The sequence below is a fragment of the Mobula hypostoma genome, chromosome 14 (assembly GCF_963921235.1).
Source record: "Mobula hypostoma chromosome 14, sMobHyp1.1, whole genome shotgun sequence".
Taxonomy (NCBI): domain Eukaryota; kingdom Metazoa; phylum Chordata; class Chondrichthyes; order Myliobatiformes; family Myliobatidae; genus Mobula; species Mobula hypostoma.
In genome coordinates, this window is record NC_086110.1 from 14,105,459 (window position 1) to 14,393,816 (window position 288,358).

Consider the following 288,358-nt stretch of genomic DNA (forward strand, 5'->3'; position numbering starts at 1 on the left):
AAATTCTCTCTCTTGAGATCCAGTGTGGACCTAATTTTCCCAATCCATTCACATGTTGAAATCCCCCACAATTATCATAACACTGCCCTTCTGACAAGCCTTTTCTATTTCCAGTTGTAATTTGTAGTCCACATCACTGCAGCTCTTTGGAGGCCTATAAATAACTGCCATCAGGGTCCTTTTACCCCTGCAATTTCTTAGCTCAACCCATAAAGATTCTGTACCTTCCGATCCTATATCACCTCTTTCTAATGATTTAATTTAATTTCTTACCAATAAAGCCACGCCTCTCCCTCTGCCTACCTTCCTATCATTCCAATACACCGTGTATCCATGGATGTTCAGCTCCCAGAGATGTGCATCCTTTAGCCACGTCTCAGTGATAGCCACAATATCATACCTGCCAATCTGTAGCTGTACGACAAGATCATCCACCTTATTCCTTATGCTGCGTGCATTTAAGTATAACACCTTAAGACCAGTATTTGGTACTTTTCGCTTTGATTTCACTGCAACTTTATTGCACTACAACTCATCCCAATGGCTACAAATTTGCCCCATCACCTGCCTGTCTTTCCTGACATCTTTACTGCTCACCATCTGTCAGGTCATCCCCCTCAGCAGCATCTAGAACAAGATATTTGTTGCTGAGGGGGACAACCACAGGTGTGCTCTCCCACTATCTGGGCATTTCTCTTGACAGTGACAGTGACAGTTTTCTGAGCGTTGTAGCCTAGGGATGACTACCTCCCTGTAGCTTCTGTCTATCACCCTTTCATTTCTTCAACCAAAGTGCATGACCATACACTTCCCAACATTATTCCATCTGCCACTTCTTTGCCTATTCCATCCTATGTAGCCTCTCTACTTCCTGAAAAGTACCTTCTCCTCCATTTATCATAATATTGTCTACAAACTTGGCAACAAAGACATCATTTACATCATCCAAATCAGTGACATATAACATAAAAATAATCAGTCCCAACACAGACCCCTGTGATACAACAATAGTCACCAGCAGCCAACCAGAAAAGGCTCCTTTTATTCCCACTCTTTGTCTCCTGCCAATCAGTCGCTGCTTTATCTCTGCTAAAATCTTTCCTGTAATACCATGGGCTTGTAACTTAATTAGCAGCCTCATGTGTGGCACCTTGACAAAGGCTTCCTGAAAATCCAAGTACACAAAATCAACAAATTCTCCTTTGTTATTTCTTTAAAGAATTCGAACAGATTTGTCAGGCAAGGTTTTCCCTTGAGGAAACCATGCTGACTATGGCCTATTTTTATCATGTGCCTCCAAGTATCCTGAGACCTCATCCTTAATAATTGACTCCAATATTTTCCTGACAATGGAAGTCAGACTAACTGGCCTATAGTTTCCTTGCTTCTGCCTCTCTCTCTTTGTGAAGAGTGGGGTGACATGCGCAATATTCCCGTCTTCTGTAACCATTCCAGAATCTAGTTATCCTTGAAAGATCGTTACTAATGTCTCAACAATCTTGTCGACCACCTCTTTCAGAACCCGAGGGTGTGCATCATCTGGTCCAGGTGAGTAATTTACCTTCAGACATTTCAGTTTCCCAAGAAGTTTCTCTCTAATTATGGTAACTTCACGCACTTCATGACCTCTGACACCTGGAACTTCCACCATACTGCTAGTGAGGGCATATAATAGAGCAAAAATCCACAGTTAAGACTGACACAAAATACTTACTCAATTCATCTGCCATTTCATTGCTTCCCCCCCCCCCATTACTACCTCTCCAGTATCATTTTCCAGCAGTCCAATATCCACTCTCACCTCTCTCTTACACTTTATGTATCTGAAGAAACTTTTGGTATCCTCTTCACTATTATTGGTTAGCTTACTGTGGTATTCCACCTTTACCTTCTTAATGACTTTTAGTTGCCTTCTGTTGGTTTTAAAAGCTTCCCAATCCTCTAACTTCCCACTAATTTCTGCTCCATTACATACCTTCTTTGGCTTTTATGTTGGCTCTGACTTCTCTTGTTAGCCACGGTTGTCTTATTCCTTTAGAATTCTTTTTCCTCTTTGGGATGTATATATACTATTGCCTTCCGAATTACTTTCAGAAATTCCAGCCACTGCTGCACTGCCGTCATCCCTGCCAGTGTTCTTTTCCAATTAGTTCTGACCAACTCTTCCCTCATGTCTCTGTAATCCCTTTACTCCACTGTAATACTGATACATCTGATTTCAGCTGCTTCTCAAATTTCAGGGTGAATTTGATCATATTATGATCACTTTCCCCTGAGGGTTATTTTACCTTAAGCTCTAATCAATTCTGATTCATTGCACCCTATCCAGAATAGCTGATCCCCTAGTGGGATCAACCATGGGCTGCTCTTAAAAAGTCATCTTGTAGGCATTCTACAAATTCCCCCTCTTGGAATTCAGCTCCAACCTGATTTTCCCGATCTACCTGCATAACTGAAATCCCCCATAACTATTGGAACATTGCCCTTTTGGCATGTGTTTTCTGTCTCCTGTTGTAATTTGTAGACCACATCCTTACTATTTCTTGGGAGGTCTATATACAACTCCCATCGGGGTCTTTTTGCCCTTACAGTTCCTTAGGTCTATCCACAATGATTCAATACCTTCTGACCCTATGTCACCTCTTTCTAATAATTTGATTTCATTTTTTACCATCAGAGCAATGGTCCCCTCTCTTCATTCCTGCCTGTCCTTTTGATACAATGTGTATCCTTGGATATTAAGCTCTTCTTTCAGCCATGATTCAGTGATGCCTACAACATCATACCTATCAATCTGCGACTGTGCTGCAAGTTCATCTACTGTATTCCATATACAGCATGCATTCAAATACACTTTCAGTCCTGTATTCACCCTTTTCGATTTTGTCCACCTTTTACGCTGCAACTCATCCTGTTAACCTCACTACACAATGCCTTTTTTTATAAACCAGCTACCTCATCTTCAGCACTATTATCTGCCTTTCCTATGATATCTCTTGCATTGAAATACCTGTACAGAAAGGATGGGTTACACCTGAACCCAAAGGGGTCCAATATCCCAGCAAGCAGGTTTAATAGAGCTGTTAGGGAGAGATTAAACTAATTTGGCAGGGGGATGGGAACCGGAGTGATAGGGCTGAGTAAGGTGAAAACAGAAATAAATCAAAGATAGCGTGCAACAGAGATGACAGGACAGGCAGGAGATGAGGCATCATCACAGCCAGTGGGATGATTTACAGGGTAATAGAGGCATGGTGCAGTTAAAACAGAAAGCAAGACATACTGGACTGAAATTGTTATACTTGAATACACGCAGCATAAGAAATAAAACAGACGATCTTGAAATTCAGCTACAGATTCGCAAGTATGACGTGGCCATCTCTGAAACTTGGCTAAAGGATGGCTGCCATTGGGAGCTGAACATCCAAGGATATATGGTGTATCGGAAAAGTGGATTAGTAGGCAAAGGGAGTGGTGTGGTCCTGTGTAAAAGAAATAATATTAAATCACTTGAAAGGGATGACATAGGATTGGAGGATGTAGAGTCTCTATGGCTTGAGTTAAGAAATGTTAAGGGTAAAAGGACCATCATGGCAGTTGTATACAGGCCTCCAAATAGATAGAAAAGGCATGTCAGAAAGGCAATGTCATGATAATCGTTGGGGATTTTAACATGAAAGTGGATTGGGAAAACCAGGCCAGTACTGGACCTCGAGAGAGGATTTGTAGAATGTCTAAGGCAGGGGTGGCCAACCTTTTACATTCCATGTGTCAATTTTTCACGCACGAGTTCAGATGCAATTTTTTTCATGCAAAAGTTCTATATTAACGTATTTTTACAAGAATTGAATGGGGGTACAGGAGTTGTATGGCACATCTGACCTGTGGGTGAAAAAAATGACGGATGGAATGTAAAAGGTTGGCCACCCCTGGTCTAAGGGATGGCTTTTTAGAACAGGTAGTTGTGCAGTCTACTAAGGGATCGGCTGTGCTGGACTGGGTGTTGTGCAATGGAGGTGATAAGAGAGCTTAAGGTTAAGGAACCCTTAGGGAACATTGATCACAATATGATCGAGTTCACTTTGAAATTTGAGAAGGGGAAATTAAATTCTAATGTGTTGGTATTTCAGTGGAATAAAGGAAATTACAATGGCCAAAGTTGACTGGAAAAGGACACTAGCAGGAAGGACAGCAGAGCAGCAATGGCTGGAGTTTCTACAAAAAATGAGGGAAGTGCAGGACAGATATATTCCAAATAAGAAATTTTTGAATGGAAGAAGGACACTATTGTGGCTGACAAGTGAAGTCAGAATTAAAGTAAAAGCAAAAGAGAGGGCATACAAGGAAGCCAAAGCTAATGGGAAGATAGAGGGTTGGGAAGCTTTTAAGAACTTGCAGAAGGAAACTAAGAAGGTCATTAGGAAGGAAAAGATGAATTATGAAAGGAAGCTGGCAACTAATATAAAAAAAACTAAAAGTTTTTTTCAGTATATAAAGGGTAAAAGAGAGTTGAGGATAGATAAAGGACCAATAGAAAATGATGCTGGAGATATTGTAATGAGAGATGCAGAGATGGCAGAGGAACTGAATGTGTATTTTGCATCAGTCTTCACAGTGGAAGACATCTGCAGTATACCTGACATTCAAGAGCGTCAGGGAAGTGAAGTATGTGCAGTGAAAATTACGACTGAGTAGGTGCTCAGGAAGCTTAATGGTCTGAGGGTGGATAAATCTCCTGGACCTGATGGAATGCACCCTTGGCTTCTGAAGGAAGTAGCTGGAGAGATTGCGGAGGCTTAACAATGATCTTTCAAGAATCGATAGATTCTGGTATTGCGCCAGATGACTGGAAAATTGCAAATGTTACTCTGCTACTTAAGAAGGGTAGAAGGCAGCAGAAAGGAAACTACAGACCTGTTAGCCTGAGATCAGTGGTTGGGAAGTCGTTAGAATCGATTGTTAGGGATGAGATTACAGAGTACCTGGAGGCACATGACAAGACAGGCCAAAGCCTGCATGGTTTTCTGAAAGGAAAATCCTGTCTGACTAACCTACTGCAGTTTTTTGAGGGAATTACAAGCACAGTTGACAAAGGAGATGCAGTATATGTGGTGTACTTGGATTTTCAGAAGGCCTTTGACAAGGTGCCACACATGAGGCTGCTTAGCAAAATAAGAGCCCATGAAATTACAGGGAAATTACTAGCATGGTGGAGCATTGGCTGATGGGCAGAAAACAGAAAGTGGGAATAAAGGGGTCCTATTCTGGCTGGCTGCTGGTTACTAGTGGAGTTCCATGGGGGTCGGTGTTGGGACCACTGCATTTTACAATGTATGTCAATGAGGTGGACTGTGGGATTAATGGATTTGTGGCTAAATTTGCTGATAATACAAAGATAGGTGGAGGAGCAGGTAGTGTTGAGGAACAGAGAGCCTGCAGCGAGACTTAGATAGTTTAGGGAAATGGGCAAAGAAGTGGCGAATAGAAACATAGAAACATAGAAAATAGATGCAGGAGTAGGCCATTCGGCCCTTCGAGCCTGCACCGCCATTTATTATGATCATGGCTGATCATCCAACTCAGAACCCTGTACCAGCCTTCCCTCCATACCCCCTGATACCCATAGCCACAAGGGCCATATCTAACTCCCTCTTAAATATAGCCAATGAACTGGCCTCAACTGTTTCCTGTGGCAGAGAATTCCACAGATTCACCACTCTCTGTGTGAAGAAGTTTTTCCTCATCTCGGTCCTAAAAGGCTTCCCCTTTATCCGCAAACTGTGGCCCCTTGTTCTGGACTTCCCCAACATCGGGAACAATCTTCCTGCATCTAGCCTGTCCAATCCCTTTAGGATTTTATACGTTTCAATCAGATCCCCCCTCAATCTTCTAAATTCCAACGAGTACAAGCCCAGTTCATCCAGTCTTTCTTCATATGAAAGTCCTGCCATCCCAGGAATCAATCTGGTGAACCTTCTTTGTACTCCCTCTATGGCAAGGATGTCTTTCCTCAGATTAGGGGACCAAAACTGCACACAGTACTCCAGGTGTGGTCTTACCAAGGCCTTGTACAACTGCAGTAGTACCTCCCTGCTCCTGTACTCGAATCCTCTCGCTATAAATGCCAGCATACCATTCGCCTTTTTCACTGCCTACTGTACCTGCATGCCTACTTACAATGACTGGTGTATAATGACACCCAGGTCTCGTTGCACCTCCCCTTTTCCTAATCGGCCGCCATTCAGATAATAATCTGTTTTCTTATTTTTGCCCCCAAAGTGGATAACTTCACATTTATCCACATTAAATTGCATCTGCTATGAATTTGCCCACTCACCCAACCTATCCAAGTCACTCTGCATCCTCTTAGCATCCTCCTCACAGCTAACACTGCCACCCAGCTTCGTGTCATCCGCAAACTTGGAGATGCTGCATTTAATTCCCTCATCCAAGTCATTAATATATATTGTAAACTACTGGGGTCCCAGCACTGAGCCTTGCAGTACCCCACTAGTCACCGCCTGCAATTCTGAAAAGGTCCCGTTTATTCCCACTCTTTGCTTCCTGTCTGCTAACCAATTCTCCATCCACATCAATACCTTACCCCCAATACCATGTGCTTTAAGTTTGCACACTAATCTCCTGTGTGGGACCTTGTCAAAAGCCTTTTGAAAATCCAAATATACCACATCCACTGGTTCTCCCCTATCCACTCTACTAGTTACACCCTCAAAAAATTCTATGAGATTCGTCAGACATGATTTTCCTTTCACAAATCCATGCTGACTTTGTCCGATGATTTCACCGCTTTCCAAATGTGCTGTTATCACATCTTTGATAACTGACTCCAGCAGTTTCCCCACCACCGACGTTAGGCTAACCGGTCTATAATTCCCCGGTTTCTCTCTCCCTCTTTTTTTAAAAAGTGGGGTTACATTAGCCACCCTCCAATCCTCAGGAACTAGTCCAGAATCTAACGAGTTTTGAAAAATTATCACTAATGCATCCACTATTTCTTGGGCTACTTCCTTAAGCACTCGAGGATGCAGACCATCTGGCCCTGGGGATTTATCTGCCTTCAATCCCTTCAATTTACCTAACACCACTTCCCTACTAACATGTATTTCGCTCAGTTCCTCCATCTCACTGGACCCTCTGTCCCCTACTATTTCTGGAAGATTATTTATGTCCTCCTTAGTGAAGACAGAACCAAAGTAATTATTCAATTGGTCTGCCATGTCCTTGCTCCCCATAATCAATTCACCTGTTTCTGTCTGTAGGGGACCTACATTTGTCTTTACCAATCTTTTCCTTTTTACATATCTATAAAAGCTTTTACAGTCCGTTTTTATGTTCCCTGCCAGTTTTCTCTCATAATCTTTTTTCCTCTTCCTAATTAAGCCCTTTGTCCTCCTCTGCTGAACTCTGAATTTCTCCCAGTCCTCAGGTGAGCCACTTGCTCTGGCTAATTTGTATGCTTCTTCTTTGGAATTGATACTATCCCTAACTTCTCTTGTCAGCCACGGGTGTACTACCTTCCTTGATTTATTCTTTTGCCAAACTGGGATGAACAATTGTTGTAGTTCATCCATGCAACCTTTAAATGCTTGCCATTGCATATCCACCGTCAATCCTTTAAGTGTCATTTGCCAGTCTATCTTAGATAATTCACGTCTCATACCTTCAAAGTTACCCCTCTTTAAGTTCAAAACCTTTGTTTCTGAATTAACTATGTCACTCTCCATCTTAATGAAGAATTCCACCATATTATGGTCACTCTTACCCAAGGGGCCTCTCACGACAAGATTGCTAATGAACCCTTCCTCATTGCTCAAAACTCAGTCCAGAATAGCCTGCTCTCTAGTTGGTTCCTCGACATGTTGGTTCAAAAAATCATCCCGCATACATTCCAAGAAATGCTCTTCCTCAGCACCTTTACCAATTTGGTTCACCCAATCTACATGTAGATTGAAGTCACCCATTATAACTGCTGTTCCTTTATTGCACACATTTCTAATTTCCTGTTTAATACCATCTCCGACCTCACTACTACTGTTAGGTGGCCTGTACACAACTCCCACCAGCGTCTTCTGCCCCTTTGTGTTACGCAGCTCTCCCCATATCGATTCCACATCTTCCCGGCTTATGTCCTTCCTTTCTATTGCGTTAATCTCTTCTTTAACCAGCAACGCCACCCCACCTCCCCTTCCTTCATGTCTATCCCTCCTGAATATTGAATATCCCTGAACGTTCAGCTCCCATCCTTGGTCACCCTGGAGCCATGTCTCTGTGATCCCAACTATATCATAATCATTAATAACAATCTGCACTTTCAATTCATCCACCTTATTACGAATGCTCCTTGCATTGACACACAAAGCCTTCAGGCGCTCTTTTACAACTCTCTTAGCCCTTATACAATTATGTTGAAAAGTGGCCCTTTTTAATGCTTGCCCTGGATTTGTCGGCCTGCCACTTTTACTTTTCTCCTTAGTACTTTTTGCTTCTACCCTCACTTTACACCCCTCTGTCTCTCTGCACTGGTTCCCATCCCCCTGTTGTGAACTAACCTCCTCACGCCTAGCCTCCTTAATTTGATTCCCACCCCCCAACCATTCTAGTTTAAAGTCACCTCATTAGCCCTCGCTAATCTCCCTGCCAGGATATTGGTCCCCCTAGGATTCAAGTGTAACCCGTCCTTTTTGTACAGGTCACGCCTGCGCCGAAAGAGGTCCCAATGATCCAAAAACTTGAATCCCTGCCCCCTGCTCCAATCCCTCAGCCACGCATTTATCCTCCACCTCATCGCATTCCTACTCTCACTGTCGCGTGGCACAGGCAGTAATCCCGAGATTACTACCTTTGCGGTCCTTTTTCTCAACTCCCTTCCTAGCTCCCTATATTCTCCTTTCAGGACCTCATCCCTTTTCCTACCTATGTCATTGGTACCTATATGTACCACGACCTCTGGCTCCTCACCCTCCCACTTCAGGATATCTTGGACACGATCAGAAATATCCCGGACCCTGGCACCAGGGAGGCAAACTACCATCCGGGTCTCTGGACTGCGTCCACAGAATCGCCTATCTGACCCCCTTACTATCGAGTCCCCTATCACAACTGCCCTCCTCTTCCTTGCCCTACCCTTCTGAGCTACAGGGCCAGACTCTGTGCCGGAGGCACGGCCACTGTCGCTTCCCCCGGGTAAGCTGTCCCCCACAACAGTACTGAAACAGGAGTACCTATTGTTAAGGGGCACAGCCACCGGGGTACTCCCTATTGCCTGACTCTTCCCCTTCCCCCTCCTAACCGTGATCCACTTGTCTGCCTCCCGTGGCCCCGGTGTGACCACCTGCCTGCAACTCCTCTCAATCAACTCCTCACTCTCCCTGACCAGATGAAGGTCATCGACTTGCTCCAGTTCCGTAACGCGGTCCCTTAGGAGCTGCATCTCGATGCACTTGGCGCAGATGTAGACGTCTGGGAGGCTTGGAGACTCCAGGGCCTCCCACATCCGACACCGAGAACAGCAAACTGCCCTGATACTCATACTGCCCCTCTCCTCAAATAACAACAGAAAATGAATACCAAACCTTCCTCGCCTCGCCCGTTTCCACCTAAGCCCATTGAGCCGAAGCCCTTAATTCTTCACTCTGCTCCCAGCTCACTCCGCTGCCCGCAAACTACGCTGCCCGCTCTATGAGGCTCTGTTCCTTTTAAATCTGCCGCGCTGCACTGCCCGACGTCACACGCCTGCGCAGTCCCGCCTCTCAGAACACCGTACAATGTTGGAAAGTGTACAGTCATGCAGCTTGGTGGAAGAAATAAACAGGCTGACTATTATTTAGATGGGGGAAGAATTCAAAATGTAGAGATGCAAAGAGTCTTGGGAGTCCTTGTGCAGGATACCCTAAAGGTTAACTTCCAGGTTGAGTCGATGGTGAAGAAGGTGAATGCAATTTGAGGTTCCTAGAGGTTAAGAATACAAGAGCAGGAATGTGATGTTGAGGCTCTACAAGACACTCGTGAGACCACACCTGGAGTATTGTGTGCCGTTTTGGGCTCCTTATTTTAGAAAGAATACTTTGACATTGGAGAGGGTTCAGAAAAGATTCAGGAGAATGATTCCAGGAATGAAAGGGTTACCATATGAGGAAAGTCTGGCAGCTCTTGGGCTGTATTCCCTGGAGTTCAGGAGAACGAGAGAGAATCATTCCAAATGTTAAAAAGCCTGAACAGATTAGATATGGCAAAGTTATTTCCCATGGTAAGGGAGTCTAGGACAAGAGGGCACGACTTCAGGATTGAAGGACGTCCATTTAGAACAGAGATGCAGAGAAATTACTTTCGTCAGAGAGTGGTAAATCTGTGGAATTTGTTGCCACGAGCAGCTGTGGAGGCCAAGTCATTGGGTGCATTTAAGGCAGAGGTAGATAGATTCTTGATTAGCCAGGGCATCAAAGGGTATGGGGAGAATATAGAACATAGAATAGTACAGCACAGTACAGGCCCTTCGGCCCACAATGTTGTGCTGACCCTCAAACCCTGCCTCCCATATAAGCCCCCCACCTTAAATTCCTCCATATACCTGTCTAGTAATCTCTTAAACTTCACTAGTGTATCTGCCTCCACCACTGACTCAGGCAGTGCATTCCACGCACCAACCACTCTCTGAGTGAAAAACCTTCCTCTATTATCCCCCTTGAACTTCTCACCCCTTACCTTAAAGCCATGTCCTCTTGTATTGAGCAGTGGTGCCCTGGGGAAGAGGTGCTGGCTATCCACTCTATCTATTCCTCTTATTATCTTGTAAACCTCTATCATGTCTCCTCTCATCCTCCTTCTCTCCAAAGAGTAAAGCCTGAGCTCCCTTAATCTCTGATCATAATCCATACTCTCTAAACCAGGTAGCATCCTGGTAAACAACAGGAATTTTGCAGATGCTGGAAATTCTCCTCTGTAGCCTTTCTAATGTTTCCACATCCTTCCTATGGTGAGGTGACCAGAACTGGACACAGTACTCCAAGTGTGGCCTAACCAGAGTTTTATAGAGCTGAATCATTACATCGCGACTCTTAAACTCTATCCCTCGACTTATGAAAGCTAACACCCCATAAGCTTTCTTAACTACCCTATCCACCTGTGAGGCAACTTTCAGGGATCTGTGGACATTTACCCCCAGATCCCTCTGCTCCTCCACACTACCAAGTATCCTGCCATTTACTTTGTACTCTGCCTTGGAGTTTGTCCTTCCAGAGTGTACCATCTCACACTTCTCCAGGTTGAACTCCATCTGCCACTTCTCAGCCCACTTCTGCATCCTATCAATGTCTCTCTGCAATCTTTGACAATCCTCTACACTATCTACAACACCGCCAACCTTTGTGTCATCTGCAAACTTGCTAACCCATCCTTCTACCCCCACATCCAGGTCGTTAATAAAAATCACCAAAAGTAGAGGTCCCAGAACAGATCCTTGTGGGACACCACTAGTCACAATCCTCCAATCTGAATGTACTCCCTCCACCACGACCCTCTGCCTTCTGCAGGCAAGCCAATTCTGAATCCACCTGGCCAAACTTCTCTGGATCCCATGCTTTCTGACTTTCTGAATAAGCCTACCATGTGGAACCTTGTCAAATGCCTTACTAAAATCCATATGGATCACATCCACTGCACTACCCTCATCTATATGCCTGGTCATCTCCTCAAAGAACTCTATCAGGCTTGTTAGACATGATCTGCCCTTCACAAAGCCATGTTAACTGTCCTTGATCAGACCATGATTCTCTAAATGCCCAGAGATCCTATCTTTAAGAATCTTTTCCAACAGCTTTCCCACCACAGATGTAAGGCTCACTGGTCTATAATTACCTGGACTATCCCTACTATCTTTTTTGAACAAGGGGACAACATTTGCCTCCCTCCAATCCTCCGGTACCATTCCCGAGGACAACGAGGACATAAAGATCCTAGCCAGAGGCTCAGCAATCTCTTCCCTCACCTCGTGGAGCAGCCTGGGGAATATTCCGTCAGGCCCCAGGGACTTATCCGTCCTAATGTATTTTAACAACTCCAACACCTCCTCTCCCTTAATATCAACATGCTCCAGAACATCAACCTCACTCATATTGTTCTCACCATCATGAGGTTCCCTCTCATTGGTGAATACTGAAGAGAAGTATTCATTGAGGACCTCGCTCACTTCCACAGCCTCCAGGCACATCTTCCCACCTTTATCTCTAATCGGTCCTACCTTCACTCCTGTCATCCTTTTTTTCTTCACATAATTGAAGAACACCTTGGGGTTTTCCTTTACCCTACTCACCAAGGCCTTCTCATGCCCCCTTCTCGCTCTTCTCAGCCCCTTCTTAAGCTCCTTTCTTGCTTCCCTATATTCCTCAATAGACCCATCTGATCCCTGCTTCCTAAACCTCATGTATGCTGCCTTCTTCCACCTGACTGGATTTTCCACCTCACTTGTCACCCATGATTCCTTCACCCTACCATTCTTTATCTTCCTCACCAGGACAAATTTATCACTAACATCCTGTAAGAGATCTCTAAACATCGACCACATGTCCATAGTACATTCCCCTGCAAGAACATCATCCCAATTCACACCCACAAGTTTTAGCCTTATAGCCTCATAATTTGCCCTTCCCCAATGAAAAATGTTCCTGTCCTCTCTGATTCTATCCTTTTCCGTGATAATGCTAAAGGCCAGGGAGTGGTGATCAGTGTCTCCCAGATGCTCACCCACTGAGAGATCTGTAAGCTGACCTGGTTCATTACCTAGTACTAGATCTAGTATGGCATTCCCTCTAGTCGGCCTGTCCACATACTGTGACAGGAATCCATTCTGGACACACTTAACAAATGCTGCCCCATCTAAACCCTTGGAATTAATCAGGTCCCAATCAATATAAGGGAAGTTAAAGTCACCCATGATAACAACCCTGTTATTTTTGCACCTTTCCAAAATCTGCCTCCCAATCTGCTCCTCTGTATCTCTGCTGCTACCAGGGGGCATATAGAATACCCCCAACAGAGTAACTTCTCCCTAGAAGGCAGGGGAGTGGGGATGACTGGAAGAATTGGATCAGCCGAAGACTGAATGGCAGAGCAGACTCAATGGGCTGGATGGCCTACTTCTGCTCCTATATCTTATTGTCTTATCCCCACCACCTGGCTTCACCAATTATTTTCTAGCTTGTACTCTTTTCCCTGTCCCTTGCATCCTCTTATTCTGGCTTCTTCCCCTTGCTTTCCAGTCCTGATGAAGGGTCTCAGTCTGAAATATTGACTCTTTATTCCTTTCCATAGATGCTGCCTAACCTGCTGAGTTCCTCCAGCATTTTGTATGAATTACTCTTGAAAAATATGAATTCTCTTTCATAGATAATAAAGAGGAGGACATGATTAGAATTGTAAAAGGGCCATGGTAGGGGTGGGAATTGGAAAGTACTTTTTCTGCACAAAGTAGAACTTTGAACTCTGATCCAGAGGATTTGGTGCTGGGACAAATAGATTGTACTGTGTAGATTTTTGTCAGATAAGGTGTAAATATAGAAGCAATTAAATTACTTAATGGCTGTAGGATGCAGATAGCCATAAATGAATGGTGGATCTGGCTCAAATGTTTGAATAGCAGACTTATTATTTTTGTGGATGTTGTTGTTAAGCCCACCATCCCAAATGGGGCACAGGCCACTGACAACAGCTCGCCAGAGGCCTCTATCCTGTGCCAGTCTTTCAAGTTGTCCCCAGGTGTAGCCCATCTTCAAAGATCCTTCCTTTTCCAGGGATGAAGTCTTTAGAGCTTCTGTAGCTCTGGGTTTTTACAGTATGGGGTTGTTGGCCCAATGCCCAACCCTCTTGCAGCCAGCCTTGTGACCATCCATGGCAGTGTTACTCCCGAGGATGCTGATCACAAATTTTATTTTGAGGACCAGTAGTTCATTTTTTCAAAAAAACCAAAATGTGAAATTAAAGTTCTATCAATATCGGCCTGTTCTATGGCTACTTATAATGAACAAAGACTATTAATAGCAGGTGAAGGACTGAGCTTCAAAATATTAACCTTGTTCTGTATTGTGCTGATTATATTGAGTGTTCTGCTCTAACTTGCTCATAAAAACTGGAATGGATTTGAGTGCAATCCCTCCCCACTCTAGGCATACTGAGCTTAGAATACCACTGTGAAAATTCCAGGTAAGTTCCCTTGCAGGTACTCAGGCTTGTGGCAAAAAAAGATAAAATTGGAGAGTGTTTCACCAGCTCATTGCCATCCACTTATCTCCACTGAAGATCAGGTTGGATCTAGCTATTGATTATTTCATTTTTCTTCCACAAATTAATTAGCTTTGCTCCTGAATATCATTTGAAAGGCTTTGAATTAAATGCTGTGCTGGTGAAATAATGCACATCAATATAGTTTGGGGGAATAAAGGAAAACTTGGCAAGGAAAATATTGTTTATATTTTGGAACAACTTATCTAGACCTAACAATGCAATGTCAGCTATGAGCTAACTAAATGTTAACCAGAACCAGGGGAATAAATCAATGAAAATTCAGATGTTTTCACTAGATTAAACTGCAAATGAACAACTAATCAGTCAGGATCTGAAAGACGAAATGAGTTAATGTTCCAAGTGACTACTTCTGCATGAACTTTACACATGGTGCCACTACTGCAGTGTGTGACTGCAACATTTTATTATTGTAGGTAACTACAAATGCTCAAACTTGTATAAAGACTGAGCAGTATTATCCAGTAGACAAGCCAATCAAATACAAGGTTTAATATCTTTGATCCAAATGGATTGTGTCTTCACATTATGGTAGGGTTACTAATACATATTTAATAAGACATAGGAGCAGAATTAGGCCATTCAGCCCATTGAGTCTGCTCTGCCATTTCATTATGACTGATCCATTTCCCTCTCAACCCCAGTCTCCTGTTTTCTCCACGTAACCTTTCAAGTCCTGACTAATCAAGAACCTGTCAACCTTTGCCTTCAATATACCCAATGACCTGGCCTCCACAGTTGCCTGTGGCAACAAATTCCACAGGTTCACCACCCTCAGGACAAAGAAGTTCCTGCTCATCTCAGTTCGAAATGAACATCCCCCTATTCTGAGGTAGTGCCCTCTGGTCCTAGACTCCCCCACCATAGGAAACATCCTCTCCATGTCCACTCTATCTAGAACTTTCAACATTTGATAGGTTTCAATGAGATACCCCTTATTCTTCTAAGTTCCATCCAGTAAAGGCCCAGAACCATGAATGAATTGCTCCTCATACAATAAAGCTGTCATTCCTAGAATCATTCTTACGAACATCCTCTGAATTCTCTCCAAGTTAGCACATCCTTTTTTAGATACCGCTCACAATACTCCCAAGTGAGGCCAAATCTGTGCCTTATAAAGCATTACATTCTTGTTTTTATATTCTAATCCTGTCGAAATGAATGCTAACATTGTATTTGCCTTCCTCACCACTGACTCAACCTACAAATTAACGTTTAGGGAATCTTGCATGAGGACTCCCAAGTCCTTTTGCACCTCGTATTTTTTAAACCTGTTTAGAAAATGGTCTATGCTTTTGTTCTTTCTACCAATGTGCATGACATACACTTCCATTTGCTGCTACTTTGTCCATTCTCCTAATCTGTCCAAGTCCTTCTCTAGCCTTCTTGCTTCCTCAACACTACCTGCCCCTCCACCTATCTGACTTTTCTTGTCAGCCACGGTTGCATCATCCTGCCTTAAGAATACTTTTTTGGGATATATCTACCCTGTACTTTTAGAATTGCTCCCAGATACTCCATCCATTGCTGGTCCGCCATCATCCCTGTTAGTGTTCCTTTCCAACCCATTTTGGCCTGCTCTTCTCTCATGCTTCTGTAATTCCCTTTATTCCACTGTAATAGAGATACATATGACTTTAAACTTCACCTTCTCAAATTGCAGGGTGCATTGTGTCATATAATGATCACTGCCCTGAAGGGTTCCTTTACCTCAGCTCTCTAATCAATTCCAGTTCATTGCACAACACCCAATGCAGAATAGCTGATCCCCTAATGGGCTCAACCATGAGCTGCACTAAAAAGCCATCTCATAGGCAAATTTCTCCCTCTTGGGATCCAGCACCAACCTGATTTTCCCAATCTACCTGCACATTGAAATCCCCCATTTGTCAAGCAAGATTTTCCCTTAAGGAAACCATGTTGACTTTGCCCTATTTAATCATGTGCCTCCAAGTACCCCGAAACCACATCCTTAGCAATTGACTCCAACATCTTCCCAACCACTGATGTCAGGCTAATTGCTAGAGAAGTTAATTTGTAAAAGAGAAAGGATACAGTGCCAAGACTTGAGAATAAGCTGATGCAATTCTTGACATAAGACAGGAAGATAAGCATGCTCAGTAAACCACAGACCAGTTAGCCCAACGTTGACATTAAGAAGTATGATAGAAAATAGAGTAACTCCAAGGTTCTGAAAATCAATAGTCAGCATGGAAATTGCCTTGAAACTGTAGATACTGGAAACCCTATAATAGTAGAAATATTTGAAGCATCAGCAAGTCAGACAGCATTTATGGAGAGAGAAGGGCCAATGCCCCTCATCAATAGTGAAAAGAAAGTATATTTTAAGTTATGGTGGGGTAGGTCATAGAGTCATAGAAGTACAGCACAGAAACAGGCCCTTCAGACCATCTAGTCCATGTCAAAACCAATTAAATTGCCTACTCCCATCAACCTGCACCAGGACCATAGCCCTCCATACCCCTACTATCCATGTACCTATCCAGACTTTTCTTAAACATTGAAATTGAGCTTGGATGCACCACTTTTGTTGCCAGCTCATTCTACACTCTCACAACCCTCTGAGTGAAGAAGTTTCTCCTCATGTTCCCCTCAAACTTTTCACCTTTTACCCATAACCCATGACCTCTGGTTGTAGTCCCACACAACTTCAGTGGAAAAAGTCTGTCTGCACTTAACCTATCTATACACATCATTGTTTTGTATACCTCTATCAACTCTCCCCTCAATCTTCTACATTCTAAGGAATATAGTCCTAACCTATTTCCTTATAACTTAGGTCCTCCAGACCCAGCAACATCTTTGTATATTTTCTCTGTACTCTTTCAACCTTATTTACATCTTTCCTGTAGGTAGGTGACCAAAACTGCACATAATATTCCAAATTAGGCCTCACTAATGTCTTATACAACTTCAACATAACATCACATCTCCTGTACTCAATACATTTATTTATGAAGGCCAACGTGCCAAAGCATAACATAAGAACATAAAAAGTAGGAGCAGGAGTAGGCCATCTGTCCTGTCAAGCCTGCTTTCCATCATTCAATAAGATCATGGTTGATCTGGCCATGGACTCATCTCCACCTACCTGCTTCATCACAATGGTGGAGGAGGCCATGGATGCACATATCAGAATGGAAATGGGAAGCGGAATTAAAATGGGTGGCCTCTGAGCGATCCCGCTTGTTCTGGCAGACGAAACGTAGGTGCTCGGTGGTCTCCCAATCTATGTTGGGTCTCACTGATATACAGGAAACCACACTGGGAACACCAGACATAGCATATGACCCCAACAGACTCTCAGGTGAAGTGTCACCTCACCTGGAAGAACTGTTTAGGGCCCTGGGTGGTAGTGGGGGAGGAGATGTAGGGGCAGGTGTAGCACTTGTTCCGCCTTCAAGGGTAAGTGCCAGGAGGGAGATTGGTGGGAAGGGATGAATGGACAAAGGAGTCATGTAGGGACCGATCCCTGTGGAAAGCAGAAAGTGGGAGGGAGGGAAAGATGTGCTTGGCGGTGGGAACCCGTTGGAGGTGGTGGATGTTTCGGAGAATTATATGCTGGGCACGGAAGCTGGTGGGGTTGCAGGTGCGGACAAGAGGAACCCTATCCCTGGTGGGGTGGCAGGAGGATAGGGTAAGAGCAAATGTGCGTGAAGTGGAAGAGATGCAGTTGAGGGCAGCATTGATGGTGGAGGAAGGGTTTCGGCCTGAAACGTCGACTGTATTTTTTTCCACAGATTCTGCCTGGCCTGCTGAGTTCCTCCAGCATTTTGTGTGTGTTGCTCGGATTTTCAGCATCTGCAGATTTTCTCTTGTTTGAGGCAGAAAGCAGATGACACTTTAGTTCCCAAGACCATTTCTATTCCCAAGCTGTTCTAAGTATTTAAACCTTTGCGCCAAAAGCATCGATTTTTTAATTTACAAATCATATTAAGTTATGAGAGATAATCTAATATCATAGAGGAAAACATCAATTGTCCATTTGGCTAGTTTATTGCTTGATATATTACATTCTGAATACAGGTGAGGGTGACATATTACATTCTGAAAACAATATTATATCGTGCATTCAAAGATAGCACAACACAAGACCAGACGCTTTGGCCCACCATGATGTTAGCCAAACTAATTCCAGACACAAAGTCATCTGCATACAAATCAGCATACAGGAGGGGGATTGAAAATGTGGCGGAGTGATGTCATAACAACAACCTCTCACTCAACATCAGCCAGACTGAGGAACTGATTATAGACTTCAGAAGAGGGAAATCAGAGGTGGAGAGGATCAGCAACTTTAAATTCCTCGGTGTTATTATTTCAGAGGATCTGACGTGCTACCCGGCATGTAATTGCAATTACGAAGAAAGCACAGCAGCACTTCCTCTTCCTTAGAAGTCTGCAGAGATTCACTATGACATCTAAAACTTTGACAAACTTCTATAGATGTGCAGTGGAGTGTATATTGACTGGCTGCATCATGGCCTGGTATAGATACACCAGTCTCTTTGAATGGAAAGTCTTAAAAAAGGTAGTGGATTTGGCCCAGTACATCACAGGTAAAGCCCTCCCAACCATTGAGCACATCAACATGAAACACTGTCATAGGAGAGCAACATCCAGCATCAGAGATCCCCACCACCTAGGTCATGCTCCCTTCTTGCTGTTGCCAACAGGCAGAAGGTACAAGAGTCCCAGAATTCACACCACTAGGTTCAAGAACAGTTGAATAAAAGGGGATAACTACACTCATTTGCCCCATCATTGAAATGTTCCTACAACCAATGGCCTCATTTTAAGTCCTGATGAAGGGTCTCGGCCTGAAACGTCGACTGTACCTCTTCCTAGAGATGCTGCCTGGCCTGCTGCGTTCAACTTTGAAGTGTGTTGCTTGAATTTCCAGCATCTGCAGAACTTTGAAGTGTGTTGCTTGAATTTCCAGCATCTGCAGAATTCCTGTTGTTTGCCTCATTTTAAGTACTCTTTATATCATGTTATTGTTATTTATTGCTATTTATCTCTATTTGCATTTGCACAGTTTGTTGTCTTCTGCCTGTGGTTGATCTTTCATTGATCCTGTTACAGTTACTATTCTATAGATATGCTGGGTATGCCTGCAGGAAAATGAATTTCAGGATTGTATATGGTGATATATACAAACTTTGACAAAAATTTACTTTGAACTTTGAATATAAAAACAGATGAAGGGGTGGGGTTTGTGGGGGGATGGGGAAGAAAGCCGGCATTAGAATATATTTTCAGAAAGAAATAGAGTCAGGATGTTGTGTTAAGCTATTGATACAAATCAGGGTACTGGATTATGGACTGGAGAGGATACATAGGTTTGCAGAAGAGTGAGGTTGCAACTCAGCTTGAAAGGTGAAGGCTTGGAGGCGATCTAACAGGTCTTTAACATCATGAGTGTTTTTTATGAAGAGAATGAATCTTCTTGGATGGGGAGCTGAGGAAAGATAGAAGTTGATGCTGTCAAAATCAAACACATTAAATAGAAAATTACTTGGAGTAAGTGTAACTTACTGCAACAGGTTACACTGAGGCAAATTGTAAATCAATTTAAAGGGAGGCTGAAGAACAAGAACTATATAGATAAAGCTAGATAATAAATGATGGAAAGAGACATAAGGAGAGCGTAATTGGAGTGACTGGGTCAAATGTTGTATTTTTGGAAGCTGATCGTCATGTAATTCTAAAGATAACCAGCAGCAGAACCCATTACCCTGCACCTGGTTCACTAATTTGTACTCCATCTTTCATGTGTGCAACACAGTTTCTAATTCCTACCGTCATTCACCAGAGCTCTCAGGCAAGCAAATACTGTAATGGGAAGCAGAGAATACATTTTCACAAATAGCATTGTCCATACCAATTTATCTAGGATTCTAAACTGGAAATAGATGCTGTAGCAGCCTCGTTCTAAATATACACACCATACATCCAAAGAAATCACAACAAAGGGAAACTTACAGGAGAAAGTGAGGAGATTTTTTTAAAGGGTTAGATTTTTCAATACTCATGTTTTGTTTTTTCCCCTCACTGTATGACTCATTCCCTTAGCTGCTTTCACCACTTAAGTTCTATTTAACAACAGATAATCTATATCCACACAGTCTATTACTCATTTTACTTTTATTTCTTTTGTGACGTTGTAGTTGCTCCCTGTTGCTAAGTGCATCCTAAGGTCACAGATGAAGGAAGCTTTCACTCAGAGCCTCAGGTGTCAAATGAGAGAAGGCCTCAAGACACTTGAGTCAAACGTTCACTTCTTAAATGTTCTGCTTGACCATGAAATAAAGTCAAGCTTCTGACCCAGCTCCCAGTAGCTGCTGTTTGATAGTTACATTGCTGTCAATGTCATGCATTTATGAGCTTTCTTTCATCTGATACGAACAGGATTAAAAACATCTTTCCTCTTCAGTGCTCTATTGGAATCTTCCCAATAAAAGGAACTTTAAGAGCTGACAGAAAGACCATTTTCTCCTGTGTCCAATGTCTATATTTTGTCTGTGAAGCATTGAAAAATGGAAAATTCTGAAAATCCTCAGTCTAATCAGGCAAGATCTATAAAGAGAAACTGGTGCTGACACTTAATTGGAACCTTAAATGAAAGGTCACTGACCTGAACCTTCATCTCCATGCTCTAATGTTGTATATTCTATATCAGAGAAGAGGAACATGGATGAGAGATGATTGCTTTACAGAGTACAGTACCTTTGCTCAGCTTGTATGTGTGACCCTGAACCTCCAGTAGCCTGAAATTCTCTTTTCCACTCCCTGTCTGGCCTCTCTGCCTTTGACCTCATGCCCCCTTCCAATGTAAGCTGAAAATACAGCATGCCATCTGACTTGCTCCATTGCAGCCTTCAGAATTCAAAGTTGAATTTGACAATCATCTGTTTCTGTTTGTGTCTCATGTCTCCAGCATTCACTTTATTCCCCTCCCTCATCTGGCATTTCAAATTTAATTCATCTCCTATTTACACCTCCCACATTAACACATTGACATCCTTTTCCACTGCTTGTGCCAGTATCTTCTTCGCCCTCCACTTTATCATACACTTTCTCGTTAGTTCCCTTCACTCCTCTCCCCTCACCACCCCCAATGCTGCCCATTCTCTTCAATTTGTTTAATTTCTAATTCTTCCAATTCTGGTTAATATTATTGCTCTGAAACATTAACTCTCATTGACTCTCCACAGATGATGCATGGCCTGCTGGGTATTTTTATGTCACATTTTCTGCATCTACAGTATTTTGCTTTTGGGTGCAAATATAATATCACAATAGTAAGCAATTTGATTTTTAAAATATCACTGTTTGTGTGTCCTGTACCATTTATTAATTGTTTTGTACTTGGTTTAGCTTTGATAGGATGACTTTTTTCTTTCTAGAAAGAGATTGGTCTAAATTACTGAGTGACTTTTGGAGTTAGACATTTGCAACAATGAGCATTTCTAAAAGGTAAAGTGTCAGACTGGAGGACAAATAGAATATCACTTGAACTCCTGTTGTTTCTAATCTACATTTAATGACCTTAGTATTGAAACCAAATGTCAGTTTGCTGATAGTAACATAAGGAAAACTTAATACAGATAAAGATTTTTACATGGGTTTTGGTGGGTGTTGATATTTGGTAGATAGTAAAAAACAATCTGTCATTTATAAATATGAGGTGTTATATTGTCATTGAAAACAGTTGCCATCTGAATTGATTGAGTATTTTGGAAAAGAAGTCTGAATTATTTTCAAAGTCTGGGCATCATGGTAGAGCAATTTAAAAATACACCATAACATAAAAGTATCTTTAATGAAGCCTTAACAACATGACTACTTACAATAGAGCAAAGGGATTGAAAAATGTTCCAATACGAAGTTATAGTTAGGATGAACTCTTGATACTTTTGCCCTCAACATAAAGGTTTTCTTTCTTTATCTGCTATGAAATGAGGCATGATATTGTGATATAACTGAAATAAAAATTAATAAATCTGATGGGTGACATACAAGTAACAACAACATAGTAGGAGTATATTCATCACAATTCAAGAAGGGGGCTTCCCATTACCTTCTCAAGGGCACCGAAGGTTGGAGTGATATCAATATATTGCCACTGTCAAATACATTGTCAATATCTTGTAAATTAATAAAGCAAAAAAAAGCCAAGTGTCATGGAGTTTCATATAACTTAGAGAATCTACAGAGAGAATATGTAAGATAATTGATAAAATGGTGTGCTGTAGGTAGCTTTCAATGTTAATACCTTGTTGTAATGGCTAATTAAGAACCACATTGTGGCTAATTGATTAGTAAATAAAAACACGTAACGGTTATTCCAGAGCAACACACACAAAATGCTGGAGGAGCTCTGCAGGTCAGGCAGCATCGATGACAATAAATGAACAGTCACCATTTTGAGCTGAGACCCTTCTTAAGGACTGAAAAGGAAGAATGAAGACACCAGAGTAAAATGGTGAGGGGAGGGGAAGGAGGATTAGCTGGAAGGTGTTAAGTGAAGCCAGGTAGGTGGGAAAGGTAAAGGGCTGGACGAGAAGGAATCTGATAGGAGACTTCTCTGTGGATTGTCACCTAGTCATGCTGGAGAAGCTTGTGTGGTCCTGTGATCCCAAGAGCAATGCCGTCTGGAGCTGTGCTCCTGGTAGGGTCACCCATGGCGGTAAGGTCGAGGGTGAGGTCCCTGAAAAGAACAATCCAACCAAGACCTCAATGGTGGAACAGGCGGACGAAGTTACTTCGAACCCAATGGCTGTGAAGGCGGATGAAGGCTGCAACAAATCCATCAGCTCCAATCGTCGTGGTTTCCAAGCCATTGGAATCAGTTGGTTGATTTGTGAAGTATCGTCTGCTTCTTGGAGTGCAACATCAAGTACACTTCAAACAAATACATGCACAGGCGTCTTCACTCTGTGGGCCACTTCTTCAGAATGAAGACCATCATCCTCGACCTTGCGGGATAGCCACGATGACGATAGGAGAGGAGAGAGGACCATGGGAGTAAGGGAAGAGGAGGGGCACCAGGGTAGGTGATAGGCAAGTGAGAAGTGGTAAGAGGTCAGAGTGGGGAACAGAAGAAGAGGGAAGGGGAGGAGAAAAATTGCTGGAAGGAGAAATCAATGTTCATGCCATCAGGTTGCAGGCTAACCAGATGGAATATAAGCTGTTGCTCCTTCACCCTGAGAGTGGTCTCAACATGGCAAAAGAGGAGGCCATGAACTGACATGTCGGAATGGGAATGGAGATAGAAGTTAAAATGGTTGGTCACTGGGAAAATTCCTCTTTGGATGGAAGGAACAGAGGAGGACCATGCCCTCCTCTTTTGCCACAATGAAGCCACTCTCATGTGGAGGAGCACCACCACATGTTCCATCTAGGTAGCCTCCAACCCGAAGGCATGAACATTGATTCTGCTTCTGGTAAAAAAAATAGTTTTCTCCCTCCCTCATCCCTTCTTTTCTATTCCCCACTCTTGCTCTCCTCTCTGACAAGTATATTCATTTATAAACATGGAGAGCAAAACTGTACACCATATCCCAAGTGTGATTCCACCAACGTACAATGAAATTGCAGTAAGATATCTTTACCTTTCTGCTTAACTCCTCTTGTAATGAATGCCAGCATACCATTTGCTTGCGTAATTGCCTGATGTACCTTCAAATGTAACGTTTTCATAACTTGTTTAACAGTCTGGATGCATTCCCAGGATCAGGACTGCTGGTGGAATCACAGTTAAAAGGAGCCAATATAATATTATATATTGAAATATATAATGCCATAGCATTTTATATATAGTAAGATCTATAACTACTGTGCTGGAGGCTTGGCACGAACTCCTGCTCTATCTGCTGATGCACGTTTCTGTGTCAGGAACTTGGCTGAAGATGCAACACTCCCTTTGTTGTCCTGCAGCAAGCAAAATTTTGCAAAGAATCTCATTGATCCCCGGAATATACAGGTGCAATTCTACACTGCCATCATAGACAGCTTCCTCACATCAGCCATTACTGTCTGCTTTGGTGCAGCATCCCCTCACAGTGCACAAAAATGACAGCGAGCTGTTAGGTCAGCAGGAAAGGTCATTGACTTCAGCCTATCATCACTGCAGGACTTGAACATGTCCAGGACAAAGAGGCAGATGGGAAAAATCATTGTAGACACTATCCACCCTATAAACTGCCTTTACCAAAAGCTCGCTTCTGGAAAACAATAGGGTTATTAAAACAAAATTTCATGCCATCCAGAAAGTTTCTTCTTCCAGGCTAGTTCTAGTTACCTTCCCCTCTCTACCAAGTCACTGCACTGCACTGTAAACACTAAGCTACTTTTTATATGGGGTATATGGGGTGTCAGGGAGGGGTAGCACCCCTGTGGGGGAACATGTCGCGTCCTTTTCAGGGCGGTTACCTCCACCTTTGGTCCCCACCTGGCACTCAGCTCTCACCTGTGGCTCCCTGTAGCTGTTTGCAAGCGACAGTGGCCACACCCCGGGCAACGACTTCAACAAGCCGGCTAAACCAGGTGAGGGTAGCCGACGGGTCTCAAACCCTCGGTGAGATAGGGAGATGTCTATCCCAGCATGTGAAGACAGACTCCGGCGGATTGAGCGGACGAGACCTATGGAAGGTCCAATGGTTAAGAAGGCAGTCTCTGCAAGCATCGTGGAACGTGTAGAGCAGGACAAGACACAGAAGACGTCCTGGTCATCCACTGCGCCTAGTCCCATCTCCAGCCGTCTAGACTCTGTCTTGCCACTGGACCCAGATGGGAGTTGGGAAGAGAGACTGAGGCTGACGCTGCGCAACTCTCCCTCACTTAAATCCAAGTCACGCGCTAGTCTCGACACCATCAATAATGGTGTCGAGGTCCTCATCGACGTCAGTGATGGACGAACAACAACAACTTTTTATAATGCTGTTTACATTGCAAATACATGCTGGTATTTATGTATTTATAGACATTTTATTCCATATTTGTACTTTAATCTCTAACTTTATTTTTATATAATTATATAAAGAAGATATAATTGTTGAATGTTGTTTTTTTGTTGGATGTCGCTCCCTGACCAAGACACCACAGCAAATTCCTAATACATGTAAATGTGGCAAATAAACTCGATCCTTGATTGCTGTGGTCTGGAATGAACCACTGAGGCAATGTGCAATGGCTGCCTGTAAGGACTGGTTTTGGTTCAGCTGGGTAACTGATGTGTCACCTGGGCCTGAAGATCTTCCTGTTGTAACAAGCTTAATAGTGGTCATTACCCTTTAAGCTTGCAATGACCAGAGCTGTGCAAACAGATAATGAGAGGATAATGCAGAAGGAGGTATTGCGAGAGACCATAGGATCTAGGTGCTTCTGACCCGAGCAATAGACCCAATCTCACCAGACTGACCAAGGCACAGCCCTGAACCCCACACAACAGTACTGATGACTCCCCAGACTGACCAGGGTGCAGCCCTGACCCCACACAACAGTACTGATGACTCCCCAGACTGACCAGGGTGCAGCCCTGACCCCACACAACAGTACTGAGTGACTCACCAGACTGACCAGGGTGGAGCCCTGACCCCACACAACAGTACTGAGTGACTCACCAGACTGACCAGGGTGGAGCCCTGACCCCACACAACAGTACTGAGTGACTCACCCCTCAGTATAGCAGGTTCAACACTAGCTCTCTGCGTGTTGCCCTAGTTTTTCACTCTAGACAGAACTGTGCAGTGAAGAGACTGCCCTCCCATTGCCTTGCCAGCGCTGGCACTAATACCATATTCTTGGTAGAAATGCACAGCCAGATCCTTCTAAAGAACAGATTGTACAATGCTGTGAGTGTTTGCTCTCTGGGATCAGGACACCACTACTGAATCAGGACACTGCAAGGTGTGCTAAGTCAGATTCCAGTGTACTCAGCATAGCTGTTATTTTAACTGCTGGATAATCTATTTTTTTTCATATTGTATTCCATGTGGTTGTACAACTCAGTTTGTCTGTATCTTCATGAATGCATTTTGCAGTCTCATCACATGCCAGTTAGGTTTCATATCATTAGCATATTTGCAAATATTGTTTCTGGTCTATTCAGATTAATTTAAAATTCAGATTATGTATTGTTGAGGATCAAACACCAATCCCTGTGGTTCCCCAGTAGTTACACTTGCCATCCGGAGGGGGACCAATTTGATTCCAACTTTGACCCAATTCTCAATCTGTGTTGGTAAGGAGACCAGAAACTTGGGAATGTGAATGTAAAGATCAAGAGCGGGGAAAGTCAGAAGGGGGAGTCCAGTTGGAACAGGCGTGCTGGTCAAAGGAGAATGGATTGGTGAAGGCAGAATTCCTTCCTGAAGGAATAGTCACAAAGATAGAGACTTCTCCCTCTCAGTCCTATCTCAACCTAAAACGTCATATTACACCTTTTGCCTCCACAGATGCTGACAGACCAAGTGGAGTTCTTCCAGCATTCTTTTGCTCTCAATTTACGCTAGTTTATCATTCCCAATTCTACATTAATGTTGAATGTGGGATCTTACCAAAAACTATCCAAACACCTCACATCCACTGGTTCTCCCCCTCAGACGCTACTAGAAATATTCTCAAATACTCCACTGGATTAGTCAAATGATATTCCTTTCATGAATCCATATTATTTTCAGTGTTTTTATATCACATGTTCTTATTTATAGATTCCAGCATTTTCCCCATTAATGATTTCAACCTAACAAATCAGTAGTTCCCTGTCTTTTTTTCTCACTTTTTAAAACTGTGTGTGTGCGTGTGCGAGAGAGTGTGAGAGTGAGTGTGTGTGTATCTCATTACTTACCTCCGCATCAGTAACCATTCCAGAATCTACAGAATTTTGGAAAATAGCAACCAGAGCATCCATAATTTGCATAGTTATCATTTCCAAAACTCAGGGCTATAGTTAAATCAAATCCCCGTGGTTCATTATTTTTCAGACTCATCAACTTTTCTAATAATATTGTTCTACTAATACTGAATTATATGAATTCTTCACTTGCACCAGATCCTGGGTTCCCCAGTATTTCTGGTGATTTTTTTCTTTGCGTTTCCTTCCTTCAGGACAGGCACAAAGTAGGTACTTAATTCCTCTGTAATTTCTATAGTCCCAATTACATATCCTCACGTACAGTGAATTACATTCACTCTTACTCTGGCCCCCACTCTTTCTTACTCTAACTCATCTTTTTTTCCAGTCCTGATGAAGGGTCTCGGTTCGAAACGTCGACAACACTTTTTTCCTGCCTGGCTGCTGAGTTCCTCCAGCAATTTGTGTGTGTTGCTTGCATTTCCAGCACCTGCAGGTTTTCTCTTGTTTGTGATTACACTCACTCTCCCTTTTCTTACATACCTACAGAAGGTTTGTGTTTACGTTTTTCTCCAGCCTGCCCTCCTATTCAATTCTGCTTTTCTTCGTCAATGTATCGGGTATCCTTTACTGAGTTCTGTGCCATGGCGTGCACTAGACCATGAGTGCTTGCGGAGTTTGTTGCTGCGATGTGAATCTGTTTGCCCGGGTCACTACGCCTAGCCCCGTCAGCCCCTCCAGCTCTGAAGTACTGTACCGGACTGTACCGGCTATTCACCGCAGAACAACCACCGAGAGCGGGATGCGGGAGCTGAGCGAAAAGTGTGACGTGCTGGGTCGTCGATGCCAACGTAATTGCGTCATTGCGCCGCACGTTATAAAGCACGGAGAGGCTGCGGCGGTCACAACAAGATGGCGGCGTGTGGACGTGGGAGTTCGATGTTGGCGGCGGCTGATGGCCGGCTATGGCTGCGGGCCCCGCACTGTGTGTGGGTGGCGGTGATGGCGCTTGTTCTTCATCACACGTGTCTCTGCATTGCGGAGGAATCCAATCGTCTATTGTCGCTGAAACAAGTGGAGGGGGTTTCCCTGCCTCGCGTACCGGTTCAACAACAACAGCAGCAGCAGCAGCAACCGCCGCCGCAGGGCCTGGGGCAGTCGCAGGGCCTTCCGTTCCAACCTCAAGGCCGGCAGGTGTTCCAGCCCCCGCGGAAGAACATCTGGCGGATTTCGGAGGACCCGGCGTGTCATGAAGATGTGGTCCGTGTCTGTCCCAAACACACCTGGCAGAACAATTTCGCCGTGCTCGAGTGCTTACAGGACTTGCGAGAGGTGAGCAGCGGCCACGGGCTATTCTTGGCGATTGAGGGCTGTTGCTTTTCAGGAACACCGCACCTGGAGGTTGGCGGCGTTCACCGGTATATGTTCCTATGTGGGCAGAATGGGGAGCGGCCTGGCTGCCAGACGGATATATCCGATGGCTAACGGGCACTGCTCCTTTGTAGGGAATGAAGTTTCAGGTTGGTCTTTATTCGGTGCGTAGGGGAGAGGGGAGGCGATGAGAAATTCCGTACTGAGGTGTTGACGTAAGAAAGTTTGAGTGGCAATTGTATGTTGTGGAGTTTTGTCATTTGCTGGTCACTATTTTGAATGAGATGATCTTTCCGTATTTATCTTTTCACAATCCTTGCCTTCCCAAGGTTGTAGTTTTGAGTAGCCACGTGTAACTGGGAATCTGGGTGGGGCAGTTTGTCAAATTAAAAATTCATTCCACCTAACCCGTCTGTTGCAATGGCAATGGGCAAAAGCCTGGAGTAAACTTGTTACCGGAAAAGAGTAACTTGTTTTGAATTAGTTCCACCTGGATACTTTAGATGTGAGATTGACGGATTTCTTGAGTTCCACGGCACAAACATTATCTAGAAATGTCACCATTTGTTTTGAGGGGCATTTATTTCTACTTTGTATTCTTTGGGAAATGCAGGATTAGCTTTTCAGAACTAATTGTTTGCCATTTCCCAGATATAATTCCTCATCACTCCACAGCATTTCCCATTTATTATTTTCTAAAAAATGTTTCAGTATGATAAATAGATGAAGTACGAGTAACATGAGGTTTTGAGTTATGATTCCATGGTGGGCAGGGATATATGATTTCAATGAAAGTTATTTATTATCCAGCAAGAGCTCCTTTCAGGAGATTGAGAATAGCATTTGGTGTTATAGTTAGAACTAGAGATATGTTCGCATTTGGGACCAGTACCAATTATTTCATCTGGAGGTAACTTGCAGAAGATGTGGGACCTTCGTCTTCCATTTTGGTCTAATTTTATTACATGTGTATTACATTATTTGAAATAAATGGTAAATACTTAATATAAGTTTCATTTTCAGAGTTTGAAAGGGTAGTGATTGGGTAGAATTTCATATTAATTGATACTTCAATAATACTGCACCCAGATTAATGCCACCGTTCATCCAGTTTCAACCACAATGTCAGGTATCACTTGCAAAATACTGAAATGATTTTGACTGAATTGTGCTTGCAGATCTCAGCAACGTTTCCATTCTAGTGAAGTTGTTAGAAATGTCAAAACTAGGGTTTGTGGTTGGAAGCAGGACTCGCTCGAAATCTGCATTAGAGGCTAAAGTTAGCTATGTTTTCTAATTGCCTGTATGTGCTGTACACCAACAGATTTCAGAAGTTGTAGCTTGGTTTTTCAATGCATATTCCATCCCAATTCTGAATATAAAACTGATAGTATAACTGCATGAATTCGCTATTCTGTGAGTTGCACCTGAAATATAATAAATTGTCAACAAAGTCAGAGTTGATCTTGTCCACATTTTGCCTGGGGTTTGGCGTTTTATCTTGCTAAGTTCTGGCATTTTAGTGGTTGAACTCCTTTTTATTTTGCAGATTTGAGCCTTGTAGATTTGTTTACCCTGGGATTGAGATCCACATAAGTTATATATATATATAGAGAGAGAGAGAGAAAAGATTGGAAACTAGCATTCCACATCAATCCTATTTCAGATATAACTTGCTTGTGACTGCAGTGCCTAGCATCTCATGCAGTTTTCTGATAGCTATAAAGCATCCTGACATACATCGATTCCTGAATCCTATATCCCCATGTTACACATCCCAAGTTCAGTTCCCGAGTTGGTTTTCCAAGATTCATATTGAAACTGAAGTTGAACTCCTGAGATCGTCTGGTAGGATTTTTAACCAATTTTACTCAGTTTGAATATTCTTAAGTAAGGTTCTTGATTTTCATGATCAATGTGCCATTGAATCCACAAGAATCTATTGGGCAGACCAGTTACTAGCAGATTGTTGGAAAAAGTAACACTCAACACACTGGAGGAACTCAGCAGGTCGGGCTCAGCATCCGTGGAAACGATCGGTCAACGTATTGGGCCGGAACCCTTCGTCTTGTGAGTGTTGCTTTGACCCCAGCATCTGCAGAGTATTTTGTGTTGGTGCTTTCCAAATATGTCATTCCCCAGCATGTGTAAGCTAGGTGATACATGTTCAATTGAGTCAGTGGCACACCTGAAAACTTCTTGAGTAAAACAAACTTGTGATTTGGCAAAAACTGTTGATTTGTTCTAGCATAGCATTGCTTGCCCTGCAGTGCAGTCACCTGGCTCGCTAATAGAGTGGGGAGAACTTTGAACAATTTTCCAGTGGTTTCTGACCTACATTTGTGCACTCTCTTCCTTTAACTGTACACAGAGTAGGACTGTGTAATAGAGCTGCTGATTCAGGTTGTAGATGCATTTATGTAATGGGTTCCACATAATGTCGATTGCTTGCTTTCGTTAAGTAAAGTGAACACATTTGTTCTTTGCAGATCACTCTTTGTAAATGAAATGTGGCACTTGTGATTATTTGGGTGATTGTAAGTACAAGATCTGAACAGGGTCTATTTTGCAAAACAGGAGATCAGCTTTCTGACATTGCAATCTAAATTTTAAAAAATTCATAGTAAAATGTTCCTGTTATCTAATGTTGTTTCTTGTCCCTTGCTCCTTTGGCTGTCAGCTAAATATATTAGCATTTGCATTGGCTTGGAAATATTCACTTCCTAGCTCACTGACTAGCATTACACTTTTGACCAACAGACTGCTTCATGGTGCTTGCTGTCTCCTGCTTGATAATTTCACATGAAAGTCAATGTATATTTTGCATCCTGGAGCCTCTGAAATTAATTTTGATTTCTGATCTAGTGGTGTGTACATCCTGGCTTTTATGTAAATACACATTTGGTTTCTGTTTTCATTGTATAGAGCTAGTGAAATATTTTTGATCAAGATGAAAATAGATGTAAAGTGGATCAGGTATTCTATAACTAGAAGAGTCAAAATAATTCCAGCAGATATCCAATAAAAGAAGATAATTTGTCTAGCTTTCCTAAAAAGGGTGTCAAGCTCCTAAACTGCTGCTCTGTTAATTCTTGCTGTATTATAAATACAAAACCCACTTTTTTTTACTCTGGTCATATGTATTGATTACCTGGCTTTGATCTGTGTCCACACATTCAGTCTTTTCTTATGTCTGTGGCTATTTTTGCATCCCTCTATTTGTGCCATCTGGTCTGTCTGAATTTTGTTGCTTAATATTAGAAGTTTAAAAAAGACCCTGTGATTGAAATCTCTTTTCATGTTGTGCATTGCACTGTTAGTTTCACTTTCTAAAAGAAAGGGATTTCTATCTAATTTGCTTAATGGATTTCTTTTGTCATTTTCTTTCCTGTTGTTTTCATGGTTATTATTGGAACTTGATGTAGAGTTAAGTATATAGGTAAGGCCATTCACATCAAAGTTGCTGGTGAACGCAGCAGGCCAGGCAGCATCTCTAGGAAGAGGTACAGTCGACCCTTCGTCAGGACTGAGGCCATTGTCAGGTTTGAGATTTCCTTTTCTCCAACCTCCGTTACAGCATTCCAACTGCCAGAGTTGGAGGTTGAAGACTTGGAATGCAAGGCAGAGCTTTGATCTGTCATGTAGCCAGTTAACATACAAAATAATTGGGTGCTGCTTAATCAATTAACCATCTCATCGAACATTTGAATGGAAATTTGGATTAAACCTTTTGTAATACTATTTTATCCTATGCATTAATTACAAACGTTTGTAGATTCATAAATGCAAACTGATGAATTTTCTTCTATTCAACATTCTTCCACTGTTCAGATTAATATTGTCCTTATTTCCATCTTTTTTTAAAAAACACATTAGTCAGTGAAAGCTAAACCGCATCAGAATGTGCCTGTGCAGCAATCAATGTTTTGAACCACATCTAAATCATTTACCTTGGCTCTAAATGAGATGCTTCCAGAAAGGATTACTGGCCCTTGATCGATCAAGAGGCTGTGTATGCTCCTGAGATTTATACTGCTTTGAGCCCAGTGAAATTGACAGAATTATGGCAGGGGTATCACATTTCCTGGTTGAGTAATAACTTTGTATAGTACTGTCAGCTTCTGAATCCATCCTGGATATTGGGAAGCAAACCATTCCCCAAATTATACCAGTGATCTGAATTTGAGAAATCTTGGTCAATAATACATTCCTTCTGTCCAGTAAATATTCTTTCTTATAATGTTGTAAAATTAATTTCTCAGAGTATTAGGAATTTAAAGAGTGAAGGTCATACACTGAAATAGCCATTTGTGTAATGAGAGAAAGGAGCGCTGAGTTTAATAGTCAAGCTACATCATTAAACAAGGTTATATCAAGGAAAAATGAAGGATAGCATTAAATGCTTTGTCATGCATGTATTAGAAATTAAATATTCCAGGGTGCAGACTAAATGTAATTGGAGGGGATAATACAGATTGATGTAATTAATCTAATAAGGAATACCAATTTCTTTGAAAATAGTTTGGACAGTAAATTAGGGTACATTCACAACAGTATTATCTTTAAAATCAAGAAGATAACTGGAAATTTTGTGAACTAATCTATTTCAAAGAACCAGACTTAATTACTTCATCTGATAGTAAGGGACTTACTGAGGGGGAAATGATCAAGGTACGGTGAAATTTTACATTGAGTTTGAGAGAAGCAAACCCAAGTTGGAGATGAGTGTATTGTACCTAAGTAAAGTTAATTTCTTTAACACTGGATGAGTAGATAAAGATCAATAAATGAGGAAATATTCCAAATTTTTATTGGAAATTAAAGTTTCACTGGTTGGATTGATGCATCCTTGATAACATGAAGAAATAAAGGATAGTATATGTTTAACACATGCTTTTAATGTTGTCACAAAGAGTTGGGAAATAGAAATTAGTGCAGATTACTACACTCAATCAGTCAAGAAGAAGAAGATGGAAGAGAATAAGCTAAGTAAAATTATTTTAAAAATGTTTTACAAATATGTAAGTGTCAGAGAAGTAAATATAGGTCTTATTAAGGAAAAGTTACGAGGAATAAAGAAATAGCTGAAAATAATAATTATCTACACAATTGGGGTAAGGAAAATCAGTGCTAGGTGAGGGAAGGTTTTGGAACAATTGAGTGAGGCCATCTGGTTATTCATTGTTCAAGGATACAAAAACAGATGGCTCCAGAGAGGGTCAGTGGAATCTTTAGGAGTGATCTAATAGATTCCTGAGAGTTTGTAAATGTTCTAATTGATAAAAAGGAATTAGGTTAACTGTTGTATGAAAAAAATAGTGAAAATAGGAAAAGGTTAGCCTAATGTTACTTGCTGAAAAGGAAATCTTGTTTGACAGGAAGTATGTAGTAAAAGATAGATGAGGAGGAATCGGTGATATGTTTCTGAAGAACACACAGGATGAAAGTGCACAGGCAAAGTTGTGAAGATAAGGAAAGTTAGCATTTGGAGTGAACATGTAATTTTTAGGCAATTATTAAAAGAATGCTACAATCTACTATAAGATATTTCTAATAAAATATTAAGATTGTGTTTTGTAATCAGATTCACTACTGCTGCAAAGCTGGGTTGAGAATATGAGCTGTGTAGAAGATACTCTGTGAATGAGCATAAACTGAATGCCCAGCAAAATGGATTAGTGTACAGAAGTTACAATACTGATTTTAGAATAGGAATAATAAAAACAATATTTTAAATGATGAAACATTAGTTAATTTTGGTATGAATAGCGATTTGAGAAAGCTGGTACATAAATATTCACCTGTTGTTGCAGCAAGAGATCAAAGCTTGCTACCAGATGCAGTGATTCAGATCAACAGGTTTACTATACACTGTCAGAGAGTCCCTGTCTAGAGTCCCTCAAAAGCAGAGGTGGAGGAGTATGCCTCATGATCAACGCTTCTTGGTGCACAAATATATCAGTGCTGTCCCAATTCTGTTCACCAGGCCTAGAATATCTAGCAGTTAAGTGCCTGCTTTACTACCAGATGAACTTAAACGCCTTCTATGCCCGCTTTGATAGGGAGAACGCAACTTCAACTGTGAAGATCCCTGCTGCACCCGATGACCCTGTGATCTCTGTCTCGGACGCCGATGTTAGGCTGTCTTTAAAGAGAGTGAACCTTCACAAGGTGGGAGTACCTGATAAAGGCTCTGAAAACCTGTGCCAACCAACTAGCAGGAGTATTCAAGGACATTTTCAAACTCTCACTGCTATGGGCAGAAGTTCCCACTTGCTTCAAAAAGGCAACAATTATACAAGTGCCTAAGAAGAATAATGTGCCAGTAGCACTCACATCGACAGTGATGAAATGCTTTGAGAGGTTGGCCATGACTAGACTGAACTACTGCCTCAGCAAAGGTCTGGACCCATTGCAGTTTGCCTATCACCACAATAGGTCAACTGCAGATGGAATCTCAATGGCTATCCACACGGCTTTAGACCACCTGGACAACACAAATACCTATGTCAGGATGCTGTTCATCGACTATAGCTCAGCATTTAATACCATCATTCCCACAGTCCTGAATGAGAAGTTGCAGAACCTGGGCCTCTGTACCTCCCTCCACAGTTGGATCCTCAACTTCCTAACTGGAAGACCACAGTCTGTGTCAATTGGTGGTAACATATTCTCCTCGCTGACGATCAACACTGGCACACCACGGGGGGGGGGGGGGTTAGTCCACTGCTCTACTCTCTATATACGCATGATTGTGTGGCTAGGCATAGCTCAAATACCATCTATAAATTTGCTGACGATACAACCATTGTTGGTAGAATCTCAGGTGGTGACGAGAGGATGTACAGGAGTGAAATATGCCAACTAGCGGAATGGTGCTGCAGCAACAACCTGGCACTCAACGTCAGTAAGATGAAAGAGCTGATTGTGGACTTCAGGAAGGGGAAGACAAAGGAACACATACCAATTCTCATAGAGGGATCAGAAGTGGAGAGAGTGAGCAGTTTCAAGTTCCTGGGTGTCAAGATCTCTGAGGATCTAACCTGGTCCCAACATATTGATGTAGTTATAAAGAAGGCAAGACAATGGCTATACTTCATTAGGAGTTTGGAGAGATTTGACATGTCAACAAATACACTCAAAAACTTCTGTAGATGTACAGTGGAGAGCATTCCGTCAGGCTGTATCACTGTCTGGTATGGGGAGGCTACTGCACAGGACTGAAAGAATCTGCAGAGGGTTGTAACCTAGTAAGCCCCATCTTGGGTACTGGCCTACAAAGTACACAGGACATCTTCAGGGAGCAGCGTCTCAAAAAGACAGCGACTATTATTAAGGACCTTCAGCACCCAGGGCATGCCCTTTTCTCACTGTTACCATCAGGTAGGAGTTACAGAAGCCCAAAGGTGTGCACTCAGCGATTCAGGAACAGCTTCTTCCCCTCTGCCATCCGATTCCTAAATAGACATTGAACCCTTGGGCACTACCTCATTTTTAAAAAATATACAGTATTTCTGTGTTTTTGCACATTTTAAAAGCCTATTCAATATGCGCATACTGTAATTGATTTATTATTTTTCTTCTATATTATGCATTGCATTGAACTGCTGCTAAGTTAACAAATTTCAGATCACATGCCGGTGATAATAAACCTGATTCTGATTCTGAAGCCATTTATGGTATTTTGTTGCTTAGGATGTCAGAATTTAAGAATAAGGAAGTTGTTGCATTTGTGATTGTCTTTGATGAGAAATCACCAGAGTCTGTGGATTTTGTCTTCACTTCAGGGATAATTTGCTTTCCATGGAAAGGAAGTGCAGTGTACATATATAAATATATAAAGATTCTGAAAGTGATCAGTGACAGATGCTGAGTGATTCTTTGCTTTTAACAAAATATTCAAGAGTAGGGGATTTGTTTTCAGTAAGGGTCTTGTCATTTAGGACAGAAATGAGAAATTTCTTTTACATAGACTTTCAAATCTAGGTATTTTCCTCTTCACAGAGCTGTTATTGTGCAGTACTGGTTGTATATTCAGCTCTCGGGCTAATAGATTTTTTGATGCTAAGTGAAATGGAGAATATCATAATTTAGCATTCAAATTTATTTGAAGTACAAATCATCTGTGATCTCAATTACCTTTGGAGCAGTTTGCTGGAATCATATGCCCCGGACCTAAAGGTCTGCATAAACTTCACAGCTTACTATCATTTGGGTAGCAGTTTAATAGTTCCAGAGTGTTCGGGTTTGTGTCTGTTCTCTGTCAGGTTGTCTGTCAGCTCTTATATTTTCTGCATTGATAGCTTTGTAGGCTTCCACATCTTTTGATACTTTATCTACAAATATTGTTGCTAACCCTAACAAAATTAAGGGAATGCTTTGTCTAACTTATCGATATAACACTTAAGAGAATTAGCTATTTTTAAAATGATCCTGCATTTTAATGAGTTAATTTTTCATCAAACATTAAGTTTTGATGACAGTAGAAGTCTAAGGTTGATACCACTTTGCACAGTATTCCTCTGGTTCACTCATTGGATGGTTTGGTGTTGAGCGGCCAATCAGTAAGTGGGATTCATTAGAAACTGCCAATAAGAATGATTCAGGTGCAAGCAGAGTGGCCACTCTTTTGGAGTGTGCCAACGTTTAGAGTGGCTTTGGCTGATCAGGCTTAGGCAAGATCAGGTTTGAGTGAGGAACATTATCTTTAAGTTACACACACTCTCTATCCTTAGTTCATTCCTCATCTGTTAGGGCATAGTAGGATAGTGAGAATAGCTCTGGGACGGTGTTTTGTTCTGTGTGTGGGATATGAAAGTCTGTAAAACCTCCAGTCTCCCAGATAAACACATCTGCACCAGGTGCAGCTCCTGAGAGAACTTGTTAAGGAAGTGGAGCTGCAGCTCGATGACCTTTGGCTCATATGGGAGAATGAGGAGGTGATAAGACAGAAGCTACAGGGAGGTAAAGTGTGAAAGAAAAGTGAAAGTGGATCTCTAACTGCTGGAAAATGACACTGAAGAGGTAGTAATGCTGGGCAAGTGGAAGACACTAGCAAGTATGGTGGAAGTTCCTGGTGTCGGAGGTCATGAAGTGTGTGAAGTTACCATTACTAGGGAGAAGGTTCTTGCGAAACTGAAAGGTCTGAAGGTAGATTAGTCACCTGGATCAGATGGTGTACACCACAAGGTTCTGAAAGAGGTGGCTGAAGAGATTGTGGAAGCATTGGTAATGATCTTGCAAGAATTACTAAATTCTGGAATGGTTCCAGAAGACTGGAAAATTGCAAGTGTCACTCCACTCTTCAAGGAGGGAGAGAGGCAGAAGAAAGGAAACTATAGGCTAGTCGGTCTGACCTCAGTGGTTCGGAAGATGTTGGAGTCGATTGCTATGGATGTGGTTTTGGGATACTTGGAGGCACATGATAAAATAGGCCTAGTCAGCATGGTTTCCTCAAGGGAAAATCTTACCTGAGAAATACGTTGAAATTCTTTGAAGAAATAGCAAGCAGAATAAACAAAGGACAATTTGTTTCATGTTTTATATTTGGATTTTCAGAAGGCCTTTGACAAGGTGCTTAACAGATTATGGGCCCATGGTATTACAGGGAAGATTCTAGTGTGGATAAAGCAGTGGCTGATTGGCAGGAGGCAAAGAGTGGGAATAAAGGGAGCCTTTTCTGGTTGGCTGCCTGTGACTAGTGGTGATCTACAAGGGACTGTGTTGGGACTGATTCTTTTAACGTCATATGTTAATGATTTGGATGATAGGATTGGTGGCTTTGTTGCAAAGTTTGCAGACAATACGAAGATAGGTCGAGGACCAGGTAGATTTGAGGAAGTAAGAGGCTGCAGAAGGACTTAGAATAGGCAAAGAAGTGGCAGATGGAATACATTATTGGGAAGTGTATGGTGATGCACTTTGGTAGAAGAAATGGAAGGACTGACTATTTTCTAAATGAAGAGAAAATACAAAAAATGGAGGCACAGTGGGACTTGGGTGTCCTTTTGCAGGATTCCCTAAAGGTTAATTTGCAGATTGAGTCTGTGGTAAGGAAGGCAAATGCATTATTAGCATTCTTTTCAAGAAGGCTAGAATATAAAAGCAAGGATGTAATGTTGAAACTTTATAAATCACTGGTGAGGCCTTACCTTGCAGTTTTGGGCCCTTTATCTTAGAAAGGGAGGGAAGGGGACTGAGTCGACGTTCCCTCCCTCCCCTCCCCTCCCTATCTTAGAAAGGATGTGTTGTACCACTTCAAAAAAGGGTGATAGCTATAATTTATAAACAGCTATTGAATTTACGAATTAACGATAAAATTAAATGTGCTTGGAAATTGGAATTTCAAGACTCATTTTCAGATAATCAATGGAGTAAAATTTTTCCAAACACAAACACGAGGAATTCTGCAGATGCTGGAAATTCAAGGAAGAGGTACCTAGAGATGCTGCCTGCTGCGTTCACCAGCAACTTTGATGTGTGTTGGTTGAGTAATATTTTTCATTTGGTTAATAACTCATCTATTTGTGCCTGTCAGTCCTTGATACAGTTCAAGGTAGTGCATCGGGCCCATATGTCGAAGGATAAATTAGCACGTATTTTTTCCAACATCAATCCTATTTGTGACAGATGTAATATTGAGGTGGCCACTTTAACTCATATGTTTTGGTCTTGCATAAAGCTAGACAATTTTTGGAGAGATGTTTTTAAAACGTTATCAAAAGTCTTGAACCTGGATCTACAACCTAATTTACTTATGGCAATATTTGGGATTATCCCACCGGAACCAGGAAATATTCCTGTTTCCGCTCAACGTGCGATAGCCTTCTCAACTTTATTGGCTAGGAGAGCCATTTTACTGAAGTGGAAGGATTCTAATCCACCTACTGTCTTTTATTGGCTTTCCTCAATTATGTCCTGTTTAAGTTTAGAGAAAATAAGAAGTCGGACATTTGATCCATCCTTTAAATTTGAGCAAAACTGATGACCTTTTATTCAATATTTTCATTTGATTTGATTTATTACTCTTCCAATTTTTTTTCTTGAAGTTTTAGATTTGATCAGGAAGTCTTTCCTTTTATTGGTCGTATCCTCAGAATGGACTGCCCAGTCCCTTTTTTTTGTATTGTGTAGTGGGGTTTTTTGTTCATTAAAAAGTTTAAAGTTTTTTCTTTCCATGAATTGATAAGAGAAGAATTAGCTGTTTTCTTTTTTATTATATGCTGCATACTAGCTTAACACTATGTATGATTTTGATAATGTCTATCTCACTTTCTGTTTGTATTGTTATTGATATATATATTTGAGATAATTCTCCTCTTTGTATTTATGCTCCTTTTAAATCAATAAAAAGATTGATAAAGAAGGTTATATGATGTTTTTGTGCATGCGTGGCTGTCCTTACATTTCAGTTCAGAGCTTTGTGACATTTGAATACAACGTGGGGAAAAAAGATCTTGCCATCTGCTCTTCCACCCATCAAATTGGCTTATTACTGTGATTTTAGTGATAGATAAAGTGTAACAAAAACAAAGGAGGCGGAGAAAGAATATAAACTGGAGAAATGCAGATCTGAAGGAAAAACTGAGCAGGACAGGCTAGGCTTATAGAGTTGGAGACTGGGTGGTATTATACCTTCCCAACTGGCCTGTTCTGTTGCAAAAATTATTTAGCTGAAGCTGTTGAATTAATTTATAATTCTGAAGACTGTAAAGAGCCTAATGTACATATCTTGAGATGTTTAATTTTTTTCAGATTGGATTATTAATGATCATCTATAAAAGTTAGTATTAAGAGGACTTCCGGTGAGATACGAGGCGGGATGGCAGCACAGCACTGAGAGCTGACATATACCCCTCCTTCTTCAAGTTCTTTGGGGCTCATAGATGGTCTTAATACAAGATTGAGTCGGAGAAAGATCTAACTAAAGCCATGACCTCAAAAAAAAGATTGAAATTCAACCAGAAAACAAGATACCAGCAGACAACATCAAGCTAGTGATTCATCTGAGGAAACAGCTATGCTAATTAAGCAAACAATGGCAACTGAGATGGAATCGCTGCAAGAAACGGTAGCCCACATAAGAGCAGCCACTGGAAAAGGCTCTCAATCCCATACAGAAGCATATGGCAGAGAATGGCAACGTTCTCCGGTCTTTAAAGGAGCAAGCGGACATTCGTGCTAAAAAACTTAGCACGGTCTTCAACAAAATAGACAACATTCAGGTTTGCTTATGCAAGAATGAGAAAGTTACTGACTCCTGTCTCTCGGTGATTAAGATATGGAAGAAGCTAAATGACTTGGAGGACAGATCCAGGAGAAACAGTGTGCGGCTGGTCAACTTACCGACAGGCGCTGAGGGCGACGATCCAAGAGATTACCTCCAGAAGATGCTGCCTAATTGAATTCCAGCACTCAAGAATTCCCACAGCACTCCATTGGAGATTGACAGAGCACATAGGATCTTTTCCAACAACACCTCAAGACCGTGGACCATGGTTTTTAGGCTTCTATGGTACACCGACTGGCAGGCTATCCTGGAGGGCATGAGGAAAACCAAACCTACTCTTCCTGATGGCACCCAGCTGCAGTTCTTCGCCGATCACAGCCCCGGCACAATGCAGGAACAGCAGGGATACAAGGAAATCCACGCTAAACTTTGACAGAAGGGGATCGACTTGTTCCTCATATACCCAGCGTTTTGAAAGTGAATATCAAGGGCATGAAGATGTCGTTTAACTCGGCAGAGGAAGCGAAAGCAGTCCTGAAATTATCGGTGCTGGGAGATATGGAAGAAAACCCTGGGCAAAGTCCACACGCCCCTTGGAAGGAGATGGAACTGGATTAAGAGCTTGGACCAGTCTGTATGCATAACCTAACAGGCATGGGCAAGTTAACGTCCTAGGTGTGAAGTTTTCTGGTTATTCTGTTATTGGAAAGTCATTCGATGCACTTTTGTATTTAGTTAATTAAGGGGCCAATTTGTCTCTGAGTATTGCAGGTCAGAGTTTTAAGGTAATGGCTTAGTTAACTTGTTAGTACAAGGATAACATGATAAGGTGATATAAGTCCACCTAGATTTATACTTTTTATCTTTTACTTTCTAAGGTGAATATTCAATATACCCAAATATCATACTTCATCAAGAACGAAGCTGAAAAACAGCAGTTTGTTCTGATTCCGAATAACGTTAAATGTACATGTTCATTTCGGGTTATGTCTCCAGTAGACTTGTTTTCGTTCTTGGGCGCCAGATAAGATGTCACTGACGCCATCGCTAAGCGACAGTCGATTAAAGCAACAGTTTCTCGCAAGAGAGCTGATGGGGTCTTGATTATGTGATATATTTCAGACTGAAATGGTTTTAATTATATAGGGTAACGGGTTTGTCCAGGTTTTGTTTTCTTGTCTCTTTGATATGATTGTCTATGAGAACTGTTTTGCCTTTCTAATTTGTTGGTGCTAGAGGGGGGGCGGTTATTGTTCAGTGTCTGACATTGCTAAGTGACACAGATGTTACAAAGTAAAGGGTTGAATGGGAGGGGGGGTGGGAAGAAGGTAACTCAGGGCTCCACCACCAACTTACAACAGATCCAGGAGAAGATGAGCAACACAGATAAATTAGAAAATCTTACTATTGTATAAAATAGGAATGTTTTGTCTGTGTATGCACTACTATTCAGTTGGTGGAGGGGGAATGCTGATAAAGGTTGGGGGGCAGTTGGGATAAACAGTCAAAATGTAATTGGCAACTGATTGTATTGAATTTAATTTGTTGGTGTTGCAATAAAAATTAGTGATAAAAAAAAGTCAGTATTAACTTCTGAAAGCTTTGGGTGTGTCTCTATCCTTTGTTACAGGTTTAGCTTAGGCATGTTTGCTTCCACCACTTTACAACATTTGTATGAATCACTGAGCAACTGCTTTGAAATGTTTTGCAGTGCTAGGTGATCCTCTGACAGATATTATTTTAGAACCTTATGAGAAAGAATCAGAAACCATGTCTGTTGTTTGCATACTAGCAATGCTAAAGTTCATAGCTGTCATTTACTGTATGAATGTTGGGTGTGCCATCTCGACCATTGTAGATCTGTAAGCACTCTAAAGACAATGGTTCTTTCATTTGGTCATGAAAATGCCAGTGTCCATACACAAATAAGCAAAAATCTACAGATGCTGGAAATACAAGCAACGCACACAAATTTCTGGAGGAACTCAGGAGCCCAGGCAACATCTATAGAAAAGCGTACAGCTGACGTTTTGGGCCAAGGCCCTTCAGCAGGACAGTCCATTTCTGGTTTAGAGGTTTGGCCTCATTGAATGATCTGACCAAGGAACAAAGATATACCCCAAACACCAGGACTTTTAACAGTTACCTTAATCATTGCTTACAGTTGTCCAAGTTCATTACTGATTTGCATAACTATCAACTTTGTGACTTCAGCCCTGATGAATCTTGATACAGGACAGGGTTTCCAAACAGATATCCTGTGATAAACTCAGTGCTGAAGATCCCTTAGTGATGTTTTTCCCTTTAATATTATGGTCAACACTGAATTATCTTGGGATAAAATCTGGGAGATTTGGATAGCAGTGGAAAATTCTAAAACTCTCCAGAGGTAGTCCTGAAGAGACCCTGGTATACAGTGCCTCGAAGAAGTATTCAGCCCCCAACCCATTGAGATTTTGATTAATTTAACTGAGAATTTCTATTTGCAAATCACAGTAGAGCTCCAAAATGGAAAATTGTAAAGCATGAAAAACTAAAATTCAAAAAAACGCCAGCAGTTCAAAAATATTGACCCTCCCTTCTCCAGTACTTAGTTGAACCACCTCTCTCAGCTATTACAACTAGTAGTCTTTTTGGATCAGACTATTAGCTTTGTAAACTTAATGGAGCAGGATTTGCCCATTCCATTTGTTAAATTGCTCAAGCTTGGCCAGTTCAGTTGCGGAGTGCCGATAGATGGCAGTCATGATGTTTGATTGGGTTAAGGTCAGGACTTTGGGCCACTCAAGGACATCAATTTTCTTCATTTGAAGCCACTCCATGGTCGCTCTGGCAGTGTGCTTTGGGTCATTGTCCTGCTGAAAGATGCATTTCTACCCTCAGTTTAAGTTTCCTGGCAGAGGCTAGCAGGTTTTATCCAGGAGCTTGGTTTAGCAGCATTCATCTTCCCATCCACCCTGACCAGATTTCCATTCCCTACTGTTGAAAAGCATCCCCATAGCATGAAGCTACCTCTTCCTGACTTTACAGTAGGGATGGTATTACCTGGCTAATGCACAGTATTAGGTTTACACCACACGTACTGCTTAGTGTTGAGGCCAAAATGTTCCACTTTAGTGTCATCCAAGCACAAGAACTTCTTCCACATCTTTACAGTATTTTCTAAGCAATGCTTTGCAAAGTCTTTATGGGCAGGGATATGCTTTTTTAAGCTGGGGTTCTTCCTTGCTACTTTTCCATAAAATACCTTTTTTATGTAAGGCCCTAGATTTATGGAGCCATGATCTTCATCTCCAGTTGCAGCCACTGGCTTCTGCTCACTCTGTGTGGCTGCTGGCATCGCAGTAGCCTCTCTTACAAGTGCTATTCTTCTCAGGCGACTGAGTTTAGAGCGGCAGTGTGGCTGCGGATTCATATTTTTTACGATGGACTGCACTGAGCTCCAAGGTATGTTCAGTGACTTTGAGAGGGTCTTGTATCCTTTCCCCAGATTTATGCTTCTCTGTTATCATTTCCCTGACTTGTCTTAACTGCACTTTTATCTGCATTTGGTTTGGTTTGTTGAAAGTCTACCATACTGTTGGACCTTACAGAGAGAGGGAGTATTTGTTCTTATGAATTAATTAATTAATTGGTGATCCCCAATTTTTTTACATCGACAAATTGGGTGAGTTGTTAAAGTAATAGTATAGCAACTGATGAAATTTAGCATAATAGTTACAAAGAAGATGAATACTTTTTCAATCTCAATTTTGTTTTAATTTTTCCTACATTATTGACAGGTTTCAGAATTTTTCTTTTGATTTGACATGATGCACAATGGTTTGTAGATTAGCTTAAAAATCATACTTCAATATATTTAAAATTTAGAAAATGAGACAGTAAAATGTGAAAATAGTTGTGGGGGCTTTTTCGGGGCATAATTATTTTTAACTGGATGCTTAAATATTAAGGGGTCATTACAGTGGTGCATTCTGCTACTCTTGTTATAGTTATTTAGCCCAGGGATCCCCAACCTTTATCGCACTGCGGACCAGTTTAATATTGACAATATTCTTACGGACCGGCTGACCGGGGGTGGGGGAGGGGGGTTGCCAACGGACAAGAGCAGCAGTCAAATACATTGAGCTTACCCCGAGAAAGACTACAATGACCATGAAGCTTTGCGCAGGCACCAGTGCGCATGCGTGTACCTGCTGTTTTTTTTTCAGAAATTGTTTTTGGCGATTCTGTTCGGGGCGGGGGGGTGCGGTTAATCATGACCGGAATATAGGTGATAAGTGGCTAATACACTCAATTTCGTTTCTATAAGTGTTTATCTAATGAATTTAATATTAAACACAGCGCATATTTTCCTCGCATGAATATAGGGATAAGTCAATTATCAGGGAGGACAGGGGAGCTTGAAGTAAGTGTTGAATCAGTAGAAGTGGCAGAAGCAGGTTCGATATTATCATTTAAAGAAAAATTGGATAGCTATATGGACAGGAAAGGAATGGAGGGTTATGGGCTGAGTGCAGGTTGGTGGGACTAGGTGAGAGTAGCGTTCGGCACGGACTAGAAGGGCCGAGATCGCCTGTTTCCGTGCTGTAATTGTTATATGGTTATATAAGTAAGTCAATAGCATCATAACATTTTAAGTAACATTTGGATTTTAAGCACAGCACATATTTTCCCTGTATGAACATATGAAATCATTGCAACACACCAATATCGCTGAATCAGTGGGAGCCCTGGGCTTGTTTCCCTGCAACAAGACGGTCCTATCGAGGGGTGATGGGAGATAGCGAAACTTGAAGGGGGTTCCTTATGTCCAGTCTATTCCACAATTTAGTTTTCGTTGTATTCATTGCAGAAAACTCCGCTTCGCAGAAAAATATTAGAAATGGAAGCAACGTTTTCCGTGCTTTCATGGCTTTCTCAGGATATTTAGCCTTGACTTTGATCCAGAATGCCGGCAGAGATGTTCTGTCAAACAATACTTTTCATCCGGCTGTCATTTGCAGGCTCGAGAAGTTGATCATCTTCCTGCGCTGACATGGATGACGTGTGTGTAATGACCTCGCATGCGTTCAAATTCAACAGTGAGTGTGACAGGGAATGAGGAAAGGTGCAGCTGACTCTTATCGCCAAATCATATTGTTTCCTTGTGGCCCGGTACCGGTCTGCAGCCCGGTGGCTGGGGACTGCTGATTTAGCCTAACCATGTAAGTGTGAAAATTATAATTGCTTTTCTACACCTACATCAGCCATAAAATATAAAGGGGTCTGAACCTGACTGAGTTGAGAGGAGAATTGATTCTAATATCCCCTATTTTTCTGAGCTGCTTTTGCATGCTGGTTAGATTTATACTAATTTATAGTTTGTAATGTAGCTTCCTGGTACAGTTTGTGGTTGAATATGTGGGGAACTACAGTATGAAATTTTGAAGCATTTTAATACTGGGAAGCATTCTGATACCAAACAGGTACTCTAAAATATTCCTTAAATTCTTGTGTATTACTGACTTTTTTAAAGTGCAGCTGGCCATTATGGAAACCCAGCTTTCTGAAACAGTATTTCACAGCCCTATGTGAATTAAAGATGTCTACCAAAGGAGCTTTGCATGTAGGTGCCATCTTGACCGAGTTTGTTTCCTTGGGTGGGAAAGTCTAAGACCAGAGGATACAGCCTTAGAATAGAGGGGTGTCCTTTTAGAATGGAGATGAGGAATTTCTTTAGTCAGAGAGTGGTGAATTTTTGAATTCTTTGCCACAGGCAGCTGTGGATTCCAAGTCTTTATGTATATTCATTGCCAGAGGTTGATAGATTCTTGATTGATCAGGACATGAAGGGATACTGGGAGAAGACAGGAGATTAGGGCCTGAGAGGGAAATTGGATCAGCCATGATGAAAGGGAGCCGACTCGATGGGCCAAAAGGCCTAATTCTGCTCCTATGTCTTATGGTGCCTGACTGAAATGGTGGCTCTTTATTCCACCAAACATTTGTCATTTATTTTTGATCTTCATTACCGTTGCATTGTGTGGACTGCAGCAAGCTATTGGTACTGTTTGGATGCTAAACTTGCGTGAATACTTGCAGACTTTGATATAGTTTCTGTTGGATGATCGATTTTGTAATACATTTATTTACTGTCTGGTATTTATTAGGCAGTCTTAGATTGAGGTAAGTGTTAATGATTTCACCTTTCATGCTGTTTTATCCTGATTTTAAAATAAAAACCTGACTTCTGGAGATTTCATTATGATTACTGTATAGTAGAGTTCTGTTCTGTAAATAAGATAAGAACCACAAGGGCAGTGATGCATAAACATGATTTGGCATAAATTAGGGAGCTGTGTAGCAGAGCTTTTGGATGTCTTCATTTGTGAGATTAAGACCGGTTAGTTAGCAGTCAGTTCAAAGTTAGTAACAGGTGAGCCACGGTAGTCATGAAGTTCTCGAGATGGATATATATATATTACACCTGACAGTGCATGTATGTGATTCAAAGTTCATCTGATGACCAGATACGACCATAAGACTGTAAATGGTCTCTTAGACAGTAGTCAGAGAGAATTACAGTTTGCAACTGGAGGGCAGAGTTTAAAGTGGTAACTGAGTGTTTGGTTATTTTCTTCCCAGGATTTTGTTGGAGGAAATTTGTCTTCTAGTGTGAGATATAAGACTGGGGTCTTAGAATTTGGACAAAGCAGAAGAGGTAAGAGAAGTGGTGAGATAGAATTAGATATCAATAAGTAAGGTAATTTGATATATAATTCTTGAGCCCTCTTTTGTCAACATGATCAAAGATGGTAGATGCTTGTACCCACAACTTGTAGGTTTTTCCTCCATGTCCCATGCTGCAGCAGTCCTCCTCCATTACTGAACTTAAATCCTGTCCAGGATCTGGCCAGCATTGTCCTGGTACTGATAAATAAAAACAAATCTGTCAAATTTTGAGTTGTTTGCAGTTTTTATTTCTCAAAGAAGGTGGTGTTCTCCAGTATTTGCTATGTGCCACGTCCAGCTGCAGGTGTTCTCTCTTCTCCTCACAAACAAAACTTCAGTGAAAGCATTTAGTTTACTACCTGACAGTGTCAATGTACAAGACTGCTGGTGATGAGTAGTGACCTTCACTGTCATGTCATCTTATGGGCAGCAGTTGGGAGGAACATTTGGGGAGAAAGAAAACCCACCCTGTACTATTCTCATCAAAGCTATGCTAATCAGATCTTTAAATCTCTGAATTGATGAATATGTCTTGTAGCTAAGCATGAGGCTCTCCAATTAGGGTGTAGGAAGTCATAGAATCAGAATCAGGTTTATTATTACTGGCATGTGTTGTGACATTTGTAAACTTAGCATCAGCAGTTCCATGCAATACATGATAATATAAAAATGAAAAAAATCAATTACAGTAAATATATATTGAATAGAATTAGAGGTAGTGCAAAAACAGTGTGTGTATTTATACACAAATAAATATGTGTGTATATGGGATCTGGAATTGTCAGAGAGAAGGGAAATGAAAAGTTAGTGTTGGATGGAGTTCCAGGCAAACAGATTATTTTGACCTAGATAGCTTCAAACTACACTCATCCAGGCAAGTGAAGTGTATTTTATCAACTTACCCTTAATGGTTGAAAACATCTGCTGCCCAGAATTTCAAATGGACCAGCACAACCACTGTGGTTAAAGAGTAAACCAGAGCTTGTACATGCTCTGGCTAGAACCATTCCTGACACCCACAAAGTATTGATGGTGGGTATTGTCTTTGAGTACCATGGGTAGGTGGGATAGATTCTTGTTGGAGAAAATTACTAACTGGCACTTCTGTGGTGCAACAGTTACTTGTCACTTCATCAGTCCGTCTTTCTGTTGTCTAGTTGCTGCATGTAAGGGTGAACTGTTCCATTTTCCAACAAATTGCATGTTTTGCAGTCATCAGTAAACATGTCCCTGTTTGTGGACGAAAAGTTAGAAGAAGTTGCAAAAGGTGGATGGGCCTGAGAAACTCCTGCAGTGATAGACTGGGACATTCTACTTCCACACTTGCAACATCCTTTCTTTGTTTAAGATATGATCTCAGTCATTGTAGTTCTTTCTCCTTGTTTTCACTGGCGATTTGTACCAAAGTTTCTTGATGCTACATTTCTGCCAGTGACTTGACTTCTTCAAAAAATAGTTTCACCTCTGGTATCTGTCTTATGCTTTCAGGCATAAAGCATTTCTGCACTGGCCTGATCATTCAGAAACCAAACATGTGCTTTCATTGATTTGCAGGGCAACTTCTTAACTTGCATTTGTGCTACTAATTTTTCCACATCAGCTGACATTTCATCCAAGTGCTTCATCAGCTTACATAGCCGCATTCTTCCATTTGAAAGTGTAGTCATACAAATTAGACGCATTAGCATCCTTTTGCTCTATAGCGATGGAATAAACCCATGGGCAAGATACTTAATAAAATATTGCTGACATATTTTCTTTGCTGCAGCAGATATGGGTAATCTTATTTAAAAAGGATAATTTAAAAATGTATATTTATGTGCGTGCGTTTGCATGTGTGCTTGTATGTGTGTGTGTTATATGGGTATGTGTGTGTGTATATATGTGTCTAGAGTTGTGTATGTGTGTATACATATGTGTGAGTGTGTTTGCATACGGTAACAAAATACAATTGTGAGTGGGCTTGAGAAAATGAGTAAGCATTGAAGATTTATAATAAGTACAATCCCACATGAAAAAGTATCAGTGTTAAATATCCATGTAAAAATAGAACTAGTTTTTCAGATAGTATTTTTAAAAAAATCTAATTTTATGCAATATTTTAAAGATATGCTATTATATATGCAAATTAAATGTGGCAATAAAGAGTGTGTACTCATCAAGAGAAGAGAATTGAACTTTCATAATTTGACAAGTATTAGGGATTTAATGGAAGTTCTAGTGGTGGATAGTGATGCAGTTGTAGACTTCATGAATTTTCTCCTCTCTGCTGTTTAGCCATTTTTGGCAGATAACCCATTGCAGTAACTGCGGCCTTCATGTCAGTTTTATAAGTGTTATAATACTCATGGGTCAACGGAAGGGAAACAGAGTCAACCTCCTGCTGCATTGGTGGAGACAGCTCTGACCAGTCTGCAGCTTGTAATTTGGGGGGTGGATGTGGAGCGGGGCTCAGCAGGCTACTTTACAGGGTGTGATTGGTGATGTGTGTGTGGTCAAGCAGGAGCAGAGATAACCACTGACATGCTGCACACCCTCCCTATCCCCTCCGCACGTGCGCGCGCATGCACACATGCATGGCTGTTTGCTGCTCATTTGCATCATCTATCATCTCATTCATTTAATTCAGGGTTCTAATTAAATTACATATATTCCTATATTCTTTTTGTTATCTACTTTAGTAAAATTTAATTAAAACAGTAAGCTTATAATGACCCATTCAGAAACTCCCATGGCCCCAGTTTTTTGTCCTTTTTTTGAATTGTGGATCCTACAAAATTGGCATGTGCCCTTTGGGGGGTGTAGGGAGGGCATATGGTCTGCATTGAGAACAACTACTCTTTCTCCTATGACGTGGAATTAAAAAATAATAGACTGAAGAATGGTTTCTGTGATGGTCAGGATGTAAGGTGGGACGTGAAATGGACCTTCTACTTAACATGACTTTGCAAACTTGATCCTTAATTTAGCTTATGTAGAATCATGCCAACATTAAAAATGGAAATGTACCTGGAACCACCTCCTGTCAAACAGCTGACCTTCCAAAAGGGCAAAGACAATGGACACATGTCAATATTAACACTTGCAGAGTGTCCTCCAAATCGCACACCATCTTGACCTAGAATTTTCTCAACCTTTTTTCATTGACATTGGGGCACAACTCAAAACCAATAAAGTTGTGCTGATCACTTATTTCTAAAGGTTTAACATCCTGCACCCGGTAATATTATTGAACATTTTATTTCTGGAGTTTGCATGCCAGGAAAGGTGTCCAGGCCTTAAAAATATGAAGAGCTGATTGAAATGAATTAAGTGAAATGACTGCATACATTTTATAAAAGCTCAATATAATTTCTCTGCTTTTGTAATATCTGTATTTATAAAGCCAAGGATATGGTTTTAGAATATACTTAACCACAATCTTCTTTTAAAAGTTTGTATAGGCGTGCCCTCAAATCACTGCCCCAGCATCCCCTTCTGAATTTTTTTTCCCATTAATTTGTGTTGCTTTGCCTCAATCTTTCTCCCATATTGGGTCATTTCAATTACTTGATGTACGTAGTCTATTTCATCAATCTGCCTGTCCCAGTTTGCTTTTTTTTGCTGTCTACTATATTTGAATTTTTTGTCATCTGATACTTAAAGGCTTGTCTTGTTTACCCAAGTGCAGATCATTAGTATGTATTAAAAATAGCACTGGTCTGAAAAACAGACATTTAGTAGGACACAAGCAACCACATCAGTTGCACTCTTCCTCAGATAGGAAATCAGTTCACATCTGAAGGCTTAACATTTCCTTATATTAGGACATTAGTAATTATAGATTTTGAAAACTAGTTAGGAAATGATAAATTGGAACCTGCAGAGCTACTTATTTTTAAGCTTTAGGCTTTTACACTGAAACTTTGTTTGCATTACATAGTCTTAACAGGAAGAATGCACTATTTTTAATGACATGTCCTTGCATGAATTGTCAGCAAACCATTTTAACTTGATCGAAAATGTACAAAACAGAAGATTTTTCTTCCATTTACTCATTAATTTGTGAACATTGCAGTCTGATGTTGTGGGTGTTAGCCTCGATGCTGCCTTTCCAAATGTCAAGCAGAAATGTTAAAATACTGTCTAGCCTGCTGATTGAGAAGCAAAATTCTTAATTGCCAATACTATCTGTTTCTCTCAGTTCAATTGATATTGGTTTATGGGATGTTAAGGTGAAATTAATTCCGTAGTACAAATAAACCAATGAGGAAATATGTAATGCTGCTTTTCTCCACAATTTCAATGTAAACAATGAGAAAAGCTTGAACAATTTAGAATAAAGAATGGACCATAATGTTATGCTTTGATAGGTGGCTTAGGTGGTTAGAGTCAAATGAGTTTAGCTAAGTTTCAGGAATTCCATTTGCCAAATGAACTTGAAACCTTCCTTGTCATAATCTCATTAATTGAGGATAGTAATGTTATCTGCTGATTCAAGGTTGTATTTTGATGAAAAAGTGGTAAGTGAGATAGTTCAAAATATCCCGAAGTCCTCACTAAATCCAGTATGTCATGTGTGTTTAGTTAGTAGTTAGTTACAGCAGGATAAAGATGGTATGGTATTAGTGTATGGATGAGCTGTCAACTGCCCAAGAATGCACTGAAGACTAGTTCATTTCTGTAGCTGTCTTGCGTAGGAAGTGTGTTTGAGTAGTGAAAGCAGCTCAGATTTTGTTGTGCAATATTGATGGTATTTAAAAATTTAAACTCCTGTCTAAAATGCTGCTGCTGAATGGTAAAATGCAAATTGTATTGTTAATTTTCTATTCTCATTAGCTGCCTGCAAAAGTAAGTTAATGTTTGAAAATTATTAGATAGAAGTGGCTGTTTTCTATTTTCACCAGGCTGTTATCACAAATGTATCTGAAAACATTTGCACTCAAGGCTATGCAATAGGCTCCTGGGATATATGCTAAATAATTAATGTTGGCTAACTGGACAGTGGACATACCATGAGAGATTAAAGATTCCCACCTGCTTCAAAATGGCAACAGTCATACCAGTGCCCAAAGAGCATGGTGAGCTGCCTCAATGACAATCACCCAGTTGCACTCACATTTACTGCGATGAAATGCTTTGAGAGGTTGGTCATGGTTATAGATTCCTGGACTGCTGCAATTTTCCTATGGTGACAATAGGTCGACAGCGGATGCAGTCTCACGGGCTCCCTACCTGGCCTTGGATCACCTGTACAACAGTAGTACTTTTGCCAGGCTGCTATTTATTGACTACACCTCAGGGTTCAACACAATCATGCTCTCTGTTCTAATCAACAAGCTCCAAAATCAGAAGCTATTTAATCACTAGGAAATATTTAAAAACATTAAGATAATGTAGAACATAAATCATTTATTAGTATTAATCTTTATCGATGGACATTAACCTTTCTCCTAAATTAATGATTTAGATGAGGGAATTAAAAGTAACATTAGCAAATTTGCCGACGACACAAAGCTGGGTGGCAGTGTGAAATGTGAGGAGGATGTTATGAGAATGCAGGGTGACTTGGACAGGCTGGGTGAGTGGGCAGATGCATGGCAGATGCAGTTTAATGTGGATAAATGTGAGGTTATCCACTTTGGTTGTAAGAACGGGAAGGCAGATTATTATCTAAATGGAGTCAATTTAGGAAAAGGGGATGCACAACGAGATCTAGGTGTTCTTGTACATCAGTCACTGAAAGTAAGCATTCAAGTACAGCAGGCGGTGAAGAAAGCTAATGGCAATGCTGGCCTTCATAACAAGGGGAATTGAGTATAAGAGCAAAGAGGTCCTTCTGCAGCTATACAGGGCCCTGGTGAGACCACACCTGGAGTACTGAGTGCAGTTTTGGTCTCCAAATTTGAGGAAGGACGTTCTTGCTATTGAGGGATTGCAGCGTAGCTTCACAAGGTTAATTCCCGGGATGGTGGGACTGTCATATGTCAAAAGATTGGAGCGACTGGGTTTGTATACTCTGGAATTTAGAAGGCTGAGAGGGGATCTTATTGAAGGGTCTCGGCCTGAAACATCGACTGCACCTCTTCCTAGAGATGCTGCTTGGCCTGCTGCGTTCACCAGCAACTTTGATGTATGTTGCTTGAATTTCCAGCATCTGCAGAATTCCTGTTGTTTAAGATTATTAAGGGATTGGACACGCTGCAGGCAGGAAGCATGTTCCTGCTGATGGGTGAGTCCAGAACCAGAGGCCACAGTTTAAGAATAAGGGGTAGGCCATTTAGAACAGAGTTGAGGAAAAACTTTTTCACCCAGAGAGTGGTGGATATATGGAATGCTCTGCCCCAGAAGGCTGTGGAGGCCAAGTCTCTGGATGCTTTCAAAAAAGAGATGGGTAGAGCTCTTAAAGATAGCGGAATCAAAGGTTATGGGGATAAGGCAGGAACTGGATACTGATAGTGGATGATGAGCCATGACCACAGTGAATGGCGGTGCTGGCTCGAAGGGCAGAATGGCCTACTCCTGCACCTATTACCTATTGTCTATTGTCCTCCCCAGGTGACCTCTTTCAAATTAATAGGGTTGTATTATAGCCTTGTCTGATTTAAAGCTGAGTACTGGGTTCAAAATGCAAATAGATCATCCACTATCTGGGTATCAGTCAAGATGCTAGTCTGTGAAGTATTCCTTGGTCATATTTTTAACACCATGCAATTTGGATTACTTGAGAAATGATTATTACTATAAAATCTTTGGCTGTTGCTTCTCTGGAATCTAGCTTTTTCTGTGGGTAAGATCAGCTGAGACAGAAAAGAGACAATTGAATTCTTATTGTAGAAAGCAAATAATTGTTATATTTCTGTTTTTAATTTCTGCATCTCAGATCTATGATAAATGAAAACAGATGAAAGAAACTAGGATTTTCATATCAAGCAACTAAAGTCTAAACTTGTAGATTCAGCAGCACACAAATGCAGGAGGAATTCAGTGGGTTAGGCAGCATCTCTAGAGGCAAATGGACAGTTGTCGTTTTGCACTGAGATCCAGATTGTTTGAGCTGGGTCTCAACCCAAAAATTGCAATGTATGTTGTTCTTGGTTACAGTGTCTGTAGTCATTTGAATCTTCATGTTAGAGATTCAGCATACTTATTAGGGTGGGGTCACTGCCCAATCAATGGCAGCATTTAGACACCACATGAATGGTCTAAATGTCACTGTGCACAGGAGTTAGTTTCAAAACTATTTTTGAGACTCCAGTTACTTGAGCTTTGCTGTGGAAATTGATACATTTAATCACAGTTTAATGAGCAAAGTTGTAGTTAAGTCAATCATGCCTTTGTCTCTGTAGTGGTATTTTCACCAGGAGCAGAAACCTCAGTCAGTTTTCTATTTCCTACTGAGGACAGTTTCCGTACTTAGCAAGAATCTGCAGAAAATAGATACTGGATGTGAAACTTCAATAGTTTGGTTTGGGTTCCATTGCTTTGAAATCTTAGTTCTTGTTACCTTGTAAGGATTGACACTGATAGGATCTTACAGTAGGATTTTTTTAAAAAAGCATTTACTTTCAGCAACCGTTCAGAATGTAGTGGTTTCAAACTGTTAATGTCTCAAATCATTACTTGTACAACCAGATATTTTTGTCATAAGATTGCACTTGCATTCTGTGGCTATCAATATTGTGTGGTTATTCAGATCTTTCACTGATATCTGCTGATATCCAGATTAATGTCAATAATGTTAATTGGAGATTAATGCTTATTGCTTATTGCGATGTTAACATCTGGTTTCATTGTTGTATTGAAAAATAGCCGTTGAACATGTAGTCAAACTTCCAGAACAATTAAGAATAGATTTCTGCTCAATATAACTATCCAGACCTTTGCTAGAAGTTGGATATTTAGAAAAGAAGGAATTAATCTCACTTCTGATACTGTATTCTACAGCATTTTCTCAGCGATTCTTTAAGTGAGTTACTGTAGATTGAAACCCAAATCCAAAAGCCCCAAGCAGGCTTCTGCCTCAGTGCAGCGTAGAGTGGATAAATGTTGCGGAGCAGTGGCTGAAACAGCCCAGCCCTTGCCTCTGATCCCAACACCCTGCCTTTTCAATTCACCCAACTTGGCGTTTAAAGCATCCAAACATCATGTCGCCCCTTGAACTAGGACTTGGGCCCATTGCATCAATATGCTCTGGACCGGGACCTCGCAGTCATGTTCCGGCCCATACCTAACTTTTCCAAATCAGCCCAGCACTTCATTCTTTGTGGCAATAGTTTACCACAATTTTCCACAGAAGTGCAAATTCAAAGCAGTGACAAATAGTTGCAAAAAAATTCATATCTATTTAAAGCTACAAATAAAATTATTCTTTATTTAATTACAGTAAAAAAAATCATTAATTTTAGAGTGTTCTTTAATATTCACTATTTCATTGCTTTTTCACCTTACAATAAGATGGATAGGCTTGGTGCAGTGATAGCAACTTCTCAACATCAGGCTGAAAGTCACTCAGAAGGAGTCTCTGATCCCCACATTCAGTAACTTGCAGTCTATTTCATTGCTTAGGAAGGAGTTCAGCGACTGCACTGAAATCATACTCGGTTAAATATGATGTTGGAAAAGCAATAAACAACATTTTGACCTTTTTCCATAGAGCAGGATAGCATATAGAAATTTCTTTCTGCAACCGGAAGTCTTGATATTTCTTTTGAATCTCAGCTTTAGTTGGAGAGATTAGTTTTTGTAGTGAGATTAGTTCTTGTTAATTCATCATTACAAGTGTTCAAGAATGTAGTTATTACTCAATCTGAAATTTGGATCAACAAAAAAATCCTGAAATTTTTCTGACATGTTTTTATACAGCTCACCCAGGTGGGCAGAGTACACTTGGAAGTTCATCATCTGGTAATATTTCTTTCTCTTCCAATTCAGAGAGGCTCAGAAATTGAAAAAGCTTGCAACAGCCAGAATTGCACTTAAGTAGGGTTAACTTGGACAGAAATATGGAGACAACTGATTTAACTTTAATAAGATTCCTATCTTTTCCTTGTAATTGAACATTGATTTAATTAAACTTTGCAAATAATTCTGACAAGTAAGCAATGACATGCCTAATATTCTTGAGTTGATTACTCAATGAAGTATTCGTCTTCAGAGGATTTCATCACAGTTTCACAAAGCTCATAAAAGCATCTCAAGCCATCTGACTTCTGTGTGCAACAGCAAGTGTTCAAACTGTTCATCATTCTCAATACAAGCTCTTAAAATAGGTGAGATTTGAGAGCATGGGACAATTTTACTTGCCACTGTGTAAACAGTATTTAATGATTTGTGCATTGAGCACAAGTTTTTTTGCAAGAAGATGTCTGTGAGTTACACAATGAGTAATAAATTTGTTAGGTATAGCTTTTTTCAAGAAAGTAATAATCTCATGGTGTGTCTTGTCATTGATGGTGCCCCATCTGTTGCACAAGCAAGAACAGTAAGCAGAATGTCCTTTGAAAAATCGCTCAACAGCCCAAAATATTGACTTCCCTTTCATTTTCACACAGCAGATATATTGGCTTGTTGCTGGTATAAATCCATATTTCAGATACTCCACACTAAACTGTCTACACTTTTTCATTTGGTTGCTTCTGCCATTATCATTATGAATTAATGAATGTGGTAAATCATCTATTAATTCGAACCTCAAGTGCTGTGATCAATACAGGGGAAAGTTACGATCATCATAACTCGGGCAAAACCTGACTCTACCTGAAAATAAATAAAGTGGAGCATTGCTAGCTTGGTTGGGCTGTGGGCTAAGGAAATGCAGTCAAGACCATTCGAAAGGGCACATTCTGGATTTTACTCCATTGAACGCTGTAACCTAATTCACAGGAATTGTGTCACTGCATGATCAGAGTATGGGGATTGTACTAGTTAACACTGTACCACAGGAGTGAGCGGTAGTAATGCAGCGGGGAGCGGTAGTAATGCACAGGATGGGCCTGGAAATAATACAATTTCTTCAGTCCGGTTTCTCATGATATGTCACATATAGAACTATCACATTGCCTTGAGCAAAGTCTAAGACAGCAGTGGGTTAGCAAGAGCATGATCACTGTAATCAATTGAGGCACAGAGGATCAAATGCTTATAAGTCATTCATTGCTTAAATTAAACATGTAATCCCTCAGCTACCTCTCTTGCTACTGAGCACCCTCACAGCTCCCTATATCTTTACTGCCCCCAGGAGTTGATATCAACTACTGTACGAGACCAATCTTTTCTTAAAGCAGTTATATTCTCAATAAAAATATTAACTCATATTTACTTCATCTCACCTGAAAATGAGCTAGTGAGATCTGCTGTGCCTACACTTTGAAAGTACTTTATCACTATTGATCAAAGAATGAGGTTATGAAAGGTCTCTGCCTGCAAATTTACTCTCCTTGCATGAAATGTATGGAACATTTCAAGATTAAGTAAATGATTATATTTGCTTGGTTAGCTCTGTGTGTGTGTGTGTGTGTGTTTATATGTAGACTGCCACATCCTGTGTGCCATGTTTTCGGTCTAGAAAACCTCCAAAAGACAACTGCGAGTGCTTTTGTATCTGAGTGGTCATTTTAACAGCCATAGTGTGGTTATTTGTGAATCAAGGTGTGAAATTTGCCATGTGCCTGTATCCATAATGACCTTTTAGAGGCTTGATATCTCTCTATATTATTTTGTTTGATGCTGTCAGACCACTTGTAAGAGCAGCAGAAGTCCTGTCACTGAAATCGATGCAATGTGGAGTGAGCATGTGCTGGTATCAGCAAACTTGTGTCATGGTTATTCAAAGACAGATGCACTTACACATTTACTTTCTGAAAATATAATTCTGTGGCTCATTGGGGCACTTTAAAAGAAGGTGACACTGAATTCTGGTCAATATTTTTTTGTTTTTTAAAAAGATCATGGATTCCAATGTTACAGTTCAGCTGTATAAAGGAATGACCTGAACATATTTATAGTATGAGTCATGTAAAGAAGTCCCTAACTAGCTGTATAGAGTAGAAATAACCTATTTGGAATCGTGGTAACTAATTTGCCTACAGTTCTCACAGAAAGCAAGGAGATAATGACCATTTTCTTGTATGATGTTGGTTGAGAAGTAAATCTTGCAAAAGTACTGGAAAATTTTCCTTGTATGCCTGGAGTGGATTGGTGTCTGAGAAGGCACTTGGTATCGGGCAGTGGTACAGCTTACCAATAAGCATTCAGAAAGAAGATTTTTTTTTTGGCATGTGCTTGCGTGCGTGTGAGTCTGTGTGTGTGTGAGTCTGTGTGCATGTGTCCGTTATGATGTCTTTTTCATGGCTTTTTACAAGGCGCGGAACGAGAGACAGAGACTGTGTGGCTCGCCACTCCTCACACAGACACTTTCGCAGTATTTTCCCTTTATTTTATGAGGTTGAGTTGCGATCTCGACACTCAACCTGGCACAGATGGAAAGCGTACTCGGGAGCGGACCTGACTGGTTTCGAACCTGGGAACCTCCGCTCCCGGGTCTGGCGCCAATGTCATTGTGCCACCAGCCGGCCCCAGAAGGAAGAGTTTAAAAAATTGACATACTGGGACTCTGGGATATTGATACTAGAAAGTTATTTAATTTGAATATCCATTGACCAAATATAGAAGTAACTCACCAGATTTGATATTCATGCTACAAAAGGGCTAGCCAGTGACCATCTTCAACAAAAGCTTAATAAACTAGTGTTAGCATTCAGGGGCATTACCACCGCACTGCCCTCACTGTCAGTAACTAATCATTGATGGGACACTCAAATAGACCAGCCACAAATACTATGAGCAGATTAGAGCTGGCAATCAAGGAGCGAGTGACTCACCTGTTGCATGAAAGCCTCCCCACCATTTACAAGGAATAAATCGGGTACCCTTTTCCACCTCTGTCAAAATAGGCTCAAATCATCCAGGACAAAGCAACATACTTGGCACCACAACTATCACCTAAAACATTAATTCCCTTCACTATCAGTGCACAGTTGCCTCTAGTGTACCAGTTAATGACCTGAACTGCTGTGACAGCAGTCCCCAAGCATGACATCTTTACTACCAAGGAGGGTTTGAATACATGGGAATGCCACCAGCCGGACGTTCCCCTTATGACTTGGAATCTTTGCCATTCCTTCATTGTTAATGGGACCAAATCTTGGAACTGTCTTCCTAATAGCAGTGCAGTGTTACCTTCAGAAGAACTGCCACTTTCTCAAGGGTGATTAGGAATGGGCAACAAATGTTTTCCTTGTCAGATAGACACAGCTTCTGAAAAATTCAGTATGTAAATTTGCATATGGCTGTGATGAAGCAAATTCTATTCCATTGTTATGGTAACTTAGTCCTTTTATGGCATTGTGGAAGCTTGACTTCCGGGACAGATAATTGATAGACTGGTGATTGTTAAACACTATTAATCCTGTTGTGGCTAGGTCTAAACAAGCTAGATGCTAAACCACATCTAATGCACCTGTGGCTCCTGAATGAGGGCATTGTACACATTGGTTTGTCAAATGTGTGTCCTGGGATGGATGGGAGCTCAGTCTGCCCATGTCATGCAGATGGGGTTGGTGTCAGTAACAACACTTGACCGAAGTCTTTGCTGTGATGAAATTGCAGAAGGGGGTGTTGTGGGTCTCTGCTGTTGAAGACCTTGACTGTCAATACCTGGACCATGTGAAAGGCATATTGGCTGTGTGGTGTGGACTGCTTCTCCTTGTAGAGCTGGAACAATGGACATATTCTGTGGTAAGCTGCATTGGCTATTGTGACAGCAAAGCATGACTGAATCTGGTTGTAGACTCACCACTGTCTAAGTCGTCTGCTGCTTCATACACCCTTGCCTCTGCTGAGGCAGCCTCAACTTCACACTCGTTGCTATGCGCACTTAGTGTAGCCTGTACACGCAGTCTGTCCGTGTCAATGCAAGATTTCGCCATTTGCATCTGTCATAGTCATACTTTATTGATCCCGGGGGAAATTGGTTTTTGTTATAGTTGCACCATAAATAATAAATTGTAATAGAATAGTAATAGAAAAATAGTAATAAATAGTTAAATAGTAATATGTAAATTATGCCAGTAAATTATGAAATAAGTCCAGGACCAGCCTATCGGCTCGGGGTGTCTGACGCTCCAAGGGAGGAGTTGTAAAGTTTGATGGCCACAGGCAGGAATGACTTCCTATGACGCTCTGTGCTGCATCTCGGAGGAATGAGTCTCTGGCTGAATGTACTCCTGTGCCCACCCAGTACATTATGTAGCGGATGGGAGACATTGACCAAGATGGCATGCAACTTAGACAGCATCCTCTTTTCAGACACCACCGTGAGAGAGTCCAGTTCCATCCCCACAACATCACTGGCCTTAGGAATGAGTTTGTTGATCCTGTTGGTGTCTGCTACCCTCAGCCTGCTGCCCCAGCACACAACAGCAAACATGATCGCGCTGGCCACCACAGACTCGAAGAACATCCTCAGCATCGTCCGGCAGATGTTAAAGGACCTCAGTCTCAGGAAATAGAGACGGCTCTGACCCTTGTAGACAGCCTCAGTGTTCTTAGACCAGTCTAGTTTATTGTCAATTCGTACCCTCAGGTATTTGTAATCCTCCACCATGTCCACACTGGCCCCCCCTGGATGGAAACAGGGGTCACCTTAGCTCTCCTCAGGTCTACCACCAGCTCCTTAGTCTTTTTCACATTAAGCTGCAGATAATTCTGCTCACACCATGTGACAAAGTTTCCTACTGTAGCCCTGTACTCAGCCTCATCTCCCTTGCTGATGCATCCAACTATGGCAGAGTCATCAGAAAACTTCTGAAGATGACAAGACTCTGTGCAGTAGTTGAAGTCCGAGGTGTAAATGGTGAAGAGAAAGGGAGACAAGACAGTCCCCTGTGGAGCCTCAGAGCTGCTGCTCACTCTGTCGGATACACAGTGTTGCAAGCACACGTACTGTGGTCTGCCAGTCAGGTAATCAAGAATCCATGACACCTGCACCTGCATCGCTGTCAGCTTCTCCCCCAGCAGAGCAGGGCGGATGGTGTTGAACTCACTGGAGAAGTCAAAAAACATGACCCTCACAGTGCTCGCTGGCTTGTCCAGGTGGGCGTAGACATGGTTCAGCAGGTAGACGATGGCATCCTCAACTCCTAGTCGGGGCTGGTAGGCGAACTGGAGGGGATCTAAGTGTGGCCTGACCATAGGCTGGAGCAGCTCCAGAACAAGTCTCTCCGGGGTCTTCATGATGTGGGAGGTCAATGCCACCGGTCTGTAGTCATTGAGGCCGCTGAATTTCGTGCTTACCATAAGCCGCTCTCATTCTTGCTGCTTCAGCTCTGATGTGTGTTCGTGCTGCAGCTATGTTAATTCTGGATTCATTCAAGCGTCAAAACAACACGATCGCACCACATCCAGGTCTCAAGGATCAGTGTTGCTTGGGTTGAAAGCTGACATCGTCATAATGATGTTCAGACGCATATCCAATCCGTGAGCAGTGTCTTTAAAGACAAGTTATCTTTTCACTCTACTGCCCTCAGTGTGGGTATACAAAGCTATGCACTGAGGTCAACAACCTTCTCAAAAATCACCCAAGAAGGAGGCTTCCTTCAGGATTTTTGATGAGATCTTACTTGTGAAAATATATTGCTGTTTCAAGGCAAATAAAGAGTGGATGCAGATGGATGTCTTTATTGTTTCAAGTTGAAGTTCAAATTAACCCACGCAGGAAATGATATAAAAACAGCTTATGTATAGGAAGTGATGTTCATGCAAAATGAACTGCACCTCCAGAGGCCAGAACAGTAGCACTAGCCACTGCCCATTAGGCAGCCATGCTGAGGATATGACCTTTATCGCTCTCCATCTGGAATACACTTTTGCCAGTAATGTTGGAAAGGGGTGCAGTGAACTTTGTCAATGGTCAGTCTGCCGCAGTACTCTATCCTAATGGTGCATACAACACAAGCATCATTTGGTATTTCAACATCACCAACTTGAAGAAAAACACTTTGATCTGCCTGAAACTTGCTAGTCATCTAGAATGGGGAGTACTGAATACCGCAGTGTGGCAAATTTCTCAAATAGCGTGCTGAGAGAGTTACTGAGGCTTGGTGCAATTTCTGCAGAGGTACTTTGGAGAAAGTCCACAGTATTGGGTACTCCCAACGTTGTGTCCAGCGGCTGTTAAGGGAACAAAAAGTTATTTTTATGCTTATTTATAAAGATCTGTGTGAAGTTAGCACTGTGTGAAGTAAAGCTGAAAAGAACTCACCAAAAGTAAATACTTCGTAGAATCTTTTATATGTCGTGTATTTAATATAGTAGTGTTCAGCCTGCTTTGAGAAGGACTTCAACTTCAGGATTATCCTCTTTTCACATAATAATTGAAATTTCCAGTGTGATTGGTTCCATATGTATGGAGCTTATCAATAGCTGTGATGTATTTACAAGGGGTGATTGATAAGTTTGTAGCCTAATGTAGAAGGAGTCAATTTTTAAAAACCTAGCACATTTATTTTTCAACATAGTCCCCTCCTACATTTACACGCTTAGTCCAGCGGTCATGGAGCATACGGATCTTGGACCTCCAGAAAGTGCCCACAGCATGGGTGATTCATAAGTTTGTGGCTTAAGGTAGAAGGAGATGAGTTATACAGCTCTCGTTACATGCACATGCAGTTCAACTCTTTGAGTTATTATGCAGAAGGTTTGAGGTTAATAACTCATCAGGGGTGATTGATAAGTTTGTGGCCTAAGGTAGAAGGAGATGAGTTATTAACTTCAAGCTTTTGTATTTTATCAGCTCTCTTTTTATGGGCATTTCTAGGTGATTAATGCTAGTCACACACTCATTTCTAAATCATTGAGTTAAATCTATCATGAGCTAGTGTTATTAATTAGCCTTTAGAATGTAGTTTGAAGGAATACCTTGGATTAAGTAAAAAAAAAACCTGATTTTAAATGATTACAGGTTTATATTAATATTTTTCCAATAAATGTCTTTCACCATATTTGAGTAACTTAATTTTCAGCAATTGAATTCTGCAATCAGTAGCCTGTAACTTCCCTTTTGGAGTTGAGCCTGTGTGACTTGGCATTTCTGTGATGTGAATGAAAGTCTCGAAGGTGCAGGACAGTTGTGTGTACAGGCCGAATTGAGGTGGGGTCTGGGCCTGAGAGCAGGAATGAGCCAGTGGTTGGCTGCTAGAGTGGGTGGTGGTGATTAGAGGCAGCAGAGTTGAGGTAAGGCAAGATTCGAGGCAGCAGTACCTGGGCCCGAGAGTGAGGAACAAGCTGGTGTTTGACTGATTTAAGCTCGGGGCAAGATTGGAAAGGTTGGGTGCGGGTCAAATTGAGGTGGCAGGCGCAGGGACTGAAAACACATTGAAGCAATAGGGCTTGGGTCCAAGAGTGAGGAACGACCCACGGTTTGGCTGGGCCAGATTGAAAAGGTCAGGGTATCAGGGTCAAAGGAGAGGGACGGCCTGGTGTTCAGATCACTGCTCACAAAGGTTACTTGTCTCTGTACTGAAATGAGGCCTTGGCCTGCAACTGACAGGTTCCTGGATTAGCTACAGTGATCACTGACTTCATGGCTGTGAACTTTAGTATTGTATGTTATTTGCTTACTTTTATTGTGCGCATATAACCATATAACAATTACAGTACGGAAACAGGCCATCTGGCCCTTCTAGTCCATGCCGAACTCTTACTCTCACCTAGTCGCACTGCCCTGCACTCAGCCCATAACCCTCCATTCCCTTCCTGTCCATATAGCTGTCCAATTTAACTTTAAACGTATGATTTGTTTCTCCCTGCACATTGGGTGTTTTGACAGTCTTTTTTTATGGATTCTCTCAGGTTCCTTGGTTTTGTGGCTGCCTATAAGGGGATGAATCTTAAGGTTATATATAGTATACATACTTTGGTAATAAATGTACTTTGATCTTTAAACTCAGCCAACTCCATCATAGGCATCAGCGTCCCTAGCATCCAGACACCTTCAAAAGGCTCCCCCTCGTACCCCATCTGTTACTTATTTTTATACACACATTCTTTCTCTCACTCTCCTTTTTCTCCCTCTGTCCCTCTGAATATACCCCTTGCCCATCCTCTGGGTCCCCCACCCCCCCACCTCCTTGTCTTTCTTCCTGGACCTCCTGTCCCATGATCCTCTCGTATCCCTTTTGCCTATCACCTGTCCAGCTCTTGGCTCTATCCCTCCCCCTCCTGTCTTCTCCTATCATTTTGGATCTCCCCCTCCCCCTCCAACTTTCAAATCCTTTACTCACTCTTCCTTCAGTTAGTCCTGACGAAGGGTCTCGGCCTGAACCGTCGACTGCACCTCTTCCTAGAGATGCTGCCTGGCCTGCTGTGTTCACCAGCAACTTTTATGTGTGTTGCTTGAATTTCCAGCATCTGCAGAATTCCTGTTGTTACCTTCAAAAGGCGATGCTTTAAAAGGGCAACGTTCATCATTTAGGACCTCCATCACCCAGGACATGCCCTCTTATCTTTTCTACCATCGAGGGAAGTACAAGAGCTTGAAGACAGTCAACGTTTAAGGAACAGCTTTGTCCCCTCCACTATCAGATTTCTGAATGGATAATGAACCCATAAAGAGTACCTCATTTTTGTCCTTGCTCTCTTTTGTACAACTTAATTTTTATATTTAGTTCTCATTGTAATTTATAGTTTTGTAATGGCATCAGCGTCGGTCTTCGGGACAAAAGTTCCTGAGTTCGAATCCAGCCGGCTCCCCTGCACGCTGGGTTACGAGCTGGAGATCTCTTTGGAAACTCACCCAGCAGTAGGCAATGGCAGACCACTGCTGTAACTTGCCTTGTACACGGTTCCCCACTACATCAGAGAGGCGTGGAGGGAAATCGTCTGCTAACCAGAGAAACTCCGGGTGCGACGTATCTTTCCTTTCCTATATTACTATGTATTGTACTGCTGCCATAAAACAACATATTTTAGGACATATTGCCAGTGATAGTAAACCTGATTCTGGTACGGAATTTCTGAATTGAATATATCGTTTGAGGGGAGAAGAAAACCATTCAAAGTACTTCATTTATTTCCATGGAGTTTTAAAGGTTTTGAACTAATGGAAAATCTTCTTTTATACTATATCATTTGTTTGGGAAATTCTGCCTGCAATCTTTCTTGATTATTTATGTCTTTATAATTGAGAAAGGCATCTTTTCTAAGAATCTGTTAAAGTTACCCTCAACACCTAGCGTAGACCGAACTGAGAGTGAAATGTGCAGATTAAATATTTGCAGTTGATACAGAGTTGCTCTTCATTGCTAATATTTGCTTTTTTTCTTTACAGGCAGATGATGAAATTTCCTCCGACTGTAACCATGTAAGTAAAGAAACTTCAGCTTTGTGCTCCATGTTCTCATTCATAATTACTTATAAATGATGTAAATTTGCAGCTATTTCATTTTTAAATCTTCAAATCATCAGCTGTTTAAGCTGTGGTAAGAGGTTGAGTGTGAAGCACGATCCATCTGAATGTAAATTTAAGCACATAGTTGGTAATACAGGTTGAGTACTTATTATGTGCCGGCTGGTGGCACAGTGACATTAGTGCCGGACTCTGGGGCAAAGGTTCCCAAGTTCGAACCCAGTCGGGCTGCTCCCGGGTACGCTTTCCATCCGTGCCAGGTTGAGTGTCGAGCTCGCAACTCGGCCTCGTAAAAAAAAAACTGTGCTGTGAGAAGGACGTGGTGGACCACTCACAGAATCTTTCCTCTAAGACAACCACTTGAAAAAGTGGTCACCAAGGCTCTGGCAGAGTATGGCACACAAAAAAAAACCCCTATTATGCAAAATCCAAAAACCTCAAATCTGAATTTTTTTTTCAGTGCTGATATGCCAAGGAAGGTTCCCAGGTGATACACAGGTCTCAGAACACCACCTATATTCTGAAGTCCTTCAGGGTATAAGTAATGTAAATGGATTTTGTGTTTAGACTTGGGTCCCATCCCCAAGCTACCTCATCATATAGATGGAAATATTCAAAAATCCATAAATCTGAATTCTGTAATGCTTCTGGCCCCAATAATTTCGGATAACGGGTGTTCAGCCTGTACTAGCAAAGACTTGGCTCATCTACTGGCAATTTTCAGGTTTGAATTTGATCTGCTGTTCACCAAGATCATGGCTGTTTATTTATCTACATTTGTACAGCATAAAAAGGGCCTGTGGCTCACCATTTTCAAACCAACCTTTTTGCCCATCTACATTAGTTTCTTTTGGCTACATTAGGTTGGTATACTTCTGTGCCTTGCCTATTTTAGTGCCTGTTTGTCTTTTAAACATTGTGTTTGTATCTGATTCCTCCATCTTCTCTGGCTGTGATTTGCAGATGTCAGTTGCACTGTATTTAAAAAAAAAATGAATATTTTCCCTCAAATACTCTTTAAAACACCTTCCTCTCATTTTGAACTTATGCACTCTTGATTTTGATATCCCTACCATATGTTTCCCTATGTATGATGCTTATAAATTTTATATACCTCTACCAGCTTTCACCTCAGAGTGCCTCAGTCCAGGGAAAACAAACCCAGACTTTATAATCTCTCTCCATAACTAAAATCCTCCAATCTGGATAACGTCCTTGCAGATCTCCTCTGCACTTTCTTCAGCTCAACCATATCTTTGCTATACTTTGGTAGCCAGGACCCCATTCAGTAGTCCTAAGTGAGATCTAACCAGTGTTTCGTGAAGTTGTAATACAGTGTTACAACTTTTATATTCTGTGCTCCAACCTTTGAAGGCAAGAATGCCATGTTGTCTTCACCACTCTATCTACCTTTTACTGTACAGGTCCTCCTCCTAGTTAACTTCCCAAGATGCATCACCTTCCATCTGCCAGTGCTCTGCCTTATTTTCCATCTACTCAATGTCCTGCTGTAACCTTGGATAACTTTTTTCACTATGCACAGTATTACCAACTTCTGTGCCTTCTGCAAATTTGCGAACTATACCTCCATTTACATCCAAGTTGTTATTGTATGGTAAATCACAAACTAAAAGGGCCTCAGCACTGATCTCTGTGGTATACCATTAATCACAGACATACAAATGTATCCTTCCAGCACTACCTTTCTTCCTATTGCCAAGGCAATTTTGCATCCAGTTAGTCTTGCAGCTCTTGTAGCTTAACCTTCCAGACCATGTAGAAACTGGTCAAGTCCCTGAACCAAAGTCTCTATGGGCAGATTTATGATATCTTTTAAGGACACATGCCCGATGGCATCCAAACCACTTCCTCAATACCTACTGGCTCCAGATTATCTGTGCACCCACTCTGACCTTTCTATATTCCGTGTCCTTAATGGTGAATCGAGATGAGAAGTGCTTCAAAGTATCCTTGGCCAGATCTGGTTCCATATATAGATTACCCCTTTGGTCTCAAAGTAAACCTGCTCTTTCCCTGACTCTGTTGCATTTTGCTGCACTATGTTTGTATCCCATGATTCTGTTAAAGTCAAGAAGTCTCTTGATCACTCTCCCCAGCCACTATGATAGAGAATTCCAAAGACACCGCTTATTCTAAGATTTTGACCTCTAGTTTTGGATTGCATGCGATCAGTCAAGCTCTGTGAGGATTTTAAGTTCCAATGAGATCTCATTCTGACGTTTTATTCAACCATACTGAGATCCCTACAGACATCAACATTTCCCAATCTCCCACCTTTGGGAAGAAATATTTTGCTTCATTATCTTGTGTTCCAAGGTGAATAACCTATCATTTTTTCACATTTTGTTCCATCTGTCATACTCGCACTCATTTACTTTACCTTTCCCTCCAAAGCCCCTCTGTATCCTTCTCCCTGCTTGCACTCCCACCTAACTTTGTGTCATTGAGAGACTTGGGAATACTGCATTTGGTCCCTCAGCAAAAACATTGATATAGATTCTGAAACAGTCATCCGTGTGGTATCCCAATCCATGTGGCCTGTTAACCTGTTTACAGGCTCTTTGTTTTCCATCTGATACCCTACTTAGTTCATTCCAAAAAGGTCTCCAGTGGAATAGGTAAATATAATCTGTGCTGTAGTTCTCTATGACGAAGAAGCAGCATTCTAAAAGGAGGATGAGGCAACCATGGCTGACAAGGAAAGTCAAAGACAACATTAAAGCAAATCATATGGCATACAATAGAGAACATTTAAAGGATTGGGAAGCTTTTTTTCTGTCAAATCCATGTTGACTCTGCTTAGTCCTGTTGTTTTTAAGAAATTCTGTTGCATGCTCCATTATGGATTCTGCCACTGAAAAGGGAGGGAGATGTGGTTGATGCTCCCATTTCCAATTACTACCAAAAATAATTATTGGAAGCTTGAGTTGATGAAGTGGATGACATAATATAGATTAAGAATAGCCTTTTAAAAATATAGATTAGGAATAGCCTTTCTTATGTTCTTATGACTGAAGTATTGAAAATTGATGTGGAATTTGATGGGATCAAATTTATGAAACAATGTGATGTAGTAGGGGGTAGCTGACATCTGCACAGACGTTAATGGAGAGAAAATAACTTAATTGAGCAAAGTGAGTAATTTAAAAACTGGAAGAACTTGAAGTTTTGATTTCCAGGGAGCTTCTTGATTTTCTTTTTAACCAACAAAAGTCACTATACATCTATAGAACCAGCTTTCTAAAACAAAAAAAAGTTTTGAGTTGCTCTTAGGGCAAAATTATCTTGTTGTCTTGAGTAGAAGTAGACCAGAAGTAGTCCAGAGATGACAAAATTTCTTCGTTATTTTTATACGTTTATCGTGTTCATTAAGAGTTTGTTGAATAGAATCCAATTTACCATTTATTTGTTTAAATTCAGAGCTGAATTGTTGAAACTTCTCAGAGGCTTCTCATGTATGACTTTGCAGCAAATCCATAATAGAATCCAAAGCAGCGGGCAGGGGAATCAGCCTTTTTAGTAACTCTGGCCCTCCTTGTATCCATAATGAAAGAATATCACACTTAAAAAAAGATGTTTCAAGACAGGTTGGAAATAGTAAGATCACTAGAGTTGGAGCAACGGCAGATTGCTGTTACTCCATCAGCCACTACCTGGAAATCTCCAGACTTCCGTAGGTTTCAATGTGATCTCTCTTCAGTCTAAATCCCAATGAGTACAGGTCCAGAGCCATCAAGCACTCCGCATACGTTAACCATTTCATTCCCAGGATCATTCCTGTAAACCACCTCTGAACTCTCTGCAAGTCAGTACATTTTTTTTTGGCTCACATTATTTTCAAATATGGTATGACCAATACCTTATACAGCCTCAGTGTTACCTCCTTGCTTTTATATTCTAGCCATCTCAGAATAAATACTAACGTTGCATTTGCCTTCCTTCCTGTATATAGTATTGCAAAGACAGGCAGGTAGGCAGTGAGGGGGAGGGGGGCGGTGGGGAGATACTTTATACTTTATACTTTATTGTCGCCAAATAATTGGCACTAGAACGTACAATCATCACAGCGATATTTGATTCTGCGCTTCACGCTCCCTGGATTACAAATATTAAATATTAAAGATATTAAAAATAGTTAAAATTGGTAGATATTAAAAATTTAAATTATAAATCATAAATAGAAAATAGAAAAATGGGAAGTAAGGTAGTGCAAAAAAAACCAAGAGGCAGGTCCGGATATTTGGAGGGTACGGCCCAGATCTGGGTCCTCCGAGAGTCAACCTTCTCCCAGAGGGAAGAGGGACGAAAAGTCTGTTGACTGGGTGGGTTGTGTCCTTGATTAGCCTGGCAGCACTGCTTCGACATTGTGCGCTGTGAAGTGAGTCCACGGAGAGAAGATTGGTTTCTGTGATGTGCTGCGCCGTGTTCACGATCTTCTGCAGCTTCTTTCGGTCTTGGACAGGTCAACTTCCATACCAGGTTGTGATGCACCCCAGAAGAATGCTTTCTACGGTGCATCTATAAAAATTAGTGAGGGTTTTAGGGGACAGGCCAAATTTCTTTAGTTAGATAGCTCTGTTGGTAAAAATGAAATCAAATCCTTAGGAGGAGGTGATAGAAGTGTAGAATATTTGTGGGTGGAGATAAGAAAATGCAAGTGTAAAAAGTCCCCTTGCAGGAGTTGTATACAGCCCTCCGAGCTGTACCCAGGGTTTGTGGTATAAGTTACAGCAGGAGATAGAAAAACATGTAAAAAGGTCAATGTTATGATTGTCTTGGGGGATAATTTTTACCTTAAATATGCAGGTAGATTGAGAAAATCAGGTAGGTGCTGGATCCAGGACGGGATTTGCGATGGCTATGTGATGGCTTTTTGGAGCAGTTTGTTGTTGATCCCTCTAAGGGAAAGGTAATTCTGGGTTGAGTGTCTGTAAGTAACCAGATTCAATAGGGGAGCTTAAGGTAACCCTTAGGAGACTGTAGTCATAATATGATAGAGTTCACCCTGTAGTTTGAGAGGGAGAAGCTAATGTCAGATGTATTATGGAATAAAGGGAATTACAGAGATATGGGAGAGGAGCTGACCAAAGTTGATTGGAAGAGGACACTAGCAGGGATGACAGCAGAATAGCAATGGCTGGACTTTCTGAAGGCAATTTGAAAGGTGCAAGATAGGTACATCCCAAAGATGAAGATTTCTAAAGGATGGATGAGGCAAATGTGGCTGACAAGAGAAGTCAAAGACAACTTAAAAAGGAAAAGAGAGGGCATATAATGTAGCAAAAATTAGTGTGAAGTTAGAGGATTGGGAAGAGTGCTGTACACCCTTATCGGAGGTAGAAATAGGTACAAGGAAATTGAATTACTGAGGAGAGTGGAGTGCTGTTGAGGGGCTGACCAAGTAGTGTTAAAAGCACCTGGCACTTGTAACAGCTGCCCATATACCAACTCAGCCATGGATGACTCTTCTGGAGCTGTTCTGTGCCCCAGTAGGACCCATGGGAGACTATCATGCCATCTCTAATCGATCACGGAAGCCCTCAAAGCAGCCTTTAAGAAGCATTGAAACTGCTTGCATAGTCCTTTGGACTGTGGTGTGATGTAGCCTAACACCGAGGTTCTGGGCTGTTGCAGCCCAGTTATGAAGGGTACCACAGTCAGAGGGAATATCAGATGTAGTGCCAAACCAAGCAGCACAGCTGCTGATGAATACCGAGTCACGTCTGCGGCCATTGTCGATGCTAGATTGAGGACCTCTGGCCAACTTGTGGTACGGCCCACTATGGTGAGGAGGTGCATGAAAGCGCGGGAGTGGAGGAAGAGGACCAACAAGGTTCACATTGATGTGGTCAAACCTTTGCTTAGGGACGTCAAAAGGTTCCAGTGGTGCCTGGATATGATGGTTAATTTTTGCCTGCTGGCACTCAAATCACGCATGTCCTTTCTAAGGCCGTGCCGCCCAACCTTTAGTGCAACTGCTTTCTGAGAGGCCTGCCAGCTCAGATGCAAGAGGCCATGTATGGTGTTAAAACAGTCCGCCTCCAGTCTGTGGGGTGAGGGTGACTGGTTGAGACATTGTAAAGGAGAGAAACCCCAGCTTCCCCAAACCTTGATGTCAGCCAACAGTGGCCCCATGACAACTGTTTGGTAAGCCTGGACCTCTGGGTCAGTAGCTTGGTCGGCTGCCATGCCAGTGTAACCAAATCCTATGTGTATGGCCTCAATGGCAGGCCGTGAGAGGCAATCAGCCACGGCATTATTTTTCCCCTTGATATGTTGTAAATCAGTTGTGAACTTTGATATTTAGGCCGGGTGGAATTGCAGCCATGCAGACTGATATTTAGGCCATCGTGTGCACAAGAGGTTTGTGGTCAACGAACGATGTATAATGGACATCCTTCAGAAGAAAATTGAAAATGGTGGACAGTTAGAGACCAAGCAAGAAGCTCAGTCAAATGTGCTGTACTCACTCTTGGTTGGGGGTGGGGGTGTGGAGGGAGTTGACAGAGCTGTCGGCTGAAGATGGTGAGCAGCGGCCACACACTGCCAACCAACTGTTCACGCACAGCACCCACAGCATAATCTGAAGCATCAGTCGTAAATGTCGTGTGTTGGGGAGCGGGTGCGCCAGTAGGTTTGCGTTGAAAAGAGCTTGTTTGGTATCGTCAAATGCCCTGGTCATGTTCACTGACCAGTTAAGCACTTGATTCGGGGTATTGCCTTTAAGTGCACTATACAGGGGAAAGCTTACGTTCAGCTCGTGGAACAAAGCAGTGATAGAAATTCACCATATCTGTAGTTTTTCAGTAGTGTGAGACAGTCGAAGTTCATAATAGCCGCTGCTTTTGATGGGACATGTTTCACACCTTTTGCAGAGATGTGGCTGAGAAAGTCAATGGTTAACAACCCAAACTGGCATTTGGCAGGACTAATAATAAACTCGTGTTCGCTTAAGTGCTTAAAAAGTGTGCGGAGATGAGATACGTGTTTAGATTTGGATGCATTGGTGACAAGTATGTCACCTTGGTAAACAGAAAGAAAATCTAAGTCTTTTAGTAGAGAGTCCATTAGCCACTAGAAAGTTGGTGCTTCATTTTTCAGTTTAAATGGCATGTACAGCAACTCAGAGGCCAAATGAGGTTATCACAGCTGTTTTGGGAATGTCCTGATGCTAGCCCCTAAGTAGATCAACTTTGGGGGAAAAAAGTTAACTTTCTGGCTAAACATGTCAAAAAGTCTGGGATGTGTGGGAGTGGATAACAATCAGGTGGTGGCCTCTTTAAGGCATTGGTAATTGACATATGGGTGACAACCACCATCGGACTTGAGAACTATATAGAGGAGCAAAGCCCAGGGTCTATTCAACTGGCGTGCAATGCCAAATCTTTTCCATGTTGGCAAACTCTGCTCTTGTGATTGCTAGCTTTTTAGGGCTCAGTCTATGTGCGTGGGCATGGTCTCGTGAGCCAGTTGAGGGAATGTGTTTTCTGACTGTAGTGGAGAATGTGGGCTTAGTGAGGTTTGGGAATTCGCCCAGCAATCGAGTAAACTCACATGTGGTGGTGCATGCGCTTGACAGAGTCATTGTGTGGAACTTACGGAAGAGCAGGGTAATAACCCAAAGTCCTTGACATCCACAAGCCAGCAGTTCTTAATATTAACTAGCAGTCCTTGGGCGAACAGGACATCTGCGCTGAGCAGAGGTCTAGCCACTTTTGCCAGGGCGAAGTTCCATGTGTGATGTCACCCACTGAAGCAGAATGTCACCCATCATGTCCTGTAAGTCTAGATCCTTTACCTTCTCATCAATGGGTGATGCTGGCAGCACACTCACTTGAACACCTGTGTCACACTGGAAGTGTCGCTGCGGAAGGGTGTCCATACTGAACAGTAGACGGCCCTGGCAGCTGGAACCCATGGAACCAGCATCACAGACCTCTGATGTCCAGATGTGCTGGCACTGTCGAAGCTGCAAAGTGGTCAGCACATCCTTCCGTTCATACCAGAACGAGCATGGTAAAAACAGACCTACGTTGTCTGTTTTGCATGCTTATGTTGGAGGCCTCACTGACCAGGCTTATTGAGGCAGGGAAGAGAAGAGGAATTGTGTACCTCTGCCTGGCTAAATGTAGACTATCAGCCATTTTAGCAAGCTCCCTATAGTCCTTCACAGGTGCATTAGCAAGAGCTATGTAAGCTTGAAGATTTCTTTAAAAATAAAACAAGGATGGTGATTTCCTAGGATAGACAGCATATAGTCTATTAGCTTTGAAGTTGTAGTAGTGCTGAGGCTGGGCAAGGAGAACAACTGTTTGGCATGCTCAGACCCTGATAATCCAAAAGTCTGTAAAAGGTGAGTTTTCAGCGATCGGTATTTATTATGCTTGGGCGGATGTTCTCGCAGCACGCTACCACATAGTAAAATTTGTGATCCACAGTGCTTTCTTGCAGCATATATTGGGCCTCAGCTTGTACAAGCAAAGTAATGGCATTTTGCTCCCTAAACTCCAATAGTTTCGAAGCAACTGCATTGGCCGACATGTTCAGTAACTCTGGAATTGTCCTAGAGCATCGGGGTCACCAATGTAGGTTTCCGGAAATGAAACAACATAAGGCATTTTATGTTTAAGAAAAAAAAATGTACAACTCATTTATTGTCCTGCAAACACTGAACCAAAGTACGGTAAAAAAGACCTTGTCATTAGGTCATCACGTCAGACCAGCCTCTTAAAAGTGAACCCCAACTCAATGTCGATGGTTGTGAATTCTGTATGTTTCTACCAATTTCATTACCCTACACTGTCATCACTGCTTGTGTTCCTTTCCAAATCAACTTGATCCTCTCTCATGCCTCTGTAGTTACCTTTACTCAAATCTAATACTTATATATCTGATTTTAACTTCTCCCCAACTTTCCCTCATAATTTTTTAGGACAGCTGTACAGACCAACCGCTGCTCTGAGCAGGAAATTCTTACACATCCCTGAAAACTGTGCAGCACTTTAAATGCTATGAATATTTAGAATGGAAATTGAAAAATCACATACTTTTGATTTTATTTATTAATTGAAGGGTATAATGAAATACAGTACAACAAAGAAAATCTTTCACGTTTTGTAAACTTTTTCCTCATCTGTTTTTATTACAAATCCATTGTCTATAAACACTGCCCAGAATAATTTTGCATCCAGATAAAGGATTCATCACAGTCCTCATTAGATCCTCCAAAAGTTCTAGTGTTTCTGGATTTGCATTTGATAAAATACATAGGACTGAATCCACTTTTTCAGTCAGCTCTAGAAGCTTGAGATGATCCAACAATATTGCAATTTATGTCAGTGTTGAAACTTGAAACGTTTCAAAGGAAAAGTTGTGATACTTTATTATTTGGAAAGTTTATGGATTATATTCATTAACACAATTATTTACAGGATATTTCATAATTATATTAACATAATTTCAACATTATATTAACATTATGTAAAAGAAAGTTCCAGCTACATGGCAACAAAGGCTATGGGTGAAGGAGCATTTCAGTTACTGCACAGTCATGCATCTGCACAGTTCAGAGGGAACAGTGCTTCTCCCTCACAAATTGCAGGGTGAATTCTATCATATTATGATCGCTTTCTCCTAAGGGTTTCTTTACCTTGGGCTCCTTAATCAAATCTGGTTCATTTCACAACACTGAATCTGGAATTTACTTTTCCCTGGTGGGCTCGAGCACGAGCTGCTCCAAAAAGTAATCTTGTAGGCATTCTACAAATTCCTTCTACATCACCAGCCGTATTTTCTCAATCTTTCTGTTAATTGGAATCTTCCATGACCATTGTAATATTGCCCCATTTAAGTCTATCTCGTATTGATACTTATAGCCCACATTCTGGCTACCATTTGGAGACTTGTATGTATGTTTCTTAATTCTTTCTACAAGGATTCTATATCTTCTGATCCTCTGTCATTTCTTTCGAACGATTTAATTTCATTTTTTTTGCCCACCTGACTGTACTTTCAATACAATGCATCTCCCTTAGATGTTTCCAACCTGATGGAATGAACATTGACGTCTCTAACTTCCGTTAATGCCCCACCTCCCCTTCGTACCCCATCCCTTTATGTATTTATTTATTTGTTTGTTTATTAATTATTTTTTCCTTTTCCCTTTTCTTTCTTTTTCTCCCCCTGTCCCTCTCACTATAACTCCTTGCCCATCCTCTGGGTTCCCCCCCTTCCTCTTTCTTTCTCCCTAGGCCTCCCGTCCCATGATCCTCTTCCTTCTCCAGCCTCGTATCCCTTTTGCCAGTCAACTTTCCAGCTCTTAGCTCCATCCCTCCCCCTCCTGTCTTCTCCTATCATTTCGGATCTCCCCCTCCCCCTCCCACTTTCAAATCTCTTACTATCTCTTCTTTCAGTTAGTCCTGACGAAGGGTCTCGGCCCAAAACGTTGACTATACCTCTTCCTATAGATGCTGCCTGGCCTGCTGCGTTCACCAGCATTCTTTGTGTGTGTTGCTTGAATTTCCAGCATCTGCAGATTTCCTTTTATCTCCTTAGATGTTAAGCTCCCAGCTGTGATCGTCTTTCAACAACGGCTCAGTGATGCCCACTATATAATTCTTGCCAATTTCTAACTGATCTATAAGTTGATTTACCTTATTTTGTATGTGGTGCATTCAAATATAACATCTTCAGTCCTGTATTTACCACCTTTTTCAATTCAGTCTCCATGTTGCCTGAAGTTAAATTCTTAATTTTTTCTAAACTACTTGTCATATTCTTTGTCCTGGAGATTTCAATAACCTTTCCTTTTAACTTATCTAATCTGTTGAATCCACTCTGCTACTATTTAGTTTAAATTCCTATCCATAGCTCCAGATAGGTGATTTGCCAGGACCCTAGTCACAGCATGGTTCAGGTGGAGCCAAGTCCAATTGAAACAACTCCCTCCTTCCTCAGTGTTGGTGCTGATGTCCCACGAATTCAAACCCATTTCTCCCACACCAATCTCTGAGTTACATATTTGGTTCTCTGATCTTATTAACTCTGTTCTAATTTGCATGTGGCTCAGGTATCTATGCAGCGATCATTACTTTTTTGATTCTGTGTTTTAATTCAGACCCTGCCTGCTCAAATTCCCTCAGCAGAACCTCCTCTTCTTCCTATGTTATTGGTACCCACATTGTCCATGACAACTAAGTCCTTCCCCTCCTACTCCAAGTTCCTCTGCAAGTCAGGTGAGATGTCCTGAATCTGGGCACCAGGTAGACCACACAACTTTTGGGACACTCAATCCTTCCACAGAGAATTATGTTGATTCCCCTGACCGATTTAATTTATAGCCAATTGGGGACTGTACTATCCCCAATTGAGACTACATTATTCTTCACTGCCGCCCGTCACGTTTCAGTTCCTCATCCTTTTTGCAGCCACCACTGTAATCCACACAAGGAGCAATACCCTTAGACCTGTTGGGCAAGCTGAAGGGCTGATGCCCCTCCAGCACTACCTGTATCCCATGCCAGCCTCTCTTGCGGTCACATCCTCTTATTCCTGGCCACAGACTCTATATGTGGTTGTTCATCTACTAGGTGTGACTGCCTTCTGAAACATAGTATGGATAGCAACACACATCAAAGTTGCTGGTGAAAGCAGCAGGCCAAGCAGCATCTGTAGAAAGAGGTGCAGTCGATGTTTCAGGCCGAGACGCTTCATCAGGACTAACTGAAGGAAGAGTGAGTAAGGGATTTGAAAGTTGGAGGGGGAGGGGGAGATCCAAAATGATAGGAGAAGACAGGAGAGGGAGGGATGGAGCCAAGAGCTGGACAGGTGATTGGCAAAAGGGATATGAGAGGATCATGGGACAGGAGGTCCGGGAAGAAAGACAAGGGGGAGGGGGGGGGACCCAGAGGATGGGCAAGAGGTATATTCAGAGGGACAGAGGGAGAAAAAAGAGTGAGAGAAAGAATGTGTGCATAAAAATAAGTAACAGATGGGGTACGAGGGGGAGGTGGGGCCTTAGCGGAAGTTAGAGAAGTCGATGTTCATGCCATCAGGTTGGAGGCTACCCGGACGGAATATAAGGTGTTGTTCCTCCAACCTGAGTGTGGCTTCATCTTTACAGTAGAGGAGGCCGTGGATAGACATGTCAGAATGGGAATGGGATGTGGAATTAAAATGTGTGGCCACTGGGAGATCCTGCTTTCTCTGGCGGACAGAGCGTTGATGTTCAGCAAAGCGGTCTCCCAGTCTGCGTCGGGTCTCGCTAATATATAAAAGGCCACATCGGGAGCACCGGACGCAGTATATCACCCCAGTCGACTCACAGGTGAAGTGTTGCCTCACCTGGAAGGACTGTTTGGGGCCCTGAATGGTGGTAAGGGAGGAAGTGTAAGGGCATGTGTAGCACTTGTTCCGCTTACACGGATAAGTGCCAGGAGGGAGATCAGTGGGGAGGGATGGGGGGGAACGAATGGACAAGGGAGTTGCGTAGGGAGCGATCCCTGCGGAATGCAGGGGGGGGGAGGGAAAGATGTGCTTAGTGGTGGGATCCCGTTGGAGGTGGCGGAAGTTACGGAGAATAATATGTTGGACCCGGAAGCTGGTGGTGTGGTAGGTGAGGACCAGGGGAACCCTATTCCTAGTGGGGTGGCGGGAGGATGGAGTGAGAGCAGATGTACGTGAAATGGGGGAGATGCGTTTAAGAGCAGAGTTGATAGTGGAGGAAGGGAAGCCCCTTTCTTTAAAAAAGGAAGACATCTCCCTCGTCCTAGAATGAAAAGCCTCATCCTGAGAGCAGATGTTCATGCCATCAGGTTGGAGGCTACCCAGACGGAATAAAAGGTGTTGTTCCTCCAACCTGAGTGTGGCTTCATCTTTACAGTAGAGGAGGCCGTGGATAGACATGTCAGAATGGGAATGGGATGTGGAATTAAGATGTGTGGCCACTGGGAGATCCTGCTTTCTCTGGCAGACAGAGCGTAGGTGTTCAACAAAGCGATCTCCCAGTCTGCGTCAGGTCTCGCCAATATATGGAAGGCCACATCGGGAGCACTGGACGCAGTATATCACCCCAGCCGACTTAATTCCACATCCCATTCCCATTCAGACATGTCTATCCGCGGCCTCCCCCTCCCACTTTCAAATTTCTTACTAGCTCTTCCTTCAGTTAGTCCTGACAAAGGGTCTCGGCCTGAAACGTCGACTGTACCTCTTCCTAGAAATGCTGCCTGGCCTGCTGCGTTCACCAGCAACTTTTATGTGTGTAGACCAGATTCGAAGTAGTTAATCTAATGGGTGTGACCACCTCTTGAAATTTCAAGCTATATGAATCTGAACAGCGTTTATGTATCTTTGAATAAGTTACTATTTGCTTCCAGTGGTATTTTATCATCTTAGCCAGGATTTGTTCAGTACCAGCACTTTTAATGAAGTAGGTTATCATGTACCTTAATTTATTTCAATTTTTTTCAGCTGCTGTGGAACTATAAGTTAAACCTGACAACAGATCCAAAGTTTGAAGCTGCTGCAGGCGAAGTTTGCAAAACTACCCTGAATGAAGTAAGTGTATGAGTGAGTGGTTGCACTACAAACCATTGTTAGCAGGGAGTGTGTTTGGAGAGAAGGGACATGGTTATTAGTAAACTGCGCTGGACAATTTTTTTTGCAGCATAAATAAGGGAGGGAGGGAACATCGGCATAAATAAACTACTTTCAAAGGCAGTAAAAATTTAAGCCTCAGAATGGTACTTAGTTTCTACTATAGATCAAATTGAATTTTCAGGACTTGGCTATAGATTAAATTAGCTATCATAATTTTGGGTCATTATATTCCCTTTTTTCCACAGCACACAGGTATTACTGATAAAACCAGCATTTATCACCCATTCTTGATTAACTGAGATAAACTGCTGTTTGAACAGCTGCAGTCCGTTAGAGCGGATTTCCAAGATTTAGACGGATGAAAGTAAAGGAAAGGCAACATATTTCCAACCCAGAGGAGCTTGTGACTTAGAGGGAAATTTTCAGCTGGTGGTACTTTGTGTGCCAGTTATGTTTGTTCCTTTTGGTGTGAGGTGCTATGAAGTAGTCTTGGTTTGGATGTATTAAATTACCACTGCATAAATCTTGGCTTTTGACCTGTTACGGAATTTCAGGTCAATGATATTATCTGCATTCCCCCCCCCCACACCCATGACTTTTCAATGCAATGCTGTTAATAGTGGTGAAACACCTGGTGTTGCCATTGAATATCAAGGTTAGATAGTTATACTCTGTTGTTGGAGATTGGTATTCCCTGGTACTTGTGTTACAAAAACATTTCTTGCAAGCACATTCTTAAAACTGGAGTTAGATCTTTTAGAGAAATCAAGAAAATATCTCCACATCTGACCTCATGGAGGGAAGCACCTGAAGATAAATTGGCTTTGAACATAATTGGGGAAACTCTTGCAGGAGTACCCTGGGGCTGAGATGATAATCCCCATGCATCCACAGACACCCTACTTGGGACTAAATGTGACAGTTTCTAATGAATAGTTTGACCATTGATTTGAATTTTTACCAATACTCAATATCTCACTCGCATGTTGCAGAGCTTTCAAAGCCATACATTTTTATTCTTTTTGGAAGTGAGGCTGGAATGAAGTCTGAAGCCAAGTTGATAAGCTACTGTTTTACAGCACTGTCACTGATAGGTGTTTTACTTTGCTAATTGAGAATAGACTCAAAATGTTATTTAGCTGGATTGTGTTTTTCTTGACCACAGAAAAACAACACAGTTATCAGGGCAGTTTTCTCACAGTGACAGATACAATATAACTTGACTAGTAATGTGGCTGGTTTTGGAGCACATGCTTTTCAGGACCACAAATGGGATGTCGCTTTTCCTTCATTCTGTGATGGCAAGGATTTCTTGATCCCCTACCCAGACCATCCACTCAGCTTCTGGTTGAAGTGCTTCGGCATTCTTTGGCTCTGCGTTGGGCTCTGGTTATGAGGATAGGAATAATCATGAAGCCTTTTGCAGCTCATTATTTAGTTTTGTTGTGTCACTTCTGTCGGAGACTTTAGATCTTTGATCTGTAAGTTGTCGAGTCACTTTACATTCTGCACTTGTAGGTTATTGTATATTTTTGTACCTTGTAACTTTATTAAGTTCATGTATTTTAAAGTATGTCCAGCTTTGTTCCTGGCATGTCCGTCTCAACTTGGCTAACCCAGGTTAATCCTCTGATGTGACAGTAAAGTAAATAAGGTTGCATATTCCGATGGAATTTATTTTTTCTGCTGTGATAATCCAAAGGGCCTCCTGGAAACCTAGTTTTGATCTGCCAGGTGTTTTCAAAATATATCCTATGTTATATATTCATGGTAAGGCTGCACGAAGCAATTGAGTGATCTCAATGGGGTGAGGAGTTTCCCTTCCACTGTGGCTGTGTAGGTCATAGCTACTGATAGTGTCATGGGTGGTTTGTATGCAAGTCTAATATGACAGCTTCAGGACTTATTTCAAGTTCAAGTTTAATTGCCATTTGACCATACATGAATATCTATGAATACAGCCAAACGATACTGCATTATTTCGGGGCCAAGGTACGAAACACAGTAGCAACAGACATATGCAGCACAAGTCACATATAAGATGGCAAGCACATACAAGTTCTCAGTAAAATACAGTCACACAAAAAAAAACAAAGTCCAAGAACTGAGTTTATGAATGTTGCAGCAGTCTGCAGTCAAACACAATACAGCTTGTCTTCTGCTGAGCAAACATGGGGAGGGAGCCAGTGATGGTTCCAGCTTGGATGCTGTGCCACACCACCCCTAGCACTCCAGTGGAGCGCACTGACTTCAACGCCTCTCTCGGGCAGCTGTAAACAGGTGACACCGCAACTTGTGGCGTTAGTCCTTGCTAGACCAAGACCACCGCCAATATATTAGTGAATCATACTGGCAGCACTCCACATTAACGGCATCTAACAGGGTCTTGCGATCACAAGAAAAGTGACTAAGATGATGACTCACTGTTAGAATGCACACTTCCTCTGATGCAGGCAGCAGTATGATCCACACCAAGTCTAGCTCCTGCAGTACGTTAAGTTCTTCATGGCCATCAGGATCTTGTGATTGTAAAAAAAATACGTTCATAAAAGGCAGTAACATCTTTGGTTGGCCCTGTAGAAGCGGCTGCATCCGATTTTATGGCGGTTGGGCTGATTAGTAGTGGTTTCATGAATATTAAGATTTTCTCACTCAGAGTTCATTTAGTGCCCTTACTAGTTTCTGCTTCCAAATGTGTTAGCTGCCTGAATGTCGATGAGTCAATGATAATCAACAGAATTTTTCATTAATTATGCTCTTAACAAGTACAAAATAACTTCCAGTAGCTTGAAATTTGTATTGGAACCTTTCTCAAGGTACTGCTTCAGATTGTGTGTTACAGTGCTATAACCTCTTGTTTAATAGCTGTTGTTCCACTGGAGTGTGACAGTCCCTTTCTTATGGAACAGCCAATTTAGAACACAATCCTAAAGCTTCATAAACTAGAAACGTTGACTTTAATTGATTGCATGCAACTACAATACTAGTGCTTGGTGGTGTGTATTTTTGTTCCCTAAATGTGTTTAAATGTGAATAGGTTTGAAGCTAATTAAGTGAAGTATTATTAGAGGTGTATATACAGATTTCCTTCTCTGAAAGGCATGAAAAAAGTGTATTTTTATGACACTCCAATACTTGCATGGTTGTTACTATTGATGCCACATTGTTTTAAATTATGAGTTTTGCACCATAATTCTCTGATTGCTGGGCCAATCCTCTGGATTACCAGTCTAGTAATTTAACTATTACACCACTCTGGTAAAATGAATATTGGCCATGTCTCAATTAGGTTCTTGAATCTAGATGGACCTAATCTTTGGAATGGACTGCAAGTGTAAGTCCAGATTTTCAGGAGATTCTCTTTCACCTGAATCCTTCCTTTCTAGGCATACCCAATTTGTCCCTGCAATCCTGGTTGTTGCTTGCATTGAATAAATCAGAATCAGGTTTATTATCACTGATATATGTTGTGAAATTTGTTGTTTTGCAGCAGCAAAACATTGCAATATGTGAAATTACTATGATTTACAATAAGAAACATATAAAATAATGCAAAAAGAGAGCAAGATCATAAGTAGTCATTAGTTCATGGGCTGTTCAGGTGGCAGTCAGATATGTCAGTGATAATAAACTATGTAAGAGTAGGTGTCCTAATTTTGTTGAATGTCTTAGATCCCTAATGTCAAACGGATATCTTTGATGTATCATCCTTGGCTTGGCTTTTCATTAAGATTCAATGTAATCCCAAAAGCATCTTGTGAATTTAATTCCTATTTTTCTATATGTACCACCTAAAAATCCTTTCTAGAGAAACTAGTCCAATGTCTCTTAAGAGAACAGCATAGTTAGTCTCAGATCAGCTGCCTATGTCACTGTGTTTGACATAATTTTGAGAGAAATTACTGTGAGAGAAAGCATGGTAGAGATGATAACTTTGAATTATCTGGATTAAAAAATTCTTGCTTTTTTTTGGCTTTTGCTTTGGAGGCAATATAAACAAGAGGTCTGGTTCTGTATTTAGGAATCTTCAATGGACATTCAGTAATATAATTGCATTTAATTGGACCTGTCTGGAAAAAGCTGCATTGCTTTTGCTGAAACATGTTTGTGGTTATGTTTTCAATTTTTTTTTATAGGTGAAGGAGTGTGCTGAGCAAGAACCAGGAAAGGGCTATGTAATTTCCTGCTTGATTGATCATCGTGCAAACATAACTGAGTACCAGTGTCGTCAGTTCATAACCAAAATGACAGCAATCATCTTCAGTGATTACCAACTCATTTGTGGCTTTATGGACAGTTGCAAGAACGACATCAACCAACTCAAATGTGGAAGCATTCGGCCTGGTGAAAAGGTATTGCCTCTTGCTGTGATTAGGTGAACTGACCAAGGGAAGGTTGCACATGTAGATTACCATGTACAACATGAGGTTGGAACAAACTTTGTAAAGCTATGCAATATAAACAGTTGCAACAAAAGTGAACTATTGTGAAATACATAGGTTTGTTTAAATACAAGAAAATAAGAGTAGGAGTAGATTATCAGGCCCCTCAAGTGTCCTTTGCAAATCAGTATGAGCATGGCAGATCCCTGCTGGCCTCAACTTTTCTTTTGTGCTAATTCCAAAACCCTCAGTTCCTCAATTTTTTAAAATATTTATTATTTCCACTTTGTATAAGTAATAACCTTGCTTCTATTAACCTTGGGGGTAGAGAACTCCAAAAATTCACTATACCATCCGAGAGAACAAATTTCTACACACCTCAGTTTTAAATCACTGGCTCCTTATTTTTTTGCTATGTCCCTTTTTTTGAGACTCTCCTAGCAAAAGCCTCAAAATCTACGTCTAGATGAAGGGCCTCAACCCAAAACATGGACTGTCCACTTTCTTCCATAGATACGGCTTGACCTGCAGAGTTCCTCTTGCAATTTGTGTGTTGCTTCAAATTCTGGCTTCTGCATTTTTCTGTGTAAACATCTGTCTTGTCAAGCTTCCTTTCATCTTGTCTATTTGAATAATGTCACCCCTCATTTTTCTAAACTCCACGCAGTACAGGCCTAAACTGTCCAGTCTCTCTTGATCAAGACAATCGTCTTATCCCAAGAATTGGTCTGGTAATTTTTCTTTGGGCTGCTTCTAATGCTACAATACCTTTTTTTAGGTAAGGGGACCAAAACTATGCACAGTATTCCAGGTGTGGCCTCTGCAATCCTATTGTACAATTGTAACAAAACATTTCTATTCTTAAACCTGAACTCTTGCATAAAGGCCAATGCTTTTTTGAGCTATTGTTGGATCTGCCTACTAGCTTTATGATTCATGCACTAGATCTTGTAGGTACTTCTGAATTTCAGGCTACGTCCACACTAGATCGGATAAATCCGTAACCAAAGCCTTTTCTCTTCATTTTGACCCTCCGTCCACACTGAAATGGTGTTTTCCTCCCCCGAGAATGGAGCTTTTCTAAACCGCCCTCCAGAGTGTGTAAATTTGAAAACGTCGGTTGTGCAGAGCAGTGTGGACGAGGTAACCAGAGTTTTCTAAAAACACTGTCATGATGTGCCAGAACAGATAATGGCAGCAGCGCGGCATTTCATTGTTTTCTTGAACACAACTCCCCACGCAACCTAACAATTTCAGAACAGACGGCAACAAGACTGAAGCCAGAAGAGATAGAATTGTACTCACCAAATACCTTGACCCAGAACTTACTGAATAAATAAGTATACTCACTTTGTCCTGTTTTCTGTCCTTGCTTGTATGAAGGTGGTTTACCTATTTATGCAAGTACTTCTCTGACAATAGATATGTAACAGCCTAATGTAACATTGTATGGAAGTACAAGATGACACTGATGCAGACATGTTTTATACATTTAACAAGGTACCACTGGAAGCAAATAGTAACTTATTCAAAGATACATAAACTTGCTGTTCAGATTCATATAGCTTGAAATTTCAAGAGGAGGTCACACCCATTAGATTAACTACTTCAAATCTGGTCTACACACATAAAAGTTGCTGGTGAACGCAGCAGGCCAGGCAGCATCTCTAGGAAGAGGTACAGTCGACGTTTCAGGCCGAGACCCTTCGTCAGGACTAACTGAAGGAAGAGCTAGTAAGAGATTTGAAAGTGGGAGGGGGAGGCCGCGGATAGACATGTCAGAATGGGAATGGGATGTGGAATTAAGTCGGCCGGGGTGATATACTGTGTCCAGTGCTCCCGATGTGGCCGCCTATATATTGGCGAGACCTGACGCAGACTGGGAGATCATTTTGCTGAATACCTACGCTCTGTCTGCCAGAGAAAGCAGGATCTCCCAGTGGCCACACATCTTAATTCCACATCCCATTCCCATTCTGACATGTCTATCCACGGCCTCCTCTACTGTAAAGATGAAGCCACACTCAGGTTGGAGGAACAACACCTTATATTCCGTCTGGGTAGCCTCCAACCTGATGGCACGAACATCGACTTCTCTAACTTCCGCTAATGCCCCACCTCCCCCCATACCCCATCTGTTACTTATTTTTATACACACGTTCTTTTTCTCACTCTCCTTTTTCTCCCCCTGTCCCTCCGAATATACCCCTTGCCCATCCTCTGGGTTCCCCACCCCCCCACCTCCTTGTCTTTCTTCCCGGACCTCCTGTCCCATGATCCTCTCGTATCCCTTTTGCCTATCACCTGTCCAGCTCTTGGCTCCATCCCTCCCCCTCCTGTCTTCTCCTATCATTTTGGATCTCCTCCTCCCCCTCCAACTTTCAAATCTCTTACTCACTCTTCCTTCAGTTAGTCCTGACGAAAGGTCTCGGCCTGAAACGTCGACTGCACTTCTTCCTAGAGATGCTGCCTGGCCTGCTGCGTTCACCAGCAACTTTGATGTGTGCTGTTTTGTAATTGCAGTTATGTTTTTGTACCTTTGAAGTTTTTGTGACCTAGAATGGAATATTCTTAGGTTAATGCTAGATATGAAAGCTTGAGTAGTTTTAACTGTGGCCCACTTTGTGCCCACCACTACTTATTTGTGAAGGCGCGTATGCACACAATTTTCTCTTTTAGATTGGACTTCCAGCTTTTGGATATCTGGTAATCTTTTGCTCATTTCTGGACCTTATTATTGAAGTCAGGAAAAAACTTAAAATGGATTAATAAACATCCTTTATCCCAGCACTGCAGCTACAACTCGTCAAAATCAATCAGGTTTTTTTTAACGATTTATATAAATGACTTGTCTGTTGACACTAAAGTACAGCTGCTAAATCTGTTATTAACACAGAAATTGGTGGGAAAGTAAGTTGTGAACCAAATATAAGGCTACAAAAGAACAGAGGTAGGTTCAATAAGTGAAGACACATTTGGGAAATCAAGTATTATTGGCAGAAAAAAATACACATTTTCCCAACAGGGATAAATTAAGCACGTGGTGAAGGATTGCAGATTTTAATATGCAGAGAGGTTTGAATGCCTTCCTGCATCTTTTAAAGAAGGCAAGAATTTAGGTAAGTGGACATAACTTTATCGTTGGAGACATGAGACTGCAGATGCTAGAAATCTAGAGCAACATGCAAAAGAGCAGGAGCAACTCAGCATGTCAAGCAGCATTTATGGAGGGCACTGGTCAGTAGTTGATGTTGTGCATCAAAACCCCTGATCAGGACAGGATCAGCTCTTTCTTTCCAGTCCATTTGAAGGGTCTTGATACCAAATGTTGACTGTCCAGTTCCCTTCATAGATGCTGTCTGACCTGTTGAGTTCCTTCACTTCCTTTGCGTGTTGCTCTAGAATTTTATTGTTTATTGGTAGAAGAATTGAATAAAAAATGTTGAGAGATTTTTCTTCAGTTAGGACTTTTGAGAGATTACTTCTGGAGTAATTTGTATGGTATTGATCTTGTTAATGTCGAAACAGTCTTCAGGGAAGAAGTGCCATGCTCCAAATGTTCTGTAGCAAAACAGTCAATATTTCTCCACGCTCCAGTGGCAGTACTTATTTTTGTTTCAAATGGGTCCTTGTCATCAGTTTTCAGCTGTGTTTCTACTCTTGGGTGCCACAGTAGCGTAACGGTTAGCGTGACACTGTTACAGCTCAGGACGTTCTAGAGTTCAGAGTTCAAGTCTGGCGCCGTTCTGTAAGACCTCCCCATGGGATACATGGGCTTTCATCAGGTGCCTCAGTTTCTTCTCAGTCCAAAGGTGTATCAGGTTGGTTAATTGGTCATTGTAAGTTGTCCTGTGATTAGGTTAGGGTTAATAGAGTTTGTCAGGGGTTGCTGGGGCAGTGGGGCAGTGGGCCCACTCCACGTTGTATCACAAAGCAAAGAAACATTTTATTAGTAAAGTACAAGGAGTGAGGCATAAACCTTTTACCATTTCTGTAAGACCAATCTTCTGGTGTTCATAGAAACATAGAAAATAGGTGCAGGAGTAGGCCATTTGGCCCTTCGAGCCTGCACTGCCATTCAGTATGATCATGGCTGATCATCCAACTCAGAACCTTGTACCAGCCTTCCCTCCATACCCCCTGATCCCTTTAGCCACAAGGGCCATATCTAACTCCCTCTTAAATATAGCCAATGAACTGGCCTCAACTGTTTCCTGTGGCAGAGAATTCCACAGATTCACCACTCTCTGTGTGAAGAAGTTTTTCCTAATCTCGGTCCTAAAAGGCTTCCCCTTTATCCTCAAACTGTGACCCCTTGTTCTGGACTTCCCCAACGTCGGGAACAATCTTCCTGCATCTAGCCTGTCCAATCCCTTTAGGATTTTATACGTTTCAATCAGATCCCCCCCTCAATCTTCTAAATTCCAACGAGTATAAGCCTAGTTCATCCAGTCTTTCATCATATGAAAGTCCTGCCATCCCAGGAATCAATCTGGTCACCATCTTTGTACTCCCTCTATGGCAAGGATGTCTTTCCTCAGATTAGGGGACCAAAACTGCACACAATACTCCAGGTGTGGTCTCACCAAGGCCTTGTACAACTGCAGTAGTACCTCCCTGCTCCTGTACTCGAATCCTCTTGCTATAAATGCCAGCATACCATTTGCCTTTTTCACCGCCTGCTGTACCTGCATGCCCACTTTCAATGACTGGTGTATAATGACACCCAGGTCTTACTACACCTCCCCTTTTCCTAATCGGTCACCATTCAGATAATGATCTGTTTTCCTGTTTTTGCCACCAAAGTGGATAACTTCACATTTATCCACATTAACTTGCATCTGCCATGAATTTGCCCACTCACCTAACCTGTCCAAGTCAACCTGCATCCTCTTAGCATCCTCCTCACAGCTGACACTGCCGCCCAGCTTCGTGTCATCCGCAAACTTAGAGATGCTGCATTTAATTCCCTCATCCAAGTCATTAATGTATATTGTAAACATCTGGGGTCCCAGCACTGAGCCTTGCGGTACCCCACTGCCTGCCATTCTGAAAAGATCCTGTTTATTCCCACTCTTTGCTTCCTCTCTGCCAACCAATTCTCCACCCACACCAATACCTTACCCCCAATACCGTGTGCTTTAAGTTTGCACACTAATCTCCTGTGTGGGACCTTGTCAAAAGTCTTTTGAAAATCCAAATATACCACATCCACTGGTTCTCCCCTATCCACTCTACTAGTTACATCCTCAAAAAATTCTATGAGATTCGCCAGACATGATTTTCCTTTCACAAATCCACGCTGACGTTGTCCGATGATTTCACCGCTTTCCAAGTGTGCTGTTATCACATCCTTGATAACTGACTCTACCAGTTTCTCCACCACCAATGTTAGACTAACCGGTCTATAATTCCCTGTTTTCTCTCTCCCTCCTTTTTTAAAAAGTGGGGTTACATTAGCCACCCTCCAATCCTCAGGAACTGGTCCGATGATGAAGCTGAGTGTTCTTGCAGAATGAGTGAAAATTTATATGTATTTTTTTGTGACCTGAGATGCACATGGAGAAGGAAAGTGGAGGATATGCTGCAGAAGTACAGTGGCATGCAAAAGTTTGGGCACCCCGGTCAAAATTTCTGTTACTGTGAATAGCTAAGCGAGTAAAAGATGACCTGATTTCCAAAAGGCTTAAAGTTAAAGATGACACATTTCTTTAATATTTTCAGCAAGATTACTTTTTTATTTCCACCTTTTACAGTTTCAAAATAACAAAAAAGGAAAATGGCCCGAAGCAAAAGTTTGGGCACCCTGCATGGTCTGTACTTAGTAACACCTCCTTTGGCAAGTATCACAGCTTGTAAACGCTTTTTGTGGCCAGCTTGGAGTCTTGCAGTTCTTGTTTGGGGGATTTTTGCCCATTCTTCCTTGCAAAAGGCTTCCAGTTCTGTGAGATTCTTGGGCCATCTTGCATGCACTGCTCTTTTGAGGTATATCTACAGATTTTCGATGATGTTTAGGTCAGGGGACTGTGAGGGCCATGGCAAAACCTTCAGCTTGCACCTCTTGAGGTAGTCCATTGTGGATTTTCAGTTGTGTTTAGGATCATTATCCTGTTGCAGAAGCTATCCTCTTTTCATCTTCAGCTTTTTTACGGACAGTGTGATGTTTGCTTCCAGAATTTGTTGGTATTTAATTGAATTCATTCTTCCCCCTGCCAGTGAAATGTTGCCTGTACCATTGGCTGCAACACAAGCCCAAAGCATGATCGATCCACCTCCATGCTTAACAGTTGGAGAGGGGTTCTTTTCATGAAATTCTGCACCCTTTTTTCTCCAAACAGACCTTTGCTCATTGCGGCCAAAAAGTTCTATTTTAACTTCATCAGTCCACAGGACTTGTTTCCAAAATGCATCAGGCTTGTTTAGATGTTCCTTTGCAAACTTCTGACGTTGAATTTTGTGGTGGTGACGCAGGAAGGTTTTCTTCTGATGACTCTTCCATGAAGGTCATATTTATGCAGGTGTCGCTGCACAGTAGAACAGTGCACCACCACTTTACAGTCTGCTAAATCTTCCTGAAGGTCTTTTGCAGTTAAATGGGGGTTTTGATTTGCCTTTCTAGCAATCCTATGAGCAGTTCTCTCGAAAAGTTTTCTTGGTCTTCCAGACCTCAACAACCTCCACCGTTCCTGTTAACTGCCATTTCTTACTTACATTACGAACTGAGGAAACAGCTACCTGAAGATGGTTTGCTATCTTCTTAGAGCCTTCTCCTGCTTTGTGGGCATCATTTATTTTAATTTTCAGAGTGCTAGGCAGCTGCTTAGAGGAGCCCATGGCTGCTGATTGTTGAGACAAGGTTTGAGGAGTCAGGGTATTTATAAAACTTTGAAGTTTCCATAACCTGGCCTTTCCTAATGATGATTGTGAACAAGCCATAGCCCTAACAAGCTAATTAAGGTCTGAGGCCTTGGTAAAAGTTATCTGAGAGCTCAAATCTCTTGGGGTGCCCAAACTTTTGCATGGTGCTCTTTTCCTTTTTTTCATTCTAAAATGGTACAAAACAAAAATAATACACTAATTTTGCTTAAAATGTTGAAAAGAATGTTTCATCTTTAACTTTGACTTTTGGAGATCAGTTCATCTTCTATTCACTTAACTAGTCACAGTAACAGAAATTTTGACCAGGGGTGCCCAGACTTTTCCATGCCACTGTATGTTTTCAGTCCCAAAGACCACCCGAGTTGTTGCATCTCTTGCCCCTTTCAGCATCTTTTGCCCCTCTCTCAGTGCCTGAGTAGTTAGACTTGATTTGCTCAAAGCAGTGATGGTTTCACATCTGTGCATTGACTGAATGGATTTGGTGCCAAACCCTATCTCCTTACAGAGTATTGTTAAGATTAGGTCATCCTGCCAAAGGAAAGATGTTATTAAGCTGCAAATTTACAAGGATGTTATCTGAGCTTGGAACTGAGTTTATAGGAAGAGATTGGATAGGCCAAAACAACTTTCCTTGGCGCAGAGGAGACTGAAGTGTGATATTATGGAGATATATAAACTGAGGGGCATATATTGAGTGAATGCATTTGGTCTTTTCCCTCCTTGGACAAGAAAGGGGGAAAAAAATCTAATAGGAACTAGAGGGGGATGACTTTTTCTAAACGGAGAGTAGATTGTATATAGAATGAGCTACATAGAAATTAGTTGAAGTAGATACAGGTTGACCTTCTATAATCCGGCACCATTGGGACCTGAGGAGTGCCGGATTAGTGAAAATGGCGAATTACAGAAGGATCACATTAAGCAATAGCTAACTGCCTCATCGTACCTTTAAAATATCAAAGGATTCAAAGGTTCATTTAATGTCAGAGAAATGTATACAATATGCATCCTGAAAAACTTTTTCTTCGCAACCATCTACAAAAACAGAGGAGTGCCCCAAAGAATGAATGACAATTAAATGTTAGAACCCCAAAGTTCCCCCCCGCCGCTCCCCACCGTCCTGCGCGTAAGTGGCAGTGAGCAACAATCTCCCTCCCCCCTCCCCCTCCACCGGCAAAAAATAAAGTGCACCCGCTACCAGCACTCAGGCGTGAGCTAAGCAGAAACAAAGACACAGACTTGCAGTTACCCCAAAGACTACATTGCACTCGCAATTATTGAGGGAATCCTCGTTAGTTTCTTTTTCTCCACTTAGTAATATGTTTAAATTCAGCTTGTCACCACATCTGATCTGAGGTCGTAGGCAGAAGAGAACGGAGCACCAGCCGGGCGACGCCGGAGGGCAGTGCGCAATTGCTGGAAGGTGGGCGAGAAGGCGGACCGACCCAGCATGTGCCAGCTCCCTGCCACAGGCGGGTACCGGGTGGTTGCGCCTCACGCAAATGATATTAATAAATGCAGGGAAGCAAGCAGGAATTGCCTGTCTGTGCTTACAAGAGCGCGCCAACACGTGAACAGATCTAATGCAACCAAAACAATGCGCAGCAGATTGGTATGGTGGCCCAGAAAATTTGAAATTACAGTTGCACAGAAAATTTGAAATCAGTGCGGATTATCGAAGGAACTGGATTACAGGTACAGGTTTCCCCCGCCATCTGAAGATAGAGCATTCTTGTGAAACGGTTCGTAAGCCGGAATGTCGTAAAGCGAGGAAATAATTACCATTTATTTATATGGGAAAAATTTGTGAGCGTTCGCAGACCCAAAAATAACCTACCAAATCATGCCAAATAACACATACAAATGTTTGTAAAACCTAAAATAACAGTAACATATAGTAAAAGCAGGAATGATATGATAAATACACAGCCTATATAAAGCAGAAATACTTCTCTTCAATCATTGCCTGCACTGTTCTCCATAGCGAAAATCTCACAAAAGGCGCTTTTGGCAAAAACACACTCTCCAATAACCTTTAAGCTATGAAGCTGCCAAATCATACCAAATAACGCATAAAAATACATAGTCTATGTAAAGTAGAAATAATGTATGTACAGTGTAGTATCACTTACCGGAATTAGGAGGACAGTGCCGAGCACACTGATGATGTTGTGTTAGGCTGAGTCGTCGGAGGTTGGGGTGGTGCAGTGGTCCCCACCCTCCGGGCAGTGAGCCAATACCGATCCGCGAAGCATGCAGCGGTACAGCGGTGGCCGGGACACACCCAGCACATCTTTAAGAAAAAAGCTGAAATAAACTAGCTAATTAATTAGGTGCCGCCCAGCACGTAAATGTCGGCCCAGATCAGAGGCGATTGCTGATTACGTCACCTCTGATCTGGGCCGACAGTTACGTGCCGGGCAGCACCTAATTAATTAGCTTGTTTATTTCGGCTTTTTTTCTTAAAGATGTGCTGTGTGCGTCCCGGCTACCGCTGCATTCTCCACGGATCGGTATCTGTCCACGGCCCGGGGGTTAGGGTGGTGGGACACTGAGGTGTCGTCTGTTTCCATCAGGGCAGGCAGGTCATCTTCTGTGTCTGCTTGTCGCGATGTCGAAGGTCGAGGTTCATCGTCTGCTGTGGCTGCTGTGGAAGGCTTGAAAAACGACAGTATGCTTGACTGTTAGCCTCGTGCATTTTTCTATCATACAGTTCTTTGTAAGCACTCAAACCATCCTGCAAATATGCCCTAAACCGACGTACCCTTTCAAAATTAAAGTTGTACTTTTCTGCAATAATTGCAGTGAAAATCTCACGCATTTGCTTCACGTTCAGTTCCTGGACGACTTCACTTTCGGTCTGTTCGCTACTGCATTTGGTTTCGTTTGTTATCCTTTCCTCTTCCAATTGCATCAGCTCTTCATCTATCAGTTCTTGGTGATGGGATTCCAAAACCTCTTCAACATCACCTTTGTCAACTTCCACAAGCCAAACTCACTTTGTCCTTACTTCGTTCACCACGATCGAAACGCTTAATTATGTCTAGTTTTACGCTAAATGTAACATCCTTACGAGCTCTTTTAGGCTTTTCTGATACCTTAGAATTCATCTTGCTAACGGCTGCTCACAGGCACATGTTTAAGCAGTGCTGGCTGGAATGCAGCTCCGAATCCGGTGGAGGAGCGGCTGCTTGGGGCGCGTGCTGATTTTTATCGCGCGCTGCTTTTTCCGTGCGCTGCCTTTTCTCGTAACAGTGAAAACACCTTCTGTTAGCAAAAGCAGGTAACTAATGTAGGTCTTTCGTAACAGTGAGATTTCATAAAGCGGGGGACACCTGTAGTTGGATTAGTGAATGTCGACCTGTACAAGAATTTTTAAAAGACAATTCAACAAGTTTGTTAAGAATATGAACCCAATGGGAATCACAGTTGTGCATCTCGATCAGTATGGGCCAGTTAGCTCTAAGGGCCTGTTTCCTTGCTGTATGACTGGGGCAGCATAATGGAGAAGAGCATGTCTGAATAAATGATATTGCTCTAATTTGTAAACTCTATTTACAAATATCTGCAAACCCTATACATTCTAGTTAACTAGAAGAAATGCCTTTGAAAAACATAAATCAAAGCTTGTGTGCATTCCTCAGCTTAACAATTGTCTGGCAGAGAGATTTTCATTTGTAGCTTCAATTATATTTGTTGTGCCCACGCTGCTGGTCCATTATCCTTCCAGCTATGCTGAAGTTCCTCTTACTAGTGCTTCTGCCACTCAGAATGCGAGGTATACTTCTAGACAACCATGCTAATTTGCAGAAAACTTGTTTTACTTTCATTTGCCTTCACAGTTGCGAGCCAACATCTTGTGCACTTCTTCATCAACATTGATTCCTTCATTCTCACATATATATTCTCACATGTATATTCTCACATTCAACAAAGTCATTCACTATTGCCTTGGCAGGCATAATTGCATCATCACTCCATGGACTTCAGAGCTTACTTGCCTTAAATCTAGTTAAGAGCAACTTTGCCACCTTGTGCAAATTACTTCCTTTCTTCACAATCCATTCTTTATGTTTGTTGCCTCCATTGGAATATCAGAAGAAAGTAGCCTACAATATTTGAATCCCCTTAACCAGGACATTGTCTCCTTCGATACTGATTTCAGTCAAGTTTCCTTTAAGGTTCATAAAATGGTGAAAGAAATCCACCAAAATCTGAGTTGATTTCCATACTACTTCAGTTACTTGTGTAGCTCATGATAGGTCTTGGTTAAACTTGGTGTAGAATAGTACAATGTTGGACAGGCCATTTGGCCTATGATGATATGCTGATCTTGATGCCAAATTATACTGAATGTCTCCTTCCTGTGTATTGACGATATCCCTCCAATCCCTTCAGCTCTGTGTGTACACCTAAAAATCTCTAACTCCTCTAAACTGCCTACTTCTTGTAGCTCATTCAAAGCACCTACCATACTCTCGGGGGGGGGGATCATCCCTCACTTCGCCATTTAATTCACAAACACCCCCTTCCCACACTAACCTTAATAGCATGTCCTCTGATGTTTCACATTTCTACCTCGGAGAAGAGATTCTAATGTCTGTGTCTCATTTAATTTTTAAAAACTTCTGAGGTCTCCCCTCAACCTTCAATGCTCTAAGGAGAACAGCCCAAGTTTGTCTGATCTTATAGCTCATACTCTCTAATCCAGGCAACATCCTGATAAACCTCTTCTGCACCCTCACAGACTATACATCCTCCTTGAAATGGAGTGACCAGAACTGCATGCAGTACTCCAAGTGCAGTTTGACTTAAGTTTTACATAAGTGCATACCTTATCCACTGGTGTAGCCAGTGCAAACTCCCAAAATGCAATACCTTACACTTAGCTGGATTAAAGTCCATCTGCAACTTCTCAGCCACATTTGTTACTGATGTATGTCCTACTTCTCTTTGATAGCCCTATACACTGTCACAAATTTGGTGTCACCCACAAATTTGCTAATCCACCTATCTACATTTTCATCCAAATTGTTGATATATATCACAAGCATCAGAGGATCCAGCGTTGATTCTTACATAGAGCCAGTCTTGACCGCCTTCCATTTCTACTCTGTCTTCTGTGGGCAAACCAGTTCTGAATCTGAACTTGCAATTCATCCTGACTCCCATGGAACATTATCTTTTGAATCAACCTTGGATAAGTCACTGGGACTGGACGAGATGTACCCCAGGCTACTGTGGGAGAGAAGGGAGAAGATTGCTGAGCCTCTGGCGATGATCTTTGCATCATCAATGGGGACGGGAGAGGTTCTGGAGGATCGGAGGGTTGCAGATGTTGTTCTCTTATTCAGGAAAGGGAGTAGAGATAGCCCAGGAAATTATAGACCTCTGAGTCTTACTTCAGTGGTTGGTAAGTTGATGGAGAAGATCCTGAGAGGCAAGATTTGTGAACATTTGGAGAGGCATAATATGATTACAAATAATCAGCATGGCTTTGTGAAAGGCAGTTTGTGCATAATGAGCCTGATTGCATTTTTTGAGGATGTGACAAAACTCATTGATGAAGGTGGAGCAGTAGATATAGTGTATATGGATTTCAGCAAGGCATTTGATGAGGTACCCCATGCAAGGCTTATTTAGAAAGTAAGGAGGCAGGGGATCCAAGAGGACATTGCTTTGTGGATCCAGAACTGCCTTGCCCACCGAAGGCAAAGAGTGGTTGTAGACGGGTCATGTTCTGCATGGAGGTTGATGACCTCAGGGATCTGTTCTGGGATCCCTACTCTTTGTGATATTTATAAATGACTGGATGAGGAAGTGGAGGGATGGGTTAGTAAATTTGCTGATGACACAAAGGTTGGAGGTGTTGTGGATAGTGTGGAGGGCTGTTAGAGGTTACAGCGGGACATTGATTGGATGCAAAACTGGGCTGAGAAGTGGCAGATGGAGTTCAACCCAGTGAGGTAGTTCATTTTGATAGATCAAATAGACAGAATATAGTATTAATGGTAAGACCCTTGGCAGTGTGGAGGATCAGGGGGATCTTGGGGTCTGAGTCCATAAGACACTCAAAGCAGCTGTGCAGATTGACTCTGTGGTTAAGAAAGCATACAGTGCATTAGCCTTCATCAATCATGGGATTGAGTATAGGAGCTGAGAGGCAATGTTGCAGCTGTATAGGATCCTGGTCAGACTCCACTTGGAGTACTGTGCTCAGTTCTGGTCGCCTCACTATAGGAAGGATGTGGAAACCATAGAAAGGGTGCAGAGGAAATTTACAAGGATGTTGCCTGGATTGGGGAGCATGCCTTGTGAGAACAGTTGAGTGAACTCAGCCTTTTTACCTTGTAGCGACAGAGGTTGAGAGGTGAACTGATAGAGGTGTATAAGATGATGAGAGGCATTAATTGTGTGGATAGTCAGAGGCTTTTTCCCAGGTTGAAATGGCTAACATGAGAGGGCACAGTTTTAAGGTGCTTGGAAGTAGGTACAGAGGAGATGCCAGGGGTACGTTTTTTACGCAGGGAGTGGTGAGTGTGTGGAATGGGTTGCCGGTGACGGTGGTGGAAGCGGATATGATATAGGGTCTTTTAAGAGACTCCTGGACAGGTACTTGGAGCTCAGAAAAATAGAGGGCTATGGGTAATCCTAGGTAGTTTCTAAGGGAAGGACATGTTCGGCACAGCTTTGTGGGCCGAAGGGCTTGTATTGTGATGTTGGTTTTCTATGTTTAACCTACCATGGGGTACCTTTCCAAATACCTTTCTAAAATCTATATAGACAAAGTCCACTGCCTTACCCTCGTTCAAGCAGCTTTGTCATCTTCTCAAAAAAAGCTCAAAGCAAGTCTCTAAGGCTTGTCCTGTGCAGTACAAAGCCTTGCGGCCTGTCCCAATCTTGTTCTATCTAATTTTTTGTTTTAGATAACTGTTGCAAAGCCATTTTCTTCTCGGTACGGAGTGACTTTCATCTTTTATAATTGCCATCTGGATATTTGGAAGATAATTCTGTTGGATCAAATGCAGTTGTCATATATACTTATTCCCTACAATTCAGGTATCATTGTGATCTGAGAGCAAGCTACATGATCTATTGCCTTAACTCTAATATTTCAATTTGTTAATTGAGAGGCAGGAATATTCAACAGATGCTTTAAATTAATCCTTTTACCAGTTTGTTTTCCAGCTAAACAGCATTGTCACATTAAGTTCAAATTCTGATGTGCTGGCATCCAGAAACAGGCCCTTCAGCCCACTGCTTCCATTCTAACCTTTTGCCTATCTTCACTCTTCCCATTTACCTACATTAGATTGGTATTTTTCAGGGGTTATCAATGCACTTGTCAGTTGAAGCTATCACATTCTTATCCCTCAGCATATCAGTATTCGGCAAATTTACTTCTCTCTTGGCTGCATGATGATACTGCCTTGAAATTGTACCTGATTTGGGTAATAACTACTTGTCAATACTTAACCACAAATAACGCCCATATTGGTAAGCATTTGTACTTGCTCAGGAAAACTTTCCCAAAGGATTACTTGGAATTGTCACATATCCATATACCAAGGACTTAGTTTCTTTGAAACAGGTTTTTTTTTTGGTGTGCACAAATACTGCTATATTTGACTGAAGATGCAATTGACTGTAGATGCTGTAATCTGGATCAACCATACAATCTGCTGAAGGAGCTCAACAGGTCAAATAGGGTTGACAGTTTTGACCCAAAGTGTTGACAGTTTCTTTCCTCCCCGATGCTGCTTGACCTGCAGAGTTCCTCCAGCAAGATTGTCTGTTCCATCATATATGTCTGACTTGGTTCCATTGCAGTGTTATTGCATCTATTTTAGCATGCCATAGTATAGATGAGCTACTTTCCTTTGCTGTTGTTTTTTACTATCATGGAAATCAATGGCGTAGAAGTATTTCCAAGCCAAAGATTTACGCTTTGTAGTGACATAGCTTCGGTGTGCAATATTGGACTTCCTCTTTTGACAGATTTTTTTCACAGCATCAGCTTCCATCTTTGCATTGGTTGAGAATCTCATTTATATTTAATTTGTATCGTAAAACTTGAGCACAGACTAATGCCTCCTATTTTACCCTTGCTCTTTTATCAAGTGATGCTGTTCCTGGTAGGTATTCGAAGTCTTTGGGAGACATTTGCAAAATGTTAACAAGGGAGTTAATATTGTTAATATGTAGCAATACATTTATTTTCAAAGTTGTGCATTTATTTAAAGGTCTGGGGTTTTCATATTTCTAATGTGCCTAACTTTGGAACAAGGGATATTTTTTCTAAATCCAGATGGGTGCATGCCAGGCATATGTCATTAGTCTTGGATTGGTTTATCCGGTCTGTAGTCTGCTGGAAGGCTTCAGATTGTATGGGTAGAGGAAAGAAAATGGCATCTCAAATCACTTGGTCTGAATAACTTGTTCTGTACCATAAACTGCATGCAATTTTGTGATATAGTGCTCAATTTATACCTAACTTTGTGTTTCAGAAAATGTTGGCCCTTGAATGATACTGTAATTATTTTGCCAAAAAAAGTTTTTTTTGGAGGTTGGCACCCAAACCATATTTCCTCATCCCTCACCCTCATGCATTGTAACTGAATAGATCGGGGATCTGCTTCCAAAATTCAGTTAGCTGCACAGATGCATTTGCACATAGGAGCCATGCAAGAGCGTTGGGAGAGGTGGTTTGGTACTTTGAAATGTACCAAATGTACCAGATTAAAGACAGTATGATTATGTTGTCTGGTGTGCACTTCCCCTTACATTTGTTTCCAAAATATTTACATTTAGAAATATGAATGTATCCAGGTATGCATGTGTTGATAACTTTTATTTTAAAAAACTTTCCATTGATTGAATGGAACTTTTTGCAAGATATGGTGAACTGCAGCCAATATTGCTATTATGCAATGTAACACTTCAAAACAGAATTGCTAGTGCTGTGTTAGGACTTTGTGCTTTTAATTCGTTAGTGCAGATGAATAATCTAGAAATTAGCAAAAGAAGTTAAGTTCATCCCTTTTCATTATGGTTTCCCAAGTTTATGGAACTGAAAGGACAATGTGATTTGTCAGTGATACCAAGTAATGGAGCACTGCTGGCCGGTGGGTGGTTCAAGATCTTAGTAGTTTTATTTTCTGTTAATCATAATAGGCACTAAACATCTTTCATCGGAATGTCAGAAAGATTTGGAATTTAATGTAGGTGCTACATATTCTTTGGAACCTTGTGCCACAATTTAGTTGTACATTTAACAGAGTGAATAGGCGTTCTTCACACTTGTGATACATCTTGTCATGCATATTCCACTATTGCCAACAGAGCCTGTGGTCGGTGCCTAGAGTTGCTGGAGACCTCTCCTTTAATTATCTATTGCTTATTTAATTTTTTTCCAAAATATGTTCTTTTTTTCTGCATAACTGTCCTGATTATGCCCGGTTAAAAAGAGTTTGTAGTTTCCTATTGGGAAATACTAGCTGCATTATGAAACCTCATTAATTGTTGAGGCACCTTTGGAATTACTCCCAACCAACAATTGGCACAAACCTCATTATAGTCTATTAAAGTAGTTGATGAACTGAAAATTGTTTTAATTACTTGCTCTAATGCCTAATCTTACTCTACAGCATCAAGGCTGGAGTGCGTGGGTATTCCTTTAATACTTATGTTTGGTACTGAACAAATAGACCCTTAAACAGAACTGCAGTGCTGCCAAATGCCTTGCATGGAGATATATTAGAGAACTTTCACCTTTTTTCTTTTTTTTTTAATTTTATTTTTATTTGGATAAGGAGTTCACAATTATCATGTACTTTTTTCACACATATAACCTTTTCCATTTTTTTATATGTATAAAACTACAATTATTTATACATTCTTAAGTACACATTGAGATGATATAAAAGCAAAATAAACATTTAAATAGATAATTATGTACTGTGGTAAATCTAACCTATTGGGCTAAGTAATGAAATTAGTTGTTAAGAAAAATGGTAATAATAGTTTCCATACAACCCTTCTGGACCATTTCCACTGGTCCAAAATGTTGCATACAAGCCTATATACCAACCATTGTAGGTGTTTATATCCCAATTTGTTCGTGCTTGTTCCTGCCCGCAGACATAATTATCCAATCCCTATGTACTTATTTACTTAATTTTTTCATTTTTTTTTATCCCTTTCCCAAATCTTTCCCTTTACTTGTGTTAATTCTCTATTTTCCAAAAAAAAACAACAAACATTTAGACTAGGGGTGCTTACGTTAGCAATATTACTGTGTTGATGAGAAGAGCAATATAAATCATTAGGAGAGTCATCTAAAGTCTGCTCGCATTGGGGTTATATATTCAATCCATTTATTCCAGATTTGATAAAATGTTTCTTTTTGAGTTCTCAGGGAGTAGGTCAACTTTTCCATTTTAAATATTTCCAAGATAATTTCGTACCAATCTTCTAATGTAGGTGGTATTGGATTTAGCCATTTTCTAGTGATTGATTTCTTACTTGCCGCTAAGAGGGCCTGCAGCAACTTTATATCTTCCTTCTGTTCAAGGAACAATACATGCCCCAAATAGAGCGTCTCAAAGTTCAGAGGTATCTGGGACCTAAGTACCTTAACTAATGTTCTATGAGTACCTTCCCAAAATAGACTTAATTTAGGGCAATCCCAGAAAATATGAAAATGATTTGCCTCCTTGGAGCCGCACCTTCTCCAACACATCACATTTGTATCTTTATATTTTTCCTGATATGGGGTCTTGAAGTATCTTATAATGTTTTTCCAACAATGTTCTCTCCAAGTCAAAGAATTAGTCGAGGACCATTGAAAGCTGCAGATTTTCCCCCAAGCCTCCTCTGAAAGTACCAACCCCGCTTCTTTCACCCACTTCTCTTTAATATACAGTGTATTTACATTTTTAGCATGGGAGAGTGCATTATATAGGCGAGAAACTGATTTACTAGGTATTGAACTGCAAGCCGAATTCAGAATCTTGAAAAATTCTAATTCTACTGTTGATAGGTCTGTATATCTACAACTCTGGTTAACATAGTTTCGTATTTGAAGGTACCTAAAAAAGTCATTATGTTCTAGGCCATGTTTGTCCTGCAGGATTTGGAAACTTTGTAATACTCTTTTATCTATAAGTGAGAGGTAGGTTATAAGACCTTTCTTTATCCATAGCTCAAATCTTTTATCTCCTCTGTTGGGAAGGAATTCGGTATCATATGCACACCATCTAAAGAGTTTTAGCATGTTATTAATTCCACATGAATTAACCACCTTCTGCCATACTTTTAATGTAAGATTTATCCAAGCATTATTAAATTTTTCCAACTGGGCCATCAATCCTTTGTCAGCTATTGAGGCCTGAAGAGGAAAACTGTCAAATTCTATTTCCTTCCATCTAGCCTTATATTCCCTATTACACCAATATAACAGAGGGGTTATCTGTGAGGCATAAAAATAATTTCTCAGGCAAGGAAGAACCATACCTCCTCTTTCCTTCCCTAACTGTAAGGTGTTATATCGAATTCTAGGTTTCCTTCCTTGCCAAATGAAGCGGGAAATCCATTTGTCCCATTCCCTGAATTGATTATCATCCACCTCCACTGGTAAAGTACGGAAAAGATATAATAACCGAGGAAGAATATTCATTTTTATAGTATTTATCCTTGAATTTAAACTTAAAAAGGGGATAAGATTCCATCTATGCATATCTGCTTTTATCTCTGAGATTAATGGCCCATAATTTACCTGTGACAGTGTTGAAAGATCCTTCGGCAGGGTTATTCCTAAATATTTTAATGATTTAGCTTCCCACTTAAGATCGTATGTATCCTGCAATTTTTTGGATGGTGTATAATTTAGGGACATAACCTGCGTTTTCTTTACATTTATTTTATAACCTGATATTTTCCCAAAGTCATCCAACAGTGTAAACAATCCTATAAATGATTTTTCTGGTTCACTCAGATAGACCAAAACATCATCTGCGAATAACGCCACTTTCTGTTCAATCCCTGCCACCTTGATACCTTTTACGATTTCGCTCTGTCTTATTAGTTGGGCAAGTGGTTCAATATATAGCGCAAAAAGGAGAGGAGAAATTGGGCATCCCTGTCTAGTGCCTCTCTCTAAAATGAAGGAGTCAGAGAGGTCCCCATTTATCTTAATTCGGGCTGTTGGGCTGTCATACAGAGTCTGAATTACTTTAATAAACCTTTCTTGAAAGCCGAATCTTCCTAACACTCTGTATAGGAATGCCCAACTAACCGAATCAAAAGCTTTCTCAGCGTCCAATCCTACTACCATTGTCTCTGTCTCGTTCTTATTAACCTGTTCTAATATGTGCAGAGTTCTCCTTATGTTGTCCTGTGTTTGTCTTTGTTGAAAAAATCCAGTCTGGTCTAAATGGATTAGGCCAGGTAAAAGCTTTTCCAATCTGCGCGCTAATATAGATGTAAATAGTTTGTAATCTAAATTAAGAACACTAATTGGCCGATAATTGCCACATTCTAGTTTATCTTTACCCTCTTTAGGAATAACTGAAATAATCACTTCTCTCCAGGAAGGTGGAGTTTCTCCTCTCTGCAAGATCCAATTAAAGGTGTTAAGTAGTAATGGGGCTAACTGTGTCTTCAGGGACTTGTACCACTCTGAGGTAAACCCATCAGAACCCGGGGACTTTCCAGCTTTTAACCTAGAGATGGCCACGTTCAGTTCTTTGACAGTTACTGGTTCTAATAAACTTTCATTTTGTAAATCTGTAAGTTTAGGTAGATCTAAAAAATTCAATACACTGTCTATATAGGGCTCATTCGGGGCCTGGGGTTGGGAGTACAGCTCTCGATAATACGTTTCAAAACTCTCTTGAATTTTCCCTATTGTACTCTCCACAAGCTTTGTCTTTGGATTCTTTATTTTATGAATTGTATTGTCTGCTTGTTGTTTTCGTAATTTATATGCTAATAATCTAGCTGATTTACCTCCTACTTCATAATTCTTTTGTCTCAGGTAAAGAAAATTTCTTTGAGTTTCCAACGTATAAATATCATCAATTTCACTTTGCAATTTCCTAATTTCCTGTTTTCGATTTGAATTACTTTTGTTGCTATCTACAGCTTGAAGTTGTTTTAATTTTCCTTGAAGGTCTGCTAATTTTTGTGCATTGATTTTTTTCATGTGAGTAGTAATGGAAATAATTTTCCCTCTCAGTACAGCTTTCAATGTATCCCATAAAATCACTGGTGATGTTTCTCCCGTGTCATTAAGGTCTAGATATTCTTTGATTTCTCCCCTTAATCTCTCCATTACTTTTGGGTTATTAAGTACATGTGAGTTTAGCCTCCATAGTGTTTTCCTCATTTTCCTTTCCAGGATTAGAGACATAGAGACTGGGCTATGATCCGACAGATCAATTGTTGCAATATTACAGTTTTTTATCCTGAGTCTATCTGTATTAAAGATAAAGAAATAGTCAATCCTTGAATAGGCTGAATGAGGGAAAGAGTAATATGTATAATCTTTACTAGTAGGGTGTAATTCCCTCCAGACATCTATAATTCCCAACTCATCCATCAATGAATTCACTTTCCGAGTCAGAGGTTTATTCTGAGTAACTATTCTTGAAGAATCTAATATAGGATTTAATCTAATATTAAAATCCCCTCCACAAATTACTACCCCTCGAGAACTGACCATTAGGTCAAAAATGTGTCTATAAAATGACCATTCACTACCTGGAGGAGCATAAACATTCAGCAATGTTATTTCTGTACGTTCTATTCTTCCTGTGATTGTTACAAACCGTCCTTCTTTGTCTCTAGTCTCTGAAATATGTTCATAATTAAGAGTACTTGATATTAAAGTAGCTACCCCTCTTTTGTGACTCAATTTATATGATGAATAAAATACATGCTTAAAGCCCATTCTTTTTAATTTTCCATGTTCAGATTGGCTCATATGTGTTTTCTGGAGGAAAGCTATTTGTGCCCTCTCTTTTTTCAATTTAGACATAATCTTATTTCTTTTAATTGGATTCAAAACCCCATTAACATTATAGGAAATTATTTTTACCAATTCAGTTTGCATTTTTCTCTAGTAGAAAAAAAGCACTCTCCTTTTCTAACCAAACAGTAAGCAATCCCTTCTCAACAGTAAACCAAGACATATACCCACACCCTAGACATTTCTGAACGTATAACATTTGAAAATTTTCCCCGACTTCCCACAGTGAGGCCTGAGCACCGACCCGCCTCAGTTCAGAGGGATAACCTCTATCTTCACCCTGTGTTAGAGGGCCCTCAGCAGTTCGAATAATCATAGAGAATTTTCTCCTATTTATGTCTCGACCATATTGCTATCATTCAAGTTATTCCGCCTAGATTATTTTCAGTTACCAGTTTTCATTTTACTTTTAAGTCCGATTTCCTCTTTTCAGTCATTTCTCTTAATTAATCTGTATTCTCTGTACATTCGCGTCTGAATATTTGCAGCTTTTCCTTGTAGTTTGACACTCTGGTTCGAGTGGAGCGTCCTCGCCCCACTAACTGCCACGACTTCTGCCGAATCCTCTCCAGTAGCGACTCCGGTTGGGTGATAACTTTAATAGGTAGTCCCTGGTCCGCCAGGTCCGACGTTGCCTCCTCCACCGTAGCGTAAGTTTTTGTTCCTTCGTTGTAAAAGACTCTCAGCCGAGCTGGGTACAGGGTCTGGAATCTGATGTTGTTTTCCTTCAGGACTCTCCGTGTTTCCGTATATTCCTTCCGTCTGGCAAGAATCCCCGGTGCATAGTCGTGGTCTAAACTGATTTTACAGTTGTTCCACATGAAACCCTTCTTTTGCCATGCTCTTTTAAGCACCTCTTCCTTCGTTCTGTAACTGAGAAATCTGATCAGAATCGATCTGGGCTGGGTGCCTGCCGGAGGCTGTGGTGCCAACGCGCGGTGAGCCCTTTCTATCTGTAGGTCTTTTGCGGCCGGTATATTAAGGTTCTCTCTAAGCAGCTTCTCCACGAAGGGAATCATCAATCCGGGTTTACCTTCGGTTCCTTCGGGAACTCCGTAGATCCTCACATTTTCCCTTCTCGAACGGCCTTCTTGATCTATTAGTTTCCACTGGAGTTGGTCTTGTAGCTTCAGCATTTCTGCTATCACTTCCTCGGCATTTTGTAGCTTCTCTTCAATTCCAACAATCCTCGCTTCGGCTTCATCTATCCGCGAGTTAGTTTTTACTATTTCTCCTTTAATATCTTCCAGCTGTTTGCTGTTATTTTGTCGGAACTCGTGAATCTCTCCGAGAATCAAAGACAGAGTCACCGATTCCCCCTCATTACCTCCGTCCTGGCTTGCAGTGGGAGAGCTAGGCCCTTCGCCTTGCTGCATCTCTTTATGTTTATCAGCCTTCGAAGCGGACTTTTTATTCTTGTTCTTAGACATCATCCTTGCCCCTTTTATTAATATAGTTATGCAATATTAAGTATTTGTCTAAATTCGATTTTGGGGCAGTTTACCTTTTTTGTCGAGAGACCTTTTCCTTACGCCGCCATTCCCTTGATGACCCGGAAGTCCTCGAACTTTCACCTTTTTTCATAGGCCCTCCTTTGCCCACTCAAACACTTCCTCTTATACCTGTAGCATCGACTATTAATTTCCATAGATGCTGCCCGACCGGCTGAGTTCCTCTAGTATTTTGTCTGTATGATCTTGCCTAGAATGTTGATTGCATCTCTGTATACATTTGTACAAAGCTTATTGTTGGAGAATATTGCAGTCTATTTAATTATTCGATATTGTTCACAAACACGAGATTCTGTAGATGCTGGAAGTCCTGAGTAACACACACAAAATGCTGGAGGAACTCAGTACATCAGGCAGCATCTATAGAGAGAAAGAGGAGAGTCGATATTTGGAGTCGCAACCCTTCAAGGCTGGAAGGGAAGGGAGAGGAAGCCAGGAAAAGGTGGTGGGGAGAGGGGAAAGAGAACAAGCTGGAAGGTGATAGGTGAAGCCAGGTGGGTGGAGGAGGAAGGGGGAATGAAGTGAGAAGCTGGGAGGTGTTAGATGGGAAAAGGTAATGGGCTGAAGAAGAAGGAATCTGATAAAGAGAGGAAAGTGGACCATAGGAGATGGAGGAGGAGGTAGGGCACCAGAGGAGGGTGATAGGCAGGAGAGGAGAAGGGGTAAGAGAAGTAACATTGTTCTTTTTATAACTTCATATGTATGTCTTGTATCTTTGTCGAGATAGTTGATGAATAAAGTGTCACAACACAGTATAATGGCTACAGGTCTAAATAGATCTTCAATGTAATCAGTTTCTATTTCCAGGTGCAGAGTGGGAGCTCTAATTTTTTTGATCGCTTTTCACCATTTTCACCAGATTTATATTAATAACCTCTATATATACTGGTTAGTTGAGGATGTTGGTGTATGCAGGTATGTTTCATGCTGACCAGATTTTGCATAGGCAAGACTGGCCTAGACAGAGTAGATGTGGAAAGGATATTTCCCATGGTTGGAGAGTTTAGGACAAGAGCCCACAGCCTCAGGATGGGGGGTGCCCATTTAAAACAGAAGCAGAGAAATTTCTTTAGCCAGAGGGTGGAAAATTTGTGGAATTTGTTACCGTAGGCAGCTAGGTCATTCGATGTATTTAATGCGGAGATTGATAGGTTCTTGATGGGCCACGGCATCAAAGATTATTGGGAGAAGGGTGGGGACTGGGGCTGAGAAGGGCAAAAATGGATCAGCCGTGATTGAATGGTGGAGCAGACTCTGTGGGCCAAATAGCCTAATTCTGCTCCAATGTCTTATGGTCTTATTGAATGTGTTGTCAATTTAAAACTTGCAAACATTCTCAAGGTGCAAATTTCCCTTTATATCAAACTAATCAATGCTGAGGATGGATTTGGCCTACTGCTGAATTTGACATCCTAGCTACTACTGTTGCCCCCACTGCACATGTACTTCTACCCAAAGTAGTCATTATCTTTGTAGCTCAGCAGGAGGACATTTAGGCAGTCAAGTTTCTGCAGTTCTGCAGAGCAGTTCAATCAACCCCATTCCCATGCTCTTTTCCTGTAGGGCCGTAAGTTCTTTCATTAATCCTGTATTCTTAAAAAGTTTGAGAATAGCTTTGCTTTATCTACCTTGTCATAAATTGTCATCTTTGCACAACCTCCTTTTGGAGAACAACTTCAGATTCGTCACGTAACCTTTACCTAAATTTCCTCACCCTTGCAATCATTTTTGTAAATCTCAGCAACTTTTCATTCAAATTTGTAGTTATCAAAACTGAACTGTGTACTTCAGCTGCTGCTTAACCAGAGATTTGCAAAGTATAATTTCACTGCTTTCCTTTTGCACTTATACCCTTTAGAAGCTGATGATCCTTTTCTAAATCCTGTCTCAGTAAATATTTGTATTTACAAGGATGTTCTACGAGTCTGTGGTGGCCAGTGCTATCATGTTTGCTGTTGTGTGCTGGGGCAGCAGGCTGAGGGTGGCAGACACCAACAGAATCAACAAACTCATTCGTAAGGCCAGTGATGTTGTGGGGATGGAACTGGACTCTCACAGTGGTGTCTGAGAAGAGGATGCTGTCTAAGTTGCATGCCATCTTGGTCAATGTCTCCCATCCACTACATAATGTACTGGGTGGGCACAGGAGTACATTCAGCCAGAGACTCATTCCACCAAGATGCAGCACTGAGTGTCATAGGAAGTCATTCCTGCCTGTGGCCATCAAACTTTACAACTCCTCCCTTGGAGGGTCAGACATCCTGAGCCAATAGGCTGGTCCTGGACTTATTTCATAATTTACTGGCATAATTTACATATTACTATTTAACTATTTATGGTTCTATTACTATTTATTATTTATGGAGCAACTGTAACGAAAACTAATTTCCCCCAGGATTAATAAAGTATGACTATGACTATTCCTGATGGCCTCCCTCCATTGTTATTCAACTTTGTCATTCCTTTATGCATCTTTACGTTCCATGTGGTGATACCCAGCCCACTTCCAATTTGTTTAGAAGGTCTGAAATCACACCAGTGAATCTCAGAGCCATGGTATAAACCACCTGTTTTTATAATTATCACCTGTCTCAGAACTGGCCCCAATGTCCCACAAATCACAAATGCTCTCTCTTGTTTGTACAGTGAGCCATTCTTAGATCCTCCATTATTTGCAATTTCTTCTTTTACTCGTGTAGCATTGAGAGTAGTCCAGGATTCACACTTTGCAGTTCTTGAGAATTTTGTCCCTATTTGCCGTCAGTCTGACTTTGAGATCTCTATTCAGACTTTCCCAGTGTTGGTGGTACCAATATCTGGCTCATGCCCTTCTCCTGTAGGATTTACTACAGTGTCTTCATGCTATTATAATCACAGTCATTGAAAACTACAGCACAAAAACAGGCCCTTAGACTCATCTACTCATTATACTGCCTAGTCCCATTGACCTGCATCCAGACCATAGCCCTCTCTATCCCTCCCACCCATGTACCTATCCAAACTTCCCTTAAGCTTTGAAATCAAAATCGAAATCACATCCACTACTTCCACACTCTCACCACCCTCTGATTGAAGAAGTTTCCCTTTGTGTTCCCCTTAAACATTTCACCTTTTACTCTTAACCCATGATCTCTAGTAGTCTCATCCAACCTCAGTGGAAAAAGCCTGCTTGTATTTACCCTTTCTTTGCCCCTCATAATTGTGTATACCTTTATCAACTCTCCCCTTAATCATTTATGTTCCAGGAATAAAGTTCTAACCTGTTCAATCTTTCCATATAACTCAGGGTCCCCTGCCTGACAACATACTTGTAAATTTTCTCTGTGCTTTATCAATCTTAATTATATTTTTCCTATAGGTAGGTGACCAAAGCTGCAAGCAATACTCCTAATTAGGCCTCACTAATGTCTTGTACAACTTCAGCATAACTTGCTAACTCCTGTACTCAGTGTCTGTGAAGCCCAGTGTGCCAAAAGCTTTCTTTTTGACCCTGTCTGTGACGCCACTTGCAATGAGTTATGGACCTGTACTCCTCAGTACCCTAGTGCTCACTGTGCAAGACCTACCTTGGTTGGTCTTCCTGAAGTGCAACACCTCACACTTGCCTGCATTAAATTCTGTCTGCTATTTTCAACTCACTTTTCCAGCTAGTCCAGATCCCATAGCAAGCTTTGATATCTTCCTAGCTGTCTACTACACTCCCAGTCTTGATGCCATCCACAAATTTGCAGATCCAGTTAACCAGATTATCGCAGAGGCAACCATCCACTACCACTCTCTGGCTTCTCCCACAAAGCCAATATTTAATCCAATTTACAACTTCAATTTGGAATGCCAGGCGACTGAACTTTGACCAACCTCCCGTGCGGAACTTTGTGAGTTGCCTTGCTGAAGTCTGTGTAGACAACACCCACTACCTTGCCTTTATCAACTTTCCTGGTAACTTCCTCGAAAAACTATAAGGTTGGTTAGATTCAACCTATCATGCACAAAGCCATGCTGGCTATCCCTAATCAATCCCTGTCAATTTATTCGGTCTCTTAGAATACCTTCCAATAACTTTCCCCACCTATAGGCTCATCAGCCTCCACTTTCCTGGTTTATTTTAGAGCCTTTCTTGAACAGCAGAAAAACATTAGCTATCCTCCAATCCTCCAGCACCTTACCCCCATAGCTAAGGATGTTTAAGATATCTCTACAAGGGCCACTGCAGTTTCTGCACTTGTCTTGCTCAGCATCCAAGAGAACACTTGGTCAGGACCTAGGGATTTGTCTGCCCTAATTTTTCTCAAGACAGCAAACACCTCCTCCTCTAATCTGTATAGGGTCCATGACCTCAGTGCTGCTTTGCCTCACTTCTGTAGATTCTGTATCTGTCTCTTGAGTAAATAGAGATGCAAAAAATCCACTTAAGATCTCCCCCATACTTTTGGCTCCATGCATAGATTACCATTCTGACCTTCCAGTGGCCTAATTTTGTCTCTTGCTCCTTTTGCTCGCAATGTATCTGTAGAAGCCCTTCAGATTCTCCTTCACCTGTTCTGATAAAAGCAACCTCATGCCATCTTTCAGCCTTCCTGATTTCTTTCTTAACTGTTCTCTTGCATTTCTTATACTCCTCAAGTACCTCGTGTTCAGACCTGCCTATACCTGCTACGTGCCTCCTTTTCTGTCCCTTTAACCAGGGCCTCAATATCTCTTAAACCAAAGTTCCCTAAACATTTGCTTTTTATTCTGACAGGCACATGCAAATTTGTACTCTCAAAATTTCACTTTTGAAGGCCTCCCACTTACCAAACACACCTTCGCCAGAAAACAGCCTTTCCCTATCCACACTTGCCAGATTCTTTCTGATACTATAAAAATTTACCTTTCTCCAATTTAAAATTTCAATCCAAGGACCAGACCTATTCTTTTCCACAAATATCTTGAAAGTAATGGCATTGTGATCACTAGATGCAAAGTTTTCCCATACACAAGCTTCTGTCACCTACCCTGTCTCATTCCCTAATAGGAGGTCAAGTATTATACACTCTCTCATTGGGACTTCCATGTGCTGATTAAGGAAACTTTCCTGAACACAGTCTATCTCATCTAGTTCTATTACAGTATGGGAGTCCCAGTCACTATGTGGAAAGTTGAACTCACCTCTATCATAACCTTATGCTTCTTGCAATGGTCCGCAATATCTCTACAAATTTGTTCTCTAAATCCCACTGACTGTTGGGTAGTCTACAAATGTTTGTATAATATAGACCTATTAATGTGGTCATCCCTTTCTTATTCCTCAGTTCTACCCATAAAACCTCAAAAGATGAGTTCTTCAGCCTGTCCTGACTGAACACTGCTTTGACATTTTCCCTGACCAATAACACTACCCCTTCCCCTTTAATCTCTCCCACTCTATCATGCCTAAAACAACGGAACCCTGGAATATTGAGCTGCCAGTCCTGCCCCTCCTGCAATGAAGTCTCCTCCTCCTCCCCCCCCCCCCCCGATGGTTAGACCAAAATCTGCACTTGTTTGTAGTACTTTGTCTAGGAGAATTTGTAGGTCTTCTGCAGCACTTGCTATTAGAGTGGTATCGTCTGCATATCTTACGTTGTTGATGTTAACACCTCCAATTTTTATCCCATCTAGGTCTTCTATTTCTCTGAGAATCATTTTGCTATAGATATTAAATAATTCCGGTTAGGCAACGCATCCCTTTCTAACTCATCTTTGAATTTTAGTCCAACTGCTTATATTACCATCAATTTTTATTGCCGCCATTTGATTCCAATATAAATTTTGAAGCATTGGTCCCTTCAATCTTACGTTTAGTTTAGCGAGAATTTGAAATAATTTTTCATGTTGCACTTTGTCGAATGCTTTAGTGAAATCAATAGAACATAAAAAGACATCATCTTGATATTCAATTGCACTTTCTGAAAGCATTCGTAGTATGAAAATTGCGTTCCTAGTTCCTCTATCCTCAATAAACCCATATTGCAGTTTAGAAGTTTCTGGTCTTAACTTATTTTTAATTCGACTCAGAACAATTCTCAACAAAATCTTTATTATGTGACTCATAAGACTGGGTCTATAATTGTTCTATAATTTTTGCAGTCAATAGTTCCAGGAATTTTTGACAGAGTTATAAATACTGATTTCAAGAGATTGTCAGGCAATACACCAGACTCATATATGCCATTAAACAGTTCAAAAAGAATATCTATGCCCAGATCTTCTAGGGCTTGTATCATTTCTACTGAATTTTCATCAGGTTCAGTGGCTTTACCATGTTTCATGCTTTACATTGCTCTAGTTATTTCTTCTTTGGTAATAGGTGGGCCAGAATTAGGGTGTTTAATATCTGGGGGTTCCCCTCTATTATCTTCAAAAAGCTGCTCTATATACTGAATCCACCTCTCACATACTGGATCTGTCTGCTGATCTTATGTATCCTGCAGAGGAGGTTTTCTTAATTCAGTAATTTCCTTAATTTTCTTGTGCATTTCTTTGCTGTTATTAATATGGCCTTCTACTTCATTGCATTTTTGATTCAGCCATTCTTCCTTTGCAATGTTGAACAATTGTCTGGTCTGTCTGTCTAGCTCTCTGTATTGCACTTCATTATTCTTCACTAACCTTCTTTGTTCCATCAGATCTAAAATTTCTTGGGTAATCCACCCCTTGTTGGTGTGTTGGATTTCTTGTACTGGGATTATCTCCTCTGCTGATTGCATATTTAAATCTGTCCCAAATAGGTGTTTCGTTTTTGTTGAGGTGTTCTTCTATAGCTATTTTGAATTGTTGCTTCAGAATGCTATCATTTTTAAGTTCTCCCAACATATACTCCTTTCTCTTTTTTCCATGTTTCAGTTTCTTTAATTTTGTTTTTAATGGTAGGATTTAGAATTTGTGATATTATTTCTAAAGCATTCATTGATGGTAATGAAATCTATTTGATTCCTTGTTCTATCACCAGTGCTAATCCAAGTACACAATCTACGTGGATGGTTTTTAAACCAAGTATTGGTGATCACTTGGTTGTTTCTGACACACCAATCAGTAAACCTTTCTCCATTTCCTTTCTCCATTTTCATTTTTCTCCCCAATCCAAAAGGTCCTATGATGTTATCAACCCTTTCCTGTCCAACTTTGGAGTTAATATCTCCCATGACTTGTTTTAGATCCTGAGATTTATATTGCTCATAAGCACTGTCGAGATTTTCGTAAAACTTGTTGCTCTCTTCTTCGCCTGCACCATTTGTTGGCGCATAGGCTTGGATTATGCTAATGTTAAAAGGGTTACCCCTTAATTTAACTAAAAGCAGCTGGTTGGATATCGTCCAATATCCCATAAGCCTTTTTGATGTTTGTTTAAGATAATTCCAACTCCATACATATGCTGTTGACCTCCAGAATACATGATCAGAGAGCTACTCTGAGTGAATTTGCCACTGTCTAATTTCTGACAGATATCAACTTCCAACCTTTTCATTTCATTTAATGTGTTGTCCAATTTTCCTTTCTGGTAAAGTGTACGGATGTTCCATGTTGCTACCCTTAGCCTTTCCCTATTGCTTACAGTCTCTGGATGACGGTCTGGTGTCACCTGCAGCCCATGACTCCCCTACCGAGCGAGGTGTTGTTCCGTTGATTAGAATCAACCCATTCACGCTGTTGTCTGGTTTCCTTATTTTGTGTCTTTCCATGACTAGGCAGAAATTTCAACAGTGGCTTGCGGTTGCCTTCTGTTGCCACAGTGCTCATCTAACTGGAGCATTTGACCTCTATTGGTGTTCCCAATTGGGAATCATACACTAGACGTCACCCAGCCTTTGCTGCTGTTGTACAAAGACAATCCTCCACCATAGCTTGGAATCCATCTCCCTGCTGCCGAAGACTTCAGTGATTTTAAGTGACACCACCACCATTGGTCTGGTTATTTTTCTGGTGCCAAACACTCGCCATAGACAGAGCTTCTGCAGCGAGACAGGGTGCACGCGGACCTAAGTAATACGTGAAGGTGGAGTTGTCTTGGGTGGTAGAAGCAATATAATCGTTATTGGCATTTCCTGATATTTAGACAGGACCCAACCACCCCATACTATTGGCTATAGTATCATAATTCCGTGTGTTGCTCCATGTCCTGAACTCGTCTGCCTTTCCTACAATATTTCTTGCATTGAAATATATGGAACTCAGAGAAAATTAGTCCCACCATGCTCATTACTTTGATTCTTGAATTTGAACCACTCCACTATCTGTTCTGGCACTCTGGTTCCTAGCCCCTTGCAACTCTATTGCACTGCCCCCCGCCGTGCAGTACTAGCAAGCCTTTGCTCTAGGATATTAGTCCCCCTCCAGTTTAGATGCAAACCGTCTCTTTTGTACAGGTCCCACCTTCCCTGAAAGAGAGCTCAATGATCCAAAAGTCTATTTCTGGCCTTAATAGCATGTTGCACGGGTAGCAATCTTGAGATCACAATCCTGGGGGTCATGTCCTTTAACTTAGCACTTAATTCCCTGAACTCACTTTGCAGAACCTCATTCCTTTTCCTGCCTATGTCATTGGTACCTATATAGGCTATAACCTCTGGCTGCCCACTCTCCTGCTTAAGAATACTGAGGACTTGATCCAAGATGTACTGGATTCTGGCACCCAGGAAGCAATTTACCATCCAGGAATCTCGTTCTCGTCTACAGAACCTCCTTTCCATTCCTCTCACTAACGAATCTTCTATCATTACAGCTTGCCTCTTCTTCCTCTTTCCCTCTAAGTCACAGTGCCAGACCCAGTGCCGGAGACCTGATCGCTGTGGCCTTCCTCTGCTAGATCATTTCTACCCCACCCTCCACCCCTAAACAGTATCTAAAGTGGTATACCTGTTGTTGAGGGAGATGGCCACAGGAGTGCTCTGCGCTGGCTGTTTAACCCCCTTTCACCCTCCTGACTGTCACCCAGTTTCCTATGTCCTGCACTTTGGGCGTAACTACCTCAATACATGTCCTGTCTATCACCCCCTCAACCTCCCAAATGATCTGGAGTTCATCCAGTTCTAAATCCTTAATGCAGAGTCCTGGAAGCTGCAACTGGTTGCATTTCTTGCAAGTGAAGTAGTTATGAACACTGGAGGGTTCTCTGTCTTCCGACATCCTGTAAGAGGAGCATTACACTATCCTGGCTGGCATTCCTACTGCTCTAACTGTGCAATTATAAAGAAGGAAACAATGAATATGCTGAAAAAAATCTACCTTCAGCTTTTTGCCTTCTCTCACTCAAGCCTCTCCTCGCTGAAGTCTTGAAAAGCCAAAGGCTCAAATGGCCGCTCTGCTTGCCCCTGCCTTATTTTCATTTGCCTTGCTAATGAATCCTGATCTCAGACTGGCTGCTGTTCAAAAGCTGAAACTTATGTGAAGCGCTGTTTCATAATGCACACTCGCTAACCTGTGTGAGTCACCTCTCCTCTCAGTGCTGTATTGTGATTGGCCACTGTTCAAACCTACCTTGCCCCAGGGAAACAACACATTGATAGTTTTCCAACTATTAAATCTGCAAGGATGGTTACATTTCTATACTCTACTACTCTCCATTGGGCAGTCCCAATATCACATAATTAATATCACATTCTAGGTTCCACTTTGAAGTGTTGTAACCTGAGAACATTCTACAACTCTTGAGTACAGATTGAGAGTGCCACTTATTCCAAAGGCTTCTGCACTTACTTTTACTTCATGCTTTTCTAGATTACCGCCCATTTACAAAACTGATTTTTCTGTCTGTGAGGTAGCACTCACTTGTGCCCTCCTAGTTCTGATATAACTCCCCACTGCTATTCAAGCTTAGAAGCCTTGAACTTGAGCTAAAGTAACAGTGGATATTTCCTGCATAGTAGGCTTTCAGAGGACACATTATCAAAGTTCTGAAATCAATTCAGAATTGCAATCAGTAGGTCTCAGTTGACATTATTTGAATTTATGAAAAGACAATTTTTTCCCTTTTTAACATCTGTCTTGTTTAAGCTAATAACTTTAATGTCTGTAGACCTTTACTATTTGTGGAACTCAGAAAAACTATAATTCTAAGTAAATTATTAAAATAAAAGCAGGAAATGCTTCAAATGCTTCTTAGTTCATTTGCCCCAAAATTTTAATTTCATGACCACCATCTTTCTCTATGGTTTAAGCGGTTTGTCCGTCTTGTCTGTTTTCCCAAGCACTGGGTATTGTGTTGGCCCTTTTATGATTTGGTTCTATTTTTTTCTGGGATATTCATTTTGTAAATTTGTCAAATCATAGCAATTACAGACTAATATTAACTGGGGCTATTAAATTTGCATGTTGGCGCGTGGCCAAGTGGTTAAAGCGTCGGTCTGGTGATCTGAAAGTCGCTAGTTCATGCCTCAGCTGAGGCAGCGTGTTGTGTCCTTGAGCAAGGCACTTAACCACACATTGCTCTGCGACACTGATGCTAAGCAGTATAAGTCCTATTCCCCCTCCCTTCGACAACATCGGAGGGGAGACTTGCAGCATGGGCAACTGCCGGTCTTCCATACAACCTTGCCCAGGCCTGCGCCCTGGAAACCTTCTAAGGCGCAAATCCATGGTCTCACGTGACTAACGGATCCTACTATTAAATTTGTAAGGGTAATTGGGAGGAAAATATTCAGTTGTGAGTGATATTAAGATCCATATGGGTTGTGGCCAGTGGACTAATGTTTTGCTAGATGGGGTAATTTGGCTGTCCAAGAGACATATGGAGCATTTATCTGTTGGCTACATTTTTGTAGGGTTCTAAATAATACTTGTTTCTTCCAAAACAGGATGTACATTCACAGGGGGAGGTGGTAGCTTGTTTGGAAAAGACTTTGGTTAATGATGAAAAGCTGATTTCTGAAAGCTGTAAGAAGGCCATCCTCCGTGTCGCAGAACTCTCCTCTGATGACTTCCACCTTGACAGGCACCTGTATCTTTCCTGCAGAGATGATCGGGAACGATTCTGTGAAGATGTAAGTTTTTATTTTCTGTAATATATTGGTGCTATAGTCCACAGAAATAGAAATGTTGAATCATGTTTTTAATCTGCTTGCAAGATTCAGTTTAATGGAATGAATATGTGGATGGTTTGGTGGGAAGACTAGAACTGGGATTCTGAAGTCCTTATGAGCTCTAATTTTTTTAATTGCACAAGAATTTATTACTCAAGTGGAATTCAAAGCTTATCTAACAATTGAATGTCCATTCAACGAATATTCTATATACTGTATTGGAACAATACCTGAAGCGATTAAGAGCATAAACATGTAATAAGTTAATTCAATGGTTCTTATTAGAAGTGTAATCTACCTTGATAAATTCTGGAATGCATGTCCTGAACAAATACACAAGATATTTTTTATATATGCCTGTTCTGTAAGTCTTTTGTTCATTATTTTCAGTTTTCCTATTTATCTTCCACCCTCCATGAACTACCTTCAAATTTGGTGGATCCTGAGTAATTCGAAATTTTATTTCTTTTCAGACCATATAGTTTGTGTAAAACAGTTTAGGAACTTATTTCATGAAATGTCACAGACACTGGAAGTTTAGTTGTCCTTTTTGCATGAAATCTTTTTTTCACTTTCAGCAAATGTTTTTTTTTAATACAAACCCTATTTCCAGAAAAGTTGGGATATTTTCCAAAATGCAATAAAAACAAATTCATGTGAACCTTTATTTATTTAACTGACAAAAGTACAAAGTACAAAGAAAAGATTTTCAATAGTTTTACTGACCTACTTAATTGTATTTTGAAAATATACAAAAATTTAGAATTTGATGGCTGCAACACACTCAACAAAAATTGGGACAGAGTTAAAATAAGATTGAAAAGTGCACAGAATATTCAAGTAACACCGGTTTGGAAGACTCCACATTAAGCAGGCTAATTGGTAGCAGGTGAGGTATCATGACTGGGTATAAAAGTAGCGGCCATCAAAGGCTCAGTCTTTGCAAACAAGGATTGGTCGTGGCTCACCCCTCTGTGCCAAAATTTGTGAGAGAATTGTTAGTCAGTTCAAAAGGAACAGTTCTCAATACAAAATTGCAGAGAATTTAGGTCTTTCAACATCTACAGTACATAATATTGTGAAAAGATTCAGAGAATTCAGAGACATCTCAGTGCGTAAAGGGCAAGGTTGGAAACCACTGTTGAATGTGTGTGATCTTCGAGCCCTCAGGCGGCACTGTCTAAGAAACCATCATGCTGCTGTGACAATTATAGCCACCTGGGCTCAGGAGTACTTCAGAAAACCATTGTCACTCAGCACCGTCTGTTGCTGCGTCCAGAAATGCAACTTGAAACTATTACGCAAGGAGGAAGCCATACATCAACTCTATGCAGTAACGCCGGTGAGTTCTCTGGGCCCGAGCTCATCTCAGATGGACCGAAAGACTGTGGAACCGTGTGCTGTGGTCAGATGAGTCCACATTTCAGCCAGTTTTTGGAAAAAACGGGCATCGAGTTCTCGATGCCAAAGATGAAAACGACCATCCAGATTGTTATGAGCGAAAGGTGCAAAAGCCAACATCTGTGATGGTATGGGGGTGCACCAGTGCCCACGGCATGGGTGAGTTGCATGTACGTGAAGGTACCATTGACTCTGAGGCATATATTCGGATTTTAGAGAGACATATGTTGCCATCAAGGCGACGTCTCTTCCCGGGACGTCCATGCTTATTTCAGCAGGACAATGCCAGACCACATTCTGCACGGGCTACAACAGCGTGGCTTTGTAGACACAGAGTGCGTGTGCTTGACTGGCCTGCTGCCAGTCCAGATCTATCTCCTATTTATTGAAAATGTATGGCACATCATGAAGAGGAGAATCAGACAACGGAGACCACGGACTGTTGAGCAGCTGTAGTCTTATATCAAGCAAGAATGGACAAAATTTCCAATTGCAAATCTACTAGAATTAGTATCCTCAGTTCCAAAATGATTAAAAAGTGTTATTAAAAGGAAAGGTGATGTAACACAATGGTAAACATGCCTCTGTCCCAACTTTCGTTGAGTGTGTTGCAGCCATCAAATTCTAAATTGGTGTATGTTTACAAAATACAATTAAGTTGGTCAGTAAAACTATTGAAAATCTTTTCTTTATACTTTCGTCAGTTAAATAAAGGTTCACGTGAATTAACATATCACAGATTTTTATTTTTATTGCATTTTGGAAAATATCCCAATTTTTCTGGAAATGGGGATTGTACTTGCTGATATAAAATAATCAACTGTAAAAGTAATGACATAAATCGTTATCTAGCAGTAGCCAGGTTTAAACACAACCTTAATGAAGAGTGTGAGATGAAAGTTGCAAGAATAGGGGTTGGAACAGGGGAAAAGACCAGTTAACGACCAGTGAGTGGCATCATGGAATTGAGAGAGAGCAATGGTACTAATAGTTGCTCTAAGGGCTGCATGCATTCTTTCATATTCTTGCAGTGCCTGTGTAAAAGACCACTGGAAGCTGTGGCATCTTTCAGGATGAGAGAAAATAGGGAAACTTTAAGTGGTACTTCTCAGCTTCCTAATACATGTCATTGTTGGCGGATTTGTGCAGAGACTAGCTGCTGTGTCAGAGAAAAGCTCTGTGCAACCTAGTTCCTGGTTGCAGCTAGAGGTAGCATTTTCAATTGAATCACAAGTTTATCACGAGAATGTTCTAAAATTGATGAGTTTAACTATTGCAATTATCACCATTGGTCCATTACAGACCCATTGCTAGATGTGTCAGGAATGACTGTTACTGCTCCAACCCTGTTTTAAGTTTTTCTCAGTGTATTATTGAACTTTGCTTCTAAGTTTCCCATTGGAGTGACACTAATCTTACAGGATGAATGGTAAACAGCTCATCCTATTTCACCTCTATTGCAGAAGAAAAGGTCACCCCAATCTTAATTTAGAACTAAAATTTTGTAAACAAGTGTCTTCCCTTTAAGCACCCTTATTGACATTGTTTTAAATGCATGCTTACTTTCCTGAATTGCAGATAATTTCAGTTGTTTGCTGCCTCGAGTAATTATACACCATTATGGGCTTTGTCATCATCTAAATAGCTTGTTTTGTTTTTAAATGTGCCAGAGCATTGATTCAATCTTCAATGATTTCATATGGGTTTAGGATAGGTAAGTGGATTCTGAAAAAGGGTTTACAATTTGAAGATATTGAAGTGGGCTGAAAATAAATGGAAGTATTGAGATCTTTGGACAATGGCACTGTATATCCACAAATCTGTAACTGTTGTGTAGTTGGGAGATGGCAGAGTTCTTCAGTTTCTCGTGTAGTTTTATCGCTGGGTTTCTGTATTGATGATTTTCTTGATTTTGGAGCAAAGCACCAATTGTGTAAGAAGTCTTAACTGTTCTATCACAACAAGTTTAGAAAATGGGTATGGCTGGTCTTGTGATGACCTGTCAGTATTTTTCTTTGGCAATTGTGGCAAGGTTTTCTGATTGGAACATGAGCAAATGCTTCTTCATAACTATTTACCAGTTGTCATATCCGCAGCACTCAATCCATGGTGATACTGCATAGCATGAATGACAGTAAACCATTAATTACTTAAAAATCAAAAGAATTTCAATCCTGATCATTTGGACACTGTTAAAGTTCATAGTACATACATGTCACCATTTATAACCCTGAGATTCTTGGTGGCATACTCAGTAAATCCAAGAACCATAATAGATATAATGAAAGACCAACAGGGCAGACAAGCAACTAGTGTGCAAGTACAAAAAAAAGAATAAATAAGCATTAAATATTGAGACCATGAGATGACAAGTCCTTGAAAGTAAGTCCATAGGTTGTAGGAATAGTTTAGTGATGGGGCAAGTGAAGCTAAATGAAGTTATCACCACTGGATCAAGAGACTGGTGGTTGAGGGGTAATAACTGTTCCTGAACCTGGTGGTGTGAGTTCTGAGGCTCGTGTACCATCTTCCTGATGGCAGCATCAAGAAGAGAGCATGACCTGAGTGATGGGGTTCCTGATGGATGCTGCTGTCCTGTGACACTGCTCCCATGTAGATGTTTTCAATGGTGGGGTGTGCTTTACCCATGATGGACTGGGCTGTATCCACTTCTTTTTGTAGAATTTGTCATTCAAGGGCATTGGTGTTTCCATACCAAGCTGTGATCCAACCAGTCAATATATTCTCCACCACAGGTCTATAGAACTGTAGAAGTAGGTTGTAATTTCAAAAAAATCACTGGAATGCAAAAGGAGCTAGGTTTTTGGCTCACTGGTCGAGGTCACCTAATTTGAGCAGCATCTCAGTGATCCATCCCCTGGATAGAGTCTCTTGATAGAAAACCTTTTATGGGGTGGATGAAATACCACACTCTAATGGTATTCAATTTGAAAGGTTGGCTGTTTCATCTAGGTGGCTAGCATGGAAGAATTTAGTTTTAAATCACCTGTGTGACTATGTCCTTGTAATTTGATTCTCATACAGTTCAAAAGCAATTGGCATTATGAAACCTGAGGATCCAAATCTAAGCTGAGTAATTTCAGTTTCTTTCTGGAAATGCCCTGTGAGTTGTATTCAACATTAAGTTGCACATAGTGCTATTTTCTATACCATGGTACTGATGTTGATAATTCTGCCTTTTCATTGGCTTTATAGATTCAGGGTGGTGAGGGGCGAGTGTACAAGTGTCTTTTCAATCACAAGTTTGAAGATGCAATGAGTGATCAGGTGAGTAACCAGTGAGGTTTGAGAATTTTTGCTGCCTTTCTTCCATTTGTTCAATAATACTGTCATCTCTTTTGACATGTTGAATTGTCAACTTTGTTTCTATGTGTGGGTCATGAACCAGTTCCAGCTAACTTTCCAATCTCAAGTGATTGCAAGAAATAAAATGTACTGTTGATCATACTGTTCAAATTAGAATGTGCAGTGAATGGATTTATGTTGAATTAACCTTTTCATTCCCACCACAATGGAATCCTTCCTACCTCAAGAGAATAATTGTGCCTAATTTCTTAGTCTCATTTTAAAAGATATTGTTTGTGTTGGGTTTTCATATTACATGTACAAATATAGGACTCTTCAGCATTCACCTCCATATTAAATCTACAGCTGTGCAGCTGTACAGTAACCATGACTGCAAGTGATTTTATGTTCACTTCCTTGCATTTCAAATCAGTCTGATTGCACAAGACAAAGCAGGACAACTTTATCCTGCCCTTATCAGTTGGCAAGTGTACTAACATTCACATAATCTCAAAAATAAATTCTTTTGGGTATATTGGCAATCCCCAGGGTGGTAATGTGAACAAAGACTGATAACAGGCGCATTTGAAACTGCAGACCTCACTACCGCCAACTTTCTCACCAATCGCATTGCTGGTCGCTTCCTCCCGCAGGCCGAGATCTTTCTCTGCCCCGCTGGGTCCCGTGCATCATTAGTCCACTCCAAACCCGGGTCTCCTGAGCTTCTGTCACCACCCCCCCCCCCCCCAAACCCGGTCCTCTAAGGCCCCATCTTCATCCCACTCTGTGTTCCCAAAACACCCACATTCCTCCTCTGACCCCTCCAACTCTCCACCCACCCCTCACCCTGCCTCTAACACTACTGTGTTTTGACCATCTGCTCTGACACTCTGACTTTCCCCTCTCTGAGCCAGTGCTTTCTGTTCTCTGTGAGTGTCTGACCTTTGTCCCCCTGCCCCCTCTCCTCAGTGAGTTCTGCACCGGCCATGCCACCGAGCTCTTCCTTCCATCGCCTCTGTCTCTGTGCCTACTTCTTAGGCAAGAACTCTCCAGCCTGTACCGATGACCCCCTTCTGTAATTTTCAACCCTCCTCCTTTTTTTTAAATCTCTTAACTGCTGATGTGACATCAACCGTCTCGACTTCAACATTTCTCTCTCCAGTTCAAACCTCACTCCCTCTGAACACTCAGCTGTCCACTCTCCGCATTATTCTGAACCTCACCATTAGACGCGCACTAAGGGGGTCCTGTAGTAGTCTGGCAGACTGATCTCCTACCTTGCTGAGGCCCGACGGCAACTCTCATACTTACTTATCCCTCAAGCAGGAACCGTCTAAGCATCAGGCCATTGACTCCCGCACTATCTTTGACTCCTTGGATCGCCCATCCACTGCCACCAACCTCATAGTTGCCTGACCCTGTACCTCCTATTTCTGCAAAGATCCACAAACTTGTCTGACCAGGTAGACCCATTGTTTCTGCCTGGTCCTGCCCCTCTGAATTTGAGTCTGCATACCTTAATTCTATTTTTCTCCCCCCCCCCCCCCTTGGTTCAGTCCCTTCCTACCTACATCTGTGACACTTCACATGCTCTCCATCTCTTCAATGACTTTTGTATTCCCTGGCCCCAATCATCTCACGTCCAGGCCCTGTAAAGCTCTATTCCCCATCAGGAAGGCCTCTCTGCTTCTTTCTGGACAACAGACCAAACCAGTTCCCCTCCACCACAACTCTCCTCCATCTGATAGAATTGGTCCTCACCATCAACATTTTCTCCTTCAGCTCTTCCCGCTTTCTTCAAGCCCAAGGTATAGCCATGGACACTCGCATGGATCCCAGCTATGCTTGCCTTTTCATTGGCTACGTGGTCCGACTGTATTTGTGCTGCTTCCTGCACCCGTGCTGAACTCATCAGTTTCATTAACATCGCCTCCAACTTCCACCCTGCCCTCAAATTTACTTGGACAATTTCTTACAACCCTCCCCTTGCTTGATTTCTCTGTCTACCTCTGGACACTGTCTATGTACTAATATCTTTTATTAACCCACTGACTCAGTTATCATGACCAGACCTTTTCCCACCCTGTGGCAAAAATGCCATTCTCTTTTCCGAGTTCTGCCGTCTCTGCCTCGTCTGCTCTCAGGATGAGGCTTTTCATTCCAGAAACAACTGAGATGCCTTCCTCCTCCAAAGAAAGGGGCTTCCCTCCCTTCACCATCAACACTGCTCTCACCCGCATCTCTTCCATTTCACGCACATCTGCCCTTACCCCATCCTTCCGCTGCCACACCAGGGATAGGATTCCTTTTGTCCTCACCTACCACCCCACTAGCCTCCACATCCAGCATATAATTCTCCATAACTTCCGCCATCTCCAATGGGATTCTACCACCAAGCACATCTTTCCCTCCCCCTTCTTCCTGCAGGACAAGGGACTCCCTTGTCCACTTGTCCCTCTCCATTGATCTCTCTCCTGGTACTTACCCTTGCAAGTGCAGCAAGTACAACACCTTCCCCTACACCACATCCCTCACTCATATTCTGGGCCCCAAGCAGTCCTCCCAGGTGAGGTGACACTTACCTTGCAAGTTTGTTGCGGTCACCTGCTGTATCTGATGCTCTTGGTGTGGCCACCTATATATTGGTGAGACCTGGCGTGGATTTGCAGACTGCTTCATTGAGCATCTTCACTCCACCTGCCCCAAAAAGCAGGATTTCCCAGTGGCTAACAATTTCAGTTATACTTCCCATTCCGACATGCCAGTCCATGCACTGCTCTACTGCCACGATGAGGTTGGAGGAGCAACCCCTTATATTCCGTCTGGATAGCCTTCCACTGGATGGCATGAGCATCAATTTCTCGAACTTCCAGTAATTCTTCTCTCCCCCTCCCACCCTTCACTATTCCCATTCTTGTTTCCCTCTCACACCTTCTCTTAACTGCCTATCACCTCCCTCTGGTGCTCCTCCACGTTCCCTTTCTTCCATGGTCTTGTGTCCTCTCCTTCAGATACCCTCTTCTCCACTCCTTTATCTCTTCCACCAATTAACTTCCCAGCTCCATACTTCATCCCTCACCCTCTTCCAGTTTCACCTACCCCTGCCACCTTGTACTTCTTCCTCCCCTTCCCCCACTTTAATTGGATTTCTTTTCCCTTCTTTATCAGTCCCGATGAAGGGTCTCGGGCCGAAACATCAAGTGTTCATTCCCATCCATAAATGCTACCCGACCATAAGACATGGGAGCAGAATTAGGCCATTCAGCCCATCGAGTCTGCTCTACCATTCTATCACGGCTGATCCTGAATCTTACTCAACCCCATACGCCTGCCTTCTCACCATATCCTTTAATGCTCTTACTGACCAGGAAGCGATCAACATCCATCTTAAATATACCTCCACCACAGTTTGTGGCAGAGCATTCCACAGATTCACTACTCTCCAGCTTAAAAAAAAAATTCCTCCTTACCTCTGTTCTAAAAGGTCGCTCCTCAATTTTGAGGCTGTGCCCTCTAGTTCTGGATAACCCCACCACAGGAAACATCCTCTCCACATCCACTCTATCTAGTTTTTTTCAACATTGGGTAGGTTTCAATGAGATCCCCACGCATTCTTCTAAATTCCAGAGAGTGCAGGCCCAAAGCTCCCAAATGCTGCTCATATGTTACCACGTTCATTCTAAGAATCATCCTCGTGAACCTACTCTGGCCTGTCTCCAATGACAACACATCTGAGATATGGGGCCCAGTGTTCTTTTCCCCGTGAAATAATTGCCAGCATTGCATTTGCCGCCTTTACCACAGACTTAACCTGTAAATTAACCTTCTGGGAGTCTTGCACAAGGACTCCCAAGTCCCTCTGCACTAAGAATCTTCTCCCCATTTACCTGCTGAGCTCCTCCAGCACATGTTGTGAACTGCTGATGAGAGAAATCTTCAGTCTTCAAGAATGATGCAAGATGTGCAGTTATCATTGCCCATAATAATCATCCCAAAGGATGATTACATCCAGTCTGCCTACATAACCCAGCAAGATCTGTAAGGCTGGCTGGTCCTATTAGATTGCTGAATTTTATATCACACTCGAGCATTTCCAAATTATTCTGCTGAAATCTGTGAGATCTTCAACACAATATCAACATGCTATTCTCCCTTGCTGCAGACATTAGTAGTTGAGAATCTTGTGCAATTAATTTTCTGTATCACAAATCTTTGGTGTTATTTGTGAGGATGTCAAATATGAATCTTGATCGCACTCAGTTTCCTTGATCTTGGGTGGGTTTTGCTCATTTGTATATAAATTAACAAAACTCTAATGGAATATTTTTTCAGCTGGTTATCTGATGTTCATACAAGTGATTTGGATTTGTATATATATTCTTTTGGTAATGCATTTAAAGACAGGCAAGTATCCACAAACTTAGTTACTTGTATATTTATAAAAGCCACCTATTTCAAAGCCTAGATTTGTGGTTGGAACATGGCAACTAGTCAGTTAGTAACAAAAAGGTTAAATTCACACCATACTAAATGCAGCCAGGATGTTAAGGAAATGGAAGGCAGATCGGTTTTGTTTGATATGTATCTGTTAAATGACATAGCTACTACATGCAGCTTTTGTGCCACCTTTCAGATGCTGGACGTCATTAGCAGTGTTCATCCACAATGAGCAAAGCTTAAGCTTCACTTTTCCAAAACTCTTGAATTAGAGTGCACGGTTAAGGAGCAGCCTGAAATTGTTATTGTAAATTGTACATGTTAAGACTCCAGATAATCCCTCCTATCCTGATGCCAACATTAATCCATTTTTAAAATTATACCCAATGTTACTTATGTTCCTCAATTCATAGGGATTGCCAGGAAATAAGAGATTGTAAACAAGTCTTTCACACAGTATTTATGAGCTTCAGTACAAATTCACTCCTTTCAAACACTTGAGGATCAACTGGTTGTAGAAGTGCTCACAATTCTGCCTTGGATCTACTGAAACCTGTATGCTTTATGCTTCACTTATTTAGTGAATCTGCTGCTTTAAAGTATCCATCCACTTTCCACCTCTCAGCTTTTGCCACTTCAATGTGGTCAGTTGATGAAAAAAAGGTAATTCAAGGACATGAGGTTGGATGTGGCACAAAACTCACGAACTGCAGTGATCCCTGCCCTCCTGTATGTTTTGAGACCTGGATTGCTGACAGCAGGCACCTTGGTCTCTGTAAGTCAAAATCTTCCAAATGATAAGCAAACTAATGTCTGTGCCCTCTTTCATGCCATTGTTCCCAGTATTGGAGCCTTTGTTGTATTTTTTGGCTTTGTCGGACAGGCCATGTTACTTGCATAACCAACACCAGACTCCTGGGACAAACACTCTATTCCGCATTCTGTCTTGGAAAGAGATTACCAGCTGGGTAGAGAAAAAGGTTTAAGGCTTAAAACACTTTGAAGAATTCAACATTCACACAGATTCCGGGGAATCTCTGGCTTATTGTGGTTCATTGTGAAAGAGGAGCATTAAAGGAGGTACAAGGGAACTTTGTCTTTCTATTGAAAGCATACAGAAGCTTTGTGTAAATGATAGATGATGCAGACTGCATAACAGCTCATTTTCTTACCCCCCACCCCCGCATGTACATTCCGCTCCACCTGTTGAAGACTATACAGTTTCTGTATTGAGCACATTAGTCATCAAGAAACCTGTAAAACTAGTGTGGAGTCATCCTCAATCCTAAGAAAGTGCCTAAGAAGCAGCAGCACAAAAGCACTTTTTGACCATCAAAAAATGCTTGTAGGAGAAGATGGCGGCACGCCTGCGTGTGCACAGCCCTCCGGTGAAAAATGATATCGTATCTGTTAAATAGGAACCGTGGACAATTCTGATTTGATGGAAAATGGACGTGAAAGCACAGAGGAACATCTGGAGTAATTTCTGAAATGCCCGTTCACTGCTGTCGTTACTGTGTGGGCAGGAATCTTTCGGAGGGTAGGCCTCAAAATCCCCGGTCTTGCCTGCTTTTGGCGACCGAGAAGGAGGTCGAATCGTTCGGACAGAGATGGCGCTTAGTACTCAGTGTCGGAGAGCTGATCAGAGCTCGAAGTTTTCGGATGACTCAGAGTCGGATTGTGGTTGGCATGACAGGGAGAGCTTTTCTTCCTTCTCCCGTCTGCGTGAGATGTGGGACTTTTGAGAAACTTTGACCTTTTCCTATGCTCATGGGCTTCTTCATCAAGTTATAGTATTGTTGCACTGTTGTAACTATATGTTATAATTATGTGGTTTTGTCAGTTTTTTCAGTCTTGGTCTGTCCTGTGTTTTGTGATATCACACCGGAGGAAATAATGTATCATTTCTTTATGCGTGCATTACTAAATGACAATAAAAGAGGACTACGTGTCTTCCTAATCATAGTATTTATAGCTCTGCAGGTGCTAACTTAAACATTTTGGCCATTTATAAAAATCTTTTGTTTTGCTCATAGCCTTTCTCACCTGGAAAACCAGTTGGTGTTTTTCACTGAATTTTTAGTTGCAACCCCAATACCATGTTCTTTAACAGGCTGCTGGTTTGACTTGTTGAATATTTTGCAATGGGCACTATGCAGTGTCCCTAGTACTCAAAGACCTAATCAAAGCTTGTATCAGGAAAGGCTGACTTCGATAGTGCCAAACACCTCTTATCTAAAGGTGATGGATTCTGCTGAAGACAGCAGTGCCTTTCCTCCTTTATTACTTGTGGCCTGCTATGGAGCAAGAGGAGAGGACTGCTGAGAAATTCACATTGGTGTTTGTTGGCCGTTGAATTTGTTTTATTTTATGAAAGTATGATGAGTTGGTGGATGTGAATTTGGATCTTCATCTTACAAGTGCATGAATCCTACACATTGCCGTTTTTTAGTTAAAAATAACGCACGAGCGGAAGCAAGGCATCTACAATTCTTGAAGACTTTTGTTACTGCAGGTATATTGGTTTTGTCAATAAGTGCAAGTGTGTATTAATATCTTTCCCAGTTCTGAATAATACTTGCACACCATAGTAGTATTCGGTAAACTTGTTGCACTGCTAAGTCACAGCTGCTGTTTTGGAAACACATTTTTAACGGTGACACATCCCAAAGGTGTTACTGGGGGCAGGGGGTAATGAACACATACAGACCAGTTATTGAATAGGTGACAAGGGTTCAGTGAAATGATGTTATGGAACCAGTTGGAACTGGGTTTAACAAAACTTTGAGGGTATGGTTGTGTTATTGAAGATGGAATAGGAATACAGACGAACCCCTGTATTATGGTGTTAACCCCTGTGTGTAGCATTTCCTGTGAACCATCTGTGTTGTGAAACTCTTATATTGTCTTGCACCAAGGGATGCAAGCTGAAAGTAAAATAAAAATTGACACCTACGTTCCGTAAGAGCTATTTTTTATTCTATATCTCGGATTTTTTGCTTAATTGAGAATTCTGTAAGGGAGAATTTCTGTTATCAGAGCTGCTGCATAAGGAGGTCACCTGTCTGTAGGCTAATTAAAAAGCAATGTAAAAGCTAAGATGTAGAGCTTGACTAGACTTCAAAAATATGCAAGGGAAGGCTTTGGATAGATTGGTTTTGGCCTTGCTGTGTCTGGTATGAATATTTTAAATTCATTTTTAACTATTTGATATTTCGATTTGTCGTAATGTTTGAACTTTAGGTGTCATCCTCCATACTGTTGCAGGTTTTGATGTTAAAATTTCTGTATCAGATATAAAAGGCTGTTTTATGGCTTTCCTGTTTAGTGTCGTGAGGCACTTACAACGAGACAGAAGCTGATTGCTCAGGACTACAAAGTGAGTTATTCCCTAGCCAAGGCTTGCAAGGCTGACCTCCGAAAATATCGGTGCAATGCAGAGAACTTGCCACGTGCCCGTGAGGCTCGACTTTCCTACTTGCTGCTCTGTTTGGAATCTTCTGTGCACAGGGGTAAGTGTTAATAAATGCAATTTATGATCCGTATTTCAGCCAGTAGTCTGAACCATTGTTTATGTTGAGGTTCTGATGCAGTTTTAAAACTAACATTCAATTGGATTTAGAAGTGTATTTCTGTGCTTTGGCTTAGGAAAGTGGCTGTATCAAGAACTTAGAATAATGAAGTAGTCAAAATCTGTGCTAGCTAGAACCTCAGCCACCTAAAGGCTGGATAAGAAAGCTAACAGAAACCAAATATGGTTTTCAGAATTTCGCTGCCCTTGCCATCAACTTTAATTTGGATATTTCCTCTAAGTAGCTTTATAAGCATTTAAAAAATACGCAAGCTTAAAAAAAAAGCAACATACATCAAAGTTGCTGGTGAACGCAGCAGGCCAAGCAGCATCTATAGGAAGAGGTGCAGTCGACGTTTCAGGCCGAGACCCTTCGTCAGGACTAACTGAAGGAAGAGTGAGTAAGGGATTTGAAAGTTGGAGGGGGAGGGGGAGATCCAAAAATCAGTTTATATATCTTACAGTTGCAGAATAATAAAAAATTGACAAATATGTAGAGGATTATAAATCAAAGGGACATACTTTAAATTAATTAACAGCATTACAAGGGCCCTATCAGATTACATCTGTAATACCAAGAACATTTCTGGTCACCAAATTCATAAAAGGATATACTTAACCTTAGACTGAATGAAAAATAGATTTACCAGAATAATATTGAACATAGAGTAAGTTGTCAAGACAGATTTATCCAAACTTGAAGCGTGTTCTCTGCCAGTGTGATAAATTCCCAATCTTTCAGCCTGCCAGCTGCCCCATTTTCCACTCAAATATAGAATAGAAGCTTTTAATTCTTCCTTTTCAGCTTACTGCTCGGTTACTTCCCTAACTGGAGATGCCTTCAAGGTGAACCTGACCCTCATTTTGAATGAAGCCTGCAGTTTTTGAACTTAAAGTTATCGTGACTCCTTATAGTGCTGATTACATTAATGCTTCTGCTTTTAGGATCACATCCTGTACTATATATATATAGTAATCAATGTTGTCCTAGGGAAGGGCATTAGGACCCATACAGCTTGGCACCGGTCGTCACAGAGCAATGTGTGGGTTAAGTGCCTTGCTCCAGGACACACACGCTGCCTCAGCCAAGGCTTGAAATAGCGACCTTCAAATCACTAGACGAACGCATTAACCACTTGACCACGCGCCTGTACATTAAGGTACTAATATACAAAGAAGTGGCACTTATCAAAGGAGATACTCAAATTCATCTCCTTATCCTCATAGGCTTGCCCCTTTGATCAATTGTGGTGCAGGTCTCTCTTCCTTCTGCAGTATCCTGTTGACTGCAGGTTCACTTCCTTCTCTTTGTATTCACTCTCATACCGCTACCATGAATGTTTTTTTCTTTGATCTTATCTGCTATCAACTATCAGCACCATCCTGCTGGTTTCTTTTTAAAAATATTTATAGTCTATTATTATCTCTTCTGCAGATTGAGTTATTCCTTATCTTTTATTTTCTTAAGCCTGATTTATACTTGTGTGTCAAATGTGCACTGTAGGTACGGCGTAACCGCAAACCCTACACTGTAGCCTAACGCGCACCTCTCCCAAAATGTAACTATGTGTGGCGGTGACGCAGACTGAAACAACTGTGATTGGTCCGCTTGGTAGCATCGCATTTCTTCCTACGCTGCAACAGCTTCCCATTGGGCGACTGAAGGGCAGGGAAGGAACTCTGGCTGCAATGCTTTCTATAAAGCTTTACAGACCTCAGAAATTATGGAGGACCCTGTGCTTGAACCAGTTTGTAGCTAGCTGCTACAGCCTGTTGACTTCCACCTGAAGCTAAAACTCGAATGGTGATTGCCAGTCTCTGAGTATACTGTGCATACACTGATGCGAAATAAATGGTTGGAGACGAGGAACCAAATCGTCAAATCTACCTGTCGACATCCAAAAATATTTGAAATACATTTCCTCGTCCATGTCCCTCAGTGGCCGGACAAACACAGAAAAGTCATCCTCCTTCAGTTTCAGTTGCCATTGTTTGAAGTTTGAGTTTCTTCGTGTTCAGTTTCAACACGAAGAAACTCAACACAGTGGCATAGAAACCCCATTGCCAGCTAGTGTTTTGGAGGTGAATTGCAGGCACACCAATGCACAAGTATAAATGCTCACAACAGTGGAGCCACTCATATAGGCTACAGCAGGTGCAAGTACACAGAAGTATAAATCAGCCTTTAGAGATTGAACTTACGTTACCTTATGGTAATTGCCGAGAACTGATCACCTGAATTAGCAACAAAGCTAATTTGAATGTTTCATTTCTTTTGTTCCTTCTGGCCCTTAGTGCTGTTTCATGCACCATACTTCATTGTCACATTCCTAGTAGATTTAATGTAGTTGATCTGTCTGACTACAATCTAATATAATGTCCTGACTTCCATACCTTGCAAGTTTTAAGCATAATTAAGTATCAACAAATCTTTTGCAGCTTATCTTGATGTAGGCCTGCATCATAGTTATTTATATTTAATTTATTATTTTCTTGTAAAGGTTGAATATATGATGCTACATGCCTGCAATTTTGGTAAAGGTATTTTTTTTATCAATACTTAGGAAGAAGACAGTAAACTCAATTTGGATCCAAAACATTGACAATTCCTCTGTTCCTCCCACACACAGCTCAAGCTGCTGAGTTCCTCCAGTGGAGTGTTTGTCTTATTTTTGATTTGACCAAAGTGTTTTGCTTTGTGATCTTGTCATCTTAAATACATTTAATAAATGTTATGTTTCCTTTGCAGCCTTCATATTAATATTCAATATTTCCAACATTGTTTCATTACACACTGTGATACACCATGAAGTCTTTAAAATAGGCGTCTACTTATAAAATAACGTGTTTAAACTACCTCTTGTCCATGGAGTCAGTACTAGATGTTTGGAAAAGTTAGCAAAAGCCAATTGATAGTTGATTTTTAAATAGAGGTTGGATTTTCTTCAATTAAGCAAAGGATTAAGGATCAGAAGGCAAATCTGGCTGTACGGAGTTATGGATAAGTCATAATCTTATTAAGTGGTGGGGGAGCCTTGGGAGGTAAATGACCTATATCAATAATCCTTTTAATATTTGTGGGAGGTCTTGTACTGAGTTTGATTGAGGTCAGTGAAATGAAATAAAAACGTGGAGCAACTGTAGGTTCGTACTGAGAAAAGATTTTTTTGTTGCTTGTACATCTGAACAAAAAATAAATGGGATATTGAAAAAAATATATATTAATGTTCATATCAGGCAGGTGGCTAACAATGAGTTTGTGCTTCAAAATTTTCTTTCTTTCTTTTTAAATTTTTTTATTGAGTAAGTATACAAAAAAGGTAAGCCATATAAACATTAATACAATGTTAAAGTATAATAAAATTCCAAAAGATAACAATACCAAAAAGAAAATACTACAAACAATGTAATTTAAGCATAAGAAACCAAAATAACATAATAGTATACTAGATTTTATATATATCAATAGAAAAAAAGAAAAAAAACCCCCAAAAAAAAAACCCACCGTGCAACTAACTAAAAGCAAAGCAAAGCAATGGGCTAACTTGAAACCAAACAGAGTTAAACTTAAAATCACGTCCTCAATCCCGACCTCCATTAAAACAGTGAAAAAAAAAACAAGAAGGGTAAATATTACATTAAATGAAAATATCGAATAAAAGGTCCCCAAATCTGTTCAAATTTAAATGAAGAATCATGAAGGTTACTTCTAATTTTCTCCAGATTCAAACATAAAATCGTCTGAGAAAACCAAAAAAAGGTAGTTGGAGCATTAAGCTCTTTCCAATGTTGTAAAATACATCTTTTCGCCATTAAAGTAAGAAATGCAATCATTCTACGGGCTGAAGGGGAAAGATTACTAGAAATTTTAGGTAGTCCAAAGATAGCAGTAATAGGGTGAGGAGAGATATCTATATTTAATACCTTAGAAATAATATTGAAAATATCTCTCCAAAAAGTTTCCAAAGTAGGGCAAGACCAAAACATATGAGTTAAAGAGGCTATCTGCCCCGAACATCTATCACAGAAAGGATTAATATGCGAGTAAAAACGCGCTAACTTATCTTTGGACATATGTGCTCTATGCACCACTTTAAATTGAATTAGGGAATGTTTAGCACAAATAGAGGAAGTATTAACTAATTGTAAAATCTGCCCCCAATCATCCACAGAAATGGTAAGCCCCAATTCCTGTTCCCAATCTACCCTAATCTTATCAAATGGAGCTTTCCTGAGTTTCATAATAATATTATAAATCATAGCCGATGCACCTTTCTGACATGGATTAAGGTTAATTATCGAATCTAAAATATATATAGGAGGAAGCATTGGAAAGGAAGGAAGTATAGTACTTAGAAAATTTCTAACTTGTAAATATCTAAAAAAATGTATTCTTGATAGGTTATATTTATTTATTAGATAATTGTTCAAAAGACATAAGTTCACTAACGGGTTTTATTAAAGGTCGTTACTCTTTTTATAATATTCGTACATTGTTAAATATCGTTTATATTCCCTCACAAAATGTTCCTGAGTGTGTTATTTCTTTAGATGCCGAGAAAGCTTTTGATAGAGTAGAATGGCCTTATTTATTTAAGGTGCTTGAAATGTTTAATTTTAGCCTGAAATTTATATCCTGGATTAAACTGTTATATCACTCCCCTGTAGCCTCGGTTCGTACTAACTCTTTAAACTCACCTTTTTTTCCTCTCTTTCGTGGTACTCAAAATTTTCATCAATGTTTCCATCTCTAATTAATTCCTCTGATTCCTTATTTCCACTTTATTGTTTGAACAATAGAGATATTGCCAAAATTCTGCGTCTTGCAATGAAATGTTCAAATTGTTGATGAATTCTAAGAATTTAGTGTGGGTATGCACTCTGGTTAGAGAATTGGCAATAGTGAACTTATCCACAGCATTTGATTTGTGTTGGGTTTTACTCTGCATTTTCTTTTGTCAAGTGTGAAATGCTGATGTTCCCTCTCCTACTGGCAGGTCGACAGGTGAGCGGTGACTGCCAAGGCGAGATGCTGGATTATCGTAGAATGCTGATGGAAGATTTCTCACTAAGCCCAGAGATAGTTCTCCATTGTCGCACTGAGATTGAACTCCACTGTTCAGGGTTGCACCGAAAAGGACGGACGTTACACTGCTTGATGAGGCTAGGGCGAGGAGACAAGGGCAATCTGGGGCAGAACTGCCAGCAGGCAGTAAGTATTTTTGAAGGATTGGAAAATTGTTCTTTTAGCATGCATATCGCTGGTTAATTAGTATCATAAATATGAGATTTGCATCATATTGTTTGACACTATTTAAGCTCTGAAGTAAAGATGATCATTGTCTGAAGTGGTTCATGGGACAGTCCTAAAAAACACATGCAAAGGTAGCTTGCATTGTTTACCATGCAAAGCTGTCAGCACAGCTGTCAGTTTTAGATTTTTTTAATATTAGAGGATGGCACCACTTTGCAAAAGGTTGCGAGGGTAGTGTAATGCTGTTACAGTGCCAGCCACCTGGGTTCAATTCTGCTGCTTTCTGTATGGAGTTCATATATTCTCCTCGTGACTGCGTGGTTTCCTCCAGATTGCCCCCAAGTTCCAAAGGCCTACGGGTTAGTAGGTTGGGTAGCCTCGTTCATTGGGCCAGAAAAACTTGTTACTGTATCTCTAAATAAATAAAAACAGAACCACAAATGAAGTCTGACTAACTCTGACACACCAACGTCTGATTCCTCTCCACGTGGTGTATCAACTTGCGGAGGCACGGTAGTGTAGCGGTTAGAGTAAAGCTGTTATAGCACCAGCGACCCTGGTTCAATTCCTTCTGTCTGTAAGGAGTTTGTACATTCTCCCTTTGGGTGCTCCAGTTTCTTCTCAATTCTAAAGACTTGCGAGTTAGTAGGTTAATTGGTCTCAGAGGTGTAATTAGGTGGCGTAAGCTCATTGGGCCAGAAGGACCTGTTACTGTGCTGAGTCTCCAAATGAGTATTAGCCCAAAAGGACATGCTTGTAATGAGGCATATGTTTTTTTTAGCAGTGGTTCAACTCATTCTGTGTTTACTTTATAATCATTCTTGACTCATTCCTTTTTCAAAATAGAGCTCTGGAAAGGGCTAATCTAAGTAGAACGATGAAGTAAGTGGCTGTTTGACTGCATTGAATATCATTGTTTTGACCAAGAGACCATTGGTATATTCTACTAAACAATCTAGATATCAAAGGGTTTTGTCTCATTGGAAAGTCTGAAGTGCACTGATACATGTAAATTCACCATAAATAGCTCGAAGTATTAGCTCCTGAGATTGTTATGCAGTAAAAAGGAGAGTCAAAGAAGAGGATAGGATAAATTGCTCTGTACTGCTGTATTGATTGGCATTTTAGCTTGATTGTGTACCTTAAAGCCCTTTCTGCTCCAAATCCAGCTTCAGACCCTAATTCAAGAAACGGACCCTGGTGCAGACTACCGCATTGATCGAGCATTGAATGAAGCCTGTGAGTCAGTCATCCAAACAGCTTGCAAACACATCCGCAATGGAGATCCCATGTAAGTCAGAGTAAGAATGTATTTGTCCATTGTGCAGGGAATCAGAAATTGTTGTTCCAAAATGGTGTTCGTGAAGTTTGTGCAGGGGATATTAGACTTCACTACATTATCTGAATGCAGCAAACACTCGGAATTTCAAATCAACATCAAGTACACAAGGCATAACCCTAAAACTAGAGCTAGAGCTTTTAGGAGTGAATTCTACAACTAATTTATTGTACAAACAGAAAATATTGAAATTCCCTTTCATAATATTTTGTGTGGCCAGTCGATGTAACATTTGTCACCCTTAATAATCAAGAACCTATTAACCTCCACTTTAAATATACCCAATGACATGGCCTCCACTGCAGTCCATGTCAATGCATTACACGGATTCCCCACCCTCTGACTAAAGAAATTCCTTCTTATTTATGTTCTGTAGGGACATCATTATACTTGGAGGTTGTGTCCTCTGGTTCTAGGCTTCCCCATTACTGGAAACATCATATTCATGTTCACTCTATCTAGGCCTTTCAATATTCGATAGCTTTCAATGAGATCCTCCCTCATTCTTCTAAACTCCAGCAAGTACAGGCCCAAAGCCATCAAGCACACGTCATATAGTATTGTGCAAAAGTCTTTGGCACATGTATAAATCTTTTTGCACAGTACTGTAGTAATTTTATGTATTGCACTGTGCTGCTGCTGCAAAAAAAACTTAACATATGTGAGTGATGATATAGCTGATTCTGATATGGGTTTCTATTGTGGACTGAGAGTGGGAAGGGGGCAATGAGAGGGGAATCATGGTTGAGAAACGGGTAGGGAGCGCGGATACCAGAGAGACATTCTGTAATGATTGTTTGGAATCAAATGACCTTGCTTGAGGTCTCAGGGCTGGGTGAATCTGCTCCCACGCCAGCCCTTACCCCTGGCACTACTTCTCTGCCACCTGCCCCACACCCCTCCCGCAGTGCTCCACCCTTGCTATTCCCAACATCCTTTGCTCCTGCCAGATTTACGCAAAGGCTCTCCATTCTATATTGACAGATACAGTACTATGCAAAAGTCTTAGGCACCCTAGCTATATGTATGTGCCTGAGACGTTTGCACAGTACTTTACATTAACTCTTTTATATCCAGAATCATTCTCGTGAACCTCCTCAGGACTGATTGAACGCTCTGTAAGTTAACCTTTGGGGATTTCTGCACTGGGGTAACTCTGCAGATGCACTTGCGTTCTGCTGAATTTCTGACTGCATGCTCAATTGATGAAGCAGGTTTCAAGTCTCTTGAACCTGAAATCTCCTAGCCTTTGCATCAACAGATAATCTCTGCTATGGATAATCCCCATTCTTGGGGTGGGAGAACAATAATAGAACATGGTGGGGAACTTGTAGATATCATACCTTGAAAAGTAAACATTAAGAAGAGGTAAACAACAGGAATTCTGCAGATGCTGGAAATTCAAGCAACACACATTAAGAAGAGGTAGTAAGTTGGATATTTCCTGCTGTGTTTCTCTGACTTTCGCAATTCAGCCATTTCCCAAGGTAGATAGAGGATTAATTTTATACTGGCAGTAAATGGGGATTACCTTTCTCTGAATCAAAGCAATTAGCTTCCAAAGGACCTTCATAATTATAGTACTTCTCCTAAGGGAGAAGATGGCCAGGCAGTAAATCTAATTTTGCCTCTAGCCCTCTTAATGAACAAACCATTTAAACAGGTTTTGAAAATATTTAATGCTTTGCTGTTTCACCAGATGTATCAGGCCTAGAATATTGAATGTTTTAAGAGGTTTACTTAAATCTTTGACTTTTAGGAGATAAAATTGATTGGGATGAAGATTTCCGATTTTAGAACTTCAGCCAATTATCAATCGTTAGTAACACAATGTTGTTGAATTCTGATGTTTTAATCCAGAAGTCAGGAAAGAGGCACCAAACTTGTTGCTTCATAATCATTTTATTCAGCATTAATAGAACATAGAGACATTGAAACGAATAGTAACAGGAGGAGAAACTAGTAGCAGAAGGCTTAAATAGAGATTAAGATGGCACTGGGCTCGTGGTCAGCTCTTTTACACCCACCAAAAAGGAAAATACCATTCAAATTTGTAAATAAGAGTCAAATAAAAGCGCTTACTCAAATAATGCAGCAACAAGAGAAGCTTCCAGAATCATACGGGTGTAAATGGGAACACACTGAACAACTGTATATACAGTACATACTGTTAGCACTAGGAAGCATAGTAATCAGTTACTTGTATATAAATAATTATATAAAATACAAGCGGACAATTATTAAACTGCAGAGAAAATAACAAACAGTTTAAGAATTAAACTGCTGCATCCAACAATGCAGTATGGAACATGTCTTGCATGTTTGTGTATACCTCACATTGATCTGTTGACTTGTACGGTACTGCACAATTACTTTTACAAATAATGACAAGGCAAACTCAGAAGTGAGTCTTAGTAGAAAGGAAACACATCTGTATAGTCAACAGAGTAGCTAGGAAGGCAGAGAATCAGATTTTGGCTCCACTTCACATGATGGATTGGGCATTTCAAATATAATTTGATAATGGTCCACTGTGTTGTTTATTTACACAGACAGAATCTAGTACTACTATTGGTTTATGGAAAAGTGGAGAAGTTCTCTTTGGAGATCCAATATACTAAAAACAATCAGGAAAATAATTAGAATATATTACATAGTCTTTGCATTCACATTTCCTACAACAACATTTCTTTGAAAACTTTTATTATCATGATCTGAGTTTGGGAGGCAAAAAGGGGGAGAGGTGGGGCTGGGAGGAATTCAGATGCTCAGAGGTGAGGGAGAGTAAAAAATTGGTTGGAAATGATGAGGGAAGTGTTGACAGCTATAACATTGTGGGCTGAAGAGCATGTACTGTGCTTTTTTTTGCACTATAGATTATTGGGGGCGATGATCAGATGAGTTAGGAGGCCCTTGACAGTGAGAAACTTCTGCAAGAAAGGTGGCCTGTAGCTAGTCTCAAATTCAGATGGAGGAGAAACCTGTTATTTATTTCCAAAATTATCCTGGATTTGGGAATACTTCTTGAACCCAGCAGTCTGTTTTGTGTAACTAAGAAAGTTTACTTGCTGTAAGGTTACTGACCTGTTATTTGTGCAATGACTTTGAATGGAGTGATGGCAACATGGATACTAATTGTAACCCTAATACTTTCCTATCTCCGGACCATCTCCAACTAATGCTCATCTCTCTTTGGGTCATACTGATGATTACCTGGTACCAATGGTGAAAACATCAGCTGTGATTCTAGCAGTTGAATGGATGTGATTATGCATAGGTGAACATACCTCGTGAGTTTGGTTATATTATTTGCAGGAATAGGACACACAGGACAGTGTGTGTGTGCATAAACCTGAAACATTCTTAACATTTGGAAGGAAGCAGTATGTTGTTACTTTAGACTTTTGAACTAGAGTTCGAAATTCTGAAGTTGTTTTTCCATATAGTGGATGTTGTTCAGTTTCCAAGACAGCCAATTAAAATCAACTCATGTTTTGTTCAACCTTGAATTTTATTCCAATATTCTTCTGTAATGAAGGGAACTCGCATTTCATACGTTGCCAGAAAAGTTGAAATAATAGGTTGTTGTGGTTGTGGGGTGTGGAGGGAAGGAGAGGGGGTGTTATTTGACTTTAACACTGGTAGCACCAGGATGCGTGAACTGGTCCTATGCAGACCACGGACTGATGTGACCAGAGATTGCGATTTTCTAGAACAGCGGTCCCCAACCACCGGGCTGCAAAGCATCTGCTACCAGGCTGTGAGGAAACGATATGAGTCAGCTGCACCTTTCCTCATTCCCTGTCATGCACTGTTGAACTTGAACATAGGGTTGCCAACTGTCCCGTATTTGCCGGGACATCCCGTATATTGGGCTAAATTGGTTTGTCCTGTATTTCCCCCGCTAAGATAGAACGTTCCTATGAAACCTTTCGTGCCAAAATGGCGTGAAGCGAAGAAGCAATTACCATTAATTTATATGGGAAAAATTTTTGAGCGTTCCCAGACCCAAAAGATGACCTACCAAATCATACCAAATAACACATAAAACCTAAAATAAATAACACTGGCATATAGTAAAAGCAGGAATGATATGATAAATACACAGCCTATATAAAGTAGAAATAATGTATGTACAGTGTAGTCGGGAAGATGAAGGCAAAACCGATTTGTGGGGGGAAAAGTATCGGCACGTATGCGCATGCGCACACAGGTGCCCGCGCAAGGCTTCATGGTCATGGTAGTCTTTCCTGGGATAAAGTGTCCCGGGATTTGACTGCTACTTTTATCCCATATTTGGGAGTGAGAAAGTTGGCAACCCTAACTGTAAAGGACATGTTGAGGTAAGTTTAACCCTACTTGAACACCCCCCCCCCCCGCCGCCGGGTCGGCCGGTCCGCAAGAATATCGTCAATAATGAACTGGTCTGCGTTGCAAAAAAGGTTGGGGACCACTGTTCTAGAAGAAGGAACTATTGAATTGGAAGAGTTCAGCAGATATTCCGGAATAGCCCATAGTAAAGTTGTTGCTCACAGGAAGGAAAACTGCATGCAGTGAGTTATACCATAATAGGTTTATTATCACCGATGTACTATATGAGATGGAATTTGTTGTTTTGTGGCAGCAGTATAGTGCAGTACATAAAATATACCATAAATTACAAGAAGAAATATATATTAAAAAATAAGTAGCGCAGAAAGAGAACAAAATACTGAGGCAGTGTTCATGGATTCAATGACCATTCAAAAATCAGTGGTGGAGGGGAATTGATTGTGTGTCTATGGGGTCCTATACTTCCTCCCTGATGGTAGTAATGAGAAGAGGACAAAGTCTGGGTAGTGGGGGTCCTTCATGATGGATGCTGCCTTTTTTGAGGCATTGCTTTTTGAAGATGTCCTTGATGGAGGGGAGACTAGTGCCCACGATGGAGTTGGCTGAGTTTACACTGATGGCAATGCAGCCAGTTAGAATGCTCTTCATGGTATATCTAGAAGTTTTACTGTCTTACAGAATGTGAAATGTGTTGTTTTTGTAGCAGCAGTACAGTGTAAAGACACAAAATTATAAATTACAATAAATAATCAGTGCAAAAAAGGAATAATGAGTAGTATTCATGGATTTGTGAACTGTATGACAGTTGATGACAGAGAGTCATTAGTCTCCTGTACCTCCTCTGTGATGGTACTAAGGAAAAGAGGGCATCTCCCAGATGGTGAGGGTCCTTAATGATGGATGCCACCTCCTTGAGGACATGCCTCTTGAAGAGGTCCTCAAAACAAAGCTGAGATAATGGTATTGGAGTTCAGATTTGGTTTACTTACATGTGGTGGAACTGCATGAACTGGCAAGGCCAATGTTTACTGCCCATCCTTAACTGATCTTGGAAATGTGATGATGTTGTACCATGAACTAGTCTCATAGTGATGTTAGGTAGGGACTTCCAGGATTTGGGCTAGGTAACCCTGAAGGACGCAAACACGAGGAAATCTGCAGATGCTGGAATTTCAGGCAACACACATAAAAAATGCTGGTGAACGCAGCAGGCCAGGCAGCATCTATAGGAAGAGATACAGTCGACGTTTCGGGGTCGAGACCCTTTGTCAGGACTAACTGAAGGAAGAGTTGGTAAGAGATTTGAAAGTGGGAGGGGGAGATCCGAAATGATAGGAGAAGACAGGAGGAGGAGGGATGAAGCTAAGAGCTGGACAGTTGATTGGCAAAAGGGATATGAGAGGATCATGGGTCTGGAGGCCCAGGGAGAAGGAAAGGGGGAGTAGGGAGCCCAGAGGATGGGCAAGGAGTATAGTGAGAGAGACGGAGGGAGAAAAAGAGAAAGAAAAAAATTATATATAATAATAATAACAGATGGGGTACGAAGGGGAGGTGGGGCATTAACGGAAGTTAGAGAAGTCAATGTGACCCTGAAGGAGCAGTGTTATGGGATCTGACTTTCTGCCTCAGCCCTAATCCCAAAAGGCACTGTTTATCTTCTAACAGAGAATAAAATGTTGCCACTTTTCAAAACTAGATTTAACACCAAAAACACTTCAAAGTACTAGAGATTAATTTAAAATATTGTAATGTGGAACAAACTTGTGCAGTTTTTTTTCTCATTAATCAAAGGTTGATGAACCCCTTTTTAAAAGGGTTACCAGCCATGGCCATCACATTCAGTAGTCACTGCTTCACCAGTGGATTCAGTGAGTTCAGTGGCAGTAAAGGGGGCCTGATGCTTTCAATCTGTGGTTCTGTGCTGATTCCAAATTTCAGTGTGCAGGGGTGGATACTAAACAATGAACTGACTTGATTCTCTGTGGATGTGCTGGCCAAAGGAGAGTAAAATATTCCAGGTCAGTTGTTTATGATTTGGAGTTGGGTACCAATGACACTTGCTGGTCTTCCATTTGATTATGAAGGTTACAGGCATGGGAGTTAGTAGTGGATGCTGCAGTTGGAGTAGACTCCATCTGTACGCTGTGAATTTTGTAGACATCATACATTGCAATTCAAATGAGTTTTTTTAATGGAGGGAGTGCATGCTTATGAGAGACTACTTTGTTTTGAATGGTACTAAGCTTATGTTCATGGCACTGCGCTCATCGGGCAAGTGGAGAGAATTCCACCACATTCCTGGCTAATAGTTTGTAATGAGTGAAAACCTAGGGGATTGTCAGGGATGAGTTAGTTGTGACAAAATATCTACCTTACTTATTTGCAGCTTCTGGACAATGACCACTCCTCCATGGTGTTAAAAGGGTGGCAGATTTGCAGGTAACGTCATTGTATGTTGAGGAAGTGGTGGTTAGATGCTCACTAGTTTTCGATATTCATGATGTAACACTGTGGTGGTTGTTTCTTTCCACTTTTCAGACTATGCCTGACTGTTACAACAGTCTTCATGTAGGTAGGAATGCCATCATGAGATGCAATATCAAGCTGTGCAAATTCAGTCCCATTTGATTTCTGACTTAATTACATGACTGCATCCACACTATTAATTTGTTAGATTATGCATCCTTTTTGCTTTGCAATAGCTGCCAGTGAAAATTATGTATGTTGACGAAGATGATTTTGGATTCAGGTAAAAAAGCTATCTTTTCTAAAATCCTAAACAACCCTATTGAACTACAAAGTTATATTAAGAAGGGAGAATGCTCATTGCTAAATTGAAAAGCTACTGGGCACTTGAACAAATTAACATAGTAATAGGATTTGATTGTAAATAAACTTTACTCTTGTGACATAGAATTTTCTGAGGAAAGGTTGCTCACCTTGATACTTTACCAGAGACCATTCAGGAAATAAATTGGGCAGCAAGTTTTAAGCTGTTAATGTCCATTTTCTACTGGCAGGATCCTCTCATGTCTCATGGAGCACCTGTACACAGAAAAGATGGTGGAGGAGTGTGAGCATCGCCTACTGGAGCTGCAGTACTTCATTTCCCGTGACTGGAAGTAAGTATTGCTGCTTGTGCTGAGAATTTGGAAAGCAACAGGTTGCATTGTAATCAAACAATCATCGGTGAAGAGCAGGGAACAACATTAACTGCCTAGAATTGGAGGTCAAAGCAAAAGGAGCTCTACTAGTGACTTTAGTTGATATCTGAAGATGAAAGGAATCAAGCAAGCTCCAGGGAGCCATTCTACCATTTCTATTTTTATTATAACTTCAAACAGCAGCACAAGTCATATCTAGGGGATAGAGGAACAGATAGGTGAAGTATGATGATGGTGCTGACCATTTTTAGAAAGGTTGTCAACCAATTCTGTACAAGTTAGCTACTTGAATATTCATGTCTTTGCTTGCTAAAGGTAAATGGGAGGCTTCAATTGGGTTAATCTCTGCCCTGATGAATAAATAGGAGTGCTCTGTCTAATACTCAGTTAAACATACAGCTGCTCCATTAAAAAAAAATCATTAGCATATAATGTTTAGTATGCTTCATTTGGAACTTAAATTGCTATTGTGCTAAATTTCTTCTGTGTGGTGGTGATGCTTGTGCCTTTTAGAAAACGTAGAAAAACATAGAAAGCCCACAGCACGATACAGGCCCTTTGGTCCACAATGCTGTGCCGAACGTGTACTTACTTTAGAAATTACCTAGCGTTACCCATAGCCCTTTATTTTTCTAAGCTCCATGTACTTATCCAGGAATCTCTTAAAAGACCTTATCGTATCTACCTCCACCACCGTTGCCGGCAACCCATTCCACGCACTCAGCACTCTTTGTATAAAAAGACTTGGCCCTAACATCTCCTCTGTACCTACTCAGCTCTCTCCTGTGGCTCCCCATAGCTGTTTGCATGCGACAGCGGCCACATCGCGGGCAACGGCTTGGACAAACCGGCTAACCCAGGTGAGGATAGCCGACGGGTCTCAAATCCTCGGTGAGATAGGGAGTTGTCTATCCCAGCATATGAAGTCAGACTCTGGCGGATTGAGTGGATGAGACCAATGGAAGATCCAGTGGTCTAGAAGGTGGTCTCTGCAAGCGTCGTGGAATGTGTGGAGCAGGACAAGACACAGAAGACATCCTGGTCATCCACTGCGCCTCGTCCCATCTCCAGCCGTCTCAACTCTGCCTTGCCACTGGATCCAGATGGGATTTGGGAGGAGAGAGTGAGGCTGACGCTACGCAACTCTCCCTCACTTAAATCCAAATCAAGTGCTAGTCTTGACACCATCATAATGGTGTTGAGGTCCTTGTCAACGTCGACGATGGACGAACACCACTTCCAAGCATCTTAAAACTGTGCCCTCTCGTATTAGCCATTTCAGTCCCGGGAAAAAGCCTCTGACTTTTCACAAGATCATTGCCTCTTATCATCTTCTACACCTCTATCAGGTCACTTCTCATCCTCCTCTGCTCCAAGGAGAAGAGGCCGAGTTCACTCAACCTATTCTCATAAGGCATACTTCCCAATCTAGGCAACATCCTTCTAAATCTCCTCTGCACCATTTCTATAGTTTCCACATTCTTCCTGTAGAGAGGTGGTTAGAACTGAGCACAGTACTCCAAGTGGGGCCTGACCAGGGTTCTGTATAGCTGTAACATTACCTCTTTGCTCTTAAGCTCAGTCCCACGGTTGATGAAGGCCAATGCACTGTATGTCTTCTTAAACACATAGTCAACCTGTGCAGCAGCTTTGAGTGTCCTATGGACTCGGACCCCAAGATCCCTCTGATCCTCCACGCTGCCAAGAGTCTTACCACTACTACTATATTTTGCCATCATATTTGACCTAACAAAATGAACCACTTCGCACTTACCTGGGTTGAACTCCACCTGCCACTTCTCAGCCCAGTTTTGCATCCTATTGATGTCCCACTGTAACCTCTGACAGCCCTCTACATTATCCACAACACCCTCAACCTTTGTCATCAGCAAATTTACTAACCTGTCCCTCCTCTTCCTCATCCAGGTCATTTATAAAAATCACAAAGAGAAAGGGTCCCAGAACAGATCCCTGAGGCACACCACTGGTCACCGACCTCCATGCAGAATATGACCCATCTACAACCACTCTTTGCCTTCTGTGGGCAAACCAGTTCTGGATCCACAAAGCAAGGTCCCTTGAATCCCATGCCTCCTTACTTTCTCAATAAGCCTTGCATGGGGTATCTTATCAAATGCCTTGCTGAAATCCATATACACTACATCTACTGCTCCTCCATCAATGTGTTCAGTCACATCCTCAAAAAATTCAATCAGGCTCGTAAGGGATGATCTGTCTTTGACAAGCCTTGCTGATTATTCCTAATCATATTATGCCTCTCCAAATGTTCATAAATCCTGCCTCTCAGGATCTTCTCCATCAGTTTACCAACCACTGAAGTAAGACTCACCTGTCTATAATTCCCTGGGCTATTTCTACTCCCTTTTTTGAATAAGGGAACAACATCAGCAACCCTCCAATCATCCAGAACCTTCCCCGTCCTCATCCCTACAATCACCAAGTTCCTTTTCTGTAGTGAATACTGAAGCAAAGTATTCATTAAATGCCTCCGCTACCTCCTCCGGTCCCCTACACACTTTCCACTGTCACACTTGCATGGTCCTGTTCTGTCACGTCTTATCCTCTTGTTCTTCACATACTTCTAGAATGCCTTGGGGTTTTCCTTAATCTTGCTTGCCATGGGCTTCTCATAGCCCCTTCTGGGTCTCCTATTTCATTCTTAAGCTCCTTCCTGCTAGCCTTATAATTTTCTAGATCTCTATTATTACCTAGTTTTTTGACTCTTTCATAAGCTTTTCTTTCTTCTTAACTAGATTTTCAACAGCCTTTGTACACCATGGTTCCTGTACCCTACCATCCTTTCCGTCTCATTGGAACGTACCTATGCAGAACACCATGCAAATATCCCCTGAACATTTGCCACATTTTTGCTGTATATTTCCCTAAGAACATCTGTTCCCAATTTATGGTTTCAAGTTCCTGCCTGATAGTTTCATATTTCTCCTTACTCCAATTAAACGCTTTCCTAACTTATCTGTTTTCTATCCCTCTCCAATGCTATGGTAAAGGAGGTAGAATTGTAATCATTGTCTCCAAAGTGCTCTCCCACTGAGAGTCCTGACACCTGAACAGGTTAATTTCCCAGTACCAGTTCAAGTACAGCCTCTCCTCTTGTAGGCTTATCTACATATTACCTCAGGAAACCTTCCTAAACACACCTAACAAACTCCACCCCATCTAAACCCCTTGCTCCAGGGAGATGCCAGTCAATATTAGGGAAATTAAAATCTCCCACCAAGACAACCCTTTCCAGAATGTGGCTCTCAATCTGCTCCTCGATGTCCCTGTTATTATTGGGTGGTCTATAAAAAACACCCAGTAGAGTTATTGACCCATTCCTCTTCCTAACTTTCACCCACAGAGACTCAGGAGACAATCTCTCCATGACCACCTCTTCTACAGCCATGACACTATCTCTGATCAGCAGTGCCACACCCCACCTCTTTTGCCTCCCTCTCTGTCCTTTCTGAAACATCTAAAGTAGCACTCTTAAGTAGCCATTCCTGCCCTTGAGCCATCCAAGTCTCTGTAATGGCCACAATATCATAGCTCCAAGTACTGATACATGCTCTAAGCTCATCTGCTTTGTTCATGATACTCCTTGCATTAAAATAGACACATCTCAAACCATCAGTCTGAGCGTATCCTTTCTCTATCACCCGCCTATCCTCCCTCTCACATGGTCTGTAAGCTTTCTTTATTTGTGAGGCAACCGCCCCTTGTTCCGTCTCTTCAGTTTGCTTCCTACCCCCAGCAATTCTCGTTTGAACTCTTCCCCAATAGCCTTAGCAAATCTCGCTGTCAGGATATTGGTACCCCTCGAGTTCAAGTGCAACCCATCCCTTTTGTACAGGTCGCACCTGCCCCAAAAGAGGTCCAAATGATCCAGAAATCTGAATCCCTCCCCCCACTCCAATCCCTCAGCCATGCATTTATCCTCCATCTCACTCTGTTCCTATACTCACTGTCGCATGGCACAGGCAGTAATCTCGAGATTACTACCTGTAGAAAAATAGGGGAGGAGTGTAGATGTAATCTAGATAATGCTGTCCACTAAAAAGGACCCTAATTTCATTAATTAGCTTATGGGTATCAACTAATTTTGTATGCTGTTGTTCTGGAAATGCTAGAGACTTACAATTAGGGGTTGGCAACCTGACCTGATGGTATTGGGTTTGGTTAGGTGCTTGTTCTGCCAAAACACTAAGTGCTGGCGCCAGCTAGACTCTCAGCCAAGGAACAGAGGAATGGTAGAGTTTTGAGTGTGATGACAGGGAGAAAATGTTTCCTAGCATTGCCTGCGTGTTTGTCATGGTACTATGGTGAGATGGTGCTATTTACCCAATGGGACTTTACCTGTGCCTTAAGTGTCCTTTCTGGGTATGTATGCCAGATAGATTTAGTTTGATCCGTGTGCAAACATAATCTGCAGATACCCGCAGGGCAAAGAAAAGTTTCATAAGGGCTCAGACAAGCATGTTTTGTATAAATACAACAATCATTTTCCAAATTGCTTGTGTTGTGTACCTGCTGCTGTGACAGTTGCACTTGCAGCTTCAGAAGTGATCTTTGTTTACACAGTAGTACCTTGTGAATTCAAAACTCTAAATTGTGCAAGGCTGTCCAACTCTGTCCAAGGCTGCCTGCTTAACAATTTGCATGAGGTATTAATTTTATACCAATCCAATCTCTAGTAGGGATGGGATGATGTTAAGGTGTAGCTCGTAAAGAATATAAATAATTCCTAATTCCAGTAATTTACATATATCACCTTTATGAGTCTATGTGAAATGTTTAAGTGATGTGGACAGTATGCGCACTGCTCTTGATACTTAACCTATCATGCTACAAAATGGCAATGAGAGAGAAAATAAGGTCAGATTTGGCAAAGCAGCCAAGCAAAACCTAAAAACAAATGGGCTGCACAAGAAAAGCTCCGGTGCACTCTGTGCTGAGTTCTTAAAGCATATAATATTTTGGCGGTGTAGTATATCTTTGCTAAATCATTAGTTATAAAACGTAATTGAGAGAAAAAAATCGCTACAATATGATGGTACAATGTAATGATGTACCAATCTTTTATGTTGTGGCCAATGTTCCTTTTCCACATGCCATCACAAAAATATAGATTGTTTCCATGTAATCTTCTGAGAATGGCTTACAAAATGGTAATAACTGTTGTGAAACATTTGAGACAGGTGACCGCCTTAAAGCTGAAAATACAGGCAAAATCCAAGTTAAGACAAGGTGAAAATTTTAATACACTTGTTCTGCAACTGCGTTCCTTGACTTTCTCTGTACAGGTGTGGGGGGTGGGGGTGTCTTTATATGATGTGGACTACATCATGTAAGCTGTCTGGTTATTAATCAGTTATTTCACTGTGTGGTTGGGAAAAGAAGAGTCCTTCAAGAAAATGCAATTATCCAGTCTTTGAATGATATCTTCTTGGTTTCCCTCAGGCTGGATCCTGTTCTTTATCGTAAATGCCAGGGTGATGCTTCAAGACTGTGCCACACTCAGGGTTGGAATCAAACCAGTGAGATGCTACCCCCTGGAGCAGTGTTTTCTTGTCTGTATCGCCATGCCTATCGTACAGAGGAGCAAGGTCGCAGGGTGAGAATGGTGGCTTATTTATTTCCACAACACTAAACAGCATGTCATTGTCATATGTACCAAGATACTGTATTGCGTACTGTTCACCTTGATTAAATCGTTACACAGTGCACAGAGATAGAACAAAGTAAAACAATAACAGAATGCAGAATAAAGTATCTCAACCTCAAGCATGTGTACTGCCCCCTTGCTGAAGTCATTGACCAGCTCTTTAGTTTTGCTGATGTTGTTATGCTACTATCTTACTAAGCTCTACATTCTTCCTGTACTCTTGACTCATTGTTATTTGAGGTGCGGCCTACTATGATGGTATCATCTTCAGATTGCAGATGTAGTTAGAGCAGAATTTGGTCATGCAGCCATGAGTATACAGAGAGTAAAATAAGGGGCTAAGATTGCAAACTTGTGTTTGAAATAATTATGGCAGAGGTTGTTGCTGCACATCATTACTATCTGTAGTCTGTTGGTCAGGAAGTCCCTTGTGCATCCAGTAGCAGACAGAGGCATTGACTCCTTGGTCAAAGGTGATGAGTTTGCTCGGAATTATAGTCTTGAAAGCGGAGCTGCAGCAATAAACTGTAGACAAATGCAGCTGTTTTTACTATTCAGATACTCCAAAGATGAGTGTAGGGTCAGGGAGATGGCGCCTGCTGGCGGCCCTTTTGGCTGTAGCTGTATTGCAGTGGATCAAGATTACCTGGGAATCTGGAATTAATGGGTGCCATGACCAGCCTCTCAAAGCACTCCATGATGATTGATATCAGAGCACTGGGTGATAGTCGTTAAAATGTTACCTTGTTTTTCCTGTGCACCAGAATGATAGTGGTCTAAAGCAAGTGGGAGCCTCAGATTAAAGCAAGGAGAGGTTAAAAATCTCTGCAAACAGTTTTTACTTTCAATGTAATAATTTCAATGTAGCATTCAGATTACTGGCATGCTAGAGGTATCAGAAATTGAATTTTTGAATTATAGAGTGCTGGTGTGCTTGGAATGTGTCACACCTGAACCTGGTTTTTGGACTATCCAGAAGTAAATTCCTGTGCATAGAGGTCACACAAAAAAGAGTGCAGTGGTGCTAGAAAGTTTGTGAACCCTTTAGAATGTTCCCTATTTCTGCATAAATATCACCTAAAGTGATCAGATCTTCATGTAAGTCATAAAACTAGATAAAGAGAACCCAATTAAACAAATAACCCAAAAACATTGTACTTCATTTATTTATTGAGATATGATCCAATATTACATGTATTTGTTGGAAAAAGTATGTGAACCTTTGCTTTCACTAACTGATATGACCCCCTCCTACAGCAATAACTCACCAAAACATTTCTGATAACTGTTGATCAATCTTGCACGTTGGCTTGGAGGAATTTTAGGCCATTCCTCCTTATAAAACTGCTTCAACTCTGGGATGTTGGTGGGCTTCCTTGCATGAACTGCTTGCTTCAGGGTCTCCCACACATTTCTATAGGATTCAGGTCAGGACTTTGACTCGGCCATCCCAAACGTGAAATTTCTTCCGCTTTAACCGTTCTTTGGTAGTCTGACTTATGTATTTAGGGTCGTTGTCTTGTTGCATGACCCACTTTCTGTTGAGCTTCCGTTCATGGATGGACACCCTGACATTTTTTCTGTAGAATTTGCTGGTAAAATTCAGAATTCATAGTTCCATCAATGATGGCAAGCTGTCCTGGTCCTGAGGCAGCAAAGCAGGCCCAAACCATGACACTGCCACCACCATGTTTCACAGATGGGATGAGGTTGTTTTGCTGGAATGCAGTGTTAGCTTTTTGCCAAAAATAACACTTCTTATTTAGGCCAATAAGTTCTGTTTTGGACTCATCCGTCCACAGAACATTCTTCCAATAGCCTTCTGGCTTATCCACATGGTCTTTAGTAAACTTTAGATGAGCAGCAATATTCTGCTTGGAGAGTAGTGGCTTTTTCCTTGCAATCCAGCCATGCACACTTGTTCAGTGTTTGCCTGAAGGTAGACTCATGAACACTGAAATCAGCCAATGCATGAGAGGCCTGTAGCTCCTTAGATGTTACCCTGGGGTTCTTTGTGACCTCCTGGAATATTACATGTCTTGCGCTTGGGGTGATTTTTGTTGGTCGACCATTCCTGGGGGTAGTAACAACGGTGTTGAATTTCCTCCATTTGTACACCATCTGTTTGACTGTGGATTGGTGGAGCCCAAACTCTTCAGAAATGGTTTTGCATCCTTTTCCAGCCTGGTCAGCATCAACAACTTTTTTTCTGAGGTCCTCAGAAATCTCCTTGATTTCCTTCCAAAACCCTGTGTGGTGAAGATCAGACTTTGATAGTGAAGCCCCAGGTTTATCTTCTTTAAATAGGGCAGGGCCTCCCACACTCGCACCTGATTGTCATTCCATCGATTGAACCACCTGACTCTAATTTCACCTTTAAATGAACTGATAATCCTTGAGGTTCACATACTACTTCCAAAAAATACATGTAATATTGGATCATTTTTCTCAATAAATAAATGAACAAGTACAATGTTTTTGTGTTATTTATTTAATTGGGGTTCTCTTTATCTAGTTTTAGGACCTGTGTGAAGATCTGATCACATTTTCGGTGAAATAGAGAAAATTCTAAAGGGTTCACAAGTTTTCTAGCACCACTGTATGATTATATAGAGTTAGGGATCATTTGTGTAACCAATGCACATGGATGTATGAATTGTACTTAAAGCACTACAGTTCAGCATTCAACACCATAATTCCCCCCAGGCTTGACAAGAAACTCAGAGACCTTGGCCTGCAATCTGCCTTGTGCAGCTGGATCCTGGACTCCCTGTTGGATTGCCAGCAGGAAGTAAGGATGGGCTGCCGCACCTCTGCCTTTCTGACCCTCAATACAGGAGCCCCCCAGGGCTGTGTCCTGAGACCCTCCTTTACTCCGTATACACCACAACTGCATTACCATGCACTGCTCCAATCTGCTGATCAAATTTGGAGAATACACTTCAGATAGGTATTTCCAACAATGATGAGACAGTCTACAGAGGAGAAGTCAGTGTCCTGATACAGTGGTACCAAGAAAACAACCTTCCCTCAATGTTGAAAAAATGAAGGAGTTGATCGTAGATTACAGGAGGAATGGAGACAGAGTAGCCCCTATTGACATCAATGGCACTCTAGTTGAGAGGGTGAGTAGTTTCAAGTTCCTCGGTATACACATCACAGAGGATTTCACCTGGACTGAACATACCGGCTATATGGTGAAAAAGGCACAACAGTGCCTCTTTCACCTCAGATGGCTGAAGAAGTTCGGCATGAGCCCCCAAATCTTCAGGACTTTTTACAGGGGCAGCATCGAGAGCATCCTGACTGGCTGTGTAATCGCCTGGGATGGGAATTGTACTACCCTCAATTGCACGGCACTACAGAGAGTTGTACGGACAGCCCAGCACATCTGTGGATGTGAACTTTCCTCTATTCAGGACATTTACAGCAGCAGGTGTGTAAAAAGGGCCTGGAGGATCTTAAGGGACTCTAGCCACCCCAACTACAAACTGTTTCAGCTGCTACCGTCCCCCTCCCTCCCTCTCTCATGAGGGAAAAAGAGGTGTTCCTGTTTCACAGCGATAGCGGAGACATAACAAACAACTCGCTGATGTTAAAACTCTGTTGCATTGCTTTTTCCGAACTCTGTGCCCAGAGAATCGTCCCCAGTAAAGTGCAGATCTCTGGACGCACAACCTGTGGCAGCTAACCTGCTGCTCCCGATGTTCCATGTTCTCCCACGATGCTTCAGTCAGGGGCACCAGCCTAGAATCAGCACGTCTACAGAGCCACAAAAATCTGGAACCCTGAAGGTGCGCTAGTTTTCCAGGCCGCGTCCTTGGGATATCAAAATGCGGCCGGTCGTGAGGTCCTGAGAGCAGGTCCCATTTCCACAAAGAACCGTAGTCAGAGTGTAATTCCGGGTGGGGGTCTTCAAAAGAGCCTTGAAAGGGGAAAAGAGATATCAAAGATAGAAATAGAGCTGTTTCTGAAGATGCAAACAAAGGAGTCGTCATTTAGCACCATCATAACTTCGCCCTGCCCCTCTGACAAAACAATCATGTATACAATCCTAGTGTTTGGGCAATATCCCCCTACATTTCCCCTCTTTTTATTGCTTGAACATCGCAACAGAGACATAACATAAAGATTTTTATTCCCTTGGATGTAAGAAATAAATTCAATACAATACAAGCAGTTACCTAGATAATCAAGTCAACATTGGTGGAAGAAAGTTGGATGTACTTTGAGCCAAAGTCTGACTTATCATCCAAGTAATATTGTTCACCCTCATTTTCCCAGGAGGAGCAGGAGAGAGAGGGAATTTTCACTTTGAGCTTTCATTGGAAGTGATGAAAAGCTATGGGCCTGAACATTATCATTTGGTTCAGTGGGTATAAACCAAGGGGAGTGGTTGTTTTTTGCTACCGCAAATCCACAACCAGCGGAGTTGCACAGGACTAAATGCTTGGTATGACATGTTAATAATACGGACTTAAATGTAGGGAGTGTAATGAAGATATTTGCAAACAGGACAAAAATTGCCTGTGTAGTTAATAGTAAGGAGCAACACCCTTTATGTGGACTGGATGAAAGAGGGAGCAGGTTGGTGTGTTTCTAAAAAGTGGAGAGAAGGGTTCGAGCAAGAACTAGCAGGTGATTGGTGGATCCAGGTGAGGAGGATATTGAAATATAATACTTAAGTAGGCAGTTTTCATATTTCTTCAAACTTGAAGGCTATTCTAATCCCAGGGTTCAAATGCATGATCTGTATTAGTCCTTTTGTATATTTATCATGCTTCATATTTGAGAGGGTTGTTATTTGAGAAAGGCTGGAAGTATGCCCAGAAGACTTGAGTTGTTCTCTGCTGGCCGCTGCATGCACATTTGAGCAGAGGTGCATTGGAGATTTACCATTGAGGAAACTGATTTGAACAATCCTTGTTTTAGTAATGACATTTACTTTTTAAATGATCAATTTCTGTTTCGTGTATTTGTTTCATATTGTACCTCGTCAAGCATTTTACTGATCACACTGTAATGGTTTACATTCTGGCAGTTAATGAGTTGTGACTAAAAAGATAGAAAATATAGGGGAAACTGAATGGTGATTTGAAGATATGCTGATGCAACAGTCATCAAAAGCTGTGAGGCAGCTTGTCTAAAGCTTTTTGGTTTGCAAAACCTGTATCTATGCTGTAAAGTATTTGAATTATCTCCCATCCACTGCTACCAACCTTATAGTTCCCACACCCCGCACTTCCCGTTTCTACCTCCTACCCAAGATCCACAAACCTGCCTGTCCTGGCCGACCTATTGTCTCAGCTTGCTCCTGCCCCACCGAACTCGTTTCTGCATACCTCGACACTGTTTTATCACCCCTTGTTCAATCCCTTCCGACCTATGTTCGTGACACTTCTCACGCTCTTAAACTTTTCGATGATTTTAAGTTCCCTGGCCCCCACCGCTTTATTTTCACCTTGGATGTCCAGTCCCTATATACTTCCATCCCCCATCAGGAAGGTCTCAAAGCTCTACGCTTCTTTTTGGATTCCAGACCTAATCAGTTCCCCTCTACCACCACTCTGCTCCGTCGAGCAGAATTAGTCCTTACTCTTAATAATTTCTCCTTTTGCTCCTCCCATTTCCTCCAAACTAAAGGTGTAGCTATGGGCACCCGTATGGGTCCTAGCTATGCCTGCCTTTTTGTTGGGTTTGTGGAACAATCTATGTTCCGTGCCTATTCTGGTATCTGTCCCCCACTTTTCCTTCGCTACATCGACGACTGCATTGGCGCTGCTTCCTGCACGCATGCAGAACTCGTTAACTTTATTAACTTTGCCTCCAACTTTCACCCTGCCCTCAAGTTTACCTGGTCCATTTCTGACACCTCCCTCCCCTTTCTAGATCTTTCTGTCTCTGTCTCTGGAGACAGCTTATCCACTGATGTCTACTATAAGCCTACTGACTCTCACAACTATCTGGACTATTCCTCTTCTCACCCTGTCTCTTGCAAAAACGCCATCCCCTTCTCGCAATTCCTCCGTCTCCGCCGCATCTGCTCTCAGGATGAGGCTTTTCATTCTAGGACGAGGGAGATGTCTTCATTTTTTAAAGAAAGGGGCTTCCCTTCCTCCACTATCAACTCTGCTCTTAAACGCATCTCCCCCATTTCACGTACATCTGCTCTCACTCCATCCTCCCACCACCCCACTAGGAATAGGGTTCCCCTGGTCCTCACCTACCACCCCACCAGCCTCCGGGTCCAACATATTATTCTCCGTAACTTCCGCCACCTCCAACGGGATCCCACCACTAAGCATATCTTTCCCTCCCCGCCTCTCTCTGCATTCCGCAGGGATCGCTCCCTACACAACTCCCTTGTCCATTCGTCCCCCCCATCCCTCCCCACTGATCTCCCTCCTGGCACTTATCCGTGTAAGCGGAACAAGTGCTACACATGCCCTTACACTTCCTCCCTTACAACCATTCAGGGCCCCAAACAGTCCTTCCAGGTGAGGCATCACTTCACCTGTGAGTCGACTGGGGTGATATACTGCGTCCGGTGCTCCCGATGTGGCCTTTTATATATTGGTGAGACCCGACGCAGACTGGGAGACCGCTTTGCTGAACATCTACGCTCTGTCCGCCAGAGAAAGCAGGATCTCCCAGTGGCCACACATTTTAATTCCACATCCCATTCCCATTCTGACATGTCTATCCACGGCCTCCTCTACTGTAAAGATGAAGCCACACTCAGGTTGGAGGAACAACACCTTATATTCCGTCTGGGTAGCCTCCAACCTGATGGCATGAACATTGACTTCTCTAACTTCCGCTAGGCCCCACCTCCCCCTCGTACCCCATCTGTTACTCTTTTTAATGCACACATTCTTTCTCTCACTCTCCTTTTTCTCCCTCTGTCCCTCTGAATATACCTCTTGCCCATCCTCTGGGTCACCCCCCCCCTGTCTTTCTTCCCGGACCTCCTGTCCCATGATCCTCTCGTATCCCCTTCTGCCTATCACCTGTCCAGCTCTCGGCTCTATCCCTCCCCCTCCTGTCTTCTCCTATCATTTTGCATCTCCCCCTCCCCCTCCAGCTGTCAAATCCCTTACTCACTCTTCCTTCAGTTAGTCCTGACGAAGGGTCTTGGCCTGAAACGTCGACTGCACCTCTTCCTATAGATGCTGCCTGGCCTGCTGCGTTCACCAGCAACTTTGATGTGTGTTGCTTGAATTTCCAGCATCTGCAGAATTCCTGTTGTTTGAATTATGAACTATTGTTTGACAATGATGAAAGACAAACTGATCAGAAGCATATTTTTTTTCAGTTATCCAGAGACTGTAGAGCAGAGATTCAACGGATTCTTCATCAACGTGCTTTGGATGTGAAGTTGGAGCCTGGATTACAGGAACGCTGTATAATAGACCTTGGCAAATGGTGTAGTGAGAAGACAGATCCTGGACAGGTAATGCCAGGCCGCTTTGCAGCACACCCTGAATCTAGCCCAAACGATTAGAAAGTGGAGAGACTAGGGCATGCTGTGTATTTGTTGGGGCTGTATACATCTGTGATAGTAGTCTGTTAACTGGACCCATTTTAGTAAGGGTATTTCGAGTTGCTGTTCTGTTCTATCTAATAAAAAGCAGCTGGACTGTGGCATACTTCACATTAATGCTGCTCTGCTTTATTTCACAGCTGCTTCATGTTTGCCTTGAAAGGTAGTGTGTCTTGGAGGTTCAATTGGTACCATAGTGAAACAGTTTAGGATTGGTTTCTTTGTAGGTTGTCCAAAGTAATTACTTAGATATAAGTAAATCAAATAGCACATAAAAAGTATGCATTTAGTGAGAATAGGCAAGCACTCATTTATACGGTTTAGAAAATAATTTTGTTAAGCACATTAAATCTACTTTATTTTGAAGAAGGTGTATGTGCAGCCTGCTTGTTGCTGCTTATTCTGAGATACAATGACAACCGTTGTTTCTCTCAGATTGGTTGATCCCTAATGTTCATTGCTGGTTTGCGTTGCTGTCTCCAGGAGCTAGAATGTCTCCAGGACCACCTTGATGACTTGGCAGCAGATTGCAGGGAAATAGTGGGTAACTTGACAGAGCTGGAATCAGAGGTAAGCCCTGTAAATTAATAATATTAAGTGAGCCAACAGATATTTTAACGACTGTGCCATCCTCTGAGACTGTTCCAGTTTCCAGATTTATTGTCAGAACAGCATGTCAGAGGGATGCTGTGGTAGTATCTTTTGTAAGGGGTTTCTTCTTTTATGTTACTGCGTAGGCTAATTAAAATGGCTTCTTTGTTATGTTATAATTAAAATGACTTCTTTGTTATGTTAACTGCTGAGCAAGTCCTCACGCTAGCAGTTTGTTTGGATTATGTTATTGATAAGAGAGTGAGCCAACCAATTGGGATAGATGTTATTCTTTCTAGTGTGTCTGTAAGTTATTGTGATGCGCGGGTTTTGGGGCAGAAGGCGCAAGAGAGACTAGTGTTGACAAGTTGGTGGTGGGATTCGGGGCTGTCTATACTGTTGGGAGAGAGAGGAAAGAGTGGTCTGATTCGGAGGTGGTGTCTGCAAATAGACGTTCCAGCTATGGCAGGTTCACTGTCCACCCCAAGAGGGGCGGAGGTGGGCGAGACGTGGACCGAGCGGATCTCCCAGTTGTTAGATGAGTGGCAGTGCTCAGTTGAGGGAGAGCAGCAGGGATTGGTTGAAAGTTTGAGTAGGTGGGCTGTTGACAGTGTTAGGACTGTCAGGTTCAAATACACCATAGTGACAGCTGCCAGTTATCTGAAAGAGGGGGAAAAAAGTTTTCAGTGTGTCTTCTCTGGCTAGGAGGGCAGCTAAATTGCTTGCAGTGCCGGGGGATCATTTCAGGGGATCAGCCCCTCCTTCAGTTGTTCAACTGATCAGAGAGGTGTCAGGAAACTTAGTGGGGGAACAGCTTGGGGTCTCTGGGGGAGCACGTACCCAGCAATGTACCAAGGAACTTCTGAAAGGAAGAGACCCTATTCCTGAAGGCTTAGAGGGACCACGCCCCACGGTGTCGTTATGGATAGAGGGAAGCAATGCTAAAGCTATCCTCGACCCTGGGGCACAGGTCAAGTTGTTGTACAGTTTGTTTTACAACCGATGTCTGAAGCATTTACCCTTGAAAACCGCAAGGGCACCGGAAATTTGGGGTACCTGTTCATGGGGGCATTGTCTGGGCACCCAGCGTGTTGAGTTGCTTCTGAGGATGTGTGTAGCAGCCTTGAGCCGGTACCGAATTTAAACAAGACCCAACTGTGGTACAGCCTGGGGGAAGTAGCTGAGGCTGTGGTGAGAGTTGGAGGAGTCCCAGAAGAAGCTGACGTCTCGACTGCAGGAGGCTGAAGGGGCAGCCCCGGCTAAGTGCTTCAGTTTGGAGAAACTCAAACAGCAGCTACCGATCGAGGGAATGAGGAAGAATACGGATTCGAAGGATGATGTGCTGGATATGTGATACATGCTGCCTTTCGCTAACTTCCCCGTGATTGAGGAAGACAGCTGTGGCCCTTCTCCCACTGAGTCAAGTGTAGTGGGGAGGGCTAGCTGTGGGCAGTCTGGGTTACAGCAGGACCAGGAAGGAAAAGAAGCGGGGCCCCGATCACGGGACAGGGGGCTCCGAGTTGTAGTGGAGGCATAGTGAGAGAGGAGTTAGCAAACAGACCTGAGGTGTTTCCCGTAGGGTCCGAGCCTTACGGGTTTGGGTGAGGGGGTACGGAGGTCTCGGAGGATTAGGAAACTCCCAGATAGTTTGGCCTATGTAGTGCCCGTGAGACCAGGCGTAAGGTCCACTGTTTGGGGAGCAATGTCACTGTGTGTACCTGGATTGGGTTTTTGTGTCTGCAGCACTGGTTGGTGAGTTATTTAGGAGTCATGAGGACATGACTTTATTTGGTGGGGGGAGAGTGTAAGGGGTTTCTTCTTTTATGTTACTGCGTAGGCTAATTAAAATGGCTTCTTTGTTATGGCAAGCCTCAGGGTTGCTCAGCTCGCTGTCGTCGAGGGAAACAGCCCTCGGCCCCGCCAGACTGGGTAATTAGTTTGTGTGGTGCTGTGCGATGTAACCCACCCCGCCAAATAACAGACAATACACCAGATACGATTAAATGAATTACAGTTTATAGATATTACTGGAACTATATAATTAATAGAGATAAAATATAAAAGGCGCCACACTTATTAAAGTTCAATCTCTTGGTGCACAATCAATTGGAGCTTGGGACCTTCCTTCTTCACCCTGCGATGCCCTCAGTCCACCTCGACCTGCCACCTGGGACCAACAATGGTGGTTGACCAGATGCTCCACATGAGTCCATCTCCTCTCCTCTCCTCGCTGAACACACTGGACCTCAGACTCCTGCTCGGGGTCTGACCCCGTTAGCCGACTGTCAGCACCTGGTCCATCCTCCTTCTCTCTCGCGCCTTCTGCCCCAAAACCCGCACATCGCAACAACTTACACACGCACTAGAAAGAATAACATCTATCCCAATTGGTTCATTTGCTCTCTTATCAATTACAAATCCAAACAAACTGCTAGCGGGAGGCCTTTCTCAGCAGTTAACGTAACAAAGAAGCCATTTTAATGAGCCTACATAAAAAAAAGAAGCCCCTTACATTTGCAATAGTTATTTATCTAATATCTCAATGATGGCTGCTAATTTTCTGAAATCTCCTGCCTTACCTGTCCTCTCCTTAGTTCACGCTTATTTGGAAACATACTTTGGGAATGCCTTAAACTGTTTCTGTCTCCTATGGGATCAAGAGATACACTGGAAAGTTAAATGACTTTCTCCTGTGTCATTTTGCAACCCCATCAATGGCCTCAAGCCCATTACCACTCCAGACTCTGTTGTTTCCTCATCATATTAGCCATCACATTAGGTACAACTCATCTATAAAGGTGACACCTTCATATGAGTTGATTCTTATTGGTTTTTCACTGTTTTAATTACTTCATTTGATCTGACTTTGTACTCTGTGTTTAAGGTCTAACACATTAAACACAGATGAAGCAAATTTTGTTCAGAGTTCTTCATGATTGATCAAAGGGAATAATGTAGACACTACAATGTGTAGTTAGTCCTTCTAAGTTATTCTATTGCTATTTTTGCATTATAATGTGGTAAAATGCGGTTCTGAAGTCCAAGAAACTGGAATGTTATCTGTGTGATACAATGGTGAAAATAGATGCTGCTGACATGGTTTCTCTTTAGGAATTAGTGTAGAAATCACCTGACATGTATCATGAAGAAAGAGGACTTTAAAAATGTATCAACTTGCAAACCAGCATTCATAACTGTGGTAAATTAGTTTTAGGTGCATAGTTGTTTGTGATTCCCAAATGTATAAAGAATGAAGTGAATGGACTGCTTAATCATTGAATTTGCTTCTTAAAATGAATGTATGCTTGGATTAACTCTTGTATTATAGGGAGGGTTGGTAAACAAACTATCCCCCCACTTAAATGTGTAAAACATATATGCTCTGAAGAATTTTATATATTTGTTCCATGTTGTGAATGCTGCTGGAGTGGATAAATTGAGATAGGCTTTTGAGATGCAGAAAAAAAGATTTATTCTTGGCAATAAAGTTCAAATTATTAATGTGCTATGCAATTGAACAAATATCGCATTGATATTATACTAAATTGCATAATATCACTAAATCATTCCAATAATGTTTCCATGGTCTTCACTCCATGCAACTTAATTTGCTTGATTGTCTTTGTTAATTGACTTCCTCAACAGCATGTTTAAAGGAGGTACTGCATTAACCAATCTGTTACAGGTAGTGCAGAAGTTCACTTAAATGTGCTTGACTTTTATTTTTGGTGTCCTATGGTTCTTCTCACTTGGAAGTTACAAGCTGACTTTCAGCATATTAGAATCTGAATTGATTCCACTCTAGTTCAGTGAAAAGAGAAATAACATTTCTGATCATTATTGCCTTTCAGGATATTCAGATTGAAGCCCTGCTGATGAGAGCCTGTGATCCTGTCATTCAGATATATTGTCATGTGAGTAACTGAGCATTTCCTTTTAGCTGTCGTAAGCCAAAATGAAACTAATCTGCACAGGCTTTATAAGTCTTTTGGCATTGTTACAATCAACAATTTCTCCCATACTCATTTCAAGCAGTGGTCTCATTGTGTTTCTCCTCCTGCAGGAGTTTGCAGACAATCAGATTGATAGTGGTGACCTGATGGAGTGCCTAGTTCAAAATAAACACCAGAAGGAGATGAATGAAAAATGTGCTGTTGGAGTCACGCATTTCCAATTGGTAAGATAAACCATTTTCATCAATCTGATTACAGCAAGAGTGGGTTGCAGTCCATAAAGGCTTCTAAGATATATTGCTTGGCAAGTTATCGGTTTACCTGTAGATTACATAAGTTTCAAATACTCAACCACCTGTTTGGTTAATAAAAAATAAAGCCTGAAAAGAATTTTCAGTTCCTTTTAGCAAGAATTCTATAGAAATTGATGGCTCACTTCCACTGATCCACATACAATCATTTGGTAAATATAAATTTGGCTTGTAACATAACACTAACTGCCCACTCAATTCTAAGAAGGCATTAGTCCCTAGAAGAGCTGCTACTGTGTGAAAATTTTTGGTGATATGAACAATCTACACACTGATACACGTTGGGAAATTTGTTTTGCGACAGCATTAGAGTGCAATGCATAAAATATGCTATAAGTTACAGTAAGAAATGTAAAAAAAAATTAAATAAAATTAGTAGTGCAAAAAGAGAGCAAATATAATGAGGTCGTGTTCACGGGTTGATTGTCCGTTCAGAGTCTGACAGCAGAGGAGAAGAGCCCATCATAAAGCTTCCTGAGTTTACAACCCTCGGCAGCTTTTTATGATCTTGTGCAGCCAGATGGTGTTACAGTCAGTTAGAATACTCTCCACTGTACATCTTGAGAAATTTGCTTGCATCTTTGTTGACATTTAAATCTCAAGTGCCTAATGAAACATAGCTGCTGGAGTGCTGCCTTTGTAGTTGTATCTATCTGTTGGGTCCGGGAACTTGAAACTTCCTTTGGGGTAGACTGTCCTGGACAGTGTCAAAACAAAGACCTCCACAAAAATGGAATTGTTGGGCAAGTAGTAATGAGAGAGACTTACTTAAATTCAAAAGGTCTCGTTTGCCCTGTAGTTTTTTGCGATCAGTGGGAAGTGGCCTAGTAGGAGCTTTGAAGTTGGTCATTGTCATGTGAAGAAAGCTCTTTCGATTGATGTTTATCATAACTCAGATGGTAATGTTTCATTCTTTTCTTGATCAAGTAACTGAGACATTACTTGTTCTAATTGTTAACAGATTCAAATGAAAGATTTCCGTTTTTCATACAAGTTTAAGATGGCGTGTAAAGAAGATGTGTTGAAGTTATGCCCAAACATTAAGAAGAAGTAAGTTCACGCAGTCTAAATATATTTCCCTTTTGTATTCATTTCTGACTCCATTAACCCCTGATTTCAGATTGCAGATGCTGCAAATCTGAAACAAAAACAAAATGTTGAAGCAGTTTGTCAGAACTGAAAAGAGACTTGTACAGCTGCAGGACTGGCTGTTAAAGCGGGTATGACTCAGAGTGACCAAGGGATAAGCTGCAAACAGATAAGTCAATAAGTAAAGGTGAGCAATTATTAGAGTGTGAGAACATGGACACAACATCATAGAAAAGTATGGGAATTGTATACCAGGATACTCAGATTTCATTCTTTTGGAGACATCCCCCTTTCCCACCATCGCTGTTACAAGCTTCTTTTGTCTCCTTTTCAATTCTGACAAAGGTTCTCTGACCCGAAGCGGTAACTCTATTTCTCTTTCCATAGATATGGTCTGACCCGAATATTTCCAGCATTTTCTGTTTTAGTTTCTTTCTCATTCTAGTATCTTTGCCACAGGGAGCTGTGAAGGCCAAGTCTTCATGTATATTTAAGGCAGAGGTTCGTAGATTCTTGATTGGTCAAGGCATGAAGAGATACGGGGAGAAGGCAAGAGACTGGGGCTGAAAGGAAAATTGGATCAGCCATGATGAAATGGCGGAGCAGTCTCAATGGGCCAAATGGTCTGATTCTGCCTCTGTCTTATTCTTATGGTCTGATGACCAGGTAACTTGAAGTAATTTTTCCCAGATGATGTCCAGATCGTGTTGAGTTTACTGGTATCAGCAGATTTGTTAACAAGTGTAAATAATTTGTCATGGTGGCTTGCTTGAAGTACATTCCCATGGTGCGAGCACTGTTGGTTAGTGTGACACACAACGTGCTGGAGGAACTCAGTACGTCAGGCAGCAACTACAGAAATGAATAAATGGTCAGCGTTTCGGGCCAAGACCGAAGGGTGTCTGTTGCTCTAGATTTCCAGCACGTGCTGAATCTTGTGTTTTTGCTTAGTATGACATTGCCATTCAGAACTGTCCCTAGGAGCACAAGAGTCTGCAAAGTGAAGTTGCTCCCTGATCATGGTTATAGTGAAAGTTGTTGTACTCTGCAGCAGATTTCCACAGCTCGCAAGTGCAGTTCTGAGGTTACTACTGGCTACGTGGACAAGATTTCAGAGATTGTTGCTCGCTGTCGCTTACACGAGGTAGAGGGGGAACTGGTGGGGTAGCTTAGGGTTCTCACATTTAACTGTCATTCATTCTTTGGGGCACTTCTCTGTTTTCATGGATGGTTGCAAAGAAAAAGCATTTCAGGATGTATAGTGTATACATTTCTCTGACATTACATTGGACCTTTGAATGTCATTGGAAACATACACCAAACATACATGATCAGGCAGACAAAATCAGTAAGCAGAAAGGATGAAAGAAACTTTGTGAAAATAATTATGGCACTTTGCCCTTGTGTTTCAATGCAGAGTGGACGTTGTGTTCTGTCTGAGCACCACAGTAAGAAATGACACACTTCAGGACAACAAAGAACAGCGCGTCTCCATTAAATGTCGGAAACAGTTGCGTGTGGAAGAATTAGAAATGGTAAGTGCCCCTCAGTATGAAGCAGTGACATTGCCATTTGGTCCCGTTCAGTTTTAATTACACATAGTCTGAAAGGCAGGGCAGTGATTCCCCTGTTAAGTAAGACGTGAGTCAGACATGCCCTCAAATTACATCTGGGGTCTTTCAGAAGTGATAACATAGATGGCATAGTTGAAGTGATGAGCTAAAGTTGCAGAGAGGAACTTGCTACCTTGTGTGTGGAAAAGCAAGGCAAGTGGATAGTGTAGGTTAATTTTGTTAATCCTGATTAATTATGCCATATTAATAGCTGGGGTGAAGGTAGGCTTGTCAACGGCGTCATATTATGTACGTGGGGGAGGTGGTGCAATCCACACCTGTAATTTTAGGGTGCAATTGTGTTAAATTGAAAAAAGGTAGTAAGATTGACCCAAATCCAAAGTTATTATTCATATAATAGCACTTGTTTGTCCTCATTCCTTTGGGAAACCTAGGATCACAGGATTGGCTGGCTGTTGTAAAAGAGTTAAAGGTCATATTTGCTGACCTTACCTACTTAAGCTATAAATATCCCTTTAGATCGACTTTGTATCCTTGTCACAACTTGGCTCTACCTAATTGGCAGCTTGGCCTTTGGGGAAAGGTGAGACAAGCTTGGTAGCTTGGCTGGTAGCCGTTGAATTCAAAAGATTGAGAGGCAACCTAATAGAAATGTGAAAAATCTGGAGAAATGTTGACAGGGTGGATAGGTAGAGGATGTTTCTTGTGGAATAATCTAGAATTAGGGGGTCATTGATTAAAAATAAGGGGGGAGTGGTGGGTCACCCGTTTATCCCAGATGATGTTTGATTTTTAACCTCCGCATCAAGAGTCTGTTAAAACTCTGCTTCCTTTCCCCTTTGAACAATCTGGGAGTATTTTTAAGGCAGAGATCAACAGATCTTTGATAAGCAAATGGGTAAAAGGTTACGGAGGGAATAGGGAATCCAGTGTCAGATTAGTGATGATCTTATTAAATGACTCAAGATAATTTTTTACCTTTGGGAAGGAATTCTAAGATTACTTAAAGGAATTTTTGCTACGCCTACAAACAGCTTATAAAATAAAATCACCGTTTTATATTCAAGATTTTCCCTTCTCTTGACAGACTGAGGACATTCGTTTGGAGCCTGAGCTCTTTGTGTCATGTAAGGTAGACATTGAAAAGCACTGTCAGAATGTTCCTTTTGGGAATGCACAGGTGAGTAGCCAGTGAACCAGGATGACAACAGTCCTTGGAGTTTTCCAGCTATAAAATGAGAAACCTGAGCTATTTTTAGATGTCAGGAGTATAATGATCCTGATTAACCTTGGTAAATGGCAGTGTATAGCTATGCAGAAGCATTTTATATAGAATTGATTGCCTCTTGAAAAGCATCAGCTTAGGGTACGCAGGGTACTGTGAAATGGATTAATTACTGTTAACTAAAACTGGATTTGAATACAAGTTTTCCCATCCTAGAGGGAGTAGGGTCATTTCTCAAATACTTCAAGTAATAAAATAGATTAACTACATCCATGCATGCTATTGGATTTGCAAAAAAAGAAAAATGCAGTATACTAAGACACAGGATCTAGCCAGTCTTGGGACTGAAGTGTTTCTTGATGGCGTAGAATTTGAAAGCAATTCTAGCTTCAAATCTAGCATCAGTCAGCAACAGTTTCCAAAAGAACATGTTGGCCCAGGATTAAGGATGTACTAAGGATTGATTTAGAAATCTAGTGACTTTTGAAGTTAGTGGCTGTTAAAAAGTATATTGTATTTGATTGGTGATCTCATTGTAGATTTTGTCTTCATAGAAGTCAAATAGAAATCCAGACAATGGAACTAACTGGCCAAGTTTCCTGTTTGTAAGGCCATTCTTCCACATCTTTGACGATCCCCACAGATAACTATTTGGACCAAAGCCTTTTCTGATTATATTTTAATAATTTAGACTTTAGAGATATGGGGCGTAATTTATAAGTCTGTAGGTATTAGTTTATTATTGTCATATGTACCAAAATACAGCAAATAACTTGCATACTATTTATACAGATCAAATGCATTAAGCTAAAACAGTAACAATGCAGGATAAAGTGTAAGAGAAACTGAAAAAATGTGCAGGCAAATGATGAAGTACAAAGTACAATATCATAATGAGGTAGATTGTGGAGCTAAGGATGTGAAGTTTGTAACAAAGTGATGAGACACTTTTAATATTGAGATGTATAGTGATACACTTCTATACCTAATAAAGTGGCCACTGAGTGTATGTTTGTGGTCTTCTGCTGCTGTAGCCCATCCATCTCAAAGTTTTCTGTGTTGCAGATACAGAGAGGCTCTCCTGCACACCACTATTGTAATGCATGGTTATTTGCACTATTGTCAACTTCCTGACAGCTTGAACCAGTCTGGCCATTTTCCTCTGACCTCGTTCATTAACATGGCAGTTTTGTCCACAGAACTGCCACTTTCTGGATTTTTTTTTTGTTTATCTCACCATTCTCCTAAAGCTCTGGAGTCTGTTATGTTTGGAAAATCCGAGGAGATCAGCATTTTCTGAGATAATCGAACACCCTATCTGGCACCAACAATCATTCCATAGCAGGCTTTGCAGGACATTACTTCCTACAAAGCAAAACCCAATAGCATGAATGGTAGTGATACTTCACTACCAGATGAACTCAACGCCTTCTATGTCGGCTTTGAAAGGGAGAATAAAACTACAGCTGTGAAGATCCATGCTGCACCCAATGACCCTGTGATTTCTGTCTCAGAGGCCGATGTTTGGCCGTCTTTAAAGAGTGTGAACCCTCGCAAGGTGGAAAGTCTCGGTGGAGTACCTGGTAGGGCTCTGAAAACCTGTGCCCACCAATTGGTGGGAGTATTCAAGGACATTTTCAACCTCTCACTGCTATGGGCAGAAGTTCCCACTTGCTTCAAAAAGGCAACAATTATACCAGTGCCTAAGAATAATAATGTGATCTGCCTTAATGACTATTGCCCGGTAACACTCACATCTACAGTGATGAAATGCTTTGAGAGGTTAGTCATGACTAGAAAGAACACATGCCTCAGCAAGGACCTGGACCCATTGCAATTTGCCTGTTGCCACAATAGGTCAATGGCAGATGCAATCTCGATGGCTCTTCACACGGCTTTAGACCATCTGGACAATACAAACACCCATGTCATGATGCCGTTAATGGACTATAGCTCAACATTTAATACCATCATTCCTACCATCCTGATTGAGAAGTTGCAAAACCTGGGCCTCTGTATGTCCCTCTGCAATTGGATCCTCGACTTCCTAACTGGTGACCTCAATCTGTGCGGATTGGTTATAACATCTTGCTGACAGTCAACACTGGTGAACCTCAAGGGGTGTGTGCTTAGCCCACTGCTCTACTCTCTATGTACACATGACTGCGTGGCTAAGCATAGCTCAAGTATCATCTATAAATTTGCTGACGATACAACCATTGTTGGTAGAATCTCAGGTGGTGACGAGAGGGCGTACAGGAGGGAGATATGCCAACTAGTGGCGTGGTGTTGCAGCAACAACCTGGCAGTCAACGTCAGTAAGATGAAAGAGCTGGTTGTGGACTTCAGGAAGGGTAAGACGAAGGAGCACATACCAATCCTCATAGAGGGATCAGAAGTGGAGAGAGTGAGCAGTTTCAAGTTCCTGGGTGTCAAGTTCTCTGAGGATCTAACCTGGTTCCAACATATTGATGCAGTTATCCAAGGCAAGACAGCAGCAATACGTCATTAGGAGTTTGAAGAGATTTGGTAGGTCAACAAATACACTCAAAAACTTCTATAGATGTACCATGGAGAGCATTCTGACAGGCTGCATCACTGTCTGGTATGGGTGGGGCTACTGCGCAGGACTGAAAGAAGCTGCAAAGGGTTGTAAATTTAGACGGCTCCATCTTGGGTACAAACCGACAAAGTACCCAGGACATCTTCAAGGAGCGGTGTCTCAGAAAGGCAGCGTCCATTATTAAGGACCTCCAGCACCCAGGGCATGCCCTTTTCTTGCTGTTGCTTCGGGTAGGAGGTACAGAAGCCTGAAGGCCACACTTAGTGATTCAGGGACAGCTTCTTCCCCTCTGCCATCCGATTCCTAAATGGACATTGATCCCGTCAACACTACATCACTTTTAAATATATAGTATTTCTGTTTTTTGCACAATTTTTAATCTATTTAATATACATATACAGGTGTGCGCTGCTTAACGTCCATTCGGACAACATCTGATCGCATATATGTCTGTAGTCCCCATCATAGAAAATACAGGTACACTGCAGTACTCCATATAGGTTTGCTAAGTATATACAGTAATATAGTGTTTGCACAACGTCCAAATCACTTAATGTCTGATTTCACAGAACATATCGTGGACGTTAAGTGACGCATACCTGTACTGTAATTGATTTAGTTCTTTATTATTATTTTTTTCTATAATGTATTGCATTGTACTGCTGCTTTCTGTTTTTTACAATTTACAAATTTAACGTCACATGTCAGTGATAATAAACCTGATTCTGAAATCACTAAGATCATTTTCCCATTCTAATATTTGGTCTGAACAACAACTGAACCTTTTGACCCATGTTTGCATGTCTTTTTTGCATTGAGGTGTTACCTCATTTTATCACTAGCTGATATTTGTTATCCAACAGGGTTTTCTGTATTGATTTTTTCATTGCCTCTGAGTGATTAAATGTAACTGTACCAAGTATTCATTTGACCTCAGTTTCCACATCCAGCTGCAAATTGTGCCTTGGATCTGATTGATATAATTTCTTTTATATGCAGAATTTGTAATAGTCAACCAAAAATATTTTGAACACATGTATTTCCAATTTGATAAGCGTAAATTCTCTTGGATTGAAAAGTCTCATGTCTTCTCTCCGAACAGGTAGTCGAGTGTCTAAAAGATGCCAAAAAGCTTCTATCAAGCCGCTGTCATGACAAAATCTTCAAACTACAAGAGACTGAAATGAGTGACCCTGAGCTGGACTACACTCTCATGAGAGTCTGCAAGCAAATGATTAAGGTAGGAATATACCTTAATATAAGACAAGAAGTTGTGTTCTTTTTATTTTAACCTTGATGTTTCTGTCGCTTTGGAAAAAAGGGACCATGTTTTTCTTGAAGGCAATAGTTCCTTTTCTTTCAGTTGAAACTAATTGGCAATAGCCAAACTTGGATCCTGGATTTCCTCACTTGCGGACACCAGTCAATTCAGATTGGCAACAATATCTCCATCAGCACAGGTGCACCACAGGGCTGTGTGCTAAGTCCCCTTGCTCTGCTCATTTTACACTTATGACTTCGGCTAAGTACAGCTCCAAAGCCATAGCTAAGTTTGCTGATGACACTACTGGCCGAAACAAAGGTGGTGACCAGTCAGTATATAGGAGTGAAATTATGGGGTATATGGGGTGTCAGGGAGGGGTAGCACCTCTGGTGGGGGAACATGTCGCGTCCTTTTCAGGGCGGTTAGTCCACCTTTGGTCCCCACCTGGCACTCAGCTCTCACCTGTGGCTCCCCGTAGCTGTTTGCATGCGACAGCAGCCACACCCCGGGCCACGGCTTCGACTTCGACAAGCCGGCTAAACCAGGTGAGGGTAGCTGACGGGTCTCAACCCTCAGTGAGATAGGGAGTTGTCTATCCCAGCATGTGAAGACAGACTCCGCTGGATTGAGCGGACGAGACTAGCGGAAGGTCCAATGGTCAAGAAGGCGGTCTCTGCAAGCATCGTGGAACGTGTAGAGCAGGACAAGACACAGAAGACGTCCTGGTCATCCACTACGCCTAGTCCCATCTCCAGCCGTCTAGACTCTGTTTTGCCACTGGATCCAGATGAGAATTGGGAAGAGAGAGTGAGGCTGACGCTGCGCAACTCTCCCTCACTTAAATCCAAATCATGCGCCAGTCTCGACACCATCATTATGGTGTCGGGGTCCTCTTCGACGTCAACGATGGACGAACAACAAGGAGTGAAATTGAACATCTGTCTGAATGGTGCCACAACAATAGCCTCTTACTCAATGTCAGCAAGACCAAGGAGCTCATTATTGACTTGAGAGGAGGAATCTGGAGATCCATGAGCCAGTTCTCATTGGAGGTTCAGAGGTGGAGTGGGTCAGCAACTTTAAATTCCGCAGTGTTGTCATTTCAGAGCATCTGTCCTGGGTCCAGTATATAACTTCCATTACGAATAATGCATGGCAGCACCTCTACGTCCTTAGAAGTTTGCTAAGATTCGGCATGACATCTAAAACATTGACCAACCTGTATAGTTGTGCAGTGGAGAGTATATTGACTGGTTGCATCACAGCCTGGTATAGAAACACCAATGCCGTTGAACAGGAACTCCTACAAAAAGTAGTGGATATAGCTCAGTTCATCATGGGTAAAGCCCTCCCCAGCATTGTCAGTTCTGTTGGGCATGGTCTTTCATTTGTGACGGGGTACTCAACTAAATACCACGAACTGAACCTTAAGAAGCTTGGTTTTCATATATTTCCACACTTACAGTGGCATGCAAAGGTTTGGGCACCCGGGTTAAAATTTCTGTTACTATGAATAGCTAAGCAAATAAAAGATGAACTGATTTCCAAAAGGCATAAAGTTAAAGATGACAGATTTCTTTAATATTTTAAGCAAGAGAACTTTTTTATTTCCATCTTTAACAGTTTCAAAATAACAAAAAAGGAAAAGGGTCCAAAGCAAAAGTTTGGGCACCCTGCACGGCAGTACGTAGTAACACCCCCTTTAGCAAGTATCACAGCCTGTAAACTGTTTTTGTAGCCAGGTAAGAGTCTTTCAATTCTTGTTTGGGGGATTTTCACCCATTCTTCCTTGCAAATGGCTTCTAGTTCTGTGAGATTCTTGGGCCATCTTGCATGCACTGCTCTTTTGAGGTCTATCCACAGATTCTCGATGATGTTTAGGTCAGGGGGCTGTGAGGGCCATAGCAGAACCTTCAGCTTACACCTCTTGAGGTAGTCCATTGTGGATTTTGAGGTGGTTTTAGGTTCATCTTCCTGTTGTAGAAGCCATCCTCTTTTCATCTTCGGCTTTTTTACAGACTGTGTGATGTTTGCTTCCAGAATTTGTCGGTATTTAATTGAATTCATTCTTCCCTCTGCGAGTAAATGTTCCCCATGCCACTGGCTGCAACACAAGCCCAAAGCATGATCGATTCACCCCTGTGCTTAACAGTTGGAGAGGTGTTCTTTTCATGAAATTCTGCACCCTTTTTTCTCCAAACATACCTTTGCTCATTGCGGCCAAAAAGTTCTATTCAAAAGGTTCAGAGGAACATCTAAACAAGCCTGATGCATTTTGGAAACAAGTCCTGTGGACTGATGAAGTTAAAATAGAACTTTTTGGCTGCAATGAGCAAAGGTATGTCTGGAGAAAAAAGGGTGCAGAATTTCATGAAAAGAACCCCTCTCCAACTGTTAAGCACGGGGGTGGATCAATCATGCTTTGGGCTTGTGTTGCAGCCAGTGGCACGGGGAACATTTACTGGAAGAGGGAAGAATGAATTCAATTAAATACCAGCAAATTCTGGAAGCAATCATCACACAGTCTGTAAAAAAGCTGAAGATGAAAAGAGGATGGCTTCTACAACAGGAGAATGAGCCTAAACACACCTCAGAATCCACAATGGACTACCTCAAGAGGTGTAAGCTGAAGGTTTTGCCATGGCCTCACAGTCCCCTGACCCTAAACATCATGGAGAATCTGTGGATAGACCTCAAAAGAGCAGTGTATGCAAGACGGCCCAAGAATCTCACAGAAGCCTTTTGCAAGGAAGAATGGGCAAAAATCCCCCAAACAAGAATTGAAAGGCTCTTAGCTGGCTACAAAAAGCATTGACAAGCTGTGATACTTGCCAAAGGGGGTATTACTAAGTACCGCCGTGCAGGGTGCCCAAAGTTTTGCTTCGGGCCCTTTTCTTTTTTTGTTATTTTAAAACTGTTAAAGATGGAAATAAAAAAGTTCTCCTGCTTAAAATATTAAAGAAATGTGTCATCTTTAACTTTATGCCTTTTGGAAATCAGTTCACCTTTTACTTGCTTAGCTATTCACAGTAACAGAAATTTTGACCAGGGACGCCCAAACCTTTTGCATGCCACTGTGTGTGTGTGTGTGTGTGTGTGTGTGTGTGTGTGTGTGTGTGAGAGAGACTCCAAAGTGTTTTCCATTTCTGCTGGATTTTTAACCCGTCATGGAGTACATGACACATTAATTCTATTATGGTTATTGGATTTAATGAGTATGTCCAAAAGAAAATTAATCTTAGGGTTGTATATGGTGAAGTATTTGTACTTTGGTAATAAATTTACTTTGAACTTCTTGCTTTAAAGCCACTTCAAATCTCTAAGTCATCCTACTTCAAAAAGTTTGATTTCCAGGCTTTTAACTATTGAACTCTCCTTCCCTGTTTTGTTGTTGTGTTGGATCTATGTTTTCTACTGGGACAGTGAAGTGTGTCTGTCTTTAAAATCTACAACCTAATCCTTTGTGTAATGTCTGCTTTCCTTAATGGTTACCTTCCCTGATCTTTATCTTGAGGCAATGTGCACAGTATGTTAGGTCAGGAAAGAGACTAAAATACAAGCATCAATTTAGCTGTTAAACACAAATTGAAGGGAGTGCCGAAACAGTATTCTCAGTTCTACCCCTTTCATCTGTTGTATTTCTCATCTGTTAGTAATCATGCTCTAGCTGATGTTGCACCCCTTTTTTTTCTTTTTGAGTTTTTTGCAATCGTTGCCACACCAAATGCTACATGATTGAGATGCCAAATTAATTAATGGGATTTATTCATAGACTTGATGCAAGTGACTAGTCAATGTGAGTGCTCTGTTTGTTTACCAGACAAGGTGCAACCCAGGCTAAAAGTTCAGCTATTTTCAAATTCAGTAATCTGCAGCATGTAGGTGTTTAGATTCACCAATTTTAAACACGTCCTCATTTTACAAATGCATTAATATTGTTTGGTAGCTAAAAACAAAAACCATATTTTGGATGCAAGGCATGCTGGGACCAAGCAGCTGCAATGTTTTGGGTTGATCTTTAAAGAATGTACTGCTTCATATTTTTGTCTGTTTACCTACCTACCTACTTAGCTTGAGCCCATGTCCTGTGACATTCATTTTATTGATTGTTAGCGCTTGTGGTTTCAGACTGAGGGAAAGGTTGCACCTTAAGCGGATCCAAGGGTTTTTTTGAACCAAATACAAGTGCTGTGTGATAATCTTAAAATGAGGCTGACTAAATTCTGTTTGTTGCATGCAGATTATAGTTTAAAAATCATGCCATTTGCTGTTCCTGTTAGTGTTCCATTTGTGCATTGCTGTATATTTAGAGGCAATTTGCCAGCTAAGCTTGGCTGTCAGTTATGAGTGCAGATTTTGTTGATTAAATATTGAAAAACATCCACATGGTAGAAAACTGCAGGGCTTGCTATTGGGTCATAGTGTCATGTGAAATGTGCAAAAACTGTTAAAGTGAACTCGTGGCTTAATGAACATACAGTTGCACGAATAAATTTTCTGCATTAATTACTCATAAATGTGGTCTGCTCTTCATCTAAGTCACAATAGACAAAACACAATTTGCCTAAACTAATAACATACGAACAATTGTCCTTTTCATGTCTTTATTTAACACATTGTTTAATCAGTTGCAGTCCAGGCTTTGAAAAGTATGTGAACCCTTGTATTTAATAACAGCAGCAATAACCTCCACCAAACATCTCCTGTAGCTGCTAATCAGACTAGCACAGCAGTGAGAAGGAATTTTATACTATTCCTCCGTACAAAACTGTTTCAGTTCATCAATATTTCTGGGATACCTTGCACAAACAGCCCTCCTCAGGTCATGCCACAGCATTTCAATTGGGTAAAGGTCCAGACTCTGGCTTGGCCATTAGTAAACACAATTTTTTGTTTTTTTTGATGCATTCTGTTGTTGATTTACTCTTGTGTGTGTTTCGGATCATTATCTTGTTGCATCATCCAGCCTCAATTCAGCTTCAGGTGACAAACTGCTACCCTGATATTGTCCTGTATAATCTTGATATAATTTTGAATTCATTATTTTGTCAATGATTACAAGCTGTCTAGGCGCTGAGGCAGCAAAGGAGTGTCAAACCATGATGCTCCTTCCACCATGCTTCACAGTTGGGATGAGGTTTTAGTGTTGGTGTCCTGTGCCCTTTTTCCTCCAAACATAGCAGTCTGCATTTCTGCCAAGAAGTTCAACTTTTGTCTCATCTGTCCACAGAACATTGTCCCAGAAGCATGGAGGAACTTCCAGGTGGTCTTTCGCAAACTTGAGATGTGCAGCAATGTTTTTTTTAAGAGCAGTGGTTTCCCCTCTGGTATCCTTCCATGAACACCATCCTTGTTCAGTGCTTTTCTTATAGCAACACACGAATGGAGACTTTAGCAAGTTCTACAGATTTCTGCAGGTCTTTTGCTGTTACTCTTGGGTTCTTTTTCACATCCTTCCGCATTGCATATTGTGCTTTTGGCGTGATCTTTGCAGATGCCCACTTCTAGGGAGAATACTGAATTTCCTCCATTTGTAGACATTTTCTCTTACTGTGGACTGGTGAATGCTCGGGTCTTTAGAAATGCTTCTGTAGCCTATTCCAGCCTGATGCTTGTCTACATTTCGAAGCTCCTCTGAAAGTTGTTTTGATTGAGGCATAGTGCACACAAACATATCTTTCTTGAGAAGAGCAGGCTTTGTCAGTAACCTGACTTTGTGTGTCTTTTTTTATATAGGACAGGGCACCTCTAACCCCCACCTCCAATCTCAGCTCATTGATTGGAACACCTGACTGCAAATAGCTTTTATGGAAGGCATTACCCCAGAGGTTCACACACATTTTTGAGCCTAGTCTGTGATTGTTTAAATGGTGTACTCAGTATTGACGAGAAGAAGTACAATAGTTTGTGTGTTATTAGTTTAGGCAGATTGTGTTTGTCTATTATTGTGACTTAGGTGAAGATCAGACCATATTTTTTGAGTAATTAATGCAGAAAACCAGGTAAATACAAAAGGGTCACAAACTTTTTCTTGCAACTACGCCCTAGTTCACACCACAGGTAACATATTACGATGCCTAGCACACAAGAAATATTGAGTTCAATCATTGATATGTTCTTAAAGCCACACTCCCTTCACTGGTATTTTGGGAAGAGCTGAGTTAAGTATCAAAGGGTGAATATACCAGGTGTGTTTGTAGACACTTAGAAGTGTCTACCAATTTACATTTCAGTAGTGATTAATGCGGGTTGCACCACACTAACATTGGCTTATCTGAGTGTTGTTTATTTATTTTTGAAGGTTAAAGCTGTATTTCATTGGAACAAAATTTGAATGTTTGGTTGCTGAACACTTGTGTTGTTTTTGACTGGTTGTATGCTTCGCATTTGTAGCGTTATTGTGCTGATGCTGACTCAAAGAACGTGCTCCAATGCCTGAAGCAGAATAAGAATGCTGAACTTATGGACCCCAAATGCAAGCAGATGATTACCAAACGGCAAATCACACAGAATACAGGTACGTATAACTATGATTATGATTTCTATCAGTTCTCTATCTGAAGCAAGGTGACGGTGCAAGTATTTTAATAGAGGCTATTAATTTTGCGGTGGATGTCTTGGTGCAATGTTCTCCATGCATTACAAGTAATCGCTACACTGGAACTCTCAAAGTTGTGAATCATGTGATTTTATTAAAGTGGTTTATGATATTCTCTGATACTTTTAACATTTGTGAAGCTGGTTTACATGGAAGTGACTAGAGTTGGTCACAGTATACTCCCAACCTTTTCATACTTTATTTTAGAAACATAGAACATAGAAAACCTACAGTACAATACAGGCCCTTCGGCCCACAAAGTTGTGCCGAACATGTCCCTACCTTAGAAATTGCTAGCGTTACCCTTAGCCCTCTATTTTTCTAAGCTCCATGTACCTATTCAAAAGTCTCTTAAAAGACCCTATCGTATCTGCCTCCAACATTGTTGCTGGCAGCCCATTCCATGCACTCACCACTCTCTGCGTAAAAAAACTTACCCCTGACATCTCCTCTATACCTACTCCCAAGCACCTTAAACCTATGCCCTCTTGTGGCGGCCACTTCAGCTCTGGGGAGAAAGCCTCTGACTATCCACACGATCAATGCCTCTCATCATCTTTATACACCTCTATCAGGTCACCTCTCATCCTCCGTCGCTCCAAGGAGAAAAGGCCAAGTTCACTCAACCTATTCTCATAAGGCATGCTCCCCAATCCAGGCAACATCCTTGTAAATCTCCTCTGCACCCTTACTATAGTTTCCACATTCTTCCTGTAGTGAGGCGATCAGAACTAAGCACAATACTCCAAGTGGGGCCTGACCAGGATCCTATATAGCTGCAACATTACTTCTCGGCTCCTAAATTCAGTTCCATGATTGATGAAGGCCAATACATCGTATGCCTTCTTAACCACAGAGTCGACCTGCACAGCTGCTTTGAGTGTCCTATGGACTCCAACCCCAAGATCCCTCTGATCCTCCATACTGCAAGAGTCTTACCATTAATACTAAATTCTGCCATCATATTTGATCTACCAAAATGAACTACCTCACACTTATCTGGGTTGAACTCCATCTGCCACTTCTCAGCCTAGTTTTGCATCCTGTCAGTATCCCACTGTAACCTCTGACAGCCCTCCACACTATCCACAACACCGCCAACCTTTGTGTCATCAGCAAACTTACTAACCCATCCCTGCACTTCCTCATCCAGGTCATTTTTAAAAATCACAAAGAGTAAGGGTCCCAGAACAAATCTCTGAGGCACACCACTAGTCACCGACCTGCATGCAGAATATGACCCGTCTACAACCACTCTTTGCCTTCTGAGGGCAAGCCAGTTCTGGATCCACAAAGCAGTGTCCCCTTGGATCCCATGCCTCCTTACTTTCTCAATAAGCCTTGCATGGGGTACCTTATCAAATGCTTTGCTGAAATCCATATACACTACATCTACTGCTCCTCCTTCATCAATGTTTTTAGTCACATCCTCAAAAAATTCTATCAGGCTCATAAGGCACGACCTGCCCTTGACAGAGCCATGCTCACTATTCCTAATCATATTATACCTCTCCAAATGTTCATAAGTCCTCCCTCTCAGGATCTTCTCCATCAACTTGCCAACCACTGAAGTAAGACTCACTCTGTAATTTCCTGGGCTAACTCTACTCTCTTTCTTGAATAAGGGAACAACATCCACAATCCTCCAGAACCTCTCCTGTCCCCATTGATTTTGCAAAGATCATTGCCAGAGGCTCAGCAATCTCCTCCCTCGCCTCCCACAGTAGCCTGGGGTACATCTCATCCGGTCCTGGTGACTTATCCAACTTGATACTTTCCAAAAGCTCCAGCGCATTCTCTTTCTTAATATCTACATGCTCAAAGCTTTTCACTCCGCTGCAAGTCATCACTACAATCACCAAGATCCTTTTCCATAGTGAATGCTGAAATAAAGTATTCATTAAGTACCTCTGCTATTTCCTCCGGTTCCATACACACTTTTCCCACTGTCACACTTGATAGATCTTAATCTTTCACATTTTATCCTCTTGCTCTTCACATACTTGTAGAATGCCTTTTGGGAGGTTTTCCTTAATCCTGCCCACCAAGACCTTCTCATGGCCCCTTCTGGCTCTCCTAATTTCCTTCTTAAGCTCCTTCCTGTTAGCCTTATAATCTTCTAGATCTCTAACATTACCTAGCTCTCTGAATCTTTTGTGAACTTTTCTTTTCTTCTTGACTAGATTTACCACAGCCTTTGTATACCATGGTTCCTGTACCCTACCATAACTTCCCTGTCTCATTGGAACGTACCAATGTAGAACTCCACACAAATATCACCTGAACATTTGCCACGTTTCTTCCGTACCTTTCCCTGAGAACATCTGTTCCCAACTTAAGCTTCCAAGTTCCTGCCTGATAGCCTCATAATTCCCCTTACTCCAACTAAACGCTTTTCTAACTTGTCTGTTGTGTGGGCACGTGGCCAAGTGGTTAAGGCATTCGACTAGCGACCTGAAGATCACGAGTTCGAGCCCCAGCCGAGGCAGCGTGTTGTGTCCGTGAGCAAGGCACGTAACCACACATTGCTCTGCGATGACACTAGTGCCAAGCTGTATTGGCCCTTGCCCTTCCCTTGGACAACATCGGTGTCGTGGAGAGGGGAGACTTGCAGCATGGGCAACTGCCGGTCTTCCATACAACCTTGCCCAGGCCTGCACCCTGGAGAGTGAAGACTTTCCAGGCACAGATCCATGGTCTTGCATGACTAATGGATGCCACCTCGGTAACTTGTCTGTTCCTATCTCTCTCCAATGCTATTGTAAAGGAGATAGAATTATGATCACTATCTCCAAAATGCTCTCCCACTGAGAGATCTGACATTTGACTAGGTTCATTTCCCAATACCAAATCAAGTACAGTCTCTCCTCTTGTAGGGTTATCTACATATTGTGTCAAGAAACCTCCCTGAACATACCTAACAAACTCCACCCTATCTAAACCCCTCGCTGTAGGGAGATGCCAATCGATATTTGGGAAATTAAAATCCCCCACCACAACAGCCCTGTTATTATTACACCTTTCCAGGATCTGTTTTCCTATCTGCTCCTCGATATCCCTGTTACTATTGGGTGGCCTAAAAAAAAACACCCAGTAGAGTTATTGACCCCTTCCTGTTCCTAACCTCCACCCACAGACACTCCGCAGACAATCCCTCCATGATGTCCACCTTTTCTGCAGCAGTGTTAATATCTCTGATCAACAGTGCCACGCCCCCACCTCTTTTGCCTCCCTCCCTGTACTTCCTGAGCACTTGAAGTAACCATCCCTGTCCCTGAGCCATGCAAGTCTCTGTAGTGGCCACCACATCATAGCTGCAAGTACTGATCCACGCTCTATGCTCTCCACGCTACCGATGTTGTCCAAGTGAAGGGCACTAGGGCCAATACAGCTTGGCACCGGTGTCGTCGCAGAGCAATGTGTGGTTAAGTGGCTTGCTCAAGGACACAACACACTGCCTCAGCTGAGGCTCGAACTAGTGACCTTCAGATCACTAGACCTACGCCCTTAACCAGTTGGCCATGTGCCAACACTTGTTCACAATATTCCTTGTGTTAAAATAGACGCATCTCAAACCATTGGTTTGAGCGCCTCCCTTCTCTATCACCTGCCTATCCTCCCTCACACACTGTCTCCAAGCTTTCTCTATTTGTGAGCCAACAGCCTCTTCCCCAGTCTCTTCAGGTCTGTTCCCACCCCCTAACAATTCTAGTTTAAACTCTCCCCAGTAGCTTTAGCAAACCTCCCCGCCAGGGATTTAAGTGCAACCCGTCCTTTTTGTACAGGACACACCTGCCCCAAAAGAGGTCCCAATGATCCAGAAATCTGAATCTATGCCCCCTGCTCCAATCCCTCAGCCACGCGTTTATCCTCCACCTGATTCTATGCCTATACTCACTGTCACGTGGCACAGGCAGTAATCCTGAAATTACTACATTTGCGGTCCTGCTTCTCAACTCCCTTCCGAACTCCCAGTAGTCTGTTTTCAGGATCTCTTCCCTTTTCCTACCTATGTCGTTGGTACCAATATGTACCACAACCTCTGGCTGTTCTCCCACCCACCAGGACCCTGGCACCTGGGAGGCAAACTACCATCCGAGTTTCTTTTACGCGTCCACAGAATTGCCTGTCTGACCCCCTAACTATAGAGTCCCCTATCACTGCTGCCTTTCTCTTCCTTTCCCTACCCTTCTGAGCCACAGGGCCAGACTCTGTGCCAGAGGCACAGCCCCTGTTGCTTTCCCAGGTAGGCTGTACCCCCAACAGTACTTAAACATCTTTGTTCGATGGATGAATATCAATAAGTACGAAGGAGCATTCTACATGCAGTAAATGCTGGAATCACAGGAATTAAAATAGGTATTTTAGCTGCTTAAGTCTATTGTGTGGTTTATTTGGATCACTAATGACCTGGCTCTAAATTTCATTTCCCACAAATGATACAAAGGAAAATGATTGTGGGGTCATTGGGGTTACACCTTCTTAGACCCAACATATCATTCAGGGTAGTGACGTAGGCCCAACCATTTTAACTGCTTTATAAGTGACTCTTCTTTCATTTGTAAAGTCAGAAGTGGGGGAATGTTCTCTGATAACTTGATGTTCAGTTACATTCACAACTTCTTAAATGAATGTGCCTAAGGAAACATTCAGGCAAGGACTGACAAGCGGCAATAACGTTGAATTGTCGGCAAAGTGCTAGTCAAAACCATTGAGCAGGATTATATGTAAGATTTTAAGGTAACTGCTCCTTGATTTTCTTCCTGTGGAAAAGCATGTTATCATGACAGTAGATCATAAATTTTCTTACACATCCTAAGGCCTGCTGTCCCATAACACACTTCTAATATCTGCTGTGCTTAGCTAAATGGTGAGTTCGCATTGTAGGCAATTCCACTCTAATGTGCATTTAATTTTTATGTATCTTTCAGATTACCGTTTAAATCCAGTCCTGAGGAAAGCTTGCAAGGCTGACATTCCTAAATTCTGCCAGTCAGTTTTGAACACTGTAAAAGATGGCAAAGAACTGGAGGGTCAGGTGGTTTCATGTCTGAAAATGAAATATGCTGACCAGGTATTCAAAGGACAGGTGGGGTACAGAGATGACAGTTCACCTGAATTGAATATTATCTTTTTCTCATTCTCTCCTGCTCTCTCTTTCCATTCTCTTGTTCATGTGCTTATTTTTGCATACCAAACTAAGGAAATGGACCTGCTTTCAGGCATGTAATGTTTTGATTACTTTGGCATTGTTGTTAAACTCTTGATGGTTGTTGGAGAAACTGGAAGTATTGAGTGCAGGGATGGAATTATTTATTTAACTGTTCACCAGATACAAATGAGAAAAATTACCAAGCTTGTTGCCAAACAAGTGGTAATTATCTGGGATGAAAAGTCTCAAAAATGACATAATAATATGTTAGAACAAAAACAGATTGAGATAATCAAATAGAGCTGTTAAAGGAATGAATTTGTGATGCAGCATGTTAGAAATTAAATTAGTCACAGGTGAATACATCTTTAAGATTATTAATTGGAAGGGCGTATAATGTCTGTTGAGGAGAACAGGGTTTGCACTTTCAGAGAAGTAGATGTGATATGACAGATAGCCACCTGCATTGTTCTGAGCAGTAACTCAACTTCGTTATTGACTATCAGAGTAAAAGACTACTTCAATTCTTCAGTCAGCATTATCTCAGTTACAGTACATGAAAGCAGTCATGTTTTATCTTGGCCATTCCATTTATTTTACTTTTATACAAAAAATAGTTTTGTAATTATCAACCTTATAGTTCCCACACCCCGCACTTCCCGTTTCTACCTCCTACCCAAGATCCACAAACCTGCCTGTCTTGGCCGACCTATTGTCTCAGCTTGCTCCTGCCCCACCGAACTCGTTTCTGCATACCTCGACACGGTTTTATCACCCCTTGTTCAATCCCTTCCGACCTATGTTCGTGACACTTCTCACGCTCTTAAACTTTTCGATGATTTTAAGTTCCCTGGCCCCCACCGCTTTATTTTCACCATGGATGTCCAGTCCTTATATACTTCCATCCCCCATCAGGAAGGTCTCAAAGCTCTACGCTTTTTGGATTCCAGACCTAATCAGTTCCCCTCTACCACCACTCTGCTCCGTCTAGCGGAATTAGTCCTTACTCTTAATAATTTCTCCTTTGGCTCCTCCCACTTCCTCCAAACTAAAGCTGTAGCTATGGGCACCCGTATGGGTCCTAGCTATGCCTGCCTTTTTGTTGGGTTTGTGGAACAATCTATGTTCCGTGCCTATTCTGGTATCTGTCCCCCACTTTTCCTTCGCTACATCGACGACTGCATTGGCGCTGCTTCCTGCACGCATGCAGAACTCGTTGACTTTATTAACTTTGCCTCCAACTTTCACCCTGCCCTCAAGTTTACCTGGTCCATTTCCGACACCTCCCTCCCCTTTCTAGATCTTTCTGTCTCTGGAGACAGCTTATCCACTGATGTCTACTATAAGCCTACTGACTCTCACAACTATCTGGACTATTCCTCTTCTCACCGTCTCTTGCAAAAACGCCATCCCCTTCTCGCAATTCCTCCGTCTCTGCCGCATCTGCTCTCAGGATGAGGCTTTTCATTCTAGGACGAGGGAGATGTCTTCCTTTTTTAAAGAAAGGGGCTTCCCTTCCTCCACTATCAACTCTGCTCTTAAACGCATCTCCCCCATTTCACGTACATCTGCTCTCACTCCATCCTCCCACCACCCCACTAGGAATAGGGTTCCCCTGGTCCTCACCTACCACCCCACCAGCCTCCGGGTCCAACATATTATTCTCCGTAACTTCCGCCACCTCCAACGGGATCCCACCACTAAGCACATCTTTCCCTCCCCCCCTCTCTCTGCATTCCGCAGGGATCGCTCCCTACGCAACTCCCTTGTCCATTCGTCCCCTCCATCCCTCTCCACTGATTTCCCTCCTGGCACTTATCCGTGTAAGCGGAACAAGTGCTACACATGCCCTTACACTTCCTCCCTTACCACCATTCAGGGCCCCAAACAGTCCTTCCAGGTGAGGCAACACTTCACCTGTGAGTCGACTGGGGTGATATACTGCGTCCGGTGCTCCCGATGTGGCCTTTTATATATTGGCGAGACCCGACGCAGACTGGGAGACCGCTTTGCTGAACATCTACGCTCTGTCTGCCAAAGAAAGCAGAATCTCCCAGAGGCCACACATTTTAATTCCACATCCCATTCCCATTCTGACATGTCTATCCACGGCCTCTTCTACTGTAAAGATGAAGCCACACTCAGGTTGGAGGAGGAACAACACCTTATATTCCGTCTGGGTAGCCTCCAACCTGATGGCATGAACATCGACTTCTCTAACTTCCGCTAAGGCTCCACCTCCCCCTCGGTTACTTATTTTTATGCACACATTCTTTCTCTCACTCTCTCTCCTTTTTCTCCCTCTGTCCCTCTGAATATACCTCTTGCCCATCCTCTGGGTCGCCCCGCCCTTGTCTTTCTTCCCGGACCTCCTGTCCCATGATCCTCTCGTATCCCCTTTTGCCTATCACCTGTCCAGCTCTTGGCTCTATCCCTCCCCCTCCTGTCTTCTCCTATCATTTTGGATCTCTCCCCCCCCCCCAACTTTCAAATCCCTTACTCTTCCTTCAGTTAGTCCTGACGAAGGGTCTCGGCCTGAAACGTCGACTGCACCTCTTCCTACAGATGCTGCCTGGCCTGCTGCATTCACCAGCAACTTTGATGTGTGTTGTTTGTAATTCCTCTCTGTGTTGAGAACCATACTGCCCTGTTTAAGGCCTCTTCTGTTATTCAGTTATGGATATTTGCCACTAAGATTCTGCCATTTAAGTTTTTTTTTCCTGCTTTTGGGTTTCAGTTTATTCTGGCTCTAGGAAAGCATGTGATTATACTAAAGCACTGGGTGTGCATATATAGGTTGTAAGCACAACAGATTTGTTAAATAATTTATCTAGTATAAGAAAGTAATTGAAGATGGTGCTAACTGTGTTGTCTGGTCTTGGTTGTTTTCTGAAAGACTGCAGCACAGCCTCTCTTCCTTTTACTGTGACCCTTTGACTGCAGGTTTTGTTCTTCCCAGGCCTCAGAATATGTACTTGCATATGCTTGATTATGACTATTAACCTCCTGAGCATTTCCACTCTGGAATGGGAGAATTCCCATTCTCCCCATCTCTTCACTCACATTCTGAGTTCTTACTTTTTATCTATTGTATTTATTCTCTTCCTTCACTCAGGTACAGTGTGCTTAGATATTTCAACTCTTCTGCTATTATTTAGCCATCAAAGTCCTTGCCCCTACATCAACCTGCTTTGACAACTATCACTTGTTAGCTTATTCCTTATTGATTTAATTAACTTTCTGCTCCTGGCTACTTGCTGGTTTTTTTTTAACTTTTTTAGATTTAGATTATGAGGACACTCAGTCCTGGTTTATTGTCATTAAGAAATGATACAATTTTCCTCCAGTATGATATCACAGAAACACAGGACTGACCAAGACTAAAACTGACAAAAACCGCATATAACATATAGTTACAACATACAGTTACATATAACATATAGTTACAACAGTGCAAAGCAATACCGTAATTTGATGAAAAGCAGACCATGAGCACGGTAAAAAAAAAGTCTCAAAGTCCTGATAGCCCATCATCTCACGCAGACGGTAGAAGGGAGAAACTCTCCCTGCCATGAACCTCCAGCGCCGCAAACTTGCCGCTGCAGCACCCTGGAAGCACCTAACCACAGCCAACTCTGAGTCCGTCCGAAAACCTTGAGCCTCCAACCAGCCCTCCAGCACCGAGCACCATCTCTGCCGAACGCTTTGACCCCTCCCCGGCTGCCGAGCAACAAGCAAAGCCAAGGACTTGGGGCCTTCCCCTCTGGAGATTCTGGACTTTGAACTTGACTTTGTATCCACTAGTCTCCTACCTGATAACTTGATCTTCGGTGTTTAGTTCTCCAAGATATTACTACTTCAGCATTTCTTTGCAGCTAACGATATTTTTGGCATTACTAACGTTCATCTTTTGGTGCTTGACTTGCCGCCATGTTAGTGGGTCAATACATATTGGTATGATGGTCATACATGTGGTAGGGCACTGAGGAGTGATGTAGAACAGAGGGATCTGGGAATACAGATTCATAATTCCTTGGAAATGGCATCATAGGTAGATAGGGTTGTGAAGAGAGCTTTTGGCACATTGGCCTTTATAAATCAAAGTATTGAGTACAGGAGTTGGGATGTTATGTTGAAATTGTATGAGATGTTGGTGAGACCTAAATTAGAGCATTGTGTGCTGTTCTGGTCACCTACATACAGGAAAGATATTAATACGATTGAAAGAGTGCAGAGACAGTTTACAAGGATGTAGCTGGGACTTGACCTGAATTATAGGTTGAAAAGATTAGCACTTTATTGTAGGGAAATGAGGGGTGATTTGATAGAGAAATATAAAATTATGAAAGAGTAAATGCAAGCAGGCTTTTACCACTAACTTCAGGTGAGTCTAGAACTAGAAGTCATGGGTTATTAATGAAAGTTCAAAGTAAATTTATTATTAAAATAAATGTATGTCGCCATATACAACCCTGAGATTTGTTTTCTTGTGGGCTTACTCAGTAAATCCAAGAAACATAATAGAATCAATGAAAGACTGCACCTAACAGGATGGGCAAATAACCAATGTGCGAAAAATAACAAACTGCAAATTCAAAAAGAAAGAAGAGAAATAACAACAACAATAATAATAATAAACAAATAAGCAATAAATACCAGGAACATGAGATGAAGAGACCTTACAAGTGAGTCCATAGGTTGTGGGAACAGTTCAATGGGGGGGCAGCTGAAGTTATGCTCTCTGGTTCAGAAGCTTGATGGTTGAGGGGTAATTATTGTTCCTTTACCTGGTGGGGTTGGTCCTGAGGCTCCTGTACCACCTTCCTGATGGCAGCATTGAGAAGAGAACATGACTTGGGTGATGGGGGTCCTTGATAATGGATGCTGCTGTTCTGCAATAGCGCTTCGTATAGATATGTTCATTGGTGGAGAGGGCTTTACCCATGATGGACTGGGCCATATACTTGGAATTCAGAAGAATGAGGGGTGACTTTATTCAGATATCTCAGATTCTAAGGGGCTTAACAGGGCAAATGTCCATTAGTGAGGAGACATAACTACAAGATAAGGATCTGGTTTCTTAAAACTGAGGTATGTATAAAATTCTTCTCACAAAGGGTAATGAATCTCTGGAATTCTCTGCCTGACATGTGGTTGAAGTTGATCATTAGAAAAATTTGAAATGCGGATGTGTAAATGTTTGATAGTTCAAATGGTATGGAGAGGAGCTGAAGCCAGCAGGATGGCAAGGAGGGCTTGCTCTAGCGCTTCCTTTTTTTTCTTGTTTTTGAGGAAAACTTGCAGTTTGACATTTTATGAATGTCACTTCCTACCAGCAGTTAGGCAGGAGAGAGCTGTCTGTGCAATTAATAACTTCATCTTCTCATGATTTGAAAAAGATTAATGAACAGCTAAGTTTCAAAACCGATTGATGTAAATACTTATTAATTCAAGGTATGGTTACTGAAGGCAGCTATAGTCTGCAGGATGATGTCTGGCTGCTGTTCATGGATGGCCTGTTGGTTTTGATGAATAAGATCTGTGTATTAAGCAGATGTTAATAAGGCCTGAACGTTTTTGGAAAGCTTCCAGCTCCTTTGCATTAATTATTGCTGTTTCTTTTGGTGTTTTACAGTTTTATTTTCTCCTCACTGAGGTTCACTGTGATTACTGTGTACACAATCTTGTTGCATTCTTCTCTAGAGTGCAGAAATCCAGGTTAAAAGTTCTGGTTCCACTGCTGTTGACATTTTAACCTTCTTTTCTAAGATAAATTTAGTATTGGTCTAATGGTTGCTTGTTCTGAACTGTTCTGACTTTTGAGCTTCTGTTCAAGCACGGTGGATTGAAGGCCTGTGTTAAGTAACTGAGCTCCATTTAATCTTGTTCTTGGCAGCGATTGTCTTCAGATTGCGAAGATCAGATTCGTGTGATTATCCAGGAATCGGCTCTAGACTACAGGCTGGACCCTCAGCTGCAAATACACTGCACTAAAGAGGTGGGTTGAACTCCCGACAATATGGTGACTACTGAAAAGGGTGTTAGTATGAGGGGAATTGCTATGGTTTGTGAAAATAGCAACCTGGGATTAAAAATGAATGAGGGATTTCATTCTGCTGATACAGTGAAGTTGTCTTTCATGTTTTTGTAGATTAACACATTGTGTGCAGAGGAGGCGGCAGCGCAAGAACAGACTGGCCAGGTAGAAGAGTGCCTGAAAATCAACCTGCTGAAAATTACAGGAGATGCCTGCAAAAGGGTACGGCAATTTGTAGTGTATTGTTAGATTTAAAACAGTACCGTCAATTCATTTCATACAAAGATGGGCATAAATATGGCATAATTTCACATATCATTAAGTTAGCAAAGTAAATGAAGTTGAAGCATTGCACTGGGGTTTCTTACTTTAACAAGTCGATTTTGAAAGGAAGGTAGGAATGAAAAACTACTACAAGTTCTGGTATACATAACGAAGAGAATAAAGATTCTGGTGAAGTTACCAAAAGGTCTGTAAAAATGAAATCATAAGTATAATGTTAAGCTAAACAAAGACTCAACTGGCATAAGATATCAGAAAGGAAAAGGCTGAGAAATGAATTAACGGAATTTTTTTTCTGACTGTAGTTTGTTCAAGTGAAGGGATAAAGATGTTTCTTTGGTTTTCCTAAGCAAAATTCAATTACTAAAATCCAATGTAGAATTCAAGAGGTGCTTAGAAATTGCTATCCCATGGACTAGTTGCATATGAAAGGAACTTAATTATCTGGACAAGGAAGTAAAGAAAATGTTAATAATCAGTTGAAGTAAGCTGAAAATGGTCTTGTTGAACCAAAACCAGTTGAACTGAGTAATCAGTTATTCAGTTATAAATATTGAGGGTGGTGTGTATTGTAATTTTACAGTATTATAAATTCTGCAGAACAGACTGGGTGAATTTGAGGAACGATTCATATTTATTGTTCACAAGTTCATAGTACAATGTAACAATGTAAAGAAAAGTTGTATATTATAATTTTATCTGCAGTGAAGTTGTAGCAGTAATTTACCATGTGGACAATACCCTGCTTGTGTTTTTCCTTAGAATTGATGTTTTGGGCTGTGGTCTGATAGTGTATGCAAGATAACAAATGGAACATAACATGAAAAAAATTTGATCATCTGTTTTATCGAAAGAACTTTATATGTGGAGCAAACTCGATGGGCTGAATGGCTTATTTCTGCTCCCATGTCTTAGGGTCCGAAGAAAGCAGATTTTTTAAAAATATAAATGGTGGGATATTGAAAAATGTTGGGAGTTCAAATGGACCTGGATGCCGTTGAATGTGAATCACTGAAGTTTAAGTGTAATTAACATTAAGAAGGCAGAAGGGATTTTGGCCTTTACTGTAAAATATAGAGCACATAAGCAAAAGTCTTTTACTGTAAGATTATACAGGATCCCAGCAAGACTGTACAATCAGACTAGGGAAGCATATACAGTAAGCTTGCATTTATGCATCTGAAATTCTCATGCAAAGGGCAAAATATTTCTAGGAATATTAAGTTACTTTAAAAAAGCTTTGTTTTAAAGAGTTAATGTGGAATAAGTGTGAAAAGATTAGGGCACCTCAGATGCTATTACAGCTTCTGGTGTTGGAGTCCAAAGTTCAATTCTGGCATCCTTTATAAGCAAGTTTGTACATTTCTTCCTGTGTGTGCATGGGTTTCCTCTGGATACTCTGGTTCCCTCCCACAATCTAAAGACATAATCGATAGTAGCTTAATTGCTCATTGTAAATTGTCCTGTGATTAGGCTAGGGTTAAATCGGTGGGTTGCTGGGCGGCGTGGCTCAAAGGGCCGGAAGGTATATTCTGTGCTGTATCTCTAATAAATATTTACATTTGTGCATGAGAGTAGTGCAGTTATAGGTTGAGTAGCAGCAGAACTTCATTGAAGATTTGGCATTTCATGTGTATGCGAGTATCATTTGAGTGTAGAAATTCATTTGATTTTCTTTTGCTGTATTTTACACAGTTTAGCCTTTAATTTAATCGTGTTACTTAAAAGGATAAGGTGTAGTTTGATTATTTAATGAAATGTGCAGCTTATTATAAATGAATTCTACTTATTATAAATTACTATGATTGCATATTTGAGGGAGACGTTACAGACAGATTTTTACTCATGTATGTGAAGGATGTAAGAAACAATGTCGATTCAATTCAGTAATTTTGGACCTATTGTCATACAATTGGCATGCCTCTCTCCCTCCCTCTCCCATTCTCCAAAGGTGCCTGATGGCTGAAAATATACTACATTTGTGATAAACCGTGTACAGTGGAGATTTACCAAATGGATTCCTGAATTGGTTCAATGAGGTGTTGAAAAAAGTGAGAAATTATCTCCTTGAAATACATAAAAGAAATCTAATGGGGTTTGACAGGATAGATGCAGGCATGGATATCTGAAACCAGGGGTCAGATTCTCAGAATGATAGATCACCGTCTTTGGAGGCTGAATTGCCGGTATGATCAAGATAGCTGAATGGTTTTAATCTAAGAAAACATGCTGAGGAGAAAGATAACAATGGTCTTACTGAGTGGCAGAGGACCTAAGAAGGGCTGATTGACCCAGTGATGATATAATTTATTTCTACTGCCATTTGTACAGTCTGTTGCATGTGACTGGGAAATACTTGATGGGTTTGGTTTTGTTCAATAGTTTGATGTTTCCTCCTGTAGGAGGTGCTGAACATGTTGCAAGAGAGCAAAGCCGATATTTTTGTGGACCCTGTGCTTCATGCAGCCTGTGGCCTGGATATCAGACATCATTGTGCCTCCATCCTTCCTGGCAAAGGACGGCGTAAGTGAATATGGGTTATGAGGGAGAGTTTGCTCAGGTGTACTTGAAAACAATAAGCTGACCAGTCAATGATATTAACATCAGCTCTTAAAGTCAGACAGAACTTCACTGTATCTGGCTACTTGAGGCAATAATAGACCAATCACCGAGGAGCGAACATTCTTGTGTTCCCATAGCAGTACCTCTATGAACTATTAGGCCGGGTTGCGTACAGATGCTTTCCCACGGATATAATAAGGTTACTTTGATGTAAAGGTGGATTTATTAGGTTTCAGTGAGAAAAAAGTTTTTGAGTCTAAATAAAATCTGGCAGAATCTACTCTCAGAAAAATGTCAAATGGTTCCATACATTGTAATAATGTCTTAATAAATGGTACCCACAGTTCATTTGATGGCACATGTGCCTCTGAGTTAGGAAGTTACCCATTCTAGAGAAATGAACACACTAATTCAGACTGATAATTCAGTGTGTGCTGGGGAGGTGAAATCTTGTGGGTGAGATGTAAATATTAGTGCCTAAACTACTATGAAGAGAAGTCATGAACCACAACTAGCCATCATGTTCTACCTAAGCCTGTACTAATGTCAGGGGAAAAAGTTATTTGCTATTACTTTAGCAAAGTGTCTAAATGCTTTGCTGCTCCTTCTCCATACATTGTAATGAAAATTAATATTCATATGCATTGGTTTTGGGAAGAACAAAATCTCTACTTTAACCAAACTGCAAACTTTTTTTGTGGCCTCTGCTAGAGCTGAAAGTATTATATGCCCAAGTTTATTTCTGCTGAAAGATGCTGGTAAGCTCAACACTGCCACAGACCTTATGGTGTATTGATATAGTGAAGACAAAAGAACATTGAGGCATTTTTAAATTCCTCAATGTCTTCCTCAAGGAATCTGCTATTCCTCTTATTAACCTGTAGAAGCTCCTACTGTCTGTGTTTATATTATTTGAGGGTTTACTCTCATAATCTAGCTTCTTACTACTTTTAATTTTTAATCATCATTTGCTGTTTTCTTTTATAGTAAAAAAAAATCCCAGTCTTCAGGCATAATGCTAATCTCTGTAACATTATATACCTTTCAATCTCAGACTATCATTAACTCTTAAAATTGGTGCATCCTTTACTAAGATTTATGGAATATCTTCTTATCTACCACTGCTGATTTATTGTTTTACCCTTTGATCAACTTCAGCCAACCCTGCCCAATCATAATTGCATTAAGTAAGTTGGGGCAGCACAGTAGTATAGCCGTTAGCATAATGCTGTTATGGCACCGTGATCAGGGTTCAATTCCTGCAGCTGTCTGTAAAGTTTTGTATATTCTCCCTGTGACTCTATGGGTTTCCTCAGGGTGCTCCAGTTTCCTCCCTGATCCAAAAATGTACAGCTAGGGTTAGTAAGTTGTAGGAATGCTATGTTGGTGCCAGAAGCATGGATACATTTGTGGGTTGCCCCCAGCTCATATTCGGATTATGTTAGTCATTGACTCACACAGCGCATTTCACTGTGTTTTGGTGTACGTGAAAAACAAAGCTTTTTTTTCTCGTTTTATGTTTGGGAAACTACTTTCACACCGTGAGCTTATTCTGAAGGGTATCCTTGCAAATTTGACATGTCCAAATGATTAAAATTACCCAGGGTTACTATTTTACAAGCCTCCATTACTACAAAGTATTAATTTACGTGTATTCTGTCCAACAGAACAGCTATTGTTGGGCTTGTATGGTCTTGGTCCTCACCAGCCGTCATGGACTCTCAAAACTACTCATTTTAATTTTTGCATGCAATATCTGTATACATGTACACATTGAGTAACAATTGTTTGTAGAAATATAGTAAATCAGTTGCACTTGTGTCAGGTGTCTTTCTATATCAAACCAGCTGCTGTCCAATTGAGAGAGGTCTTACTTACACAGCTTCACCTTGCAATTTCAGAACCAGTCCATACATTGTTCTGGGTGATATCATTTCCTCTTCAGTATTAAATATTGTAATGTGTCATTAAAATATACTTTAGATCATTAAAGGGAATGTGTTTTTTTGTGTGGGTCGTATTGGATATACAGAAGAGGGTCTTTCAGGTAAATAGATTTTAGTTATCTGTGTGAAGTTGGTGCACTTTCCCTTAAAAGGTATGTGTTCAAAGTGTGCTACTCACAACAGTAAATTTTTGCCCTTGCCATTTTCCCATCTCTCCCCACCACCCCACCCCTACACTGTACATTTCAATCCTCTGAACTCACTAGATTATAACCCTGTTAGTGCCTTCCTTTTTTAATCCATGGTAAAAATGAACCAGTTGGGGCCAGGCAACTGAAGCTACTATAGTAATGTAGGGTGTCACAGTTGTTGCTCATGTAGGAGGTTAGAGACTGAACACTGGAAGGAAGCAGGAGTCAGGACAGGAAGAAGTAAATTTTGTTTCAGAGCAGCTGGAAGTTTGGTTATGTTAGGATAATCCAGTTTATTCTTGAAGAGGAGGCAAAATAAAAATCTGGCTGTAGTTTATGAGCAATGTACAGTATGTTATGGTTGTAAGGAGAAGTCTCACAATGGAAAGAGGAAGCAGTGGGCTGATGTTATATGATGGGGGTCATTCTCCAGTGGAGCTAGTTGGTGTCATAGATGTATCTAGTTCCTGTACAATGTGTGTGTTAATTGTGCTGAACAATGGTGGAGGGGTAGGCAACTTGACCTCTAAAGCTTCCTCTGTCTTGCAACAAAATCATAGCTGAGCAAACTAAACTTCATTTCTATATTTCTATCAATCTGTAATCTTTCACCTCATTGAGATTTTATTTACCTTTACTTTAAAAATATTGAGTCAAGTCAAATGTATTTATAAAGCACATTTAAAAACAACCCATGTTGACCAAAGTGCTGTACAAACCATAACAGGTAGCTATAATCACAAATACAAGAAACACAGATATAAGCATCAAGGCACACAGCTTATAGGCATAAAATAAACAACACATGAGCCTAAGCAGAAGCCAAAATATCAGCCACATCAGGAAGATTCAAACGCTAGTGAATAAAGGCAAGTTTTGAGCCTGGATTTAAAGGAGTCAATGGAGAGGGCAGATGTGATAGGGAGGGGAATGCTGTTCCACAGTCTAGGGGCAACAACAGCAAAGGCCCCTGAACTTAAATTTAGATCGTGGGACAGCCGGGAGCCCCAAGTCAGCCAACCTGAGGGACCTGGAAGTAGAATAACGGGTTGGAAGGTCTGCGATATAGGAGGGGGCCAGCCCATTTAGGGCTTTATAAACAAACCGGAGAACCGTAAAATCAATTCTAAACCATACTGGTAGCCAGTGGAGAGAGGCCAGGATAGAAGTAATATGGTTCCTCTTACGGGCACCTGTCAGGAGCCTGGCTGCGGCATTCTGGACCAGTTGCAGTCGGGACAGGGACGACTGACTAATCCCAGTATACTTTACTTCTGTTGCTGTGAAATAGTTTGACACCATCTTGATCCTCAGAGTAATTATCTCATCTATCTTAAGTGGACAACCCCTTAGTTTTAAATACTGATCCCCTTTGTTCTGTCCTTTAGAATCTATTGTCTTAATGAAATTTATCACACTTATAATAATGTTGACGATGGTTCAATGTCAATGGATTGTTGCCAATTTAGCAGAGATAGGTTAGTGAGTGCTCAGAATGGAAAAATGGAGATGTTCCTTGTAATGTTGGCAGTTTACCAATCACCCGTCAGAGGCCAAGTGAAAGTGCCTGGCTCGATCAGTAATTTTGCGGACATAAACTGTACACTAAGCACAGAGCTTAATGGCTAAAGTACACACAAAGGTGAACATTGATTTTTCACTGCATAACATTCTGAATATACCTAATTTATTAAAACATCAAGACAAACAACACAGTGAATAGTATCCGTATTACGAAGATGGGACTCTTGTTTTCAGGTGGTTACTGCTCCAATAACATAAATTCTTATATGGAAACATGAACCTGCAGCTATTAGATTGATGAGGACCAAGCCAAGTTGGTTTACCTCTCCTGTTGAGTTCCTTCACTGTGACTGTGTTGGTAAAAGATGGTGCTACTGGACGATGATCTGCAGCCAGACATTGGCAATGCATTTGGTTGATAAACATAACCACTTGCACAGCTCTTATATTTTCTGCATCGATAGCTTTGTAGGCTTCCACATCTTTTGATACTTTATCTACAAGTATTGTTGCTAACCCTAACAAAATTAAGGGAATGCTTTGTCTAACTTATCGATATAACATTTAAGAGAATTAGCAATTTTTAAAATGATCCTGCATTTTAATGAGTTAATTTTTCATCAAACGTTAAGTTTTGATGACAGTTGAAGTCTAAGGTTGATACCACTTCGCACAGTATTCCTCTGGTTCACTCATTGGATGGTTTGGTGTTGAGCGGCCAATCATAAGTGGGATTCATTAGAAACTGCCAATAAGAGTGATTCAGGTGCAAGCAGAGTGGCCACTCTTTTGGAGTGTGCCAACGTTTAGAGTGGCTTTGGCTGATCAGGCTTAGGCAAGATCAGGTTTGAGTGAGGAACATTGTCTTTAAGTTACACACACTCTCTATCCTTAGTTGTTCATTCCTCATCTGTTAGGGCATAGTAGGATAGTGAGAATAGCTCTGGGACGGTGTTTTGTTCTGTGTGTGGGATGTGAAAGTCTGTGAAACCTCCAGTCTCCCAGATAAACACATCTGCACCAGGTGCAGCTCCTGAGAGAACTTGTTAAGGAAGTGGAGCTGCAGCTCAATGACCTTTGGCTCATATGGGAGAATGAGGAGGTGATAAGACAGAAGGTACAGGGAGATAAAGTGTAAAAGAAAGGTGAAAGTGGATCTCCAACTGCTGAAAAATGACACTCAAGAGGTAGTAATGGTGGGCAAATGGAAGACAGTAGCAAGTATGGTGGAAGTTCCTGGTGTCAGGGGTCATGAAGTGTGTGAAGTTACCATTACTAGGGAGAAGGTTCTTGCGAAACTGAAAGGTCTGAAGGTAGATTAGTCACCTGGATCAGATGGTGTACACCACAAAGTTCTGAAAGAGGTGGCTGAAGAGATTGTGGAAGCATTAGTAATGATCCTACAAGAATTAGTAGATTCTGGAATGGTTCCAGAAGACTGGAAAATTGCAAGTGTCACTCCACTCTTCAAGAAGGGTGAGAGGCAGAAGAAAGTGAACTATAGGCTAGTCAGTCTGACCTCAGTGGTTCGGAAGATGTTGGAGTCGATTGCTATGGATGTGGTTTTGGGGTACTTGGAGACACATGATAAAATAGGCCTAGTTAGCATGGTTTCCTGAAGGGAAAATCTTACCTGACAAATCTGTTGAAATTCTTTGAAGAAATAGCAAGCAGAATAAACGAATAGCAAGCAGAATAGTGCGGATAAAGCAGTGGCTGACTGACAGGAGGCAAAGAGTGGGAATAAAGGGAGCCTTTTCTGGTTGGCTGCCTGTGACTAGTGGTGATCTACAAGGGACTGTGTTGGGACTGATTCTTTTAACGTCATATGTTAATGATTTGGATGATGGAATTGGTGGCTTTGTTGCAAAGTTTGCAAACAATATGAAGATAGGTCGAGGACCAGGTAGATTTGAGGAAGTAAGAGGCTGCAGAAGGACTTAGAATAGGCAAAGAAGTGGCAGATGGAATACATTATTGGGAAGTGTATGGTGATGCACTTTGGTAGAAGAAATGGAAGGACTATTTTCTAAATGAAGAGAAAATACAAAAAATGGAGGCACAGTGGGACTTGGGTGTCCTTTTGCAGGATTCCCTAAAGGTTAATTTGCAGATTGAGTCTGTGGTGAGGAAGGAAAATGCATTATTAGCATTCTTTTCAAGAAGGCTAGAATATAAAAGCAAGGATGTAATGTTGAAACTTTATAAATCACTGGCGAGGTGTTACTTGGAGTATTGTGAGCAGTTTTGGGCCCCTTATCTTAGAAAGGATGTGTTGAAACTGGAGAGGGTTCAAAGAATTCAGGAAAATGATTCCAGGTTTGAACGGCTTATCATACAAAGAGTGTTTGATGGCTCTTGGCCTACATTCATTAAAGTTCAGAAGTATTGAGGGCGTGACCTCATTGAAACCTACTGAATGGTGAAAGAGCTTGATAGAGTGGATATGGAGAGTATGTTTCCTATAGTGGGAGAGTCTAAGACCAGAGGAAACAGCCTCAAAAGAGGGATGTCCTTTTAGAACGGAGATGAGGAGGAATTTCTTTAGTCAGAAAGTGGTGAATCTGTGGAATTTGTTGCCACAGGCAACTGTGGAGGTGAAGTCTGTATATATATTTAAGGCAGAGGTTGATAAATTCTTGATCGGTCAGGGCATGAAGGGAAACGGGGTGGAGGCAGGAGATTGGGGCTGGGAGTAAAAATGGATCAGACATGATGAAATGGCAGAGCAGGCCTGATGGGCCAAATGGCCCAATTCTGCACCTATGTCTTATGGCTGTTGTTGATTTTATTTTTCCAGAAATGTCATGTTTGCTTGATGCACTGGAAGATAAAACAGTGAGATTGCAACCAGACTGCAAAAAGAGATTGCAAGATCGCCAGGAAATGTGGAGCTATGCAGCAAAGGTAATGTGAGTAAGAGACTCAGCAGTGTGCTGTGACACCAGTCCATCTTGGGATGCTGGAGAATGAAAGCAGAATGAAACATTGCATTCATAGAAGCCACAGCTGAAAATATTTTTTTTCTTTCTGCTCTGCCAATAATCGCTAGTGCTGGATTCTCTTCAGTATAATGAAAACACTGAAAATGCTAAGCAGGTTTGTAAAGAAGAAAACAGTTAATGTTACAGGTCAATCAAATTTTATCAGAATTTTAAGTGGGAATGCTGCCGCTTGACACCACTGGGCTTTAACAGCCTTTCACTTTTGGTACTACTAGGATCTTTTGGTTACGAGAGTGATAACTTCTGAAATGGATGTTAGTGTCAGGGAATATGTTTTTAGGTCACAAAAGGTAAGATTGTGAGTAGTGATTTCAGTTTATCGTGGGTATTGTGGCAAAACGGCTGAATTGATGGGAATTCTATATGTAATTTTGCTTGATTTGGGAATGGTGCGTTCCAAATGATGGAAAGGATGGAAGAAGAACTGGTACAAGATTTCACATACATTGCATTGGAATTCATGTTCATTAAACTTAAAATCTGTTGCCTGATTTCATTGAAATCTCATCCTGTCTTATCCTTAGTTAATATAGTGCTTTTATTCTTTTTGTAGGTTGCCCCAGCAGAAGGTTTTGTAGACTTAGCTCATCAAGTTATGACATCTCCATCCAAAAATTACCTGATGGGCTTCTTGGCATTAGGAGTGTGCGTCCTATTTCTACTGGGCATGACCTGCGGCAGGATCACTAAACGAGTGACACGGGAGCTGAAGGATAGGTAGAGCATGGTGAAACCCAGCTTTTGTACAGCCTCTGTATAGTCTCCTTAAATAAGAGCAGCAGACGTAATCCAGTCCTTTACACTTGCTCTCAGTTTGTTCTGCACGGATATTTCCTGCAGAACAAATGTGCAAACTAAAAGCTGCTGCTTCTGCTGCAGCAGGACTCCTCTCTTTAGTTCCCTGTAGACTTGGTTTCCCATGTGTATCTGAATCATGTTCGCCCAGATCAGCAAGTTTTCTTGGTAGCAGTCTAATCCAACAGAGATTCTCACCTGTAGGAAAGTTAACTGCCACAACTGGAATGATTCCAAAGAATTGCATCAGTTCAAGTAGACTGTAGGACACTTTAGGAAAGTGTCTGCTTCAACTCTTGTGGTGACTGTACAAATCAGATTGATTTGCTTTCTTTTTGAAGATTGTTCATGCTTTCTTTAGGTGATGGTGAGAAAGAGAAAATGGGCAATAATTTTGCCCATTATTCAGTCTTGTAAATTAAATACTGTGTGCTAGTGATTTAAAGGGACCTGTCTGTGCAGAACATAAAAACTGAGCCACTCTTTAAAATGTCCACGAGTATTGAAAGCCAAACTTAAATCACTGTAGTATATTTGAAATGTTTGGCATTATGTAAATTTGTGGTTATTTTAATCTGTATCTTGTGCTTTGATTGGTTTCTCTTTAAGTTTCAGTTTGTGGCTGGTAGCGCGTGCTCAGTGGCCTCAGTTACAGATTTTTCCTCATCACTTGGAGTTTAAAACTAAAGGGGTGTAACTGCGAAGCTCAGTACTGCCCCTCTGAGAAGGGTTCACTGTGCATGTGTTAGTTAAGTCATTATATGCCTCCTGACTTTCTTGTATTAAGACAAGGCTATTAATTCATGTGTAATTCATTATATTCCTGCATTTTTTAGCAGCTCCACTTTGATCATGTAAAAAGCTCTCAAACGGGAACTAGCCAGCCTAAAATTATTTAGTTTTAGGATAATGATACACTTTCATGGGAATTTTCACACACATTTACAACAGTGAATTGTGAGATTATTTGGTACAATCTAAGGTAGTACCAGGTGTAAAGAATTAGACATGCATATCACTATGATGTAAAATATTGCTGACTTGGAATCAATAAAACTAATATTCACAATATTATCGCCCATTTAAAAAATTCTGTTACAACACGTGACAAAACTTGCTAGTTTTTTTTTAAGTCTGTTTTACGCTGAGAGACTACTTTGCCATCAATGTGGTGTTAATAATCAGGTAATGAACCAAATGCTTTAATCAGGCTTAGGCAGATTTGACAGGATCTCTGTTGGATGCCCCTGAGGGTGCTACCAATGATCAATAGTATTCCATTAGGCAGTTGTAAATCCCATCAGCTGAGCAATGATCTAATCAGGCAATGTACATTTTGAATACTGATCCCTGACTGCTAACAGAAGCATCATGCACATTTATTTTTGCCCTATGTGTTGAATTTTCAGCCTTATTTATTGTTTACTAATAAATTCTAGCAGGGTCACCCTCTGCAACTATTGACTTTTCTCTGTTGCCTTCTGTTCAAAGTTCTCATATGGATTTGCCTGGTCACATTTGTGACTGCCATCTGGTGAGGGGGTGGCCTACATGTTGCAGACATGGGATATCATTTTTTAAATTTTCCTTTGTAGGGTGTTTAAAATTTTAATACAGATTATCTGTAGTGAAATTGTGTACAGGGATGCTACAAGGTCTCACTCTGTGTTGTACAGAGAAAACGCGGAAAGTCGTGCGTTGTTCTGCTGTAGGTGTCAATGTCACTTTGAAGTAAATTTACAAACCAGGGTTTGTAAACTTTTTTTCTGTGTATAAAATTCACTTTCTGAACGTAAAAGATACTTATTCCCAATCATGCTGTGTAATTTGAGATGTTAATGAAATCCTAACATACAGGCTCTTTGTTCTGTACAGAAGAAATGGCAGAATTTATTAATAAAATTGTCTGCAGGTTTTTAAACTGTGCTTTTCCATGTGAGTCCTGTTCATTGCATTTTATTACATTTTGAACAGTTTTCTGGTTAAGATAATCTGAAATGAAAACAAAATGCTGGATGCACTCAGCAGGTCAGGCAGCTTCTGTGGAAAAAGGAACATTTTTAACATAGTTAACATTTCAGGTTGGAGTTCTTCTGTAGGAACACTTCAGATTTCTAGCATCTGCAGGTTTTGTTTTCTTAAGTTGATCTGATCTCTGACTTGCTTGCGGTGAAGGGTCCTTTCAGACCTTTGGGTGTTTCCTGTGCAGCTGTGAGACCCCTTACTGGTGGACCTGGATACAGCACATTGTCATCCCCAGTCTAACAATTAATTGACAAAGAAACGGTGTCAGACTGATGAAAAGTATGGAGTTCTCTGCAGGAGAGACTGAGTTCTAACAGCAGTTGTGCAGAATCAATGGGAATGCTTTGTTCTGCATCTAGAGTACACTTTACAAATAGTCTACCCTCTGGCCTTGAGTGACACCATAGATGTTCTAAGTCTTTCATTTGAAGTTTAGTTTATTGGTTTAAAGTTCTGATGAAACCTGACAGTTTAAGTGTATAAATGTCACTAAATTACCCACCCACGCAGAAGCTTATAGTGAAGAACATATTGCAGCCAGCTCTATTTGTAATTTGGCTTGACAGGTTGATAAATGACTGTCAATGATAAATGGTAATTAAAATAGTAATGGATTTAAAATATTCCATTTCGATACATACCATACCCCAACTGCAGTTCGCCTACATTTCAAATCTAAAATCTACATTCATAGTAATTGTGTAAGACTGACTACACTAATTTTTGTTTACAAATATAGTCAGTGTCTTGATTATATATACAAGTGATTCTGGAGTGTTATTTGATTTTGATATTCAAGTAGTGGCCAGGTTAAGTGTGCTTGTGATTTTCCATACAAATACTGCAAGGCATGAATTTCTTACTCTACCTTAAATTCAGACCAAGGTAACAAAGCAACATTGTTGCATGTCTGTCTATATATCCTTTTGCTATTAATCGTTACTAATTAGTCCACAGCAAACCCCAGCTCGGTGCAGACTGATTTCAAGCAAGACTGCATCAATGCTTCATCATATTTTTCAGTCTTTAAAGCTACAAGGTTGCCCCTCAAGTTTTCGACTGCACTGGAACTATTCAGTCAAGATCGCCTCCACTTCTGAATCAGGTTTAATATCACTGGCATATGTTGTGAAATTTGTTGTTTTGCAGCAGCAGTACAGTGCAATACATTAAAAAAACTATAAATTACAATAAATGTACTTTTTCAAATAATCAAGTAGTGTAAAAAGGGAGCAAAGGTAGTATTCATTGATTGGTTCATTGCCAGTTCAGAAATCTGATGGCGGAGGGGAATAAGCTGTTCCTAAAACGTTAACATAGAACAATGTTGTGCCGACCATGCAACCTACTCTAAAAACTGCCTAGAATTTCCCTAGTGCATAGCCCTCTATTTTTCTAAGCTCCGTGTACTTATCTAAGAGGCGCTTAAAAGACCCTATTGTATCTGCTTCCACCACCATTCCATGCAATCACCACTCTCTGCGTGGGGGAAAAGAAAACTTAACCCCTGACATCCCCTCAATACCTGTTTCCAAGCATCTTAAAACTATGCCCCCTCGTGTTAGCAAATTCAGCTCTAGGAAGAAACCCTCTGGCTATCCACACGATCAATGCCCCTCAACATCTTGTACACCTCTATCAGATCACCTCTCATCCTCTGTCGCTCCAAGGAGAAAAGGCCAAGTTCACTCAACCTATTCTCATAAGGCATACTCCCCAATCCAGGCAACATCCTTGTAAATCTCCTCTGCACCCTTTCTATAGTTTCCACATCCTTCCTGTAGTGAGGTGACCAGAACTGAACACACTACTCCCAAGTGGGGTCTGACCAAGATCTTGTATAGCTGTAACATTACCTCATGTCTCTTGAACTCAATCCCACAGTTGATGAAGGCCAACACACCATACACCTTCACATTGTCAACCTGTGCAGCAGCTTTCAGTGTCCTATGGACACAGAACCCAAGATCTCTCAGATTCTCCACACTGCCAAGAGTAGTACCATTAATATTATATTGTCTTCAAATTTGACCTACTAAAATGAACCACTTTACACTTATCTGGGTTGAAGTCCATCTGCCACTTCTCAACCCAGTTCTGCATCCTATTGATGTCCCACTGCAACCTCTGACAACCCTCCAGACTATCCACAACACCCCCAACCTTTGTGTCATGAGCAAATTTACTGACCCACCCTTCTATTTCTTCATCCAGGTCATTTATAAAAATCACAAAGAGGAGGGGTCCCACAACAGATCCTTGCAGAACATCACTGGTCACTGACTTCCATGCAGAATATGAAACATCTACCACCACCCTTTGCTTTCTGTGGGCAAGCCAATTCTGAATCCACAAAGCAAGGTCTCCTTGGATCCTATGCCTCCTTACTTTCTGAAGGAGCCTTGCATGGGGAACCTTATCACATGCCTTGCTGAAATCCATATACACTACATCCACTGCTCTACCTTCATCAATGTGTTTTGTGACATCCTCAAAGTATGGCAGGATTTATGAACATTTGGAGAGGTATGATATGATTAGGAATAGTCAGCATGGCTCTGTCAAGGGCAGGTCATGCCTTACGAGCCTGATTGAGTACTTTGAAGATGTAGCAAAACAATACAAGGAAAGTTTATATCTCCCATCACAACAACCCTATTATTATTGCTTCATTCCAGAATCTGCCTCCCTATCTGCCCTTTGATATCTGTGTTACTATTGGGGGTGGGGGTCTATATAAAAAAAACCAGTAGAGTTATTGCTCCTTTCCTGTTTCTGACTTCCACCCACCTGACTCAGGAGCAGGGGTGCAGTGCTGCCAGAGCTCACCGGAGGACCGCTCCGGCACCTCTGTTTAAAAAAAAAGTCAAAATAAACAAGCAGGGAATTTAACAGCGGCCGCCTATTAAATAGAGGGAATTTTACGGAAGCAGGGGTTGAGGAGTGAGGAGTGGCTAGTGGGGAAAATACCATTAATAACATTAGGATATTTGATCAGTTTTGGTGAAATCCTGGAGCTGTGACTGTTTTGTGAAATTCCTCTTGCCATTTCACAGATCCTCGGTCTCTCTCCAGCACTCATTGCTTGAGCATTGTTCGCTAAGAAAATAAAAATAAAAATCTTAGATATTTTGAAAAGTGGCATGTTGCTTGCCGAAGTGGGCCGTAAGGTCGGTAAGAACGAATCGAGCATTCGTACAATAAAGCAGAAAGAAGCTGAAATTTGTGGAAGTGTTGGTGCTACCCCGACAATGGTAAAAGTGGTCTCTCTGGTTCGTGATAAAGTGCTTGCAAAGACTTAATGATTTCTCTGTGTGTGGCTAGAGGACATGTCACAGAAGCATATCCCTGTTGATGGCAGAATTATGTGTGGAAAAAGCACTCAGCCTCTATGAGTGCTACTGTGGGGTTCAGGAGAGTGAGAGGAAGGAATTTAAGGCTAGTAAGGGATGGCTGGCTAGCTATGTAAAGTGCTACAGCCTCAAGAACTTAAAGATCACGGGAGAATCTCGGCATGGCAGATGTACCAAGTATCCTATTATGGAGCCGATCGAAGTATCTCAGAAAAAAAATTGTTGATCACAAACTATCAAAAGCTCATACTGCTGCTTTAAGTGTTGAAAATATAGCTAGTGAAGATGCTCTTGGAAAATTATGTGACACCATGAATGCTTCGCATCTAAAGGCAACTTGTTCAATTTTTCCGTTCTGCATATTATTTAGCTCAGAATGACAGACCATACTCTGATCACTTTGGCTTATTGGAACTTCAAAAAAAAAATGGTATTGACATTGGAATTGGACTGCATTCCCACACTAGTGCTACAGAGATAATTAATCACATAGCCATTCATATGAAAAAGAAAATTTGCTAGCATATCAAGCAGATAAATGGCAAATTTTCTGTTCAAATTGATGAATCAACAAGCCTAAGCATTAAGACCGCCCTAATAGTTTATTTAAAATGTGAAAATGATCAGGAAGGTGATCCCCATTTTATGTTTTTAGATCTAACTGAACTGCCTGATCAGAAAGCTGCAACAATTGCTAAGCATCTATTGAACTGTCTCAATAACCATGGGTTTGACGACTCTTACTTGAAACAGAACCTTGCAGCATTTGCTAGTGATGGGGAGAGCACAATGCTTGGTGTCAGATCTGGTGTTGCTACAATTCTCAAGGAACATTACCCTGATGTGATAATTTGGCACTGTCTTAATCACAGATTAGGACTTGCAGTAGGTGATTCGGTGAGGGAAGTTCATGGTTCTGATCTACGTGCTGTTTCCGGGGATGCACACGGAGACCAACATCCAGTGCTGCTGGCAGATCATAAACTCGGTGAAAGATGCTCTTTGGTCGGCCTGAAACTTGATGATCTTCCAGCACATGGAGATGTCCATGGCAAAATGCTGCCGACTAGCACATTCTCGGCTGCAGGAGTATGTGCTGAGGGACGCGCTGAAACTTGGTGCAGCCACCGCAAGGGCCCAGTGGGGAAGGACCACGGTTTAGGTTTCTTCTCCCATGGGATTGGGAGGGGTTGGGTGCTGGGGAGTATACCCCTCATCAGCGGTGTGTAAAGATGAAACAACAGAGTGCCACGTGAGTGGCTAAAAGTGTGGTAATGCATAGAATATAGTGGAACCGTCTGTAAAGGATTGAATGGTTTACTGTACATTATTTTTTGAATAAAGTATATTTTGTTAATAAAAAATGTTTTTTTGAGGCATTGCCTTAATGTTGGGGATGCAACAAGTTAGAATGCTCTCCACGGTGCATTTGTAGACACCTGTTAGTCTTTGGTGACATACCAAATCTCCTCAATATGGCCACTGTTATACCTTGTAATTACATCAATATGTTGGGCCCAGGATAGCTCTTCAGTGATGATGACATCCAGGAACTTGAAACTGCTCACCCTTTCCACTGCTGATCTCTCAACAAGGACTGGTGTGTGCTCCCTCGACTTCCTCTTCCTGAAGTCCATAATCAATTTCTCGGTCTTACTGATATTGGGTGTAAAATTGTTGTTGTGACATCAATCAGCTAATTTATCTCACTCCTGTACACTACCTTGTCACCAAATGTCCCAATTTCATTCATGGAGCTAGCGTATGGAGATGCTGCTATGCATGTGTACATATACAAGCTGGGATCCTGGAGAAAAATGCATTCTCTCTGCTTTAATGAATGAGCTGACTATAACTAAGCTTGGTCTCTGAATGTGCACATAATCATCTTAAGAAGAACAAAAAGCAGAACAAGGGTTCTCTACCAATCTGTCTCCCACTGTACAACATTATAGGTCCATAATGAGATCCTTCAGAAGCCACCTTTCAACAATTGCAAATAATGAAGAAATCCACCACCTGCCTTTGGCTATCTGAGGAGAATCATTAGAAGATGGACATTGACCTGGTACCTGGTCTGCCAAGCAGTATTAAGCTCTGACTAGTTGTGCACCAAGTCACAGACCATCTCAAAGTACTGCAGTAATACCATTAACAGCATCTCCACAAATTCCTCCAAATCCATGAATAGTATAAATCTGTCATTATCAATGTCCCTCTCTCAGCTCCATTGGACAGACCATGTAGCATCTGAAACCAAAACAGCACTATTCTCAGCACTGTTGTGGCATGAGATTCATGTGAACAGAGGAAATGGTTCAAGGAAATCCACAGATGCTCCTGGGAAAAATGTTAATCCTTGTTCCCTCAAGAAAATCACTAATCTGTGATTAAAGAAAATCACTAAGCATTTGGGATGGCACTGAGAACTTGGTGCATAAGACATAGGAGCAGAATTAGGCTATTTGGCCCATCGAGTCTGATCTGCCATTCTACCATGGCAGATTTATTATCCCTCTCAACCCCATAGTCCTGCCTTCTCCCCGTAACCTATAATGCTAATCAAGAACCCATCAACCTCTGCTTTAAATATACTCAATGATGTGGCTTCCACAGCCAAGTCATTGGCTATTAATTCCACAGATTCACTACCCTCTGGCTGAAGAAACCCCTAATCTCTGTTCTAAATGGATGTCCCTCTATTACGAGGCTGTGTCCTCTGGTCCTAAACTCACTATAGGAAACATCCTCTCTACATGCACTCTGTCCAGACCTTTCAATATTAGATAATTTCAATGGAGTTCCACTCATTCTTCTAAACTCCAGCAAGTACAGACCCAGAGCCATCAAACACTTCTCATATGTTAATCCTTTTGTTTCCTGGAATTATTCTGGTGAATCTCCTCTGGACCCTCTCTAATGCCAGCACATCTTTAGATAAGGGGCCCAAACTGCTCCCAGTGATCCCGTGTGTCATCTGACTAATGCCTTATGAAACCTCAGCACTGCATTCCTTACACTGGTATTTTAGTCGTCTTGAAATGAATGCTAACATTGCATTTGACTTCCTTATCCCCAACTCAACCTGCAAGTTCATCTTTAGGGAATCCTGCACAAGACTCCCAAGTCCCTTTGTACCTCTGATTTTTGAATTTTCTCCCCGTTTAGAAAATAACTAGCCCTTTTATTCCTTCTACCAAAGTGCATGTCCATACACTATTTCATCTGCCATATCTTTACCCATTCTCCCAAACTGATTCCTTGCTTCCTCGACACTATGTGCCCCTTCACCTACCTTTGTATCGTCTGCAAACTTGGCCACAAAACCTAAAATTCTGTCATCCAAATCATTCACATATAACGTGAAAAGAAGTGGTCCTAATACCCTGCGGAACACCACCACTCACCGGCAACCAACCAGAAAGTTCCACCTTATTCCCTAAATTGAGAGTATGCATAAATCCAAACTGAAATGTGTACTAGTATGCCGCCTCCCAAACTACTGCCCAAAAACCCTTTCCATCTCCCTAACTGTAGCAGAGTCTTCAGATCCCACACTAGATTTATCAGAAATGGAGCAGAAATAAGTCCTGGTCTCCAAGGAAGTGCCTTACCTGAACAAAAAGAGAAGATACTGGAAGAGGTTAGCAATGAGGAGCGAAAGAATTGAGGTCAATGCCCTTCTATAGAGCAGCCAAGGTTTCTCTGTCTATGAATGTTGCCTCACCTATGAATCTTTCGTTCGTTTTCTTTCTTACAAGTTTTCAACATCAGCTTTCTGTTGCAAGTCCGCTTTCACACGTTAGCTCAACCTGCCTATCATCTCAGCCGGAGGCGGAGAAAGGGATGGGACTCTCCATCCACAGTGCACGCCGCGCTGTTGGGGCGGGGCCTGCGTGGTTACGTCATGAGTCATGCGGAGTGAGGGTGAAGCCGCGGTGGAACAGGTCATGTAGTGGCGACGAGATTGGGGGTTGAAACGAGGCCTGTCTGCTCGCTCTTGGGTGGCCCAGCTTGGTCCACGGGTAAGTGAAGGGCGCCGGGCGGGGCTGGAGTGAGTGACAGCGTCGAGAGGGCCGGGCCCCTGGTCGCTATGGCTGTGGGTCCTGAGGCAGGATGCAGTGGGTCCGGATGGTGGAAAGAGTGCAATGGAAGTCGGTAACTGTGAATTGAGAGGCACAATGCCATCGGTTGGGAGCAGGAATTTTAAAGGTTAGTCACTTCTAAGTCTCTGAAAGCTCCCGTGGCCGCGCCCCCCTCTCTCTTCTCCTGCTTCTTGCTACAGAGAACGTCCCGCGTACGCGTCGTGTCATTCCCGTTCCCCACAACCTTTCTGTTGACAGTGAACTCCTTTGATCAATCTGTCACCTGCCACAAGTTTGGTTCGATTCTAACCTTTGTAAGATAAGTGCAGCTTTATGTTGGTTTGGCACGTTATGTTTTACTTTTTATGGGTTCTGGAAATTTGTGATAAAGGCAAAAAAAATACTGGAGGTACTCAATAACTCGGACAGCATCTGTGAAGAGAGGGAAAAATCAGCAGTTCTATCTGAAATGTTTACTAGGAAACTTAGCAGGCCATGCAGTGTCCATGGAATGAGAACCAGTTAACATTTCAAGCCTGGAAGAATAATCTTTCAACTGAAATATTAATATGTATTTATGCACATTTTAATCCACATCCACAATTTAATCTCTAAGTTTATTTTGAAATAGATTTTTATTGTTATAATTATTGAATATTTTTGTTGTATGATCTGCCAACACACCACAGCAAATTCCTAACGCTTGTAAATGTACGTATACTGAATTAAGTTGATCTATGACTGTTTTTCCTCCCACATGTTTCCTGAGCTAAATATTTTTTCCAGCATTTTCTGTTTATTTTTTACATTTTCAGCATCTATAGTTTTTTTTTAAATTTGATTTTCATGGAATATTTTCTCTATTATTTAAATGCAGGTTTTTTCTTGAAAATTGCCTTTCAGATATAAGTGTACAGCAATCTATCTCTCACTGAACAATGAGGAACTGTTCTGCGGCAAGATGGAGCTGCCTCCGGCCTGAGATGTTTCCCCGCCTGATATCAGATGTTGTCCGGCCCTTGCAGTACCACTTGTCAAGCAAGTGCCAGAGGAGCAGCTCGACTGCACCCGAGTCAAGCGTGAGGCCATTGCCTAGTCAGGCCCATGTGGTGATCTGTGGTGGAGGGATTGTAGGGTCTTCGGTGGCGTATCACCTCTCCAAGCTCGGGTGGAATGATGTTGTGTTGCTGGAGCAAGGACGGTAAGAAAAGAAAGTGCAGCTGTCCAAACTGTTAAAGAAAAGATTTTTTGGTACCTGCTGATGGGAAGGTAATGTAGAGTCATGTAATGCTTATGCAAGGGAAAGGTACTGACCAAAGTTTAAGGTAAATCGAAGTACTTGTATGTCACCATTTATTACCCTGAGATTCATTTTCTTGCCAGCATTCATAGTAGAACAAAAATAAAATAGAATCAATAATAGAATTCTGATACAATTAAAATGGGAAAATGTAAACAAAGTGTATGATTTGCCTTCTGTTTCAGTATAATTACGCTATTTTAAAATTGCCATTATCTTTTGTTTAATATATAAGGAACACTGCAGGTGTATAAATCATGTAAAGTGGTCTCCTAATCAGAATATTGGGAATGATGCCTCATTTGGGCACAGGAAACTCATTTGAATCTGGCAGGAAGGGAGCATATAAACCAAGTTACTGTTTCATTACATCTCACTGAGCATGTGGACATTCGGTAGGTGAAGTCTGAATTAGACTGCCTATAATGTCTCCTGTGGTGAAATAAAATTTTCCAGGACCGTAATTTATTCATGAAATTCAATTTGCATACTACAGTACAAAATTTGCAGTTTAAGACAGAACATTCTGTCTACAAGACATTTCTGTGTTCACCCCACGAACATCTAGGTTTCTTCCCACATTTCAAAGATGTACTGGTTAATTGGTCATTATAAATTGCCCTGTGATTAGGTTGAGGTTAAATAGGTCGGTTACTGGGTGGTGCAGCTCGTTAGGCCAGAAGGGCCTGTTCTGCACTGTATCTCTATGTAAATAAAAATTATGTGCATAATACACATATTGACTTAACAGCATTTTTTCTCTTACATAGTTTCCGTGATTAACTTGCCTGAGCAGTTTTTACAGTAGTGCTAAGTCTCCTTGGTGTACATTGATGTGATGGCCTTCAACTGTAACACACTGCAGTCATATTTCACCATTCACTATGTTATATTTGCTTATAAAATTTTCATTAATAGGAGCAGGAGTAGGCCATCTGGCCCGTTGAGCCTGCTCTGCCATTCAATAAGATCATGGCTGATCTGGCCGTGGATTCATCTCCACCTACCTGCCTGTTCCCATAACACTTAATTCCCCTACTATGCATAACTCTAACCAACCTTGTCTTAAGTAAATTTACTGAGGTACCCTCCACTGCTTCATTGGGCAGAGAATTCCACAGATTCACCACTCTTTAGGAAAAAAGTTCCTCCTCATCTCTGTCCTAAATTTACTGCCCCGAATTTTGAGGCAATATCCCCTAGTTCTAGTCTAACCTACCAGTGGAAACAACTTTCCTGCCTCTATCTTATCTATCCCTTTCATAATTTTATCAGTTTCTATAAGATCTCCTCTCATTATTCTGAATTCCAGCGAGTACAGTCCCAGGTGACTCAATCTCTCCTCATAGTCTAACCCCCTCATCTCTGGAATCAACTTGGTGAACCTCCTCTGCACTGCCTCCAAAGCCAGTATATCCTTCAAGTAAGGAGACCAGAACTGCATGCAATACTCCAAGTGCAGCCTCACCAGTACCCTGTACATTTGCAGCATAACCTCCCTGCTCTTAAATTCAATCCCTCTAGCAATGAAGACCAACATTCCATTTGCCTTGTTGATAGCCTGCAGCTCCTGCAAACCAATGTTTTGCGATTCATGCACAAGCTCTCCCAAGTCCTTCTGTACAGCAGCATACTGCAATCTTTTACCATTTAAATAATAATTTGATCTTCCCTCATATTTACCAACATCTGACAGACCTTTAACCTAGCTGTATCTTTCTGTAGACTGTCTGTGTCCTCTGCACAATTTGCTTTTCCAGTCAGTTTAGTGTCATCAGCAAACTTGGATACACTCACTTCCAAATTGTTAATGTATATTGTGAGCAGTTGCCGGCCCATCACCAACCCCTACAGCACACCACTCATCGCAGATTGCCACCAAAGAAACACACATGTATTCCGACTCTGCTTTCTATTAGTTATCCAATCCTCTATCCATGCTCATACATCACCCCCAGCTCTATGCATCCTTATCTTATGGATGTCTTTTATGTGGCACCTTATCAAATGCCTTCTGGAAATCCAAGTAAGTAAAGTCCATCCGTTCCCCTCTAAACACTGCACTTGTTATTTTCTCAAAGAACTCCAGTAAGTTTGTCAGACAGGACCTGCCTTTGCTGAATCCATGCCGTGTCTACCTGATGGATCCATTTCTTTCCAGATGCCTCACTATCTCTTCTTTAATGATAGCTTCAAGCATTTTCCCAACTACAGATGTTAAACTAACTGGCCTATGATTACCTGCCTTCATCCTTTTTTGAACAGTGGCATGGCATTTGCTGCCTTCTGATCACCAGAACCTGCCCAGAGTCCAGAGAATTTTGGTAAATTATCTTCAAAGCCTCAACTATAAACTCTGCCATGTCTTTCAGTACCCTTGGATGTATTCCATAGACTTGTCTATCTTTAGGCCCACTAGTTTGTTCAGCACTACCTCTTTAGTGATGGTTGTTGTTTCAAGGTTCTCACCTCCTATTGCGTCCATATCTTCTCTCTTCAACATGTTAGATGTGTCCTACACCTTGAATGAAATCAGTGTGTCATCAAGTTTTCCTTTTGCATAATTCTATAATCAATAATTCAGAGAGGAATGTATGAGGGTCTGTATGTGGGGGCAATTGTGACCCTTTCTCAAAACCTTTCTGGCAGCTGTACCAAACTCCAGAGATTAGAGAGGCCAAGATTGTCCAGGCTACATGATTGCTTTTGGTTCCATTCAACTGAAGTTATTGTGGACTTCAGGCATGCTAGGAGCCACAGTCATTTCCCCATCTACATCAACAGAGCTGTAGTGGAGCGTGTATCAAGCTTCAAATTCCTTGGTGTCCACATTTCTGATAATCTCACCTGGTCCCTGAGCACCTCTATCCTGATCAAAAAGGCGCAACATTGCCTTTATTTCCTGTGGAGCATCAAGAAAGCTCATCTCTGTCCCAGGATATTGACGGACTTTTACCGCTGTACCATTGAGAGCATACTCACCAACTGCATCTCAGTGTGGTATGGCAATTGTCCCGTATCGGACCGCAAAGCACTCCAGCAGGTGGTGAAAACTGCCCAGCGGATTATCGGCACCCAATTGCCCACCATTGAGAACATCTACCATAAACGCTGCCTGGGCAGGGCGAAAAGCATTATCAAGGATGCATTTCACCCTAACCATGGAATTTTTACTCTCCTCCCATCCGCTAGGCGCTACAGGAGCCTCCGCTCCCGCGCCAGCAGGCTCAGGAAGAGCTTCTTCCCTGAGCCTGTGACTCTGCTAAACCTCACATCACAGCGCTAAACAGTATTGCACCCATATTGTACTGTCTCAGTACTTTTATATTTGTGTGCACTTTTTATTCACAGTTATTTTGTAAATAATACTATTCTTTTGCACTTCTGGTCAAATGCTAATTGCATTTCATTGACTTTGTATCTGTACTCGGCACAATGACAATAAAGTTGAATCTAATCTAATTTGCCTGAAGGATTGTAAACACAGGAAGGTGAATGAGGGGAGTTGGAGAGAACCTCCACTTGCCTGACCCCTCCCTCAAAAATACTTGTATTGTGCAACAGTGCAAGGGGGTTGCCAGCTTAGTAAGAATGCGGATTCTGGCTAACATCACCTGCCTCGCATTCTTTCCCTACCTTCCTTCATCCAGTGATGATGCTGTCATTTTTATTTCTCATACGATTTGACTTTGAAATAAAACAGAAAGTGCTGGTAAAGCCCAGCAAGTGAGGTGGTAACTAGAAAGGGAAATGGAGTTCATGTTTCACATCCAAGACCCTTTGCCTATGAATAGTGTTTCTCTGCATAGGTGCTGCCTGACCTGCTGAGTACATCTGGTGTTATGTGTTTCTATTTCAAATTTTCTGTATCTGCAGTTTTTTTACATTTTCACTGGGTTATTTGAGATTCTTAAGCTGAACAATGCATTGTAACCATGACCTATTATTGTTTGTGTATTTTGATCAAGCAGTATGGTAAATTTATTGCTAAGCTAACAAAGAAGCTTTTATATTGAGCAAGCTAATTGTGGCACATTTGTCTAAACTCATTATACTAATAAACTGCATTATACTAATACAGTGCATGCACAATATCATTTTGTTTGGAACCTGTCAAGACCATTATTAGAAGGCAATATTTTGATAGGGTTCAATGGCAGTAATAAATTCTTTGGTTTCACAGTTCCATATTGTAGCAGCTGTACTAAGTGATGAGGACTACATTTAATCAAGAATAAACATGGAATAGATACAGGTCATTAGCATCAACTTGTGAATTAGTATATAGGTTTATGAGCTGCTGGTCTGATTAATTTCAAAGTTCCTTGGTAAAGTTGGCACTGAGTTTCTAAGATCCACTGTCAACTAAAGTTCAAATTTGAACCAGAAATATCTAGCTGCTCACTGACTTTTTGTGTGAATGTTGACAAGTGTTTTAATTGAATTAGTGGGATAAGAACAAAATAAATAGGAGCTGCAGTAGGCCATTTGGCCCATTGAGCCTGCTCTACCATTCAATAAGGTCATGACTGATTTGGCTGTCCACTCACCTCCGCCTACCTGTCTTTGCCCCGCAGCCTCTTTTGCAAATCCCTCTGCTACGCAAAAATATATCAAACTGTATCTTAAATATATTTAATGGGCTTGCCTCTACTGCTTCCCAGGGCAAAAAAATTCCACAGATTCACTGCTCTCCAAGGAAATCAGTTTCTTCTTATTTACATCCTAAATCTATTCCTGCGAATCTTGAGGCCTTATCCTTTGGTTCTGGACTCAACGCTGGGAACAACTTTCTGACCTCTTTCTCATTTATCATTTTCATAATTTTATGTTTCTATAAGACCCCCTCTTATTCTTCTGAATTCCAGGGAGTATAACCTCAGGCAACTCAATCTCTCCTGCTAGGCTAAGCTTCTCACCTCCAGAATCAACCTTGTGAACCTCCTCTGCACTGCCTCCAAAGTTAGTATGTATTTTATCATGTAAGGAGACCAGAACTATATTTCTGGTGTGGCCCCTGCACAGTTTCTGCATACTGTAATCTCTCTAGGAATGAAGGCCAACGTTCCATTTCAGAATCAGGTTTATTATCACCTGCATGTGTCGTGAAATTTGTTAACTTAGCAGCAGCAGCAGTTCAATGCAATACATAATATAGAAGAAGAAAAAAAGTAAATAAAGTATACGTATATTGAATAGATTAAAAATCGTGCAAAAAACAAATAATATTAAAAAAAAAAGTGAGGTAGTGTCCAAGGGTTCAATGTCTATTTAGGAATCAGATGGTAGAGGGGAAGAAGCTGTTCCTGAATTGCTGGAGTGTGTGCCTTCAGGCTTCAGTACCCCCTACCTCATGGTAATAGAGAGAAAAGGGCATGCCCTGGGTGCTAGAGGTCCTTAATAATGGATGCCGCCTTTCTGAGACACCACTCCTTAAAGATATCCTGGGTACTTTGTAGGCTAGTACCCAAGATGGAGCTGACTAAATTTACAACACTCTGCAGCTTCTTTCGGTCCTGTGCAGTAGCCCCTCCCATACCAGACAGTGATGCAGCCTGTCAGAATGCCTTCCACGATATATCTACTTATACTTTATACTTTATTGGCGCCAAACAATTGATACTAGAGCGTACAATCATCACAGCGATATTTGATTCTGCTCTTCGTGCTCCCTGGAGTACAAATGGATAGTAAATATTAAAAATTTAAATTATAAATCATAAATAGAAAAGAGAAAGTAAGGTAGTGCAAAAAAACCGAGAGACTGGTCCGGATATTTGGAGGGTATGGCCCAGATCTGGGTCAGGATCTGTTCAGCAGTCTTATCACAGTTGGAAAGAAGCTGTTCCCAAATCTGGCCGTACGAGTCACCAAGCTCCTGAGCCTTCTCCCGGAGGGAAGAGGGATGAAAAGTGTGTTGGCTGGGTGGGTAGTGTCCTTGAATATCTTGGCAGTGCTGCTCCGACAGCGTGCGGTGTAAAGTGAGTCCAAGGATGGAAGATTGGTTTGTGTGATGTGCTGGGCTGTGTTCACAATCTTCTGCAGCTTTTTCTATAGAAGGTTCTGAGTGTATTTGTTGCCATGCCAAATCTCTTCAAACTCCTAATGAGGTATAGCCACTGTCTTGCCTTCTTTATAACTGCATCGATGTGTTGGAACCAGGTTAGATCCTCAGAGATTTTGACACCCAGGAACTTGAAACTGCTCACTGTCTCCATTTCTGATCCCTCCATGAGGATTGGTACGTGTTCTTTTGTCTTACCCTTCCTGAAGTCCACAATCAGCCCTTTTGAATTACTGACGTTGAGTGTCAGGTTGTTGCTGTGACAGCACTCTACTAGTTGGCATATTTCACTGTACACCCTCTCGTCACCACCTGAGATTCTACCAACAATCATCAGCAAATTTATAGATGATATTTGAGCTATGCCTAGCTACACAGTCATGGGTATAGAAAGAGTAGAGCAGTGGGTTAAGCACACACCCCTGAAGTGCACCAGTGTTGATCGTCAGTGAGGAGGAGATGTTATCACCAATCCGCACAGACTGTGGTTTTAGGCAACCTATTTCACCTGCATACCAACCTTTTGTGATTCATGTACAAACACACTTAAGTTCCTCTGCAGAACAGCGTGCTGTAATCTTTCACCATTTAAATAATCTTCTATTTTTTTCCTTCTAGTGGATGACCTCATATTTACCAGTGTTACCATCTATCTGCCAGAACCATGCCCACTCATTTAATCTATCTCTGCAGACTTTACTTACCCTTCTTATCCTCGAAACAATTTTCTTTTCCACTCAATTTGGTTTCATCAGCAAACTTAGATCTGCTACAATTGGTCCCTTCTTCCAAATTATTAATGTTTATCTTGAGCAGTTGCTTGCCCAGCATCAGTCCATGCTTGTCATTGTCTGCCAACACCCATTTATCCCAACTCAGCACCTCTGTAGATTAACAGATCCTCTATCCATGCTAATGCATTATTCCCAACTCCATGCTTCCTTATCTTGCATAAGTTTTTTATGCGGCACCTTATCAAATGCCTTCTGGAAATCCAAGTTCATCACATCCATCTGTTTCCCACTATCCACTGTCCTTATTATATCCTCAAAGAACCTTAATTTGTCAAACAGGACTTGTCTATCATTCATGAATCTCTACCTCTTCCTTGAGATGCTGCCTGGCCTACTGCGTTCACCAGCAAATTTTATGTGTGTTGATTCATGAATCCATGCTGTCTGCCGGATGTTTCACTATTGCTTCCTTAAAGATAGCTTCAAGCGGTTTCCCGACTTCAGATGTGAAGTTATATGACCTTCAGCTGTCCACCTTTTGCTTGCAGCAGTTTTTTAAACAGTGGTATGACATTCACTGTCTTCCAATCCACTGGGGTCTGTCCAGAGTCCAGAGAATTTTCGTATATCATCACAAACGTGTTCTGCCATTTCTTTCAGTACCCTGGGATGCATCCTATGAATCACACTCCCCAGGTGCAGTTCATTGCCCCAAAAATCTGAAACATTCCCTCCTGCATGACTGCTCAAGCCACATATTCATCTTAACCCTTACATACTGTTCGGGTCAAATTTGACAGCAGTAAAAACACCCTAAATGCCATTTTTTAAAGCCGAAATTTGATGACCCAAAATGCGCAAAAATGAAAATATTTAAAAATGTTATACTTTTGTACGGGTGCTACAAATTTTTGTACATTGAAGCTGTTCCGGGTCAAATTTGACCCGTATCTATTGAAATGGATTTTAGATCTCTGAAACATTAAGGATTAATGTACATTGAGGCTGTTCCGAGTCAAATTTGACACATATCTATTGAAATGGATTTTAGATCTCTGAAGCATTAATTAAGGATTAATCACCCATTTATTAATGTCAGATCGGCTATTTATACATTCTAAATAGATCTGTGGTTCAAAATTTGGTATAGCCACTTGTTATGAGGGGATTCTTGGGCCGGGTCAAAATTGACCCGGACCATACTGTGAAGGTATAGAATATGAACAGGTTGTCTGGATTAACTATGCTGCCGTTCCTACTCTGACTAGCATGGTGCACAGGTAGCAATCCTGAGATTATTACCTTTTGAGGTCCTTTTAATTTCTCTCCTAACTCCCTAAATTTGGGCTATAGAACTTCCTCCCAATTTTTTTTCCCCCTTAACTGTACCTTTGTGCACCACGACTACTGGGATCTAGTTGGTCAATGAGATGCATATCCCCATATTTATTTCCGTTAATATCTTTATTTTGCTGCTTTATATTTCAATTAATGAAGATATTTTCAGACAATGTGCTGTATAGAACTATGCATGATTAGCCTCATTGTGTTTTAAGCATGGTTTGGGAGGAGATGGGAGTAATGGATGATCCTCAGCCAGCCTGTGTTCCTTTGGCATTTCACTGAGACGTCATTGTTTTTTAATGTTGGCAGGTTAGCTGGAGGAACTACCCGTCTTTGTGGTGGCATTGTAAGCACTGTCAAGCATATTGGCATAGAAACCCTGATGGCAGACTATTCAAATAAACTTTATCAGCATTTGGCACAAGAAACTGGCATCGACACCGGTAAGACTTCTTTGGCATTTTTGAAGATAGATACATGTGCAATATTTATGATGCCAGGTACTTAGATAGGGAAGGCATAGATGATACAGGCCAAATACAGCACGGAAAGGCATCACGCTCAGTGTGGACGAGGTTGGCTGAAAGACCTATTTTTATGCTGTATATTATCCTTTACGATTATATAGCGTCAGATGCCTGTTGTGCTTCTGCTAACATTGTTCAAGTATGTTACTGGGGAGTGGTTGCAATGTTTCTTTTTAATGCCTCCTGTGTTTATTTGCTCTCAATGTTTACTTTCGTGAGGACTGCTTACAAGGTTCCTGTTACAGTGAGTGTGTGCGGAATTGTAGCTTCAAACTGATCTTTATTTGCCTTTGCCAGGTTATGTGCAAACTGGATCAATCTCACTAGCTCAGACACAGGATCGACTTATCTCATTGCGCCGTCTTGTTTCCCGATTACAGTAAGTAAAAACAAATTGCAGATTGCTTAATATACTTGAATGTCCTGTAAGAGCATATAATGGTAATAATCATGCAGGCAGAATACCTCATAAAGTGCCTACATTGTGATCATTGGCGGGGCTACTATTAACAGCTGACTAAATGGTGGATGCAGTACAATTTAGAGCATTAATCCAATCAGAGCTTTACAGTTGGGTTGCAAGAATTTTACAATGGATCCACCTGATCAAAATATGGGTGGATTACATTGAAACAGGAAAACCTGATTTTTGGTGATAATTGCATACCTTTGCATGGCCTGCTGTTAAAAGCTCTGTGTTCACCAGTTAATTCAATAGACTTTGTTTAGAGACTCAGTTTTGTAGACACAGCGGAGATCAGATCATTATAGGAAAATACATGAATACCTTATCATTGAATGTAGATTCTAAATTGTACACTAAATGTAACCATAACACTCCTTTCCAAAGAGCATCATTTAATCATTGGCCTACATTGTGTACACCACCATCAAGGGTGGATCTAGTATTAATTTCTGAAAACTCGTGTGGGGAGCAGCTCCTATCTTCATTACCAAATTCCTCTTGGTTCTGGCTGCAGTGAAGCTGGATATTTCCCCTTGGAGTGGAGAGAGGATAATGTGTACAAATCTCATCACTGTCATGTACCTAAAGACCAGTGAATGGGAGTGCCAGCGGACCAGCGGATAGGACTGGCAATGAGCAGACCAATTGTCCTCTCTCCCGAGCATAATGTGATATACTGTATGTCAGTGAGAGAATTCAAGAGCAGTGGCTAACAGAACTGACTGATCTTCTGAGGTTTGATTAGTTCTCTGATAAGCAGTTCAACATATCCTGTTAGTCCAAGAGTTTGTTGTAAAAAGTCTTCTGTGAATGACGTTCACACATTAATTATGTGTTCACATTAGTTAAAAGTTAATTTAGCAAAATGTGATAGTCCATCATAGTAAGTCCTGTACAATTATATGCGTAGAACACAGTAATTTGCTCAATGTCTTTTAGGTATGTGTGTTGCTTGTTGGAAGTGTTAAATGTGTCATTCATGTATGTTGTCAGGGTTATGGGAATTGCCTGTGACATCATCAGTCCAAAGCAAGTAGCACAACTACACCATCTAGTGAACATCCATGACCTGGTTGGAGCAATGCATGTCCCAGGGGATGCTGTCATCTCACCACCAGATGTTGCTCAGGCACTGGCAAGAGTTGCTGTAAACAGTGGTGGGTTTACAAATCATTTCAATTTGATTATTTTCTAATGATGAGTGATGCAATTCAGCTTATTTTATTAATGACTTGATTTCTAGACAATGGGTTATCTTTCTTGCCTCTGGTATTAAGCATGTTTTTTTATTTTTAATAAATCTCCCTCAGGTAAATATTAGATTGCATCCCTACCTTATGAACCCGAGTTCAAAGTTAACCACAGTTATTACTCAAGAGCTACTACTCTTGATGGGTGGGTTGCTCCACTGTCCACCCTCTACTCTGCCCACCCTCAAACACATTGCTGTCATCAACTCCAATATTTGTTTCTGCACTTTACAAATTCCCTCTCTTCCTCTAATTTTCTTGATTGTTGGAATGCGTTAATATAAATTTTCTGCTTTGGTTCTGACCTCTGACTTTGATCATCACTGGCTTTACTTTACCTGCTAGGAATGTTGTGGAATTTCCTCCCTAAATCTCTCTCTCTTTCAGAACTCAGCATGGTAGACCATGCATTAGTAAGGAAAGCGAAGGTGAAATACAGAAGTATTTTTGCAAGAAAAAACAAAGCAGATTGTATAAACTCTATGGATAAGGAAAATTTAAGCAGAAGTATCTGGCACTCTGAGGCAAGGAAAATTGCGTATATTTTAAAATGAGGAAATAGGTGAAGAGTGAAACAAATATTTTGTCTGCTGATACAGATCTGGAAAATCTTGCAATTGTGTAGAACAATCAATCTAGAATGAAAGAAGAACTGAAGGAAATAAAAATTAGTTAAAAATAACTGAAGAAATGAATAGGATTGAAATCCAGCAAATCCCCAGGGGAGAGGGAGGGAGAGAGAGAGAGATAGATATGATATATTGGATGTACTGTGTGTCATCTTTCAAAATTCCAGAGGTCTGACTGCAGTTCCCAAATATTGGAAGAAAGTAAATACAAGTCCATTATTTAACAAAGAAGGGAACGAAAATATGAATATGTAGATCATTAAGATGACATTAGTTGTAGGGAGTGCTGAAATTGGGGGAGTGGTAACAGAGGATTTGTAGGTAAATGGGATTGGGCAGGGGCAATTGAAGCAAATGCAGTAACTCTGAAAAATACACCATACCAGAAGCACGGATAAGTGAATGGAGAATTGTATTTGACAGGCATGTCTATGTTTTGAGGTTGTAACAGGGTAGATGTGATGTACTTGGCCTCAGTAGTCCTTCAGTAAACTGCCACCTGAGGTTTATATGAAGACTTAAATAACATGAGGTTTGGATTAATATTCCTCTGTGTATTGGGGATTGGTGAGTGGATGTAAAGGTTAATGAATGAGAATAAATGGGTCATTTTGGGGTTGGGAGTCTATGATGAGGAAAGATGCTGCAAACCCTTTGTGTTGGAACCCTAACTGCAGACAGGTGACCCCACCGTTACTCAGGGTTGTGTTCCCAGAAAATGGTCCATACTGCGAGGATTTCCCCCCTAATGTAAAGCCACATCATCTGAGCATGCATCAAGAAATGAAAGATGAAAATTGTTTATGTATATATTTTTTCACATACATTCCATGAGAACTAATTTTATTCCTTATATCAAATTTTTGTGTTGTGATTTGTGAATTCTAAGAGCAAATTTCCATTTTCTGAGCAGCCATAATGCAGGGGTTCCTATACGATCCACTGTGGCTGATTTGAACAAGTCTAAGTAAAGAGAATAACCAAGCTTACTGGTGATTTTAGTGGTTATGGGGGAACTGCAGAGTAGCTTCAAGGATATACAGACAGTCTAAGTGAATATGACAAATGCAATATGATATTTAATAAAAACAGTTAATTGTGAGGCCATGCAGTTTGGTAGAAAAGTAGAAAGATGAATTATGTTGAGAGATTGTAAGGTTTTGTTCTTCAGAGGGATTTAAGTGTCCTTGTACATGAAGCAGTGAAAGTTGATATGCAGGTAAAGCAAGACATTAGGAAAATAAACAATACATTGACTGCACAAGTGGAGATGTCTTACTGCAGTTTTATAATACCGCAGCTGAAATAATGCACTCAGTCTGGCCTCCCCAAACAAGGACAGTTACACTTTCAAGAGTGTGATCAATAGATTTTGGAGTATCAGGGAAATGGTGGGATAAGGGGTTAGTGCAGAAAAGTGACAGTGAAAGAGAAGATCATTTGTTATCATGTCTACAGAAGGAGCAGACATGACCAGCTGAGTGGCCTGCTCCTGCTTTTACTTGGAACTTAAATTGGTGAAATGTGAGATCTGGTTTTTGATTTAACCTGTTATGTAATTCAGGTGTCAAGATATATGAAGGCACCAGTGTCAATCGTGTGATGGTCGAGGATGGTCATGTGACTGGAGTAGAAACTGACAGAGGGCACTTAGAGTGTGAATTCTTTGTGAATTGTGCAGGCCAGGTAAGCGAACTGGACCGGCTGTAGGTCTGTGTGATACTATCTGTTTTCTACTCCTGACTGCAATTCAGTCTGTGCTTTCCCGTGCCATCTGGAAACCAAGGGAATTAACATGGAGCACCTTTCAATGGTGGCTGTAAGCCAACACAACCTTTTAAAGTTTCTTTTAATTAATATAAATCTCTCACCAGGTCATTTAATTTGTAGGGGTTGTTGAATATTTTTATAATTTGAGTTAAATGCTGTGGTTTAACTACATGTTGCTGTTGGTTGGCCAATGTTTTTATTAAAATAAATTGCTGGGCAGCTGAATTTCTGACCTTTGCACCATTCAGGTTATGAACATTTCTCAGAACAGAACGCTAATGTAACCTGGGGCAGATCTGTGAAGATTCCTGAGTTTTCTACACCTTTACCTTTAAAATTTTAAATGCAGTTGCTTTTATTGATGTGAAGTAGCTTGAAGATGTGTATTGATAGTGGCCTTTAGTGCCTGGGAGGCCAACCTGAGCTCATGGTGCAGATGCTTCAAGGATTAAAGGTTAAGTGTTACATGGATGGATGGTAAGAGACTCTCCCCTTTATATCTGACTCCCTGTGCTGCAGAATATGACAGATTTGGATTTCACCCTAATTCTCAGTCGTAAATTAAATCATGTACCTAATTCTCAGTTGTAAATTAAATTTTATCATGTACCTAATTTGACTGCAATCAGCGGTGCTCGTGGATTGCTCCATTTGTTAATTGATGTTAGAGCAGTTTGTTTCAATATTAGACTTTGACTTCAACATTAGCATTGGATGTCGAAAAGAGTAAGTTGGCTGAGATACTTGGAGTCTAGCTTTTGTGAGTAAAATGCCTGAAGCTAACATTGTACGGTATTTTTGTCTTTGTCTTTGGCTAGTGGGCGTATGAGCTTGGTTTAGCAAGTGCCGAGCCAGTATCTGTCCCGTTGCATCCCTGTGAGCACTTTTACCTGGTGACACGACCCCTCAAACAGGCACTACCCCTTGGCTCGCCAGGTAGGGTGTTAACTTCACATTGTAATTAAATATTCATCCTGTGTGATTTCTTGAAGCTTGTTATCATGTTTCAGGAGACTTGGCCTCCACAGCTGCCTGTAGCAACATATTCCACAGATTCACCACTCTGACTAAAGAAATTCCTTCTCATCTCCATTCGAAAAGGATGTCCCTGTATTCTGAGGCTGTCCTTTGGTCTTAGACTCCCCCACCATAGGAACCATTCTTTCCACATCCACTCGGTATCAAGGCCATTCAACATTTGATAGGTTTCAATGAGGTCACCCTCATTCTTCTGAACTCTAGCAGGCCCAGAGCCATCAAACGTTCCTCACATGACAAGCCCTTCAATCCCAGAATAATGTTTGTGAGCCTTAAATGTCAGCACATCCTTTCTTAAATAAGGAGCCCAAGCCTGCTCACAATACTCCAAGGAGGCCTCGCCAGTGCTTTATAAAGCCTCAACATTACATCCTAAGGAGTCATAGAAATATACAGCACATAGTACCCAATTCATCTATGCTGACCAAGTTGTCCAACTTGGCTGATTCAATTTGCTTGTATTAGGCTCATATTCTTCTAAACTTTTCCTATCCGTGTACCTGTTCAAATGAATTTAAAATGTTGTAATTGTACCCACCTCTACCATTTTATCTGGCAGCTCATTCCATATGCCCCTATATTCTGTCTGTTTTTAAAAAAAATGAAGTTACCCCTCAGGTCTGTTTTAAATATTTTCTCCCTCACTTTCAATATGCTGTTTAGTTTTCGACTCTCCTACTCCGTGGGAAAGACTGAATATTTACCTTACCAATGCCTCTCTTGATTTTACATTCCTCCCCAGTCCATATCCTACACTTCAGGAAAAAAAGCTATGTCCTATCCAGTCTCCCCTCATAAACTCAAGCTCTTCAGTTCTGGGTGTGGGGGCCAGATCTGAACCAGCCAGCTGGACCGAAAGGCGCAATAAGAGTTGAATCAAGTTCTTGTATTTATCAGACCATCGGAATCAATACCTAAGACAAGTACCAACAATTTAACCCAGGAAGACCTAATGGCCAAATGAAAAACATCTTTTCTTTCACTATTTTCTTAAAGGGAAAGACTAGTTTGTGGTGCTACTGGAGATGAATTCAAAATAACTCTGCTTAAGGTGCTGCAGTCGAAAGTTGAAACATTTACGGACCTTTCTCGTGCAGTAAAATACCACTGAATGTCTCTTGCACGGAGGGCATCGCCTCAGCTTGGAGCAACCCAAGGGAAGTGGGCTGCTGCCTACTGTAGTGTGAGGAAAGAACAACTCCATAAGAACTTTCTTTTAAAGGAAGTGCTTTCCTTTTTACCTGTAAGGAGTAATTCCAGTTTGAGTTGTTGACAGTGAGGAACAGTCCCAGCTTGTCCGATCTATATTTCACTGATGCATGGTGCATTGTAACACTTGGATTTTTCCTGCTGTGTTAGACAAAAGAGAAACACTTGTATTAGTTGTGGTATTCCTAAAAATAGTCTGCTATTTATTGCCTATTCCTAAGCTCTGAAATATTCTTTATAGAGTAATAGAGTCACACAGTACAAAAACTATTCCTTCAGTCTACCACATCCATGCCAACCATCAATTACCCAATAATCCCGTTTACTAATACCTGGTTTCCAGATTACTGTGCCTTGGTGATTCAAGTGTTAGATGTTGCTTTAATGTTAGGAGAGCACCTGCTTTCACCACCAGTCAGGCAGTGTAATCTGTACTGCAACTACCCTCTGGGTGAAAAGAAGCCTCTCCTGGACCCCCTCTAACCCACTTATCCCTCCTCTTCCCCAAATCTCCCCCCCCATACCTTAATCCTGTTGATGTTAAGTGCGATCAAGTCAACCTTAAGCTGATGTCCTCTAGTTTTTGACACCTACTGTCAAAATTTTCTACTGTCTACCCTTCCGATAATTATGCATACCTCAATCAGGACCACCTCTAAAAAGAAAACATCCCACCTTGTATCTAATCATAATTAAAACGTTCCATCCCAGGCAAAGTCCTGGTGAATCTCTGCACTTACCCAGTGTAACACAGAAACATAGAAAACCTACAGCACAATACAGGCCCTTCGGCCCACAAAGTTGTGCTGAACATGTCCTTGCCTTAGAAATTACCTAGGGTTAACCATAGCCCTCTATTTTTTTTAAGCTGCATGTACCTATCCAAGAGTCTCTTAAAAGATCCTATCGTAACTGCCTCCACCACCGTCACCGGCAGCCTATTCCATGCACTCACCACTCTCTGCATAAAAAAACTTACCCCTGACATCTCCTCTGTACCTACTTCCAAGCACCTTAAAACTGTGCCCTCTCGTGCAAGCCATTTCAGCCCTGGGAAAAAGTCTCTGACTATCCACAAGATCAATGCGTCTCATCATCTTGTACACCTCTATCAGGTCACTTCTCATCCACTCCAAGGAGAAAAGGCTGAGTTCACTCAACCTATTCTCATATGGCATGATCCCCAATCCAAGCAACATCGTTGTAAATCTCTTCTGCACCCTTTCCACATCCTTCCTGTAGTGAGGCAACCAGAATTGAGCACAGTACTCCAGGTGGGGTCTGATCAGGGTCCTCTATAGCTGCAACATTACGTCTCAGCTCCCAAACTAAATCCTACAATTGATGAAGCCCAATGCACCGTATGCCGCCTTAACCACAGAGTCAACCTGCGCAGCAGCTTTGAGTGTCCTGTGGATTCAGACCCCAAGATCCCTCTGATCCTCCACACTGCAAAGGGTGTTACGATTAATACTATATTCTGCCATCATATTTGACCTACCAAAATGAACCACCTCACAGTTATTTGGGTTGAGCTTCATCTGCCACTTCTCAGCCCAGTTTTGCATCCTATCAATATTCCGCTGTAACCTCTGACAGTCCTCCACACTACCCACAACACCTCCAACCTTTGTGTCATCAGCATATTTACTAAGCCATCCCTGCACTTCCTCATCCAGGTCATTTATAAAAATCACAAAGAGTAGCGGTCCCAGCACAGATCACTGAGGCACAACACTGGTCACCGACCTCCATGCAGAATATGACCCATCTACAACCACTCTTTGCCTTCTGTGGGCAAGCCAGTTCTGAATCCACAAAGCAATGTCCCCTTGGATCCCATGTTCGTTACTTTCTCAATAAGCCTTGCATGGGGTATCTTGTCAAATGCCTTGCTGAAATCCATATACACTACATGTCATCATCTTCTTCTATAGTTTTGTGACTAGAAATCCACCCTGACCTCAGTTATGGCCTAACTAAACGTTTCATAACCTCCTTATTCTTGTCTTCTATGCTGTGGCTAATGAAGGTTAGCATCTCATAAGCCTCCTTCAACCTTCCTCTGATGCAGCACAGAAACAGGACCCAATTCATTGTACAACTTTTAGTTAGAGTGTTGTTACGTAGGGTGATACATTCAGCATTGAAATAGTTCCTTCATACTTTTAGTTCTATGCTGAGCATCAAATTACCAATTAGATTTCTCCCATTTTTTAAAATCAAATTTGCTCATATTTACAATAACCCCCACAATATATGCAATTTACCCACATGCCTTTATGATGCAGGGAGAGGTCCTTGCAGTACAGGAAGAACACGCAAACTCTTGGCTGCCGGAGCTGTGAGACAGCAGCTGTAATAGCTGTGCCATTCATGTGGCTAATTAGATATTTAGATATTTGATGAACAGTTCATCAAATTCCCAATCAGGATGGTGTGTGACATAGAGGGTGACCTGCAGGTGTTGGTGCTTCCATTTTCCTGCTGCAGTTGTGGCTTTTGGAGTCTTTTAGACTGCCTTATGTATATATGTTATATCCATTTTATATTCAGTTTATTGTCATTCAACATGTGCACATGCTTACCACCAAATGAAACAATGTTCCTTCATATCAAGGTGCACAACACAGTACATATAACTCACATACATAACACAAAGTAATATTACTACTAGTAAATTAACAAATAATAAGGTGCATTTACAACACAAGTTAAAAATGTAAACTGTATTACGCTACTGGTGTTTCATTCATGATGAGACCTGGGTGGTGGCAGGCAGTTTAGTAATTTTAACCCCCAGGGGAAGAAGCTGTTTTAACAGTTCTTGTCCTAATGCTACAGGACCTCCCGGCTGATGGTAGGGAGTCAAAGAGATTGTTAGATGGATGGGAGGGATAATTGACAATACTGAGGGTCTTGCTTATGCAGCGCTCCTGATAAATATCTGATGGGTAGAAGAGAGACCCCAATGATCCTCTCAGCAATCTTCACAGGACCTGTGGTCAGGTGCCTTACAATGCCCGTTGGTGATGCAGCTGTTCAGGGTACTCAGTGCTCCTGTAAACATTGGTTAGAATGGTGGGGGGAGAGCCTCACTTGCCCCAATCTCCTCAGGAAGTAGATATTGTGCTGTGCTTTCTTGACCAAAGAGGTGGTGTTGGAGGACCAGTTGAGATCATCTGTTAAGTTCACTCTCAGAAACTTGGTGCTTCTAACTCTCTCTGTGTGCAGGAACTGTGTACATGCAGTAAGGAATGGTCAGCCTCACCTTACTAAAGTCCATAATCATCTCTTTGCTTTTGTCCACGTTGAGACTCAAGTTATTGTGCTCATACCATTCTAGCCACTCTACCTCCACTCTGTCCTCACTGATGATGAGGCCAACCACTGTCAATCAGTAGACTGACGATTCAGTTTGAACTAAATCGAGCAGTGCAGTCATGCATCAGCAGCAGGCTGAGCACACAGCCCTAGGGAGCACCGGTGCTCACCAGACTAGCCAGTGTGTCTCTACTATTAAACAAGTTTCGCAACAGCACTGCATAGTAGAAATATGTAATAATGTTCAGGACATTTTTTTCAAAGCTGCCGTTTATGTTGTTGTTTTGCCCAAGTTCTCATCTACACTATTTTAAGTTTTCCCTTCCCCTAACATCCTATGGAGTCTTCTGATCAGCTGTCTTGTTCTTTCTCTTCCAGTGATCGTGGATCTTGACGGTAGGATCTATATCCGCAGCTGGCAGGGTGGCGTGCTGTCTGGGGGTTTTGAAAAGAACCCCAAACCTATTTTTACAGAGGGCAGGAACCAACTTGAATTCCAGAACATGCGTGAAGATTGGGATCACTACGGTATATAGCCTGGGATTTGGGGAGTGCTGGGGTGCTGGGAAGTGAGTGGGAGCCAGATGGGCATGGATAGTGAATGGACAGTCAAACATGCTTGATGTGCGCTTGAGTTGGGCACGTTGAGGTGTGTGTTTGGCAATGCACACAAAATAGTGGAGGAACACAGCTGTCAGGCAGCAATTATATCAGTTTTATAATTTTATGTGCTTATTTAACCCTACTGGAAAAAGATGAAAGTTGTTTATAACTGACGTTTAAAAAAAATTCATTAGATTGTCAAGCGGTGTTAAAAATGTTGACAATTATGCTAAGGGCTTTTTTCAATCTATCAGAGAATGAATGTGCTGCCCACATATTACGGTTATGTCAAAGTAGGAGTAGGACAATAGGCTAAGGTATTTCTTCCTCTGTTCAACAAGATCCTATTGGATATTCCAGCTCTCTGTCATTATCCCATACTCCTGATTTCCTTCGTATTCAAACTGATGCTTTCTGTCTTGTGTACTAAGCAGCTAAGCCACCATAGGTCTCTTGAACAGAGAATTCCGGAGGTTCACTTCCAAGGAGGTCTAACCTTCTCTCATTGCGAAAGCTCCATCGCCACCATCCCCCATCCCATGAGTCAATCAGGGTATTGGGTCCATGACAATTCAGAGAACAATCCCATCAGTCCTGTTCCCTGTTTTAATGAATTCTGTCTTCTCTCTCCATCAGTCCTTGATTCTCTTGTTCCCACCTACAACAGAGGGTAATTAACCTACCTAATTGCAAATCTTAAGGACATGAGAGGAAAACCATGTGGTTATAAGGACAATTTGTAAACTATGCACAGACAGCATCTTGAGTCAGGAGCCTGTTGTCACTCCCTCTGTCTTTCCCTGGGTGTGAGATCAAGCCTGTAGAGTTATTCTGGGTGTTACTTACTAGGTCCAAATGTAATTGCTTCCTACACCTGTTTGTGAAATTTCAGTGATTTGTGTACAAGAGTACCCAAGTCCCTTTGAACACCACCGCCATTTTAGAGTACCCGGCCTTCCAGACTTTTTTCTTTCAAAATGGATGACCTCAGATTTTTCCCACCTGAAAATAAATAGATTGTTTCCCTTTCAAGGCTGCTATATGTAGTTGTACCTACAACTTATGATTGGTTTATTTTTGCGAATTTTAAAACTCAGCAGAAATTGGACATTTGAGGGGAGTACTGAGCTTAATAATATTCACTTGAGAAATGGCTTCTTGGGGGCAGGGTGGGGTTACAATCCAAGAAAGAGGAGGAACTAAGATGGAGGATGCAGCAAATGGCTCTGTGAGAGGGGTGTGCGAAGGGGTAATGTGGAGCTCTCTACCATCACAAACTGATATGACTATCCTGTGTTCACAGAGCCACTGCTGGGTGCATTGCTGAGGCGGATGCCCTCCTTGGACACCACGGAGATCCTGCGGCTGGTGAACTGTCCAGAGTCCTTCACTGCTGACATGAGATGCATCATGGGAGAGTCAGCAACCGTGAGGAACTACTTTGTGCTGGCGGGAATGAACTCCTGTGGCTCATCCTTCGCTGGTGGAGCAGGAAAGTGAGTGGAAGTGAGGAATGTGCTCTCAGAACACTGTGGGCATGAGTGGGAGGCCTTCAGCAGGGGCAAGTGATGGTGGGTTTAATTTAAAGTAAAGCATTAGCTGATTCTTGTATTTAACCTTTCCACCTGCCACACATGTTCTGGATCTTAGGCAGGTGAGAGAAGTGTTGTTATATTGCCACAGAGAGAAAACAGGGTTCTGTGCTTTTTCAGCCACCTTGTTTATGTCAACAGTCAACCAGCCTTTTATGTTTATCTCATTTTTTAATTTTTCCCATAGTCTCATCAACTATCTCCTTGGTTCTATCACTCACCTACATACCAGGGGCAATGAACAGTGGCCAGTTAACTACTCACTCTTGTCTTTGTGATATGCAAGGAAGCCACTCGGTCACAGGGATACCAAACAGACTATGCCTGAGGTTAGAATTGAATCTAGCTCTTCGATACAAGCTGACATATGTAACCCAGTTTAATTAAACCCAAAGATGTAATGTTAGAAAGCTCCACCTGCAGAGGGATGAAACGAGGTTTACTGATTTTTTTTTTAAAAAAAGAGAATTTGGAAAACAAACACTATGCGAGAATAAGCATGGCTGCCACAGGGGTGGATAAGAGTGGAATTAGTAGTGAGTATCTTTACCCTACTAACTCGAAAACCTCAGGGTGAAACCTCTGGAGGAGAGACAATAGTGATAAAAGATTTATTGAAGATTCGGCTGTAACATGCAACAGCCTTAATAAGACAATATCGGTAGAGACGAGTGTCCAAGATCCCGACCGTGTAGTCGGGAATTAGTTCTGTGAAATCATATCGAGGGATTTGGCCGAGTTTTTGTACAAGTTTGTGAATTGACTTGCCGTGGATGATAAACTATTTCATTCCAATGAACCAAGAAAGAAGGTGGCGAGCTACCCAAGATTCAACCAACCAGCATGAGAACAAATGGTTTCATGATGCAGAGGATTTAATACAGTTGGGTGTATAAGTTTATTTTCATTTGAAGAATCCAAATTTGATTTGCTGCAAAAACTGATTATTTTTGCAAAGACTTCGATAAGTTACTGAATGAGATTTACTTTGTTTAAAAGTTGTGATGTTGGATAATTGTCGTGAAAGGAGTTAAACTGTGTATATATAATTTTTGAATTTGAATTTAAACGTGTAAATATACTGCCTGAAACTGAAATTGAAGTTAACTAAAATACTTAAGAACGGGAATTATAGTTGGTTTTCTAACTAACTAACTAGGATAAGTAAAAAGGAAAGTTTAGTCTGTAAACTTTTAAATAGGGAATAACGCTAGATCTAATTAGTTGGAGAGATTAGAGTAATAGAGGAATCTCACTGATTCTAATTAAAAAGGAATTTGTTTTGGTTTGATATCTAAGATTTGGAACCTAAACAGAGTATTGGAACTTTGAACAACAGGAATTCTGCAGATGCTGGAAATTCAAGCAACATACATCAAAGTTGCTGGTGAACGCAGCAGGCCAGGCAGCATCTATAGGAATGCTGTCCTGACGAAGGGTCTCGGCCTGAAACGTTGACTGCGCCTCTTCCTATAGATGCTGCCTGACCTGCTGTGTTCACCAGCAACTTTGATGTATGTTGCTTTATTGGAACTTTGAATTGTTCATGCTCATGTGAATATTTTGTACATATTGTTTTTTTTCTTAAAAAAACAAACCTTATCTCCAGAAGTGTGTGTTTTCTATTCACTGCCTCCTTCCAATATCTAGCATCTTCTGATGGCATACTCGCACCTAGTGTAGTGCTCTGTAGCGCAAGCACAAGGAGATCTGCAGATGCTGGAAATTCAGGCAACACACACAAAATGCTGGTGGAACGCAGCAGGCCAGACAGCATCCATATGAAGAAGCAGTAGTACCCTGTAGTTTGATTTTCGCAGAGTGCGGCGACTAATCATACACAATAAGACCAGTGCTGCACAAGTGTTACACATAGGAGCAGATTTAGGCCACTCCACCTTTCTATCATGGCTGATTTATTTTCCCACTGAGCCCCATTCTCCTGCTTTCTCCCCATAACCTTTGACGCCCGTCTAATCAAGAACCTATCAACCGCCATTTCAAATGTACCCAAATTCTTGACTTTCACAGCCAACTGTGGCAACCAGTTCCACAAATTCGACACACTTCAGCTGAAGAAATTCCTACTCATCTCTGTTCTAAAGGGACAAATTCCCTTGCAGTGTTTTTTTAGATTATGAGGACACTCAGTCCTCATTTATTGTCATTTAGAAATACATGCATTGAAAAGTGATACCATGTTCCTCCAGAAAGATATCACAGAAGCACAGGACAAACCAAGAATGAAACTGATAAAACCACATAATTATAACATATAGTTACAACAGTGCAAAGCAATACCGTAATTTGATAAAAAGCAGACCATGGGCACGGTAAAAAAAAAGTCTCCAAGTCCCGATAGCCCCATCATCTCACGCCGACGGAAGTGCCGCAAACTTGCCGATGCATTGGAAGCACCCGACTGCAGCCGACTCTGAGTCCGTCCGAAAACTTGGAGCCGCCGACCAGCCCTCCAACACCGAGCTCCGAACACCATCTCTCCCGAGTGCTTCGACCCCGCCCCAGCTGCCGAGTAACAGGCAAAGCCGAGGACTTGGGGCCTTCCCCTCCGGAGATTCTGGATCACACAGTAGCAGCAGCAGCGAAACAGGCATTTCAGAAGTTTCACAGTTGTTCCTCCGTGCTCTCACGTCTGTCTCCGTCAAATCAGGATTGTGCACGGCACCCTACTTGACAAATAACAGATATCATTCACCGGAGTGGCCGCTGCGAGCTGCATCGTGTCGCCATCTTCTCCCGTTTGCTGTGTATATCGATGAAGTGAACATTCACGGCCATCCCCACCTACAAGTAATTTCATTTCCTTCTCTAATTTACATGTAGAGTCCACTTTATTACTGTGCATAACTTGTCAAGTTTCCAGTGCTCAGTCAATTCATTTTGTTTAGTTGAAGATTGTTGAGTGCTAGTTGATGTTTGTAGAATTGTCAGAGGCTACACAGCATGGAAACTGGCCCTTTGACCCAACCCATCCATCTGGGCAAGTTGCCTACCTGAGCTTGTCCCATTGGTCTGTGTTTAACCAATATCCCTACAAACTTTTTTATCCATGTCTTGTAGAAACTGACAATAGGCACAACACAGAATAAGAACACATCCGTGCCCTTATTTAACCAGGTTCCCTTAGTTATAGGTACATTAAAACTCCAGTCATTCATTGTTCAAAAATTCTGATGTTCTACCATCAGGCTTATTCATTAGTCTAGCATGTGAACTGGGTTTGAGGTGCAGCCAGAGGAGGGGCAGGGAGTGTGGATGGGCCCAGGGTTTGCCCTGTGAGCTAGGTGCACAACTGGAGCCTAGCTTGGAGAATGAAGAAAAGGAACATGGATAGATTGTGGCTGAGTTGGGGTGTGAAGTATACTGGTATATTTCACATTTCAGCTCACTGGAAAATTTATTATACTGCTGTGTTACATGTAAAACAAAAGTGTGTTTTGGTATTGATAGCAATAATATCCTTTAGTCTGGAAAATCTGCTCGTGAAACACCATCAAAGTCCCAAGCATGTTGTATTATTGGTACCTTCAGTGAATCCAGTTGTAACATTCACTTAGATTAAAGACTAAAGCATAATGCTTTATGAATATTTTGACCTCTGTACTGTTGTGATGGATGAAGTCTGAATTTGTGATGAATATAGTTGGGTTTATCTATAGGTCATTATCTGTTGGTGACTTGGGGTGGAGAGATAAATATTGCTCATCATGCAACTTGGTTGACAACTACTTCATCAATTTTGATTTTACCTCAGTGGAAATAAACTTTGGAAGTTGTGTACAAGAAACAATTGCTACCACTGTCCTTCAGTTAAATTTCTATTGCTTGACCTTTGATCCAGTGTTTTCTTTTATTCTGCAGGTTCTTGGCCGAATGGATGGTTTACGGATACCCCTCAGCAAATGTCTGGCCACTAGACATCAAACGCTTTGGAGTCCTCCAGAGCAGCCGCACTTTCCTTCGACATCGTGTCATGGAAGTGATGCGTAAGTCTGCAGACAGTTGATGTTTAAATGAAGTGTGTTTGAAAACACAAACTTGTTGTGGTGATGCAGTTTAGAGGCCTTTCACATAACAGGCTGGCTGGCAAATCTCGGGCGAGGAAGTTGAGGATGGTGTGCTGCTGTGTTGTAGTCTTGCTGCAAGTGAAATGGGGTGGTGGAATTCCCTGGGTCCTGGCTGTTATTCACACACACTGAATTCCAGAATTCTCTTCAGTTTCTCTTGCTCACAGGAGGAAGAACTGTAACTGTAGTGGACTGAGTCAGTCAGCTCTGCTGCCCCACCCACTAATGTGAAATATCCCACTGCTCCTGTGGCTCCAACATTGCACTGAGTTTCTATCTACACTTTCTGCTTCCCTGGTATAGCTGCCAACACAATCATCATCCTTCCCACTCCGGAGATTCTGTTTTCTCCCTCCTTTGTTAGTTAGAAGATTTTTTTTAAAAAAAGCTTGAAAGCACGTGCCACTAGGTAAAAGGTGAGTTTCTATCCTAGTATTATCAGACTCTTGAACAAATTTCTCATTGCTAAAAATTGATCTCTGATCTCCAAATCTACAATCAGGGTTCAGTTTCCACCCTTGTCTGTAAGGATTTTGTGTGTTCTCCCCATGACTGTCTGGGTTTCCTTCGGGTGCTCCAGCTTCCTCACACATTGCAAAAACGTAGGGGTTAAGGTTAGTAAGTTGTAGGCATGCTATGTTGGTGCCGGAAGCACGTGACACTTGGAGGCATTCCCAGTGCATCCTCAGACTGTGTTGGTCATTGATGCAAATGATGCATGTTTCAATGTATGGTGACAAATAAAGCTAATCATTTTTTACCTTGCATTTTATTTGTCTTCGTAGACAGTACTTTCTCAAACTGTAACTATAACACTATTATAATTTATTTTTTCTTTTAAACTACCTTGATGTACAGTATTTATGGCATGGAAATTAAGCTTTTCACTGCATCTTGGTACACATGACAATAAGAAACCAATTTCTCTTGTTCTAATTCCATTTGTTTTTCAAAATAGAAGAATTCTAGCCTCCCCTCTTAGTGGGAAACAAGAAAGGAAGAATTGAAAGATTTTCTTCGGGATGAATGCAAAAATTGTGGATTTGAGCAGCATCTGTGGAAAGAGAAAGCAGTCAATATTATTTCCTTTTTGCAATGATGAAGTGCAATGATGTTTGATCTTTTTAATTTGATGGACGTTAACATCCCCGATAAAGAACTGATTTACCTAAAGTGTTTCCATTTTGAAAATCATTAACAGTTTTCAGTTTTATTTGCTTTTTTCTTTTCATAAACGTGAGTAGTTGTTATAGGAGAAGTGATAGTGAGGACTAATAACTAGTATATAGGGATGCAGATTGTGTTAATGTGGTAGCAGGAAACTGCAGACAAAGCCTAAAGGTAGTGACATAGAATATGGCAGTGTCGAAACCCAAAATTTCAGGAACTTAATTATGTTATAACTTGTACCCATTGTTTAAATAAGAAAATGAATTTACTGTTAACTAAAATAGATGTATGCAGAATCATTTTATTCTGTAATCAAGACCTAGTTTGTTAATTAAGCCGTTCTGTAACCACCATTTTGATATCAAAATCTAGTTTTACTGTTAAATCAGATTTCTGTGTAATCTTGTCAGCTGAGGAGGTAAAAGCTGTACCAAATTCGTGCTCAGTGAGCACCAGTTTTACTAAATTGCCCATTATTTGGAACACCAACTCTTGAGAGGCCTTTCTGTTTGCTCCTACAGTAGTTGTAAATTGTGGTGTCATTTCTTGAGTGGTCTGCGTTGGGTCAGGTATTGGTTGAAACATTGCACATTTACTTCCCTTCTTGCAATTGCAGCGCTAATGTATGAACTGAAGGTTCCCCGATGGGATTTCCAAACTGGCCGACAACTCAGAACGTCTCCCTTGTATGATCGTTTGGATGCACAGGGTGCTCGCTGGATGGAAAAGCATGGTTTTGAGAGAGCTAAGCATTTTGTTCCTCCTGGGAAAGGTGAGAGCACATCAATCATTTGACTACACAATGCCATGCTTTGCTGATGTTGTTAAATGTGGCTTTAATTAATAATAGGAAACTCTCTAGTGTAGAAGTGTAGATCTGCATTATCAGGGATGCATCTCACCCTAACCATGGACTTTTTACTCTCCTCCCATCCGGTAGGCACCACAGGAGCCTCCGCTTCCAAATCAGCAGGCACAGGAAGATCTTCTTCCCTGAGGCTGTGACACTGCTGAACCTCTCATCACAGCGCTAAGCAGTATTGCACCTGTATTGTACTGTCTCAGTACTTTTATATTTGTGTGCTGTAGCACTTTTTTTACTCGCAGTTATTTTGTAAATAACACTATTCTTTGCATTTCTGGTCAGATGCTAAATGCATTTCATTGGCTTTGTGTCTGTACTCGGCACAATGACAATAAAGTTGAATCTAATCTAATCTAATTAATGTTGATATTCAAAATTGATAATTACACTGAAACCTACTACCTGACTCTGCAGCATGGGCCATATATAGTGTAGTTTAAGTATGAATTGCAGTTCTATAAAATGTTCAGCTGCTTAGCTCATCCAAAAGTGAATTCTTCAAAGTTAAGAATTTATAGTGTTGGTTTGAATTGGACTCTTGTAATGAAGTGCAGCACTTAACTTATATGCAGCAGTTTTGCAGAGTTATCAAAGCAATAAAGAGATAGTTTATTTTAGTGGTGTTGGGTGAGAGACAGTTTTGTTGAGACACCAAGGAAAGCTCTTTGTTCTTCAGAGCTCTGCCTTTGGGATCTTGTATATTCAACTGTAGTGATGTGTTAGCCTAACTCTTGTGCTCAAGTTTCTGGAATGGTATTTGAACCTATATTCTTCTGACTCCAAAGCGATAACACTACTATTAAGTCCCAGTTGGCATCATTTTGGACAAAATGCAATGTGACCCAGTCTGAAAGGAGCTTTGTCTATTTGTTTTATTGCTGTCTTTGTATCTTGGGTTACTATTTTTAAGTCCTGAAGGTATTATGCCTGGCTCTTTATTTTTGCTCAACACTAGCTCATCCAATGTTTTCAAATTAAACACTTGTCACTTTTCCAATTTCCACTGCAAGAGATGAACTATTTCAAATGTGTGCATGCCCTTTTGAGTAAGTGGAGATGTAATAAAAGCTGCAGCCGCTCAACTGTAACATGATATTAACATTGCATGTCTATATTGAATGCTAAACTCTAATCCAGTTCCTGTTGCTGCACCAGATAATCTATTGTAGTTGCACTCTAAACACGTTTTTGCTGTGTTTGCATTGTAAATAATGCAATATAGGAAGTCTACTGAGAGTTGTATCCTATTATGGAGCAATTTAAATTAACACCTACTGACCAACTCTCTCCATGCAAATAAATAAATGGTACCGTGATCCTTGCCCCAGCTGCTCTCCACAGATTCTCTGCTATTGAATACAATAGCATTTCAACTTGTTGCATCTTGTGTTCTTTTGCTGATCTCATGAGACCTTTGGCCAGTTACCAACCCTCCCACTACTCAAAGCATTCACTCCATTCAAGTCATTCATGATTTTTTTGAAGCATGTGTTTGTAAGTTGAAGAATGATTTTTCATACTTTAATCATGACAATTATGCAAATGAAGCCCAGTCTCAGTTGATCAAAGTTTTCTTCTGTAAAGTTAGCTGCCTGAGTTTGCTGCAGATTGTCAGCTGACCAAAGTGAAGGATTTACCTATGTGGTCTTGTTCTTCTCCATGTGTCTGTATTCTATGTATGTGCCATTCTAAGCATTGGTAAAAGCAGCCACCATTAATTTCTTCTAGAGACAAAATCCTGCCCTCTTTCCAGGACGTGCTCTACTGTGGTAAGCAGAGTAGATGCAGAAATGGAAGCTCAAATCGGGGCAGCTGTGAGCTTCAGCAGACCATTAGCAACAGATAGTCATAGTCATACTTTATTGATCCCGGGGGAAATTGGTTTTCATTACAGTTGCACTATAAATAATAAATAGTAATAAAACCATAAATAGTTAAATAGTAATATGTGAATTATGCCAGTAAATTGTGAAATAAGTCCAGGACCAGGAAAGGCACAGTGTCACAATCTGTAACCTCATGGATCAGCACATTCCACGTCCTACCATTATAATCAAAAGGGAGATTGACTCCGAATAGTGCAGGTCATGAGTGGAGTGGCTCTGGACATACCAAAAAAGAAGAACTGCCAACCTGCGAAGCTGCACTACTTTGCTGCAGCTGTTAGATGGCTGAATGCAATATACAGGGCTAAATGAGCCTACATCCAACGGAGCAGATCAAAGCTCTGCAATCTTATACTATAGTTGTGAACAGTAGACAATGAAACAGCAAACAGAAAGAGGTGGCTTTAAGATTGCCCTCCCCCTTTCTGAGAGTGGAGCCAGACTTATTTGCGCTGAATCATTTGTGTTGAGGTATAGCCAAAAGTGTTGAATGGATGAACTATCTCAGCTGCTTCCTGAGACCCCTACCATCACAAACTAGTGTTGAGCCAATTGGATGTATTCCACATGATATTAGTTAATGGCTGAGACTACTGGGTACCCTAATGGACAAAGGACTTGACCATATTCTGGTAGCTGTACAATCGAAGCTCCTCCTCCAGACTTCTAGGCAAATTATTCCAGTCTGTTTACACCACTGCCATCAACATGCAAAATTGCCTGTCCATAAAATAGCTGAGTTCAGTCCAGATAGTTACCCAATCAGTTAACAACAACGTGGACGAAATTATTGTCAGAAGTACAATCAGGCAGCACTTGCTAACCAATAACTGTTCACAGATGCTCAGTTTAGGCTTTGTCAGGACTACTGGGTTCCACATTTAATCACAGCCATTGCTGAAAAATGCATTGAAGAATTGAATCCCAGAGGTGAGGTTGTGGTACTGAATGTCAGGGCTAACTGGTTAGACTCCTTAGTCAAATAGTCATTGCTTGACAATTTTGTGGCAGAAATGTCACTTGCCAGTTATCAACCCATGTGCAAATGTCTGAATCTTGATACATGCCTCCATGAACTGCATCCTTTACTGAAGAGTTGTAAACAGAATTAAACATGATGCAACCTTCAGCAAATGTCCCCACTTGCATCCTTAATGGAAGGAAGGTTGTTGATGAAGCAGTCAAAGTTAGTGGACCTAAGACACTGCCTCTGCAGTGCTTCCCTGAAGCTGGGATGATTGACTTCTGTTCAACAGCCATCTTTCTTCATGTGAGGTATGGATCCAGCTATTGAAATGTTTTCCCCTTTGAAGCTTTTTGACTTTGGTTTAACTAATGTTTCTTGATGCCACACTTAAAATTAGAATCAAATTTAATATCACCGCATATTTCGTTAAATTTGTGAACTTAGCGCCAGCAATATAGTGCAATAAATGATAAATACAGAACAAATATGAATCGTGGTAATATATGTATATTAAATTAATTATTTAAAGAAAAGCAAATAGTAAAATAAAGTGAGGTAGTGTTCATGGGTTCAATGTCCATTTAGAAATTGGATGACAGAGGGGAAGAATTGAATTGACTTCATTTCTTACATCCTTCACGTACATGAGTAAAAATCTTTACATTATGTCTCCATCTAAGTGTGCAATATGCAATCATAGTAATTTATAATAAATAGGACAGTCAATATAACATATAACTCAAATTAATGTGAGTTAATCAGTCTAATGGCCTGTGGAAGAAACTGTCCCGAAGCCTCATACATCAAAGTTGCTGGTGAACGCAGCAGGCCAGGCAGCATCTATAGGAAGAGGCGCAGTCGACGTTTCAGGCCGAGACCCCGAAGCCTGTTGGTCCTGGCTTTTATGCTGTGGTACCGTTTCCTGGATGTAGCAGCTGGAATAGATTCTGGTTGGGGTGACTTGGGTCCGCAGTGATAATGACAGGCATGCACCAGATTGAAGTGGCTCCACTACACTACCTTATCCACCATAGCCCCACATACTTCACCACACTAAAGTCCATAATGTTATCTCTCCCAGCCCCACATATACATCCACCAGCTCTACCCTGAAACCTAATCCTAAAGTCCAAGGAGGCACACACCCCTCACTAAACCGAGGCGCACCCTGATTAACTCTGGCCACACCCCCACAAACCTGTAGCCACTACATTACCCTATCCGCCGTAGCCCTACATACCTCACCACTCTAAACTCCACAACCTTATCTCTCCCAGACCCACATATACATCCACCAGCCCTACCCACAAACCTAATCCTAAGGTCCAAGGGGGCACGCACACCCTCTAATCCTAGGCGCACCCCAATTAGCCCTGGCCACACCTCCACAAACCCGATGACTTGTGTAAGGAGGAGCAAGATCCAATAAAGGCAAATGTTGGACCTGGTTAATGAAGGCGTGGGCCAGATCAAAGGGTTGCGTGACACTGAATCTCAAGTGGTGAGGTCAAGAAGCACAAGAGGGATGATTCTCCCTCTGCCCGCAATGCTCTCAATCAATCATTATTATTTTTCACACCCTGTCTTTGTAAATGTCCTGAATCATGGGAAGTTCACAACTGCAGATGCGCTGGGCTGTCCACACCACTCTGGAGAATCCTGCGATTGCGGGAGGTACAGTTCCTGTATCAGGCAGTGATGCAGCCAGTCAGGATGCTCTCAAGTGTGCCCCTGTAAAAAGTTCTTAGGACTTGGGGGCCCATACCAAACTTCCTCAACCGTCAGGTGAAAGAGGCGCTGTTGTGCCTTTTTCACCACATAGCTGGTGTGTACAGATGACGTGAGGTCCTCGGTGATGTGGACATTCAGCTATTCCTGAACCACTGAATGTGTGCCTTCAGGCTTCTGTACCTCCTTCCTGATGGTAACAATGAGAAGAGGGAATGTCCTGGGTGATGGAGGTCTATAATAAGGCACTTTCTGAGGCACTGCCCCTTGAAAATGTCATGGATAAAAAATGAGGCTAATACCCATGATGGAGCTGACTAGTTTTACAACTTTCTGTAGCTTTTCTCAATCCTATGTGGTAGACCCCCACCCACACTAGCCAGTGATGCAGCCTATCAGAATGTTTTCCATGGTACATCTGTAGAAGTTTTCAAGTGTTTTAGGTGACGAACCAAATCTCCTCAAGCTCCTAATGAAATATAGACAGTCTTGCTGTCTTTATAGCTTCATCGATATGTTGGGACCAGGTTAGATCCTCAGAGATATTGACACCCCAGGAACTTGAAATTACTCACTTTCTCCACTTCTTATCCTTCTGAGGATGAGTTCATGTTCCCTCATTTTACTTGGGTCAAATACTTAGGGTGTCCCACTGGCATCTAGGAGACAACAGACTTTTTTGCTCAAAAGTGCAGAAGCAGCAGTTGTATGGGGCAGCTCTACCTTTCCAAGTGGCACGTCACTCTGACTTGGAAATGTATTACTTTTCCTGCACTGCTGGATGTAACAGTTGGAATATTTTACTTGCAGGGTGGTGAGGGTACTTTTACCAGAACAGCAGCAACTTACAAAAGGTGTTCAGAGAAGGGCAGTGAATTGCTTTGCTTGTGATGTCAACATTCCTAGAAATGAATACATCTGCATAGAGCTGGTGCATCTAATCTGCACACTGCTAGTTGGGGAGTAACTGCTGGCGCTTCTGTTTCTGAGGCAGGTATTGGATTTGATAAGATGACTGATCATTGGTAAGCTGGTTACTTTCCAGCTGGCCACTTTCTGAAGAACCCACAAAGATTTCAGTACCATCAGGTGGAGGAAACTCCTGGCTTTGTCAGCATGCAAGTACTTAACCATCCAGCAAGCCAGTTCCACCCAGAGAGCGTTTTGGGGAATGGAGCTCTCAGGGCCTATCTCTCAGTCTAGATCTGGGGTGGGTGGATTGGGAAACTGAATTTGGTGAATATTGCTCTTAAGTTTCTTTGCTAAAATTATCAGGCAGCAAGGCAGATCTGTTTGGACAAACAATTAAATTAAGGCAGAAGCCAGCCTCATTTTTTCTTCAGTTATTTAAAAAAAAATTAGTTTTTCCCATTTCCCTTTAACTGCAAGGTAGATTGATATGCCTCATGACATCAATCAGTTGTTTGCAGACAGGAACAAAATGCAGCCAAAGGATATTTGAGCAAGATTACGAAGGATTTCCAGTCAATCACTTGTGAAATAGGAAGTCACATTCATGTGCAAAAAGGCCCAGTTATGCTGAATGTGACTCTCCATTGCACCAATGAATGCTGTGTGGCAAAGAGCAGACATCCACCCTGCAAAAACTCATTTCAGGGAGGTAGCACCATCAATTTGCGGGAGACTCCAGGGAGAGGTGGGATGTCTGCAATAGAGTAGCTCCTTAGCAGCTAGCCAGCTGGTTTAAATAACGTTAGCTATGCTAATGAACGAATGACTGCTGTTAAACTCACCTCAACATTTCTTTTACAGTCTTAACCCACCATGGGCAATAGAAAAGTCACTGTTGCAAATAGTGCAGCGAGCAACACTATCATTATATTGATCCCTATTGGGCAGGGGTACACTTTAGTATAGTCTGGGGTGACGTACGTTTTATATTTTCTTTTTTTGGAACACTCTGCCACTCCGACTTTTTTTGGAACTCACTCGCTCTTTCTCGCACGTGCTCTCCCGCCTGTGGTCGCACTCACGCTCGCTCTCTCGCCCGTGGCAGCTCTCACTTGCGCTCGCCCGTGGCTGCTCTCACTCACGCTTGCTTTCTCGCTCGTGGCCGCTCTCACTCGTGCTCGCCCGTGGCTGCTCTCGCTCGCGCTTGCTCTCGCTCTCTTTTGCACGCTTGCTTTCTCTTGCTCTTGCTGTCTCGCACGTGTGCGTGCTTGCTTTCTCGCTCTTGCTCTCGCTGTCTTTCTCGTGGTCGCTCTCACTTGCGCTTGCTTTCTTGCTCTTGCGCTCGCTCTCTTGCTCTTTCTCTCACACTCGCTCTCAAAAAAAATCAATTTCCGGGACATTGTATATAATTTATGGGCATCAGGGAGCCACTATTAATATGCGGGAGACTCCCGGAACTTCTGGGAGAGGTGGGATGTCTGAAAGAGTACACCAGCAGGTCAACCTGCTGTATCCGGTTGGGGGTTCACCAGTCTCATTGTCGGTCAGCAAACACTAAGTTGCAACCACAGACTATGAGGGAGTCATAGGTGGACATTGTCTAGAATGTTGTTAACATCTTGCTATCTGGCTCTTCTGCTTTTGTAAGTTTTCTAATAATCCTCCTTGGTATTTACCAAACCTAATTTTATCTTCCCAGAAAATTAAAATGTTATCTGTATCCAATTATAAATTGGATAAATTTGTAGAACAGAAATGGACCCACCACTGAGCCCTTGGTTTACAACACTGCTACCTTTTATAACTAAGTAATATTACTTGATGCCCAGATTCCATCTGTTGTTTCAGTCTCGCTTTTTATTATTCTATATCTTTCTCTACCTCTGTTAATATGCAGGAACATCTTGCTGAGGATGATGATTTTTGGAATTATCTATCTCAGAGTGTTGTGAAAAGAATCGTTAATTTAAAGAGGATGTAGATACATTTTTGAAAGATCAAGGAATTGAGAGCTATGAGGAACTGATACTTGAGGGTTGGGACAGATAAACTGTTGGGCAGGTGAATGAATCACTCTTGCTTCTGTTTCTTATGCACATACGTTTCTGAATTCTGTCTGAAATTCCTTCTTTTATCTTTCCAGATTTGCTGCAGTTGGACCAGAGGAAGACCTTCTACAAACCTGATTGGTTTGACATTGTTGGAGCAGAAGTGACATGCTGCAAGGAGGCTGTTTGTGTAATTGACATGTCATCTTTCACCAAGTTTGAACTTAGTGTAAGTTTCATAGGTAGAGTTCATATATAGCACAGTAAAACATCCTTTGGCCTAACCAGTCCACACCATCTAGGCTCATCTATTTGTAGCATTAGGCCTACAACCTTCTAAAGCTTTCTCTTGTAGCAGCACGATTAAGAAAAATCCAGTCTGTTTAGATAAACAGTATGTGACAGATAGTGAAGATTTTCAGGACACTTGGTGAACTCCCACAATGGTATCATGAACTTGAAGTCTTTAAAAATATAGACTTGAAAGATACTTGTAGCAAAAAAGTCACAATAGAGCAGAAGGCTGTATTCTCACTGGCTGGGCACCAGATTGAAAAGAAACCTGTCAGGAGGTTGTTAAAAGAAATGAGGACAAAGAAAGTATATGAGAGTAGGCAATAACTGACAACAGAAAACATAAAAGTATTTTGATAGATTTATAAATGGATAATAAAGGGGGATAAGCTGCAAAAATGGTCTTCCACTTATTCAGGTCTCAGAGAAATAGATTCTCACAGAGAAAGAGGAGATGGCTGTGATACAAGAGTGCAAAAATTAAAGCAGAGCTTACGCAGGAAAGTTGTTAAGACCCCAGGTCCAAACGTGACATGGGAAAATTTGGTGGCGATTATTGATGTAGTGGCCATGATCTTCAATTTGGGGACTGTGCTAGAAAACTGGGGAATTATGAGCACTGGTCATAATCACAATAACCAAAAACACTAGCTTACCGAAGCCGTCACAGAATTCTTAAGTCTTATTTAAGTTCCATCCAAACACATTGTTGCAGTTGAAAACTGTATTCTGACTTGCTATAATGTTTCATTCATGGCGTTGTTAACTTTCTCCTACTATTTCCAAGGTTGTAGTATGTTCGCTAGAATGGGTTTGTTGAAATTACACAAACTATTGAGCTTTTAATGTTAACCTGTACTCATTAGACAGCTTTTTCCATGTTACAAATGCCTCCTTTGTTGCAATACAGTTCTGTGGTACCTCCCTTGTATCTGTACTCCTAGAACTCATTGTTTCTTAAATCTGTTGTACGCGGTAATTTAAAAAAATCGTCAACAGACTCCAGAACCATCTGATGTTCGAATGATTGTTCTTTCAGATTTCAGTCTGCTTCAGTCTGACATTACTCTTAAGTTTGACTGGTTATAGATGCCATTCCTTGTTAGACTGGATTAGATAAATGGAAATGCATTTCTGGTCCTAGGTCCCTCCTGCATGGCACAAACTATATTCTAGCAGTCTACAAAATAATTTATATCCATGCATTGTTTCATGTGGTTTTTATCCACTTTTTATTGCAATATCATCCAATACATCGCCCACGTGTTTAATTGTGTATCCAGATGTAGCTAACTGCCTTTAGGATTAGTAAATAAAAAAAGTAAGTAATAAGTACAATATATTATATGATCCCAAGCTTGTATTCCGATGGGACCTGTATGTCTGTTGCTGTCATTAAGCATTTGTGAAATGCTAATGTGTGTTTGAAACTTTTTATTTCAGGTTGTTTAGTGGGGTTTTTTTTTTGCTTATTGCATGTTCATGATTAATGTTTCTGAAATATATACATGTAATGTATATTTTCAATACGAAGTGCTCTTAAGGTCTACTAGCATTTAGTATGTTTCAAAGGCATTACTATCATAGTCACATCTGTAGTTCGTTGGTCTTGGGGTGTGACATGTCCAGATCATAAGACATAGGAGCAGATTTAGGCCATTCGGCCCATCAAGAATGCTCTGCAATTCCACCATGATTGATTCATTATTCCTCTCAACCCCATTCTCCTTTGATGCTCTTACTAATCAAGAACCCATCAACCTCCACTTTAAATATACTTAATGATTTGGCCTCCACAGCCATCTGTGGCAATAAATTCCATAGATTCACCATCCTCTGACTAAAGAAGTTCCTCCTCATCTGTGTTCTAGAGCGGTGCTCTCTATTCTGAGGCTGTGCCCTCTGGTCCTAGACTCTTCCACTATAGGAAACATCGACTTTATCTAGGCTTTTCAATATTCGATGGACCTCAGCAAGATTCCCCTCATTCTAAATTCCAGCAAGTTCAGACCCAGAGCCAGTAAGTGCTCTTCATACATTAACCCTTTCATTCCCAGAATGATTCTCTTAAACCTCCTGGATGCGCTCCAATACCAGCACATCTTTTCTTGGATAAGGGGTCCAAACCTGCTCACAATACTCTATGTGCAGTCTGACCAATGCCTTACAAAGCATTGCATCTTTGCTTTTATATTCTAGTCCTCTTGAAAAGACTTAATATTGCATTTGCCTTAATGACCATTGATTCAACTTGCTAGTTAACCTTCAGGGAATCCTGCATGAGGACTTCCAAGTCCCTTTACACCTGTGATTGCTGAACTTTCTCCCCATTTAGAATATAGTCTGAATCTTGGTCCATTTTCCCAATTTGTCTAAGTCCTTCTGCAGACGTCCTGCTTCTTCAACACTATCTGCCCGTACACCTATCTTCATATTGTCCGCGAGCATGGCTACAAAGCCATCAATTCCATCATCCAAATCTTTGACATATAACATGAATATAAGCTGTCCCAATACCAACCCCTGCACAATGCCATGTTACTGTCAGCCAACCAGAAAATGTCCCCTTTATTCCCACTTATTGCCTCCTGCCAGTCAGCCAATCTTCTGTCCATGCCAGTATCTTTCCTGTAGTAACATGGGCTCTTATCTTGTTTATCAGCGTCATGCATGGCACCTTGTCAAATGCCTTCTGAAATCCAAGAGAACAACATCAACATCCACTTACTCTCCTCTGTCTACCGTGTGTGTTATTTCCTCAGATTCATTACTCCGAAACTTCATCCTTAATAATGGACTCCCAACATCTTCCCAACTGCTGAAGTCAAACTGACTGGCCAATAATTTCCTTTTGCCTCCCTCATTTATTAGAGTGGAGTGACATTTGCAATTTTCCAGTCTTCCAGACCATTTTAGAATCTAGTGATTCTTGAAAGATCACCAATAGTCCCTCCACAGTCTCCTCAGCTACCTCATTCAGAACCCTGGGGTGTAGTCCATCTGGTCCATGTGACTTATCTACCTTCCGCCTTTTTAGCTTCCAAAGCACCTTCTACTTAGTAATAGCAACTAAGCTCACTTCTGTTCCCTGACAATCTAGAATTTCTGAAATACTGCTGATATATTCCACTGTGAAGACTGACGCAAAATACTTATTAAGTTTGTCTGCCATTTCTTTGTCCCCATTACTACCTCTCCAGCATCATTTTCTGGCTATCTGATATCCACTCCTGCCTCTCTTTTACTCTTTATATATCTGAAAAAGCATTTAAATTATTCGCTAGCTTACTCTCGTATTTCATTTTTTCTCTCCTTATTGCTATACGATGTGTCACTTCTATCATTCTTCTTATTTTCCCCCCTCCCCCATTTATATACATATAGTCAGTCATTCATCGGTCGGTCATAATTGAGGAAGTTGTGCAGTTCTTTACCAAATCAAGAATGGGCAGTGACAGTTTTGTTGATAGAAGAGGCAGTCAAATTGTGAAAAGTAATCTTGTAGTGGAAGGTCCAGTTACCCTTCCCCACTTCAGTGGTTTCAGATGCTCGAGTTTGAGGTAGAAATATGGGTCAGCTTGGTTGCACATTAGACCATAAGAAGTAGGAGCAGAATTAAGCCATTTGGCCCATCATGTCTCCTCCAAAATTCCATCATGGTTGATTTATTATCCCTCTTAACCCCATTCTCCTGCCTTTTTCCCCAATCTTTTGTCCTCCACTTTAAATATATTCGATGACAGCCTCCACAGCTGACAGGCAGTGAATTTCACAGATTATATGATTAAGTGCAAATGAGGCATCATCCTTCTTCATTTCCTCCTCTCCCCCGTTCATTCTCCCACCTTCCTCTGCAAAATCTTACTTTTCACAATTTGACTACCTCTTCTATCAACAAAACTGCCACTGCCCATTTCTGATTTGGTAAAGTGCAGCAACTTTTTTTGTCATAGTGCTTAGATTCTTAATCAGTTTTTTTTTCCTTTTTGGTGCTATTGTAAGTTTACTTAAAAAGGGAATGAGTTTTTTGTTGTCTTCATATGATTATGATTTGATCATTTAATTCAGTCCTCAGGTGACCAAGCACTTGAGGTTTTGCAGCACCTCTGCTCCAATGACTTGGATGTTCAAGTAGGACATATTGTGCACACAGGAATGCTGAATGATCAGGGTGGCTATGAGAACGACTGCAGTGTTGTGCGACTCAGCAAACGCAGGTACTTTTTCAAATATCTGCACGTGGGGGTACATGTGTAGTACATTAATGTGACTATTAAATCAACACACACAAAATACTGGAGGAACTCAGCAGGCCAGGCAGCGTCTGTTGGGGGAAAAAAAGTACAGTCAACCTTTTGGGCAGAGACCCTTTGGCATGACTGGAGAACAAAGATGAGGGGTAGATTTGAAAGGTGGGGGAGGGTACAGAGAAACACAAGGTGAAGCTGGGAGGGGGGAGGGATGAAGTAAAGAGCTGGGAAGTTGATTGGTGAAAGAGATACAGGGCTGGAGAAGGAGGAATCCAATAGAAGAAGACAGAAGACCATAAAAGAAAGAGAAGGAGGGAAGAGCACCAGAGGGAGACAATGGGCAGACCAAGGAGTTAAGGTGAAAGAGAGAAAAGAGGATGGGGAATGGTGAAGGGGGGAGGGCTATTATTAGAAGTTTGAGAAATCAGTGTTCATGCCATCAGGTTGGAGGCTACCCAGGCAGAAATTAAGGCGGTGTTCCTCCAACCTGAGCGTGGCCTCATCGCAATAATATAGGAGGCCATGGATTGACGTGTCAGAATGAGAATGGGAAGTGAAATTAAAATGAGTGCCCACTGGGAGATCCCAGTTCTTCTGGCAGATGGAGTGTAGATGCTTGGCGAAGCGGTCTCTTAATCTACATTGGGTCTCTCCGATAGACAGGAGGCCACACCTGGAGCACCGGACACAGTATATGACCTCAACAGACTCTCAGGTGAAATGTTGCTCACCTGGAAGGACTGTTTGGAGCCTTGAATGGTAGTGAGGGAGGTGCTGTAGAGACAGGTGTAGCACTTGTTCTGCTTGCAAGGATAAGTGGCAGGAGGGAGATCAGTGGGGAGGGACGAATGGACATGGAGTCATGTAGGGACCGATCCCTGTGGAAAGTGGGGGTGAGGGAAAGATGTGTCTGGTGAAGGGATCCCGTTGGAGGTGGCAGAAATTGCAGAGATTTATGTGCTGGATGCGGAGGCTGGTGAGATGATAGGTGAGGACACGAGGAACCCTATCCCTGGTAGGGTGGAGGGAGAATGGGGTCAGAGCAGACTTGCATGACTATCGGGCTACAGCTTTTTCCATACGTTGGCCTAAGGAATCTCGCAGAAAGTGGAATTGTTTTGTGGTTTGATATGGAAGCTAAACTGAGTGCCAGGCATGGACAATTTTCCCTGGTACATTTGATTAGGTTGAATTTAAGCGATCAGCCTTGAAGTTGGAATGGCAGAGAAATTTCTTTAGCCAGAGAGTGATGCATCTGTAGAAGTTGTTTCCACTGTGGTTGTGGAGGCTGTCTTTGGGTATATTTAAGGCAGAGGTTGATAGATTCTTGATTAGTCAGGGCATGAAGGGATACAAGGAGAAAGCAGGAGACTGGGGCTGAGACTGAAAATGGCCTAATTCTGCTCTTATATCTTATGGTCTTAGTATTCAGCTTGTGTTCTAAAACTGCTCCATTTCTTCTCCAGCCCTCTAAATTCCCTCTGCACTTCCTGCAGAACATAACTCTCAGTGCCAGTTTGCCGTGTTCTGATCTGCTGGACAGTGAATTTTGCCAAATTGAAGCTGAGTTGAGCTTTCCTGTTGCTGGCACCTTGTTTTATTTAGCCACATCGTCACATTCCAGTACATTACACCAGTGTTTGCCAATAAGAACCTGGCTAACCGTAATGGAGCTACCGAATTGATGTCTGAAGATTTGATCACTCTGCCCAAAAAAAAAGGAGTGAGAGATATTCATTCTTTATGTATTTCATCATATTTGTTTTTTTTGTCAGAGTAAATTATGTTTTTTTTCATTAATTTTCTGCCAGCTGGTTTGAAAATCACAAAGTTCAAGTAGGAACAGAAGGCCATGATAAAATGTCTGTTAGGGAGCCAAATGACTGCAGAAGTAAGATGTTCATTGTTCTGTTGACGGCCATCAGTATGACAGGTGGGATTCTGTTGATGCTGCTTTTCACAATGCGGAATTTAACGTATGTTATTGTATGTTTAACGTATGTGTTTGTTATTTCTTTCCAGTTTCTTTATCATTTCCCCCACGGATCAGCAGGTACATTGTTGGTCTTGGCTCAAGCAGCATATCCCCAGAGACAATCAGCTGCAGCTTGAGGATGTAACCTGGAAATACACAGGTACTCGTGCATGTCGGATAGTCACACGCCACTACTGACAACTATCTTCAGTGGCTTTTGCCACATTTTGTCACTCAGCTGTTACAGTTACACTGCTTAGGAAATAAAAGCACTCTCAGAATTTCACTGAATTGATCTAGGCAGTGTCTGGCACTAGAGAAAGAGTTTACAAACTAACCACTGGGAGAAAATAAAAGCTTAACAAGCATGGAAACTGTCTATTTTAGTTAATTACCTGTTTTTTCTAGGACTGGTGCATCTCAAGTAAGTGTCCTTATCCCACTGTTCTACTCTGTACACCTATGACTGTGGCTAGGCACAGCTCAAATGCCATCTATAAATTAGCTGATGATACAACCATCGTCGGCAGAATTTCAGACAGTGATGAGAGGGTGTACAGTAAGACCAAAGAACTGATTGTGGACTTAAGAAAGCATAAGATGAGGGAACACACACCAGGCCTCATAGGGGAATTAGAAATAGAAAGGGTGAGCGATTTCCAATTCCTAAGTGTCAATATCTGAGGATCAGACCTAGACCCAACATATCAATGCAGCTACAAAGAAGGTGCAATAGCAGCTGTATTTCATTAGGAGTTTGAGAAGATTTGGTATATCTCCAAAGACACTGAAATTTCTACAGATGTACCATGGAGAGCGTTCTAACTGGCTGCATCACTGTGTGGCATGAGGGGTGGAGTACTACTGCACAGGATCGGAGTATGCTGCAGAGAGTTGTAAACTTAGCTCCATCATGGGCACTAGCCTGCATAGTATCCAAGACATCTTCAAGGAGCGATGCTTCAAAAAGATGGCACCCAGCATTAAGTCCCCCATCGCCCAGGTCATGTCGTGTTCTCATTGCTACCAGCAGGAAAGAGGTACAGAAGTGTGAAGGCACACACTCAGTGATTCAGGAACAGCTTCTTCCCCTTTGCCACCTGATTCCTGAAAGGACATTGAACCCATGAACATGACTCACTACTTCATTTTAGTTCTATATTTGCCACTCTATTTCTGTTTTGGCTGGATGACATTCTTCATTTATAGAGGCAGCAGGAGGTTGCTGGAACCCCTCTCTGATGTTGAGTACTGGGACGTTTCACCTCCCTGTTCAGCAGCTGTTGATCACACAGGAATATTAAACAAGAAGCAACACAAAAACGGCTGGAGGAGCTCAACTAGTTAGGCAGTGTCACTGGAGGGAAATGAACAGTTGACTCTTTCCCTCCAGTGCTGTTTGTGTTGCTACATATCCCAGCATCTACAGTCTTGTGGTTCCATGTTAAACAAGGAATCCAGTCATTTTAATGAAATCACATCCTGTCCGGAAAAAAAAAATTGGGGTAAGTATAGGCCAAGCTTCATTTATTCTTCATAGGAAAACCCTCCTCATCCCAGAAATTAGGCTTGTAAACCTACATAGCCTAGATTCCAAGAACAGTGTAACTCGGGAGTAGTGACCAAAACTGCACAGAGTAATCCAAAGGCTAGCTCACTAAAAGGCTCAATCTCACTGAGACTTCCTTGCAGATGTACTCCATTCCCCTGGAAAATGAGGCCAGCATACCATTTACCATACATTTGCTTGCTGCATTTGTATTTTTACTTAAACTGGCTCATCCAGATCTCGCTGGACAGAAGTACTCACTACCTTGTAATATTTAAAGGAAAGTACTTTCCCATTCTTTTAATTGAGGTACATCAGCTCATATTTTTCCAAATTGTACTTCATCTGCCACATTCTTCCCACTTGGATAATCTGCCTTCGTTCAGTCACTGCCTTTTCAGCACACTTTCCTACTCAACACGACGTCATCTGCAAATTTGGATATATACCTATTCGTCTATACCTATTTAATGTGGATAAATGTGAGGTTATCCACTTTGGTGGCAAAAACAGGAAAACAGATTATTATCTGAATGGTGGCCGATTAGGAAAAGGGGAGGTGCAACAAGACCTGGGTGTCATTATACACCAGTCATTGAAAGTGGGCATGCAGGTACAGCAGGCGGTGAAAAAGGCGAATGGTATGCTGGCATTTATAGCAAGAGGATTCGAGTACAGGAGCAGGGAGGTACTACCGCAGTTGTACAAGGCCTTGGTGAGACCGCACCTGGAGTATTGTGTGCAGTTTTGGTCCCCAAATCTGAGGAAAGACATCCTTGCCATAGAGGGAGTACAAAGAAGGTTCACCAGATTGATTCCTGGAATGGCAGAACTTTCATATGATGAAAGACTGGATGAACTAGGCTTATACTCGTTGGAATTTAGAAGATTGAGGGGGGATCTGATTGAAACGTATAAAATCCTAAAGGGATTGGACAGGCTAGATGCAGGAAGATTGTTCCCGATGTTGGGGAAGTTCAGAACGAGGGGTCACAGTTTGAGGATAAAGGGGAAGCCTTTTAGGACCGAGATTAGGAAAAACTTCTTCACACAGAGAGTGGTGAATCTGTGGAATTCTCTGCCACAGGAAACAGTTGAGGCCAGTTCATTGGCTATATTTAAGAGGGAGTTAGATATGGCCCTTGTGGCTAAAGGGATCGGGGGTATGGAGGGAAGGCTGGTACAGGGTTCTGAGTTGGATGATCAGCCATGATCATACTGAATGGCGGTGCAGGCTCGAAGGGCCGAATGGCCTACTCCTACACCTATTTTCTATGTTTTCTATGTCTGTCATTCATATTAATTGGAAGTTATGCACACGAAACGGTACTGTAGATGAACAGGCCTGTTGATCCACAATGTTGTGCTGAACTAATTATTCTGGTAATTAAATGCCTAACTAAACTAATACCTTCTGCCTGAAAGTATCTGAATCTTTCCATTCTGTGCTCATTTGGAATTGTTGTGGCCTTATAACTGATCCCTCTGGCACCTTAAAAACAGCAACAGTGTGACTTTTGGAATGAACCCACCAATCCTGACTGTTTTCTGTGTTTTATCTATTTCACTCTTCATACTAACATGCAATACCAAATGCTACATGCTTTGGTTTATGAGCAACCTTTTATGCATTTTGTTTTGTGTTTTAAAAGTACAGACAAACTACAGCATATCCATTATTTCCACATTTACAATTCTAATTAAATCCCCCAAATCGTTCATAAATGATGTCTATTCATAAGCCATGCCTTTTCATAATTTTCTAAGGAGTTTGTTACCGGATCTTTTATGACAAATCCACCATTTTGCTGTAAACCGATGCTTCATGACAGTATGGGTCAGAAAGTAACAGAAGATATCTGAAAAGTTATTTCAATGAGGTTTATGTAACACTAACTGTTATGGAATAGGTAATTGAGAAAATGATTTCAAATTAAGTTAGTATAAATGCCAGAGCAACACACACAAATGCAGAGACCCTTCATCAGGACAAGTGATGAGTCTGGGCCCTAAACATCGACTGTTTATTCATTTCTATAGATGCTGCCTGCAGCTTTTTGTGTGTGTTGCTCTGGATTTCCAGCATCTGCAGAATCTCTTGTGTTTGTAAATATTAGAATTTGTTTAAACTGGTGATGGAAACATTGAGCTAGTTAAGCAACATCCGAGGATAAAAGAAATACAGGTTGAATATCCCTTATCTGAAAAGCTTGGGGCCAGAAGTATTTTGGATTTTGGAATATATAATAAGATAGCTTGGAATCACCATCATTTCTGACTCTGAATTTATGTACTACTGGTAAGCAATCTTCGTCTTGCACTTGTTCATCACACACATGGACTTAAAATCATTACTAACCATTAATATAATGAAAATACAATGTGTGCAGGGTAACAACAGCAATGGGGGAATACCTGAATCAACTGCTGAACAACAACAGCAGGCTTTCAGTCTCCACCTCCGAATCTGTGTTTTGGTAAAAGGTTACAGTACAATGTATTTGTATTTTACCTTACATAAAACCTGTTTTTTTTTAGAAAAGTTTCTTTTAATATCAGTGTTTATAGACTTGTTTTAGTGTTAGATTTTCATCAGCGACGATCTTTGCAAACTCTTCAATGAATTTCTTTGCTGCTTTGTGGTCAGCAGATGCTTTACCTTTAAAACTTTTAAGTTGGAAAAAAAAATGTTGTGCCTTTTCTTATTTCTTCAGTGAGTCTGCTGAATATTCAGTTACCTTCAATTTTCAGTTCATCACAGTAGATCTCTGCTTGTATCATGATCAGCATACTATGAAGCAGCATATGTTCACTTCACTGACCCTCCATTCTTTCGATACATGGTCGAGATCTTCATTTTTCTCTTAATGCAGTGTTTTTTCTATTTCTAATTAACTTTGGCTCATAACCTATATGAGGTCACTTCTCAGAACTGTCTATATTGCACAGAGATCATTCACTGCTTGGGAACCTTCCCAGTGCCTTGTGGAATTTTCCATTTGTGATTTCATGTCAGTGCTCAAAGTAATTTTGGTTTTTGGATTTTGGAATCTTGGACGTGTATAGTTAATGTTAAAAGTCAATGACCCTGCATCAGAATTAAATAAAGTTAGAAATTTAACTGGCCAATTCTCAGAAAAACTGTAAAGCTTGTTACCTGAAATTGTTGAATTCAGCAAAGAGCCTAAAGAGCAGTGTTGTGCCCAGGTAGAAGATGAGATCCTGTTCCTTGGGTTTAGGTTGGATTTTCTTGAAAATATCAAAGCATAGTTTGCCTTTCTCTGTACCTTTTACAAAGCAGATATGTCCCTAGCTTATGGCACCTTGTAGTGGTAGCAAACTGGTGCCTCATATTGGCTCATGATCAAAGCTGATCAGAATTGAGGGTCTTGGGATATTCGTGCAGGAGAACCAATTATTGTAATGGTGAAATTGATCTCTTCTTCTCTAGCACTGAACTTGATTGGACCCCGTGCAATGGATGTTCTTTCTGAGTTGTCTTACGTCCCAATGACTCCAGATCACTTCCCTTCGCTGTTCTGCAAGGTGAGTCAAAGAAACGAACCATTAGCATTTACCAAGTGTCATCAAAAAATAAGGTCTAATAGTTTATCTATTTGGAATTAAATGTGTTGTCAAATAGTTCTTGGATGTTGGAGTCTTAATCAGTTCTCCTATTCAATTACTGTTTGAGATAGTTTTCCACATTTGCCTGTGAGATACCATGTCTGTGCATCAACAAGTGGGAAGTTCTAGCCAACCACAGCAATGCATTCAGTTTTTATTGACAGTGAGGAATATGAGCTTGCATACGTTGTTTATCTTAATGAATATAACGCAACTGCTAATTTCCATTTGTTGTACAAGCCTATGACTCCACTATCCTCAAAAGGAATTCTTCTTGGTTATTGTAGTTTTTGTGTCAGGGAACTGGAAAAGGAGGTTATTATTTGCTATTTCTTGTTGATGCAGCAGGACTACATTTCCATGTCTTATTTTCAGAGGTTAAGATTGGGTATTAATTTTGTCCATGGGTGTATTGGGATTGGGTAGGCATATCTACCAATCATGTATGTTTTTGATGAGAAAGGTGTCACTGAGAGCAGAATGTGCTGGTGTTTACTTTGCGCTTCTGTTTAACAGGAGATGAGTGTTGGTTATGCCAATGGTATCCGGGTGATGAGTATGACACACACAGGAGAACCCGGTTTCATGCTATATATTCCCATTGAGGTGAGTATTAATCATCTTAATCTAATAATCAACCATGTTACTTACGTTGATTTATCATTGGGTCTGTTCACATTGATGTAAACTGGAGTTAGGTATCAATGAGAGTATTACATACAAATGCATGATTTGGATTTGACATTTTTCATGAGATACACATATTTCAGTGAGGAAAACAAAGAACCATTTGGAGCAGTTTTATCCCAATTTATGTGGATAAATCTCCACTGATTTAGCAGTCATGGGGATGGAATTTAATTAAATGACTTGGGCTGGATTTTGTGTGTGTGTGTTTTGGGGGGAGGGGGAGGTGCGGTTTAAAATTTGTATATGCCCAGAATTGTACTTCATAATGGTATTTGAATTGCTGAACAATCTACTTGCAGCTGTCTTGGTTCACATGCATATGTTTGTTGGACCATTCCCAGTGGAGAGAAGTTTCTACTTCCAGGCCTGTACAGCACTGAGATTGAGTATTTTGATGAGATACAGCACTGGCAACTAATCGCTCTGACTCTCCTGCATTTTTCAGTACGCACTTCATGTCTACAATGAAATCATGAATGTGGGGCAGAAGTATGGAATCCGGAATGCTGGCTACTATGCACTACGCAGCCTCAGGATCGAAAAGTTCTTTGCATTTTGGGGCCAGGACTTGGATGCTAAATCAACACCATTAGAGTGTGGTCGTGAATTCCGAGTCAAATTTGACAAGGTCACTGATTTTTACAGGGTTTTTTTTCCTATTCTGAATTTAACCAATTAAGTATTTTTTTCAGAAAGGATGTAATGATTGGGTTAAATTGTAATGGAAGTGGCTAAGCTGTTTATTTTATGTACTTACTTTGCTTACTTTGTAAAATTTGCTCATCGGTTTTCATAGGTCTGGGTATTGCCAGCATTTATAGCCTATCCCTCATTCCTCTTGGGAAGGTGGTTCTGAGTCGCTGCTTTGAACCACTGTAACACTTGCATTGCAGGTTTTTCCCCCAGTGCTGTTGAGATGGTGTGAACTTAGCGGGGGATCTCCAAATGGTGGTGAATTCATGTGCTTGAAGCCTTACTGTTTCATGGGAGGTTCAAGACTTGAGCGGTGCTGTTGGAATAGCTTGGGTGAATAGATACACAGCAGCCACTGTGCACCACTGATAACTGGATAGGTTACTCATCTACTATGGATTCTGTATCAGCCTGGTAGTTAATCTGTGCACCTCATCTCGTCAGACTGGCACTGAGTGTGGAAAAGGAACAATGGAAGTTCCAGCAAGCAGGAAAGGGGTGGTGGTGGGGGTGTCCCTGAGCGATTAGAAATGAGTCAACACGCATCTTTGAACTTCACTGCAGATGTCATCTACTCTATATGAATTGAGCTAGGAAGGAGAAAATGTAAATTGGAATATTTTTATGAAGTTACAGGCTAATGTAACTTTGAATGTAATGTAAATCTGAAATTTCTGTTTGCTCCTGTTATTTAATTTTAGGGGATTGACTTCATTGGCCGTGAGGCATTACTACAACAAAGACAGAAAGGAATTTGCCGACGCTTTACCATGTTTATCTTGGATGATCATGACATGGATCTTGACCTCTGGCCCTGGTGGGGAGAGCCCATATACCGGAATGGAAGCTATGTTGGTATGACAACCAGCAGTGCCTACAGTTACACACTGGCCCGCCACGTTTGCTTAGGTTTTGTTCACCATTACGATGAAGACTCTGGAGCCAAGCTGGTGGTGACCCCAGAGTACGTCAATTCTGGGAACTATGAGATCGAGATTGCTAGACAGCGCTTCAGTGCCAAGGCCAAACTTTATCCATTCAGCTCCCTGTTTACCCAGAAACGGAGGAAGGATGAAATGGAACTGAGCAGCTTTCAAGGGAAATGAGACACAGCAGTGCTTTCCGGCATTAAGATAATGATGATTTGATGTCTCTCCCCTCCCCTAACCTCCCCTCATTCTTAAAGGCAAAGTCGTTTCTCTGGTCTTTTGTTTATTGTATATAAACAGCTTTTAAAAAGGTTCTGTGCCTGAAGGTACTGTATTTGGTTTTGCTTGCTTTAACCTACAGTGGAAAATGCTGCTGTGAATTGGTGCATTACTTTTGTTGTGTCTTTTTTTCAAGCAAATTCAGAGCCCCTGGTATTTTGGTTCCTTTGCTTTTTTTTCCAGATGAAGTTGTATGTTTTTGCAGGGAGGTACGGGCCTTGCATTGCTCAGCAAATATTTGGGGTGATCCTTTTGTTGATGACACGGGTTTCTGTGGTATTAGCCACTTCATAAGTGAGTAGAAGGTTTGAAGCATCTCAACAAAACACTCTATTTTCACTTTGGATCTGTACTAATTTGTATTTGTCTTCCAAGAACCAATTAGGTGCAGATAGCCTTAACCACTCATTGAAGAATCTGCTGACATTGTATAATTTGTGTGGTTCTGTGTTGATGAGCTCAATTTATTGTTATGAGAATTCTAGGAACTTGCAGTGATACTTAGCTATCTGCCAATAACCCACCCATGCATGTCCATTATGTGTTTCTTATAGTGATCCCAAATTGAAAAAGCCAGTAAATATATATTTTTTTGAGTTGTTTGTTAAAGTTGAGAATGAGTGAGACATCTATGAGGAATTTATACTGAGAGGAACTAGATAACATAGGTTTTCCTAGATTTATGGGCACAAGGTATATCAATATCTTTTGTTTGGTTCATCTCAGTGGGTATATGAGCTTTGTTTTATCTATACATTAATTTTGCAAGTTTCCTTAGTGAACACTTCCACTGGACCTCATTCTTACTATGTAAAGCAAATCTTGCTAGGGTGTAGTAAAAAGATGTTCTTGCCAGGAACTTCTAGTTAGTTAAGGCAAATGTTTTTGATTGTTTGCTGACTGGTTAGATTTATGATTCATTTGGTTATTGCACAAATGATTGTTTCCACCCGTATGGTTAACGACATCATTCTGAATGATGGAGAATGTCATTGTGTGTTCGTATACTGCCAAAGAATTAATGCCAGAGTATGGAGATACTCATTTACTGCAATGTGCAGCTGTTTACTGATTGATTGTTGGGCTTGGGGTGGGCAAGTATATTCTCTGGGAACTCACGATACAAATTTGTTAAAATAAGCAAATTTCTTTTAGTGAGTTTTTTCCTGTACAATATAGGAACACATGAGTCATGCTGTGTGACAGGACCAAGACATAATTGCAACATCTTGACTTAAAAATGCGTGTGGTACACTCAAATCCACTATTGCTAAATGAACAGTATATTTCACTTCTGGAATATGGAAAACAGTTGGACTCTTTCTATGGTACTTGCTCCGTTAAAGCTGGGTTGCTGACCCTGATACCTCAGTAGGCAGATGTAATGCTCAGTAGCGAACCATGGCCTGGTATTCAAAAGGTTCAAGGCTCTGTGTGGTTCAGTCGACAATTGACCACCTTCTCCACGACTTAATAGGAGTTATTAATTCCTATTGGAAAGCGATATTTGGATTGTGGGGGAGACTAATATGCCAAAACTTCTAGCCCATTATAACTAAATAACCTATTAGCAGACACCAGTTTGGTTTAACAAGTTGGAGGTAATGTACTTAAAAATATATATTATGGAGTTGCATTTTCCTTCCAGAGGGCTGTCTGCTGAACACGCATGACAATAATGATGCAACAGCTCAGCCTCTTTTCCTGTTGAAAAATTAGTTCCTTTTTATCGTGTGCACCACAGTTCTCTTTAATAAATTAACGCCTGAGATTTCAGAAGATTAGTTTTGAAGATTACTTAATGGTTTTCTTCCAAGACAAGTGTATGGGCCAGAGGAGATGAGGTTCATTGTTTTGCAAGGTTTTTTTTTTAGCAACCTTTTGTGACTAAGCCGTTTATTACACTCACTTTTTCAATAGTGGGTCCAGCTAACACTGGTAACTTAAGTTGAGTGTACAGTATCTCAGTCTCCTGCACTTTGCTGCACAGTGCAGTGACATGCATTGTTTAACTCAGTTATTGAAGAACCATGAATTTAGCTGAAGTGAAGAAAGTGGAGACTTCAGAAGTAAGGCAGGTTACATTTCTCTTTGGTGTTTATTTTAAATTGAGAATTTTATTTATAAGGAGTCTAGTTTGTATAAGTAATTAAAATATTTAAAAACTTAAACATATTTGCATAAATTTGTGGTACTTAATATTGGTCACCTTTCCAGTGACAACCTATTTGTATGAAGTGAATGTAAAAACAGAAAATTGCACCTCTTTTTAATAGATAACATTTCAAAACATGACTAGTCTCTGGATTCTTTTCTTGTGTGCTATGAGTTAAGGGTGAGTATTGTTTCTCCATGTTTTTCTGCAGAGTGCTTGCGATCTGTTCATAGACTGAGACACAGATCTTTTGTATTACTAAACATCAACAAGAAAACTAGTGAAGATCTGTGTTATGGTGGACCAAGATGGGGTTGTAGAATGTATATTTCTGCTGAATGCTTAGAGGCCTATTACAACAATCACTTTTTAATTGTTTCTTTCTCCGTTTAACGAGAAGCAAGACTGGGTTGAATCCTGACCTCTGCTAAGTGGAGTTTGCATGTTCTCCCAGTTATCATATGGGTTTCCTCCTACATCACAAAGATGTGCAGGTTGTAGGTCATTTAGTCATTGTAAGTGTAAGAACCGGGGTGTGTGGAGGGTGCAGGGTGTAAAATGGTGTCAATGGGGTGATGGTTGGCACTGATATAGGGTCTGTTTCTATGCTGTATCTCTCAATGTAAGAACCCAGGTATGTGGAAGGTGCAGAGTGTAAACTGGTGTGATGGTTGGCACTGATATAGGGTCTGTTTCTATGCTGTATCTCTCGATGACTCCAGGAAGGCAGTTGTGGATAAAGACAGCTAAAAGCCATTCAACGTTTTCTACTAAGACTGAACTGAGATTTTGGACTGTGCACATGTTAACAGTGTCAAAGCTGGTTTGCAAATGTGTTTATTTCTTGGGTATGTAAGTCCTAAAATCCAAGAGTACTTTACTTTTTCAGATGTGAATTTTGTGCAAAGAATCTGCTAGGTTGGTAAGTAAAAGAAGTGGGAGAAACAAAAAAGCTGGAAGTGTTTTTCAATCATTTTTGAATTGGGCCTGTTTGGAGTACATCCCATCTATCAAAACTAGACAAATAGGACTTACGTACAATATGTTTCGCAATCTAGTATATATTTAATTGAAATGTTAACAGTTGCACAACTTTAAATTATCTACACTTTTAATCTTAAATGCATGTACAGTGGCATGCAAAAGTTTGGGCACCCCTGGTCAAAATTTCTGTTACTGTGAATAGTTAAGTGAGTAGAAGATGAACTGATCTCCAAAAGTCATAAAGTTAAAGATGACACATTCTTTTCAACATTTTAAACAAGATTAGTGTATTATTTTTGTCTTGTACAATTTTAGAGTGGGAAAAAAAGGAAAGGAGCACCATGCAAAAGTTTGAGCACCCCAAGAGATTTGAGCTCCCAGATAACTTTTACCAAGGTCTCAGACCTTAATTAGCTTGTTAGGGCTATGGCTTGTTCACAGTTATTGTTAGGAAAGGCCAGATGATGCAAATTTCAAAGCTTTATAAATACCCTGACTCCTCAAACCTTGTCCCAACAATCAGCAGCCATGGGCTCCTCTAAGCAGCTGCTTAGCACTCTGAAAATTAAAGTAAATGATGCCCACAAAACAGGAGAAGGCTATAAGAAGATAGCAAAGCATTTTCAGGTAGACGTTTCCTCCGTTCGTAAAGTAATTAAGAAATGGCAGTTAACAGGAATGGTGGAGGTCAAGTTGAGGTCTGGAAGACCAAGAAAACTTTCCCAGGGAACTGCTCGTAGGATTGCTAGAAAGGCAAATCAAAATCCCTGTTTGAGTGCAAAAGACCTTCAGGAAGATTTAGCAGACTCTGGAGTGGTGGTGCAGTGTTCTACTGTGCAGAGACACCTGCACAAATATGACCTTCATGGAAGAGCATCAGAAGAAAACCTTTCCTGCATGCTCACCGCAAAATTTAGCGTCAGAAGTTTGCAAAGGAACATCTAAACAAGCCTGATGCATTTTGGAAGTAAGTCCTGTGGACTGATCAATTAAAATACAACTTTTTGGCCGCAATGAGCGAAGGTATGATCGGAGAAAAAAGGGTGCAGAATTTCATGAAAACTGTTAAGCACAGGGGTGGATCCATCATGCTTTAGGCTTGTGTTGCAGCTGGCGGCACGGGGAACATTTCGCTGGCAGAAGGAAGAATGAATTCAATTAAATACCAGCAAATTCTGGAAGGAAACTTCACACCGTCTGTAAAAAAAAAAGCTGAAGATGAAAAGAAGATGGGTTCTACAACAGGATAATGATCCTAAACACACCTCAAAATCCACAATAGATTACCTCAAGAGGCGCAGGCTGAAGATTTTGCCATGGCCCTCACAGTCCCCCAACCTAAACATAGTCAAAAATCTGTAGATAGACCTCAAAAGAGCAGTACGTGCAAGACAGCCCAAGAATCTCACAGAACTTAGAAGCCTTTTGCAAGGAAGAATGGGTGAAAATCCTCCAAACAAGAATTGAAAGACTCTTAGCTGGCTACAAAAAGCGTTTTCAAGCTGTGATACTTGCCAAAGGGGGTGTTACTAAGTACTGACCATGCAGGGTACCCAAACTTTTGCTACGGGCCCTTTTCCTTTTTGGTTATTTTGAAATTGTAAAAGATGGAAATAAAAAAATCTTGCTTAAAATATTAAAGAAATGTGTCATCTTTAACCTTATACCTTTGGAAATCAATTCATCTTTTACTCGCTTAGCTATTCACAGTAACAGAAATTTTGACCGGGGTGCCCAAACTTTTGCTTGCCACTGTATACTGGCCTCCAATTTGAAGAACACAGTTCATGAGACAATTAAGAATTACACTTCAGAGTACACTGTGCACTTGATCTTGAATGATAGTTTGTCTTTAACAGAGCCAGTTTAGAGAAGTTGATCTCTACAAAAAAAAACACGCGGTTCTAGAATTTTGATCAAACACTTTGAAAAAGCTGGATATACTGAACCCGTTTCAGTCTAAGCCCGGGGAGGCATTGTTCAGGAAAATTTGTCTAAATTGGCACCAAGTGAATGTAGAATTGTTTGCAACACACTGGTTCTGATTCTGTGACTTTGGTGTGAGCTAAAAAAAAAAAAAGTGGATGGTATGCTTGGACCAGTCTCTTTGTTATGCAGCAAATATTATGTTACAAGTCCATTTCCTCCACCAAACTCTGGTAAACACAATGCTAATAATAACTTTTTTTCCTTAGACAAGGCATTGCAAAGCAATATGAGCGAAGAGCCAGGTAGGTGAATTCAGATGTGTTTGGAATTTAAAAGTTCGTTTGGAGAATGGAGTTTATTAGCCAATTGGGCAAAGTAATGTTCATCACATTTGATCCTGGCATTCATTGGTCTCTCCCTCCCCTCATTCCCCATGCAGGTGACCTTCGTAGGTCAAATAATAGGAATTGGAACCCAGCTTGCACAAACTGTAATGCTGGAAGTTAGCAGGTAAGTTCCAACTTCTCTCCTATGTTTTGATTAACTTAGACTGTTGCTGCAACAACAAGGTTGGGAGGGGAACCAGTCTGATGTCTGGGTCCTGCATATTACAACTCACTCAAATATTCCTTCACAGCACTCCAAGGGGCACATTGCACAGTTCAGTGACCTCTGAGCTAAAGGAAAGTGCTTGTCTGAAAGGAAAGAACAGAAATTAGATGGATCAGTGCGAAATAAAAAAAACCGGGATACATGAATAATAATAACTACAAAAAGTGGATATCAGAAACTTATGCAAACATTGTGGTCAACACTGAAGGATTTTGCAAGCTTGTCAAATGTAGGTATGGCAGACTACACCGAGTGTTTTAAAGGCACATGTATGTGAAGGCATAATTAGTCTTGCAACTTGAATTGGTCTTTACACTGGAGCAGGAGGATGAAATAAACTTTTCTGACCTAATGGCTTTCACCACAGGGTGCTAAAGGGAGTACGTTAGCAGAATCATATATAATTAGTTTAATTATTATAAGGAGTCGGAGCTGGAACTGGATGAACTCCAGATCATTCGGGAGGCTGAAGGGTTGGTAGTTAGGACATATAGAGAGGTAGTTACACGCAAGGTGTAGAGCACAGGAGACTGGTTGACAGGAAGAGGAAAAGGGTTAAGTGCATCCCCCTCATCATCTTCGAATACTGTTGGGGGGGGGTGATGACCTAAAAGGAAGGGCGCAGCGGTCATGTCTCTGGCACTGAGCCTGCCTCTGTGACTCGGGGGGGTGGGTGGGGGGGTTGAAAAGGCACGCTGTGGTGATAGGGGATTAGGGGAACGGACAGGAGGCTTTGCAGGTGAGAGCAAGATTCCTGGGTGCCAGGTCTGGGATATCTCAATCGAGTCATCAGCATTCTAGAGAGTGAACAGCTAGAAGTCATAGTCCATGTAAGAACCAATGACATGGGTAGGATGAGTGATGAGGTTCTGCACAGGGAGTAAGGTGCTAAGTTAAAGGGCAGGACCTCCAGGATAGACAAAAGAGAAATTGTTTGATGTTGTGTACTTGGATTTTCAGAAGGTCTTTGACAAGGTGCCACACGAGGCTGCATGAACCCATGGTATTACAGGATATATTCTAGCATGGATAAAGCAGTGGCTGATTGGCAGGTGAAGAGTGGGAATAAAGGGAGCCTTTGCTGGTTGGCTGCTGGTGAGTAGCGGTGTTCCACAAGGGTCTATGTTGGGACCGATTCTTTTTATGTTATATGGCAATGATTTGAATGATGGAATTGATAGCTTTCTTGCAAAGTTTGCAGATGATATGAAGATAGGTGGAGGGGCAGGCATTTTTGAGGAAGTAGGGTACATAAGGATTTAGATAGATTGGGAGAATAGCAAAGAAATGGCAGATGGTATACAGTGTCGAGAAGTGTTTCATCATGCACTTTGGTAGAAGAAATGAAAAGGTAGACTATTTTCTAAATGTAGAAAAAATACAAAAAACTGTGACACAAAGGGGCTTGGGAGTCCTTGTGCAGGATTTCCTAAAGGTTAATTTGCAGGTTTAGTCTGTTGTGAGGTAGGCAAATGCAATGTTAGCATTCATTTCAAGAGGACAAGAATATAAAAGCAAGGGCGTAAAGCACTGGTGAGGCCTCACTTGGGGTACTGTGAGCAGTTTTGGGCCCCTTAGAAAGGATGTGCTGAAACTGGAGGGGTTTCAAAGGAGGTTCATGAAAATGATTCTAGGGTTGAATGGCTTGTCATATGAAGAGTGTTTAATTGCTCTGGGCCTGTTTTCACTAGAATTCAGAAGAAAAAGCGTGGCCTCATTGAATCCTATCAAATGGTGAAAGGCCTTGATAAGAGTGGATATAGAGAGGATGTTTGTTATGGTGGGAGAGTCTGAGACCAGAGGACACAGCCTCAGGATAGAGGGGCGTCCTTTTAAAACAGAGGCGAGGAATTTCTTCAGCCAGAGAGTGGTAAATCTGTGGAATTCTTTACCACAGGTAGCTGCCTATGTTGTGAAGGCAGATGATGGTGAATGGGAATACATTTCTAGTTGACAGAATATGTCCTGTAATTTACTCTGGGGACTCAGCTTTTCAAGCTGTTTAACTTGAGAAAGGAATTGCCTTTTCCATTTGCTAATAGCATTGTTAGGAATAAAGGAACAGATGGCCAAGTAATCTCTTGAGTTTGTTATGCTTTCCAAAAGATTGTACTGATATTTCTCAGCTGTAAATAGCTAAGACTGCTCAATATTCCCTTAATTCTTTTTGTTAATAAAAAATCTGTCAATTGGATAGCAGTTTACAAGAATCCTCCACTTTTCTGTCACCTTTTGCTTGCTATTATTTTTCTCTCTAAATTCACTCCTGAAAGGTCTGGCTCTAAATTTTAGAATGTGTCACTCCATCCTGGACTCCCCAACCAGCAGTGCCAGATAGAATGGGTACTGTAGGTGGAAGCAGAGCATTGCAAAGGGACATGAACAGAATGAGTGGGTAAACCTGTGACAGATGTAATTCAAAGTCTATCCAAAATAGATCAGAGCATCTTCTAAATAGAAACAAGAAAAATGTGGAAGAGGAAAGAGGTGTAGAAGACCAAATATAGAATAACTAGACTGATAGACTAGTAGAAGAAACACGATGAAAGGAGGTAGAGGAAACCAGGAGGTCATGCCTGATCTGACTTACAAAGTTACTTTCAAAATGTATGGCACAATTTGCATAAAGTAGTTTTCAAGTTTTTGTGGTGGTTTGAATATTTTCAAGCCTCATTCCTCAGGAAGCATATATTGATACTGGAGCAACACACAAAATGCCAAGAGAAACTAAGCAGGTCAAGCAACATCTATGGAGGGGAATAAACATGGTGAAGAGTCTCAGCCTGAAATGCTGATTGTTTTTTTTCTCCATAGATGCTGCCTGACCTGCTGAGTTGCTGCAGAATTTTGTGTGTGTAATCTCTTGTGTTTATATAATTGATGCTGGAAGCACATTAAGTGACATTGGATCTAAGGGTTCTTTTGTATGGAATATGTTGAGAGAGGACAGAAAACAGACTTTTTTTAAAGCATCTTTTAACAATATTGAGTATTTGTAGAAAAGTGGCAGTAGGGACTTCTTCCTTATTGCTACAAGTCTGTAATCAGAATCCAGATTTTTAAATATATATACATAAATACACACACACACACAAGAGGGGGAAAAAGTGGGTAGTTTTCATGGGTTCAATGTCCATTTGGAAATCTGATGGCAGAGGGGAAGAAACTATTCCTGAATCGTTGACTGTGTGCCTTCAGACTCCTGTACCTTCTCCCTGATGGTAGCAATGAGAAGAGGGTATATCATGGGTGATGGGCCTCCTTGATGATGGTTGCTACCTTTTTGAGGCATTGCTCCTTGAGGATAACCTGCATGCAGGGGAGGCTAGTGCCTGTGACGGAACTGACTGAGTTTACAACTTCTGCAGCTTATTTCGATCCATTGCAGTGTCTCTTCCCACCCCTCCCCATCCAAATATCAGACAGAGATGCAGTCAGAGTGCGCTTCGCGGTACATCTATAGAAATCTGCAAGTGACTTTAGTGACATACTGAATCTCTTCAAACCTCCAGTGAAATATAGCTGCTGTCGTGCCTTCTTTGGAACTGCATCAATATGTTGGGCCCAAGATAGATCCTCAGAGATGTGGACACCCAGGAACTTGAAATTGCTCACCCTTTCCACTTCTGATACCTCGATGAGGACTAGTGTGTCCTCACCTTGCCCTTTCTGAAAAGTTAAAATAAGTAGTGCAAAGAGATTTAAAAAAAAGTAGTGAGGCAGTGTTCATTCAGATTTTTAATGGCAGAGGGGAAGAAGCTTCTGCTGAATCACTAAGTGCGTGCTTTCAGGTTCCTGTACCTCCTCCCTGAGAACAGGGCATGTGGCCTGGGTGATCTGCAGATTTTCTCTTGTTTGGGTGATATGCATGTAATGCACAGCCCAGGTAAACAGTAAGCAGCTGGCTGTCCTAATGAAGAGACCTTGGTGGGGTCAGAGTATTCATTAATTACACAGTCTGAGGGAAGAAGCTGTTACCCAGTCTAGCAGTTCTAGTCCTGATGCTTCTGTACTTCCTTCCTGAGGTCAGTGGGTCAAAGAGATTGTGGAGTAGGTGGTAGAGGTCTTTGATAAGGTAATTGGTTGTGGTTTGTGTTCCTTGCCACATGCGTTGTGTGTCCATGGTGTCACAAAGGTGTCTGTGCACTTTCTGTGTGTTCTCGTACTTTGCCTTCCTCATAGCATGGTAGAGTGCAGCTCTTGCTGGCCTTGGAGTCATCCTGTCCCCTAATCTGAAGGCAGTGTCCAATTCCCTGAGCAATGTACGAACCTCTGCAGTCAGCTATGGTTTTTGGTGTGCCCAGGCAAAGTAGTGTTTAATCACAGTAACATCCTCAATGCAACACACATCAAATTTGCTAGTGAACGCAGCAGGCCAGGCAGCATCTCTAGGAAGAGGTACAGTAATGTTTCAGGCCGAGACCCTTCTTCAGGACTAACTGAAGGAAGAGCTAGTAGGAGATTTGAAAGTGGGAGGGGGAGGGGGAGATCCAAAATGATAGGAGAAGACAGGAGGGGGAGGGATGGAGCCAAGAGCTGAACGGTTGATTGGCAAAAGGGATATGAGACGATCATGGGACAGGAGACTAGGGAGAAAAAAGGGAGGGGGGGAACCCAGAGGATGGGCAAGGGGTATATAAATAAATAACGGATGGGGTATGAGGGGGAGGTGGGCCATTAGCGGAAGTTAGAGAAGTCGATGTTCATGCCATCAGGTTGGAGGCTACCCAGACGGAATATAAGGTGTTGTTCCTCCAACCTGAGTGTGGCTTCATCTTTACAGTAGAGGAGGCCGTGGATAGACATATCAGAATGGGATGTGGAATTAAAATGTGTGGCCACTGGGAGATCCTGCTTTCTGTGGCGGACAGAGCGTAGGTGTTCAGCAAAACGATCTCCCAGTCTGCGTCAGGTCTCGCCAATATATAACAGGCCGTGTCGGGAGCACCGGACACAGTCACCCCATCCGATATTTAATTATATATACATTCTTTCTCTCTCTCTCTCCTCTTTCTCCCTCTGTCTTCCTGACTATACCCCTTGCCCATCCTCTGGGTTTTTCCCCCCTCCCCCTTTTCTTTCTCCCTAGGCCTCCTGTCCCATGATCCTTTCATATCCCTTTTGCCAATCAACTGTCCAGCTCTTGGCTCCATCCCTCCCCCTCCTGTCTTCTCCTATCATTTTGGATCTCCCCCTTCCCCTCCCACTTTCAAATCTCTTATTAGCTCTTCCTTCAGTTAGTCCTGACAAAGGGTCTCGGCCCGAAATGTCGACTGTACCTCTTCCTAGAGATGCTGCCTGGCCTGCTGCACTCACCAGCAAATTTGATGTGTGTTGCTTGAATTTCCAGCATCTGCAGAATTCCTCGTGTTAACATCCTCAGTGCATTTGCTTAACCAGTGGTCTGTGTGCGGGGATTAGCGAAATGGATGATATGGTCCAGATATCTGGGATGAGGGCAGGGGAGCGGGTGTAATTTATTCTCTCCTCGTGTTGCCAATTTGACATGCTGGTCGAACTTTAGCGGGACTGTTGAAGTCACCAGTAAGAATGAAGACACCATTAGGATGAGTGGCTTCGAGGTTGCTTATAGTGCTGTTTAGCTCCAGCAGCACTGGCACGGTGGGGACGTAAAAGCAGCAATAACCAATGGCAGTGAACTCCCTCAGTAAGCAGAAGGTCCTGCACTTCACCGCTAACTACCGAGGCATTCACACACCGGTTCTTACTGGTGTAGGTACCTAAACCTCCTCCATGGGTCTTGCCGGAGGTAGCAGCACTTTTGTCCGCCTGAAACGAGATTAGGCCTTCTCGCTGGATGGCGAGCCTGGAGTCCTGGGGTCCTGTTTGTGTCAGGACGAGTGTGCAGCAATCCCTCATCTCTATGGGAATTGGTGTAGGGGGTGGTTGGTGGTGGTGGAGGCATTACTGGAAGTTTGAGAAATCGGGTTGGAGGCTACCCAAACGGAATATAAGGAGTTGTTCCTCCAACCTAATTGTGGCCTCATCCCGACGGCGGAGGAGGCCATGGATGGATATATCTAAATGGGAAGTGGAATTAAAATGGGTGGCCACGGAGAGATCCGGCTTGTTGTGACGGATGGAGCGTAGATGCTCAGTGAAGCTGTCTCCCAATCCACGTCGGGCCTCACCGATATACAGGAGGCCACACTGGGAGCACCGAACACAGTATATGGTTGCAACAGACTCACAGGTGAAGTGTCGCCTCATCTGGAAGAACTGTTTGGGTCCTGAACGGTAGTTAGGGAGGAGGTGTAGGGGCAGGTGTACCACTTGTTCCGCTTGCAAGGGTAAGTACTAGGAGGGAGATCAGTGGGGAGGGATGAATTGACAAGGGAGTTGCATAGGGAGCGATCCCTGCGGAAAGCAGGAAGTTGGGGGGGGGGGAGGAGGGAAAGATGCATTTGATGGTGGGATCCAGTTGGAGGTGGCAGAAGTTTCAGAGAATTATGTGCTGGACACGGAGGCTGGTCTGGTAGTTGGTGAGAACAAGAGGAACTCTATCCCTGGTAGCGTGGTGGGAGGATGGGGGTAAGAGCAGACGTGCATGAAGTGGAAGAGATTTCCATTGGTAATCCATTTTATTCTGTAACGATCGAACATTAGCAAGTAGAATCATCAGTAGTGTGAGCCTGCAGGGACCCGCCTTAAGCTTCGCTCAAATACCCCCACTAGCTCCCCAAGTTGCTGTAGTAGACTGCGACACCAAGCATTGTCCTAACTGCGCGCTACCTTCGTTATTCCACTCGCGAGGTAGACAGGTTTTAGTGTTCTTTATGTTCAGCAGTGTTTTCCAGTCGTAGAGAAGACTAACAGGACAAGAAGAAATTGTACTGTTGGTTGGAACCTCTGTGACCACGTGTGCTGCCATCTTGTTTATAACTCATATGTAACTGGTGACAAAGGGCAGAGCTGGCAAAGAATTGCATCCGGGACTTAAAGATTTTGAATTTCCTTCTGCATGTAAGTTTATGAGCTGTTGAATTACTGGTCATGGTACAGAGTTCATAATATTATTTTCAGAAGTTGTTGGCTGTTGGGCACAATCCCATTCAAAGCTATTATCAGTAAACCCAAGGTAGTGGCTGGATTGAGTTTATGCACAAAGTAACTATTCTCCACTCCAGTTTTTTTTGTAGAAATTACCTTGCTGTTGTGAGATACTGCTGTTGTCTACATCATAAATTTTGCTTCCTCCTGCTTCGAAAGAGGGATTGCCATTCCTCTCAAGCTACTGCCGACTCTAAACAAGTTCACCAGCCATGTCTCATTCCCTCATAGGGGATCTGGTATCGCACGCTCGCTGGTTGGGACTTGTATGTACTGGTTAAGGAAACCTTACTGAGCACATCCAGCCTTTTCACAGTATGGGTGTCCCAGTCAGTATGTAGAAATTTAAAATCACCTATTACAACCTTGCATTTCTTGCATCGGTTTGCAATCTCTACAAATTTGTTCCACTAAATCTCACGTACTGTGGGTCGTCTATAATTTAATCTCATTAACACGGTTATACCCATAAAGCCTCACTAGATGAGTTCTCCAGTCTGTCCTGAGCACGGCCATGCCATTTCCCCCGACTAGTAATGCCATCTGCAGAAATGTACATTACTTGTTATAACAAAATGGCATTTTTGTCTGTGAAAAAATGGAACTTGTACCAGAGTGCTCTGCTAATAGTGTTTGTGCAACATTATGCTGGTGGAACCTGGGCCACCCTCAAACTGCAGACCAGCAGATGTGTTACTGGAGGAATGCCAACTGATGAAGAAGATGGACAGACTGCACCCTTTCCTTGAACTGAGGTGTGGGTAGCTGTACTTGTGTATAAAGGAGTAACTATGCTGTCTGACTTTCACTGGTGCTTGTGCAGTGATGGTCTCCTCTTGCTGTAAAATAAATCCACGTTTCTGATTGATCCACTCTGAGTTATTTGTTGTTTGTTTTGGGGTGTAGCGAAAAGATGCTCGACAGAATTTGGAGGTTCCACTGAAATTTGATAAAAGTTAAATGCTGGGACAGTGTGGATATCTAGAGGTTTGACCTGGTGTGCTGTGCAAAACTGTTGATTTTCTAATAAATGTTGACCAAAATATGAGGAATAATCCCTTGGTCACCTTTGTAATGGTGCCACAGAATATACCTTGGCAGCAGATTGTATCTAGGTAGCTTTCATATGAAGACCTCCTAAATTTGTGTCATTTGCAAGCTTACTGATCAACCTTATTCATTTGCTTCCAAGTCAAGAGTCCCAACACCAAGCACTGCTGCAGCCTTCATTCTGAAAGACAACCTTCAACCTTCTATCTCTGATTCAATTTTGAATCCCATGCAGCCTAACCTTCCAGACACTCAACTGTGTGGGACCTTGTTGAAGACCTTGATAAATTCCAAATAGACAACATCCTCTGCCCTAACCTCATCTGCCCTTTTGGTTACATCTTCAAAGATTTATCAATCACCACTTTCCACGCACAAAGCCAAGATGACTACCAATCAGATTTTATCGATCTAAATGCTGATGGTTCCTGTCCCTGAATTCCCTGCAGCAACTTCCCCACCACTAAAGACAGGCTGACCAACTTGTAGTTCCCTGGCTTGTCCTTGCTACCCTTCTTAAATAACAATGACATTAACCATCTTCCAGTCTTCGGGAACTTCGCCAATGGCTAACGATGGAACAAATATCTTTGCAGGGTCTCCCCAATTTCTTCTCTTACCTCCCATAAGGATACACTTGGTCAGCCACCTTATCCACCCATTTTTCACATATTTGTTATCTATCTGTTGGTGTATGGGTGATTTTTTTCGCTGTCTGTTCATAGTGCCGAAGAAACTGTTTAATACTTTGCAACAGCTGAAATTACATCCTGTACCTTGTTAAAGCTACCTTAACAAAGCCACAATCCCATTTTATCCAGTAAGCTGCCTTTGAGGCAACTGTCTCAGTAGCCCAGTTCTAGTAATCTCACTGATTTATAAACAATATACTTATTTCTGCATCTCCATCAATAATATAGATATTGGTGGTAAAGTAATGCCCTTTTGATACATTAGCGGCTATAACTGTTTTGAGGACTGCTGAATCATAATCATAATATATAAATACCAGAACCATGAGAAAATCTGCAGGTGCTGGAAATCCAAAGCAAAATACACAAAATGCTGGAGGAACTCAGCAGGCCAGGCAGCATCTATGGGAAAGTGTAAACAGTCAATGTTTTGGGCCAAGTCCCTTCATCAGGACCAGCATGTTGCATATAATTACCAGTGAGCACTGACCTACCATGTTTGATTTCAACATCATCTTAAGTCTGTTCATCAGTTGATCAATGTATAGGTTTTTCTGGAAGAAACAAATATTGATGCTTAGAAAGGTTTGATGAAGATGGCCATTGCTTAGCAGATTGTTCATTCCACTACCAAGTCTCACCAATAACATGAGGACCACAGTTATTTAACTCTGGGTGCCTGATGCTAAATGCTCTTTTCTCTCTTTGAATTTTCTCAATTTAGATGTTAAAAGAAAGACTGTTCTTAATGCTGTTTTTTCACAGGTTTGTAAAGTTTGGCTCTATGCATTAGTAAATGCAGGTAGTTAGAGCTCCAAGCAAATTAAAAGAAATTAGATTAAACTTTACTGGAAATTCTCAGGCATGAGGAACACATGGTGTGCACAAAAATATTGTTTGCACCCAGTATGCAGGGCTGTCCCTTGATTCTTTAAACCACACCTATAATAAAAAGATGCATAATGCTTATCTTTGCTGCCAAATGAAGCAGAGAATGATTTTTTAAAAATAAACCAAGAGTGTTGAACATAGAAAATACGGCACAGGAACAGGCCTTTCGACCCACAATGTTGTACCAAACCAGATAAAAACTAAATCAAAAACACCCAAAAACAAATCCCTGGCCTCATACATATGTCCATACCCCTCCATCTTCCTCACGTTTATGTGCTTATCGAGACGTCTCTTAAAAACCCCTAATCTATTTGCCTCTACTACCAATCAGTTAGTGCATTCCAGGCATCCACGACTCTCTGAGTAAAAAAGCTTGCCCCACACGTCCGCTTGAAACTCACCTCTTCTCATCTTCAATGTATGCCCTTGGGTATTAGATATTTCCACCCTGGGAAATAGATACACCACTTCCACTCTATCTATGCCACCCAGTCTTATAAACCTCTATCAGATCTCCCCTCTGATCCAAAGAAAACTACCCAAGTTTGTCCAGCCTATCATGATAGCAAATGCCCTCTAAACCAGGCAGCATCCTGGTAAACCTGTTCTGCACTCTCTCCAAAGCCTTAACATCCATCCATCTATCCTTGGGGTGATCAGAACTGTATGCAATATTCCAGATGTGGTCTTGCCTGAAGTTGCAACATAACCTCTTGACTTTTGAACTCAAAGCCTCAACTAATAAAAGCAAGCAATTCCATAAGCTGCCTTAACTACCCTATTGACCTGTGTTCTGGGTACTTTCTGGGAACTATGAACTTGGATCCCAAGATCTCTCTGCTCAGCAACACTTTTAAGGATCTTGCCCTTAACGGTGTACTGTCCCCCTGCATTTGCCTTACCGAGATGCAACACCTCACATTTATCTGGGTTAAACTCCCATCTGCCATTTCTCTGCCTCTATCTGCAACTGATCTATATCGTGTTTAATTCTTGCCAGCCTTCTACACAATCCACAACTTCACCAATCTTAGTATCATCCACAAACTTACTAATCCACCCAGCTACATTTTTATCCAGGTCACTTAGTTACTTTACAAACAGCAGAGTTCCCAGTGCAGATCCCTGCAGACTTTGCATGGCCCCTCCTGGCTTTTCTAATTCCCTTCTTTAGTTCTTTTCTGGCTTCATTATAATCCTCATGTGCTTCATTTGATCTTAACTTCCGAAACTTTACATACTTTTCCTTTATCTTCTTGACTAAATTTGTTTCCTTTCGTTTCCAAGGTTCTCTTATCTTTCCATCCCCTCCCTCCCTTCTAACAGGAACACAACATTCCCGTACTTTGTGCAATTGATCTTTAAACACCCTCCACATATCCAATATGGATTTGCCAGAAAAAAAAGGTGTTCCCAATTAACACACATCAAAGTTGCTGGTGAACGCAGCAGGCCAGGCAGCATCTATAGGAAGAGGCGCAGTCGACGTTTCAGGCCGAGACCCTTCGTTGCTTGAATTTCCAGCATCTGCAGAATTCCTGTTGTTCCCAATTAACTCTTGGTTCCTATCTATTGTCCTCGTAATTTGCCCTGTTCTGATTTACAACACTCCCACATGGACCGTGGCTATATTATCTATAGCTATCCTGAAAGTTAAGGAGTTGTGGTTACTGTTCCCTAACTGTTCACCACCACCAGGCTCATTACCCAACATCAGATACAGTACAGCCCCTCCTCTCATTGGACCATCCACATATTGATTTAAGAAACCCTTCTGGATACACTTATCAAGTTCTGCCCCATCCAAACCCCTGACTCTAACCTGGGCCCAGTTTACAGTAGGGATGTTAATACCCCCCCCCCATTATTTTTACACATTTCCTTAATCTGATTACATATCTGTTCCTCAATGTCCCAGTGGCTACTGGGGGGAGGGGGAGCTGAAGTACAATCCCATCAGTGTGTTTGCACCTGTCCTATTCCTGAGTTCCACCCAAATGGACTCCGTGTCTGAACCCTCCATTATGTCTCCTCTGAGTGCATCTGTGATATTGTCCCTGATTAGTAGTGCACCTCCCCTGCCCCTTTTACCTCCTCCTCTACCTTTTCTAAAACTTAAAAAACCTGGTTCTTTAATCACTCATTCCTGCTTCTCTCTCAACCAAGTCTCTGTTACCGTCACAACATCATAGTTCCATGTATTGATCCATGTTCTAAGTTCATCACCCTTACCCATAATACTCCTAGTATTAACATGAACACACTTCAAACTATGCACCCATCATGCCTGTTGTTTCAATTTTGCGTTTCAACACTTTCCCTAACATCTACCTTCTGGTCCAATGCTTGTTGCGTAGAGAGTGATCCCAGCAGAAAGCCGAAAGTGGGGGGTGGGGGGTGGGGAAGATGGGATCCTGCAGGAGATGGCGGATGCTCCAGAGAATTATGTGCCGGACGTGGAGACTGGTGGGGTAGTAGGTGAGGACAAGAGGAGCCCTATCCTTGGTAAGGTGGTGGGAGAATGGGGTGAGAGCAGTTATGTGTGAAATGGAAGAAATGTGGTTGAGGACAGCATTGATGGTGTTGGAAGGGAAGCCCCTTTTTTTGAAAAATGAGGAAATCTCCTTCATTCTAGAATGAAAAGCCTCATCCTGAGAGCAGATGCTGCGGAGACAGAGGAATTGAGAGAAAGGGATGGCGATTTTACCAGTAATAGGGTGGGAAGAGGTATAGTCCAGGTAGCTGTGAAAGTCAGTGGGTTTATAATAGACATTAGTAGATAAGCTGTCTCCAAAGATAGAGGCAGTGAGATTGAGAAAGGGGAGGAAGGTGTCGGAATGGACCAGGTGAATTTGAGGGCAGGGTGCAAGTTGGAACCAAATTTGATGAAGTCAATGAGTTCAGCACGGGTGCAGGAAGCAGCACCAATACAATTGTCAATGTAGCGTAGGAAAAGTGTGGGATGATCACCAGTGTAAGCTTGGAACATACACTGTTCCACGTAGCCGACAAGCAGGCAGGCATAGCTGGGACCCATGTGAGTGCCCATGGCTACACTTCTGTTTGAAGGAAGTGCGAGGAGCCAAAGGAGAAATCATTAAGAGTAGGTGCCGCCCGGGTGGATAGGAGCACAGTGCTCCTGACAAATGGCGCCTGCGTCTGTGTACAGACTCGGCGAGGCAACCAGACTCAGGTTAAACCACACAATTCACCTTCTTGTCGCCATCGTGGGCAGAACAATGGATCAAGCCTACTCATTAGAAAGAATCTACATGATGAACACCAGCCTGTTTCTTCAGATGTGGATCCTCCTAATGGAAGCACACCTGTGAAGGGAAAGCAACAGAAATGCAGAGGACACAGAGAGAGCATGACATCATGTGTTAAAGTATAGTGGTAACTGTACTTTGTAACAAAGGCTGGTTCTGGAAGGTAGATGATTAGATATTAACAGCAGAATAGAAACATATTGGGGAAAATCGATGGGAAGGGATCTGAGTTTACAGCATCTGAAGGTAGCCACCTCAGCCTGAATGGGAGTGAAACGCAAAGGAGCTGGTGGGCCAACGATTGAAAGGACAGTCTAGGAGGTGTTGCCACTGGAGTGAGGTCCTTGCGGATATTCAAATAGGGACGGCCCTAAACTCTCCTGCAGATCTATCAAAGGGACCGGGAAACTTGACACACCATTCTGACAACCTTCTGTCATGGAATGGAACATGAACAGTTATCTATGAACCCAAAACAATTACCTTGCTGGTGCCCCCTGGCCACACCATAACGACAGACAGCTATATCTGATAGTTTTAGGTATTAGAGATTGAATGGGTGAAGAAAGAATAAGATGTAACCTGGAGTGAGTCAACAGGGAAGGAGGCAACAATCAAAGTGTCATGAAGAGCAAAGCCGCATTTTTAAGACTTGCTGAATTCATCAAGAGGATAAATGTCTCCAGGAAGAGAATGTAGCCAGTTATAGTGTAGATGTAGAAGCACACGAGGAGTATAAAGAAACCCGAAAAGAACTCAAGAAAGGAATTAGGAAAGCCAGGAGGGGCCATGAAAAGTCCTTGGCAAGTGGAATTAAGGTGAATCCCAAGGCATTCTATACATACATCAAGAGCAAGGTGACAACTAGGGAGAGGGTAGGACCACTCAAGGATAAAGAGGAGGAGGGGGACATTTGTTTGGATGTGGAGAATGTGAGTGAGGTACTTAATGAGTACTTTGCTTCAGGATTTACCAAAGAAAAGGATATAGAAACCATAGAAAAACTACAGCACAGAAACAGGCCTTTTGGCCCTTCTTGGCTGTGCCGAACCATTTTCTGCCTAGTCCCACTGACCTGCACACGGACCATATCCCTCCATACACCTCCCGTCCATGTATCTGTCCAATTTATTCTTAAATGTTAAAAAAGAACCCGCATTTACCACCTTGACTGGCAGCTCATTCCATACTCCCACCACTCTCTGTGTGAAGAAGCCCCCCCCAATGTTCCCTTTAAACTTTTCCCCCTCACCCTAAACCCATGTCCTCTGGTTTTTTTCTCCACTTGCCTCAGTGGAAAAAGCCTCCTTGCATTCACTCTATCTATACCCATCGTAATTTTATATACCTCTATCAAATCTCCCCTCATTCTCCTATGCTCCAGGGAATAAAGTCCTAACCTATTCAACCTTTCTCTGTAACTGAGTTTCTCAAGTCCTGGCAACATCCTTGTAAACCTTCTCTGCACTCTTTCAACCTTATTTATATCCTTCCTGTAATTTGGTGACCAAAACTCAATACTCAATACTCCAGATTCGGCCTCACCAATGCCTTATACAACCTCATCATAACATTCCAGCTCTTATACTCAATACTTTGATTAATAAAGGCCAATGTACCAAAAGCTCTCTTTACGACCTTATCTACCTGTGATGCCACTTTTAGGGAATTTTATATCTGTATTCCCAGATCCCTCTGTTCTACTGCACTCCTCAGTGCCTTACCATTAACCCTGTATGTTCTACCTTGGTTTGTCCTTCCAACGTGCAATACCTCACACTTGTCTGTATTAAACTCCATCTGCCAATTTTCAGTCCATTTTTCCAGCTGGTCCAAGTCCCTCTGCAGGCTCTGAAAACCTTCCTCACTGTCTACTACACCTCCAGTCTTTGTATCATCAGCAAATTTGCTGATCCAATTTTCCACATTATCATCCAGATCATTGATAGAGATGACAAATAACAATGGACCCAGCACTGATCCCTGTGGCATACCACTAGTCACAGGCCTCCACTCGGAGAAGCAATTCTCTACTACCACTCTTTGGCTTCTACCATTGAGCCAATGTCTAATCCAATTTACCACCTCTCCATGTATACCTAGCGACTGAATTTTCCTAACTAACCTCCCATGCGGGACCTTGTCAAAGGCCTTACTGAAGTCCATGTAGACAATATCCACTGCCTTCCCTTCATCCACTTTCCTGGTAACCTCGTCAAAAAACTCCAATAGATTGGTCAAACATGACCTACCACGCACAAAGCCATGTTGACTCCCCCTAATAAGTCCCTGTCTATCCAAATGCTTGTAGATTCTGTCTCTTAGTACTCCCTCCAATAACTTACCTACTACCAACGTTAAACTACCGGCCTATAATTTCCCAGGTTACTTTTTGATCCTTTTTAAACAACGGAACAACATGAGCCTCTCTCCAATCCTCCGGCACCTCACCTGTAGACAGCGACATTTTAAATATTTCTGCCAGGGCCCCTGCAATTTCAACACTAGTCTCCTTCAAGGTCCGAGGGAACACCCTGTCAGGTCCTGGGGATTTATCTACTTTAATTTTCCTCGACAGCAAGCACCACCTCCTTTTCAATCTGTACAGTTTCCATGGTCTCACTACTTGATTCCCTCAATTCCATAGATTTCATGCCAGCTTCCTTAGTAAATACAGACTCAAAAACCTGTTTAAGATCTTTCCCATTTCCTTTGGTTCCGCACATAGTCGACCACTCTGATCTTCAAGAGGACCAATTTTATCCCTTACAATCCTTTTGCTCTTACTATACCTGTAAAAGCTCTTTGGATTATCCTTCACTTTGACTGCCAAGGCAACCTCATGATTTCTTTTAGCCCTCCTGATTTCTTTCTTAATTATTTTCTCGCACTTATACTCCTCAAGCAACTTATTTACTCTCTGTTTCCTATACATGGCATACAACTCCCTCTTCTTCTTTATCAGAGTTGCAATATCCCTTGAGAACCAAGGTTCCTTATTCCTATTCACTTTGCCTTTAATCCTGACAGGAACATACAAACTCTGCACTCTCAAAATTTCTCCTTTGAAGGCTTCCCACCTTTGAAGGAATTTCTCCTTTGAAGGCTTCACATCTTTGCCAGAGAACAACCTGTCCCAATCCATGCTTTTTAGATCCTTTCTCATTTCTTCAAATTTGGCCTTCTTCCAGTTCAGAACCTCAACCCTAGGATCAGATCTATCCTTGTCCATGATCAAGTTGAAACTAGTGGTGTTATGATCACTGGAACCAAAGTGCTCCCCTACACAGACTTCCGTCACTTGTCCTAACTCGTTTCCTAACAGGAGATCCAATATTGCATCCCCTCTAGTTGGTCCCTCTATATATTAATTTAGAAAACTTTCCTGAACACATTTTACAAACTCTAAACCATCTGGATCCCTAACAGTATGGGAGTCCCAATCAATATATGGAAAATTAAAATCCCCTACCACCACAACTTTATGTTTCCTGCGGTTGCCTGCTATCTCTCTGCAGATTTGCTCTTCCAGTTCTCGTTGACTATTGGGTGGTCTGTAATACAATCCGGGAAATTATAGGCCGGTGAGTTTAACGTCAGTAGTAGGTAAGATCCGGGAAATTATAGGCCAGTGAGTTTAACGTCAGTAGTAGGTAAGTTATTGGAGGGAGTACTAAGAGACAGAATCTACAAGCATTTGGATAGACAGGGGCTTATTAGGGAGAGTCAACATGGCTTTGTGCGTGGTAGGTCATGTTTGACCAATCTGTTGGAGTTTTTCGAGGAGGTTACCAGGAAAGTGGATGAAGGGAAGGCAGTGGATATTGTCTACATGGACTTCAGTAAGACCTTTGACAAGGTCCCGCATGGGAGGTTAGTTAGGAAAATTCAGTCGCTAGGTATACATGGAGAGGTGGTAAATTGGATTAGACATTGGCTCGATGGAAGAAGCCAGAGAGTGGTGGTAGAGAATTGCTTCTCTGAGTGGAGGCCTGTGACTAGTGGTGTGCCACAGGGATCAGTGCTGGGTCCATTGTTATTTGTCATCTATATCAATGATCTGGAAGATAATGTGGTAAATTGGATCAGCAAGTTTGCTGATGATATAAAGATTGAGGTGTAGTAGACAGTGAGGAAGGTTTTCAGAGCCTGCAGAGGGACTTGGACCAGCTGGAAAAATGGGCTGAAAAATGGCAGATGGAGTTTAATACTGACAAGTGTGAGGTATTGCACATTTTGAAGGACAAACCAACGTAGAACATATAGGGTTAATGGTAAGGCACTGAGGAGTGCCGTGGAACAGAGGGATCTGGGAATACAGATACAAAATTCCCTAAAAGTGTCGTCACAGGTAGATAGGGTCGTAAAGAGAGCTTTTGGTACATTGGCCTTTATTAATCGAAGTATTGAGTATAAGAGCTGGAATGTTATGATGAGGTTGTATAAGGCATTGGTGAGGCCGAATCTGGAGTATTGTGTTCAGTTTTGGTCACCAAATTACAGGAAGGATATAAATAAGGTTGAAAGAGTGCAGAGAAGGTTTACAAGGATGTTGCCGGGACTTGAGAAACTCAGTTACAGAGAAAGGTTGAATAGGTTAGGACTTTATTCCCTGGAGCGTAGAAGAATGAGGGGAGATTTGATAGAGGTATATAAAATTATGATGGGTATAGATAGAGTGAATGCAAGCAGGCTTTTTCCATGAGGCAAGGGGAGAAAAAAACCAGAGGACATGGGTTAAGGGTGAGGGGGGGAAAGTTTAAAGGGAACATTAGGGGGGGGCGTCTTCACACAGAGAGTGGTGGGAGTATGGAATGAGCTGCCAGACGAGGTGGTAAATGCGGGTTCTTTTGTAATATTTAAGAATAAATTGGACAGATACATGGATGGGAGGTGTATGGAGGGATATGGTCTGTGTACAGGTCAGTGGGACTAGGCAGAAAATGGTTCGGCACAGCCAAGAAGGGCCAAAAGGCCTGTTTCTGTGCTGTAGTTTCTATGGTTTCTAATGTGGCTTTACCTTTCCTGTTTCTCAGCTCCACCCATAAGGACTCAGTAGACAAGCCCTCTAATCTGTCCTGCCTGAGCACTGCTGTAATATTTTCCCTAACAAGCAATGCTACTCCCCCACCTTTCATTCCTCTGCCTCGATCACATCTGAAACATCAGATCCCTGGAATATTAAGCTGCCAATCCTGCCCCTCTGACACTGCCAAGTTTCACTAATTGCCACAACGTCATAATTCCACGTCTCAATCCACGGCCTCAACTCATCCGCCTTACCCGCAATACTCCTAGCATTGAAATATATACACCTCAGATATGGAGGACCAGGAGATCAGTGCTGAGTGTATCAGTACGTTAGGGTGTTTAGAGGTCAAGGAGGAGGAAGTGTTGGACCCCTTAATGAGTGTTAAGGTGGATAAGTCCCAGGGCCTGATGGGATTTACTGGAGGTTATTGAAGGAGGCAAGAGACAAGATTGCTGGGCCCTTGACCAGTATCTCCGTGTCCTCTCCAGGCACCCAGAGGACTGGCATGCAGCTAATACCGTACCTCTATTTAGGAAGGTAACAAGGGAAAATCCTGGGAACTATAGACCAGTGAGTCTTACATCAGTTGTAGGGGTATGACCATTTGGAAACTCATGGCCTAATTAGGGACAGCCAGCATGGCTTTGTGCAAGGCAGGTCATGTCTTACCAACTTGACTGAGTTTTTTGACAAGGTGACAAGAGCGATTGATGAGGGTAGGGCAGTGGATGTTGTCTACATGGATTCTAGTAAGACATTTGACAAAGTCCCCCATGGGATGCTAGTCCAGAAGATTAAGGTGCATGGGGTGCATGGCGAATTGGCTATTTGGATTCTGAACTGGCTTGCTGTATGGATTCAGTAGTGGTTGAAGGGACTTATTCGAGCTGGAGGTCTGTAATTAGTGGTGTTCCACAGGGACCTGTGCTCGGACCTGTGCTGTATGTGATGTATATAACTGTCGATGGGTTGGTTAGTACATTTGCAGATGATACTAGCTTGGTGGAGTTGTGGATAGTGTACAAGAATGGCAAAGAATACAGCACGACACAGATCAATTACAGATATGGGCTGAGAAATGACAGATGGAGTTTAACCCAGATAAATGAAAGGTGTTGCACCTCGGTAGGGCAAATGCAAGGAGACGGTACACTGTTAAGGGCAAGATTCTTAACAATGTTGCTGAGCAGAGAGATCTTGGGATCCAAGTTCACAGCTCCTTGAAAGTGGCTACACAGGTTGATAAGATGGTCAAGAATACTTATAGCATTCTTGCTTTCCTCAGTTGAGGCATTCAGTTCAAATGTCAAGAGGTTACATTGAAACTTTATAGAACACTGGTTAGGCCACATCTGAAGTATTGAATACAATTCTGGTCACCCCACTGTAGGAAGGATGTTGAGGCTTTGGAGAGGGTGCAGAAGAGGTTCACCAGGATGCTACCTGGTTTAGAGGGCATGTGCTATCACGAGAGGTTGGGTAAACTTGGGTTGTTTTCTCTGGAGTTCAGGGGAAATCTGATAGCGGCTTATAAGATTATGAGAGGCATAGAATAGACGGGGAGTATCTGTGTCCCAGGATAGAAATGTTTCATACTAGAGGGCATGCATTGAAGGTGAGAGGGGTAGGTTCAGGGGGGGTGTGAGGGGCAAGTTTTTTTTAACTCAGAGAGTGGTGGATGCCTGGAATGTGATGCCTAGTATGGTGGTAAAGGCAAATACATTAGAGGCTTTTAAGATACATTTAGATAAGCACATGAATGTGAGGAAGATGGAGCGATATGGATATCGTGTAGGTAGGAGAGGTTAGTGTTTGGGTTTTTTAAAATTTGCTTTTTAGCTGGTTCAGCGTAGCATTGTTGGCTGAAGGGCCTATCCTGTGCTGTACTGTTTTATGTTCTACACAGGTCTGTGATAGGTTAGTAACTGGGGAGGGGATCTGACGGTGAAGGGAACTTTTGCTGCTCTGCTTAGTTAGATCAGTCTTAAAGTGTGGACTTCCTGGGACAGATTTCTGTCCAGTGGCCAAGAGGAGGGTATGTTAGGGATTATTGAGGAGTTATGAAATAATGTGTATCTATCAGATATTAATTCAAAGGAGAACCAGTCTTCAATTCTTAATGTAAATTACAAGCAATACTTAGTTTTAAGTTAAAGGAACACTTTTACAAATAAACACTACTGTCTGTGGAGCAGAGCTTGGCCCGTAGCAGGAGGCTGGCTGATGGTTTGCAACATGGTGACCATGAGACATTTGCATATGCATCAGCCAAACATTAAGACAATGAGGTTTGGTTAATTGGTCTGGATCAAACCAGGTAACTGTGGGGTTGCAAACAAGAGAAAATCTGCAGATGCAGGAAATCCAGAGCAACACACACAAAATGCTGGAGGAACTCAGCAGGTCAGGCAACATTTATGGAAAAGAGTACAGTCGATGTTTTGGGCCGAGACCCTTCAGCAGAACTGAAGGAAAAAAAAGATGAGGAGTAGAGTTCAAAGGTGGGGGGCGGGAGGGTGAAGTAAAGAGCTGGGAATTTGATTGGTGAAAGAGTTACAAGGCCAAAGAAGGGGGAGTCTGATAGAAGAGGACAGAAGGCCATGGAGAAAAGGAAAAGCGGGGAGGAGCACCAGAGGGAGGCTATGGGTGGACAAGGAGATCAGGTGAGAGAGGAAAAAGGGGATGGGGAATGGTGAAGGGGGCATCGATGTTACACACACAAAATGCTGGATCGCCCAGTGGCCACCCATTTTAACTCCTCTTCCCATTCCCATTCCAATATGTCTATCCATGGCCGCCTCTACTGTCATGATGAGGCCACATTCAGGTTGGAGGAACAACACCTTATATTCCAAATGGGTAGCCTCCAACCTGACGACATGAACACCGATTTCGCAGACTCCCAGTAATATCACCCCCGCACCCTCCTTCACCATTCCCCATCCCCCTTTCCCTCTCTCACCATATCTCCTTGCATGACCATCTCCTCTCTCTGGTGCTCCTTCCCCCTTTTCTTTCTTCCATGGCCTCCTGTCCTCTCCTATCAGATCCCGCCCCCCCCTTCTCCAGCCCTGTATCTCTTTCACCAATCAACTTCCCGGATCTTTACTTCATCCCTCCCCCTCCTGGTTTCACCTGTCACCTTGTGCTTCTCTCTGCCCTCCAACACTTTTTAAATCTGCTCCTCATCTTTTTTTCTCCAGTCCTGCTGAAGGGTCTTGGCCCGAAACATCGACTGTATTCTTTTCCCTAGATGCCCCCTCACCTGCTGAGTTCCTCCAGCCTTTTGTGTGTTTAACTATGATTAAGTAATTTTCACCATTGTAAACCAATTCAAGGAAGCTTGCAGACCAGACTGGTATTATCACTGACCACATCAATAGCTGAACAATTGATAGTTGGGAGATTTGTGTATTCAAAAAGTCAGCTCTCTCAAACCAAATGTGGGTGTCTGGCTCCCTATCCCCAGAGGCTTCTAGACATGCTGTGTGAATTACTCTGTTCCCGCAAAGGTACTTTGTACATTCAGACATGTCTCACATTGTAAAACTGTAGTTCAAAGAAAGCATTGTCAACCCAAAATATTGGAGTAAACAATGTCATTGTAACAAAATGGAATTGTATTGAATCACAATAAGAGTATAAAAGTGTGATATGCTTTGAGTTTGGGAGACTCTACCAAGAAGACCTCCAGAAGAATGCCTGCTTTTTGTGATGAATAAAGACTTCTATTTCACCAGCTTTAGTGTCTCTTTGGTGAGATGACTCATGGTCCCAACAGACAACAGCAAATTCCTACAGATGTACCGTAGAGAGCATCATAATTGGTTGTATCACTGTCTGGTATGGATGGGCCGCTGCACAGGATTGTAAAAAGCCACAGAGGGCTGCAAACTCAGTCAGCTCCATCATGGACATATAGCCTCCCCAGCATCGTGGACATCTTCAACAGGTGTGCCTGAGAAAGATAGCATCCATCATTGAGAACCCCCATCACCTGGGAGCTAACCTGTTCTACCATCTGAGAGGAGGTACAGGAGTCTGAAGACATGAACTCAATGTTTCAGGAAGAGTTCTTCCCCTGAGTCCCCCTATCTGCCATGAGATTTCTTGAAGGAACCAACCCATGAACATTACCACACTATTTTTGCTCTCTTCTTACACAACTTTTTAAATTTTATTTCTAATATATATTTCTTATTGTAATTCATAGCTATTTATATATTGCACTGTACTGCTATTGCAAAACAACAAATTTCATGGCTTATGTCAGTGATAATAAACCTGACTCTGATTCTAAATCCATTTTTTTCTCCAATTCTACAATTTAATAACCAGAGCAGTCAGCATCAACAAGTATTCTTGACAATGCTGTATTTGGTCTTATCAATGGGAAGATCGAAATCATGTTACCATGGTTATGACGTGATATTTTTATTTAGATACCATTCAGACTTGATCCAGCACACCCAATAAAATACATGTTCCTGTTAGACTGCATGAGATTTTTTCAGAAACATTTCTGTAATAGCACTGAATATCACCTCTCAACTCTATTCAAATATAGTGAAATGCAACTTACATTATGGAATTTTGCCTTACTGATCCTGTCCTTGCCGATATCATCTTACTGACATCTCTGCTCCACACATCAAAGTTGCTGGTGAACGCAGCAGGCCAGGCAGCATCTGTAGGAAGAGGTTTCAGGCCGAGACCCTTCGTCAGGACTAACTGAAGGCTTCCTTCGAAGTCAGGAGAGGAGTCCTGACGAAGGGTCTCGGCTTGAAACGTCGACTGCACCTCTTCCTACAGATGCTGCCTGGCCTGCTGCGTTCACCAGCAACTTTGATGTGTGTTGCTTGAATTTCCAGCATCTGCAGAATTCCTGTTGTTGACATCTCCGCTCCTCTAGTTCCTCAATCTTAATTAAAACAAAAGAAAAGTAACATTAAGGTCATATTAGGTCTCACAATCCAAGTCAGCTTAAGCTGACAAGGACCTTAAAATCCAAATAAGATTTCAAGTACAACACCAATTTCAGTTTTAATTGAGGGTTGTCAAGGGAGACTGATATCTAACTTCCCCCAGACATGCATTACTGATTAAGACATGTAACTGAGGGCATGTACCTCGGATTTTCTCAGATTTATACCTTAATTGATCCTGTCACTCACCACCACTCAACTCCTCCTTAGTCTCACATGCCACCCACATCTGCACCTAAAACCATTCAAAAGGCCGTAACTGAGGCTGTATTATGTGTTCTCAGTAGCAACACAGACGTGGTCTTATATTGAAAGTAATGTAATTCACATGCCAAAGAAACATCATGCCTAGAAGTGTTGCCAATTGCTTCCTCTACAACCTCACTGTTGATGGGTTGAGAAGCCTCTTCTCAAGGACTGGTGTTCCAGAACACTTAGTGACAATGGACCATAGTTTTTGCGAAACAATCTCAGTCATATTACATCTGCACTGTACACCCCAGCTACAAACTGCTTGGTGGAAAGGTTTTCCAGGGTCCGAAGAACACACTGTGAGCAATGTCAGCAGAACACAGTACACTGACACTCAGTTAGAAACTTGCCAATTTCCTCCTTGCATTTCGTAATGCTGCACACTCCACAACTAACAACTCTCCAGCTATTCTTTTCCTGGGTTGTCCCTTGCGCTCATGTTTGGATCTCCTCAACCCCAATCTCAGAAGGAGCATGCAGGACAAATAGCTGAGACAAATTGTAAGCTTCTCAGACAAGAAGGATCGATCTTTCACTCTTGGACAAGCATTCCTGGTGAGGGATTACAAAGGTGATCAAAAGTGGGTACTTGGAAAGATTAAGGACAGAACTGGACCACTCTCCAACACAGTGGAAATTGTGTTTGATGTCACCTAGAGATGATACATCAATTATTTGAGGAGAGCAGAGCTGATTGTTGGAGAAGAAAGGTGTCCAGAGCTGTCAGAACCGCTTCCTGCAGTCACAGAGTCAACTCCTACAAGCACCATGGAGGAGGTCGCTGAACCTGGGACTGTTTCACATCCACAAGTCTCCAAGCAGAGTGATTCCACCACCCCTTGTCAGGAAACATGTTATCTCACAAGAGTAAGAAATCCTCCTGAATGGGCCAATTTAAAAGTTACTCTGCTGTGGTTGTCTCTATAGTAGTTATATTACTAGATATATAAGTATATAAGTGGAGGTGAGGTGCCTTCTATTTTGAGTTTGAGTTTATAGCTGAGCAAGGAGAAGAGCTGTGTTTCTAATATTTCAGGAATATTTGAGTAATATTGTACAGACATTCAACCAACACACACAAAATGCTGGTGAACGCAGCAGGCCAGGCAGTATCTATAGGAAGAAGTGCAGTCAACGTTTCAGGCCGAGACCCTTCGTCAGGACTAACTGAAAGAAGAGCTAGTAAGAGATTTGGAAGTGGGAGGGGAAGGGGAGATCCAAAATGATAGGAGAAGACATTGTTGGATTTAGCACCCTTGGTTGGTTACATAATTCATTACAGGTTATATGTAAAGGTATGTAAATTGCGTATATCATTCCGGCAACACATCATATATGCGCACCTCACCAAAGTAAAAATGAAGTAGACATGTTAACCCTGGTTCCCATGTTTTTCTGCTGATTAGTTTCTGGAGTTACAAAACATAACATCAGATTTCACTGCATGGTTCATCAAGTCTATAAAAATATGTCAACTATTTGTTCAAACAATTTTCCAAGGTATAAGAGCATGAACTGAGGAACATAAGCCAATAAAAACTGAATGGTCCCCAGCTTTCGATAGTCATCAGTGCTGTCTTTATACATAATCTGGGCTGTTTCCTTTTGTCACAATGTATTTATGTCGATGTTTGTTAAAGAAACAGAATACACAGCACAGATGATGTTTAGCCCTAATGCTCTTTCACCCCATCTCTTTTCCATTTTCTAAAGTGCAGGTAATGTTTCTACTCTTCTCTATCAAAGTAGATCATCTCACATTTTTTTTCCTAATGCTTATTTGTCAATTGCTCTGACTGTGTTTCCTAATTCCTCTGATATTTCATTGCATTCTTCAGTAAAAGTAACAATAATTCCCAGGTATGTATCAGCCGCAGTCTCTGATTCTGAAGGGCAGCGAGGTAGAGTGGTGGTTAGCAGAATGCTTTACAGCACCAGCAGTAAGATTGGGGTTCGATTTCCATCAGAATGACTTGCATGAGGAAGTGGAATGGTGGGTTATTAAGTTTTCAGATGACAAGAAAGTTGGGAATAGTGTTGAAGGTCTACAACGGGACATTGATAGG

At 41.6% G+C, this 288,358-nt stretch overlaps 2 protein-coding genes across 3 annotated transcripts; both read left to right on the plus strand.

Annotated features, from left to right (window-relative positions):
* Window positions 1–28,096: 28,096 nt before the first annotated feature.
* Window positions 28,097–200,044, plus strand: glg1a (golgi glycoprotein 1a). The gene is made up of 26 exons (XM_063066699.1): window positions 28,097–28,525; window positions 65,875–65,907; window positions 79,444–79,530; window positions 83,709–83,924; window positions 117,185–117,370; window positions 122,027–122,098; window positions 129,882–130,065; window positions 135,122–135,336; window positions 136,548–136,669; window positions 144,070–144,171; window positions 149,695–149,848; window positions 157,215–157,352; window positions 157,926–158,012; window positions 161,885–161,947; window positions 162,097–162,210; window positions 163,259–163,347; window positions 164,804–164,921; window positions 166,048–166,140; window positions 169,851–169,988; window positions 176,406–176,529; window positions 181,542–181,684; window positions 187,659–187,760; window positions 187,914–188,021; window positions 190,484–190,604; window positions 197,105–197,211; window positions 197,863–200,044. Exons 1-26 carry the CDS (start codon window positions 28,106–28,108, stop codon window positions 198,028–198,030), a joined length of 3,504 nt encoding a protein of 1,167 aa, XP_062922769.1. The 5' UTR covers window positions 28,097–28,105; the 3' UTR covers window positions 198,031–200,044.
* Window positions 200,045–207,395: 7,351 nt separating this feature from the next.
* On the plus strand, window positions 207,396–259,675 carry pdpr (pyruvate dehydrogenase phosphatase regulatory subunit). Of its 2 annotated transcripts, none has more exons than XM_063066700.1 (18): window positions 207,396–207,507; window positions 208,471–208,768; window positions 217,319–217,452; window positions 217,834–217,915; window positions 218,996–219,159; window positions 221,446–221,567; window positions 222,470–222,587; window positions 227,601–227,750; window positions 229,129–229,321; window positions 233,300–233,424; window positions 235,292–235,447; window positions 243,177–243,310; window positions 247,444–247,592; window positions 249,648–249,760; window positions 254,601–254,695; window positions 255,293–255,382; window positions 255,912–256,094; window positions 256,861–259,675. In XM_063066700.1, the coding sequence occupies exons 2-18, from the start codon at window positions 208,506–208,508 to the stop codon at window positions 257,263–257,265; spliced, it is 2,676 nt and encodes an 891-aa protein (XP_062922770.1). In that variant the 5' UTR covers window positions 207,396–207,507; window positions 208,471–208,505; the 3' UTR covers window positions 257,266–259,675. The 2 variants fall into 2 exon arrangements, with proteins under 2 accessions (XP_062922770.1, XP_062922771.1); XM_063066701.1 differs by lacking the exon at window positions 207,396–207,507 and adding an exon at window positions 207,538–207,694.
* Window positions 259,676–288,358: the final 28,683 nt, after the last annotated feature.

What these genes read in the sequence shown, in the direction of transcription:
- pdpr (XM_063066700.1), top strand. Translation starts at nt 208,506, where the DNA reads ATGAGGAACTGTTCTGCGGCAAGATGGAGCTGCCTCCGGCCTGAGATG. An exon ending in TTGTGAATTGTGCAGGCCAG is followed by an intron (nt 221,568 to 222,469) that starts GTAAGCGAACTG and finishes GTCTTTGGCTAG; the next exon opens with TGGGCGTATGAGCTTGGTTT. An exon ending in TCGTGTCATGGAAGTGATGC is followed by an intron (nt 233,425 to 235,291) that starts GTAAGTCTGCAG and finishes TTGCAATTGCAG; the next exon opens with CGCTAATGTATGAACTGAAG.
- glg1a (XM_063066699.1), top strand. Translation starts at nt 28,106, where the DNA reads ATGGCGGCGTGTGGACGTGGGAGTTCGATGTTGGCGGCGGCTGATGGC. An exon ending in GCTTACAGGACTTGCGAGAG is followed by an intron (nt 28,526 to 65,874) that starts GTGAGCAGCGGC and finishes TTTTCTTTACAG; the next exon opens with GCAGATGATGAAATTTCCTC. An exon ending in GTGTGGAAGAATTAGAAATG is followed by an intron (nt 164,922 to 166,047) that starts GTAAGTGCCCCT and finishes TTCTCTTGACAG; the next exon opens with ACTGAGGACATTCGTTTGGA.